General features: G+C 43.4%; 1 protein-coding gene across 1 annotated transcript; it reads right to left on the bottom strand.

Annotated features, from left to right (window-relative positions):
* Positions 1-41,262: 41,262 nt before the first annotated feature.
* Positions 41,263-156,085, bottom strand: LOC126094684 (UDP-glucosyltransferase 2-like). Its single transcript, XM_049909205.1, has 7 exons — positions 156,002-156,085; positions 125,192-125,376; positions 110,203-110,384; positions 104,125-104,584; positions 100,255-100,477; positions 66,778-66,997; positions 41,263-42,500 (listed from the first exon to the last, which is right to left on the bottom strand). The coding sequence occupies exons 2-7, from the start codon at positions 125,372-125,374 to the stop codon at positions 42,221-42,223; spliced, it is 1,548 nt and encodes a 515-aa protein (XP_049765162.1). The 5' UTR covers positions 125,375-125,376; positions 156,002-156,085; the 3' UTR covers positions 41,263-42,220.
* Between the last annotated feature and the right edge of the window lie 127,952 nt (positions 156,086-284,037).

Genomic DNA, 284,037 nt, shown 5'->3' with positions numbered 1-284,037 from the left:
AAGGAAGTTATCCACAACAATTGCTTTCAAATGCGTGTTCCTATATACTCTGTGATCGCTGCCATAGAAGCTGACAGATTGTATTGACTGCAGATTGGCACCCATCCAGTACATGCACTCTTGGCCAGTGTCTATGTTTATTCCATTGGGCCAGTGCACATCAACCACAAAAAGCTGTGGTGAGGATCCATCCATGCCAGCTGTCACAATCTTTGGATTCTTGCCGCAGTCAGACTAGAACACTGACCTGCACAACAGTGACCATTAGCTTACATGTCATGTCAGATTAACAATTTGGAAAATAAAATTGAAAGAAAGGGGCGTGAAATTAGAAAACAGTAAATTAAAAGATTATCTTGTTCTGATACACATGCAATGGTTAACAGCATCAAAGACATAGCAAGCTTCTAACAATCACTTTCTAGTGAAAACTAAGAAACACAGCCCAGTTCAAAATATAAAGAATTATTGTACATGCTACACAATGCCACACACGTCCAATCAATTCAGGATCACTCAGTGAGATTCCTGAGATCAGCTCTCCTAAAAGCAAAAATACCCACAAGACAATTGAACCACAAGCTAAATATTAAAGAGCATTCTGCTGTTGCAGCTACACATAGCTAATTCATCACTATCACAGTGTGTCTCTCCAGACTTAAGTACATTATTGTTGGAACACCTCAAATGTCAGACAGGTAACTGACTCATGAACCAATGCTTTGGGAAAGAAAATTAGATTTATTGAAGAATGAGTAAGCACATCTGCAACCAGATTCAGAGCCAGTCACAGTTTGTACTCCAGAAGGACCTCTCCACTGATAGCATTTTAGACTATGAATTACAGTATTTCATTTATCAGGATTTGTGTAATGTGTCCATGGCATCACAATCTTTTGACGAAGCTTTAAGCATATGGCTTTCAAAATATAGGGAGTAAATGGTTAATATTTGTGAGAGGTTGATTACCGACAAAGACTATGTTAAAGGAACATCACTAACACTCCACTGAGATGAATCATACTCAACATCCAGACGTCAGCCGTTTATTAGGCTCCAGACATTTCAGTCAGTTTCCTGTGATGAGAGGACAAAATACAAAACTTTTCCCCAACTCACTGCAAACTACCTATATAATCAAATCTTTACTGTTGCATAAATCGTACTTTAGAAGAAAATTTGAGCTGTCAAGTTCTTAGCATAAGACTAAATTGTCTTCACAATTCATACACAATGGAAACAAGCACTAAATCAATGTAAAAATCTAAGCAAGGGAACAATCCACTTTCCCCAGATATCCATTATGCTTAATGTATTGTTGATACACGTTAATTTACTTTTCCACTAGTTACAGGTTTAAACATAAGTATAAAGTAAATCAAGTATGTCTGCACAACATTCTTAGCTGTAGGAGTTTTGCATCTGAGTTATAATTAGAACCATTAAAATACAAGAAACAAAATGACAGCAGCATACATAGCACACGCCCGTTGGGCCATAGCCATACATCAACATGATATCAACCTTTTCCGCAATTGGTAAACGGTCCATTGTAACACGGGTAATGTATCACGAACCAAATACCGTCCGCACTGGTGGAACGTTAAGTGATACTGCGTACTTATATGTTTGTGACTATTACAGCGCCATCTATCACAAAGCGAAAAAAGTGGTCCAACTAAAACAATCATATTTCTTTACATACTACATGAATATGTAATAAAAAATGGGGGGTTCCTATTTAAAAAATGCAGTTGATATCTGTTTGACCTATTGCAGTGCCATCTAGCAGGCCAACCATAGTGCCATCTGGTTTTCCCCTTCAAGCTAGACGAGCTTCGTTCTTTGTAGTTTTTTCGTTTGATGTTTATTTTGTGAGATATTTGGCCCTGTCACTATCAGTAGACCACCCTGTATATACTACTTTTAATTTCATATGGCACTGGCCCATACAAGCTGCCCTTTCTCCCCAAAATTTGTCCACAAAAAGTTTCTTATCTTTGTGATCCTGGTATGTTTTTGCACAGCAAACTGGTGTGCATTTCTTAGAAATGGAGAAACAATGCTAACTGTACCCGGAAATTGTACATGATGTAAAGATGGAGTCATCTTTGTCATTTCATTTTGATATTGACTAATGTAATCAGTTATTTCACATGACAGGGTAGGTACAGTTTCTCTGGAACTAGATGGTTAAATTTAGCCTTAACCACTGGGTGTCAAGATCAGAAGAAACACGATGAACCTTTAAAATTAAATTCAGCATAGTTACACACATTTCAAACTTGCACTTATTTTTTACGTGAAGATCGATCTAATACAGAAGTCGACAGTACAGTTTTGACAAATTCAGTGAGTTCAGTGTTGGATATCAGTAAGCTGTAAACAGCTGTTTCATCAGTGAAACCCAACAAAAGGGAGAAAGTTTGGAAAGTTCTTTAACTTCAAGCTATGATCACATTGTTTGCATAAGGTAAGAGACAAGATAATTATTTTTTGACAAACTAATCAAACCTTTGAAATTTTTTGGACATACCACAGACATAATGCCATGGAAGTATTGGTTGGCAGCTTAAGACTTTGCATAACTGGTTACGTAACTCTCAATCTTTGAAGCTGTCTTGAAATTTTAGTACCAGACTGTTCACTTAATCCAAATTAACATGAAGTCACCATACAAACCAGATTGGTGACAACTCAATTTACAGTCTTTTGGGAAATTCTGAGCAATACCACAGCAGACTATACGGGGTCAAGTACCTGATGAACTTGATATAGAAAACCAGTGCCTACTGTGGGGTTAGTTACTGCAGAGGAAGGAAAGCAACCCTTTACATTATAAGGAAGTGAATTACAATTCTCAAAGATAATTTCACTAAGTGATCAGTGACTTAACCAAGCAAAAGACAGGATGACAACATAGTAATGTACTGGCTAGCAACTGTTTGGTACACTGCCCAATAAGAGTGTATTGCCAGGCCAAGTACATATACCTTGACATAAGACTTCAAGCCTGCAGACGTTCGTAGCCATTATAGTGAAGTTAGTTTAACATCTCCAAAATCAATCCAAGTGAAGTATTTAACCTTTCCTGTAGTGAAGGTGTGTTTGAGGGAGAAGAGGAGGGGGGGGGGGGGGGGGTGCGGTAGGCTGATGTGCAGCTGTGGATTTTCCTCCCTGTTAGTATGAGATCAGCTGTTTGCAAACTACCGGTGACAGAGTGTGTCAAAAGTGCTCGTCCGATTGAAGTAAGTTTTAAAATGACAAAACTGAGAAGTAATACCGAATCAAGTTTTGCTAAAAGCCTGGCAACACCCAAGTACGAATGAATCTGGTTTCAATGAAAGTGCCATGAGCAACTCGTGGGTAAAGGTGTGGCACAACAGCCTCAAAGATGGGCAAAGATCACAGGACAGAACAACATTATGGCAGACACACCAATGAAATGAATGGCACTGACAACTGTGAGCTATGGTCATTGAAGTTCATTGTATCATTGTGCAAGATCTTGTAGTCAAGACAGGAGTAAGCATTGGATGTGTACATTCAGTTACCACCAACAGCAAAAACTTGACATCTACATGATAATGTGAGGAAATTATGAAGCTAGATGTTTTCTACAAGTGATCATTTCCCCAAGTTACATAACAGCAAACAATTTTTTGTTTTATACATTCACACTATACTTCTTTCAGATGTGATAGTAATGAATTTGGTATGGCAGGTCAAAGTGGTGGTTGGATGTACTCACTAAAGTTAACGGGTGATTATAATTTAAGTGCAGCAACTCCTGGAGGTCCAGTGGGGGCTGTAATTATCATAAGGCAGTGAAACACGGTAGATATGTTAAAGTGAAACCAATTTTCATTTGACAAATTAATTCCTATTTTGACCACTAGGTCTGGCACTGTATGGCATCTTGACATCTCTGGTGCTCATAGGACAAATTGTGCAAGTGACAATGTTATGCTTTTCTTACTTGTTTGACCTTCTTTGCTTACATTACATTCCTAATCCTAAACATTTCTGTGCATCTTTCTTGGATTCACAGTGCCAGGTTTACATCTGCTGGCCAAAAACTGAACTAATGTTTTTTCAGCATAAATCGGTTCCACATTAACATTAAAACAACTACTAATTTCACTGCCATATGATAACTGCAGCCCACAATCGACCTCTGACTAGCTGCATTTTATAACCATGCAGTAGATTTAATGTCTTTTCTAAAATTTGATCATAAATATTTCAACAACTGCCACTCTATGGCTAAGCTTTGGACCAGACAAATTTGAGACTGAAACCTTTTGTTTCACTAAAAAATTAGTGATCCTAAGGCTGTTATAGTGTCAATGGCTAAAGGTGTTTAAAATGAAGATGTATGAAAATACTTTTGCTTAGCAAGGACTGCAAATTACCACAACAGACATCAAAATTACATTTGTTGACAGAAAGATGTGGAAGTAAAACTTCTAATTATTTTACAATGCACATCATTCAGTTGCTTGCTAAAGGCAGAAGCCTCAAGTTTATGTCTCACTCCAGCACACAGTTAATCTGCTAGGAAGTTTCAGTGCCTTTGTCTGATTAACAGGACATTAGGAACTGGACGATTAACACTAGAAGTGATGGAGATGAGTACAGAGATTTAGCAGTGTTTGCATAATCAATCAAACAGTTTATCATGGAGAGGATTAGAAGAGGAAAACAAGAATATACAGAATGAATTTCGGAGGTAAGAAGTGAAGAAAATCAAACTGGAAGGTTTGAGCAGAGTATCACTGGAAGGTAAGTTCTTTCAACAAGTAATAATCTCAGGGACTTAAGAAGTTACGTTGGGGAAAAAAATCAGCTTTTTATGAGGTCTAAGGTTCACTGACAGTGCGGGGTGCATACAGTTTTCAAATGTGGGTATGAAGATAATGGACTGAAAATGATGAACGAGAAAATACTTTTGGCACCAAGATAAAATTAATAATAATATAAAGAGAGAGGAAAAACTTCAGGTAGGACATGTATTGTCAAGAAATTGCTCACAGTCAAATCTCACTGGAGAAATCAAAATGTGTAGTTTATGGAAGCACTTTTCATTGACAGTGCAAGTGTGTTTATCACTTTGCAAGGTGCAGCCCTGGTCACAGAAACACCTATAGCTACCTCATGTGTTTCTGCCCTTCTGGGAGCACATGTTGAACATCTTGCACTTGTTGAACTCTGAAAAATTTCAGTGACAACACAAACATTTGCATAATTTTTATAACATAAACCAAGAAATATTTTGCAGCCTGTTTTTCCTCTTGGGAGTCTTCACAAAATTTTTGCTACACAATAAAAAATTTTCTGTTACTTCGGCTTCTGAGAATACTAAACTTGTACTGTTAAGCTATGAACTGATCTAGTGAAGAAGCTTCCACGTGATTACACTAGGGATTAAGTCTATTGTAAACCAATTTAAAACCTTAGCAGCATTTTGTCTTCCCAAGCTTTGCACAAGTAATACTTCCACTTTACAGCTGCCACCCATTCCATGTCAAGAAGTCTCTTCCGTACAGCCTAGCCACCCGTGGCCATTGCATCTACAGTGACGAGCAGTTCCTCTCGGAATATACTGTGGGTCTCACTGAAGCCTTATCCTCCCAACAGTCAAAAGCTGTTAGAATTTGCAGAATTAATATGCATAGACACTGTCATGTATTACAACAAATATTTATTATTACATTCCAAAATAACTGAAAAAATACTTATTTTTACTTTCCAAAATACCAGGAACTGAAGTTTATGTAGACCAACACATATCTAGCAACTAATAATGACTCACTTTATCAAGACATGTTGCTTTCCCAAACAGGACATATTCCTGTTGACTGTGTGCGGAACTGAACAAACAGAATGTGTACATGTAACCTCTGTTGTACAAAGCGGCTGCTAGATGCTAAGTAAAATTATGAAACCAATAGCTTGATGAAGTCACTTAATTAACTGCTCAATTGAATCTGGAAGTCTTTCTTAATTATTGGAAACAAAGTGATTCCTATTGTCAGAGGTAGGTGAGAAGAGCAATGAACAGTTCACTATATATAATCCTAACTGAAGTTACTGATATACACCGCAGAACTCTCCTAAAGACGCTTTAATTTCATGGTATTACGTGTTACGTGAGTGGACTCCATTTCCTTGCCACCATAAGAAAAAATATGACTTGTATGCATAAACATATCTCAACATCTTTACAAACAACATGTCATCTGCAGGGTATATCAAGATTCAGTAGTGGTATCTCCGATTCCTATCGATCTTTTTACTGTGCATGTTTATTCACAAACCAATTCCTAGGACCGATAATTAACTCCAGTTTCAACATACAAGCAGTGTCCATTATGCCAAGTGAGGTGTGGCAGGGAAGGAATAGACTAATTCCTATAAACGCAGTTTTCACTGACGAATATAGAAAAGAACTGTGCTGCAGTTTCTAAAACTACTACCCACTCATCCTCATTGTACTGTAGTTCAACTTGTTCGCTTTTTACTTGAACAGTTTCTTCTGTAACGATGTTCTATACCTGTTTCAATGCTCTACGTGATAATTGACTTCCGAGGCTTTTACAGAAGACTAATAACTGGCGTTAATTTTTAAAATTAAAGCTTCAACTTGCCACTTAGAACATATTAGTATTGCAATCCAAAAGACATTTGGAAATTCAAACATCAATCACCTTTCGCCACATTTTTATAAAACAAAAAAAAAAAACAATGGACAACAAGAAAAATGACAAATGTGAACTGCTGTGTGAATAACATTTGGGCTCGTTACCTGCAACTCCGCTGTTTTATGCAGTAGTTTATGAACAGTGGCTACTTCCTTTTTAGTGTTTGTAAAAATTAACCAATTTCTTAAAATAGCTAATCTCTTGCCATCTTTTTATTAAATTAACACTAACTGTAATGCCGTGATGATACCAGCCAGCCAATCACAACATTATTATCTGACTGGGCTTTTAAAGAAATGTAATGCCAACTTAACAAGTTTTATTGCACTCGTACTTTTCACAGCTGCACCACACTAAATTTTAACCTGTTACGTGAGCAGAGCCGCAAAGTTTGTAGAGACGTGTGGATGATAGGCGGTGGGAGCATGGAGTATTTATTTTGATTTTGGAAGACGACAGGCGACTTGTTAGCATTGTTAGTTGCAACAAGCAGAAGAAGTGCTCTGTTAGTGTGTCACATTTTAGCGATTTTGATCGAAATAAAGTCACGCTGCAGTGTTGTTCTTCGGCACGCCAGGATAGAAGTTTGCGCAGAATCACCTACGTGGAAAATCCGTGCAATATGCACGTTTATTTATATATAAAAGCCAACTTCTGATTTTTCGTTTTTGTGAGACCGCATGTACGACTTATAGATGCGCATATTTTACCATATTGTTCGCGTCGCTTCTTCGTAATATTTCATTGATTGTATCGATATCCGTTTGTATTTTGATATACTGTGAAAATTGGAACATTCGCGATTGCCACGATAACCTGTTGTCATCGCCAATTTTAGACAAACTTAATTGCGCTCTTAAAATTTTGGGAACAGTAGACCTATTCTCGTTCAAAACAATCTTTCTTAATTTCATAAACAGGTTATTTTGAAAAGTTTCGGACGCTTACAAAACTGTATTTTCGTAAGTTTCCTGTACGATTGTTTTGGGGACTTTATTACGTAGCAAATCAGCATTGGTGGTTCACAGTTCATCCAAACAATATATATTCCCAGAATTTCATTGTGTATCAACGCAAATGAGAGTTTGATTATTTTGGGAAGCTGCCATTGCCGTTTGCATAATCTATGAGCAAGTTGTAGCAAATCGGTGTTGTGATTTAATTACGATACTGTTGCAGATTTTCTAATGAACATATTGTGTTACCGGTACGTTTAGTTTTCCCTTAAAAAAGGGAAGACCTATATGTTATCTGCATTTATCGTAAGTTTATTCGAAAAGAGTTTGCTAATAACTATAATATCAAAACATTTTAGGAACCCAGTAGTTTTTCCTAAGTGTCTTAATAGAAACCTGGTTTTGTGTATATGCTTCCATTCTTGTAGGGAATTAGCAACGTTTTAGCTCAGCAGATTAAAATATCATCAGCGAGCTTAATTTGATGCTGTTCTCAAACACAGGGCGAGTTGATAGACGTTCGTAAGCAGCTGGCAATCGCCCTGGCAATCTTCGATCGATTGGCAGCTGCTGCGAGTCAGTGTATTGGAAGAACTCCCGAGAGCCGTGTACCTGTGATACTTGTGCCAGAGGTACCTCAACCACTGTCCTTTCCTGTGGATCCTGTCTCCTCTGCAGAAAGCACAGGCTCCGGTCACTACCCATCCACTCGACTGCGAGTGGTGTGTCAATGGTAGATCCAGGTATCCTGTCAGTGTGGACGGGGAAGAGGGAGCGGCTGTTGTCTTGATCCCCCTAACCATCAAGTTTGAGGTGCTGCTTTACACTGAAACAAACTTATCCAGTGGGACTCCATCAGTTTTGAGGAACAGGTCTTGTCTGGTGTCAGAAGGCGACACACGCAAAGGGGTAGGGGCTATGAATCGTCAGTATTCAAACACATGCCAAATGATGGTACCCTTTAGGAAAATGGCAGTAATGGACACGAAAGGACACCAGGTACACTCAACGCATATGCCTGCAAGTCTTGTTGAAGAGGCTATTCCGGCAACCATTCAGGGAACAGGGTGCAATCAACTGCAGATTGTGGCGCACGTTGGAACACATGATGCTTGTCTGGGATCTGACGTAATATCTGGGTCATTCCAACGACTGGCAGAGAAGGTTGAGAAGGTCAACCTTGTGCATGGAGTTTCAATGAAGTTCACAGTTCGTACCTCCGTGTTGAGTGGAAGGACTGGAGCAGATACTTCGAAGGTTTTGTAAGGCGCTAGGTTGTGACTTGCGCCATGGGACTGAGAACTGTAGGGCCCCTGAAATGAGTCAGGTTTGCACTTCACGTCAGAGGCTACTACTCAGGTAACTGACACTGAGATAGAAATTGAAGCTGCATGTGAGATTGTTTGGATGACACTCAGCATCAGGAGTGGGCATAAAATAATTGGATCCTTCTACAGTCCAGAAGACATTTTTCTTGATGTAACCGAAAACTTCAGAGAACTTGTACATAAGTTTCCCAATCATAATTAACTCACTGGTAGAGACTTCAATCGTCCAACAATTAAGTGGGAAAAATTACAGTTTTGTTAGTGATAGGCATACGGCGTGATTTGGAACAGTACTAAATGCCTTCTCTGAAAACTACCTAGAACAGATAGTTAGGAACCCCCACATGATAAGAATATGTTGGATATAATGGCGACAAACAGACCTGACCTATTTGAGGATGCCCATATCAAAACTGTTATGAGTGACCATGGCATACTTGCGGCAACAATTCCCGGGTTCGATTCCCGGCGGGGTCAGGGATTTTCTCTGCCTCGTGATGACTGGGTGTTGTGTGATGTTCTTAGGTTAGTTAGGTTTAAGTACTTCTAAGTTCTAGGGGACTGATGACCATAGTGCTCAGAGCCATTTGAACCATTTTGCGGCAACAATGATTACCAAAGTACAAAGGACAACTAAAACAAGTAAAAAATACACACATGTTCAGTAAACTAGATAAAAAAAATCAATTGTGCCATATCACAATGAGGAACTTTCAGCACACGTCAAGAGCATGTAGAGGAACTCTTGCTCAAGTTGACCAGACACTAGATAGATACATTCCAACCAGAATAATTCATAATGGTAGGGAACCTCCATGGTGGACAGTCAGTGTGAAGAAACTAATGAAAGAAATTGCTGCAGAATCGGTGTAAAATTGTTGGGCTACGGGTAGAGAGATGCTGAATGAAATGTGTTTGGCTGTCAAGAGGGCAATGCGTGATGCCTTCACTGACGACTTTAGCGCAATATTGTCAAGTGATCTTGCACAGAATCTAATGACATTTTGGTCATACGTGAAGACTGTTAGTGGCACCAAAGTTAGTGTCCAGTCCCTAGTGAATGAGACAGGAACTGAAACTGAATGTAGAAAAGTAAAAGCTGAAATGCTCAACACCGTTTTTAAATTTTCCTTCACAAGGGAAAACCCTGTGGAATTGTCCGAATTTAATCCTTGCAGACAATATTAATAATGAAATCAGCCTATTGCAGATGATGCAGGTATCTATAATACCTGAGAGAAGCAGCATAAGTATTCAGTCAGATCTTGTAAGATTTCTAAGTGCTGTAAAAAATTGGCTACTTGCTTTAAATGCTCAGAAATGTTAAATTATGCGCTTCACAAAACGAAAAAAGTATCTTATGACTATAATACCAATGAGTTACTGTTGAAATCGGTCAACTCATACAAATACCTGGAAGTAACACTGTAGGGATATAAAACGGAATGATCACCTAGGTTCAGTCGTGGATAAAGCAGTTGTAGACTTCGGTTTATCGGTGGAACACTGGTGAAGTGCAATCAGTCTACAAAGGAGGTTGCTTATAAATCACTCATGCGACCGATTCTAGAATATCTTTTAAGCAGTGGAAGTTCAAAAACAGAACAAAATAATTTTTTTACATGTGAAATTTCATCATTTTTCACTTACTATTGGCTGCACTTTGTTGCTATAGGTATAATTTTCTTCATAAGTAAGAGAGATTTTTCGATGAATTTTACGTAGCACACAAACCATACTTACGGGTGTATGAAACTCCAGAATTTATTTAATTTATGAAAAAATGAATGAGCTGTTACATTTTAAACTTCATGTTTAAAAAGCACAAATTTTGTAGTTAATTACCTCAATTTTTAGCACAGTTTTTAATAGATTTGGAAAATTCTAGAGCTTCATACACTTTCAAGTATGGGAAATGCTAGTCCTCCAGCACGTGTCATAGGGTTTCTCCAAATCGGAGAACATGGCCACAGTCTGGGATTTCCGCAGAAAACAATTCATCACGTGGGTGGACGAAGTGACGAGATGGTCAACTGCAGAAAGCCGCGCTCAAAAGCCGCACTGTGCAGTGGTTAGTAAATCGCGAGATTCTAGCCATCATAGCAGCCGGGCATAAATCATATGATCCAACACCTTGCAAACACAGCTGGAGAGGGAAATCGGGCGGTAGTTAGAAGGAAGGTGTTTGTCCTTACTGGGTTTAGGGTTTAGGTATGGATATGAGAGTGGCTTTACTCTAGCGTTTGTGAAACGTGCCCTCTGTCCAGGTGTGGTTGTACGTATGAAGCAGAAAGAGACTGCCCACAAGAGAAAGGTATTGCAACATCTGAATCTTAACATCATCTGGTCCCGGGGCGGATAATCAGAATGAAGTGAGAGCATCATCTAGCTTCTTCATAGTAAAGGCGGCCCCTGTAGCATTCACTATTCTGAGAAGAGAAGGATATCACCCCAGCCTCCGCCGCACGTTTCCAGTGGAGGAAGGCAAGGTAATAGTGGGAGGAGCTAGAAATCTTCTCAAAACGGTAGCCCAAAGTATTGGCGATAGCAAGAGGGTCCACAACCACATCGTCTGCTACAGTCAGGCCAGTAATACGGGAATGGATCTCGGTTCCAGAGAGCCGTCGGAGGTTGACCCACACGACGGAAGAGGGAGTGTAACTGTTAAAACAACTAGTGAATGATATCCAGCTAGCTCTTTTTTGCTATCCCGAAGAACGCGACGGCACTGTGCACGCAACTGTTTATAATGAATGCAGTTTGCCGTCGTAGGATGACTGTTGACAATGCAGAGAGCACGTCTCCGTTCGAGAATTGTGTCGCGGCGCGCCTCAGTCCACCAAGGGACCGGGACACAGCGTGGTAAAGAGGAAGTACGAGGAAATGAACGTTCTGTAGCAGTAAGGATAAAATTTGTGAGATATGTCACCTGGTCACTGGCGATATGTTGTTCGTCGAAGGTCGCCAGGGAGGAATTAAGCCCGCAGTCGGAGTTAGAAAGCTGCCGTTTGGGTGTGCACGTAGGTGAAATAGGAGTCAGGAGATGTATAGCACACGGGAAATGGTCGCTCGAGTGTGCGCCAGAGAGAACGGACCACTTGAGACGATCGGCAAGATGGGCAATGCAGAAGAATAGGTCCAAATATGAATAGGTGTGCGTGGAGTCTTAAAGGAACGTGGGTGCTCTAGTGTTAAGGCAGAAGATATTAAGTTAATTAAGAAGGTCAGCCAAGAGGGCACGTCTCTGACAGGTTCTGGGAGAACCCCAAAACGGATGGTGAGCATTAAAGTCACCGAGTAGCAGAAATGGACGAGGTATGTGCCCGATAAGCTGGAGCAAGTCTGCCCTGGTGACATCGAATGTTGGAGGGATGTAAGCGGTACAAAGGGAAAATGTCAAGTGAAGAAGGAAAAGGCAAACTGCAACAGCTTGAAGGCGGGTAGTCAGGGAGATGGGTTGACTATCCTGTATGAGCAGCGTGCTTCCCACATGAGATGGAATGCTGACAGCAGAGGGGCAGGGGGGGGGGGGAGGGGATGGTCAAACCGGACTGGGAAGAAATGCGAGAGCTCGAACCAGTCGTCAGGATGCAGTTTTGTTTCACGAAGGCAGAAAACAAGTGAACAGTGCAATGCTAGGAGCAGCCGTAAACTCTTTTTGTTGGATCAAAGGCCACGAACGTTCCATTGGAAGAGAGTAGACGAGGAAAAAATGAAAGGGTGTCACTTTGGCGGCTGCCGTGTGCCAGCCTATGAAGACTCGCCGCTACAGGGCAGAGGCAGGAGCCTCCTGGTCCACGAGGTCTACAGGACCATCGACATTCTTCTGCTGTCGGCCTGCGGATTCCATTGCAGCAAAACAGTTGGCAGTGCGGACGGGCGACATGGAAGTCGGCTGGGCGAGGGTATCACGTGGCAACGCCGTCAAAGAGTATCTCCGATTTGGAAAAGAAGAAGACTGTTTGCCTTTCCGGTTAGCAGAGGAAGACTCTGGGGGTGGTTGGCAGGAGGGATGTAGAAAGTCTTCACGAGAGTATTCCTTCTGTTCTTTCTGGCCTGCCGGTTGTGTAGCTGGTGACTTTGCCCTGTGAGGCGAGAGTTTGGTGGCATATTGTACAGCTGTAGGAGGAGACAGCGGCGCTACCACGACACTGGGAGATTTCACAACCGTGGTGCTAAATTTGAGGTCGCTTGCCTGCATTGCCATGTCCTTCTTGGAGCAAGAGGTAGGAATAATAGTTCTGTAGGTGATGTATGGTAGAACGTAGGGTCTGCGACTAGCCATTAACTTGCGAGTGATCAGGTAAGGAACTTTCCATTTTACCTGGATCGCCTGGACAGCCAGCTCATTGAGAGATTTGCAGATTGTACCGACGCCTTGACCAACGACGGAAGAAGAAAGCGCGATTGATGTCCTCTCTCGCCTTTCTGTCACGGTGCCGAGATGAAGGTGCTACGCCGAAGTTCTTGAAATGTAAGCGCCTGTTCAGCACCGCCCAAGCACATCGTATCTACGACAGTATGTAACGAGATTTTCTTCGTGAGCAAATTCATACAACACGGAGAGACTTGGCAAGAACGGATCAGGAGCTTTTGGACATTTTCTGTCAACTGAGTAGCAGAATGCATCGAGACGACTGGGACAAGATCGACAGCATCACTCACAGGAGCATGCAGAACGAGCGCTGCACCGAGTGACAGAAGAAAAAGTTTGAAAGACGCCGGAAGCAGGTCGGCAAGGCGATTCCCGACATGTCACACACAGTGGTCAACATCACAGAACGTCAATTGACCGAAGAGGAAGTGTCTGTTCTTTAAAAAGGAGGGAATTTCGCTATCATCCTGAGAACTATACCTACGGAGGACATCATTACCAACACCGAAGCGGCCATTCGGACCCTTCCTTGTGAAAGGGCAGAGGAAACACGCACTGAAACAGCCAGGATACTGCGCCGAGCAAAACCACCAGCTTACAACCTGAAGAAAGAAGAGCTACAAGCCATTAAGAATCTCAACGCCGACAAGAATATATTGGTACTGCCTACCGATAAAGGGAATGCAACCGTCGAAATGAAGACCGAAGATTATGAGCACAAGATCCGAGACCTATTGGATCCGACGACGTACCGAAAACTAAGCGCAGATCCGACGCAGCGTATCACACAGAATACAAATCGATTAATCAAGGCGTCTTCTCTGCCGGCGGACATACAGAGAAATCTACACAACACAGAAGCCCTACCACCTCGGCTGCATGAATTACCCAAGATCGATAAGAACAACGTTCCACTAAGACCGATCGTTAGCGCTCCTGGCTCACCGACGTATAAACTGGCAAAACACTTGGCCTCTCTGTTCCAGCCACACGTGAGGAAGACCCACACGTGCATAAAGGACTCAGGGCATTTCATTGAGAAGCTGAAGAAACTGAAACTTGCACCAAACGACGTCCTGGTCAGCTTTGATATTGTTTCTTTGTTTACGGAAGTGCCACTCAGCGACGCTCTGGAACACATCGGTTCCATTTTCCCGCAAGACATCACAAAGCTCTTCCATGCATGTCTCACCACGAGCTATTTCACGCGGAATGGCAATTTCTACGAGCATCTGGAAGGAAGTCGTTGCCATGGGTAGTCCTCTTAGTCCAGTGGTGGCCAACTTCTTCATGGAACATTTCGAAGCACAGGCACTGGACTCGGCGACGTGTAAACCTAAGGTGTGGTACAGGTACGTCGATAATACTTTCGTTGTGTGGAGCCATGGTGAAGAACAGCTCGGTGGCTTCCTAAGACACTTGAACAGCCTCCACGCCAACATAAAATTTACCATGGAAGTGGAAGAGGACAAAAAACTACCGTTTCTAGACGTGCTGGTCACAAGGGACGGCGAAAACCTGGGACACAGCGTGTACCGAAAACCGACACACACAGACCGATACCTGCACAAACTATCAAACCACCACCCGAGCCAGAAAAGAGGCATGATTCATATGCTCGTAACGCGAGCAGGATGAATATGTGAGCCGCAGCACCTCGAGCGCGAAATGCAACATCTGGAAAGTGTTCTGAGGAGCGATGGGCACTCTACGATTTATATTAGAAGTGTAACAGAGCCAAACACTCGGCGAAGTAAGAAATCAGGAAAAGAAATGTCCGGTACGGCCTTTCTGCCATACATTCCCAGGGTGACGGACAGAATCGGCCGTATATTGCACAAACACGGCGTAAAGACAATTTTCAAACCGACAAGGAAGATCAAAGAATGTCTTAGATCGGCAAAGGATAAAAGGGACGTACTTGCAATGTCGGGAATATAGCGCTTACCATGCACATGCGGAAAAGTTTATATCGGAATGACAGGACGATCAATCAACACCAGGATCAAAGAACTAAGCGTCATTGCAGGTTGGGGTAGGTGGAGAAATCGGCCGTGGCAGAGCACGCGCTGATTGAAACCAACCATGTAATAAAATTCACCGACACGGAAGTTCTGGCTGTAGAGAAGCACTATCCACCCGCTTGTTCAGAGAAGCTGTAGAAATACACAAACACGGGAACAGCTGCAACAAGAAAGAGGAAAGCCTTAAGGTAAACGGATCCTGGCTTTCCGCACTGCAGCGAACGACCGTCGCAGGTAGCAAGAGGAGAGAACCGCACCGGAAATGACCGCGGAGAAGCCCTCGGACCTTGGCGCGCCGGGTACATATAGTCGGCGGCCACGAGCTCGTCTCCAGTTCACCACCGGCAATGGAGGGTGAAGCTTTGACAATGTCAGCCACTCGTGCTGGCGAAACGTCAGTAAAATCATTAGATGAACGTCGGCTGAAGAACCCGATACACAAGCCAATAGGCAGTTTGTTTTCTTTATACTGACCTTTTTGTATTGTCACATTGCAGGTCATTAATTTCTAGTTGTGGTTTGGCAGAATCTCTAAAATTCGCTGAGGAGAACAGATCAAAATGGCTTTCTAATGCCGTCATATCTTGAAAATGTTACTCAAATTCTTCCTTGAGGATACTAAAATATGTGAATAACATTGAAAGGATCAAAAACAGAACCTTGCATGGAAGATAATTTAGGAAAAATCAGCTCTATTTCCTGGGATAACAGGCGAGGAAACATTGCCGGTGTTAAGTAATGCCGACTCGCCACCGCTTCTGTTAGGCGGCACCGCTGTCAAACCTGACGCATATTTCGCATTTGTCGCTGCTATCCGGATGTCGCGACAGCACGATGCACGCGCAGTTCTCTCTCCCCAACACGCCGTAGCTGCTGTACTCGCGATTTATTGCTACCGTTTGACGCATTTCAGACTAACTAGCTGCAGTTACAGGCAGACAGCAAAAGCTGTTACCCTATTTACTAGGGCTGGGCAAACTATACTCGCATTCGAACGGGCTGTATATTTCCCTGTACGCTTCAGCATTCGAGACAATATCGAGCTCGTTCGAAGAATCACTTGACATTTGACTCGCGAGTGCAAGGGATACACAGGAACTACTAACTAGACATAAAAATAAGCTACAGCTTTGCCTAAGATCTAAAAGTTGACAATTTCTAACACACTGGAAGAAATTACATTAATTCCTATCACCGCAAAACCGCTATTGTGTTTCAACAAATTTACAGTAAGACTTATAACACAGTGCTGTTATGTACAGATACGTAGACATTTTCATATCAAGGTAACCAAGACGATAGTATCCTCCAAAAATTATTGCTCGACTGAAACCACTACAATATTATCTTTGCTTATGAGAGAACGTAATGTAGTAGATCGCAGATAAGCAGTTTAGTCCCTGCTCGTGTTGTATTATAATAGGTAAAAACGATACTGTGTTTTAATCAATTTAAAAACAAGACAAAATTCAGATGAACCAACAAAATTTGCCAAGAATCAAATTCCGAACGAGCGAAACATTATTGTAACTGAGATACCAATTTTATCTCGAGAAAGAGTTACGGTGCCAAGACCCGGTATGGAAACAGTACCATCAGACGTCATGAGTCGGAAGTTACTTGAGCACGTTTTACTTTCTTCACAAACTAATTTTACAGTATTATAATCTAATTTTTATGCTAAAATTGTTAGTAGAACAACATTTTTATATTGGCAGTAAGTATTTACTTTATTTTGTACTAAGTCCTAGTACTTTCTTTACAAAAACGTTGAATTACTTTGGAAACAATTATAGCACTTACGTTCTATTTCTCAAGCATTCGGTTAGACTTTTAAACTACAAAGTCTAAGGCGCTACAAATACATGCGCATCGAATAGGAAACTAATGTAAAAATGCTGATTTGCCCCCAAAATTTTACTATAAAACTGAAATACTGCTAATATGGAGACAAACTGCCCTTGCCAACAGAAGTAGTAGCAAAATATTTATTAGTACCGAGATAACGTCAAACTATGGTAACTTCCTAAGAAATTGCCGAGTATTGATCCAGAAACCTAAAGACGTATGTTTTTTTTTTTTTTTTTTTTTTTTTTTTTTTTTTTTTTTTTTTTTTTTAGTTTGACTCATCTGATTCGGAGCTGACGATTTCACCACATGGGTCCTTTTTATTTATTGGCCTTTCCAGTGTGCTTCGAGAATATCAGACAACAGACAAATAATAACTGGTAGGTAGGTAGGTAGGTGGTTAGTGTTTAACGTCCCGTCGACAACGAGGTCATTAGAGACGGAGCGCAAGCTCGGGTTAGGGAAGGATTGGGAAGGAAATCGGCCGTGTCCTTTCAGAGGAACCATCCCGGCATTTGCCTGAAACGATTTAGGGTAATCACGGAAAACCTAAATCAGGATGGTTGGAGTCGGGATTGCACCGTCCTCCAGAATGCGAGTCCAGTGTGAAATAATAACAGGTAATGGTAATAGTATGTGATCACAGTATAAATTTCTAATGCTGCTTGATACCAACTATAGGCGCTTGACTGGTTTTTTCGTAGGGCCTGTTCATTGTTTGACTGAGAGTGACTCTTCTGAATATATTTCTTCATCGGACCTCGTAGGTTGAATAATTCCAAAGCATGGAATCTTTAGCCATGCCAAGACGCTGCTTAATTGGAACAACAGCTTGCAACATAAATGAAACGCAAGATTAAATAATATCACTGTATACACAAAATATTACAATAAATACAATTACATGGACACTTATATTAATTCTGTTGCTGCGTGCAACTATGAGTACACCTAGTGAGATTGCATCTCAATTAAATAATAATAGTAATAATTATCTGTAGCGATGGCAGATATGCGTCCGATCTGGGCCGCTACAAGAACAAAAAATGTGCCGTCTTCTCGGCAGGACAGCTAAACTGCGTAATTATTCTAATGTTTCAGCGGTTGCATGCCGCAATCGATACAACCCGCTTATACTAATCAATATCTTAAGTTGTGGTGTCACCGATAGACACCACACTTGCTAGGTGGTAGCTTTTAAATCGGCCGCGGTCCGCTAGTATACGACGGACCCGCGTGTCGCCACTGTCAGGATTGCAGACCGAGCGCCGCCACATGGCAGGTCTAGAGAGACGTACTAGCACTCGCCCCAGTTGTACAGCCGACTTAGCCAGAGATGGATCACTGACAACTACGCTCTCATTTGCCGAGACGATAGTTAGCATAGCCTTCAGCTACTTCATTTGCTACGACCTAGCAAGGCGCCATAGCATTTGATATTGAGATTATAACATGTACCGTCAAGAGCGATGTACACCAATTGTGGATTAAAGTTAAGTGTTATGTCAACTACGTACTTTATTTGCTACTATTAATTCCCTTAACTGTTCCAGACCTCACGCCAGTCACCGTGTAATTAAACGCGTGCATTTCGGCCTCCTCTAGCAACACAGTGTTGGCTCCTCTGCCAACACTTCATATGGCTACGAGCATAGCCTTCAGCTACGTCATTTGCTACGACCTAGCAAGGCGCCATTTATCCTTTGCTATGTATCTAATGAAGCATGTACAGTAACGAGAGATGTCCAACAATTATGGATTAAAGTTAAGTATTCCAGCAACTACGTTCTTTTCTTACTAGACTCAACTACTTTACTGTTCCAGACCTCACGCCAGTCTGCGTGAGCTTAACGCGTGCTTTTCGGCACCCTCGCATAGTGACTTGGCTGTCTTACCAAGTCACAACATAAGTAATTCTTTGTTTGTATCGTCAAGTCATATCTACAGTTTTGTAATATATCAACGCCCGTCCTCCAAATGTGGCTTTAAATTGCCCCCAGAATTGCGAGGCGAAAGGACACACCTGCAAGAGAGCAATCAACCTACAGCACATTCAGTACAATATTTTCATACATATTCAAATACAATCCATGGTGTACAACATCTGAGTGAGGCACATACGCCCAGAACATTTCAGTGTTGGTATTGCGTCTGCCACGCAAGCGCAGTCGCGGGTGTTTCAGTGTGGCAATAGCCGTTCAGTGTTAGTCGAACTCGCGACCCGGTGATCACACTTTAAATACAGTTAGCATGTGGGTGTGCACAAGACGTCACTGTGACAGGACAGTCCATAAAGCTTTCGTAAGAAATACACTCCTGGAAATTGAAATAAGAACACCGTGAATTCATTGTCCCAGGAAGGGGAAACTTTATTGACACACTCCTGGGGTCAGATACATCACATGATCACACTGACAGAACCACAGGCACATAGACACAGGCAACAGAGCATGCACAATGTCGGCACTAGTACAGTGTATATCCACCTTTCGCAGCAATGCAGGCTGCTATTCTCCCATGGAGACGATCGTAGAGATGCTGGATGTAGTCCTGTGGAACGGCTTGCCATGCCATTTCCACCTGGCGCCTCAGTTGGACCAGCGTTCGTGCTGCATGTGCAGACCGCGTGAGACGACGCTTCATCCAGTCCCAAACGTGCTCAATGGGGGACAGATCCGGAGATCTTGCTGGCCAGGGTAGTTGACTTACACCTTCTAGAGCACGTTGGGTGGCACGGGATACATGCGGACGTGCATTGTCCTGTTGGAACAGCAAGTTCCCTTGCCGGTCTAGGAATGGTAGAACGATGGGTTCGATGACGGTTTGGATGTACCGTGCACTATTCAGTGTCCCCTCGACGATCACCAGTGGTGTACGGCTAGTGTAGGAGATCGCTCCCCACACTATGATGCCGGGTGTTGGCCCTGTGTGCCTCGGTCGTATGCAGTCCTGATTGTGGCGCTCACCTGCACGGCGCCAAACACGCATACGACCATCATTGGCACCAAGGCAGAAGCGACTCTCATCGCTGAAGACGACACGTCTCCATTCGTCCCTCCATTCACGCCTGTCGCGACACCACTGGAGGCTGCACGATGTTGGGGAGTGAGCGGAAGACGGCCTAACGGTGTGCGGGACCGTAGCCCAGCTTCATGGAGACGGTTGCGAATGGTCCTCGCCGATACCCCAGGAGCAACAGTGTCCCTAATTTGCTGGGAAGTGGCGGTGCGGTCCCCTACGGCACTGCGTAGGATCCTACGGTCTTGGCGTGCATCCGTGCGTCGCTGCGGTCCGGTCCCAGGTCGACGGGCACGTGCACCTTCCGCCGACCACTGGCGACAACATCGATGTACTGTGGAGACCTCACGCCCCACGTGTTGAGCAATTCGGCGGTACGTCCACCCGGCCTCCCGCATGCCCACTATACGCCCTCGCTCAAAGTCCGTCAACTGCACATACGGTTCACGTCCACGCTGTCGCGGCATGCTACCAGTGTTAAAGACTGTGATGGAGCTCCGTATGCCACGGCAAACTGGCTGACACTGACGGCGGCGGTGCACAAATGCTGCGCAGCTAGCGCCATTCGACGGCCAACACCGCGGTTCCTGGTGTGTCCGCTGTGCCGTGCGTGTGATCATTGCTTGTACAGCCCTCTCGCAGTGTCCGGAGCAAGTATGGTGGGTCCGACACACCGGTGTCAATGTGTTCTTTTTTCCATTTCCAGGAGTGTATGTACTAACATTTAAAACAGGTACAATAATCTTAAAACTACTACATATGATAAAGCAAAATACATATCATGGACAGTATTGCATTTAAAATTTCTTTCTGTCTCAGATTAGCTGTCTTTGCACGACGTGTCGTCATTTGCAATTCATATTCATAATACATACTCTATGTGATCAGTATCCGGACACCTTTTAACTAACCGGTTACTACGGGTTATTCCTTATTATTGGGAATGTAAATGCTTATTGCTTGTGAAGTTAACTTGAGAAGATTAGGGTCGCCACCGACTCTAACCATGCAACTAATCGAAGGTTTGGTCGAGTCGGAAAATAAATTAATTTGATCACAGACCAAAAACTCACAAAAATGCACACGTGGTGAGGTCGCTCATAGCGGATACGATGTAATTAATAGTATTCCCCGTGCACTGTTCGCGACAATCGAACATTTAAAATAAAATAGCACATGCAAGAACACTGTGCAGGAGATCAGCTCCCAGCAACACACCTGAAAATAAGACTTAATCTAAAGCATTTGTTATAATATACAAGGGGAGACTAATCACTGGACCTGTGCGTAAGGAAACGCATTGGATGTGTTAACGGGAAACCTGATAACACGTGGTTTGTGGAGACACAATTTCTAGGTATAGTGCCAAATTCCAACAATATCACATCACACAATCATGTTAACATTATCTAAAACAAACATGCGATCGGACAGTTAGTGATGCCGGTAGCCCAACAACTATAATGTTCTACCACGTGGTTGGCTCTCCACGGACGAAAGACACATAAAGCACGGAAAATCTACGAGAAGGCAAAGCTCTAAATATTTGGAAAGGTGAAAGCTTATGCAGGCACAGCTGAAGGCAAACAGACATTCATACAGAAGCGAGTGCTCACTTCTTATCGACACCTTTGTGTGGCGTTCTTCCGGCGGATCCAAGTCTGCTACAGAAATTTGCTAAAAGAAAAATCTGCCAAAATTTAGCATTCCTTGCTGCGACAAGGCACCGCAATCTTCCAGATTTGAAAAGCGAGACCAAAAGCTAACAGCTCTCCCCTCGCCAAGTAACAACGCGCCACGCGGTCAGTCTAACTCACCCTTCTTCGACTGGAGCACAGCTGTAGACTCTTCCCGTACCGGCGGCAGACTGCCCCCTTTATCCTCTCCAGCCTCCTCCACGCTCCGCGTGGACCGAAAAGCCCAAAGATGCCATTTTCGCCACCAACCTAACGCATGTGTATTTATCACAAGTAGGGCAAACCTCTTTGCCTACTTGACCACGACGAGAGTTGGCTATTCTGTACCAGGGCTGCTGAATCTGTACGACTATCGCAGACTTTCTGCAGCAGACTACGCCACCGTCTAGCAACGTGACACACAACCACATTCATTCAATCACGCCACTATGAGAGTAAAGAGAAAAGAGAAACGAGGAAAAGAAAGAGAAATACTTGTGAAATTGGGCTACCGGACTAATGAAAGGTGGCTACAGGACCCTTTCAACCTGGCTGAAAATGACGTACAAGTTCATAGCGCCCTCCATCGGTAATGCTGGAATTCAATATGGTGTTGGCCCACCCTTAGCCTAGATGATAGCTTCCACTCTTGCAGGCATACGTTCAATCAGGCGCTGGAAGGTTTCTTGGGGAATGGCAGCCCATTCTTCACGCAGTGCTGCGCTGAGGAGAGGTATCGATATCGGTCGGTGAGGCCTGGCACGAAGTCGGCGTTGCAAAATATCCCACAGGTGTTCTATAGGATTCAGGTCACTACTCTGTGCGGGCCAGTCCATAACAGGGATGTTCTGTCGTGTAACCACTCAGCCACAGGCCGTGCGTTATGAATAGGTGGTCGATCGTGTTGAATAATGCAATCACTATCCCTGAACTCTTCAAAAGTAGGAAGGAAGAAGGTGCTTAAAACATCAGCGTAGGCCTGTGCTGTGATAGTGCCACGCAAAACAAAATGGGATGCAAGACGCCTCTATGAAAAACCACGACCGCACCATAACACCACCACCTCCGAATTTTACTGTTGGCACTACTCACGCTGGCAGATGACGTTAACCGGGCATTCGCCATACCCACATAATGCCATCGGATAGCCACATTGTGTAACGTGATTCGTCAATCCACACAACGTTTTTGCACTGCTCAAGCACTTACACCAAGCGAGGCGTCGTTTGGCATTTACCGGCGTGATGTGTGACTTATGAGCAGCCGCTCGACCATGAACTCCAAGTTTTCCCACTCCCGCCTAACTGTCATAGTACTTGCAGTGAATCCTGATGCAGTTTGGAATTCCTGTGTGATGGTCTGGATAGATACCTGCCTATTACACATTACTACTCTCTTCAACTGTCGGCGGTCTCTGTCAGTCAACAGGCGAGTTCGACCCGTTCACTTGTGTGCTGTATGTGTCCCTTCTCGTTTCCGTTTCACTATCACATGGGAAACAGTGGACCTAGCGATGTTTCGGAGTGTGGAAATCTTGCGTACAGACGTATTGACACAAGTGACAGCCAATCACCTGACCACATTCGAAGTCCATGAGTTGCGCGGAGCGCCCCATTCCGCTCTCTCACGATGTCTAATGACTACTGAGGTCGTCTATATGGAGTACCTGGCAGTAGGTGGCAGAACAATGCACCTAATATGAAAAACGTATGTTTTTGACTCGTCTAAATCAGTCAGGCAGTAGTCATTATTGTCAGGAATACTTTCTTTCTATGTGTTCTCAACCTCCATTCCTGAGTTTTGTCAGGGCTGGCTCACCGAAGGCTATCAGTAGTTCTAATGGAATGTTGTCTACTCCCAGGACCTTGTTTCGACTTAGGTCTTTCAGCGCTCTTTCAAATGCTTCACGCAGTATCATATCTCCCATTTCATCTTCGTCTACGTCCTCTTTCATTCCATAATATTGTCCTCAAGTACATCGTTCTTGTGTAGATCCTCTATATAATCCTTCCACCTTTCTATTTTCCCTTCTTTGCTTAGTACTGGGTTTCCATCTGAGCTCTTGATATTGATACAAGTGGTTCTCTTTTCTCCAAAGGTCTCTTTAATTTTCCTGTAGGCAGTATCTGTCTTACCCCTAGTGATATGTGCCTCTACATCCTTACATTTACTCTCTAACCATCCCTGCTTAGCCATTTAGCATTTCCTGTCGATCTCATTTTTGAGACGTTTGTATCCCTTTCTGCCTGCTTCATTTACTGCATTTTTATATTTTCTCCTTTCATTAATTAAATTCAATATCTCTTATGTTACCCAAGGATTTCTACCAGCCCTCGTCTTTTTATCTACTTGATCCTCTGCTGCCTTCACTATTTTATCTCTCAAAGCTACCCATTCTTCTCCTATTGTATTTCATTCCCCCAGTCTTGTCAAACGTTCCCTAATGCTCTGTCTGAAACTCTCTACAACCTCTGGTTCTGACAGTTTATCCAGGTCCCATCTCCTTAAATTCCCACCTTTTTGCAGTTTAGCCGGCCGCGGTGGTCTAGCGGTTCTGGTGCTGCAGTCCAGAACCGCGGGACTGCTACGGTCACAGGTTCGAATCCTGCCTCGGACATGGGTGTGTGTGATGTCCTTAGGTTAGTTAGGTTTAAGTAGTTCTAAGTTGTAGGGGATTTATGACCTAAGATGTTGAGTCCCATAGTGCTCAGAGCCATTTGAACCATTTTTTTTGCAGTTTCTTCAACTTCTCGGGTGTTTTTTCTCGGCGATGAGCACGTCATCTCGTCCGTCACTCGCGGGGCCGACACGCACACTTGTTGGACACCGTCGTGTAGTTCGGCTGCTGACGGACAAGTCGCTTCGCAGAGCCGCCATTGCGCCCGGACTCCAGGCAGCCTGCGCAGGTGGCATGACGGCATGGCCGACGGTGCGTGCTTCGACACAGAAAGATTTTTAACATCTTAATTACGTGTTATGTCATATGTGTGTTTCATGGTGGTATTCCTTGTGCAACTGGAATAAACAAGCGATCGATCTAATTGTGTTTTCTACGTGTTTTACAAGACCTGCATCTTCCAAAACCGCAAAGAATTATGAGCCAGAGAGATTCAACCCCTACAATCAAAATTTTTTATAAATTAATAATATACCCTTTGCTATGTAATTGAATTTACTGTCGTGAGATCCTTCCACTCCAGTATAGAGCCGCCAATTTCCAGGTAGGGTGTGGGAGATGGAGGGGGAGGTTGGAGGTTTTACCTGAGAGGGAGCGGTTAATTAATTGAACAACTGAAACTGATGGAGTGTGAGGGGCTGTGACTCAGACGTGAAAGTGTACCTGTATCAGCGAGGGGGAGAGGGGAGGGTTCCAGGTTTCCTGAGGGTTGGGAGGAGGAGTTCGAGGGGGAGGGGTTGGGTAACAATAGGATATGGACCTGTCAATCGAAAGGAAGGATTATCCCCAGGGAGTCATAATCGTCTTCTCAGAACAATAGGTTAAGGAGCTGTCAATCAACTTCCCCTGAATCTATACTAGCTCCTGATGTAAGCAACAAGATGCGCTGATGACGCTGTTGCCCTACTACTTACGCAAATCCGGCATCGCACCCGCCCCCTCCGGTAACACTAAACGATACCAGCACTCTCTCTGGTGCTAGCATCAGGGAAACCGACGACAACGTTCAGGGGCAGACTGTCAGTGGAGGTTGCCTTCTCAGGCCTCAGCTCAGCTCTTCAGGAGAGCGGCTGCCGACTTCGTAGTTATTTAGGTGTGTGAGACACGGTGCAGCTAGAGAGGCGGTTTACTAATGAGTCGAGAAAAGAGTTTATTCAGGTATTGGAAATGCTTGTTATGCTTCTCAAAAGATAAGTATATGTGTTTGATTTGTAGCAGGGTCCATTGAAATTCTGTAGTCTGCCTAGCTATCCTCGTCTGTCTCCAGCTTTTCTGATCTACGAATTACTGTTGTGACCACCCGAAATACAAGACTCACTTCTCGCTCCAATAGATCCACAATGAGGAGATCCTCCAGGATGTGTAACATGTCGGATAAGGAAGAGTACTCAATAAATATTTACAACGAAAAGCAAATAAACTAACAAGCGTTTCAAAGATTCCAAATGTAATGGTCCTCAAAGGTATGAAATGAGGAAAATTAATATTAAATATTTTTTTTATTTTAAAGGTAATGAATAAGTTGTGAAAAAAGGACGTGGACGTCACACCACGTTGCCTCGGCTCTATGGACAGAGTTCTCGCACTGGCTGGTCGCGGTTGCGTGGCTGGCTCTCGGAAACCAATGACCGTCCCTGTGTGGCGCGTGCGTTGCTCTTCTGAATATGCCAGTATCAACATTTATACTCTGAAAACCCACTCTGAAGTGCATGGTAGAGTGTTCCTCCCACTGTATCCCCTTATTAGGACCCATTCCCAGTCCATTCGTGTACGGAGAACGGGGAGAATAGCTACTCAATCGCCTCTCTTTTGCCTTCGCGAGGCATACGGGATGTGTAGGAAGTTGCAGCATATTCCTAGAGTATCCTCTCATGGAACTGATTGCACCTGTCTTGCGAGCATCTACAAGTCCAGGTTTCTCAGCACCTCCGTGCTGACCTCCCATGATCTCCTATGACCTCCCAAGCCTGTGACCATTTGTGCTGGTCTTCTCTGTATACGGTCAGTGTCCCCTGTTAGCCCTCTGCTAAGAGTCCCACACACTTGAGTAATATTCAGCATGGGTCACACGAGAGTTCGGTAAGCCATCTCCTTCGTAGACTGACTGTTTTTTTCTAGTATTCTAGTAATGAAATGAAGTTCGCCACCTACTTCACCTACGACTGAGCTTACATGATCGTTCTATGTCATACCCCTGCAGACTGCTACTCCCAAGTATTAGAATGATTTACCTGCTTCCAGTTGAGGCTTATGCATGTTGTAGTCATGCAATACTACGTTTCTTCGTCCTATTAAGTGCGAAATTTTAAATTTATGAACATTTACAAGTTGCCAATTTTGTACTATTCAGAAATCTTATGAATATGTGGCTAAACATTTGTGCAGACTTTTCAGACACAGCCGGCCGTGGTGGCCAAGCAGTTAAAGGCGGTAGCGCCTGGAACCGCGCGACCGCTCCGGTCGCAGGTTCGAATCCTGCCTCGGGCATGGAAGTGTGTGAAGTCCTTAGGTTAGTTAGGTTTAAGTAGTTCTAAGTTCTAGGGGACTGATGACCTCAGCAGTTAAGTCCCATAGTCCTCAGAGCCATTTGAACCATTTTTTTCAGACACTGCTTCGTTATACATAACTGCATCATCTGCAATAAATGCGATGTTACTATTTATATTGTTCGCCAGGTCACTAATATACAACATGAACCAGCAAGGGTTACAACACATGACGATACGTCACGCCTGCAGACGATTCTGCATTCAGGATAACGCGTTGTGTCCTCCCCGCAAGGAAACGTCTCCAACGACGTCGTTGTGGATTGGATGCTAAACCCTAACCTTCCTGCCTTCCTTCCCTGGCAAAAGTACTAAATCCAATCACAAATTTCGCTTCGTATCCCATACGATGTTATTCTCGATTATAAGTGTAGGTGTGCTTTCCGGCGCAGACTCAAATGCGATTACTAAATGACAAACCCGCTACGTAATATTTCCATATCGACAGGATATATGCGGCGTTACCACAAGCTACATTGTTCGGCTGCACTGAAATACCAAGCATGAAGTGCAATTCATGCCAATCTAAAGTTTGTTACTTGCTCCTTTTATTGTGTTTCAATTTTAGATGCCAGTAGTACACAAATACGAAATTTGTATGGCGCACAAGAATTAGCAGAGCTGCTATTAATAAAACAGTAGTCCAATGCCGTAGACTTACCACGACGTGGGGACAGCTGTTCTAAAATATAACGGGTGTTAGGGGGATATAAGTCCAGATGCTTTTGCTGTTGACTGAGGACTGTCCTAAACAACATGGCATCAGTATTTCCTTCATTTGCACTAATAGTTGTAGCTGTTAGGAGTAGTATGTTTTTAGGTTGATCTTCCATAACGCAACTGACATACGGCCGGGAGAGCTGTGTGCTGACCACATGCCCCTCCATATCCGCTCCCACTGACGCCTGTGGCCTGAGGATGACACGGCGCCCGGTCGGTACCTTTGGACCTTCATGGCCTGTTCGGGAGGAGTTAGTTCCGTAACGCGCATTACCAAGAGCGGGGAGGGGAGGGTTAGTTTAAGTTCACCCTTAAAAAATTAAAAACAAACAAAATTCGCTAATTTTTTAAAGAGGTTCTGATGTGTTAGTAGGATCCAGAACACGAAACCGTCTTTTACTACTCTTTTACCAACATCAACGCACGTTGAATAACGTCTATTAGCAAGCGGAGGGGTAACGCACGTCCACCATAAAAAATTAAAAACGCGAATTTCTTCGAGTGCTGTTGATTTTTACTCGCAACATACACTCCCGGAAATTGAAATAAGAACACCGTGAATTCATTGTCCCAGGAAGGGGAAACTTTATTGACACATTCCTGGGGTCAGATACATCACATGATCACACTGACAGAACCACAGGCACATAGACACAGGCAACAGAGCATGCACAATGTCGGCACTAGTACAGTGTATATCCACCTTTCGCAGCAATGCAGGCTGCTATTCTCCCATGGAGACGATCGTAGAGATGCTGGATGTAGTCCTGTGGAACGGCTTGCCATGCCATTTCCACCTGGCGCCTCAGTTGGACCAGCGTTCGTGCTGGACGTGCAGACCGCGTGAGACGACGCTTCATCCAGTCCCAAACATGCTCAATGGGGGACAGATCCGGAGATCTTGCTGGCCAGGGTAGTTGACTTACACCTTCTAGAGCACATTGGGTGGCACGGGATACATGCGGACGTGCATTGCCCTGTTGGAACAGCAAGTTCCCTTGCCGGTCTAGGAATGGTAGAACGATGGGTTCGATGACGGTTTGGAGGTACCGTGCACTATTCAGTGTCCCCTCGACGATCACCAGTGGTGTACGGCCAGTGTAGGAGATCGCTCCCCACACCATGATGCCGGGTGTTGGCCCTGTGTGCCTCGGTCGTATGCAGTCCTGATTGTGGCGCTCACCTGCACGGCGCCAAACACGCATACGACCATCATTGGCACCAAGGCAGAAGCGACTCTCATCGCTGAAGACGACACGTCTCCATTCGTCCCTCCATTCACGCCTGTCGCGACACCACTGGAGGCGGGCTGCACGATGTTGGGGCGTGAGCGGAAGACGGCCTAACGGTGTGCGGGACCGTAGCCCAGCTTCGTGGAGACGGTTGCGAATGGTCCTCGCCGATACCCCAGGAGCAACAGTGTCCGTAATTTGCTGGGAAGTGGCGGTGCGGTCCCCTACGGCACTGCGTAGGATCCTACGGTCTTGGCGTGCATCCGTGCGTCGCTGCGGTCCGGTCCCAGGTCGACGGGCACGTGCACCTTCCGCCGACCACTGGCGACAACATCGATGTACTGTGGAGACCTCACGCCCCACGTGTTGAGCAATTCGGCGGTACGTCCACCCGGCCTCCCGCATGCCCACTATACGCCCTCGCTCAAAGTCCGTCAACTGCACATACGGTTCACGTCCACGCTGTCGCGGCATGCTACCAGTGTTAAAGACTGCGATGGAGCTCCGTATGCCACGGCAAACTGGCTGACACTGACGGCGGCGGTGCCCAAATGCTGCGCAGCTAGCGCCATTCGACGGCCAACACCGCGGTTCCTGGTGTGTCCGGTGTGCCGTGCGTGTGATCATTGCTTGTACAGCCCTCTCGCAGTGTCCGGAGCAAGTATGGTGGGTCTGACACACCGGTGTCAATGTGTTCTTTTTTCCATTTCCAGGAGTGTAGTTGTAGCTGTTAGGAGTAGTATATTTTTAGGTTGATCTTCCATAACGCAACTGACATACGGCCGGGAGAGCGGTGTGCTGACCACATGCCCCTCCATATCCGCACCCACTGACGCCTGTGGCCTGAGGATGACACGGTGGCTGGTCCGTACCTTTGGGCCTTCATGGCCTGTTTGGGAGGAGTTAGTTCCATAACGCGCATCACCAAGAGCGGGGAGGGGAGGGTTAGTTTAAGTTCACCCTTAAAAAATTAAAAACAAACAAAATTCGCTAATTATTGTCGATTTATATGAACAACATGCTTTTTAAAGAGGTTATGATGTGTTAGTAGGATCCAGAACACGAAACCGTCTTTTACTACTCTTTTACCAACATCAACGCACTTTGAATAACGTCTATTAGCAAGCGGAGGGGTAACGTACGTCTACCATAAAAAATTAAAAACGCGAATTTCTTCGAGTGCTGTTGATTTTTACTCGCAACATATTTTAAAAGGGATATTGATGTGTTAAGTAAGGTCTTGGTCTGAAAGTAATGGTGTGGTGTGCGTACTGTAAGACCTTCGGTACACACACCATCAGATTATTTGACTTGTCGCTCTAACGAAGTAGGCGAGTGTCGGCAATATGTCTCGTGGTCTTATCGTGGCGTGTTTATCTTCTGCCGTTAGGTCAGACGATATAAATGCCACTTGCACGCTTAGAGTAGCAGATTGATGGTGACCAACTTTAACCAGAACTTGATTAATTTTCACACACATTTATTAAAATAATAAAAAATTAGACATTACGTAACTTGATTGTGGATGCTGTTTACAACTGACAATCTGAAGTTCCTTTGGTCTTGGTACGTTAATCTTATTCTCACATGTCTCTGATACTTGACAAAGTGTCTATACATTTCTCTTCATGACTATGTACAGGAATATGATAATCTTATTATGCGCAGACTGAAACTTGACTATAAACTGGTACAGACTAATGTAGACTGGTAAAGACAGGTGCAGATAAATGCAGACTAATGCAGACTGATGCAGACTGACTAATCGGAGGTCTGTACACTCATTATAATACCTTGTGCGTCCAGGTATCACTGCGCGAGTGTGATCCCTGAGGAGAAAAGGTTCTACATTAGCAGCAATCTCATTGGCTGCGTTTCATATTAATACGCGGATCGGCGGAAGCAGAATTTGGTCCGTCTCTAAGACAGCGCCATCTCGTAGTGCGGAGACGGACGAGCGCTGCGCCTGCGCTGTTGTGCTTAGCGGGGCGCGCTCTAGTGGGAAAGTTGTGTACGCGCTGACTACGCGGAACTATGTACACAACAATTGGATAAGACATTCATTGGCAAAAGTGACATCACCTACTAGTGCTTAAATTTTTGGTCTAAGTTTAATTGAAAAATATAAATACTTGTGGAATCAGATACAGATATTCATTAAAACAATAAATATCTTTTTCAGAATTTTGAAATATAAAGTAACTGACTACATTACAATATTTTCGCAAAACGGTTAGTCTATAGTGGCAGGCGTAGTCAGTTACAACCGTTCAGAAAATATCATGTAGTATATTATGTGAGTTGTTTGTGGGAAGACTCTTAGATGCTGAGAAAAACAACTGCCACATTGAAGTAGGTAAATATTAAGGTACCAATGATCAAAATATCTTCACTTACTCCCCTAAGACCCTGTATGTCAGTACCTGGGGCTATTAAAAAAGCAGAGCGTCTGTTTACGAATTGGAAATAAAAAAATAACTACTTACGTTTTACGCCGAAGTGAGTAGGAAAGCTGACCGCGCTTATAGGAAGGTCCACACTCGAACTCATCACGAATCAGTCCAAATAATTCAAGGCGATTAGAGCAACGAACGTCTGTAGCGACTTCTGCAGAAGGGCCATTGCCATGCGAGTGTCTATGTGCGTTAGATGCTATTATGGCGGCCTCAGTCTTGCACCTAAGATTATTTGGAGCACTAATTTATTCAATGTGAGGTCTCGAAAACACTACACCTGCGACGTCGTGGAAGCCAAGGTATTGTTCTCCTTCCACATACTACACTGAAGAGCCAAAGAAACTCGTACACCTGCCTAATATCGTGTAGGGTCCCCGCCAGCACGCAAAAGTGCCGCAACACGACGTGGCCTGGACTCTACTAAAGTATGACATTGTGCGGGAGAGAACTGACACCATGAATCCTGCAGGGCTATCCATAAACCCGTAACAGTACGAGGGGGGGGGGGGTGGACATGTCTTCTGAACAGCAAGTTGGAAGGCATCCCCGATTTGCTCAATAATGTTAATGCCTGGCGAGTTTGGTGGCCAGCGGAAGTGTTTAAACTCAGAAGAGTGTTCCTGGAGCCCCTCTGTAGCAATTTTGCGCGGGTGGGATGTCACATTGTCCTGCTGGAATTGCCCAAGTCCGTCGGAAGGTACGATGGACATGAAATGATGCAGGTGATTAGACAGGATGCTTACGTCCGTGTCATTCTGTCAGAGTCGTATCTAGACGTATCAGAGGTCCCGCATCACTCCAACTACACACGCCACACACTATTACAGACCCTCCACCAGCTTGAACAGTCCCCTGCTGACATGCAGGTTCCATGGATTCATTAGGTTGTCTCCATACGCATACACGTCCATCCGCTCGATACAATTAGAAACGTGGCTCGTCGGATCAGGCAACGTGTTTCCAGTCATCAACAGTCTAACGTCGGTTTTTACGGGCACAGGCGAGACATAAAGCTTTGTGTTGTGCAGTCATCAAGGGTACACGAATTGGCCTTCGGCTCCGGAAACCCATATCGATGATGTTTCGTTTGAATGGTTCGAGCCGGCCGCGGTGGCCGTGCGGTTCTGGGCAGTACAGTCCGGAACCGCGGGACTGCTACGGTCGCAGGTTCGAATCCTGCCTCGGGGATGGATGTGTGTGATGTCTTTAGGTTAGTTAGGTTTAAGTAGTTCTAAGTTTTAGGGGACTGATGACCTAAGATGTTAAGTCCCATAGTGCTCAGAGCCATTTGAACCATTTGAATGGTTCGTACGCTGACACTTGTTTATGGTCTAGTATTGAAATCTGCAGCAATTTGTGGAACGGTTGCGTATCTGTCACACTGAACGATTCTCTTTAGTCGTTGTTGGTCCCTTTCTTGCAGGACCTTTTTCCGGCCGCAGCGATGTCGGAGATTTGATGTTTTACCGGATTCTTGATATTCACAGTTACTCGTGAAATGGTGGTACGGGAAAATCCCCACTTCATCGATAACTCGGAGATGCTGTGTCCGATAATTCGTGTTCCGACTATAACAAAGTTCAAACTGACTTAAACCTTGATAACCTGCCGTTGTAGCAGCAAGCAGTAAGCGTTCTAACAACGGCGCCAGACAGTTATTTCATATAAGCGTTGACGATCGCAGTGCCGTCTTCTGCCTGTTTACGTAGCTCTGTATTTGAATACGCATGCCTACACCAGTTTTTTGGGGCTTCAGTGTATATTTCAAAAAGAAAATGACCGGGTACATGTAGAGAGGATATGTAAGCAGTCTCTAAGAACAGTGGTTATCACTGCTTACCTCACCGGCCCTCTCGCCTGTAATTTCGCTCTTCAAACGTGTCTGAGCTACAGTTCGTTAAGGCCCTACAGCGATCATTGTCAGTGTTCTGTGGACTTGTTTACAAACTGCTTGGATGTACGTTTTTGAGAAAAATACCATTAGGGTGTGTTTCACAAAAGGTACTATATTGTGAAATAGAAAGTTGAGAAATGTTTTTCGGTAACACTATGCATGGATACTGAATCGCAACTGTGGACAAGCAATTGTCTCTTCGCTTGAAGGGAGAACGATGAGTAAATCTACACTCCTGGAAATTGAAATAAGAACACCGTGAATTCATTGTCCCAGGAAGGGGAAACTTTATTGACACATTCCTGGAGTCAGATACATCACATGATCACACTGACAGAACCACAGGTACATAGACACAGGCAACAGAGCATGCACAATGTCGGCACTAGTACAGTGTACATCCACCTTTCGCAGCAATGCAGGCTGCTATTCTCCCATGGAGACGATCGTAGAGATGCTGGATGTAGTCCTGTGGAACGGCTTGCCATGCCATTTCCACCTGGCGCCTCAGTTGGACCAGCGTTCGTGCTGGACGTGCAGACCGCGTGAGACGACGCTTCATCCAGTCCCAAACATGCTCAATGGGGGACAGATCCGGAGATCTTGCTGGCCAGGGTAGTTGACTTACACCTTCTAGAGCACGTTGGGTGGCACGGGATACATGCGGACGTGCATTGTCCTGTTGGAACAGCAAGTTCCCTTGCCGGTCTAGGAATGGTAGAACGATGGGTTCGATGACGGTTTGGATGTACCGTGCACTATTCAGTGTCCCCTCGACGATCACCAGTGGTGTACGGCCAGTGTAGGAGATCGCTCCCCACACCATGATGCCGGGTGTTGGTCCTGTGTGCTTCGGTCGTATGCAGTCCTGATTGTGGCGCTCACCTGCACGGCGCCAAACACGCATACGACCATCATTGGCACCAAGGCAGAAGCGACTCTCATCGCTGAAGACGACACGTCTCCATTCGTCCCTCCATTCACGCCTGTCGCGACACCACTGGAGGCGGGCTGCACGATGTTGGGGCGTGAGCGGAAGACGGCCTAACGGTGTGCGGGACCGTAGCCCAGCTTCATGGAGACGGTTGCGAATGGTCCTCGCCGATACCCCAGGAGCAACAGTGTCCGTAATTTGCTGGGAAGTGGCGGTGCGGTCCCCTACGGCACTGCGTAGGATCCTACGGTCTTGGCGTGCATCCGTGCGTCGCTGCGGTCCGGTCCCAGGTCGACGGGCACGTGCACCTTCCGCCGACCACTGGCGACAACATCGATGTACTGTGGAGACCTCACGCCCCACGTGTTGAGCAATTGGGCGGTACGTCCACCTGGCCTCCCGCATGCCCACTATACGCCCTCGCTCAAAGTCCGTCAACTGCACATACGGTTCACGTCCACGCTGTCGCGGCATGCTACCAGTGTTAAAGACCGCGATGGAGCTCCGTATGCCACGGCAAACTGGCTGACACTGACGGCGGCGGTGCACAAATGCTGCGCAGCTAGCGCCATTCGACGGCCAACACCGCGGTTCCTGGTGTGTCCGGTGTGCCGTGCGTGTGATCATTGCTTGTACAGCCCTCTCGCAGTGTCCGGAGCAAGTATGGTGGGTCTGACACACCGGTGTCAATGTGTTCTTTTTTCCATTTCCAGGAGTGTATGATGCTGTTAACAGCGTAGAGTTGACAACTGCTGCATAAAGGTGATAATTTGTAATCATCGTCCGCTTTAATATGCATAAAAAACTATGAACTGAGGTGAATTACATAAATCATGCGTTCCGCGATGAATACAACAGCTTTTTTATTTGGGTGGCCATCGTGTGTAGTAGCCGCTTTGATTTAGTCGTCTTGCACATATTCGAATTTAAGAGTTATACACAATGCGCGTTTACGGAGCATGGTCAGTGGTGATTCTATAAATATAGTGTACATAATATGTTTAACATTTTGCTATTGATGGATTAAAACAGTTTTATTGCGACGTTTTAAATAGAGCACCAATTTCATCATCAGTTTTTGCTGCTGTGAGTGTTCAAACGGGTTTCTTTTAAATTGATGTTTCAGCTGTGACATCATTTTCCAATGAAGACCTGTACAGTTTTTAATTGGTAAAATATTTTCATAAATTTCTTTCGACCTGGCACAGATCTTACCGATTTTGTTACTAGATAACTCTTTTAGGTCTTTTAGCTTTGAAGTCTTGCTACAGGCACGAAAGTCGTGTGGCTTCGCCCTGGACAGTATCGCTCTGGATATTTGTAAGATCCTCGCGCCTTCGATGCATTTACGTAATAATCACCTTTAACAGTCACTTCTCACAAGGAAACCTCCCCATCGCACCCCCCTCAGATTTAGTTATAAGTTGGCACAGTGGATAGCCCTTGAAAAACTGAACACAGATCAATCGAGAAAACAGGAAGAAGTTGTGCGGAGGCCGCAGCTCGTGGTCGTGCGGTAGCGTTCTTGCTTCCCACGCCCGGGTTCCCGGGTTCGATTCCCGGCGGGGTCAGGGATTTTCTCTGCCTCGTGATGCCTGGGTGTTGTGTGATGTCCTTAGGTTAGTTAGGTTTAAGTAGTTCTAAGTTCTAGGGGACTGATGACCATAACTGTTAAGTCCCATAGTGCTCAGAGCCATTTGAACCATTTTGAAGTTGTGCGGAACTAAAAAAAAAAAAATAAATAAGCAAAATATACAAACCGAGTAGTCCATGCGCAAGATAGGCAACATCAAGGAGTGTCTGAGTTGGGGAGCGCCGTGGTCCCGTGGTTAGCGTGAGCAGCCCCCGAGCGAGAGGTCCTTGGTTCAAGTCTTCGCTCGAGTGAAAAGTTTAATTTTTTATTTTCAGACAATTATTATCATTGACCTTGTTATTGAAGTCGCGAGCTATATTTGCTGGATTCATATTGTCCACGGAATACATCTCACGTATTTAATGCACTCTCGTCCAAAGTAGCGAACGGTCAACTGCCAGCCAGGGAGCCTCGTTAGCAGCAATACTCTCTCTTCCGTGCGCTGTGGTCGACTGACGTGTGTTTCGATGTTTGTTTAGGTGTAGCGTCCCCATACTACGGCGCAGTTACCTCGCATCGGACGGACGGACGGACAGATAATAATTGTCTGAAAATAAAAAATTAAACTTTTGACTCGAGGGAACACTTGAACCAAGGACCTCTCGTTCCGGAGCTGCTCACGCTAAACACTTTTTTTTTTCTGTTCGCTGAATCTGATCGGGGCGGACGTCGTAAGACACCCTTTTAAGTTCGTTGTTGATCTATTAACTCAGTTTTTTATTACAGAGGGCAGCTAACCCTCTGACCGAACACGCTGAGCTACCGTGCCGGCCCCCACTGGACCACGGCGCTCCCGATTTCAGGCACTCCTTGATGTTGCCTATCTTGCGTATGGACTACTCAGTTTGTATATTTTGTTTATTTTTTTAATAGTTCCTTACAACTTCTTCCTGTTTTCTCGATTGATCTGTGTTCAGTTTTTCAAGGCCTATCTACTGTACCAAATTATTACTAAATCTGAGGGGGGTGCGATGGGGAGGTTTCCTTGTCAGAGAACTTCAGAATTGTGTTCCATTGTGACATGACCACTTACATTGGGTAATCTATTGCAATCTAATTTCCTTCACTGTAATAACAAACGACTATTGCTGCGGGTTCATTATTTGTGTTACCATATAACGCTGACGTTGTGCTCCATGAAGTGTGTGTTTTTTTTCATTACCTCGATTTTCTTATAATAAATAATAGCGGCCAGAGGCAAATAAACATATTTTCATTGTGGAGATGCAAGGTGATAAATATTTATGGCATTGGTTGTGAAGGAAAATTTATTATAAAGAAGTATTCCTCAGTCGTTCGTAAAACATACAGTAGCAAATCGCACAGTGTTTTGTTGTGCACCACATGTAAAATACTATACGTACATGGTCCACTCCTGAAACGTATACATTTATCAAAATAGTAAGTACGAACATTGAACAAAATTACAGGAAAAGCCCATTATATTTTAAAACAACTTTTTTGAAACGACGGTGTAGTCTACTAAAAACAGCCACTGCGATGTTACTGGTAAGTACCACCACGGTTTCAGAAGACAGCTGCTTATAAACTACAAGACATACAGATAATAGACACACATCGGTGGATGGAACATCACTCCAAAGCTTACAGGGTGTTTCAAAAATGACCGGTATATTTGAAACGGCAATAAAAACTAAACGAGCAGCGATAGAAATACACTGTTTGTTGCAATATGCTTGGGACAACAGTACATTTTCAGGCGGGCAAACTTTCGAAATTACAGTAGTTACAATTTTCAACAACAGATGGCGCTGCAAGTGATGTGAAAGATATAGAAGACAACGCAGTCTGTGGGTGCGCCATTCTGTACGTCGTCTTTCTGCTGTAAGCGTGTGCTGTTCACAACGTGCAAGTGTGCTGTAGACAACATGGTTTATTCCTTAGAACAGAGGATTTTTCTGGTGTTGGAATTCCACCGCCTAGAACACAGTGTTGTTGCAACAAGACGAAGTTTTCAACGGAGGTTTAATGTAACCAAAGGACCGAAAAGCGATACAATAAAGGATCTGTTTGAAAAATTTCAACGGACTGGGAACGTGACGGATGAACGTGCCGGAAAGGTAGGGCGACCGCGTACGGCAACCACAGAGGGCAACGCGCAGCTAGTGCAGCATGTGATCCAACAGCGGCCTCGGGTTTCCGTTCGCCGTGTTGCAGCTGCGGTCCAAATGACGCCAACGTCCACGTATCGTCTCATGCGCCAGAGTTTACACCTCTATCCATACAAAATTCAAACGCGGCAACCCCTCAGCGCCGTTACCATTGCTGCACGAGAGACATTCGCTAACGATATAGTGCACAGGATTGATGACGGCGATATGCATGTGGGCAGCATTTGGTTTACTGACTAAGCTTATTTTTACCTGGACGGCTTCGTCAATAAACAGAACTGGCGCATATGGGGAACCGAAAAGCCCCATGTTGCAGTCCCATCATCCCTGCATCCTCAAAAAGTACTGGTCTGGGCCGCCATTTCTTCCAAAGGAATCATTGGCCCATTTTTCAGATCCGAAACGATTACTGCATCACGCTATCTGGACATTCTTCGTGAATTTGTGGCGGTACAAACTGCCTTAGACGACACTGCGAACACCTCGTGGTTTATGCAAGATGGTGCCCGGCCACATCGCACGGCTGACGTCTTTAATTTCCTGAATGAATATTTCGATGATCATGTGATTGCTTTGGGCTATCCGAAACATACAGGAGGCGGCGTGGATTGGTCTCCCTATTCGCCAGACGTGAACCCCTGTGACTTCTTTCTGTGGGGACACTTGAAAGAGCAGGTGTACCGCCAGAATCCAGAAACAATTGAACAGCTGAAGCAGTACATCTCATCTGCATGTGAAGCCATTCCACCAGACACGTTGTCAAAAGTTTCGGGTAATTTCATTCAGAGACTACGCCATATTATTGCTACGCATGGTGGATATGTGGAAAATATCGTACTATAGAGTTTCCCAGACCGCAGCGCCATCTGTTGTTGAAAATTGTAACTACTGTAATTTGGAAAGTTTGTCTGCCTGAAAATGTACTGTTGTCCCAAGCATATTGCAACAAACGGTGTATTTCTATCGCTGCTCGTTTAGTTTTTATTGCCGTTTCAAATATACCGGTCATTTTTGAAACACCCTGTATCTTCGTAATACACGCCGTGACGTAACTGCAGAGCGCGCCACTAAAGGGCAGCGGAGTCAGAAAATGGTGTATAATGGAGCGATGTGTGCGTTTTGTGTCCTTGAATCGCTAAATGTGAGTCAGTTGTGACGGTTCAACGACGATTTCGTCCCAAATATCAGGTAAAAACTCAGCTGAGAATTCTGGTCGGTTGGTACCGCCAGCAAAGGAGGAGCCAGGAGAACACGACGGCACGTGCTATCAGACAACTGCAGCTACCGCTGTTAGCTGTCGGTCGCGTTTTCCGCAAACGTCTGCGTGTAAAACCGTACAGGTTGCAGTTGACACATGCGGTGAGCACTCGGAACAGTGATCTCCGTTCTGACGCTTACAATGACTAGCAGCAGCTACCGCAGTAATACTTCTCACAAGCCACGTTTCATGTGTGTGGAAAAGTGAATCGTCATAACGTGCGTGTTTTAGGCAAAGAAGGTTCACGCGAGACTGTGGCAGATATTAGCGATTTTCCTAAAGTAGGTGTCTTTTATCCCATGTCTCTTACAAAATTTATGAACTTTCTCTTTTTCGGAGTAATCTGTGACTGGTTTCGTGCTCGTGGTCCTGCTTCAGAAATTGGTTACGCCACAATCAATGCAAGACAGCGCTGACTTTATTTAGCAATGTGATGGTGGTCCAATACACTTTCTTCCCCACATTCGTGATCACCTCGATGCCAAACTGCCTCAGTGTTGGATTGGAGGAGCGACGAATCACGACTCATCTCTTCTTTAGTTGTCCGCTTAGTCACGTGGCTTAACTCGATGTGATTTCTTCTTATGAGTTACGTCAAAGATCACGTGTTGCAGTCTCCACTGCCACTTTGGAACAGTTGTAAGAAAGCGTAATTAATGTGGTTGTTGATACTGACCATGCCATGTTGGGACGCGTGTGGCAGGAATTTGATCTTCGTACTGGCAAGTGTCGCATCACAGATGGTGACAATACCGATCATGTGTAATGTGAGCTACAAACCTGGAGAGAAGTTCCATCCACTGATTATGTGTGGCTGTTTACTATATGTCTTGTGTAAGTAGGATGTTTAGGTTTTCTTATTGGTAACGCCACGTAGCGCTCTGTATGAAAAATCACTGGCTGTGCTGTGTGCAGTCTGTGGCTAGTTTGCATTGTTGTCTGCCATTGTAGTGTTGGGCAGATGGATGTGAACAGCGCGTAGCGTTGAGCAGTTGGAGGTGAGCCGCCAGCAGTGGTGGATGTGGGGAGAGAGATGGTGGAGTTTTGAAATTTGTAAGACTGGATGTCATGAACTGCTGTATATATTATGACTTTTGAACACTATTGAGGTAAATACATTGTTTGTTCTCTATCAAAATCTTTCATTTGCTAACTATGCCTATCAGTAGTTAGTGCCTTCCGTAGTTTGAATCTTTTATTTAGCTGGCAGTAGTGGCGCTCGCTGTATTGCAGTAGCTCGAGTAACGAAGATTTTTGTGAGGTAAGTGATTTGTGAAAAGTATAAGTTATTGTTAGTCAGGGCCATTCTTTTGTAGGGATTACTGAAAGTCGGATTGCGTTGCGCTAAAAAATATTGTGTGTCAGTTTAAGGACGGTCATGTATAATTTTTCTAAGGGATTACGTGCATCGTCTTCTGAAACCCTGTTGGTATTTATGAATAAGAAAATGCTGGATTCGTCAAGATGCAGTTGATGAGAATGAAATACCATGAAAGGTTCAAAGTGCTACTTTAAAAGCGTCAAATTCTGTTCCTGATTATGAAAAGTAAGAAAAGTTAGTGCTTCAAATTGTGAGATACGTAGCCAGAAACTTTTGTTCGAGTTCTAGCAAAGCAGATTTGTGCACGATGCAGCAAGAATGAGTGATTTTTCTTTACCTATATTTACCTATATTTGCCCGTATTTTAGAGTAAAAGCCGGCCGGGGTGGCCGAGCGGTTCTATGCGCTACAGTCTGGAACCGCGCGGCCGCTACGGTCGCGGGTTCAAAACCTGCCTCGGGCATGGATGTGTGTGATGTCCTTAGGTTAGTTGAGTTTAAGTAGTTGTAAGTTCTAGGGGACTGATGACCTCAGAAGTTAAGTCCCATAGTGCTCAGAGCCATTTGAACCACTTTTTTTAGATTGAAAAAATAGACTCTTTTCGTTTGTGCAGTGCGTTTATTTCTTTTATTTTTGTGCAATAACGCATGACTGGAAGTAATACATACACAAATTCGAGACATGTGTTTCTCAAGCACTTCTTTTTGCCTCTTTAGGCTGTATATATTTGTTAGCTGTGTATTTTGACGTCGTTTCTTTTAACAGGTCGTGCCTGTCGCCAATCCTAGGTATATGCTGAGTACATGGTATTCCTACCGATGGAAAGCAATCTACAAGCGATGTTCAATTTGTTCGTTTACACCCACTGGTTTCTTTCAGACTGTCTTCGGCCAAACTATTAAAAGAATAACAACTTTTCAACAGAGTGAGCAAATATTTGTGTGTGTCGACGGGTGTACTTTGCAAAACAAACATAGTTGTTGTTGCGCCCTACTGTTCTCGTCGGAGAGCTGGCAGAACAAAGTGGGGCAGCGATCGCTGACGTGAAATGTAGCCAACGCGTGCGGTACTCGGCAGCCCGAATGTCTCAGATTACAAGTCGGCTCTGTCATCCTGCCCAGGGATACAGGCTGCAGCTGTGTAGGACTGGCTTTGAGACGTGACACACTGATGCAGAATATTCTCTTACGGATTTGAACTACGAATGCAATTTGGGGATTATCATTAGCGAAGTTTTGCATTTAAGTCAGCCACAGACTGCAATGCTCTGGACGAGACTCACGGGACAGCACCTGACTACTGGTAATTTAATTGAACAACGACAATATGTAGTATTTTTTTGGATTGGTGACGGTAAAGCAGTCCCATCGACGTTGAAAAGAATATACGAGGAGGCGTGCGGAGCAGACGCATTATGAGAAAGCTCCTCTGTGACACCACTTTGCTGCTAGTACGGGACAAATGACACAGTTCTGGAGACGCTGGTGTTCAGGCGACTTTGGTTTTGACCCTCCAGGCGCTGAGCCCGCTGAAGAGACGCCTCGCCAGCAGGTAGAGGGCGGCGGCGGTGGCTGCTGCAACCGCCAGCACGAAGGCGACGACGTCGAGCAGCAGCAGCTGCCACCAGTGGAGGTCCAAGGCGGCGCTGCGCAGGTGCGGCGCTCCCTTGTGGCGCAGCACGTACTCGATCCACCAAACGGCGCGCTCCACCGAGTCCGCCTTGTGCTCCCTGAACACCGCTGACAGCCGATTCATGTTCTCCTTGTACCTGCCGCAGAGAGCGACCAGTGTTAAAGGGAACCGCCGACTTTTCGCGGATCTACATGTACAGATTAACAAATCACTAAATTTTCATAAAAATTGGATGAGTTGTCCAAGACAAATATCTTCACAAACAGAGCAAGTCAATAAAGCGTTCATTCACTTCTGGCCTTATGCAAGCAGTTACTCGGCTTGGGGATTGATTGATACGGTTGTTGGATGTTCGCCTCAGGGATATCGTGCTAAATTCTGTCCAGCTGGCGCGTTAGATCATAATGCTCCATAATGCTCCAAACGTTCTGAATCGAGGAGAGATCCGGCGATCTTGCCGGCCAAGGTAGGTTCTGGCAAGCGGGACGACACGCAGTAGAAACTCCCGCCGTCTAAGGGGACCCGGAACGTCCTATACCTCCAATGTTAAATGTAAGGAACATTTTCTTATGAACTATTAACACCAGAATGATGAAACTTTTACTGTTGTGGACTGACAAGACAGCCAGTCCACAGTGACGGGTAACCGAAAGGCACGCGTTTACACACGCCGGCTGGCGTTAGGTCTGAAACAGGATACGTAATGAATGCTATCAGAAAAGTACGTAGCTGCTGGAATACTTAACTTTAATCCATCATTTGTATACAGCATTCTGGATGATACAAGTGAGACTCTCTCTAGATATGGTTAATGGCGCCTTGCTAGGTCGTGGCCATGGACTTAGCTGAAGGCTATTCTAACTATCTCTCGGCTAATGAGAGAAAGGCTTCGTCAGTGTAGTCGCTAGCAAAGTCGTGCGTAAAACTGGGGCGAGTGCTAGTACGTCTCTCTAGACCTGCCGTGTGGCGGCGCTCGGTCTGCAATTACTGACAGTGGCGACACGCGGGTCCGACATGTACTAATGGACCGCGGCCGATTTAAAGCTACCACCTAGCAAGTGTGGTGTCTGGCGGTGACACCACATTTACAGTATAATATTACATATATTTAATACCATATACCATATGGATTTTATTTTATTGGTATTTTTTGGGAAGATATTAATTATTTTGTTACTGAAAATAATTGACACATTTTTTGGCAGAGTATCTTTGAAATAAAATGTGTTATCACAAAAAGGCTATGATACAAGTTTTATATTGGCACTGTTTACATTCCTTGAAAATTTTAAGTCTTTATCTCTAATAGTTTAGCAGAAAATGTTCCTTATATGGCAAAAAAGTGAACTTGTGGAAAACGAGTTTCAAAGTCTCGCTAACATTTTGGTGGAGTCCAGCACCATAAGAGGGGTTTTCACTGTCACTAGACATCTCCCCATCTAGCCTTCTTTTCACACCTTTCATTCTTTCTGGCTTGCCTCTCACACTCTTTTTCTTTCCTTTCAGCATCCCGTTTCCTCTCATTGTCTATCGACATCATTGCACTCAGCATGTACTTTCCGGGCATGACATGCAACTTCTGCAGCACACTGCACTTTATAATGTTACCTTTGTTGTACGTAGCAATGGCGTCATATACTCCAAAATGAAGAGTATGAATTTACACAAACACATTTTTTGGGATTCTGGTCCAAATTACATTATTCACACTCACATTTTGATTTTGCGTACGTCCATGGAGACATTTCTTCAAAAGTTCAATTGCAGAAAGATCTCTGAAAATTGGTTTTATAGCCTTCATGACAGTTTATGGTAGACTGTGATGATGCTTGTATACAAGTTCAGATCCCTGATATTTGTGCCGGCCGCGGTGGTCTAGCGGTTCTAGGCGCTCAGTCCGGAACCGCGCGACCGCCACGGTCGCAGGTTCGAATCCTGCCTCGGGCATGGATGTGTATGATGTCCTTAGGTTAGTTAGGTTTAAGTAGTTCTAAGTTCTAGGGGACTGATGGCCTCTGATGTTAAGTCCCATAGTGCTCAGAGCCATTTGAACCATTTGAACCTGATATTTGTTGTACTTCCACCAGGAATTGGGTCCCTGTGGGCATAGTCCATGTAATGGTTCCTCGTCAGTCGATAAGGGTTGGTAATTAAGTGCCATTACAGCCTTTTCCATTGCATCACACTGTGAGTATTTTGTCTTATTGCCAGTCCATAGTCTCTTTGCAATCTGTTGATTACCTCGTCTGTCAATCTTTTAGCTCCACCCAAAGGTTTTCCATCACTGAGTACTTGGCCTTTCATTGTGGTCTTCAGTCGACGCAGCCTTGTTCCCATACGTTTCTGAACGTGAGCTATGCACTAATGGTAACATCATTTCCATAAGGTTTCAGCTCAGATACAGCAGCAAAAGACTTCGAATCACCATCACCCAGGAACTGTAGGTATCTGACCTTGTACCACAGAAGAGAGCGACTGAAAATGTCTTTCACACCGGAAACTTCCATGGCCCCACTAGACCCACTGTAATTCCTTCGACAGTTTTCTGCATGCTCATCAGTGCTTGGATTTAATTACAACATCCATAACTTTTGTAGTCTCAGCACTTGTGGCCGTTATTATCCCATTATGTGAAGTATGCCCGCGCTTCTGCCACATACCATCTAGTGCGACTGTCAGGTCCCGAGGATTCTGAACATCTGGAATTTCTTCATTCACCGCCACAGCCTCCTCCACTGCTTCTTTCATTGATTCTTGGGCAATATCTTCAACACGGGATCCAACAACCGAGTTATATTTTGAGAATTTCGTTGGTGGTGGTGGTAGATTCATTACACCACAAAACATTTGACCAGCAGAGTATCCCTTACCGATTGACCTTTGAGCATAAACACATCTAATATTTACACCATAGTACTTGCTTTTCTCACTATCACTTTCACCTTGGCCTATTTCGACATATTCTGAGTTCCAAAATGAAGCACTGTAATGACAACTAGTACAATGGAGACAGATTTCTGCTGCAAGTCCTATGTGTCACTTGACATGTACTGACATACTCAATTTGCAACATTCCTTACACAGTACTGAACTCTCAATCACCTTTGAGAGCAATGAAATGTTAGTTATTTCGTTCACATTATCCTCACTACACTTCTCCAATAAACTGCAGTATTTTTCAGTTGATCTATGCAACTTCTTGCTTGTGCTCGAGACAGGAGTAGATTTCACTTAATGAATAACCTCACTATTTTTAGAATCATTTCCCAAGGTCGGAGAAATTGTCACAGTTCCACTAGAGTACCTCGGAGGAGGCTTCTTCCTCTTGTAAACTCTGTTACTACATCGAGACATATTTGATAAGTTCCAGTTACGCAATAGAAATACAACACAAATCTTGCAATAACCACCAAATGCTCAATGTAAACAACAGTATCCAATACGCAGACAAATCGTGTTGCCAACATAATATAAAGTCTTTGGAAAGACCGGAAGTTTTGAAAAACGTTGTTTTCAATGAACATGTATCCATGGAAATTCAATGTCGCGACACACTACAGCACATTATTGAAAATAATATTTTCAATACTTGGAGTTGAGCTACAGGTAAGATTAATATGTCATTTTAAAGAGGAAGATCTGTAGTATTTTATTTCACAATAAAGTGAAAACCCGAAATTTTCATCATTTTTAGGTTCCGGGTTCCCTTAAAGGCGAGCATTTTCCTGCAGAAGTGTGAGTCCACGATGATCTGCCCTGCAGGGCAACAAAATGCGTAGAGTAGGCGCTGTGCTCTGGGATGTCGCGGATGACAACCAAAAGGGTGCTGCTGTGAAAATAAATGTGACGCCAGACCGTCGCTCCTGGCTGTTGGCCAGTATGGCGGCTGACATTCAGGTTGGTTTCCACACTGGTTTCTGGGGAATTCGAAGTGGTATTCATTGCTTCTCCTCCAGTCAATGAGATTCCAGGCGGGAGACGTGCCTTGGAGGTGCCCTAAACAGCGGTGGGATACAAACCTCACAATCGCCTGCCATACAGCTCGACATCCAGGAGTCATGATCTGGGGTGCATATCTTCATTTATTCTAGTGGCAGGATCCCTTTGGTTGTTATCCATGGCACACTTGTAGCACAGGACGATATTCTATACCTCGTTTTGTTTTCCTTCATGGCAAGCCTTCGTGCGCTTACACTGCAGCAAGATAGTGCCCGCCTATGGCGAAAATTTCTACTGCTTGTCCTCGCGCTTGCCAAACCCTACGTTGGCCAGCACGGTCGCCAGAGAGCGTTTGGAGCACTACTGGCAAAGCCCTCCAACCATCTACGGATTGTGACGATCTAACCCGCCAGTAGGGCAGAATGTGACACAATATCCCTCACAGGGACATTGAAGAACTCTGCCAATCATCGCTGAGCCGCATAACTGCTTGCATAAGGGCCTAGAAGGGGGTCAACGCTTTATTGACCTGCTCAATTTGTGAAGCTCCTTCTCTTGAATAATTATGCAATTTTGTGAAATTGTAATCGTTTGTTTATGGGTATCTTAACGTTGCAGCTACCGATTTCCGTCCTATTCGGATAATTCCTTCCTCGTGAGTCGGTCTTTTGTCTTAAAGTGTATAAAAGAGTAGCACTTGACAAAAGCTGCACATATATTCAGTGAAATCTTGATAAGGTTTCTAAGTGGTACAAAGACTGGCACTTGTTATATGTTTACAGAAATGTTATATTGTGCACATCACAAAATCAGAGAAAAGTAGTATCCTGCTGAAACCCCTCCGAAAGATTTCTGGATGACTCGTTTCTTCTAGATTAATTTGTGCCACCTTTTAAGATTATTTCCCCCAGCTCACTGTATCCAAGAGCAAGAATGTATCAGATATAACGGAAATAACTGCGAACTGACAAGTAGCTAGTATCCTTATCCCTTTCCTTTCTGTGTGGTTTTATGCACCTCTTACTATACCGATGTACAAGCAATTTTAATATTATTATAAGAGGTTTCGATTGTCTTCTTGCGACAATATTTCCGCTGGGGACCGCCTAGCCAGCTTCAGCTGAGTGTCCTCCAATGTCTGTGTCAGTGGCGGAGACTCACCTGAAGATAGCTAGACGGATACCAACCGAAATATTGTCTCAAGAAGGCAACATGATCCGGCAGCAATCCAGAAACCTTGTTTTATATTCAGTACGCCGGGAAAACTTCAAGAATCACAAGTTTAATATTAATAATTGACGGCCATGGTGGCCAAGCGGTTAAAGGCCGCTACGGTCGCAGGTTCTAATCCTGCCTCGGGCATGGCTGTGTGTGATGTCCGTAGGTTGGTTAGGTTTAAGTAGTTCTAAGTTCTACGGGACTGATGACCTTAGAAGTTAAGTCCCATAGTGCTCAGAGCCATTTGAACCATTTTATTAGTAATAAATGTCCCGCCATTTAGCATGGATCGGTATTCGTGTTTCATTTGGGTCATACCGTGTTTTCTCTGGTCAGAGTGATTCGCTAGGGCGGCCTCCTCTCACATTCCTATGATGGCGGCATATCGGCGCCTCACTGACAGTTACCAGCTTTTAGGCGCGCTTTTTCTTCCACGGGTGAGCCTGGTCGATTACTTTCTAATGTTTATGGGGACAGGGGTTCGCGACGGTGACCTCCTCTCACGCCACAGGCTGTCAGTAGGTTACAAGCCTCGCCGACCATTGCTGTTGTAGGCGCGCCTTTTTCTTTTGTGGGGGCGTCAGGAGGAGACAGGTGCAAAGTGTTTCGTCAGTATGGACGTTGGTTCGGTAAAGTTTACACGTATCCAGCGTAGTGTGCGCTGTTTTGCTGCGATGGCTTAATTCAACCAATAGCGGCGGTTGCATGCCACTGATTCATTTGGATGATTGCCTAGCACCCCCTCCCCATCCCCCGCCCTCACACCACGGCCAGCTCACTATTTCTATGGCATTTGTGAATGTGGAGTGGAGAGTGATCCATGGAGACAACATTTTCGTTTCTAATAACTTGCGACCCACTCCTGTCTAAAGTATGATCCATATAACTATATAACTTTCCCCTGTATATTTATGTCACTCCAATGTAAATTTTATTTATATGCAGTTTTTAAGTGTGTGTTTATTAGAATAAATAAATAGGGGATTGACTCGACTTTTTCTATTAATCAATACTAGATATGTCTTCCCCATTATTACTCCCTGATTTTGCAAGTACAGCACTAATTACTCATTTACGAGAGTCTTGGGATCGGTCAGTTCACAGAAATACACGGAGAGAGGGAACGGCTATTACATCAGATTAATTGGCACAATTGATGTCTGGAGTGAGCAGACCACGAGACAGCGTCGCGAGGATTAGTCGGTAAACCAGCCATTGGTCTGCTGGAGGCACCGTGGTTATGAGCGTCCAGATAATTTATTAACTGCAATGAGGTGGAAAGGTGCAAAGTTTTCATTAAGCACCGGCATGGCCGGAAATGGCCACAACACGTTTGGCACACAAAACACTGTCTCCCACACACTGCTGGGGAAAGAGAGCGTGGGATCTCAACCCTGCTCTCCAATAGAGCGATACAAGCACGCGGATTCCGTGGAGTTGTCGGAGTTTGAGCGTCCGTCACAGAACTGGACAGGACATTGGTCACATCTTTTAGCTTGTACAAGAGGAGGGAACGTTGACTACGTCCTAAGCTTTCTCTGCTCAGAAGAACCGAACAAGGACGCAGACGTGTGCTTTTAGTCACCTATCAGACTGTATGTGGTCAGTAAAATGTGAGACAGGATTGTTGTAGAAGGTAAGTGCTTGGTAGCGTGCTTTCTGCCACCAGAGAAACAATCATTTGCTTCATTAGTTTAGTTTAAACTAATTAAGATTCGTTTACAATAGAGTGTGTCGTATGCTTGATTGATGTAAGTCGAGTAATTACTCTGCGGAACAGATCCGCAGTAACTACAATTCGTTGGCCGTTTATTTCTTTGATAGGGCCTGGCGCCTCACTGATATATATCCCAGTCGACAAAGGAAAACTAGGGGAAGAAAGATCATGTAGTCGCAAACTTCTGCACAGTGATAGGATAGACCACCATGAACAACACACTACAAAACCCCACCGGAGGAGTGTGAGCATGGGGTGGGGGTGGTGGAGGGGGGCGTTTAAACGTTACTTTTTTACGTTTTCCTTTTAGCGAAAACGTTTCCCGGGACTACATTAAATTACGTACAAAAAAGGTCTGATCACTCTTCGTCCAGGACTAATAGTTTCCGCGTTACACAACGTGAAAAAAAAAGACATATTACTAAATACAGTTTTTTAATATTATAAAATTAATATTTATTGTTATATGAAGTGGGTTAAGAACAAATTTTAAGTATCTATACCACGTCTAAGTTCATTTGAGCCATATTAATGGATTTTTATGTTCTGGGACACAACAGGGTGAAGGAGGCGGACTTGGAGGTTAAAAGCGCGAGAGAAGGTAGGTCGCCGGATCGGTATAACTTCGCGAAACGTCCTTTAGTTCCTTTTCGTGTTGTCGTAGGTGGCTCGCAGACCTTTGAAGAAGGGGATGGCATGACAAAAATCAGGCGACTTACCTTCCCTCGCGCTTCTACTCTCCACCTCCCGTCCCTGGACCCTGTTACATCCCGAGAAAACAATTTATCCCTTACTGCGTGTCTAATGCACTTAGACGTGATACAGATATTTAATATCTGTTCTTGACCCACTTCATTTCGAAATGAACATGAATTTTATACCACTAAAATATTACTTTTAATAGTACGCAATTTTCCCATTCTGTACAATGCTTCTAGACAAAAATGAATTGGAAATTTTTTTAGGAATCTTAATTTAGTACTGGGAAATATTTCATTTAGAAGTCACGGTTTTCGCATTATTCAAGCCTTGAAAAGTCCCACTCCCCTTCTCCACTTTCACCAGTGTTTTCTTCTTCTTCTTCTTCTTTTTTTTTTTTTTAATGGGTTTCATTACACTCCTCCATTGTACAAAAATTTGCAACTTAGGAGTTTTTTCCTCAATTCGATCGTTTTTGATCTTCATTGACAGGGCTAATATTTCAGTATACTGCTTCACAAAAAATGTGAATCGCCCTGAAGCGGAGGAGGAAACGAAATGAAACTGCACGGAATGTTTCAGTGATTACAAAATCGACTCAAATTTACAAAGAACAAAGCTGTATGAGGCCACTTATCAGTATGATGTTGCACCACCTGTGGCCTGGATGCGCCCAGAGATTAGGTTGGGAAGGCGTTGTGTCGTATCCTGAAGCAATAACTCCTGTTTCTGATCCTCGATATTCTCGATACTGTCAGCTGAGAACGTGTTGACGTCCGAGCTTGTCCCACCCATGTTTCGTCGGGGAAAGATTTGGGGATCTTGCTGGCGACGGAAGTTCAAAAATGGTTCAAATGGCTCTGAGCACTATGGGACTTAACATCTGTGGTCATTAGTCCCCTAGAACTTAGAACTACTTAAACCTAACTAACCTAAGGACATCACACACATCCATGCCCGAGACCGGATCCGAACCTGCGACCGGAGCGGTCACGCGATTCCAGACTGAAGCGCCTAGACTGCACGGCCACACCGGCCGGCGCGACGGAAGTACTTCAATATGACGTAGAGTGTTGCTAAGGATGCGTGCCACATGTAGAAGTGCACTGTCCTGCTGAAGAATGGCAACACGATACTGTCGTATGAGAGGTAACACATGAGGACACAGGATGTCCGTGACGTACTGTAGCGCCATCACAGGTTCCCTAATTTCCTGTCATCCGTGACCTAAAGTCATAACCTATAGGTCCCCACGTCATGAGTGACACCGCTGGACCTCTTCAAAACAGTGGAAGAATGTGATATCTCCACAGACCGCCACCGTACTCGCCAACGATGGATATCCGTGGCAGTGCTTTAGCACAATTCGTTGTTGGACATTATGTGACACACTTCAGCAGCAGTCCACGGTTCCCGATCTCGCCATCTGGTGTTAATGGCAACCTACACACATGACGGTAACGGCTCAGTTCAGCTGATGCTGTTTTCCGCACTGTGGTGCAGGATGACAATGAGTCTTGCATTGAGTCTGTGGTGTCACCGCCAGACACTACACTTGCTAGGTGGTAGCCTTTAAATCGGCCGCGGTCCGCTAGTATACGACGGACCCGCGTGTCGCCACTGTCAGTGATGGCAGACCGAGCGCCGCCACACGGCAGGTCTAGAGACACTGACTAGCACTCGCCCCAGTTGTACAGCCGACTTGCTAGCGAAGCTACATTGACAAATACGCTCTCATTTGCCGAGACGATAGTTAGCATAGCCTTCAGCTACGTCATTTGCTACGACCTAGCAAGGCGCCATTACCAGTTTATATTGAGATTATATAATGTATCAACAAGAGCGATGTTCACCAATTGTGGATTAAAGTATTCTAACAGTTACTCTTGTTTTGCTAGTCTTATTTCTCTGACCTGTTCCATACCTCACGCCAGCCTGCGTGAGCTTAATCGCGTGCCTTTCGGCTTCCTCCAAACTCCGTGAATTGACTCCTGCCAATTCACAACAGAGTCAACTACTTGTTCTCGACTGGCAGACACAAATGTAAAGGGGTTTATGAAGATCCTCCCAAACTGTGGCAGATGTGGTCTTCCGGAGCCTTAACGAAGAGTATGCCGGCACTCGCGATCTCAGGCAGTCCCATGTCGAGCCACTGTCACAATCGAATGCCCCACAGATTTGGATATTGCACGATTCGACGAGGAAGCCCAATGGAGACCTACAGTGAGCATCGTTCCAAACTGTCAGGTGCTGACGACGCTCTCTCACACGCCTACGCGGCGTCTTCGAGTCCGTCACGGTGATCACTCAACATCTGACGCTGTTCACGCCGCTTTTGCTCTCTTCCACGCAGCGTGACAACACTAATACCGACTGTGACCGCTCTGTCACAGAGGATAGTAACTCTTAATCATTTACGTACCCGCCGGTGGTCTGTCAGGTAGTGTATTATTTCGACACAGTCTAGTGGTGTTTATTTACAGTAGCCAGAAGGTAATGTGTTTCGTTTCAGGAACTAGCTCCTGGCTCAATACGTTGCGTTTTAGAGGACGAAACGAAGTGACCGGTACATAAGATGGAGCACTAGCAGACACCACCAACAGCACATGTAAAATAGCGTGCACCGGATGTAAATATCCAGGGATATGAAATGAAACCGTCACATAGTGTCAGTCTGAGGCAAATAAGATGTAAGCATTCACGGGTAGCATAGAAAAAGCAATCAGCATACAAAGAGATTGCTCATAAAACACTCGTGGAACCAATCCAAAAATACTGCTCAAGTGTATAGAATCCATACCAAATAGAACTAACGCGAGATACTGAACTATACAAAGAACGGCGGCACAGATAGTTACAAGTTTCTTTGGCCAGTGGGAGACCGTCACGGAGTGCTGGAAAAACTGAAATGGCGGACGCTCGAATATAGATGCAAACTATCCTGTGAGATCTACGAGTACTTACAAAATTTCAAGAATCAGTTTTTAAGTAAGGAATATGGGAATATACTACAACATATTCCTCCAGCAGCTCTGGCGGAAACAAGATTACACTAGTGTTTAAACAATTATCCTTTGCGCACTCCATACGACAATGGAAGGAGAAGAAGCTCTAGTAACGGGTATGTTGGTAAGCAAAGTCACCCAGTCAGTCCACAGTGGATTGCTGAGTACAGATGTAGAACGTAGGTGTGATTGTATAAGTTTGCTGTCAGCAGTACGAAGATACACTCATGTTCAGAAAAAAAACAGTACACCTTGCCCAGATACAGGACACTCATGTCCACACGACACGTACATTAGTATGTTCTGCAGACATTGTTAACATTTGAACCATGTTGGCCGATGGGTCAATGTCGATATCGCAGCGGAACACCACTTACCGGCAAAAGGTGCCTACGGCCCTCGTTGTCGCCATAAATAGAAGGCAATGGAACGGTGTGATTTGAGCAGACGTGCAGGATGCCTCGCAGACGTTTTTGTGAACCGCACCGCCAAGTCAGTGAGTTTGAAAGAGGGTGCATTATTAGCATGAGAGAATGTGATGCATAAATCCTGGAAATTGCTGCTCGTGTGGGACGAAGTGTTTCAGCAGTGCAACGACTGGGTGCAGAATGGTTCACGGAAGGCCGTAGAACCCGACGAGATTCCTCTGGTTGACCACCCAGACCACCCACCGAGAAGACCGATACGTCAACCGAATAGCATTTCACGACAGATCTGCACCCCCCCCCCCCCTACCCCCCCCCCCCACCCGGCTCTGGCGCAACAACGGAATACTGTAACACATTCTACTCTATCAGAGGTGACACTCTGACCAAGTTTATTATGGCATGGGTTACGTGCGCTTCGTCCACTTTGACGAATGTGCAGAATTGGTGTATGGAGCGATGTCACTGGGAACAGGAATGGCATCAGATATTGTTTTCCGACGACTCCAGGTTCTGTTTGTTTGAAAATGATTGCCGCATTTTGATTCGGCGCAGATAGGGAAAGCAGCATCACAGTGACTGCATTCGCACAAGACATATAGCGCCAGCTCAAGGCCTTATGGTGTGGGATGCTATTGGATACAACTACAAATCACAGCTGGTGCGTGTTCAAGTCTCTGTGAACAGTGTGTACTATGTGAATGACATGCTACAACCGGGGGCCATACTCTTTCTGCCCAACACCCCAGACGCCATTTTTCAGCAAGACAATGCACAACCACATGTTGCTGCACGAACGCTTGCCTTCTTGCTGTCACAGGAATTCAGCCTTTTGCCCTGGCCCGCCAGATCAGCAGATTTGTCGCCAATCGAAAATGTGTGGGATGTGGTGAAACGACGGGTGCAACGCTTTGACCCATTGCCAACCACCACATATGAACTTTGGAACGAACAGGTGAATGCATCATGCATGGCTATACTACAGGACGCAATTCGCGCCTTATACGCGTCGATGTCATCGCGCATGGAGCAAGTTACCAGGAACCATGGCGGCCGCTCTGTCCAGTAGGCAACAGGGCACACGCTGAACCGAGGAGACTGAAGCGCTTATCATTTGAGTAGAACACATTAATGTACATGTCCTGTGAATATGAACGTCCTACCTCTAATCGCTCAACGTGTTCTTTTTTTACTGATCATGACTGTATTGGATGTTATGTTCTACGTATGATTTACAAGTAGCTTCTGTATTCGATTATTTTTATGAAAAAAGAAACTGGTCAGGTGCGAGTAGGTCAGGCGCACTGAGGATTTCGTACAGACTTAATAATTTATGCAGATAATTCATGTATTTCGGGAATAGGGGATGTAGACTATTTTGCCAGTTATCGACATTGATAGTGGCAAGATATCTGTTCCAAGGATTCCAAGGCTAATAAAATTTTATCGGGATCCAGCTGCGTCAGATAGTTAAAATCCCACGAGCTATCGACCGAGCTCTGCCCAGTCATTGTCAGGTGGTAAGACTGACTGCTGTGTCGCCGTGGCCGCGTCGTTATATAGCCGCACAGCTGGCTGTGACGTCACTGGTGTTCTCTTCCTCGCCATATGTGGTAATGTTTTCATCCCGCGTCCGTCGCGCCCGTTTTAATCTTGCGATGGCCGGGTCCCAGGCTGTGCTGAGCTGCAAACCGCCGTCCTTGTTGATGGATTTTTCAGACGTTTTTATTTCAATAGCTTCTTTTATGATGCTATCCCAAAAGAAGGCTAGCCTCTTAAGCTCTCTAGCCTTCTTGCTACGCTGTCGAGATGAGAACACGATTCCACGATTTGCCGTGGTGAGCCATCACATCAACACCTCGGCAGCCAGAAGAATCTATCGTCGTGCCAGCTTCGCCCTGTTGCGGGAAAGGTTACACTGCTGGCTGGTTCTAGGCGCTACAGTCTGGAACCGCGCGACCGCTACGGTCGCAGGTTCGAATCCTGCCTCGGGCATGTATGTGTGTGACATCCTTAGGTTAGGTAGTTCTAAGTTTTAGGGGACTGATGACCTCAGATGTTTAGTCCCATAGTGCTCAGAGCCACGTTACCACTGCTGGCTATCCAATTGACAGAGGTACTCTCGCAAGCAGATTGGGAGTTGATCGACGCGGCCATCTCAGCACAACAGGTATCATCGCAAAAGAAGACCACTCAGAAATAGAAAGATAAGTTCACGCGGTAACAACAACACGGTGCAGAACGAAAATCAACAGGACGAACTGTCAACAAGACGCGGGTGCCATTTCGGCGCTTAAGAAAGGTCTTAACTTCGCACTAGCGCCTCGGAGCAACCCTATCTGTGATATTATAAGTGGGGTAGAACAAGCAATCCGCAAGACGCCTTGTGAGAGTGCAGACGAAATTCGCCGAGAAACGTGCCGTATCATTTCAAAATCTAAACCACCGAGGTCTAACTTGACTAGGGATGAACGCAATGGTCTTCACGCACTCCGCAGCGACCGCCTCATCGTGGTTCTGCCAGCTGACAAGGGCAATGCATCAGTCACTCTGAATAAAGCTGACGACGACGCCAAAATTCACTTCATTCTTGAAGAGGACACATACCGGAAACTGCCAAAGGACCCGACGTCAAGAATAATGAGGAAGACATCAGAGCTTCTAAAGCAGTCAACACTGGATGAGAGCGTTATTAAGAATTTCCTCCCTCAGGCACCGAGACCACCTTCGCTTTATGGACCGCCAAAAATCCACAAACCTGAGTCTCCTCTTTGTCCCATTGTGAACACCATTGGGTCACCCACTTACATACTGGCAAAACACCTGGACAGCCTCTTTGCGCCGCATGTGGGTCGTTGTGTGCATCACATCAAGAACACCGACGACTTTATCAACAGAATTAAACAACTGCGTCTTAGTCAAGGAGATGTAATGGTTAGTTTTGATGTGGTCTCCTTGATTACGTGCGTTCCGGTCAAAGACTGTATAGATCTGCTCTCCCAGTTATTTGATAGCACAATTGTGGGACTGTTTAAGCCCACGTTGACATCGTCGTATTTCCTACATGGCGGCCAGTATTTCGACCAGTTGGACGGCGTGGCTATGGGAAGCCCATTAGCTCCATCCTGAGCCAACCTTTTTATGGAAAAATTTGAAAACATCGCCTTCGACACGGCTCCAGCTAAGACAAGTTGCTTTTGTCGTTACGTCGATGACACTTTTATCATCTGGCCCCGTGGTCGTGAAAAACTGGGAGAATTCTTAGAACACCTGAACAGCATTCACGGCCACATCAAGTTTACGCTGGAAGTCGAGACAGATGGTGCATTGCCCTTCCTTGACGTCCTCGTTTGACGGAAAACCAATGGGCACCTCGGCCCCAGTGTCTACAGGAAACCGACACACACACAGATCGGTATCTGCACGCTCTCAGCCACCACCATCCGGCACAAAAACGTGGCTTTCTGAATACCCTCTACCATCGTGCTAAAGTCATCTCAGACGCTGAAAGTCTGCCACTAGAACTGAGCTACCTCCGAAAAGTCTTCCGGGAAAACGGGTACAGCCACGGACAGGTGTCACAGGCTGTATCTGGTGTGGCACGCAAGAAACACGCCAACAGAGAAGAGAAACACCACCGGAGAAGAAAGCAAGAGACTTGTGTTTTTGCCTTTCTGTGGTACAGTGTCAGGAAAGATTAGCCGGCTCCTGAAGAGATATAACATTTCATCGGTGTTCAGGCACCCAGCAAAAATTTGACAGCTCATGAGGCCGGTGAAGGACGAACGCCTGGAGTGTACAAGGTACCTTGTCAGTGTGGCCGTTACTACGTCGGCCAAACAGTACGCACTGTGGAGCAACGCCGGACGGAACACGAGTGGTGCTTACGCCTACGCTATGCAGAAAAATCAGCCGTGGCAGAACACGCCTTAGAAAATGGACACCGAATTCTATTCGACGAAACATCTGTCGTTATGAGGACGAAGGGATTTTGGGATAGCGTCATAAAAGAAGCTATTGAAATAAAAACGTCTGAAAAATCCATCAACAAGGACGGCGGTGTGCAGCTCAGCACAGCCTGGGACCCGGCCATCGCAAGATTAAAACGGGCGCGACGGACGCGGTATGAAAACATTACCACATATGGCGAGGAAGAGAGCGCCAGTGACGTCACAGCCAGTAGTGCGGCTATATAAGGACGCGGCCACGGCGACACAGCAGTCAGTCTTACCACCTGACAATGACTGAGCAGAGCTCGGTCGATAGCTCGTGGGATTTTAACCACCTTATGCGGCTGGAAGCCCGAGAAAATTTTATTAATACATATCGCCGCGAAACCACGCATTCATACACTGTCAAGAGTGTTTTAATTTCAATAATTACCCGGTATTGTCAGAAGGAGAGCAATCTCTATATCAGTGTAAGAAAGCTCCCAAAACTGAAGTTTTATTGCCCACATCGCAGTTTATACATATCCTGATAAATAGTTTCAGCAATGTTATATTGTCACTTTCAGACCATCGGATACATGAATTATAAAGCCACTACATGTGGCACATTGTCATCTGGCCATGGAGGCAAACTGACGGAAAAGACTTTCCCATGCAACGTGAAGAACACGAAAATAAAGGTCATAAGTGTATCGGCACGGCACAGAGGTGTCAAGTACGTCAGATAAAACACATACACCTTGACAGCAGTTTAACTATCTATTTGATGTACTTGACACCTCTATGGTTTTCTGATATGGTTATGGCTTTTATGTTAGTGTACGAGTACTTAAGTGTTGTATGGCAGTTTCTTTTCTGTGGGTTTACCTCCATGTTTTCAATAGCAAGATGACAGTGTACGACATGTAGTGGTCTTATAATTCACGTATCCGATGATCTGGAGATGCCAACGTAACTTCGCTGAAACTAGTAACCCTATACGTATCATGTACATCTACATTATCACTCTGCAATTCAAAATGAAGTGCCTGGCAGAGGGTTCATCGAACCACCTTTAATCTACTATCATTCCATTCTCGCACAGCGTCCGAGGTCTAATTTTTCTTATTTTATTGTGATGATCATTTCTCCCTATGCAGTGCCAACAAAATATTTTCACAGTCTGAGGAGAAAGTTGGTGTCATGACAAGGTCCAGCCGCAGCGAGAAACGCGTTGATTTTAATGACTGCCACCCCAATTCGTCTATTAGCTGTGATCTAGGCAATAATACTTCTATTTTGGAAACTTTTTTACATGTTAATTTTGAGTTTGAAGCTGGATAGCAAATAACAAAATAAATATTCTTTTTGTGTGATGTAATTACAAATTAACAAATTTCTCATTCTTATCCTGTCCTTGTACTGTGAATCCTTTCTTATTGCCAAATCTCATGACTCTGGTCCAACGGGAAGTACCCCGTAGGTTTTGATGAGTGTATTCGCGAGTACGAAAATATGTGACACAAATGGCTGTGTTCAGTTTTACATCGCCATGAACGTAAACCTTAATATGTGACATATATTTCAACTTGTTCGTGAGAAAAAGGGTTTAGAACAGGCAGACAGATGGACAAGAAAGAAGTGATCCTATAACGGTTCCGTTTCTACAGACTGTGTTACGGAAACCTAGGATATATGATCCTATAAGCATCTGAATGTTTTAAAGATAGATACGGAACATAAAAGTAAACTTCGTGGCACATGCTACCTGTCTGCTTACTGATTGCTGCGGCTCTTCTATCTAAAGCATCACTGCACAGCACTGATGGAAGGAGATGTAACCATTCAAAACCACCCTGGTTATTAACATCGACATCAGAACCGTTACAGGAATGAACACGTTGCTCTGCAGCAGAGGGTACGGTGTTTCGAAACTTCCTGGCACATTAAGACTGCGTGCAGGATCGGGACTCGAAACCGTGCTTTTAGCAAAAGATGCTCTTACCAAGTAAGGTACTCAGGCACGACTCAAAAACGACCTCACGGCTTCACTTCCGCCAGTACTTCGTCTCCCTCCCGCTGGTGGGCCACGGTTCAAACGCTGTCGAGATTGAGATTTTCCGTGATTGGCCTTTTCCTTCTTCATCCTTTGCCGAATTCAAACCTGTCCTCCATCTCCAGATACCTCTATGTCGACGAGATATTAAACTCTAATCTTAATTTTTTTGGAGGACGTTGTTCTTCCATCAATGAAAAATCCTGTCGTATGTGGAGACTTTCATGACTAAGAATGAGGCAGGTAAGGTTATACGCGTTATAATGTTGCCCGTGGAAGACATTATCTGAAATACAATGGCTGACGAAAAAGCGAAGCTGCCACAAGGGGAGGAGCAAACGAAGTGAGATGGTATGTGATGTCTTCTCAGTGTTTACAAAATGGAGTCAAAGTTCCAAACAACTTGGCAGTGTGAGCCAACTCATCACTGTCAGCTTACACTCCCTTTGGACTGGATGCATGCAGTGATTCACTTTGGAAGACCGTCGTAAAGTCGTTGCATCCTCTCCTGAGGGAAACTGGCCCACATGTGTTGTAAGTGGTCCTAAATATCCTGGATACTACACTCATCGGAAATGACCTCATAGCTAATTCCTTTAGTCCCATTAATCCCACACATGTTTTCGTTTTCCTTTTCTTTTTTTTAGTCATGAGTCTTCTGAGTGGTTTGATGCGGCCCGCCACGAATTCCTCTCCTGCGGCAGCCTCCTCATCTCAGAGCAGCTCTTGCAACCTACGTCCTCAGTTATTTGCTGGATGTTTTCCAGTCTCTGTCTTCCTCTACAGCTCCCTCTAGTATCATGGAGGTCATTTCCTGATGCCTTGACAGATATCATATCATTCCGCCCTTCTCCTTGTCAGTGTTTTCCTTATATTCTTTTCCTCTCCGATTCTGCGCAGAACCTCCTTACTTCTTATCTCGTTCATTACCTAATTTTGGACGTTCTTCTATAGCACGACATCTCAAATGCTTCGATTCTTTTCCGGTTTTCTCAACTGCCATGTTTCACTACCATTCAACGCTGTGCTCCAAACGCATATTCTCAGAAATTTCTTCCTCAAATTAAGGCCTATTTTTGATACTAGCAGACTTCTCTTGGCCAGGAATGCCGTTTTTGCAAGTACTAGTCTGCTTTCGATGTCCTCCTTGCTCGGTCCGTCGTTGGTTACTTTTGTTGCCTAGGCAGTAGAATTCCTTAATTTCATCTATTTCGTTACCATCAATTCTGATGTTAAGTTTCTCTCTGTCGTCATTACTTTCGTCCTATTTATATTTACTCTCAATTCATATTCTGTACTCATTACACTGCTCATTCAATTCCGCAGATCAGATAATTCTTCTTCACTTTCACTCAGGATAGCAATGTCATCAGCGAATCGTATCATTGATATTCTTTCACCTTGAATTTTAATCCCACTCCTGAACCTTTCTTTCATTTGCCTCAGTGCTTCTTCGATGTACAGATTGAACAGTAGGGGCGAAAGACTACATCCCTGTGTTACACCCTGTTTAATCTTAGCACTTCATTCTTGGTCTACTCTTATGTCTCTATAGGCTCTGAGCACTATGGGACTCAACATCTAAGGTCATAAGTCCCCTAGAACTTAGAACTACTTAAACCTAACTAACCTAAGGACATCACACACACCCATGCCCGAGGCAGGATTCTAACCTGCGACCGTAGCAGTCCCGCGGTTCCGGACTGCAGCGCCAGAACCGCACGGCCACCGCGGCCGGCTTATGTCCCTATAGCTTACCCCTATTCTTCTCAGAGTTGGAATATATTGCACCATTTGACAATGTCGGTCGCTATTTCCCGGTCAACAAATCCTACGAATGTGTCTCGATTTTTCTTTGTCGTGCTTCTATTATCAACCGCAACGTCTGAATTGGCTCTGTGGCTGCTTTACCTTTCCTAAAGCCAAACTATAGTCGCCTAACACATCGTCAATTTTCTTTCTATTAAGAACACATATCGGGATCTTGCTTGCCACTGGAGTACCTCATCATCGCGCTGACAGTCATAGAGACACATATCTGGAAAAGCATTTTTCTGCTGAAAAATGGCACTACGATACTCTCGTATGAAAGGGAACATATGAGGACGCTGGATGTCCGTGACGTGCTGTACTACTGTCAGAGTTCTACACCTGCATCTACATCTACGTACTCCGCATGGGACCGTATGGTGCATCCCTCAGTCACAATCAGCCGTGACCTGAAATCATACCCGATGGCTCCCCTTCCCCCCCCCCCCGCCCTCCCTCCGCCCCGCCCATACACACACTGGCTTGACGGTAGGCAGGGGGTAACACCGCTGTGCCGCTGCCAAGGTTGCCGGCACACTCGCCGGCGGCTGCCGCCCTGGCCAGTGCAGAAGCGCGACTCGTCGGTGAACACAGTGAGGCGCCAGTCACCCCACCCGCAACCCACGGCTCCCGGTCACGGGACAACTCCGAACTCGGTCAACTGAGCTACTGAGATGTTGTATTTTCACACCGCCACATTTCATCACATAAAATACTGATTTGAGTAATAAAAGAAGCCAAGAGCCATTTATTTGCCAATGTATAATATTTAACTATGCAATAATATTATAAACAGCCGACCAGTTGCAATGGATAAAGAAATCTTTACCTATGTTTCAACAAATTTAAATTTGTCTTCTTCAGAAGGTGGCTATTTTACATTAGTATGGACTGATGTATCATCGTCGTTTTTACAAATATCTGCATAGATCCATTTGTCCAAATTAAAATATAGCCCTGAAAATAGGGTTTGTCATGTAAATGTCGCTTGTGAGCTCTGCAACATCCATGTACTAATTTACATTTACATGACAAACCCTATTTTCAGGGCTATATTTTAATTTGGACAAATGGATCTATGCAGATATTTGTAAAAACGACGATGATACATCAGTCCATACTAATGTAAAATTGCCACCTTCTGAAGAAGACAAATTTAAATTTGTTGAAACCTAGGTAAAGATTTCTTTATCCATTGCAACTGGTCGGCTGTTTATAATATTATTACGTGGAACCGTTGCTGTTGTGCAGCTATGTTTAAAATATTTAACTATGCATTGCAATGATGTAGCTTGACGAATTACAAGGAGAAATCAATCCAGCGCTACTGACGTGCCAAAGAAACTATAGGCTAATTCAGCGCGACTGTAGAAACATCGATATTAAAGACAGACTCTTAAGACATTTGAATATTACAAAAAACAAGAGCGCAACCTATCGTCCACTGCCAGACGATATCTCTCTTTTTATCTCCTGTATAATACGGACGCACCTTTACATAGGTGTCATTATAAGATTTGTAATTTGTTTAAATCTACAGAGATATACTATTATTTTGTTGCATGTGAGACTAGTATGTGTAAAAACGCAGAGTGGTTAACGAATGAACATTTCTACATGATTTCTAAACTTTTCAAACCACTCAAGCTCTGTCATTGTTATTGACTTAAGTGTTAACATGTTATATCTGTTTTAAATCCAAGCTCGTAAATATAGTGTCAATTACTCTAAATTTACGTTCGCTTTGGTAGTTGGACAACCTTAATCATTTACTTTCTATGTGCCAAGTTCTTTTCCACAGAGCCAACCGTGTTCGAGGCGTCATTGTGAGGAAAAAAAAAATGGTTCAAATGGCTCTGAGCACTATGGGACTCAACATCTTAGGTCATAAGTCCCCTAGAACTTAGAACCACTTAAACCTAACTAACCTAAGGACATTACACACATCCATGCCCGAGGCAGGATTCGAACCTGAGACCGTAGCGGTCGCGCGGTTCCAGACTGTAGCCCCTAGAACCGCTCGGCCACCTCGGCCGGCGAGGACAAAACAGTCGAAGCCGACGTCAACATACTACTTACATTCTCCCCTTGTAATATTCTTCAAACTCAGCTTTAAACTGGCGCTTAGGTACATTTTCAGTGCGAGTGACGTCCGGGAATTTCTTAGCAAACTTTACTTCTCAAATCGCACATCGCTCGCACAAAGCCTCGCTGTTCCACAATGGTACGCGGAACTTTCTAAACGGTAAAGGGAGCCACGCAAGTATATGTTGCCTCTCCTTCTCAGTGTGATGCTTAGTTGTAATAATAATATTTCCTTACACGAGATTACGCTGTTAACGGCAACGTACGTGTGGGAGGGCAGTTATTTACTCCGATCTCTGTTAGTCTCCGGTCTCCGAGCATTGGTGTGGGGCGATACAGAATGTTGCGTAGGGGAGGCGGGGGGGGGGGGGGGGGCATTACTTGTTCTCAGGCACAGATGTGGAGGGCCTACGTCGTGCTCGGTGAACAGCAGGACGATCCATCCTAGCGGTGATCAGAGGCGGTCAGCGGGAACCTCGGAGACGAGTGTGCCCGCGCCCACGTGTTCCCGTGCAGTGCAGCGTCGGGCCACAGTCACACGCGAGTGCCCAGCAGTTCTGGATCTTGCATAATACCGCAATGGCGCTCCATTCAGACTCTGCCAGGTGCTAGTACTAGTTAAAGTCTGTCTCGCATCTGCGTGTCCTTCACACTCACTGCTCGAGATCTGACGCTGTTCACAAACCGTGTAAACCCTGCCACTCCCGGTAACAACAGCGCGAACAGTACCAACGCACTATGCTCACACAGAGAACAGCAACTCCAACAGTTTACATTCCCGCCGATGGTGTGTATGTGTATGGAATTACAGTGACATCGGACTCTGTCTTCTGAGTGCTACACTATCTTTCCCAGACAGTTTCTGAAAGATAGTGACTCATCTTCTCGCAGTCACTGTTAGTATATTTTTATTAACGTGACAAGTTTAGTGATTTTAAATCTCACAAGTCGGTCTAAAATCTTTCACATGTCATTAGCTTGTATTCCTTAAAGTCAGACATGGAAGTGATACAGAGCGGAATCAGTAAAAGGATGAACGTGCTGTTTCACTGTGGGTTAGGTCCGGTAACCCAACTCTCTTTATTGGGATCTCCATCCTCAGACGAAGTATGCGGGTGACACAACCACACTCTCCAACTGAATAGTTCTTAAATGTAAGTGTGTCTCACCCTTATCGTTCCACTGCGTTTCTGTTTCTTGCAGAGGTTGTAAAGACTTTTCTTTTCTTCAGTAGGCTATATAATATCACTTCCTTCACTAACTGATCTGCGAGGAATTTTTAGAATATTTTATGTTATCTGTAAATGCATGTATATGGATAGCTTTTCCTATGAACGTACGTCTTAAACAATTTGGTTCTGAAATGTACACAGTTGTTCGGAATGAAATGTTCTCGTCTGTTTCCAAACGACGACTACCTTCTTCTATAAGATGTGGAGCTCTCATTAGGTCCAACAAAGATAATATTAGGTGGGCGAGTAAGTTCGTAGCGCCTTTGCTTTGCACTTTGGTGTTCCAGTTGCTATGGGTATCGGCAGTCATTTCCTGTTTGTAGTTCACTGTTGCTCTTTAGGTTTACATACTCTCATTCCGTCATTTGGAGATAGTGGCTGGAGTGGTGGACGCTAGAAAGTGTTGTACACCTACTATGTCGAGAAATCGGATCGTTTCCGACATATTCTCCCCTACTAGTTCGGTACAGGGGTGCCAGCAGAGGAGGCAGCCAGAAACATATGCTACGTGTATGGCGATAATGACACAGGACGGAGCAAGGCAAGAAAATACATAGTTTTGACCTTAATAACTCCACGTTGAGGAAGACCTTCTGGATTTGATGAAGATCGTTTAAACGCAGTAATTCACAATGGTCCCCGTCAGTGTACTCGAGAACTGGGAAGTGTGATCAGCTGTGATCATACCACCATCGTGCGACATTTGCACACAATGGGGAAGGTTCAAAAATCGGGTGTAAATGTACCGCATGCTCTAAACCATAATCACAAAATTCAGCGAGTGGCCATATATGCATCTCTGCTTGCTCGTGATCAACTGCCCAGTGAACAACACCGACCATTCCTATCCTGTATCGTTAATGGTGACGAGAAACGGTGTCTTTATGCTAGCAAAAGGAAAAGAGTGGAATGGTCGAGCCCATACAAAGCAGCAACTCCCCCAACAAAGTCCTGCGCACATCCACGAAAGATAATGTAGTGCATCTGGTGGAACAGCGGTGGTGTGCTGTACTAACAATTAATTCCTCGAGGTGTAACCATCACACCTGACGTCTTGCACATGGAGTCCGTGAGCAACTACCAGAAAGTCTGTGTGAAGTGATGTTACTCCACGATAAAGCCCGGCCGCATTCTGCTAGAGTGACAAAAAAACTCAAGGAGTTTTCGGTGGTCTTGTTACTAGAAGTTACGGAATCCAGTTGCTTATGGTTCAAATGGCTCTGAGCACTATGGGACTTAACATCTATGGTCATCAGTCCCCTAGAACTTAGAACTACTTAAACCTAACTAACCTGAGGACTGCACACAACACCCAGCCATCACGAGGCAGAGAAAATCCGTGACCCCGCCGGGAATCGAACCCGGGAACCCGGGCATGGAAAGCGAGAACGCTACCGCACGAACACCCAGTTGCTTATGGTCCCGCTTCATTCGACTTTGGTGGTTGCACATGCTGGCGTAACATGCTTAATAAATTCTATTGTTTCTATTTCAAGAATCCGTTGTTCTTTGTCGTCTTGGTTCGTACGTTGATGGCAGATTACGGTAGGAGCCTGAAGATGACGCTCTTTAGAGTGGAAACTGCTAACATGTTTTGAGTAAACGACGATGGATTACAATAAAGCTGCTGGTTTCAATTGTCATTATTCAATTGTTAACAGTTATACTAAGGATTCTGAAGAGTTTCGAGCGCACATTATTTGGGAAGCAAGAGAATTGTAGCCTTCTTAAGTTGGGCAACGGCCTTGCCGCAGTGGCTATACCGGTTCCCATGAGATCACCGAAGTTAAGCGCTGTCGGGCGTCGTCGGCACTTGGATGGGTGATCATCCAGGCCTCTACGCGCTGTTGCCATTTTCAGGGGTGCACTCAGCCTCGTGATGCCAATTGAGGAGCTACTCGACCGAATACTAGTGGCTCCGGTCAAAGAAAACCATCATAACGACCGGGAGAGTGGTGTGCTGACCACACGCCCATCCTGTTCGCTTCCTCCGCTGAGGATGACACGGCGGTCGCATGGTCCCCGTAGTCCGCTCGTGGCCTGAAGACGGAGAGCTTTTTAGTGCTTCGTAAGTTGCACATAGATATTACTGTGGAGTGAGGAACGCTATCAGAAACTTCATTTCTTATGAATCGAGTGAGCGTTCGTTAACAATGATTTAGAGAGGCACAACATAAATCAGGCTGGACAGCTGAAGATTCGATCGGACACTGCCGAGTATGAAGAGCATCAGATCTTTCTTTGCCATCCCACAGCGGTTGGAACCGACTCCTGCAGCTGGAGCACGCCCGCCACTTACTTGCTGTCCTGCAGTATAGCCCTGAGGTCGCGCAGCAGAGCGTCCTTGGTGACGTCGGCGTACTCCAGCCAGAGCCCCACCTGGGCCTGCTGCACCTTGGCGGCGTTGTGGGCCTGGTCGGAGAAGAAGGGCACCACCAGCAGCGGCACGGCGTGGTACGCCGCCTCGTTGAGGCTCTGCAGGCCGCCCTGGCTGATGAACACCCGCACCTTAGGGTGGGCTGCGGAAACAACCAGATCACCTCCCAGTCAGCAGTGGGCAGCGGCTGAAGGTATGGCACACTCAGTAAGTAAAACCTAGTCAAGACGTGTTTTGCTTTCGCTAAACACAGGTTACGTAACTCTAAGATTTTGTGTGTATATATAGCTTGTGTCTCTTGTAACTGACAGCTAAGCAGCTTGATAACTCCAAGGCTAAACATACGAGGGTCATTCTATGAGCAAAGAGATAAATTGGTACAGGGAAAAAACTGTTAGTAGGTCAAGTTTCATACTTTTATGGCATTACGTTGGCATCACTGGGATGAGCCCTGATAAGCTGATGTATCAACATTGTTTTGTTCATTACCTCAAAAATACATTTCAAGATGGTGAGTCCGCTTGAAACGTCCACATCAGTTGAACAACGTTCTGTTATTCTTTTTTTTTTTTTTTTTTTTACTTGCCGAAGGCGAGAAACCAGTGTATATATACTGTAGAATGTCTTAAGTTTATGGTGAAGGTTGTACGAATCGTACAAATTTTTACTAGTAGGTAGAGCAATTCAAAAATGGTCGCGGCTCAGTGACTGGCGAACACCGTTCTGGTCGACCAGTTGCAGATTCAACTCCCTCACTTGAAAGTCGAATTGACAGCGTTTTTCGTGCCGACAGCCGTGTGACTGTGGAAATGATAGGTTATAAGGTTCAAGTTAGTACTGGTACAGTTCATAACATTATCTGTAACAAGCTGAAGTACCGCGAAACATGTGCAAGATGGGTCCCAAAGGAGTTGACGCGGCTACACAAGGAAACAAGGTTGAGAGTGTGCACAGAGCTAAAGGTACATTACGAAAGAGAAGGTGAGCACTTCCTCAACAAAATTTTGTGATGAAACTTGGGTTCACTATTATGAGCCAGAATCAAGAAGACAAAGCATGAAGTGGAAGCACACCAACTCACCTATCAAGAAAAAATTCAAAACCGAAGCATCAGCAGGAAAATTCATATTGAGGGTGTTTTGGGATGCTAAAGGTCCAGTTTTTTGTGAATATGTCGAAGAGCAGCGTACAATGAACAGCCGAAACTACTCGGATTCGCTTTTAAACAAGCTGAAGCCAGCCATAAGAGAGAGACGTCGTGGATCTCAGACTAGAGGTGTGATTATCCAGTTATACAACGCACGTCCTCATATTGCCCAACTAATCCGTGAAACCATCGACAAAATGGGCTGGGAAGTACTGCCTTATCTCCCTTACAGTCCTGATTTAGCACCTAGTGGTTTCCATTTGTTTTGTGCACTGAAGGAGGCATTACGTGGGAACAGGATGTGAAAAAGTTTGTGGGACATTGGTTTAAATATCAAGATGAAGAGTTCTTTGTAGCCGGAATAAAAAAAAAAACTTTGTAGCCCGTTGGAACAGGTGCATAAATGTTCAAGGAGATTATGTTGAAAAGTAGGAAAAGTATAGTTTAGTAAAAATAAAAGCTTTTTTCTCCAGACCAACTTGTCTCTTTATTATTGAACGACCGTAGTATGTTATGTTGTAGATTTTCATAATACCAATACTAGGAACAGTGTGGAAGGAGCTATTATCTCCAAGAGATAAAGCTTTAAGTCGTAAGGCTTCTGTTGTAAATCACTCACCTATTCATCCATCTCTTGTCCTAATAACCGTGGATAGTATCACTGTTAGATATAAATTCTGTGATCTATTCAATATGCATCTTGAAGATATGCGTAATGAATGCTAAAGCTCTCTATTTGAATGGCGAACACGAAACGTGAATAAAATCCCATTTGACAATAAAATCCAGGACACTGTTACGACTTCCTTTGCACGCTGTGTGGTTCTTCAGTGGATACAGGAGCGAGGAACAGATGCTGTTCATGAACAGATTATTGAAATATTAATTTGTTCTACATCTAATGTCAAATAGTAAAAATAGTACATAACTTTGTTGCTGTTGCCGCAGCGTCAGTTGCTAATGGTAGCTTTGAATGTTCAAACGTATACGGACACAAGAGATTTACAAATCCGTCAGTCTTCAGAACACTATCTATTCAGAAGACGTCGAGCGCTGGCCGCAATGGAAGTCTGTGGCAGCGGCGTAGTCGTTCGCGACAACGCCGTCGTGCAGCGGTGGCGGTTGTGGCTGCTGTACGAAATGCGGCGGTGGCGCAGTTATTTGAAAGTGCGGCCGACCGGATAGCGGCCGATACCGCAGATCGCAAACCGTACGAAAGCCGGGCACCAAGAACTACTTGTTCCCTCTGTGCTGTTGCACATACTGATTGGTTAGGGTTGTCAGTTAAAAATACATCGAGTAACTACCAGCGGTTTCTGGATTGTTCGCATTGTTCTAGAATATTCTGCCTGTGCAATATTAACAAGCGTAATCAACAATCAAATAAAAGAAATAAAAACAAAAATAAATAAATGCTATCGTGAACATGGGGTATCACACGCTACCGTCTGACACACCATGCCACAAACATGGACCGATACCAAACAGAAAAAGAAAAGGTTACTCTCCTAGAAAAGTTCAGCAAGTTGTAGTATCTCCTGAGAGCTTCAGACGATTTGTCTGGGTTACTTATAAGTCTAGGACACAGCGACTGTATGGTGCGAAAGAATAGACATTTTACTAACCTCAGTCACCAGACTGCCACCACCTCCTAAGGATTCGTGGGAAAAGAACTTGGACATAAGACTTTATTTAAACAATTCCATGCACCACAAGGTCAGGACTCCAACTGACTTAGTACACATCGCCACCACCAGAGGGCGCTCTCATCTGTGACGTAATCCAAGATGGCGACTCCCACTGTATTCACCACGAGGTCTGGACTCCAACCGACTTATTACATATCGTAGCCACCAGAGAGCGCCACTGTGACGTCATCCAACATGGCGACCCCACCACGTGGTGTAAGATTGTACACCCCACCCCTAAGAAAAATGACAGGAAGTTCAAAACCAGCACAATAATGGGGGAAAACCGGACTTGTCTTTATTATTATTTAAACAATATCATGCAAGTGTGTACACCATGAGATCCGAAGTCCAACTGGCTTACTACACATAGCCACCAGCAGAGGACGTCATTCAAGATGTCGGGTTTTCTCGCAAAGTTTGAATTCTGGCGGGAAGATAGGCCAATTGGGCTATGTCCTTTAACCTAACCCTCCATAAAAAAATTGGCCACAAGTTCGAATTCCAAGACGATAATCGCTCACACCTACGAAAAAGTAATCTGAAATAGGCCAGTTGGGTCACATCCACTAACCTAAGTCCACTTCATCCTACGAATTCTTGCCAAGTTTGAATTCTGGCGGTCAGTTATGTTTTCGCTGCTAAGCTATGAAAATCGTGTCAAATAAAGTATACTTGTACTAACCCTGGTCACCTCCTGTCTTATTTCAAGCAGTACGGTCATCACTTATGCTCCAACAGACTTGGTACACATCTTCGAGATGGCAACACCCAGTGCGCTCACCACTAGGTCCAGACTCCAACTGACTTAGTTCACATCGTCGCCAGCAGAGAAGGCTACCCTTGGCGCCACCGGTCAGTGGTAACCCGCATGCGTGCACTGGTCCAGAGACGGCTCATGTCACAGCCCTTGGTCGGATGACGGCAAAGTTGTTTTGCTGGACAGTGGAATCTGCCCTGACGTCACACAACCGCCGGTCCACCACGTCGCTTGCTCGACAAAGAACGGTCTCGCTAAGTTAACTGACCACGCAAGTCTCATTATTCAACCCACATGGCCGACAATCCAAGATTGTCGCGAAAACACACGCGCGTATTTGTGAGCCACCGCTCGCGCCAAGCTACCTACCTCTGCAAGTCAATCTAACACAAAGTTCCCAACTCAAATCCCTATCTAGAAAAGAAAAGTAACAACTCATATAGGTAAGAAAACGTGTTCACTATACTTCCAACTATCTAGTTTCAAGTACTTGTCAATGTCCAGACCGTCACCTCTCCCCAGGAACTGGTGCTAAGTCTGAATTCTGGCAGTAAAGAAAGGTTACTTGCGCTTCCGCCACCAACCTAAGAAAATTGTTGCAAACGAAGCTCACCATCACTAACCTAAGCCTCCAGGACGCAACCTCTTCCTAGGGGTTTCTGTTAAAAGGACTCTGCCTGCACTAGGCCCATGGATGGAGAAACAAATGTACTTTATTTAGGGATGGAGTATATGTATCACAGAACACACGCACGACATGTCCCACAGCATACAGACCTGCAAACCACCCCTACACAACTCATTTATAATGCTGTACACACACGCTTGCTAATTGTAAACCATCAAAAATAACACATTGCACAACCTACAGACATGCGAACCGCTCGTAAATAATGCTAAACATTTACATCCAAATAGCCAAACAACTCCTAATTTCCGGAAATAATTTCAGTGCAGACCTGCAAACTGCTCCTAAATAATACAGCACAATGATGTGTAGACACCCTAAGTACTCGTAACCTGTTCAAACAGCGCATATTAAGGCCTACAGACCTGCTTCCGAAATAATGCAGTCAAAGTGCGCAAGCACAGTCCACAGGCCCCCTGTCCATTGAGTACACAGGAAGTAGCGATAAGTGACATATACCTCAGATGTCAAAACGCGCACAGCCCCTGCTCAGCTTCCGCAAGCATGAGGTGACGGCACCTTCCTTTCATACGTAACACCTGAGTTGTGTTATGCACTTTTGTCGACGTCGAACTGTCCATCCCCACCCTGAGCTCTATCTTCAGGATGCCATGCTCAGGGTTGTTGATACTTACCGTTTTCTGGGATTCCTGTTCGATGCCCGGCTTACTTGGCTTCCACATATTCGTCAACTCAAGCGTCAGTGCTGGCAGCATCTGAATGCCGCTCGCTGCCTCAGCAACACAACTTGGGGTGCAGATCGTAATACGCAGCTGCAGCTCTACAAAGCCCTTGTGCTGTCCCGGCTTGATTATGGGAGTGTGGCGTATGGCTCAGCGTCGCCCTCGGCGTTGCAACTGCTGGACCCCGTTCACCACTGTGGGGTTCGACAGGCGACAGGAGCAATCCGCACCAGCCCTGTTAATAGCCTCCTTGCTGAGGCCGGAGTTCCTCCGCTTCGTATTCGGCGTCAACAATTGTTAGCCAACTATGCTGCCCACATCCGTTGTTCTCCCCGTCACCCTAACTACCGTCTCCTTTTCGCTAATGCGGCAGTCCATACCCAACACCGACGGCCTCGATCAGGCCATACCATTGGGATCCGTGTTCGGTCACTCCTTAGTGACCTCGAGTCTTTGCCTCTTCCATCTGCTTTTCAGGTCCACCCACATACATCACCTTGGTGTATTCGTCGGCCGCAGCTTCGGCTGGACCTCTCACAATGGCAAAAGGATTCAGTTCCTCCTGCAGTCTTGCGCCGCCAATTTCTTGCTCTCCTCGATGCATCCCGCGGCTCGGAGGTTATCTGTACAGATGGCTCGATGGTTGATGGCCGTGTGGGGTACGCTTACGCTCATGCGGACTATGTAGACCTGCGCTCCTTGCCGGACGGCTGCAGTGTTTACACCGCAGAGCTAACAGCCATTTTTCGTGCCCTTGAGCGTATTCGTACCAGCACTGGAAAGTCTTTTGTCATTTGCAGTGACTCTCTCAGTAGTCTACAGGCTCTTGACCAGTGCTACCCACGCCATCCCATTGTTGTTGCCATCCAGGAGTCCGTTCATGCTCTTGCACAGCGTGGACGTTCAGTGGTGTTCATATGGACACCGGGACACGTTAGGATAGCGGGAAACGAACACGCCGACAAGCTAAAGAAGCTAAAGAAGCCACCCGCAAACTGCCGTTGGAGATCGGCCTCCCGGCAACTGATCTCCGATCGGTGTTACGCCGTCGGGTCTTTGGGACGTGGGCAGACGAATGGCGCACTCTGTCTGTACCCAACAAGCTGCGGCGTGTAAAGGAGACCACGACCGTGTGGGTTTCCTCCATGCGGGCCTCTCGCAGGGATTCTGTTATTCTCTGTAGGCTCCGCATTGGTCACTCTTGGCTGACGCATGGTCATCTGCTGCGTCGAGAGGACCCCCCTCATTGTCGCTGTGGTGCAACCATGACGGTGGCCCATTTGTTGTTGGAATGTCCTCTTTTAACCGCTCTCAGGCGTGCATTTAATCTCCAGGGTGATTTATCGTCTCTTTTAGGTGACAATGTCTCTCTGGCAGATCGGGTTTTAAGTTTTATTCGCGCAAGCGGCTTTTATAGGTCCATTTAATTTTATTACATCACCCTCTTTTGTGCTGTATCTTTTACTTTGTTTTGTGTTGTAATTCGACTCCACCCTAATCTTTTAGGCTGGAGGTTTTAACGTGTTGCAGAGTGGCTGGCTCATCCTATTATTTTCGTGATCAGCCAGCCACAGTCCTCTGCTGTGCAGTTTTAATTCCTTCTGCCTTTGTTCTCTATGTAGTTTTTGTTGCTGTGCTCCGTTTTCCGTGTTGTCTTACCATTGACCATGGGGCTTTTCTTCCCCCGGAATTTTTATTTTAGTGCATCGCCTGACTGATGGATGGTTTCACTGTGCTGTGTGTTTTTATGAAGCAAGGGACCGAAGACGTTTGCAGTTTGGTCCCTTTAATCTTTAAACCAACCAACCAACCAACCAAATTCCTATCCAAATACGTGTTCACCTACACACGAGTGCTGATGTGATCGGGTGGGAGTGAAACCGCAAGCTGCAGCCGAATGCAGGCCAAAGTTGTATGTAGGCGCTGTTAATGACCAGGCTTTTATTTACACAGCGTTCACTCCAAGCAGAGCTGCGAGCATTCGGCGTTCCTCACTCTAACTGCGGTCCGGCAAAGACGCAGAAGAATTCCGTTCCACAATAGCAGAACCTGCTTTCTCCTTAGCGATTCTAATGGACCCTACATCACGTTTGACTCATGTTTCACCGCGCTTAGCTACATACTACCGTGAAGTGAGGCAGCCGCATCTCGGCTCCCATCGAAAACCGATGAAAGTTGCATTCCAAGCATCGCTCACGCCAGTCTCGTATGCCAGGCATCTTCAGGTGCCACTTGTCTTTACCATTGAAGGTAGGGTGTGTTGACACACAAACACGTTTAACCATACTTAACTATCCAGCACGGCTCTCGCCTCGCCGCGAAATGTCTGCGTGACGACTCGCCATCTAAAACATTCTCAACATTATTCTTACCTCACATCGCTCATTAAAAAAATAACACCAAGGTCAACCTCTCGGAGATGGTATAATGTCCCATAAATAGTTAATGCTCGATTTCTAGATGTCTCAGGTCGTGTGCAAGGAAATTCTTCCAATAACAGAACCTGTTTACCAAAATATCGCCTAATCCAGTCTTCCTCCCGGACATAACATTAGCCTTCCTGATCGCTACATACGCAAATGATCTCATCACTCCTATATCCCACCACAATCAATCGAGCATTCTCAGTAGCTCTTATCGAATTTACCAGTCGAATCACTAACGCCATCACTATCGAAGCACCGTCCACCTTTTCTTTCTTGGGCTCTCTCTCGTTATTTTGCGAAGACTGCTAAATTTCTTGGACAGTTCCCTCAATCTATACACCGCCGAACTGTTCTTTCTTTCTACAGACGCTACACTCAATGGTAATAAACTATTTTACACTGGTCACCATTTTTCACAGACAATTAAACATCGCAAAGTTGTTTACAGGTCATCAAATACAAACGATACTCGCAAGAATATTGGACCGTCAAACCGATCTCCAACCAGGGAATATATCACCGAGTACCGTCAATTTTTGCTGTACTTCTCGATATCAAGAACACCGCACCAGCCTCCCAATCGCTGACGCAACATAATGCACAACATATACACTGTAAATTATTTCTCCACAAACACCAAACTTTAGCGATGTGGAGCGTGCTGTAAGCCATTGACTAACTAGAAACAAGTAGAGTAAACTGATATTCGCACTCTCGAATACCAAAGTTGGTTGTTTAACAGATTCGAGATGATCAATATTTTCTACAAACCAACTAAGGTCTTTCTCAACTAAATAAAGACACCAAATGTCCAGAAGCGGTCGACTGAAAAATTTACATGGGGGGGGGGGGGGGGGAAATAATGCTCCACTGCAAACGCACCATCTTCTCAAAGTTACACTTGATCACGAAGGCCGCCCAGCACATATGAAGTATTAGTTCGCTATTCATTCGTGTAGAAGATGGTAAAATTAACTCTAATACATTCCTACACTCCAACAGGCCTCTGCATTCGGTAGACTGCTACCATTAACAGGGGAACCCGACTCAATACCACCACAGACTTTGCATACACGGACACATTTCACAAAACCCCTCAGACATATCTTCTATCATTATACTTACAGATAAATCTTATGATCGCTGTCTCAACTGAAGTGTATTCAGCAATGACCGAAGTATTGGAAATACGCCCTGCTGTCGGCATTGGCTCTGGAAATAGAAATATCACTACCATACTTATGACTTGACATACTCTTCTCTTCACTATCACAGTACCCCAAGTCAAATCCATACCCTCCGTACAACAGCACACAGACATTTCCTTTACACAAACAGATATACTTTATAAACCTGATGCTCAAATGCAAACATATCACACACCTGGAACTAATACTAAATATAATGTTACATCCTCAATAACTGGATGCATACGACACCAAATAATACTGACCGAAAATCAATGATGGATGTGCATGTCTCTTACGTTCGTCCTGCGAGTCATACCACCGTGTCATAGACGTAATCGAGCACATGTTAAACAAAAAATATCGATCCCAACAACTACTGCATGGTACTCTCACAAGCGCTCCTCGCTCTACAGATGTGCACTAGTATCCATGTTAAAAGTTATATACTTGCTTTATAAATCTAGGTACGACATTACCTCTGAATGAGGTCTTTTTTGTCCAGACAAATAGTGAGCCAGTAATCGTAGGAATGTTTATTATCATAGCAACACCTAGACCACTATGCAACCTCGTGATAAAATCAGTGAATTTTTGAAAGTCATTCGGCTAAGGAACGCGGTATGTGACCGGTATTTGCAACTCCCTCACGCCGCTAGATATTTATCCAGTATGTGTAATGTATTCTGTCTTGATACCATGTCAGAGGTTCTGTTATATATCCACTGAGTTAATGGCGATAACTTATTGAGAAGGATCACAAAGACAAGTGAATCATATCTTGATGTGAGTCAACTTTCTGGAACCTATTTCCTACAGTAAAAATCCAACATAGTCTTAGTTAGTCCCTACACATCTTGCAACTGCTTCCATTTCTACAGCTTTGCGCATGTGATCATTTCATTTTAAGTCGGAACTGAGCAGCAGTCGGACAAAGCCATATCCACTACCTTCTGCAACCCGTCTAGAAACAGAGCGAACTGAGTTACTGCGACAGGACCGTGTATTGACCATTCGGTGGAAATGCGCGCATTGTGATGCGTTCCCAAACTACATACAAGTAATACAGATCCACATGCATTGAAATCTATAAGCCCAACATGCTCTCGTCCTTATTCTCTACCCCCCAGTAGACAAAAGTTAACAACTGTAGAAGCTCAAATAACTTCATCCAATATAGAACTCACACAGACGCCATTACTCGCGCGATGGTGCAAAGCTGCGTTGGGGGTCCAGCGCGGAGAGAGAGACAGAGACCGAGAGAGAGAGAGAGAGAGAGAGAGAGAGAGAGAGAGAGAGAGAGATTTCGCAATGCTTCCCAGAATAGCACAGCCTGCAGCCCTCCAGGGATTCCTAACGGCATACTTCGCCCCTCACTGAATTTACCTCTCAAACTGCTGCTGCTACTGCTCCCTGTGTCGAACAAACGTATTAAATACACACTAATTGATACACTACAGGGCGTAGTTTAAAGTTTCATCACTCTACTCTAGGAGAATGATCGTAACCCACGTTCTATATGGTAATTCGCATGAAACGCCCACTGTGGCCCTGTTTAGTTGTTTGAAGCACTGTTTTCTAACGCACTTTCTACACTGACAAACATTTCTTTTTCTACCACGACTTCTACCTCTATGCCAGATTCTAAACTGGCATTAAGACGCTCTGATCCACGACCTCTCACAGAAAACTAGACATCACACTGTGTAAATCATATTCTTACCACGGATAGCATAACACTGAATTATTTTTAAATAAAACACACAAGGAAACTAGAAGAGTTTGGCAGCATTGTGGAGAGTTTCCAAACTACTGTGCGAAAGTCTTTCATGACCTCTACATCTAAGTTCATATGTCGCCGTGATGGAACAGATGATTGGACTTGCCGCCATTTTCTAGGGGGTTTTTGGGGTTAGGTTAGTGGACATAGCCAATTGGTCTATTTTTCCGCCATTTTCATGGTGTGATGCACTATCCTGCTGGAATTTGAGTTTCCCTCCAATTTTTTTCTGGAGGGTTAGGTTAGTGGAGGTAGCCCAATTGACCAAATCTCCCCACCAAAATTCAAACTTCCTGCCAAAATCTGCCATCTTGGATGACGTCATGTGCTGCTGCCAAGTCTACACGCCGCCAACTTGGATGACGTCATCGCCGCCATCTTGGATGCATTAGGCAACAACAGAATGTGGGGCGACACCCCCTTGTCCTACTACTTATGATATCTTTCAAGGGCTAATAATGTGCTGTGGTGATCTGAGCACCCTTTAGATTGATGATAACTCTACCTTTCCTGTACTACACGTTGTTATTGTGTAGGAGAAAGAGACCATGATGACTTCATCCACATGCTACATCTCAGCTAGGAAACTGAATGGCTTATCTATGCACACACTAACTTATGGAACTAGATGAAATACATTTGATGCACTTCTCCCACTTCTAGAGCATACACTTCAGTATGTTGTTAGTCACTCAGAAAGTCCTGCTGGGCAGCCACTTTCTGACCACATAAGTAGTGGGGTAATGTTGGTATGAACAGATTTCGTTTGTGTAAGTTGCATACATTAAGCGGCAAGCATACATTAAGAGGCAAACTTGATTGATTTATGATCTTAAGCTATGATAATTGATTTATGACCCCTGGGAGTTGATTTATTATCCCTTGGGATAATCCTTCTTCTTAGAAACTCCTCACCCCTTCTCTCCTCCTCCACCTCCCCCAGCGTCCTGGGAAATTTCCAACCCATCCTCCTTGCCCTCGCCAATAGAAGCACACTTGTGATATGAAATTAATTGAGTACTTAAATTGATCACTCAATTTACCTCCTACTCTGGAAATCCCCACTCCTGCCTCTCTCCCTTCCTCCCCGCTGATATGACTGCACTTTTTTAATTTCAAGCGTTTTTGAATAAGGTTTCTGCTACATTTTCTTTGTCACGCTCCACTCTGGAATAAGTGTATATCCTAAAAAAATATTATTTTTATCACCGTTTTTTGAATGTGTGTGTTTTTATTATTAAAAATTAATATGTGATTTTAGGTGATAGCAGTGAGATGTATAGATGGCTCTTCCCCGTTTCATGTGAGGACGAAATGCCACAGTGGGTGGAGGAGCCAATATACGAGGGTTGGAACTTTAATAGTGGCAACTATTTATTTACAGCTCGTACAAAATAGATACGTGTTTCAAGGTTTTACTGGCCTTCAAAGTAGTCACCAGCATTATGTATAACTCGTTGCCAGCGATGCCGAAGTCGTAGGATACTCTTAGCAGTGAGAGTTGTGTTGACAGTTAGAGCAGCACAGTCATTGCCAAATGAATTTGTAGCAGTTCTTAAATAAATGCTGTGAAGTGTTTCCTTCAGTTCAGAAATCGAGTTGAACTTATGAGGGCTTAGGAGAGTGTAGTAGGTGGTAGAGCACTTAGCAGCACCATCAGTCAAACAAATCAGTAACAGCTTGCACTGTATGTGCTTGAGCATTGTCCTGTAAAATGATGGTCAGGTCCTGCAGAAAGTGTTATCACTTCTGTCTCTATGCTGTTCATATTGAGTGCTGCTCGAACTGCCAACACAACTGGCACTGCTAAGAGTATCCTACGACTTCCACATCGCTGGCAACATGTTATACACTATGCTGGTGATTACTCTGAAGGTCAGTAAAACTTTGAAACACCTGTCTATTTTGTATGAGCTGTAAATAAATAGTTGCCACTATTGAAGTTCCAACCCTTGTATATTGGCTCGGTTTTCTGATATGGAAGTTTGTGGGTCAGCTAAAGCACTCAGCCGAATGCTACACCTGGTCATACATATGTATGCCTATGATCTGGAAAATGGGGGTCAATCTATACAGACCTATCTAAAGATATAGTCGCCAACACGCATGCATTAATGTTAAAAATAAAACCGACCAGGCTTGTTTTGGATGGTCAATTTTAGCTTGTGAGAGAAATTAGGAGGAAAACTTGCATCTCGATAAGGTAGGTACTATGACATTCATAATGTTGTAACTTTCACAGTGTCTAGTTCCCTGTTAAACCCCCGGATATACTTAAATTTGAGGCTCAGAATACCAGAACATCGGTTCATGTCTATGGCCTGGAGAAACGCAAGTCATATGAGCAGAACGAGCATACAGTTGTCAGCCCACCTTCATTTCTCAAAATCTGCCGGAGAGCGTAAGATGCATATCCGTTTTCTTCTATAATTTAAGTGGGTGTAACGCTCACTTTCGTCTTGAGCACTTGGCTGATTTCAGCATGAAGAATGATCAGGTTAGTGTCCTACCTGAGAGTGTTGAGAAATACATTTCATTCTCCAAACGAATGATGCCAGGAATTACGCCCTGCTTCCTTAACTCGCTATGCTTTATGCAGGCACCACTCCAGAAACTCGCTGAAACTCTACCTAGCGGGGATATGCATATCATTCGAGCTGCATTTCCCGACGAGAAAAAGTTTCAACTTGTGACTAGGAAGCGGGTTTTCCCACATGAGTACCTGGATAGTATGCAAAACTTAACGAAACAAGACTACCTGAGATAACTGCATTCTCCAGCAACCTTAGAGGGGATGCCATAACGAATGCAGAATATGAGCAGGCCATGAATGTGGCAATTTAACATCTTCACTTTAGGATTGTACACCCAGCTTTACATGGACACAGACATGCACTTACTTGCGGGCGTTTTCGAGAAATTCCAGTGTCCATGCTCGACCACATATTCTCTGGATCTCATCTTTTGTTACACAGCAGATGGGTTGTCCTGGGACGCGATGCTCAAGAAAACGAAGCGCAGCATCGAATTATTGACCGATGCTGACATGCTTGGGGGACTTTGTCAATGTGTCCATAAAGACGCGCAGGAAAATAACTAAGGTATAGCTGACAGGTTCAACACATTATGTACTTGGATGTCAATAACATACGGGCACACTATGCAACAATCACTACCGATTGGGGAGTTTCGATTGGTGCCCGAAGATGAATGCAAGGGGTTAGGTGGGAAAATCGTTATGGTAATGGCAGCTGATTCTGATGAGCGGTATGTGGTGGAGACAGGACTCACATACCCTATTAGTTTGCAAGATGCGCACGCTCATCTGCTGCTGAGTCTGGAGCAAATAGCTCAGCGAGGGGGCTCCATACCAAAACTGATGACAACGCTGGGGGATAAGCGGAGATACATTCTTCACTGTCGATTTCTCCAGCGTGTCCCAGTCTGAGGATGGAGTGGTTAGAATCACCAGAACTATCTCCGTCAAGCAAGCCCATAGTTGAAGGAGTATACTGATCTGAATATGGCACTGACGACTTTCGTGATGTATGACTTTGAGACAGATTTTTTTTTGAGTTAATGAATCATTCAATTTTTGGTAAAACAATGGAGAATTCGAGGGAACATCCTGACATTTTGATTAGAACCTAATGGGATGGGCGTTGGGTCATAAGAATATGCATCGCCGGACGAAATTTTAAACAGGGTACAATGTTCAATGCGTACTTTGTTGCTGTGGAGATGCCGAAAGTTGCCGTAGAGTTTACAAAACATGTTAATGTGGGAATGTATATACTAGATTGATCGAAACTGAACATGAACCGCTTTCGTTATGAGTTCACAAAACTTCTTTACTGATCATAAATTACTTTATACTAATACAGAAAGCTTCATCAATTGGCTAAAGAACTGCATTCGTCATTTCCTCACACACGGCTGATAATCCTTACGGTACTGTTCCACAGAACAAGAAGGTTATCGGCCTTATGAAAGGCGAGACGAATGGATTTCCGATTGTGGAGTTTGTAGATCTGCGAGCAAAAATGTATGCGTATCGCACACTGCAAGGTGCCACTCAGAGGCGGGCTAAGGGTGTGCACCATGTGGCATCGAGAGCCCTCTCTAGCGAAGACTGTTTGCCAAGTGTTCTTGGTCCTCCAACGAAGCTGCACCACATGATATGGCAAACTAGTATTCAATCGAGAGGACACGAAGTGTACACTGTGCTGCAGTCTAAAGTTGGCCTGTCGCCCCATGACGATAAAAGGATCGTTTATGGTGATGGGATTGAAACTCGTGCATCCTCACACTATTCACTTCTTGTGAGAGAAGTGGTTGGGGACTCTGATTGAATGAAAGTGAGAGAATGAGACTGCGTGTAAATGCTGCAGAATAGTATGACTTTTATCACAGTGTGAGTAACCGAGTGTGTGTGTGTGTGTGTGTGTGTGTGTGTGTATGTGTGTGTGTGTGTGTGTGTGTGTGACGTGAATATTTTTTATTTATGCGCACTATGTGTGTCTGCGTACACCAATTTAAATACATTTGCGTACTGTGTATGCTAACTAAAAGACTATGCAAGTATGGATGCACACAACGTATTTGCTGATCAACAATAAAACTGTATACAATTGTAAAACAAATATATTTTCGAGGAACAACAAATGTAAATCTTGTATCTTGCAGATCATGTGTGTGTGTGTGTGTGTGTGTGTGTGTGTGTGTGTGTGCACCATGTACATTTGTAAATAGATTACTTCTTAACTTTCACCTGCCACTAGCCATGTAACTGCTACTACTGAGACTGTTGTAGTGTAAGAATAAGAGTACCTTCACATTAATTTTAGCTTAGATTTATATATATCTGAATATCATAAATATTTAAGGGGCTCCGGAAAGGCTCAAAATCATGAAAAGTTCAATTTTTACTTTTTTGCGTTTTCTGAATCTGCAGACCTTTTAATAGATATATAATGTATTCAATTCCGAAGACTACAACTATTTTTAAATTTTTTTTGAAATGTGTTCTACATGGGCGTGACCCACTGTGGCGCTGTTACACTGCTGTCAAATGGTGTTATTATTAACGTCCGTGTTCATCAGTTACATTTTAGTGATGTGAGATAAAGTATGTGTTGTGGCTAACCTGTGACGGTTCAATATATATCGCTGGTGTGATTGTCGATTGTTTCATGTTTATTTACTCTGTCGTTATCTCGAAAATATTCGTAATTAATTCTGTTTCTTCAGTCTCTGTTTTGTTGAAGTATAATAATGAGTAAAAGTAAAGTTATTAGAAATCCTCTGAAGGCTTTTAAGAAAAGGAGAAATGTTGGAAAGCCAAAGGTATGTGTTATTACTGTAAATAATAACATTCTAACGTGGTACGAGCGATGCTTGCTTTAGACAAGGAACGCCTTCGGGCTGCAGACAGGGCTGTAAAGAGTCTAGAAATACAAGCAAGAGTAAACAGGAGGAGGAACAAGAGGAAGGTGGAGGAGTTGTTTGCAGAGGATGAAGATAATCCATCCTATGGACCTGGAATGCACTAAAAAGTTAATCCAATCTTTGTCGCTCGATTCCCAAAACTTTTATTTTCTCATACTAATTACATGTTTTCTAAGGATCTTCCAAACATATTTGTTTCAAACTTTCAGTAAATGTTACACAGTACCTTCTGCATAATTTAAAACAGCCTTTTTCCAAAAAACTGTATATTTTTGAATATATAAATAAAAAATTGCAAAAAATGTGAATTTTCATTACAATTGAAAAAAAATCATCTTTAATAACTGAACTAAAATTTTGTAAAATCCCCGTGTTAAGTTGTAGCCCATATTCCAATAAATAATCTGTAAAAAGTTCATCTTCCTACCTCAAATACTTTGTGCGGAAAGATGTAATTTATAAGCGTTATTTTAACATTGCAAGTATAGGGCGTTCCGGAGCCCCTTAAGCCAGTGAACTTTTTTTTATTGTTAAAAAAGTATTATGTGGAAAATATTCAAATTATAATCTCAAGAACTGAATTGTAATCTCAAGAATTGAACTATATCTGTGAGAATTGAACAAATGAAAAACTTCGTTGCTATAAGTCTTTGCTGTTGTTATTTACAAAAAACCTATTCCAGTTTTATATATAAACGATGTGCAGGACGCAAATGACATCAGTTTTGAACTTGAAGGTGGAGTTTAACGTGGAGGGTAAAAAAAATGTATAGAATTGTTGCATAGGAGCATGCCTATCCCGCAGCACGAATTGGCTTATGGGAGCAGGAGGCATGTGACTGTGTCCGCTTCCAAAGACATATAGCACAAGTACTTTAGGAATCCATCGACATAGTATTTGCGTAAAACTGCGCAGTATCAGAGTGGGAACAGGATGAAGAGAAATCATACACAGGTTGTGAGGTAAAAAAAAACATTTGTTCTCAATCAACTTAAAATTATACGTAATTTTACATTTTCATAAGCAGATACAGCAACACCATTTTCACACATCTTCCCGAGTCGATTGAGATCAGGGCACCCGCAGAATTCCTGGTCTTGAACAGAAGCAAACTTGAAGATTCGATGCATCCATGTGATGTTCTCCTCGCCTCTGATGTAGATGATGATATCTGTGTGGTCGAATAACAAAGCGACTTCACCGTGCCCTTATAGGGTATAACAGAATAATGACAGTGAAATCCATGGTGGAAGTATCTTAACCACGTCGCAATCCTCCGTGTTCTTGCACACTTCACATTCTTGAAAGACGTCAGGTGTTTACTGAGAATGCCTCTGTTACTCCGGCATCTTCTGTGTGTGCTATGAATACAACATCTTTAAATATGAACTGTCTATGCTCATCATCATAGAGACCACGATCATCTGCAATCATGTTCACACCTTCAGATACCATGGTGGAATGCTCTGGGTTTGGCCGCATCCCTTGTTAACTTATACAGCTCATTGCACAAACCGATGAGCGCGCAGTAGTTAATCAAAAATGGTTCAAATGGCTCTGACCACTATGGAACTTAACTTCTGAGGTCATCAGTCCCCTAGAACGTAGAACTACTTAAACCTAACTAACCTAAGGACATCACACACATCCATGCCCGAGGCAGGTTTCGAACCTGCGACCGTAGCGGTCGCGCGGTTCCAGACTGTAGCACCTAGAACCGATCGGCCACCCCGGCCGGCAGTAGTTAATCACACAGTCACGTAGAACTAGAGCAGTGAGATCTGGGAAATCTGCCGGAGATTCAAATTCAATTAGTGCATCTATAGGCCAAGATTTAATCATCTCGTCCTGTTTAGAGCACTCTATTACGATGATTGGCGCCAGCTCCTTGAATTTCCGTGGACTGAGTACACTCCCTCCTCCTCGTAGTACGATGATGATGATGATGATGTTTGGTTTGTGGGGCGCTCAACTGCGTGGTTACCAGCGCCCGTACAATTACCCAATCTTTGCTCAGTCCAATTGCGCCACTTTCCTGGATGATGATGAAATGATGAGGACAACACAAACACCCAGTCATCTCGAGGCAGGTGAAAATCCCTGACCCCGCCGGGAATCGATCCCGGGACCCCGTGCTCAGGAAGCGAGAACGCTACCGCGAGACCACGAGCGGCGGACACGTAGTACGAAGCATGAAACTGTGCACACATGTATATGACAGACTGAACACATTTTCATCCCACTGCAGGTGTAAATTATCATACGGGTATAATTCGGAGTTCAGGTACTCTCTGGCATTAGTTAACCTGCAACTATCAAATTCGCTCTATTAATGTGCTACATTCCTTCTTCACACCGTGTTACTAGAGGAGGCCGAAAGGCACGTGTTTTAGCTCACGCAGGCTGGCGTGAGGTCTGGGACAAGGAAATTAGAATTTAGAAAAACGGACGTAGCTGGTGGAATACTTAACTTTAATCCGTTAATGAAGAACGTCGGTCTTGACGGTACAGGAATCAATATCAATAGTAACTGATAATGGCGCCTTGCTAGGTCGCAGCAAATGACACAGCTGAAGGCCATGCTAAACTATCGTCTCGGCAAATGAGAGCGTATTTTGTCAGTGAACCATCGCTAGCAAAGTCGGTTGTACAACTGGGGCGACTGCTAGGAAGTCTCTCTAGACCTGCCGTGTGGCGGCGCTCGGTCTGCAATCACTGATAATGGCGACACGCGGGTCCGACGTATACTAACGGACCGCGGCCGATTTAAAGGCTACCACCTAGCAAGTGTGGTGTCTGGCGGTGACACCACACTTCAAACCCTCCTCATCCTATACAGTAATGTATGGCATTTTCATATTATCTTGTTGATGGTGATATCTTTCTCCCCTTGAGTTGCTTGAATGTATGGGTTGGTATCTATCGCACTCTGTACGAGAATAAGTTTCTGTTTAGCAGTCAGAACAGTTCGCTGTCAAAGTATCCCATAACCAATTTTAAAGGTATACACGCACTAAATCACTTGTACTCTTCCACTGTTCTATCCACTGCCTCGTCTACGAACCATCCAACATTTTCTGAATCGTTCAGATACGAGGGAGAAGCAGAGACATATGTTGTAAGAGTTGATGTTATGCCTGCGTTATATGCACGATCAGTCTCGACTCCGCTAAGTTCATTTTGTACATCATGAAACAGGAATGCTAAAGCATACATGTAAGGTTCGATGCCACTGTAGCAGTACCATCCCTCTTCGTAAATGATCCATCAAGGTACAGGTATGTGAAACTCTTGCACGTGACGGTTAAACTGTCTTCATGCTGGGTGACAATCCTAATTTGGTCGTTCCTGCTAATAGTGATTGATGCATAAGATTTATGCGACAAGTATTCCTGCCTTATAGTACACTCGTCATATTCCACTGGGCTAGTTATACCGAAAGACGTCATTGCGTGGCTTCAGACCCACTGATTTAAGAAACTCGTAGTTCGCACGTGTTATCATCTTGGTGTTCTGTTGTGGAGTGCTTTACTTGCGTTGTGTGCGTCGTGTGTTTAGCCTTACATCCGTCCTCTCTTCGTTAACAATATGGGGACGCCACGATTCCTGACTGGTTGAAGGAAGCTCGCCGACGACGCTTCTGCCTACAGCAGGTACCGGCTGCTTGAAGGCCACCACCGCTTCTGCCTCCGTGCACTTTCAAGGTCACTGCTGGTTCCGCTTTAGATGTAGCAGTGCAATGATTTCCTCTCCACAAAAAGTTCATTATCCTGTTCCACAATGTGCAGCTCTAAATACTCAAATACCTGAAATGATGCTGGGAGGTAAATTGCGTTGTTATGTGTGCCAACGATCTCATAATCGGTTCCCACCAATTGGAAGAATCCGTAAATTGTGTAACTCAATCTTTTACTGAGATAAGAATTTGTTGCAACGTTACACTTGTCACAGATTATACTGACAGGAAGTATATTCCCCTGACTGATCGGATCTGTAGAATTTAGTATGATCCCTCTTCAAAACCTGTCCTTTTGTGAAACCCAGTAGCTGCCATATTGAACCTTTCTGGTTAAAGTCAGTCTTTGGACTTGTTGTCTTTATTTGAGATTTAAGTGTACTGGTGTTTGCACGTTCCCCTTTTCCAGACCGCTCTTCGGTCAATCGTTTAAATCGTCAATATCGTATTCACTAGGTTCTATGTCCACACTTTCTTTTCCACCTTTAATTTCGAGATGAGGTTTATTGTTAGCCTCTGTGATATTCGGAATATTGTTGTAAGTCTCCAGTACAGTCAGCGCATGCTCCACTCCCCAGTGCTTAAGCCAGTCGGTGGGAAGGAATTCGCGCGTAATAGTGACAATCGTCATTTTAAAGTCAGAATATATGACACTGCACCTCGACTGATGGGTGGATGCTTAATGCTTCTTCGTAAACTTTAGGAAGAATGTGCTGCGCAGTGCCTGCATAAATAGGTATTTAAGTCTTGGTAGCTGTGAAAATTGTAGAACACTTGTCTTCTGTCGGTGAAATATGATTGAAACAGCTCTGGAGGCTTCAAATCTCCAAATGAGCCGATATAGTAGACGTTTCCAGAATGAGATTTTCACTCTGCAGTGGAGTGTGCGCTGATATGAAACTTCCTGGCAGATTAAAACTGTGTGCCCGACCGAGACTCGAACTCGGGACCTATGCAAAGGTCCCGAGTTCGAGTCTCGGTCGGGCACACAGTTTTAATCTGCCAGGAAGTTTCATAGTAGACGTTATTTGTACTTTTCTTAACATGCGTCACCCAGTGGTTTGCTGGTCCTCCAGCAACATCTCAATTCATAACTGCACATTCTCCAGATTTCCACGTAGTCTTCGGTAATGAATCTCCAATAAAATCACTAAGGAATCTTGGAATGCTGAATTTTTTCCTGACAAACTTGAGGAGATCTTTATTTGTAAGAGATCCATCCAGTAGGATAGCTACAAAGTTTTTTTTTTAATTTATGAGTAGACCTAGTCGTTTCTTGTATGGTTTCCGGCATAGTCCTTTTCCGATGGCTGCTGCTTCCATCATATAGTTACGTCTTCTTGCTTTGTCCTGCTGCTCCGGGGTGTTCTGTGCGTCCTTGACTGTTCTGGTAACAGTCGGAGCACCGCCAGCCAGTGAGCCCGTCGCTGTGAGACTTGCTGGGGCTGGAATGAGGAAAGGGATAATCCCACTTGATGTCTTGTGTATCGGTAGAATCCTGGGTGCTTTAACGGGTCCTTTATGCTTCAGGGCACTCTTAGCTGCATAAATCGCTGTCAGGATACAGTTGTTTAAACATCCCCGCCCTGGCTTCTTCTTCTCGTTCTTCAGTGCAAGACGTCCAACGTTCATAAGTCGCTTGAAATTCATCGTCGTGTAAGTCCAGCTTAATTTTACCACAAATGGTTTTATCAACTACAAATGCTGCAGTGCGCTGTCCTATACAGATATACTTCCTCTCACGCACTGCCTTGGATTTATCAGCTAAAATTCGCTCTGCAGCATGACGTCTTGTGCGATCTTTATGTTCTGCGTACGGAAAGTCGTGTTCTAAACACGCCTCGTCAAGCAGGTTAAGCCTCCTATCACCACAAACACTTTTCAAGTTTTGTACCACGTCTGCAGTAATTATACCCTGGAATGCGCAGTTCGACGGAAAGTTTGTCGATAATGCCGCCATCTCCTATAAGCATCCTTTCACGCATGTTATGCTACTTTGCTGATTGTGCTGTATGCACCCCATTACCTAGCAAATTGTCAGTGTCAATCCACGTGTTTTATGTAGCAGGAAAACCAAGCCATTTAACTAGTGCTCTATTCCCTCGACGTCTTATGACACACTCTATGAGAAACACGAGTGGTTCTGAGGTCTTCTGCATTTTATCGGCGTACAACCATCCTGAAATTTCAGTGCCACTCCTATCCTTTAAGATACGAGCTCTGGGATTTGTTCTCTGCACTTTTGAGTCTGTTGATATCTTCCTGGACTACTTTGGGAGGTATGAATTCTCAAATGCTGTCTTGTATTTTGAGATATGTACCAAATCACCTACATTAAACTTCTGTTTACGTGGATCCAGCACTTTAATATGATAGTACACTATATCGATGAATCCGTTATCGCGAATATTGATAGCTCTCATTTTTATTGCCCTATGTTTGGTTCGATTATATTATGGAGCTATTTCTGGGAGGATGTCTGTCCATTTGTATGAAGCACAGAGATTAAAACGCATCCACATTCGACCTTTTATTGTTCTGCTCAGATGTTCCACGATACTCGCTTTCAGGTGTTGGATGTTGAGTAGTGATATATTCGATACCGCCGTGTCACGATCCTCACATACTTATCGTAAAACTCTCCACCATGGTCGGTTTGGAGATTATCAGGGCATCGATTCATCCCTTTCTGTAACAAATGCTCGAACACATACGCAACGTTTCTCACAATTTTTGTTTTAACATGTACTGCCCTGGTAAATTTGGAGTATCTATCAATAACCATTAAAATATATTCGAATTCATTGCTCTCATGTGGATATTACCTCATATCTACAAGATCAGCCTACCACAAATCATCCAAACCTTTGATCATAACATGCCTACAAGGGTATGTTTTGCATGCTGGTTTGTGAAGTTCTCCAAATACTGTCATCAGGCTTATTCGATTACCTCTCACTATCAATTATTGAGACAACCTCATCTGAATGAGTGGTATTGCTTGCAGCAGCTAATGCCATGAGCAGTCGTAGATGATCTATTAGCTCATAGGGGTCGTTCAAATGTTCAAATGTGTATGAATTTCTAAGGCACCAAACTGCTGAGGTCATCGGTCCCTAGACTTACACACTACTTAAACTACCTTATGCTAAGAACAAAACACACACTCAAGCCCGTGGGGGGGATTCGAACCTCCGACGGGAGGGGCCGCGCAGTCAGTCACATAGCGCCTCTCCGAGCGGCCATAGGGGTAGTCGTAATGTATATATTGAAGGGGCTGATTGCTGATTCTTTTATGCTGTATGTCATTACCATCATCATTGCCATACCGACCCTATAATAGTAATGGTTTCATAATGTATCTGTATTTCGCACTGCATTGGTTTCCTTCCTTCCTGTGTACATTGGTCAGTTGTATTATTTCACCATACATCTCCAGACCTTTCAGTAAAATTTTACTGTTTTTGAGTGTTTTGGGAAAATGAAGTTCAGTGGACCTGGTGGTCTCTGAAATTCCCTATCGCCTATCTGTATTGGTTTTTCATTTAAAGCTGGCAGCATGCCCAGCATGTATGGTTTTTCACCACTGACACTGCATATTTTGTCTATCCTAGCATCGCTGTGACAGTTAATCACACTACCAACGGCGTCATCATCGTCGTTGTGTAATTTCATTGAGAGTCCATCGTGAGATTCAGAAACAGGTTTAAAGGTTTCTCTCATTGTCTGCTCTCGTTCCAAATGCCCTAACCTTGGTAGTCGTAACTTCTCTCGAACAACCTTCCATGGTGCTATGACATTATGCTTAGTCGACACCTTGTTATGCAATATTAAGCGTGCTGCTTCACAGGCTGCACCTTATATACATTTCGCTCAACTTTCTACATCTACATGGATACTCTGCAAATCACATTTAAGTGCCTGTTAGAAGGTTCATCGAACCACCTTCACAATTTTCTATTATTCCAATCTCGTATAACGCGTGGAAAGAACGAACACCTATATCTTTCCGTACAAGCTCCGATTTCCCTTATTTTATAGTGGTGATCGTTTCTCCCTATGTAGGTCGGTGTCAACAAAATATTTTCGCATTCGGAGCAGAAAGTTGGTGATTGGATTTCATTAGAAGATTCCGTCGCAACGGAAAACGCCTTTCTTTTAGTGATGTCCAGCCCAATTCCTGTATCATTTCAGTGTCACTCTCTCCTATATTTCGCGATAGTACAAAACGTGCTGTCCCTCTTTGACCTTTTTCGATGTACTTCGTCAGCCCTATCTGGTAACGATCCCAATCTGCGCAGCAGTATTCTAAAAGAGGACGGACAAGCGTAGTGTCTCTTTATTAGGTCTGCCAATAAAACGCAGTCTTTGGTTAGCCTTCCCCACAATATTTTCTGTGTGTTGCTTCCAATTTACGTTGTTTGTAATTGTAATTCCTAGGTATTTAGTTGAATTTACAGCTTGACTGATTTATCATGTAACCGAAGTTTAACGAATTCCTTTTAGCACTCATGTGGATGACGTCATTCTTTTCGTTATTTAGAGTCATCTACCAATTTACGCACCATACACATATCTCTTCTAAATCGTTTTGCAATTTGTTTTGATCTTGTGGTAACTTTATTAGTGGATAAACGACAGTGTCATCTGCAAACAACCTAAGACGGCTGGTTAGATTGCCTTCCAAATCGTTTATATAGATGAGGTACAGTAATGGACCTATAACACTACCTTGGGGAACGCCAGAAACCATTTCTGTTTTACTCGACGACACTTCGTCAATTACAACGAACTGAGACCTCTCTGAGATGAAATCACAAATCCAGTCGCATAACTGAGACGATATTCCATAAGCAAGCAATTTCACTACAAGCCGCTTGTGTGGTACAGTGTCAAAAGCCTTCCAGAAACCAAGAAATAAGGAATAGATTTGAAATCCCTTGTCAATAGCACTCAACACTTCATGTGAATAAAGAGCTAGTTGTGTTTCACAAGAACGATGTTTTCTAAACTAATGTTGACTGCGTGTCAATAGACCGGTTTCTTCGGTGCAATTCATTATGTTCGAACACAACACAGCGTGTTACAAAAAGGTACGGCCAAACTTTCAGGAAACATTCCTCACACACAAAGAAAAAAAATATGTTATGCGAACATGTGTCCGGAAACGCTTACTTTCCAAGTTAGAGCTCATTTTATTACTTCTCTTCAAATCACATTAATCATGGAATGGAAACACACAGCAACAGAACGTACCAGCGTGACTTCAAACACTTTGTTACTGGAAATGTTCAAAATGTCCTCCTTTAGCGAGGATACATGCATCCATCCTCCGTCGCATGGAATCCCTGATGCAGCCCTGGAGAATGGCGTATTGTATCACAGCCTTCCACAATACGAGCACGGAGAGTCCCTACATTTGGTACCGGGATTGCGTAGACAAGAGCTTTCTAATGCCCCCATAAATGAAAGTCAAGAGGGTTGAGGTCAGGAGAGCGTGTAGGCCATGGAATTGGTCCGCCTCTACCAATCCATCGGTCACCGACTCTGTTGTTGAGAAGCGTACGAACACTTCGACTGAAATGTGCAGGAGCTCCATCGTGCATGAAGCACATGTTGTGTCGTACTGGTAAAGGCACATGTTCTAGCAGCGCAGGTAGGGTATCCCGTATGAAATCATGATAACGTGCTCCATTGAGCGTAGGTGAAAGAACACGGGGCCCAATCAAGACATCACCAACAATGCCTGCCCAAACGTTCACAGAAAATCTGTGTTGATGACGTGATTGCACTATTGCGTGCGGATTCTCGTCAGCCCACACATGTTGATTGTGAAAATTTTCAATTTGATCACGTTGGAATGAAGCCTCATCCGTAAAGAGAACATTTGCACTGAAATGAGGATTGACACATTGTTGGATGAACCATTCGCAGAAGTGTACCCGTGGAGGCCAATCAGCTGCTGATAGTGCCTGCACACGCTGTACATGGTACGGAAACAACTGGTTCTCCCGTAGCACTCTCCATACAGTGACGTTGTCAACGTTACCTTGTACAGCAGCAACTTCTCTGATGCTGACATTAGGGTTATCGTCAACTGTACGAAGAATTGCCTCGTCCATTGCAGGTGTCCTCGTCGTTCTAGGTCTTCCCCAGTCGCGAGTCATAGGCTGGAATGTTCCGTGCTCCCTAAGACGCCGATCAATTGTTTCGAACGTCTTCCTGTCGGGATACCATCGTTCTGGAAATCTGTCTCGATACAAACGTACCGCGCCACCGCGCCACGGCTATTGCCCCGTGCTAATCCATACATCAAATGGGCATCTGCCAACTCCGCATTTGTAAACATTGCACTGACTGCAAAACCACGTTCGTGATGAACACTAACCCGTTGATGCTACGTACTGATGTGCTTGATGCTAGTACTGTAGAGCAATGAGTCGCTTGTCAACACAAGCACCGAAGTCAACATTACCTTCCTTCAATTGGGCCAACTGGCGGTGAATCGAGGAAGTACAGTACATACTGACGAAACTAAAATGAGCTCTAACATGGAAATTAAGCGTTTCCGGACACATGTCCACATAAAATCTTTTCTTTATTTGTGTGTGAGGAATGTTTCCTGAAAGTTTGGCCGTACCTTTGTGTAACACCCTGTATATGTTTCAAAATCCTGCTGCATACCGACATTAATGATATGGGCCTGTAATTAAGTGGATTGCTCCTACAACCTTTCTTGAATATTGGTGAGACCTGTACAACTTTGCAGTCTTTGGGTACGGATTTTTCGTCCAGCAAACGGTTGTATATGATTGTTAAGTATGGAGCTAATGCATCAGCATACTCTGAAAGGAACCTAATTGATATACAGTCTGGACTTGAAGACTTGCTTTTATTAAGTGATTTAGGTTGCTTCACTACTCCGAGGATATTTACTCCTATGTTACTCATGTTGGCAGCTGTCCTTGATTCGAATTCTGGAATATTTACTACGTTTTCTTTTGTGAAGGCATTTCGGAAGGCTGTGTTTAGTAACTCTGCTTTGGCAGCACTGTCTTCGACAGTATCACCGTTGCTATCGCGCAGAGAAGGCATTGATTGTTTCTTGCCGCTAAAATACTCCACATACGACCAGAATCTCTTTGGATTTTCTGCCAGATTTCGAGAGAGTTTCGTTGTGGAAACTGTTATAAGCATCTCGCATTGACGTCAGCGCTAAATTTCGAGCTTCTGTAAGAGGTCGCCTATCTTTGGGATTTTGCGTGTGTTTAAATTTGGCGTGTTTGTTTCGTTGTTTCTGCAACAGTGTTCTGACCCGTTTTGTGTACCAAGGAGAATCAGCTCCGTCGTTTGTTAATTTATTTGGTATAAATCTCTCAATTGCTGCCGATACTATTTCTTTGAATTAAAGACACGTCTGGTCTGCACTTTTATTATTAATTTGGAAGGAGTGGATATTGTCTCCCAAGAAGGAGTCAACTGAATTTTTATCTGCTTTTTTGAATAAGTGTATTTTCGTTTATTTTTGGAGAATTTGTGGATTACAATATCCATTCTCGCTACGACAACCCAGTGTTCACTAGTCCCTGTATCCGTTTTGATGCTCGTTATTAACTCAGGATTATTTGTTGCAGAGAGGTCAAGTGTGTTTTCACAACCGTTTACTATTCTCGTGGGCTCTTGAACTAACTATTCGAGATAATTTTCAGACAATGCGTTTAACACAATTTCGGATGATGTTTTATGCGTCTCTCCGGCATTAAACAAGTATTTTCGCCAAAATATCGAGGGTAAATTAAAATAGCCACCACCTATAATCGTATGAGTCGGGTACGTGTTTTAAATCAAACTCAAGTTTTCTTTGAACCGTTCAGCAATTGTATCATCTGAATTGGAAGGTCCGTAAAAGGATACAATTATTTTATTGCGGTTGCCAACAGTGACATCTGCCCATACTAACTCACAGGAACTATCTACTTCAATTTCGCGACAAGTTAGACTACTTCTAACAGCAGCGAACATGCCGGCGCCAATCGTTTTTAGCGTATCCTTCCGGAACACCGTTAGATTCTTCGCAAAAATTTCGGCTGAGCTTATATGCTGCTTTAGCCATCTTTCAGTGCCTATAACGATTTGAGTATCAGTGCCTTCTGTTAGTTCTTGGAGCTCTGGTACTTTCCCAACACAGCTACGACAATTTACAACTGTTTCACCGATGATTCCTGTATCTATGTTCTTCCTGTGCTCGGCCTGCACCCTTTGTGACTGAAGCCCTTCTTGTGTTTTCCCGAGACCCTCTAACCTAAAGAACCGCCCAGTCGACGCCACACAGCCCCTGCTACCCGTGTGGCCGTCTCCTGCATATAGTGGACACCTGACCTATTCAGCGGAACCAGAAACGCAGCCACCCTTTGGCCCAAGTTGAGGAATCTGCAGCCTGCACTGTCGCAGAACCGTCTGAGCCTCTGATTCAGACCCTCAACTTGGGTCTGTACCAGAGGTCCGCAATCGGTCCCGTCGACTATATTGCAAATGGGCAACTCTGCTTTCATCTTGCAAGCAAGTCTGTCGGCCTTCACAGTTAAGTTATGTACTTTCTTTTCAGTTAAATCAAACTTTTAGAGCTAAGTCGTTTACTTTCTTTCTCAGAATGATGCAAGTGTAGTCTAGTTCCTTAACCCTAGCATCTATTTCGTTGATCAGCCTGAGAGGGGTCTGGGCAGACATCTTTAGCTCCTTAAATTCACGCCCAAGAGACTGAAATTTTCCCTCTATGTACAGACGCACTCTCTGTCTATGTACACCTATCCCCTCGGGCTGAGTGGCTGACATATGTGCGAACTTGCCCATGATGCAGCATATACCAACCCATCATCACTTTTGTCATAGCTACATATATATAAAAACTTCTGGAAGTTCCATCTATACCTAGCATCATTCAGTTTTCTTGACTTATCAGTAACTCGAAACCAGCTGTGTGTGATTCCAGCAATCTGTGTATATCTTTACAAAATCATTCACTCACATGTCGGTACCTACATGCGCCTGGTAAATGTGTTTTAAATTCAAAGTGGCTCGTTTAAAAGCTATAGTGAAATTTGCATTATCCCTCACCAAGTGTTGTGGGATTCTGGAATATGTCTGACTCAAATAAATATGTCAACACACATATGATGACCAAACCAGAAAGACCGTAGAATTTGATCCTGGTTTTCCACTGCAACATCGTCAAATACGAACACTGTGTTTCGCTTTACCATTTTGGGGGGGGGGGGGGGAAGTGGAGGGGGAGAGAGGAGATTTGTCTGCTTTGACTGAATGTCGTGTATTTTTCACCATCCACATCATGCAATATCTTTTGCAATGGCTGGTACTTGTGTTGAAACAGCGTTTTTGAAAATACACATACATTCTCAAAGGATCCTATGACATGAGAACATTTGTCCTGCTGCCGTTGGATGGACCTACAATCATCGCTCGTATATTATTTGGTAGGCATATCCCATTCTTCTTCTTATTCTGGTCTTCTTCCGCACCACCACAGGACCATTCGCTTACAACAAAGTCCTGATTCTTCATCCACCTTCTCAGGATCCATGATACTGACAAAATCAGATTTTGGTGTGCAGTGGGCTTTTATAAAAAATGAACACTTGTGATAACAATATGTGTAGCCACTATAGCGCAATCATCTTACCAACTGATCTATCGTGACTACATTGTAACGAGAGGATTCTGAATTAAGAAATAATGCACATGATTTGCGTTAATATGTATGTATAGAGGGTGTTTCAGAAGTGATGGTCAATAATTCACACACATCGAAAGTACAGATCAAAAGTAGCTCAGAAGCTACAGTAAACAAGGATCAGCAAATCAACGGTTGCCAAAGTATAACATTAATTCGCGTTGGGAACCAACTGCAAATGCGCTTGGATACTGCAGTATTTACTTTGGTATCTCAAGGTTTGGATTGACTATCTGATTGTTGCATGCACAGCTACTTCCCTTTCCCCTCATGCACTGTGCCATACTGGCCTCACAGTCAGTTACGAAGGTGACGGGACCATGGACAGAAGTTACACCAAGGAAGAGTATGCAGATGTGCACTTCATCTATGGCAGAGCGAATGGCAGTGCCCTTGAGGCTGCATGATTATGTGAAAAAGCTTTTTCTCTTCACAGGTAGCCTAACAGGTGTACATTTAGCTGGCTACATCAGCGTCTTAAAGAAACTTCGAGTTTTTCACACCATATATGAACACATGATGTTGACGAAAAGTTTATACGCTTTGTACACGAACGTCCGAGTGCATCAACAAGGAGGATTGCTACCCAAGAGCGTGTCCCGAGTCATAGCAGTGTGTGGCGGATTTTTACATTGGCAAGTACTCTGTCCATATTATCTCCAGCGAGTGCATGCCCTCCCTCCTAGAGAGAAATTCTGCCATTGGCTGCAACAGCAGTGAACCCTAAATCTCCTGTTTGTAAGCAGTATTCTATTAACAAATGAGGCTAGATTTAACCGTGACAGTATTTTTAACTACCATTACTGTTAGATTTGGGCCAATGTCAATTCTACTGCAACAGATGCATCACGTCATCAGCAGCATTATTCGCTGAACGTCTGAGCAGGACTGCTCGGAGACCACTTAATTGAACCATGCCTCAAACCACTCAGACTAACCAGACAGCAACACATGCGGTTCCTGCAGACTGTACTTCCAGACGTATATGAATACGTCCGACTGAATCACTTGAGTATGTGGTCCATGCATGATGGAGCTTCAAAACATTTTCATTTACAACTGTGCCGGCTTCTAACTCGGACGTATGGTTGTGCTGGTGTAAGCTGTCGCCAGCACACCGTCAGCAAAGATGGCATGCGAAGATCGATAGTAGGCACTGAATCAAGCGCGCCTACCACAAGAGAGGACAGAGACACACCGACAAGCAAAGCGCCACCAACGCTATCTCGGCCGCATGTATTTAGGCCGCTGCTACTGACCAGAGGATCTTACTGACTCAATCACGCAGTTGGCGTCTGTCAGTTATCTCACAGAGTGGATATAGTTCATCACAGGTTAAGACAGTACATAGAGACCAGATTAGTGACTGTAGCAGGACTTCTGCTTACTAGCAGTGAGACTCAAGTTTGTAATAGCAAGATTACCGACATTGTCTGCAAGGGGACTATTACTGAAGAGCTTGTACCACAACACATGGACGCTATTCAAGTTTCCAGTTCATGTAAATAAAGACTTGTAGTAATCCACGTGTGCATTTGTGTTGTAGAAAGAGGATACCGGCCATTCATAACAACATGCTCTCACATGCTTCCTTGCACTACAAGACTTTACAATAGTCAACATCGGATAGGTAGAGGAGGGCCTCTGCTATGGTCTCCAAGGTCTCTGGTCTGAAATTCCATGGATTTATGTGTGTGGGGCCATATCAAAAACCTGGTCTATGCTACCGAGGTAAACTCTCTTGAGGAATTATGCTTGTGAATTGAAGCAACCTTAGAGCATATACAGAATTCCCCAGCACTGCGTGAGAGGTTTCGTAACTTATTTCAGAGACGTGTTCAATGTTGCATTCAGATGCACAGACAACATTTCATACATCTACTTTAACGCTTAGGGATCCCATGTGTTCCCAGACACTGATGAATGGCAACAGAAAATGTGTTGTATCTCGACAACACTTGATTTGTGTAGCCATGTTTATTTGAGATTTTTAGCCGCTTTTGGCCTGTACTTTCCATGTGTGAAATATTGACCATGGCTTCTGAATATATAATTTACATTTCAGCATTGATACATAGGATGCATTACATCAACAACAAAAACCACTAATTCATTTTTTACAGTATTTCCGGTATGCACTAAGTACCTTGTGTATTTCTTTCAAACTGATGGGTGTTCCTTTAGCTTCTTCTTTCGACACCGTATTTATACACAGTTCTAAATTGTCTGAATGCACACTGTATGTGCGGAGATAGTTCATGATGTCTTTACACACAGTTTGAACATACAGCAGCCCACAGTTCAGTCTTTCCAGCACAAGGGATAGCACCATCTGTAGGCTGGACAGGTTTGTAATGGTGGAGTGTTGCAGATAAATGGATCAACGTACAGGTTTCTCCATGAGTGTCACGCCACCGTACAATGATGTTATAGATAGGGTCAGGCCACCAAAGTAAATGTTCAGAGATGGAGAACACTCGGAAGTCATCTGTTGCTCGATGCAGTGTTGTGCACGACACAGTTCATCCCATTCCAACTCTGTAAACTAGACTCTGACACTTCTCGATTCATTTTCAGTCTCTAACACAACACTCCAGTCACTGCTTACTGATGCTTCTATGTGAATATCTAAGCGCTTCGAACTGTTAGCTGTTAAAAAAGTTGAAGTGAAAAGCAGTAGGGCAGTGGGGGGATTGGCAGCTTCTCATCCACCACACAACACTCTGTCCTTGCAGTAACACTGGAATGTTCTGGGATGATGCGTGTCTTGGAGTCCAGTACAGTCCTCCAGAGGCCACATTTATTGGTTCCAACACGCTGACAAGTTCTGCTAGAGGATCCCACAACACTGCAGGTCCCGGCGAGCTGGATGTCGTCTCAGCTGAAGCTGAAGTCGAAAAGATGAAGAACCATTATATCCAATAATAGCACCTACAGACAGAGAGACCAAGATGTATTATTTAGTAAGGAGTACTTACTTCTCTGCTTCATCCTATTTTGCTAGGGGCAGCTGCACGATCTCCGCTGTTCACACTTCATGGTTCTTCTTCTTCCAGAGACTGACTATGACTGAGACCAGGGAGCTACCTTGTTCACCTTATATCCCCTACATCACGATCAAATGCTTGGAAATTAATTAGTCAACCTATTTATTGACTTTGGCAACGATTCCTAGTCAGTCATTTGTCTTTGAAGAAGTTCTCGCCTGCGCCAGTACCCAACAAGGGAAGGCTTGGGTGTTTCCCACGTGAACGCTATTTTTTTCATGGTGTGGTCTGGTCATGACTGGCGGCACATGCGCACCCAGCAGTGGTACGTGACGGGAAGTAACCACTTGAAGCACGCTAATATCACGATACATCGGCGGTCCTTCACAGGGTGGTGCGGGATCTGACAGCTGTGCGTGGTGCAGCCCAGCGATCGCCAGATATATTTAGCATGATCTGTGACTGTGTAATTACATGTGGTGAGTGTTTCACAACGGTACTCCTTATGATATCAGAATAAAAAATGTCGCAATTGTTTAAATATTCCACACACTGTATCACATAAAATGTTTAAGTAAACAATATTCCACACACTGCAATCGATTTCCCACCAATCAATCAATATTTTCAGAAGAGGGCAGTATCCACCAAGGAAAACTGTTCCACACAAAAGGATATTGACTTAATTAATTAGTCAATCAATTTGAGTGGTGGGAAGGGGGCTACTCGAATAGCTCAAGCCTCACCTGAAGCAGCTCATGTTCAGTAACAGAATATTGGAAGTGGCACAATAGGTCAAGGATTATTCCTACAATTTTTTTCTATAAACACAATTAATTCATCGATTAATTTGATATCAAAAGTGTGCTCTTATCGGTGAGGGGGAGGGGTTGTACATATCCCAGATGGGTGGGGAAGATGGAAGAGTAGGGATGGGGCTTGCTCTGAAGGACAGATTATCCCTAGGGGGTCATCGGTCAATTAGCATAACAATAGGTTAAGGCTTTAAATCAATCAAGTTTCCTCTGAATATATGCTTGGCCCTCCTTGGAAATCCGAACAAACAAAGTGCGTCGCTCTCTCACTTCCAGAGCACACAGTGTAGTGTTCGGGTACTCACCCAGAACGTCCTGCTGGGGCAGCCACTTGCTGACCATGAGGTTGGCTGGCTGGTCGGGCAGGGTGTCACTCTCCCACTTCCAGAGCACACGCTGCGGCAGCTCGCGGAATGCCTCCACAAATGCCTGTCGCTTCCAATCTGGCAGCGAGTTGCTGCGCACATTAGAGCCCAGACTGAAGTAGATCACTCCATGCTCTGCTTCGTCCAGGAATTTCTTCACGTCCTGTGGGTACAAATATGTCTCCTTTAATCACACTGTCTATACATATACGTTGGGCTGACGTGAACATGACTTGGAGTGTTGTGCGGATGGAGTTGTGTGCTCCTCTGCAGAGGAACAAATCCAGATTACTGTGCAAAGAGAATTAGGTAAAATGTCTTAAAGATGCAGGAAACTCAGTCCATCTTGCTCAAATTGAGGTGGCATAAAATCTAGATGTACTAAAATATGCAAGCTGCATCGTGCTTGCTGAGTGCGTCTGATGCATTTACTAGAAAAACAGAAATCAATGTTAAAAAAAAAGCGATAAAAGGCTGTAGCATTCCAATAAAATAACACATTAATATATTAGTACCAAAGAATTAGATATGGTATACTACTTCACTGACAAAATACATACGGGAATGTTACAAAATGGTATTACATCATTAAACAATGGTTTTTTATAGTCACTTGGTCGTATTATCGTTATGATTTCTTTGTTGCGTAGAAATAAGATTTAAAGTATATATATATGTATATATATCCAACGAGACCTGATTGCCACGAACAACAGTCGTTACCTGGTACCTGATATCACTGAACGTGTACATCTGAGAAAGGAACGTGTTATTAACAAGCAACCAAACTCATCAAGAAACTCATCAAGAACAAAAGCCATCTCCATACCTGACATGCATTTGCCCTTCTTGTATTGCGTTTGTCATGTGTAATATTAGGTTTAGATCTAATCTCAAACTGTTGTACGTGCTCTACAAAACTTGGAGCTCTAGGCATTGGTTTCTGAGATTTTTCCTGTCTCTGTAACCTCATTTATTGCGACTTCGCGAAAATTGACAAATTTTATCTTTACACCCTAGTTTTTAATGTAGCCATGTGACATCTTGAACAAGATAATCAAATAAAATTCTCTTCAAGAGAATCCTTAGTTGTCTTTTATGAGATAAATAATCTGTAATATATCATCTTTTTTTAAAAAAATGTCGAATCCATATACTCGAAAACTGATGTGTCAGTTTCCGCGAACCTGACCGACGACAAAATTTGGCGGAGTTTACCCATTTTTATCCCTATTCTAGAAGTGTGGAATTGTTTCAACTGAAATTGGAGAGAAATTGGCTCCGCCTTTTTGAATCAATGTTAAAGACTTTTTCACCAGGAGCAAGAAAACACTCCAGAGACATGAATAACTCTGAAGATGGAGCATTGTGAATTACTCATTGAAGGTTAATTAAAAACAGAGCACCAGTCTTGACTAAGACACTTTATTTAGCATCCCAATATAAATGCTGTACAAAAATAATGTAAATTGAGTCACTGAAGTAGATAGCTTCAATTAATTAAAGTCCAAAGGTGGCAAAAATAGCAAGATACATCCATTATTCACATTTTACTTCAAGTAAGAACAGAGTTAGTCTCTGTGAAGGAGTGAAACGTGATGTGTCAACATAACGATGAACTTGTATTTCCTGTAATTACTGTAGCGCCAATAAACGCGAAAGGACACCATGCATCTTAAATAGAAGGGTGAGTGACCTCTTTGAACCATTCACTATCTCATGCACTTTATTATCTAAATTTCAGTGGAAACCAAGCTTAGTAAAGGATCAGGAACGGGGAACAAAATACACTACATGACCAAAAGTATCCGGGTACCCCAAAAAACATATGTTTTTTGTATTAGATGTTTTGTGCTACCACCTACTGCCAGGTATCCATATCAGCGACCTCAGTAGTCATTAGACATCGTGAGAGAGCAGAATGGGGCGCTCCGCGGAACTCGCGGACGTTGGAAGTGGTCAGGTGATTGAGTGTCACTTGTGCCATACGTCTGTACGTGAGATTTCAACACTCCTAAACATCCCTAGGCCCACTGTTGCCGATGTGATAGTGAAGTAGAAACGTGAAGGGACACGTCCAGCACAAAAGCGTATAGGTCGACCTCGACTGTTGCCTGACAGTGACCGCCGACAGTTGAAGAGGGTCATAATGTGTAATTGGCAGACATCTATCCATATCATCACACAGGAATTGCAAACTGCATCAGGATCCACCAAGTACAGTGACAGTTAGGTGAGAGGTGAGAAAACTTTGATTTCATGGTCGAGCGGCTGTTCATAAGCCACATATCACGCCGATAAATGCCAAACGACGCCTCGTTTGGTGTAAGGAGTGTAATCATTGAACGATTGGAAAAACGTTGTGTGGAGTGACGAATCACGGTTCACAACCTGGCGATCCGATGGCAGGGCGTGGGTATGGCGAATGTCCGGTGAACGTCATCTGCCAAGGTGTGTAGTGCGAACAGTAAAATTCGGAGGCGGTGGTGTTATGGTGTGGTCGTGTTTTCCATGGAGGGGGCTTGCACCCCTTGTTGTTTTGCGTGGCGCTCTCACAGCACAGGCCTACATTGATATTTTAAGAACTTTCTTGCTTCCCAGTGTTAAAGAGCAATTACGGGATGGTGATTGGATCTTTCAACACGTTTGAGCACCTGTTCATATGCACGACCTGTTGCGGAGTGGTTACACGACAATAACATCCCTGTAATGGACTGGCCGGCACAGAGTCGTGACCTGTATCCTATGGAATACCTTTTGGATGTTTTGCAACGCCGATTTGGTGCCAGGTGTGGTGTCACCGCCAGACACCACACTTGCTAGGTGGTAGCTTTTAAATCGGCCGCGGTCAGCTAGTATACGACGGACCCGCGTGTCGCCACTGTCAGTGATGGCAGACCGAGCGCCGCCACACGGCAGGTCTAGTGAGACGTACTAGCACTCGCCCCAGTTGTACAGCCGACGTTGATAGCCATGGTTCACTGAGAATTACGCTCTCATTTGCCGAGACGATAGTTAGATAACCTTCAGCTACGTCAATTGCTACGACCTAGCAAGGCGCCATTTATCCTCTGCTGGTTATCTTATATAGCCTGTACCGTCAGACCTATGTTCTCCAATTATGGAATAAAGTTAAGTATTCTACCAGTTACTTCCTGCTTGCTAGTCTTATTTCTCTGACCTGTTCCAGACCTCACGACAGCTTGCGTGAGCTTTCACAGCGTGCATTTCGGCCTCCTCAAGAAACGGTGTTGGCACTTATGTCAACACTTCACCAGGCCTCACCGACCGACATCGATACCTCTCCTCAGGCCAGCCGGAGTGGCCGAGCGGTTCTAGGCGCTACAGTCTGGAAACGCGCGATCGCTGCGGTCGCAGGTTCGAATCCTGCCTCGGCATGGATGTGTGTGATGTCCTTAGGTTAGTTAGGTTTAAGTAGTTCTAAGTTCTAGGGGACTGATGACCTCAGCAGTTAAGTCCCATAGTGCTCAGAGCCTCTCCTCAGTGCAGCACTCCGTGAAGAATGGGCTGCCATTTCCCAAGAAACTTTCCGGCACCTGATCGAATGTATACCTGCGAGAGTGGAAGCTGTCATCAAGGCTACGGGTGGGCCGGCACCATATATTACCGCTGAAGGACGCTACGAACTTGTTAAGTCATTTCCAGCCAGATGTCTGTGTACTTTTGATAACATAACGTAACTACTGTGCAATACGTACTCGTACTGTGTGGTACTTCAACGGCTGTAATTTAGACACTCCTACTCCATAACGTTACGCAAAAATCGTAGAGAAGTATCGAGAGCCTTACCTTCGGCAGTGGCTTCTGCTCAGTCGCGACGTGTATGCCGGTCAGCTCGATGATATTTGGAAGATGTGGCCGGGGATACTCCATGCAGAAGTGGTTGTTAATGATTAAGAGGCTGAAGTTCCTTTCCATCTCGTAGATAGGTGGAAGATCGGACCCAAAGTACTTGTGCATCAGCTGCTCTTGAGCGGGCATCAGGTCGTAGAACCACATGTACATGAGCCTCAGGTAGAAGTAGGTGTTGTAGAGGCGCTGCCAGAAGTCCATGTGGTCCGAGTAGCCGAGCCACATGTCGGGCATATAGGCGGGGTTCATCGGGTTCCCGAAGCCGTGGTAGATGGACGACGGCGGCGACAGCGTGATGAAGGCCACCGCGGGCGGCGCGCCCACCCTCTGGATCAGGCCGTAGTACGCCAGGTAGCCGAGGCGCTCGAAAATCACCAGGTCGAACTTCTCACCGGAACTACGAAAACAAAACGAACTGTTAGCTTTTCCAATAAAAAAGTTGTGAGGGACGGTTTTTTTAAAGCTTGCACCACTGCGTGATTGATGAGATGCGTATGTTCCACTAAAACATCTCGCAGCCCGTTCTTGTAATTTTTCCGTTTGTTTTAATCGTCCTTTTTTTTTCTTTATTGTGATTTCATTCCCCTGCCCCATATGGGCAAGGGAGGGCTGTCAGCGGCACAATCTGCCGCTCTTCAGCCAAGTGAAGCGACAACTAAAACAAGAGTAAAATGATACATACATAAGGAGATAAAAAAGGGGAACATAAAACAGAGTAAGGGGAGAAAATGGAGGTAAAAATACACTGACATGGAGACATTCATGGGGGACAGTTAAAAAAGTCACCAGAAAGTTGAAAAACACAGTTGGCGATTCTTAAAAAACAGAGAAGACACGGAATGCGCTTGCACAGGTTAAAGGTCGGCCACAGTATTAAAAACACTCCGGAACAACACACTTAAAACCCACTTGGAGCACACACGACGAAGAATAAAACTGCCAGGTGGGACCTGCCGATGGAAAGGTCAGAGAGGATGCAAAAGGAGGGGAGAGCATGGGGCAGCTGGGGAAGCGGCGAGATGAAGAGAGGAGGGGCATCAGTGGGTTCACGAAGAGGAAGGAGACACGTGGGGCGGGAGAGAAAGAGGGAAACAGGGCAGGAGGGAGCGCAGAGACACTGTTTAATCGTCTTCCATTCCATCCCGAAATAAAGAGAGAGGGACTTGTAGAACTTGGTTCTTTCGAGATCAGTCTAGCTAGAACATTTGGCCAGAGGGATTCAAATTCGGTATAGCACGATATTTTTGAAGTTGTGGCCCTTACGCAGTCGTAGTATAGGGGGCTGCGACCCACTGAAGTGGCAAGTCTGTATATCCCGACACTAAAGTAATACACAGTTTTGACTTCTGAGCGTTGGGCTGTATGTGCCCCAAAAATGTCTGGTGCTGCCATCTAGCGTGAAGCTTTCCGAACTTGGTAAAAAAAATACTGAAATCTCCGGTTAGGCTTTATTCCGTGCTTGTGCAACAGTGCTTAACCGGCTGTTAGTCGTAGTTTGTACAACCGGCCAAAGTGCGTGCCTATATACAAGGCTGTGAGCGATCGAGTGGCGGAATGTGTGTTGTAGATGAGGTGGAGTGTCTGCTTTACGAAGATCAGATCAAATCATATCACCGTCTTCTTCATTCCAAGAATGTCCGTAATTGTGTTTCCTTACACATTATAAACAGCGTTTTGAAAGATTGCTACACTCCTCAGAAAATCTGCTGGTGTGTACATAATTGATAATGGACTGCATATGTCGCAACAGACTTGGTATAATGTAAACAAAATTAGTGTTATATCTCAAAATCATCTTCAAATTTTGTGATGATAATTTGGTTCAAATGGCTCTGAGCACTATGGGACTTAGAACTACGTAAACCTAACTAACCTAAGGACATCACACACATCCATGCCCGAGGCAGGATTCGAACCTGCGACCGTAGCGGTCGCGCGGTTCCAGACTGTAGCGCCTAGAACCGCTCGGCCACCACAGCCGGCTGATAATTTGCTTGCTATATTTTAAGTTTTTAATTCGCATGAGAATAAGCCTATTCTGGTACTGAAACATACGTTTTCCATATTTAACATTCTGCTAAGTCTCTCTACAAACAACAATTTTACTTTAAAATCCCAGACCTTAGTGAGGACACGTACCTAGTTAGGTTCATGGCACATATGTGACACACCATATTGATTTTCAAACTCGAGCAATACAACATGTGTTTCATTGGTACTAAAAGAGTGGGTTTGTTTATGAATGACGTAGGTTTTCTACCATTTACTTTTTGAAATATTTCAATGATTTTACAATGAGGAGGAAAAAAACCGTAAGTTACGCTTAATCAGAAGGTACGACAGTGCAGCAGATACGTATAACGCTTTTGTCTCGGAACATGGGGTCACAGATAAGCAGGTTAAATTTAAGCGGAAATCACTCTACCTCTACGTCTTTACTACGGAAGTCACCGTACGTTTGTGTCGGAGGACGCATACGATTCCCCCCCCCCCCCCCTCTCTCCCCGCCACCCGGCTCTCATCCAAGTTCTCTATAGTATTTGCGGCTGGTGCTGGGAGGAAAGAAAGACTGTAGGTACTTCTATTTACTCGTACGTTCGTACTGAGTTTGATACAGGCTGAAGGAAATTTTTTGATTCGCATTAAAACGTGAGTTTTTTGAATGTTTAGAGTTCATCTCTTCGCAACGCACAGCGTCCTTCTGGTACGCACCATCTCGCCCTGGACTTTGTTGCGTTTCTTGCTCTCACACCGGTTCAGAAAACGCGTAGCAAAACTTGTACTTTACCTTTGAATTTTGTCTCTTTGATTAATCCAGATTAGTACAGGTCTCAATTAGAAATATCTTAAAATTGTTTGGAGTGAGTGTTTTTAAGAGATGCAGTTACGCTCGTACAGTTACTGAGTAGAAGATTTTTAAAGCAATGAATTTTCGTTACAGGACACATGAACATGAATACGCTTGTGATTTGATGAGTTACTGTAATCCTGGTGAGATACCGATAACGGTCAAAAATACTGGATCTGCTTATCAGATGTCCACAATTAAATGAGACTGACCCAAGGGAATACTCCTCGCGTTAATTCTATTGCAGATGTGTCCAACCGCTATGAGGTTTGTTGAAGTCAGGTTTCAGGTAAACACTCTGCGTCTATTGTGAGTTCATCGACTCAGTATGGCCGGCCGCTGTGGCCGAGCGGTTCTAGGCGCTTCAGTCCGGAACCGAGCTGCTGCTATGGTCGTAGGTTCGAATCCTGCCTCGGGAATGGGTGTGTGTGATGTCCTTAGGTTAATTAGGTTAAAGTAGTTATAAATATAGGGGACTGATGACCTCAGATGTTAAGTCCCATAGTGCTTAGAGCCATTTGAACCATTTTTCATTCAATATGATACAGCTCAGGAAAAATGGGGAGGTCCGATGTAGCATAGAGCCCATGCTTCCTAGCGAGGCAGTCGATACGTTGCTACCCACCGTATCCCAGTGTTCGATTGTGGCTCTCCTGAAGTCACTCAGTCCGTGAGAAGGTTACCGCGTCGCAGTTCAACTGGTGCCAAGCAGGCTCAGTCGGATTCATACCAGGCTGCTCTATTTATTTGATTCCTGACTCATGTGGGAAGGTGTTACCAAGGTGGGCGCAGTCAGCACGTGCGTTGTCCTAAGACGAACTTTAGCTGAAGTGTTGAACGCAGGTTTGTGTTTTTTTTAGGATCCTGTTCCAATGCTGTAGAGCTTCAAATTACCCTAGATACCAATGAGAGACGATTGAAATCCATGCATGATTCCGAAACAAAGCTTGCATGACCCACCATCCTGGTGAACAAGTGGTAGTGCATATGTCGGATGGGCAATGGCAGCTAGCTGGATGCACACTCTTCTTCGAAAATCATCAGGAGTACGGAAAGTTCTGCACTCGTCGGTTTCCATTTTAGTTCTCACACCCACCTTCTCCGCACAAAACTGTCGTGGGCTTTGTATCTGTGTTCGTCATGGCCACCAAGAACCCACACTGATCGTGTGGAGACCAACCAATACGTATAATCCCGTCCTCTCAGTAGCCTCCAAAAATGAACCTCGCAGTGGCCTTGCCTCCTCTCCGTATCGATCAACTTATTTTTTGGTTTTCTGTCAACAGCTGGTGATGCTAACCGCGGGTCATCACTACGACATACACTCCTGGAAACTGAAATAAGAACACCGTGAATTCATTGTCCCAGGAAGGGGAAACTTTATTGACACATTCCTGGGGTCAGATACATCACATGATCACACTGACAGAACCACAGGCACATAGACACAGGCAACAGAGCATGCACAATGTCGGCACTAGTACAGTGTATATCCACCTTTCGCAGCAATGCAGGCTGCTATTCTCCCACGGAGACGATCATAGAGATGCTGGATGTAGTCCTGTGGAACGGCTTGCCATGCCATTTCCACCTGGCGCCTCAGTTGGACCAGCGTTCGTGCTGGACGTGCAGACCGCGTGAGACGACGCTTCATCCAGTCCCAAACATGCTCAATGGGGGACAGATCCGGAGATCTAGCTGGCCAGGGTAGTTGACTTACACCATCTAGAGCACGTTGGGTGGCACGGGATACATGCGGACGTGCATTGTCCTGTTGGAACAGCAAGTTCCCTTGCCGGTCTAGGAATGGTAGAACGATGGGTTCGATGACGGTTTGGATGTACCGTGCACTATTCAGTGTCCCCTCGACGATCACCAGTGGTGTACGGCCAGTGTAGAAGATCGCTCCCCACACCATGATGCCGGGTGTTGGCCCTGTGTGCCTCGGTCGTATGCAGTCCTGATTGTGGCGCTCACCTGCACGGCGCCAAACACGCATACGACCATCATTGGCACCAAGGCAGAAGCGACTCTCATCGCTGAAGACGACACGTCTCCATTCGTCCCTCCATTCACGCCTGTCGCGACACCACTGGAGGCGGGCTGCACGAGGTTGGGGCGTGAGCGGAAGACGGCCTAACGGTGTGCGGGACCGTAGCCCAGCTTCACGGAGACGGTTGCGAATGGTCCTCGCCGATACCCCAGGAGCAGCAGTGTCCCTAATTTGCTGGGAAGTGGCGGTGCGGTCCCCTACGGCACTGCGTAGGATCCTACGGTCTTGGCGTGCATCCGTGCGTCGCTGCGGTCCGGTCCCAGGTCGACGGGCACGTGCACCTTCCGCCGGCCACTGGCGACAACATCGATGTACTGTGGAGACCTCACGCCCCACGTGTTGAGCAATTCGGCGGTACGTCCACCCGGCCTCCCGCATGCCCACTATACGCCCTCGCTCAAAGTCCGTCAACTGCACATACGGTTCACGTCCACGCTGTCGCGGCATGCTACCAGTGTTAAAGACTGCGATGGAGCTCCGTATGCCACGGCAAACTGGCTGACACTGACGGCGGCGGTGCACAAATGCTGCGCAGCTAGCGCCATTCGACGGCCAACACCGCGGTTCCTGGTGTGTCCGCTGTACTGTGCGTGTGATCATTGCTTGTACAGCCCTCTCGCAGTGTCCGGAGCAAGTATGGTGGGTCTGACACACCGGTGTCAATGTGTTCTTTTTTCCATTTCCAGGAGTGTAGATATTCAGTGTTTAGTGTCTCACGGTTACAACTGGAATCGAGCGAGTAGTTGTGACACTAAAATCGTTTTCCGAAGGAGAAGAGCTATTCGGAGTTAGTTTCTTGTATTGAGTCACTACCAGAATCAATACATCCCCGTAAAATCCCAGCTTATGCTCTATCTCTAAGAATTTCGTTGTCCGTGCGATGTTAAACTCACAATCCTCGTTCCTCGTGGGTGTTTAACTTATTCTGGAGGAGAATACTGGTAGCTCTTTCTTATAGTCAGTTCCCATAACATGTAAGCAACTGGAGACGTGTCAAGCGGCTTTATCTGATAATTTTAATATGCTATTTGTCAATTCATTATTCTAGTGCATTGTATTTTATACTGAATGTCACATGTAAATATCTTATGGCTGTTCACTGAAGAGTACTCACCTTACGAATTTTTGAACTTGTGGATCACTCATCTGCAGTTCTATTGAAGCTCTCGGAAAGTCACGCAACATTTTGACCGTCTCCGTTGGTGGTTCTTGGGACATCTTCACAAAATCGTAGTCACCGCGCATATGCTTGTAAGAGATTGAAAGGTCCACTTCTGTGTAGTTTTCATGATTTATCTGCAAAGAAATAAATTTATTCTGCAGAGTCTGTACAGCTGTATTCACCTTAGAAAGAGCAGGATAGGATCTATGGAAAGAGTGACGATTCTTCTGAGTTATAAACACGTCAGACAAATATACGTCGTACGATGTTCAAAGAATGTGATAGTACCTTTTATTTCTGAATAGAGTCTATTTTACTTAGGCATTTATAACGTAGCACCAGGCATGACACATATAAAATACAATGAGGTGAAAGAGCCATGGGATAGCGATTTGAAAATATACAGATCCCGTACACAAGGTATAAAAGGGCAGCGCATTGGTGAATCTGTTCTTTGTACTCAGGTGTTCCATGTTAAAAGATTTACGACCTGATTACGACTGCACGGCGGGAACTGACAGACGTTAAACACGGAATGGTAGTTGGAACCAGACGCATGGGACATTCCATTTCTGAAATCGTTACGGAACTCAATATTCCGAGATACAGTGTCAAGAGTACGCTGAGAATACCAAATTTCACGCATTACGTGTCACCACGGACAACGCAATGGCCGACGTCCTTCATTTAACGAATGAGAGCAGCGGTGTTTGCGTAGAGTTGTCAATGCTCACAGACAAGCGACACTGCGTGAAATAACCACAGAAATCAATGTAGGACGCACGACGAACGTATCCGTTAGGACAGAGTGGCAAAATCTGGCGTTAATGGCCTATGGCAACAGACAACCAATTAGTGATGGGGAGCTCGTGAATGAGTCGTTTAAATGAACGCTTCACTCCAGTGAAGTGTGAACTAACCACTCAATTTCAATGAACTGGTACTTCAAACTCTTCACAGGTAACACACTCCACACTTTTTTCTAGTTCACTCACTCTCTTCCCCTCTCCCTCATCCAATTACATCGGCGCTACGTCACTTATTCTCCCTTCACTTCAGTCCCCCCTCTACTGCCTGTCGACGAATCGCGCGGCGTTTGTGGGAAACGATAGGTTTGCGTGGGGTTTTGGTGGTGAGGGGCGAGGGGAAGGCAGCGTCAGCTGCTTCTTGCAGTGCTGACATCATTACCCGTGACTGTTTGTGTAGTTCAGTTATACTTCGCGTCTACCGGTAGCCTACCGTTGGCAGCGCTTGCGGACCAATGAATATTACAGATACAAACGATGAGGCTGGCTGTGTGAGCACGCACAGCCAACATGTTAATAACACTGAAATCGTACCAATGACTGCAGGTGACAGTTTACGTTTTGAATTTGGAGGGTTATTATTCTCAACAAAAATAAATCTACAGGAAAACTTCTGAATTATTACTTAAAGTAGATATATAGACTTTGTGACAGTGGTAAACATACACATTCTATTTTGGATTAAATTTTAAAAGGAACATAAAATTGGACGAAAACCGTGGCCTCGTCCCAAGCTGTAAAGAGCTGATAGTAGGGTCCGAGTGTGGCGCAGACACCACGAACTCATGGACCCAAGTTGTCAAGAAGGCACTGTGTAATGGTGTAGGCTGAGTTTACACGGAATAGACTGAGTCCTCTGATCCAACTGAACTCATCATTGACTGGCAATGGTGATGTTCGTCTACTTGAAGACCATCTGCACTCATTCATGGACTTCGTGTTCCCAGACAACGATGGAATCTTTATGGATGACAGTGCGCTATGTAACCAGGCCACAATTGTTCGTGATTGGTTAGAAGAACATTCTGGCCCATTCTAGCGAATGATTTGACCGCCCATATTGCCTGACTTGAATCCCGTCGAACCTTTATTTGACGTGATCAGTAGGTCGGTTCGTGCATAACATCCCGCAGCGGCAACACTTTGGAAATTGTTGACAGCTACAGAGGCAGCATGGCTCAAGATTTCTGCCGGGGGCTTCCAGCGACTTGTTGAGTCCATGCCAGGTCGGGTTGCCGCAATACGCCGGGCGAAAGGAGATCCGACACGATCTTAGGGCGTATCCCACAACAGAAGTTAGGCTCGTACAGCTGGTGGGTGAGGGTCCGCCGTGACAGAGGTTCTCTAGTGTCGCAGGGCTAGCAGCTGGCAGTTCACGGCGTCTGCCCAGATGTACAGGAGACAAACTATTATGCCTGATATTGTAAAATTGAAAGCTACGTTAGCATATAACAAACGAAGTGAAACATTACACCATGTATTCGTATTTCAATAGCTACCAGTAGTGTAAATTTCAGTAACATATTTGCTGCACTTTCAGAGATATGATAAAACGGCTGAAAACGTAGAATGTAAAGCTTATATGAATTACTAACTTCTTGTCAGGACCATGCATGTTAGCTAACAAATAATTTTGATTTTACGTAAGAATGCTTATTTGTAGTCTTACTAACCAGGATGTGCCGGTACGTGTTTTGCGAATATTTGTAAGTGTCCGTAACCGACTGCTTGATGTGGACTGTGGGACTGCGTATCTGGTCTGAGTGAGTGACCCATATGAGGAGAGAAATCTGTGATCTGTAATACGCCAGTTTATGATACTGGGGAAGCAAAAATTTACTCCAGTGGTTCAGATATGTAAAGCAGGGAGTAATTTGTTATTTTTGGGTTTTCAGAAACTAATTATCTAGTAAACAAATTTTAAGATATCTGATTACGTGATCAGTGAAAGGGTGAAGATGGAGTCACTGAGAATCACAGTAATTTCAGTATCATTTGCTATGACGGTTCCTAGCCAATCATAAGAGGTTAACTACACGCCCGTTTTGTACGGCGAGGCGACTGCATTGTTGAGGCATGCCGTTGTGGCCGAGCGGCTCTAGGCACTTCAGTCTGGAACCGCGCTGCTGCTACGGTCGCAGGTTCGAATCCTGCCTCGGGCATGGATGTGTGTGATGTCCTTAGGTTAGTTAGGTTTAAGTAGTTCTAAGTTCTGGGGGACTGATGAGCTCAGATGTTAAGTCCCATAGTGCTCAGAGCCATTTGAACCATTTGTGAGTCTAAAGAAATTCGGGATTGGCCATTATTATGGTCGGACGTGTTACTACTCAGCCCTGAAAATATGTTATAATTTTGAGCGTTCAGGGCATTACAAAGACCGTGGAATGTCGGAAAATATTAATGGACGAACTGTAAAGACGTATGTGAAGATTTCAGATTTTTTTTGTACGATCTGTGACCTTAATGAGTAACTTAGATCCGTGTGGCGTATTGTACATGTTGTAACCTAAAACTAGTACTTCAAAGAGATCATGTTTACGCCAGTGACTGCTAAACTATTTATTTCCACTCTTGCAATTTCGGCCTTAGGCCATTATCAGGTTCAGATGTTTTGGCTTTAAGCCATGTCAACTTTACACACGCTGAACATTTATAAGTTGTTGTCATTTGCTGTTATATACATTCGTATCACTGCTAAGTAGTGTCAGCGTGTATAAAGCTGACATGGCTTAAAGCCAAAACATCTGCAGGCCGAAATTGCAATAGTGGAAATAAAAAGTCTAACAGTCACTCGCGTAAACATGACGTCTTTCAAAAAATTTTACATGACCGTGAATCCCAGATATTGTTGTTGTTGTGGTCTTCAGTCCTGAGACTGGTTTGATGCAGCTCTCCATGCTACTCTATCCTGTGCAAGCTTCTTCATCTCCCAGTACCTACTACAACCTACATCCTTCTGAATCTGCTGAGTGTATTCATCTATTGGTCTCCCCTTACGATTTTTACCCTCCATGCCGCCCTCTAATACTACATTGGTGATCCCTCGATGCCTCAGAACATGTCCTACCAACCGATCCCTTCTTCTGGTCAAGTTGTGCCACAAACGTCTCTTCTCTCCAATCCTATTCAATACTTCCTCATTAGTTACGTGATCTATCCATCTAATCTTCAGCATTCTTCTGTAGCACCACATTTCAAAAGCACCTATTCTCATCTTGTTTAAGCTATTTATCGTCCATGTTTCACTTCCATACATGGCTACACTCCATACAAATACTTTCAGAAACGACTTCCTGACACCTAAATCTATATTCGATGTTAACAAATTTCTCTTCTTGAGAAACGCTTTCCTTGCCATTGCCAGTCTACATTTTATATCCTCTCTACTTCGACCATCATCAGTTATTTTGCTCCCCAAATAGCAAAACTCCTTTACTACTTTAAGTGTCTCATTTCCTAATCTAATACCCTCAACATCACCCGAATTAATTCGACTACATTCCATTATCCTCGTTTTGCTGTTGTTGATGTTCATCTTATACCTCCCTTCAAGACACCATCCATTCCGTTCAACTGCTCTTCCAAGTCCTTTGCTGGCTCTGACAGAATTACAATGTCATCGGCGAACCTCAAAGTTTTTATTTCTTCTCCATGGATTTTATACCTACTCCGAATTTTTCTTTTGTTTCCTTTACTGCTTGCTCAATATACAGATTGAATAACATCGGGGAGAGGCTACAACCCTGTCTTACTCCCTTCCCAACCACTGCTTCCCTTTCATGCCCCTCGACTCTTATAACTGCCATCTGGTTTCTGTACAAATTGTAAATAGCCTTTCGCTCCCTGTATTTTACCCCTGCCACCTTTAGAATTTGAAAGAGAGTATTCTAGTCAACATTGTCAAAAGCTTTCTCTAAGTCTAGAAATGCTAGAAACGTAGGTTTGCCTTTCCTTAATCTTTCTTCTAAGATAAGTCGTAAGGTCAGTATTGCCTCACGTGTTCCAGTATTTCTACGGAATCCAAACTGATCTTCCCCGAGATCGGCTTCTACTAGTTTTTCAATTCGTCTGTAAAGAATTCGTGTTAGTATTTTGCAGCTGTGGCTTATTAAACTGATTGTTCGGTAATTTTTACATCTGTCAACACCTGATTTCTTTGGGAATGAAATTATTATATTCTTCTTGAAGTCTGAGGGTATTTCGCCTGTTTCATACATCTTGCTCACCAGATGGTAGAGTTTTGTCAGGACTGGCTCTCCCAGGGCCTTCAGTATTTCCAATGGAATGTTATCTACTCCAGGGGCCTTGTTTCGACTCAGGTCTTTCAGTGCTCTGTCAAACTCTTCACGCAGTATCGTATCTCCCATTTCATCTTCATCTACATCCTCTTCCATTTCCATAATATTGTCCTCAAGTGCATCGCCCTAGTATAGACTCTCTATATACTCCTTCCACCTTTCTGCTTTCCCTTCTTTGCTTAGAACTGGGTTTCCATCTGAGCTCTTGATGTTCATACAAGTGGTTCTCTTATCTCCAAAGGTCTCTTTAATTTTCCTGTAGGCAGTATCTATCTTACCCCTAGTGAGATAAGCCTCTACTTCCTTATATTTGTCCTCTAGCCATCCCTGCTTCGCCATTTTGCACTTCCTGTCGATCTCATTTTTGAGACGTTTGTATTCCTTTTTGCCTGCTTCATTTACTGCATTTTTATATTTTCTCCTTTCATCAATTAAATTCAATATTTCTTCTGTTACCCAAGGATTTCTACTAGCCCTCGTCTTTTTACCTCCTTGATCCTCTGCTGCCTTCACTACTTCATCCTTCAAAGCCAGCCATTCTTCTTCTACTGTATTTGCTTCCCCCATTCCTGTCAATTGTTCCCTTATGCTTTCCCTGAAACCCTGTACAACCTCTGGTTCTTTCAGTTTATCCAGGTCCCATCTCCTTAAATTCCCACCTTTTTGCAGTTTCTTCAGTTTTAATCTACAGGTCTTAACCAATAGATTGTGGTCAGAGTCCACATCTGCCCCTGGAAATGTCTTACAATTTAAAACCTGGTTCCTAAATCTCTGTCTTACCATTATATAATCTATCTGATACCTTTTAGTATCTCCAGAGGTCTTCCATGTATACAGCCTTCTATCATGATTCTTAAACCAAGTGTTAGCTATGGTTAAGTTGTGCTCTGTGCAAAATTCTACCAGGCGGCTTCCTCTTTCATTTCTTAGCCCCAATCCATATTCACCTACTACGTTTCCTTCTCTCCCTTTTCCTACACCCAGAATTTCAGTCACCCATGACTATTAAATTTTTGTCTCCCTTCACAATCTGAATAATTTCTTTTATTTCATCATACATTTCTTCAACTTCTTCGTCAACTGCAGAGCTAGTTGGCATATAAACTTGTACTACTGTAGTAGGTGTGGGCTTCGTATCTATCTTGGCCACAATAATGCGTTCACTATGCTGTTTGTAGTAGCTTACCCGCATTCCTATTTTCCTATTCATTATTAAACCTACTCCTGCATTACCCCTATTTGACTTTGTGTTTATAACCCTGTAGTCACCTGACCAGAAGTCTTGTTCCTCCTGCCACCGAACTTCACTAATTCCCACTATATCTAACTTTAACCTATCCATTTCCCTTTTTAAATTTTCTAACCTACCTGCCCGGTTAAGGGATATGACATTCCACGCTCCGATCCGTAGAACGCCAGTTTTCTTTCTCCTGATAACGACATCCTCTTGAGGATTCCCCGCCCGGAGATCCGAATGGGGGACTATTTTACCTCCGGAATATTTTACCCAAGAGGACGCCATCATCATTTAATCATACAGTAAAGCTGCATGCCCTCGGAAAAAATTACGGCCGTAGTTTCCCCTTGCTTTCAGCCGTTCGCAGTACCAGCACAGCAAGGCCGTTTTGGTTATTGTTACAAGGCCAGATCAGTCAATCATCCAGACTGTTGCCCTTGCAACTACTGAAAAGGCTGCTGCCCCTCTTCAGGAACCACACGTTTGTCTGGCCTCTCAACAGATACCCTTCCGTTGTGGTTGTACCTACGGTACGGCTATCTGTATCGCTGAGGCAAGCAAGCCTCCCCACCAACGGCAAGGTCCATGGTTCATGGGGGGGATCCCAGATATGAAAAGTTAATTTAGTACTTCAAAGTTAGCAGTCTGTAGAGTACAGAGCGAGCAATCAATCCACAGCCAACCTGTGTCTATATTTCCGAGAGCATGTTACGGTGTATACCGTAAGATGACTGGTGCGAGTGATTGTGCTTACATGTTTTTAACGTTCTGCTCAAAAGTACAAACTAATGTGGACTTGGTAGCTGAATGTGTATTCAATGAATGACGATCGATAATCGGAATTTTCATTCAAAACCTTTACCTCATTTAGTAGCTTAGAAATTATATTGTGCACCCTGCAGATCCGTTCAGTACAACTAGCTTTTTGGTACAAATTCACTAGTCGATACACCCTACTCGCTGCTTCACGAAAGGCATGTTCAGCAGGGGAAGAACCCAACGAAAGGAGGGTGACTTTCTGTATGCAGCGACAATCCAAACAGTGCCTCGGCACAGAAGGAGAAGGAAGAAACGACATAAATGGGCAAAAAGTGTTTCAGATATCTCCGAATTGCTGGCTGCAAGAGAAGGTACTGGTATAGATTTTTAACAGAATCACAGACTACGGTTGGAATCCCACTCGGATTTTGTGCAGATTACATCTTCTTATTTACTCCATTATGAGCCATTTTCTTCCAAATACTATCCTTTTTCAAATCGCGAACAGTCTTCTTCTACGCATGTAAAGCTCATATCACGTCTCTCATTTCTTTACCAGTGCTTCAAGGATTTAAAAACGATGAGATTTGTTCAGTATTTGAAATTACAAATAGTGACAGTGACTAGCACTCGCTTAAAGGTATCATCTTCATCTGCATTGATGCCGCTGTGGCCGAGCGGTTCTAGTTGCTTCAGTCCGGAACCGCGCTGCTGCTACGGTCGCACGTTCGAATCCTGTCTCGGGCATGGATGAGTGCGATGTCCTTAGGTTAGTTTAGGTTGAAGTAGTTCTAGGTCTAGGGGATTGATGACCTCAGATGTTAAGTCCCATAGTGCTCAGAGTCATTTGAACCATACACCGAAGGGGAAAAAAATCGTAACACCAAGAAGAAGTTGTGCGACATCTGAAACGCGATATTTATTCAGATTTCGCGCCAGTCGCATGAGAGCGGACCTAGTAGCGCCACTATGAGTATGCAAATCAGATTTACTTTAAATACGCGCAGTAACGGTCGTGAGCGTTAGTTACCACTGAGACTGGACGTGGTGAGTTGACGTTAGTCAAGAATGCTCTTAAGGCGACAACCCCCCATTATCAACACCTCACGGTGTTGGTCGAGGTCGTGTAGCAGGGCTACTAGAAGTTGGATTTTCCTTCAGCGTTGTCGCCGAAAGACTTGGCAGGAATGTACATGACTGCTGGCAGCGATGATCACCAGAACGTACAGTCGCAAGGAGACCGTGCTCCGGACGGCCACGTGGCCCTACCGGTGTGTGACTCTGGCGCATCGTACTGCTTCTGCATCAGCAATCTGAGCACCAGTTGGCACCTCAGTGACACAACGAACTGCTACAGATCTGCCACTTCAAGGACAGCTTCGAACAGACGCCGTGAACCGAGCATTCCACTGACCCCATTTGCGACTTCAGTGATGTCGAGCGAGAGCTCACTGGAGGGCAGAAGAGAGGTCTGTTGTGTCTTCTGATGAAAGCTGGTTCTGCCTCGGTGCCAGTGATGGCCGCGTCTCGGTTAGGAGGAGGCCAGCTGACGGGCTGCAACCAACCTGTCTGCGTGCCAGACACACTGTGCCTAAACCTAGAGTTATGGTCTGCTACACGATTTTGTGTGATCACGGGAGCGCTCTCCTCGTCATCACACGCACCCTGACTGCAAATTTGTACATCAGTAGGGTTATCTGACTTGTTGTGCAGCCATTCATGAACAGCAGTGTAAAGGGAGGGGGGGGAGGGTGTTTTCCAACAGGATAACGCTCGCCCGCCTACCACTGTTGTAATCGAATATGCTCTACAGTGTCGACATGTTGTCTTGGCCTGCCCGATCGCCAGATCTGTCCCCAGTCGAGCACATTTGGGACATCGTCGGACAACTCCAGCGTCATCCACAAACAGCGTTAACCGCCCGTGTTTTGACCGGCCAACCAAGTGCAACAGGCATGGATTCCTATCCCACAAACTGACATACAGCATCTGTACAACACGATGCACGCACGTTTACATGCTTGCATTCAACGTTCTTGCGTTTACACCGATTATTAATGTACCAACACGTCACATTTGGAATGGCTTATCTCGCGTTTACACTAACCTGTGATGTTGCAATGTTAATCACTTAAATATGTTACCTAGACAAACGTTTCCCCGAAATTTCGTTGCTCTACATTAATCAGTTTTTGGTGCTGTCATTTTTTTCTGCCAGTGTATTATATAGTTTATGTTATTACTGGACTACAGTGTCACATTAAAAAACGTTTTTCATTTGGTAAAAGTTCACATGAATTTTTTTAATTTTACGTCTTGTAACGTTCTTTTATAAAAAAATAACTTTAAACTTTACGATTACCTTCAGTGAATGTCTGATTTGTGGAATGGGTACTGAACTCGAATTATCGTGTAGCGTGTTGCAGCTGCAAGTGCTGTGCTTACTCTGTGTTGTTGTTAGCAAAACTTTTACACCAATTGATTGGCCAATGCAACTCCCAGTACCAATAAAATAGTACAATTACTGCAAAATACATTCAGCCCCTTATGCACTGATCATTTAGACCTGTTCAGAATTGATAACTTTCGGCCCTGTCCACATAACACATAAATTAAATTGTTTTACCTCTAAAGCAGTATCGCGATATATTCTGGTCTCTCGTGAAAAATATAAATATGCTAGCTAAACGCTCAGCAGTGTGCAATGCTGGCCATAATACTTAGAAATGCACATGAAATTGTTGTGGCTGATAAATGAAAACATTAATGAGTTTCTTTTTCAGCAAAATTATATTTCAAGTTAAGTTTGTCTTTTCAAAACGTTCCGACAATTGAAGTCCATTACTCGCAAATAATTCACAAAAAATTAGATTTAAACAGCAATTATTAGCTAACCTCACTAATTCAACATAAATGCAAATCATCAAATTCCTTATAGCTCCGTTAACAAATCTTAGAAACATTACAAGTGAAATATCTAACTAGCCTTTTTATCAAATACACTTCTGGAAATTGAAATAAGAACACCGTGAATTCATTGTCCCAGGAAGGGGAAACTTTATTGACACATTCCTGGGGTCAGATACATCACATGATCACACTGACAGAACCACAGGCACATAGACACAGGCAACAGAGCATGCACAATGTCAGCACTAGTACAGTGTATATCCACCTTTCGCAGCAATGCAGGCTGCTATTCTCCCATGGAGACGATCGTAGAGATGCTGGATGTAGTCCTGTGGAACGGCTTGCCATGCCATTTCCACCTGGCGCCTCAGCTGGACCAGCGTTCGTGCTGGACGTGCAGACCGCGTGAGACGACGCTTCATCCAGTCCCAAACATGCTCAATGGGGGACAGATCCGGAGATCTTGCTGGCCAGGGTAGTTGACTTACACCTTCTAGAGCACGTTGGGTGGCACGGGATACATGCGGACGTGCATTGTCCTGTTGGAACAGCAAGTTCCCTTGCCGGTCTAGGAATGGTAGAACGATGGGTTCGATGACGGTTTGGATGTACCGTGCACTATTCAGTGTCCCCTCGACGATCACCAGTGGTGTACGGCCAGTGTAGGAGATCGCTCCCCACACCATGATGCCGTGTGTTGGCCCTGTGTGCCTCGGTCGTATGCAGTCCTGATTGTGGCGCTCACCTGCACGGCGCCAAACACGCGTACGACCATCATTGGCACCAAGGCAGAAGCGACTCTCATCGCTGAAGACGACACGTCTCCATTCGTCCCTCCATTCACGCCTGTCGCGACACCACTGGAGGCGGGCTGCACGATGTTGGGGCGTGAGCGGAAGACGGCCTAACGGTGTGCGGGACCGTAGCCCAGCTTCATGGAGACGGTTGCGAATGGTCCTCGCCGATACCGCAGGAGCAACAGTGTCCCTAATTTGCTGGGAAGTGGCGGTGCGGTCCCCTACGGCACTGCGTAGGATCCTACGGTCTTGGCGTGCATCCGTGCGTCGCTGCGGTCCGGTCCCAGGTCGACGGGCACGTGCACACTCCGCCGACCACTGGCGACAACATCGATGTACTGTGGAGACCTCACGCCCCACGTGTTGAGCAATTCGGCGGTACGTCCACCCGGCCTCCCGCATGCCCACTATACGTCCTGGCTCAAAGTCCGTCAACTGCACATACGGTTCACGTCCACGCTGTCGCGGCATGCTACCAGTGTTAAAGACTGCGATGGAGCTCCGTATGCCACGGCAAACTGGCTGACACTGACGGCGGCGGTGCACAAATGCTGCGCAGCTAGCGCCATTCGACGGCCAACACCGCGGTTCCTGGTGTGTCCGCTGTGCCGTGCGTGTGATCATTGCTTGTACAGCCCTCTCGCAGTGTCCGGAGCAAGTATGGTGGGTCTGACACACCGGTGTCAATGTGTTCTTTTTTCCATTTCCAGGAGTGTAGTTTATGTACATTCTGGGGTTACTCAACAATTAAAAATTATCAGCCAATGCGTCTATACTAACGCCGCGCTGGCAAAAACAGTAATCATAATTATTTAACATCTTCACCTTGCTTGCATGAAGACTTGTGCTTCCATGTTCAACAACATTGACATACCTTCATTAATCTACCACTTGGTGGCTTCGCACAACACACCAAAAAAACTGCCTACTCCATCATATTTCCATCACAGACAGCTACTTCGAGCGAGGTGGCGCATTGGTTAGCACTTTGGACTCGCATTCGGGAGGACGGCAGTTCACTCCCGCGTCCGGCCAAGCTGATTTAGGTTTTTCGTTATTTCAGCCAAATGCCGGGATGGTTCCTTTGACAGGGCAGGCCCGACTTCCTTCCCCAACCTTCCCAAATCCGATGAGACCTAAGACCTCACTGTTTGGTCTCTTCCCCGGACCGGAAATCAACCCCTCACCCCCTCCCCCACCCAACTGTGCGTCAAGCGCTGTCTTACTTCAACACTGTAATAATCTCAGATCAGAAGCAGTAACTCAGGGTCTGCGGTCTTACAGTCAGCGATATAAAGCCTATGAAAGACATACATCGTTTATAAAATCATATTCGGGTGCCACATATAAATGTGTCCCAGTAGACTCCTTTCAACCTGCTGAAGGATTTTCGTTGGTGTTGAAGAATTTAGGTTGCGAGAGCGTCCACAGCCACAACAGATTACCAGAATGATGACATTTTACCAGGTAAAGTGTAATCATTCAGGTAATAATGTCGATAGTTCCTAACACATTCAAGTGTGGAAATCATCGATGACGTATTAGGCCTTAGTGGTCGTTGCAGTAATTGTAACTTACACATATGAAAGATACCTTGAATCTTTTTTTTCTCTACATTACTACTGATTGTCTTTTGCTGAGTTGTTTCCTCTACAATCAGTGCGTCGTATGATATTTCGAAACGCTTTCTCAAGTTATTTCTTCCAAACATTTTGTGCAAGGAAACCTCAGAGTTACACGCGTGCGAGGTGCAAAGACACTACGAAACCTTCATTTTGGACAAGCCATCAGTTATAGAAATACTCTTTCATTAGTACGGTGCTCAACAGTTTTGAAGGCTAAACAGTCAGTACTGGTTTTTATGTCTGCTGCAGGACTGCCGTTATAAAGAAAGAACAGAAACTTGTCTCTGGATCTTTGGTCGTTGGTTTTAAACAGCCTGATATTTGATAGTCGTATTGCTACTGGTAGCATTTCCCATTCACTTCTTTTGCGATTCGAGCACCAGTCTTCTCATCAAACGCCTTGTGGAAAGAGAGGAAAAAATGGAGATCAGAATCTACGTCACGTGAACGACGAAATAATTGCAGACGAAGCATCTTCTCGGATTGGAGAAGAAAATCGGCAGTGTCCTCTTTGAAGGCACCGCTCCAGCACTGGCCAATAAACACCCAAATCTTGATTGGTGGACAGCATTTTGAACCGTTGTCCTCCCGAATGCAAGTCCAGTGTGTTAATAAGTTTGCCTTCTCTAGAGATTGGTAGGAAATAAAGATGGGGCAATTTTCTATTGGACAGATCCAAATTTGGAATATCGCAGCAATAAAAACTAGAATTTTTCGCTTGTTACGACTTTATTCTTACAATGAAATTCACCTCTTACATTTTCGAGCGTTTCTTGCAACACGATATGCGCCCTTGTATTCGGACCACTGTTTGAGTGAAGGATACTTACAGAGGCGAAGCTTTTTCACTTCAACACAGGTGCGCAGAATAATATGAATTAGTGGTGGGACAGACTGCTCAGTCATTTCTTTGTCCAGTTTTATTACACAGATTTGTCTTCTCCTTTTACGGTGTGTACTGCAACTGCGACCGATGAAGGTAGCCGATAAACGAGCTTAGCATCATCGACTTGAAAGTCACCTCTGTTAAACTCTATGAAGTATCTAAGGACTGTAAATCTATGTTTTAGTAACAGTGGGAGCCGTGCATAGAAGCACTGACGAAGCACTTAGGTGTCAAAAGTCTAGTGATGAGAATACAGGATGTTGTCAGTTCTCTCAGCTTTACTTTTCGCTAGAGTCACGTAATCTCTCAGGGCATAGCATTATTTAATTTCTTTGCAACTTATATATTTAGAGTGTATCATATACAGTCAATTCCACAAGAAAGTGTAGTCCGTTATCCATATGTGATAAAAGACACTATTATAAATATATGTTTACACGAAAACACGTGTTATTACTAGTCGTACAATTACCTAATAATTCAGTCTCCACCATTATCGATTATAGCTTGGCACCTCTTTGGCGAGCTTTCACGAGTTTTTCTGCATATTCTCTCGGTGTCAGCCTGATTTTAATTGAGACAGCTGCTTCGAAGTACATATTGGCTTTCCTTTAAGCTCAGTCTTAATATACGACCAAACATTTCGATCGGATTTGCATTGCAGGTCAGTCCATCGTGGACACCCCATTGCCTTGTTTCCACGCTGTACAGAGACACCTGCGACGTTTCGGATCGCGTCGCATCGTATCCGCCGTTGTTTTATTTGCGCCTGACTCAAAGTATGAACTGGTTTCTGTTTCAAAAGACGCATGCTCTCATTGTCCTGAGGTTTTGTTGTCGCTGACGTTAGCCCTGTCTCCGGTAAATCTTCCACGTTTACAACCTGTAAATATCGTTAGACCCACTTCGCAACGAACGTCTTTGACTTTCTAAGAATTTTAGCAGCTACTCCATATGAAAACTTTGGCCCCTCTGGGTGATTTACAAGTAACACTGCCTTGTGAGGCTTCAGATATTTTGCACTCATTTTAAACTGCAACCGACAAAACAAAACATTCAACTCTCGCACTGTTTATCTAAACTCTGTGAAAAGGCACATTGATTACAGATCCGGCGCCACTTCCAGAGATGTCGTTTCGGACGTTATATTTGAAATTACGGCGTACACTTTCTTGTGGAACTGACTACTTACAAAATTAGCATGTCTTAGTGCACCACAAAAGGTCGTCTACTTTATTTTTATGAAGCAATGAGCCACATACTGCTCAAGAGCCGTATCATTTAGACCAAACAGTATGTATTTTGGGTCGAGGAAGTGAAGTCTAATCCGTTAAGAAGTTACCTGACTATGAGGAACACTAGTGAAATTGCAGAAGAACAGTGTGAAACAATTTAAACTCAGTTCAATACGTGGCTCTCACTGTAGAGACTGACAAAATAGGTCCGCTGTATTTTTAGAATCCACTCCGTGGGATGTAAGCGTATTAACTGCCTCTAGTATTAGCTGAACCTACCATTACTCGCAGTAACTTCTTCTGCACATAATAAGCAGATTTTACACTGCAATACAGCCATTGTGAAGAACGTAGACTATATGCCCACCGGTCTCATTTTTTCCCTTACCTTTGGAGAGTCTGTTGTCATCAAAGTGACGCGGTGTCCTCTTTCGAGGAGTGCTTTGGTCACGATGTGAAACGGCAACTGGTGGCTGAACGAAGCGGTCGGCGAAATAACCAAAATCTTCGCGGCAGACGAACCACCAGCGAATGCCAGGATTGCGAGAAGGACAGCTCCGAACGTTGCCATTGCTGAAACAATTATTTATGGCTGTAGAAGGAATATCAATGTAAAAAGAACGGAATTTAACAATACCGGTAAGTATAACCAAGATATTCTGTAAACAATAGTCTCTTTGTCCAGCTTGCAGCGATAACTACAGTTGACTGTGATCTTGTTGGACGGAAATCCTTAACGAGTGATTATACACTAAAGTGCGATAGAAATTGGTACACTTGCTAATATCGTGTAGTGCCCTCACGGGGATGCATAAATGCCGCAACATGACGTGGCATGGACTCGACTAAAGTCTGAAATAGTGCTGGAGGGAATTGACACCAGGAATCCCGCAGGGCTGTCCATAAATCCATAAGATGACGAGGGGCAAGGCACCCCAGATATTGTAAGTAATGTTCATGTCTGGGGAGTTTGGTAGCCAACGGAAGGGTTTAAACTCAGAAGGGTGTTCCTGGAATCATTCTCTAGCAATTTCGGACGTGTGGGAGTGTCGCATTGTCCTGCTGGAATTTACCATGTCCGTCGCAATGCAGAATGGACCTGAATGGATGCAGGTAATCAGACAGGATGCTTACATACGTTTCACCTGTCAGAGTCGTAACTAGACGTAGCAGGAGTCCCATATCGCTCCTACTGCACACGACCCACATCATTACAGAGCTTCCACCAGCTTGAACAGTCCCTTGCTGACATGCAGGGTCCGCGGATTCATGAGGTTGTCTCCGCAGCCGTACACGTCCATCCGCTCGGTACAATTTGAAACGAGGCTCGTCTGACCAGGCAACATTTTTCCAGTTATCAATAGTCCAACGTCGGTGTTGACAGCCCCAGGCGAGGCATAAAGTTTTGTGTCGTGCAGTCATCAAGGGTACACGAGTGGGCCTTTGGCTCTGAAAGGCCATATCGATGATGTTTCGTTGAATGGTTCACACGCTGACACTTGTTGATGGCCCAGCGCTGAAATCTGCAGCAATTTGCGGAAGGGTTGCAATTCTGTCACCTTGAATGATTCTCTTCAATCGTCGGTGGTCCTATTCTTAACTTTTTCCGGTCGCAGCGATGTCGGAGGTTTGATGATTTACCGGATTTCTGACATTCACTGTACACTCGTGTATTGGTCGTACGGAAAAATCACCACTTCATCGCTACCTCGGTGTGCTGTGTCCTATCTCTCGTGCGCCAACTGTAACACCACGTTCAAACTCTTTATAACCTGCCATTGTAGCAGCAGTAGCCGACCTAACAACTGCCCCATACACTTGGCTTATACAGGGTGATTCACGAAGATATGGAAATATTTTAAAGCTAAAGAAAAGAGTTCATAAAAACATAGGTCCGCAAATGTTTAATTACGGTGTTACGAATAAAAAAAGAATTTTGCCTGAAATTTAGCAACTTCGCTAATATGAAGCCATTGCAAAACTGTACGAGGTCAAATAAAGCACCATTTCCTTTTATTTTGTTGTATAGTTCTGGTGAATCTAATAAAACATGTCCCAGACTTGTATCTGCAGTAGTTTTCCAGAACACCCAGAGAAGCAACGAAGTAACTTCGTAAATGTTTTAATTTATTAACTACTGGGCCCAATTTGTTTTTTAAATTCCATAAAGTTGCGCAAAGTTTTCAACAGAAGATGTAGAAAATTTGATTTTGGAAAAGTGATGGTAATAATGTTAACTGAAACTGTATGAATGTGTCAGATAATCTGCTTTTATTAATACCATAGCACACGTGAATTCATGTTAAACCGGTAAAAACAAAGGTTAGTGTTAAGGAAGTTGTCCAGTGTACACACAATTTCACAACACATTCGCAATACATGTTCGAAAACGTCTCCACCGAGTTCAACGCATTTAGCTGCACGTGTATGAACAGATTTTGTTGCTAGTTTCGTTTATTGCATTCATAATGTGAGTTAAAAATGCCTCACGTGTATTGATTTTCTCCTCAAAATTATGTCTTTGAATCATCCCCACACACAAAAATCCATTGGTGTTAAATCGGGCGATCTGGGTGGTCACAACCGTGTAGTACCACGACCAATCCATTTCTGGGGAAAACAATGTTCATTTAAATGTGTAGTAATGGTGTTGGTGAAATACGGAGGAGCGCCGTCATGTTGAAAATACATTTGCAATCGCGTAGCAAGTGGAACATCTCGAGCAAGCGGGACTTTTGTTCTTAAAGGAATTGTAAGTACGTCTCGCCCGTTAGACGTCTTGGGAAAATGAGAAATGGAAAAAAGAACACATTGACACCGGTGTGTCAGACCCACCATACTTGCTCCGGACACTGCGAGAGGGCTGTACAAGCAATGATCACACGCACGGCACAGCGGACACACCAGGAACCGCGGTGTTGGCCGTCGAATGGCGCTAGCTGCGCAGCATTTGTGCACCGCCGCCGTCAGTGTCAGCCAGTTTGCCGTGGCATACGGAGCTCCATCGCAGTCTTTAACACTGGTAGCATGCCGCGACAGCGTGGACGTGAACCGTATGTGCAGTTGACGGACTTTGAGCGAGGGCGTATAGTGGGCATGCGGGAGGCCGGGTGGACGTACCGCCGAATTGCTCAACACGTGGGGCGTGAGGTCTCCACAGTACATCGATGTTGTCGCCAGTGGTCGGCGGAAGGTGCACGTGCCCGTCGACCTGGGACCGGACCGCAGCGACGCACGGATGCACGCCAAGACCGTAGGATCCTACGCAGTGCCGTAGGGGACCGCACCGCCACTTCCCAGCAAATTAGGGACACTGTTGCTCCTGGGGTATCGGCGAGGACCATTCGCAACCGTCTCCATGAAGCTGGGCTACGGTCCCGCACACCGTTAGGCCGTCTTCCGCTCACGCCCCAACATCGTGCAGCCCGCCTCCAGTGGTGTCGCGACAGGCGTGAATGGAGGGACGAATGGAGACGTGTCGTCTTCAGCGATGAGAGTCGCTTCTGCCTTGGTGCCAATGATGGTCGTATGCGTGTTTGGCGCCGTGCAGGTGAGCGCCACAATCAGGACTGCATACGACCGAGGCACACAGGGCCAACACCCGGCATCATGGTGTGGGGAGCGATCTCCTACACTGGCCGTACACCACTGGTGATCGTCGAGGGGACACTGAATAGTGCACGGTACATCCAAACCGTCATCGAACCCATCGTTCTACCATTCCTAGACCGGCAAGGGAACTTGCTGTTCCAACAGGACAATGCACGTCCGCATGTATCCCGTGCCACCCAACGTGCTCTAGGAGGTGTAAGTCAACTACCCTGGCCAGCAAGATCTCCGGATCTGTCCCCCATTGAGCATGTTTGGGACTGGATGAAGCGTCGTCTCACGCGGTCTGCACGTCCAGCACGAACGCTGGTCCAACTGAGGCGCCAGGTGGAAATGGCATGGCAAGCCGTTCCACAGGACTACATCCAGCATCTCTACGATCGTCTCCATGGGAGAATAGCAGCCTGCATTGCTGCGAAAGGTGGATATACACTGTACTAGTGCCGACATTGTGCATGCTCTGTTGCCTGTGTCTATGTGCCTGTGGTTCTGTCAGTGTGATCATGTGATGTATCTGACCCCAGGAATGTGTCAATAAAGTTTCCCCTTCCTGGGACAATGAATTCACGGTGTTCTTATTTCAATTTCCAGGAGTGTATATTGAAACATCCGCCTCAGTTGCGAAAATTTTCTGGTCTTAAATGGTCTTAAATGAATGGTCCAATGAAGTGTGTGTTGATTGTACCACACGACACAACACGTTTATGATAAATCGCTGTAGGAAATAGCGTTGCATGTGTGCATCTTGGTTTGCTTCATAGCATACACGCTCGTTATGTAAATTGTTTATACCAACTTCAGAAAAAAAAGACCGAGTCTTATTTCCGTCGACGTTTTTGATCTCTTCATTCAGTTTTTTTTTATTTAATTAAAGAGACCAGCCAGCTCTCTGACCGAACACGCTTGAGCTACTGTGCTGGCACCCAATCAGCTAAGCAGGCGGATTCCATCTCGAGTAAACTGTACCTCACCAGTAAATAACATGTATTTGTGTAACTGCCGATTAGTAGAAAACAAGGGGAAACTACAGCCGTAATTTTTCCCGAGGGAATGCTGCTTTACTGTATGGTTAAATGATGATGGCGTCCTCTTGGGTAAAATATTCCGGAGGTAAAATAATCCGCCATTCGGATCTCCAGGCGGGGACTACTCAAGAGGACATCGTTACCAGGAGAAAGAAAACTGGCGTTCTACGGATCGGAGCGTGGAATGTCAGATCCCTTAATCGGGCAGGTAGGTTAGAAAATTTAAAAAGGGAAATGGATAGGTTAAAGTTAGATATAGTGTGAATTAGCGACGTTCGGCGGCAGGAGGATCAAGACTTTTTGACAGATGAGTACAGGGTTATAAATACAAAATAAAATAAAAGTAAAGCAGGAGTAGTTTTAATAACGAATAAAAAAAACTGGAGCACGGATAAGCTACTACTAACAACATAGTGAGCGCATTATTGTAGCCAAGATAGACACGAAGCCCACGCCTGCCACAGTAGTACAAGTGTATATGCCAACTAGCTCCGCAGATGATGAAGAGATCGAAGAAGCATATGATGTCGATAAAAGAAATTATTCAGATAGTTAAGGGAGATGAAAATTTAATAGACATGAGAGACTGGAATTCGATAGTAGGGGAAGAAACAGAAGGGTAAGTAGTAGGTGAATATGGACTAAGGGTAAGGAATAAAAAGGAAGCCGCCTGGTAGAATTTTGCGCAGAGCATAACTTGCAATACTTGGTATAAGACTCTTGTTAAGAAGGTTGTATACGTGGAAGAGGCCTGGAAACACTGGAAGATTTCAGATAGATTATATAATGGTAAGACAGAGGTTTAGGAACTAGTTTTTAAATTCTAAGACATTTCCAAAGGCAGAAGTGGACTCTGACCACAATTTATTGGTTATAAACTCTAGATTAAAACTGAAGAAACTGCAAAAAGGTACGAATTTAGAGAGATGGGACCTGGATGAACCGAAAGAACCAGAGGTTGTACACAGTTTCAGAGAGAGCATTAAGCAACGATTGACAAATATAGGGGAAAGAAATACAGTAGAAGAAGAATGGGTAGCTTTGAGAGGTGAAATAGTGAAGGCTGCGGACGATAAAGTAGGTAAAAAGACGAGGGCTAGTAGAAATCCTTGGGTAACAAAAGAAATACTGAATTTAATAGATTAAAGGAGAAAATATAAAAATGCAGTAAATGAAGCAGGCGAAAAGGAATACAAATGTCTTAAAAATAAAATCGACAGGAAGTACAGAATGGCTAAGCAAGGACGGCTAGAGGACAAATGTAAGGATGTAGAGGCATATATCACTACGGGTAAGGTAGATACTGCCTTTGGAGAAAAGAGAACCACTTGCATGAATTAGCTCAGATGGCAACCCAGTTCTAAGCAAAGAAGGGAAAACAGAAAGGTGGAAAGAGTATATAGAGGGTTTATACAAGGGCGATGCACTTGAGGACAATATTATGGAAATGGAAGAGGACTTAGATGAGAATGACACAGGAGATACGATACTGCGCAAAGAATTTGACAGAGCACTGAAAGACCTAAGTCGAAAAAAGGCCCCGGGAGTAGACAGCATTCCATTAGAGCTACTGATAGCCTTGAGAGAGCCAGCCATGACAAAACTCTACCATCTGGTGAGAAAGATGTATGAGACAGGCGAAATACCCTCAGACTTCAAGAAGGATATAATAAATCCAATCCCAAAGAAAGCAGCTGTCGACAGGTGTGAAAATTACCGAACTATCAGTTTAATAAGTCATGGCTGCAAAATACTAACACGAATTCTTTACAGACGAATGGAAAAACTGGTAGAAACCGAATTCGGGGAAGATCAGTTTGGATTCCGTAGAAATGTAGGAACGCGGGAGGCAATACTGACCTTACGACTTATCTTAGAAGAAAGATTAAGGAAAGGCAAACCTACGTTTCTAGCATTTGTACACTTAGAGAAAGCTTTCGACAATGTTGACTGGAATAATCTCTTTCAAATTCTTAAGGTGGCAGGGGTAAAATACAGAGAGCGGAAGGCTATTTACAATTTGTACAGAAACCAGATGGCAGTTATAAGAGTCGAGGGACATGAAAGGGAAGCAGTGGTTGGGAAGGAAGTGAGACAGGGTTGTAGCTTATCCCCGATGTTATTCAATCTGTATAGTGAGCAAGCAGTAAAGGAAACAAAAGAAAAATTTGGAGCAGGAATTAAAATCCATGGAGAAGAAATAAAAAACTTTGAGGTTTGCCGATGTCATTGTAATTCTGTCAGAGACAGCAAAGGAACTGGAAGAGCAGTTGAACGGAGCGGACAGTGTCTTGAAAGGAGGATATAAGATGATCATTAACAAAAGCAAAAGGAGGATAATTGAATGTAGTCGAATGAAGTCGGGTGATACTGAGGGTATTAGATTAGGAAATGAGAGTAAACGAGTTTTGCTATTTGGAGAGCAAAATAACTGATGATGGTGGAAGTAGAGAGGATGATGTAGACTGGCTACGCCAAGGCAAGCATTTCTGAAGAAGAGAAATTTGTTAACATCGAGTATGGATTTAAGTGTCAGGAAGTCTTTTCTGAAAGTATTTCTATGGAGTGTAACCATGTGTGGAAGTGAAACATGGACGACAAATAGCTTAAACAAGATCAGAATAGGTGCTTTTGAAATGTGGTGCCACAGTAGAATGCTGAAGATTAGATGGGTAGATCACGCAAGTAATAAGGAGGTACTGAATAGAATTAGAGAGAAGAGGAAATTGTGGCACAACCTAACTAAAAGAAGAGACCGGTTAGTAGGCCACGTTCTGAGGCATCAAGGAATCACCAATTTAGGATTGGAGGGTATAGTGGAGGGTAAAAATAGTAGAGGTAGACCAAGAGATGAATACCCTAAGCAGATTCAGAAGGTTGTAGGTTGCAGGAGGTACTGGGAGATGAAGAAGCTTGCACAGGATAGAGTAGCACGGAGAGCTGCATCAAACCAGTCTCTGGACTGAAGACCACAACAACAAGGATACAGATTAGTGTACTCCAGTGTACGCCATATGTTAGATTGTGAAATGCATTATCATTGAGAGGTACGTCGTGTACTGGTACCCGGGCTACGTTGAACACCATCCATAATATCCTTATCATAGTCTTCACTTATCCAGCGCTTGTACTTATTATGAACGCTAGGTAGAGAACCTGTCTCCCGTAACATTCGAAATACTCCACTAATGGTTCGTGCACTCGGAATCCTCCGAGTTGGATAACGTGCGTGATATTCGTTAACTGCAGACGTAGCAATACCATCACATTTGCCATAAATAAACACCATATCGGCGTATTCCTCTGCCGCAAATTTGAAAGGCATACCTATTTCATAAATAATCTACAAACTACCACAGTACTATGTGGTTTCACTTAAATACACTGTTGTTATTGTGTTCTTTCACTCAACAATACAGAAAACTAACTCGTTTCAAGGTTAGGAAACGACTGAAACTATTCACTAACGGTTGACAACAATAACATAAACGTTTCTAAATTCCTAATCGAAAGTAAACAAATTCAGTTGTATAATAATCTTTGCTTCTATGGACGTTCTGGAAAACTACTGCAGATACACGTCTGGGTCACGTTTTATTAGATCCAGCAGACCGATAACAACAAAATAAGTGGAAATCGTGATTTACTTTGACCTCGTACAGTTTTGCAATGGCTTCACTTTAGCGAAGTTACTAAATTTCAGGCAAAATCTTTTATTAGTCGTAACTCCGTAACTAAACCTATCTTTGTATGAGATTTTTTCTTTTGTTTTACTCGTAGAATAACATATTAAAATATTTGCATATCTTCCTGAATCACACTGTGTAGGCGTTGCCTACCGCAGCGTCGTTTTTTGCTAGTTTACATATCTCTGTATTTGAATGCGCATACCTATACCAGTTTCTTTGGCGCTTCAGTGTACTCCTGCTTTTACACCTGAACTCCGGCAGCCACCTTACGGCGTGTGCCGAAGAGCCCTCTGTGCACACACCAGTGTCACCCTCTGCTGCTGTCTCCGTTCATTATAAGAATAAAAACTTGATGTAAACGAACGCAAACACGATGACTGCTCAGAAGCCGTAGCGCACGCACACCAGTGTTGTTACGCTCTTGGAAGTAGGTCCTACTTATGTATTAGATAGATTACGTTAAATTAAACTTTAAGATATTCTAATGTATTAACAGCCATCAACGTTATTCTTAATCACGCTTTAGCTATGTAGTTTTTATTTCATAAATCGTGTACAGTTACAGTACAGTACAGTACTCCGATTGTCGCACTGTTAATACGCAGGTTCAAAATGACGGACTACTTCTTCTTCCATAGTGAAACATGGGTGTGGAACACTGCTCAAAAAGTGCCGAGAAATAGGTTGTTCTTAATATTTTTCATAAGTCTACAGAAAAAAATCAGCTTTGAAGTTTTCCGATAGAATGTATTCGATACAGTTGAGTAGAAACATGCACTCGATGTATAGCGGAATTGGTAGAGTAGTAACTGTTAAACTGTGTGCAGTTCATGGATCTCTGGTTCAGGTCTCGCCTTAGTCATTTTGTTCGTTCAATTTGAAATATCTACATCTCGTAATTGTAAAATTCTTTGTCATTTTATATGACTAACGCACGTCTTCTTGTTTCTAATTGCATATTTCACGCGAAACTCCTCCTTCCATTTAAATATAAAGCATTAATTACCCATAGTTAATGAAAGACTGTTAAAAAATATTGCCTGAATTAAGAAAGCTTAACAATGTAATTTTAGGGCAATAATGAAAAATCAAATACGCTTTACTTAGGACTATGTCCATTCGTTTATACCACAGATGTCTCACACGAACCAGAGTGAAAAGTGCCGTAGAAACATGAAGAACAACATCGAAAACACCGTACAAATGTTGTATTTTTACCCAACACTGTCATCATTACAATATGAACCCAACAGAACTGATGAGGAGCCAAGTTAAGGGATCTGGCCCGAGAAATAACATGACCGTTAAGCTGACAGGCGTAGTGGAACTAACGTACGGTGATTTTTCACGTCACTACCGAACGCCGGCGGGATATAAAACGGCACCGCCATAAAAGGAGAAAATGCGGTGCCTGGTTGGTTTAGTGGATTCTCTTGTTGATCGACTCGTTATCAATGTATCAGATGACAGTTCCAGAACTGTCGGCCACAGTGGTCAAGCGGTTCTAGGCGCTTCAGTCTGGATCCGCGCAACCGCTACGGTCGTGGGTTCGAATCCTGTCTCGGGCATGGATGTGTGTGATGTCCTTAGGTTAGTTAGGTTTAAGTAGTTCTAAGTTGTAGGGGACTGATGACCTCAGATGTTAAGTCCCATAGTGCTCAGAGCCATTTGAACTTCCAGAACTGAAACGTGTTTTTCGAATTTGGATAAGGAAAGAGCCAAGAGATTACCAGACGACTGACTGTCATTAATACCTTCAGTGGCTCAGTATTCAACAGTTCAGTGAAACCCCTGAGGATGCTTTTGCATCAGACATAGCTAGCTCAGAAAAATTACCCTGTATGTAAGTTAGGAATTTTCATCTCTCTTGTTTGTAAATATAATACTGTGTTAGGTGACAACATTTTATGCTTTCCATCTGGTCACCTAAGAAGCGTGCGGTAGTGCTGGAGTTCTGCCGAACATTATTTCATCCTGTTAAAAAATTAAATGACATTCCAAGCTATATTGTTTCTTCGCTCGTCTCTTTTTACGTCTGAACTGCAACTGCTCACGTCGTTGCAGGTTAGCTGAACCAGCTGGCTGGCCACTGCTGCCGAAGTTTAATGCGCTGGTAAAGCTGTTGTCCTGCATTATTGTTCAGCCTATAAGCGTGTAAAACAGCATAAAACGTGTCCTTATGATCGTACTTGACTGTACTGGATACAGCTTGGCTTCCGCTCCACTTGAAACGAAATCCAATGTGATTTAACCAAACGCGGAAGAATACATGGCGTAATTTCACAAGCTGCGACATCGTCGCGAAAAAAAACACAGTGACCCTTACATGTAATAAGTTTCCTTTAATTTACGTCTATGGTTACAATATTTTTTGTTTAACAGGTTATCGGTTTCTGTCTTTAATGACCATCATCAGATCTGTTTCATAAAAACAAAGTCCTTATATGGCAGCATTATATTAGGACTTTGTTTTTATGAAACAGATCTGATGATGGTCATTAAAGACCGGAACCGGTAATCTGTTAAAAAAAAAAAAAAAAAGATTGTGACCATAGACATACATTATAGGAAACGTATTACACGGCGTAATGTTTACATCAGATTTATCGTTATGATGTACACAGTATAGCGGTTGTAGGTAAACCTCTATGTACGCTCCAATCTCTCTAATTTTACCACCGCGGTCTCTCTGCGAGATATACGTAGGAGGAGAAAGCAATGTAATGATTGACTCTCCTAGGATCGTACATTACCTGAATTTTAACAGGTAACCACACCGTGGTGTGGTGGCACCCTTCTAGCAGCTGCCATTGGAGTTGGATGAGGTTTAGCGCTTACTAAACGAGCTGTGACGAAACGCGCTGCTCTTATTTGAATCTTGGTGTTTCCTCTATCAATGCAGTCGCTCGCGAAAACTAGATTGATAAGCAGTATTCAAGTATTGGTCGAACGAAGGTCTTGCAAGTTACCTCCTTCGTGGGTGGTCTGCGCGGGATTAGCTGAGCGGTCTTAGGCGCTGCAGTCATGGACTGTGCGGCTGGTCCCGGAGGAGGTTCGAGTCCTCGCTTCGCCACGAGTGTGTGTGTCTGTCCTTAGGAAATTTAGGTTAAGTAGTGTGTAAGCTTAGGGACTGATGACGTTTGCAGTTAAGTCCCATAAGATTTCACACACATTTGAACACATCGTGGGTGGTCTACACTTCCTGAGAATTCTTCCAGTGAACCTCAGTCTGGCGTTGACAGATTTGCGATTAGTTTTTTACGGTCTTCCCACTTTAAGTCGCTCTGTACTCTCAGGTATGTAGTGAACGTGGCTACTTCCAATGATTGTTCTAGAATTGTGTAATCATGCAGTAAAGCGTCTTTCCGCCTATTCATGCGCAATACAAGGCATTCGTTGATACTAACGTTGCAGCAAGCACTGACATTCTGCAAGTATTATGGCATCTCATTACAGTTTCCTAGCGCTTTGACTTCTCCTTGTATAACAGCATCATCCGCGACAAGCCTCATGCAACCTCCGATGTTGTGCAGAAGATCACTTGCATATATTGTGAAAATATATGGTGCTATATTTCTCCGCTGAGGTACGTCAGAAGTTACTTTTACCTCTGAAAATATTTTTCAATTAGAATCGATTTCTGTGTTCTATTTGCTCGTAACTGTTCAGTGAAATCAGAAAGTGGAGCTGATACGCCGTACGCTTGTGTTTTGTTCATAAGGCGACAGAGCGCAACTACATCGGACGCCTTCGGCAAGTCAGGGAACACGGCCTCAGTGTGGGGAGCGGCATCAGATTCCCGGCACTCGTGGACCAACAGAGCGAGCCGAGCTTCGCACGGTCATTGTTTGTGGCGTCCGCCTTGCTTCCTGTAGGCGGGAATTTCGTTCTGCACATACGTCGCAATACGCGAGAGTAAAGCACGATCCAAAATTCCGCAACATATTGACGTCAGTGATATGGGTCTGTAACGCCGGAAATGCATATCCTCCTATTTCCATCTATTGTACTAAAATTTGTTTTCCTTATTTTTGTTACCTGAATATACACTCCTGGAAATTGAAATAAGAACACCGTGAATTCATTGTCCCAGAAATGGGAAACTTTATTGACACATTCCTGGGGTCAGATACATCACATGATCACACTGACAGAACCACAGGCACATAGACACAGGCAACAGAGCATGCACAATGTCGGCACCAGTATAGTGTATATCCACCTTTCGCAGCAATGCAGGCTGCTATTCTCCCATGGAGACGATCGTAGAGATGCTGGATGTAGCCCTGTGGAACGGCTTGCCATGCTATTTCCACCTGGCGCCTCAGTTGGGCCAGCGTTCGTGCTGGACGTGCAGACCGCGTGAGACGACGCTTCATCCAGTCCCAAACATGCTCAATGGGGGACAGATCCGGAGATCTTGCTGTCCAGGGTAGTTGACTTACACCTCCTAGAGCACGTTGGGTGGCACGGCATACATGCGGACGTGCATTGTCCTGTTGGAACAGCAAGTTCCCTTGCCGGTCTAGGAATGGTAGAACGATGGGTTCGATGACGGTTTGGATGTACCGTGCACTATTCAGTGTCCCCTCGACGATCACCAGTGGTGTACGGCCAGTGTAGGAGATCGCTCCCCACACCATGATGCCGGGTGTTGGCCCTGTGTGCCTCGGTCGTATGCAGTCCTGATTGTGGCGCTCACCTGCACGGCGCCAAACACGCATACGACTATCATTGGCACCAAGGCAGAAGCGACTCTCATCGCTGAAGACGACACGTCTCCATTCGTCCCTCCATTCACGCCTGTCGCGACACCACTGGAGGCGGGCTGCACGATGTTGGGGCGTGAGTGGAAGATGGCCTAACGGTGTGCGGGACCGTAGCCCAGCTTCATGGAGACGGTTGCGAATGGTCCTCGCCGATACCCCAGGAGCAACAGTGTCCCTAATTTGCTGGGAAGTGGCGGTGCGGTCCCCTACGGCACTGCGTAGGATCCTAGGGTCTTGGTGTGCATCCGTGCGTCGCTGCGGTCCGGTCCCAGGTCGACGGGCACGTGCACCTTCCGCCGACCACTGGCGACAACATCGATGTACTGTGGAGACCTCACGCCCCACGTGTTGAGCAATTCGGCGGTACGTCCACCCGGCCTCCCGCATGCCCACTATGCGCCCTCGCTCAAAGTCCGTCAACTGCACATACGGTTCACGTCCACGCTGTCGCGGCATGCTACCAGTGTTAAAGACTGCGATGGAGCTCCGTATGCCACGGCAAACTGGCTGACACTGACGGCGGCGGTGCACAAATGCTGCGCAGCTAGCGCCATTCGACGGCCAACACCGCGGTTCCTGGTGTGTCCGCTGTGCCGTGCGTGTGATCATTGCTTGTACAGCCCTCTCGCAGTGTCCGGAGCAAGTATGGTGGGTCTGACACACCGGTGTCAGTGTGTTATTTTTTCCATTTCCAGGAGTGTATGACATTTCTGTGTCTTTACATATTGTAATTGTTTTACTATTTGTATATATATATATATATATATATATATATATATATATATATATATATATATATATATATATATATGCTTTTATGTCGATGTATAATTGGTTTGTTTCGTAAATATTATTTGTATTTTTACGCTGGGTCTTGCCTAGGGAAAACTGCTATCGAACGATTACATCGATAGGTCGTGTGAAGAATAAAAGTGTGTAGGATCTTTGGTAGGGTTAACTCTGTCGCGTGGAGCGCGGGCAGAGAGAGAGAGTCTGGCTGGAGTAACGAGTGGAGGAGTTGCTCCCGCGAGTTGCCGCGCTTTCGGGGTTTGGCAGCATGTAATTGCGCTCGACTTGCGATGATAGTTTCTGACATGGTGTCGCGGACGGGAAGCATTGGCTGGCGCACATCAAGAGCCCGTTTCGTCTCGTGACCGTGTCGAGAAGAAGGCGCGCCAACATCCAGCTTCTGCAACAGCGACGGCCGACAATGAGTGACTGTCGCCACCTCCTCGATCGACGGCTTCAAACCTTCAATCAACCAACAAGGAAGACTGGAAGCACGTAAAGTCTTAGAACTGTATGGCAGACCTCAGCTTTTCAAACTTTTAAAATTGTTGCATCAAAATTACAGCAACTTAGCATGAACCTTTGTTGCTCGTTGTCCGAATTGCATTACCAAGCAGGATCCCTTCCTTTTCCTGAACGAACCCGAGTGTCGTTGAAACTCAAATGTCAGCATTAAAGCAACATTATTCTATTTCACTGCTTTAATTTCAAAGTTCAGTTAAAGTATTCATAACTGGCTACAATATTCAGATTACACAAGCACAAATTAAGAGTGTGAGTTTTGTTACCGTATTTTAGCTTACCTGTGACTGCAGCTCAGCTTGGTACGTACTAAATTTTACTATTGTTAATTGTTCAGAACCATTTAATTCAAGTTCAAAGTTAAATCTCTTATTTCTAAATTGCGTAGATTCAAGTAGCTTTTGAAATGATTGTTGAGGTAGTCCAAGACTAACCGTATTTTACTGAATTTCGATGAGCTTCAGAAAGAAAGCTCACTATTAACTTCAGTCACTAAATTAACTTTCGATTTTCCTGTTTTATTAATTCTTTTGCTAAATTAAGTCAGAGTGTAGCGAAATTTATTACTTCTGACAAACTTTCAGTTTTCACACTACACGTGTCAACCTTCAGTTGCCACGCTTCTAGTGCTAATTATATGTGTAATAACCTTTCTTTTTCAGTTACAATAGTAATTGTGCTTAGGACTGGCGACCGTAATTTCCCCCAAACCTCAAATATCTAATTACCACTAGTTAACTGTTAACGTAACGGCCGCACATTTACTTTCTCTATTAACTTTACCCCTTTTTCAAAATTAATTTCCACCAGTTTCATTAGAAATTTTCCTTTCATTTAGATGTAACCCTTTCCTTCCTCTTTACCGACAAATTAACCTCGGTGACGATTGCTTTTCCCAAATTTCCATTAGGTACACGCGGTTTAATTTTTCACTGTCATTAAGGTCGTTAAGTGAGGGGGAGGTTACAGGTCAAAAGTGTTGTGTGCCTGGTCGTGGACGCATTTGGAGAGCGGTTCAAACGGTTCAAAAGGCTCTGAGCACTATGGGACTCAACTGCTGTGGTCATAAGTCCCCTAGAACTTAGAACTACTTAAACCTAACTAACCTAAAGACACCACACACATCCATGCCCGAGGCAGGATTCGAACCTGCGACCGTAGCGGTCGCGCGGTTCCAGACTGGAGCGCCCAGAACCGCTCGGCCACTTCGGCCGGCTTGGAGAGCGGTGAGTGAGTAGCGGCTGCAGTTGGCAGCACAGTGGCAGCGGAACGCCGTGCATGTGATCAACCAGACGCGGTGGTCGGCTGCAGGTAGTTGGAGACAGTCGTTAAATATCCACAACTTTCGGTACTACAGGGCTATTACAAATGATTGAAGCGATTTCATAAATTCCCTGTAGCTCCATTCATTGACATATGGTCACGACACGCTACAGATACGTAGAAATACAAAGTTTTGTTCGGCTGAAGCCGCACTTCAGGTTTCTGCCGCCAGAGCGTTCGAGAGCGCAGTGAGACAAAATGGTGACAGGAGCCGAGAAAGCGTATGTCGTGCTTGAAATGCACTCACATCAGTCAGTCATAACAGAGCAACGACACTTCAGGACGAAGTTCAACAAAGATCCACCAACTGCTAACTCCATTCGGCGATGGTATGCGCAGTTTAAAGCTTCTCGATGCCTCTGTAAGGGGACATCAACGGGTCGGCCTGCAGTGAGCGAAGAAACGGTTGAACGCGTGCGGGCAAGTTTCACGCGTAGCCCGCGGAAGTCGACGAATAAAGCAAGCAGGGAGCTAAACGTACCTCAGCCGACGGTTTGGAAAATCTTACGGAAAAGGCCTTACCGTTTACAATTGCTACAAACCGATGGACCGGTCGTGGTGGAGATCATGATCAGCAATTCATGTCATGGCCTCCACGCTCTCCCGACTTAACCCCATGAGATTTCTTTCTGTGGGGTTATGTGAAAGATTCAGTGTTTAAACCTCCTCTACCAAGAAACGTGCCAGAACTGCGAGCTCGCATCAACGATGCTTTCGAACTCATTGATGGGGTCATGCTGCGTCGAGTGTGGGAGGAACTTGATTATCGGCTTGATGTCCGCCGAATCAGTAAAGGGGCACATATCGAACATTTGTGAATGCCTAAAAAAACTTTTTGAGTTTTTGTATGTGTGTGCAAAGCATTGTGAAAATATCTCAAATAATAAAGTTATTGTAGAGCTGTGAAATCGCTACAATCATTTGTAATAACCCTGTATTTTAAGAGATCCAATTTCAGATAAAACTATAACATATATGTACAAATTTTATGTGTATATTCAGTTGATATTTACATAAAATACATTCGAATGGACCAAATTAATCACATAAAACTAGGGACCCGGTGTTCCCGCCTTAGAGTCCGAGAGCCACTCCATCTCTTTCTGCTTTTACTCAGTTTGTGCGCTCTTTTGTGAGATCAGCTGAACTGCTGCCTGGATAAAAAAAAAACACCGACTCGCGAAGTAACAACGTAGTGACGAATTTGTCTTCTCGTTGTCGAGTTTAACGTTCAACGATTTTTATAGAACTACAAGTAAATTTCTTTTTTTGTCTTCATCAGTCTTCTGACGGGTTTGATGTGGCCCACCACGAATTCATCTCCTGTGGTTCAAAATGTTTGAAATGGCTCTGAGTACTATGGGACTTAACATCTGAAGTCATCAGTCCCCTAGACTTAGAACTACTGAAACCTAAGTATCCTATGGACATCACACACATCCATGCCCGAGGCAGGATTCGAACCTGCGACCGTAGCAACAGCGCGGTTCCGGACTGAAGCGAACCGCTCGGCCGCAACGGCCGGCTCATTTCCTGTGTCAACCTCTTCATCTCAGAGGAGCACTTGCAACCTACGTCCTCAATTACTTGGTGTATATATTCCAATTTCTGTCTTCTACAGTTTTTACCCTCTGCAGTTGCCTCTAGTACCATGGAGATAATTCCCTGACGTCTTAACAGATGTCCTACCATATGTCCCTTCGTCTTGTAGATATTTTCCAAATATTCCATTCCCCTCCGATTCTGAGCAGAACCTCCGCATTCCTTATCTTATCAGTCCACCTAATTTTCAACATTCGTCTGTAGTATCGAATCTCAAATGCTTGGATTTTGTTCTGTTCGGGTTTGCCCACAGTCCATGTTTCACTACCATACAATGCTGTTTGCTCCAGATGTACATTCTCACGATTTTCTTCGTCAAATTAAGGCCTATGTTTACTAGTCTGTTCCTTGCTCCGTCTCTCATTGTTTATTTTGCTGCCTAGCGAGTAGAATTCTGTAACTTCATATACATCGTGACTATCAGTCCTGATATTAAGTTTCTCGCTTGTCTCATTTTTCTTCTTCTCATTGCTTTCGTCTTTCTTCGATTTACTCTCAATCCGTGTTCTGTACTCATTAGACTGTACATTCCATTCAGCAGATCATGTAATTCTTCATCACTTTCGTTGAGGATAGCAATGTCATCAGTCAATCGTATCACTGATATCCTCCCACCATGAATTTTAATTTCACTCCTGAACCTTTCTCTTAACTCCATCATTGCTTCTTCGATCTTGCACCGTTTGACGTTAACGAACGCTTTTTATAGGTCGACAAATCCTATGAACGTGTCTTGATGTTTATTTAGTCTTACTTCCATTGTCAACCGTGACGTCAGAACTGACATTCTGGTGCAGATTATCAGGCATAATGGTTATAGTACTTTGATGAAATGAAGCCAACTCACTGTCAACATGCAGATAATTTGACCAAAATGCCGTGTGTCAAAAAGGCACTCCGCAGAAATGGAAAAAGGCAAAGAATACATTAGTGTTTCACTTCTGAAATTTTCTTGCCATTGTAAAATCAGCTACTGTGTTTAATGGTGATTATGCTAAAGAACTTGCCCCCTTTCTATCAGCAATTTATCGTAGATCGCTGGAAGAACATAAAGTACCTAGCGACTGGAAGAAAGCGCAGGTCGTTCCCATTTTCAAGAAGGGTCATAAATCAGATGCGAATAATTATAGGCCTATTTCGCTTACGTCAATCTGTTGTAGAATAATGGAACATGTTTTGTGTTCTCGTATTATGACGTTCTTAGATAATACAAATCTCCTTCATCATAACCAACATGGATTCCGCAAACAGAGATCATGTGAAACTCAGCTCGCCCTATTTGCCCAAGAAATTCACAGTGCCGTAGACACTGGCGAGCAGATTGATGCCGTATTCCTGGACTTCAGGAAGGCATTTGATACGGTTCTGCACTTACGTTTAGTGAAAAAAATACGAGCTTACGGAATATCGGACCAGGTTTGTGATTGGATTCAGGATTTCCTAGAAGAAAGAACACAACATGTCATTCTTAACGGTTCAAAATCTGCAGATGTAGAGGTAATTTCGGGAGTACCGCAAGGAAGCGTGATAGGACCTTTATTGTTTACAATATACATAAATGACTTAGTTGACAACATCGGTAGCTCCGTGAGGCTATTTGCAGATGACACGGTTGTCTACAAGAAAGTAGCAACATCAGAAGACTCGTACGTACTCCAGGAAGACCTGCAGAGGATTAATGCATGGTGCGACAGCTGGCAGCTTTCCCTAAACGTAGATAAATGTAATATAATGCGCATACATAGGGGCAGAAATCCATTCCAGTACGATTATGCCATAGGTGGTAAATCATTGGAAGCGGTAACGACCGTAAAATACTAAGGAGTTACTATCCGGAGCGATCTGAAGTGGAATGATCACATAAAACAAATAGTGGGAAAAGCAGGCGCCAGGTTGAGATTCATAGGAAGAATTCTAAGAAAATGTGACTCATCGACGAAAGAAGTAGCTTACAAAACGCTTGTTCGTCCGATTCTTGAGTATTGCTCATCAGTATGGGACCCTTACCAGGTTGGATTAATAGAAGAGATAGACATGATCCAGCGAAAAGCAGCGCGATTCGTCATGGGGACATTTAGTCAGCGCGAGAGCGTTACGGAGATGCTGAACAAGCTCCAGTGGCGGACACTTCAAGAAAGGCGTTACGCAATACGGAGAGGTTTATTATCGAAATTACGAGAGAGACATTCCGGGAAGAGATGGGCAACATATTACTACCGCCCACATATATCTCGCGTAATGATCACAACGAAAAGATCCGAGAAATTAGAGCAAATACGGAGACTTACAAGCAGTCGTTCTTCCCACGCACAATTCGTGAATGGAACAGGGAAGGGGGGATCAGATAGTGGTACAATAAGTACCCTCCGCCACACACCGTAAGGTGGCTCGCGGAGTATAGATGTAGATGTAGATGTAGATGGTGCTGTTTAAGGAAATGAAGCTTGAATGCAGTAGGTGACTGATCTCAGTCATAGAAGTGGCGTTGGATCAGAGATTTAACATTAGAAAGAAATGAAATCTAGATATCTAATAAGAATCGTCAACACCATGAAAGTTAATGTTTGTTTCTAAGGTAACTGTACTTTTATCGCAAACATTTTCTACTCCTGTAGAGGCTATTATACAGTCTAGTAAGATGAGAGATTGAACGTAAATGTGACTGAAAAGAAATTGAAGCAAACAGAATAAAGAGAAGTGAAGCGAAACACGTTTGACCAGGGTGTGCTATATGTTTTGGGAACATTGCTGGGGAACCCTCCTGGTGTGTACGCCGTAGGTTGGGCTATAGAGCGCACGTGTTGACACCAGACGGGGCCCGAATATCGTATGAAGATTATAATGGGCAGCTGATTGCAGCTGGACATTTTTACGAGACCTCTACGGTGGAACTATTGACACGACGTAGATACGTTCTGATCAACATAAGTAACATATGTTTAAGAACTCTCGCGATGACGGTTCTCAGTCGATAATTTTACGTTCTCTAAGAATCCTATATGCTTCTCGTTACAGGCCTGAGAGGTAACGGGCTGAACTTTGCATCGGATGGTATACATTATGTGAACAAAAGTATTCGGACAGCCCCCCCCCCCAAAAAAAAACATACGTTTTTCATATTATATGCATTGTGCTGCCACCAACTGCCAGGTACTCCATATCAGCGACCTCAGTAGTCATTAGACATCGTGAGAGAGCAGAATGGGCTTTAAAGGTGGTCAGGTGATTGGGTGCCACTTGTGTCATACGTCTGTATGCGAGATTTCCACATTCCTAAACATCCTGTGGTCCACTGTTTATGATGTGATAGTGAAGTGGAAACGTGAAGGGACACGTACAGGACCAAAGTGTACATGCCAGCCTCGTCTGTTGACTAACACAGACCGCCGACATCAGGCATCTATCCAGACCCTCACACAGGAATTTCAAACGGCATCAGGATCCACTGGAAGTACTATGACAGTTAGGCGGGAGGTGAGAAAACTTGGATTTCATGGTCGAGTGGCTGTTCATAAGCCACACATCACGCCGGTAAATGCCAAACGACGCATCGCTTGGTGTAAGGAGCGTAAACATTGGACGATTGAACAGTGGAAAAACGTTATGTGGAGTGATGAATCACGGTACACAATGTGGCGATCCGATGGCATTATGTGGGTATGGAGAATGCCCAGTGAACGTCATCTGTCATGAAGTGTAGTGCCAACAGTAAAATTCGGAGGCGTTGGTGTTATGGTATGGTCGTGTTTTTTATGGAGGGGACTTGCACCCCTTGTTGTTTTGTGTGGCAGTATCACAGCACAGGCCTATATTGATGTTTTAAGCACCCTTTTGCTTCCCACTGTTGAAGAGCAATTCGGGGATGGCGATTGCATCTTGCAACACGATCGAACTCCTGATCATAATGCACGGCGTCTGGCGGAGTGGTTACACAACATTAACATGCCTGTAACGGACTGGCCTGCATAGGGTTGAGACCTGAATCCTATAGAACAACTTTGGGATTTTTCGAACGCCGTGACAGGCCTCACCGTCAGATATCGGTACCTCTCCTCAGTGCAACACTTCGTGAAGAATAGGCTGCCATTCCCCAAGAAACTTTCCAGCACCTGATTGAACGTATGCCTGCGAGAGCGGAGGCTGTCATCAAGGCTAAGGTTGGGCCAACACCATATTGAATTCCAGCGTCACCGATGGAAGGCGCCACGAAATTAGAAGTCATTTTCAGCCAGGTGTCCGGATACTTTTGATCACACAGTGTACAATGGAAGGACTATGCTGTGACCTTCTCCACCAGACATGACGGCGCCTAGAGTATCAGCAACCAACCTGACAGCCTGCAGCCGCGGGTTGCCCGCGTCGCGGACACACCGAAGCACTACACAACCGACAGGCAATATTGATGAACGGCCACAGCAACAACCACAACAACAACACCACAGCAAAGACACCAGCGGCAATCAGGGGCCACTACCGGCCCACATAAACGTAAGGAAGGGGTCGGTGCAGATCCCGGAACTATTTTCACACGTCAAACCACGTGATGGGAAATAGTTCCGAGGTACTCATCTGCCGAAGCGCTATAAAGGCCGGCGATCGGCCGCACATCCCCTCCATCTCTACACCCTCCATCTCCTTTCCCAAGGTGGCTTCCGTCAACTCCCCCTCCCGGACGATGCCCTCTCTCCCTCCATTTATCCTTCCTATCAACTCTGATCCTCACTCCCCCTCCTTTGTCCTTTCCCTGGGCTCCCTCTTCCCCCCCCCCCTTCCGTCCTGTTTTCTCCCCACTAAACCTCTCCCTACCTCCCTTCTCCCCCCCAGTCCTTTTGTATTCCCCTCCTCTGCCTACCCCACTCCCTGTCGCGTCTGCCCCTCACCCCTCTTATGGGTCCTCATTCTCCATCAGCTCCTTTCCCGGTTCCCCCCTTCGCTTTTACTCTCCTTTCTCCCCTTTTTTGATTCCCATCTTCTGTCCAGCTTCCCCCCACCTGCTCTCGACTGTGGTATGTCACATTTGCCAACTTTTTAGTGCAGTGTTCCAGTGACTATTCAGTGTTGTTTGTCTTTCTCGTGTTGCGAACAGAAACCATGCTGTCGCTAGGTGTGAATTTTATGTCTTTTGCGAACAGAATCCAGACTGTCGCCGTGTTTTTTAATTGTCTGTCTATTGTTTTCCCTGTCTGTTTCGTATGTATTTTTATTAGCATCATCATCCCTCTGTTGTTTGTTTTAAGTTCCACGATTTCATTTTCGCCATGTTACTCTTTAAGTCTCCGATTTTATCGCCTGTTTTTTATTATTTGTTCTCTTGATCTTTGTCACAAAATCTGTAGGCTGAAGAGCGGCATACTAAGCTGCTGCCAGCCCGCCCCCTTCGGGGGGGAATTGAAATTCAATAAAGAAAGGAAAAAAAAAGCCGCACATCGGCAGTTCATCGACCGCCAGCAGACGTGGATAGCTGCCGCCCCGGCAGCCCGGCTTGGACCTTCTCGCTGATCTCTGGATTAGGCTGGGTATATCGGAGAAGTCTCTGGCGGAGACTAGTAGGAAATTATTTCTGTTGTTTTCTATATTATTCTTGTATGTAGCTGTGATTCGAAGACGGATCACTGTTATTGTGTTGGTTTTATACCTGGAGAATTTGTTTTGGTTAATTGAACAGTCCAATAAATAGTTTTCGGACTTTGATCGTTAGTTTCTTCTGCTTACGCAGACATATCAGACTAAAATACGGAAACACCACAAACACAACCACGCCTAGTAGGTTGTAGGAACAGCGTTGGCATTCAAAACATCTTCCACACGTATCGGTTGACGACAAAGGCTCCAGAGTTGAGATCTGGTGACTGTGATGGCCAGAGGACATGCGACAATTCATCCTCGGGCTGAAGAAACCATTTCTAGACGATGCGAGCTGAGATAACAGGCACTCTGGCATCTCGGAACACAGAATCACCACTCGGGTACAAATATTGTACCACAGATTGGATCTGATGAGCGGAATTAAAATAATGCGATCGTGTAGAATAGCTATGGGGACAGTGGAACACCACAGTATGGATGTCCAAATCATTACCGAACCCCCTCCATGTTTTACTCTCGGGACGTAAACTCGACCAGAAATTGGATATAGTGTACAACAAGACTCATGCGATAAAGTGACTGTTGCGCTGCTCCACAGTCCTATTTTTATGGTTTCGGCACTGCGTTCTCGTGTTACGAGCATTTGCATCGCTGATGAGTGGTTTCGGAATGACAAATCGCTCTGCAGTTTCCTGCTTACGGAGCTCCCTTCGTGCTGACAGGGTTCGCGAGTGCGACATTAAGTACTGCAGTGAGTTTTGCAGCTGTTGCCATCTTACTTTTAGCCACAATACTCTTCAGTGAAAGTCCGTCACGATCTCACAGCACACACTTTCCAGTGCGCTGGGACTTGGCGGAAGATGTTTTTGCACTTTCCCCCGTATGCGGTATCAGCTGCGGTGCTTCTTGAAAGGGTAAAAACTTCAGTTGCCTTACGGTAACACCCACCACACGAGCATCAACAATTTGCCAACGTTCGAGTTCACTTAGTCAGTCACTACGACGGTTGACTGAAAAGTAATGCCTCCACTTTCGTAACTCTTCAACAGTTGGCAGCATTGATATGCGGCAGGTACTGCTTGTTCCGTAGCCTCTTCTCTACAGTTCCAGTTGGCGGGAAGCCTTAGCATTGAACGGTTGTGTTATGGAACTCTGCGCAGACGGTTGAGCAATGCGATTTAAGCAGTGTGCTCTCATTGAATTCCTTACAGCAGAAGAAGATTCATCAGAGAATGAAAACAGTTTATGGTGATTCTTTTGATGTGAGTACTGTGCGTCGTTGGGTGAGTAGGTTTAAAGGTGTTGAGTCGGGAATATCTAATCGGCGTGACAAACAAAGAGTTGGACGTCCTGTGACAGCAATCACTGAGTTTCACAAGCAAAATGTTGACAGATTCATCGTCATATCACTCAGAGAGAAACTGCAAGCACATTCCGCATTTCACAATAACGTGTGGGTCCATTATTGCTTTTCTTGGCTGTCGGAAGATCTGTGCACGTTGGGTACCCCTGATGCTGACTCCTGAAATGAAGGTGCACAGACCTGAAATTTTCCAGGAACTCCTCTCACGTTACGAGAATGAAGGTGGCGTCTTTCTCCATTCATTTGTGACAGGAGACGAAACGTGGGTAAACCACTGCGACCCGAAGACGAAACTTCCGTCTATGGAAAATCGAAACAAAGACTGGTCCCAGAAAAAGAAATTCAAGACGCAGCCCTCAGCTGGAAAAATCATGGCCACAGTGTTCTGGAACGCAGGTGGTATTATCCATGTTAATTTCCTTGATCGTGGAACAACAATAAATTCAGAGCATTACATCACAACGCTGCGAACTCTGAAACGACGGCTAACAAGGGTCCGAAAGGAAAAGGGAAATGTTTTCCTGGAGCATGACAATGCCAAACCACACACTATACGTGCCACCACAGCAGAACTTCAGAGACTGAATCTCACCACCGTACGGCATCCTCCATACAGTCCAGATTTTCCTCCATACAGTCCATATTTAGCACCGTCTGACTTCCAGCTGTTCCCGATAATGAAAGACGATCTGCAGGGACATCATTATGCTTCTGATGAAGACATTGAGAGAACTGTCAGACTGTGGTTGCGGAAACAGACTGTCGACTTCTTCCGTGACGGCTTCAGAAAACTTGTTCATCGTTGACAGAAATGTATTCAATTAGCTGATGATTATGTGGAAAAGTTAACATTGGTAATTAAAGATCACATTCTATGGATTATTTCTGCTTTTTATTTATAAAAATATTCCCATCCAAACCCAATTAACGAAGGTGGAGGCATTACTTTTCATTCAACCTTCGTAGCAACGTGCCTCTGAATTTCTTCAATGTCTTCCTTCAATACGACCTAATACGGATCCCAAATACTCGAGCAGTAGTCAAGAATAGGTCGCACCGTTCTCCTTTACATCTGAACCACTCTTTCCTAAAACACTTCCAATAAACTGAAGTCGACCTTGCGCCTTTCCCGCCACAGTTCTCACATGCTCATTCCACCTCATACCACTTTTCAACGTTACGCCCAGATATTTAAACGACTTGACTGTATCAAGCAGGGCACTAGTAATATTGGAACCGAACGTTACGAGTTCGTTCTTCCTACTCATCCGCAGTAACTTACATTTTTCCATATTTATAACTAGCACCCAATCATCACACCTACTAGAAACTTTGTCTGTATCGTCTTGTATCTAACTACTGTCACTCAACTTGGACACCTTACCGTTTACCTCAGCATAATCAGCAAACCAGCAAACAGCTGCAGGTTGCTGCCCACCCTGGCCAGCAAATCATATATATGAAGAACAACAGCGCCCCAATCACACTTCTGTGGGACACTCCTGCCTATACCCTTGTTTCTGATGAACACTCGCCTCGAGCAAAACATACTGGGTTATATTACTTAAGAAGTCTTCGAACCATTCTCATATCCGTGAACTTATTCATATGATCGTACTTCGTTAACAGCCCTCAGTGGAGCACCGTGTCAAACGCCTTCCGGAAATATAGAAAGATGGCATCTGCCTATTGCCGTTCATCCATAGGTCGCAGTATATCTTGTGACGAAAGGACAAGCTGAGTTTCGCACGAGCGATGCTCTCTAAAACCATGCTGATTCGTGGACAAAAACGTCTCAGTCCCAAGAAAGCTTATTATATTTGAACTGAGTATATGTTCAAGGACTCTGCAGCCAGCCGAAGTCAGGGATATTGGTCTGTAATTCTGCGGGTAAGCTCTCTAGCCCTTCATATACATTGGAGTCACTTGCGCTTTTTTTCCAGTCCCTTGAGACTTCGTACTGGGCCAGAGATTCACGATATGCAATGGGCCAATGCCGAAGAGTTCTCTTTGTAAGACCTATTTGGGATTCCATCCGGACAGGGTGATTTATTTGCTTTAAAATCTTTCAGTTGTTTCTCTACGCCAGGTATGCTTATTACTGTGTCGTCCACACGAGTCTGACCGGTGGTCAAATGACGGTACGTTTGTACGATTCTAACTTTGGTTTTCGTTTTGTTACCTTCAATTGCCAGACCAGACCGGTCAACAAGAGACTGAAAGGAAGCCTTAGACCCACTTACCGATCTTAACACAGGACTAGAATTTTGTCGGGTTCTCTGCCACATCTTTTGCTAAAGTGTGACGGTGGCAATTGCTGTATGCTTCGCGCATAGGTCTTTTCACAGACGCACGAATCGCTGTTAACCTTTGCTTTTCGTCATTTGTGGGTTCTCTTTTGAAACCATGGTGGGTCCTTTATATTATTTATCTACTTACTAGGCACATAACTCTCCAGGTCACGATATACAGGGTCTTACAAAAAGGTACGGCCCAACTTTCAGGAAACATTCCTCACACACAAATAAAGAAAAGATGTTATGTGGACATGTGTCCGGAAACGCTTAATTTCCATGTTAGAGCTCATTTTAGTTTCGTCAGTGTGTACTGTACTTCCTCGATTCACCGCCGGTTGGCCCAATTGAAGGTGCTTGTGTACACATGCGACTCATTGCTCTACAGTACTAGCATCAAGCACATCAGTACGTAGCATCAACAGGTTAGTGCTCATCACGAACGTGGTTTTGCAATGTTTACAAATGCAGAGTTGGCAGATGCCCATTTGATGTATGGATTAGCACGGGGCAATAGCCATGGCGCGGTACGTTTGTATCGAGACAGATTTCCAGAACGAAGGTGTCCCAACAGGAAGACGTCTGAAGCAATTGATCGGCGTCTTAGGGAGCACGGAACATTCCAGCCTATGACTCGCGACTGGGGAAGACCTAGAACGACGAGGACACCTGCAATGGACGAGGCAATTCTTCGTGCAGTTGATGATAACCCTAATGTCAGCGTCAGAGAAGTTGCTGCTGTACAAGTTAACGTTGACCACGTCACTGTATGGAGAGTGCTACGGGAGAACCAGTTGTTTCCGTACCATGTACAGCGTGTGCAGGCACTATCAGCAGCTGATTGGCCTCCACGGGTACACTTCTGCGAATGGTTCATCCAACAATGTGTCAATCCTCATTTCAGTGAAAATGTTCTCTTTACGGATGGGGCTTCATTCCAACGTGATCAAATTGTAAATTCTCACAATCAACATGTGTGGGCTGACGAGAATCCGCACGCAGTTGTGCAGTCACGTCATCAACACAGATTTTCTGTGAACGTTTGGGCAGGCATTGTTGGTGATGTCTTGATTGGGCCCCATGTTCTTGCACGTACGCTCAATGGAGCACGTTATCAGGATTTCATACGGTATAATCTACCCGTGCTGCTAGAACATGTGCCTTTACAAGTGCGACACAACATGTGGTTCATGCACGATGGAGCTCCTGCACATTTCAGTCGAAGTGTTCGTACGCTTCTCAACAACAGATTCGGTGACCGATGGATTGGTAGAGGCGGACCAATTCCATGGCCTCCACGCTCTCCTGACAAACATCTTGACTTTCATTTATGGAGGCATTTGAAAGCTCTTGTCTACGCAACCCCGGTACCAAATGTAGAGACTCTCCGTGCTCGTATTGTGGACGGCTGTGATACAATACGCCATTCTCCAGGGCTAACGGAGGACATATTGAACATTTCCTGTAACAAAGTGTTTGAAGTCACGCTGGTACGTTCTGTTGCTGTGTGTTTCCATTCCATGATTAATGTGATTTGAAGATAAGTAATAAAATGAGCTCTAACATGGAAAGTAAGCGTTTCCAGACACATGTCCACATAACATATTTTCTTTCTTTGTGTGTGAGGAATGTTTCCTGAAAGTTTTGCCGTACCTTTTTGTAACAGCCTGTATAATCTGCTTAATCTTGCCCTCATTCCTCTATATCCATCTTACTGGAATTAGATGATGTCAATTTACTGTCTAAGTGAGATGCTAACAGCCGGCCATGGTGGCCGAGCGCTTCCAGGCGCTTCAGTCCGTAATCGCGCGACTGCTACGGTCGCAGGTTCGAATCCTGCCTTGGACTTGGATGTGTGTGATGTTCTTAGGTTAGTTAGGTTTAAGTAGGTCTAATTTCTAGGGGACTGATGACCTCAGATGTTAAGTGCCATAGTGCTCAGAGCCATTTGCACCATTTTTTGAGATGCTAACAACTGCTTATCTGGTCTGCCTAACAGAAATTCTCCTAGCCTTCTTGACTGATTTATTAACTTTCCAGGCCATAGCTGCTATACTGACATCATAATCGCTAATCCCTGTTTCTTTACTGACATTGTAGATTAGGTCCCCTCTATTTGTAGCTACAAGGTCCGAGATATTTCCATTGCGTTTGGGTTGCCGAGCTAGCTGCTCAAGACAGTTTTCAGAAAACGTGTTCTAAAGCATTTCGCATGACTGTCTTTCTGTACCATAGACATCCCAATCTAAACACGGCAGATTAATATCGCAGCCAACTAGTATTGCATTATCTGGGTATTTACGCGCTACTGACCGTAGGTGTTCTTTGAATGACTAGAACTGCCACAACGGAATCGGGTGGCCGGTAAAAACATCCAACAATACTTGGCTTCTCTTACATCTGTTATTCGCGACCACACAACTTCACTGCCACACTTAACTTCGACCTCAATAGAAACAATATTTTTGTCAGCTGCAACAAACACTCACCCTCCTGCGATCTCTAATCTGTCTGTGGGATACACTTTCCACGTCTCGCAAAATGTCTCAGAGCTTTCCACTGCGGGTTTCATCCAGCTCTCGGTTCCAAGAATAATTTGAGTACGAGAACATTCCTGGAGGGCGGTAAATGCGAGGACCTTATTACGAATACTTCGACATTTTACTGATAAAATTTTAACAGCCGGACTGTCTTTACTCGGAACGCCGTCTGACTTCCCTTGCAGCATATCGATTGGCCAATGCTTATCAGAGGACGCCAAACTACCGTCAAGCCTGAATAAAAATCCTCATGTGTACTCGACGAATACTCTGCAACCCGAGTAGCTGCTGCGTTTGTGTAGTGCACACCTGACCTATCAAACGGAGTCCTACAATTCCCACCGATAACACAGATCTAGAAATCTGCGGCCAAGATCATCACGAAGCCTTTGGTTGAGACCCTTGGTGCACACGCTAGTAATTTTCTACAAACTTTCATTTGTCTTCATCGTGACAGTTTCCGTCTCACATGAAAAACCGTAAAAACAGATGCTCGACTTTAATCGTGGTCATCACCATCAATGTGCTCTGAGGAACTATTAACAGTGTATTGTTTATTGTCGGATAAACGACACGGAGAACTTGACAGGATGAATATTTCTGCGCGTCGGAAGCTCCCTAGAGTCACGCGACTTTAAGAGGGTGCAAATGAATATGCCACGATAACTGGTGCGTTTAGGTAACCCAGATATGTTGGGGCCTGCCTCTTTGGTTGAGGATGATGTGGCACGCTTGTGCATTGGTGCCTGAAGCCGAGGTATCCGAACACTATTCTGGTGGCGATAAATTTAGATTACGGCTGTCGACATGGCAATGTGAGAGAAGGTTGTTGCATTTAGCCCCCGACCAACAAACTTTGCCTCAGTGTTAGATGTTAAAAGACATGATTCTCCTCACTGTCTCACAGAGTGAGAGTAAGGGGAAGTAGCGTCCATGAAGCTTGGCGCAGTCCTTGGTGGCAGCTGAATGAAAGCAAAGGCTGCCGTCTTCATTTCTTTTTCACCATCATCTTGCAGCATACAAATACAGCACTCCATTACACAAACACTCACCACGAACACCCACAAAAATCTAACACACGTGTGACACATTTCAGCGACGTAAGAGAGGCAGTATACCACTGTAATTCAGTCCCCCCTTCCAACAACCTTTAAATAGATCACAACGTCCAGACTTTAACTAATGTTGTGTGTTAGCTGCAAGAAAATTATTTATCCAAAAAATCTAATGAAAGGTACTTCGGCAGATGAAAAGTCATACCACCAGAAGACGTGACAAAGTTCATCATCATCTATGTCATTTATGACAGGACACAGACAGTGATATTAATAAGCTACAACAACAGCTGTCTTGATACAGATTTATTATGTCACGGCTGGTTCCGTTAGCAAGTACATCAAGTTACACTGCCAAGAGTCCTCGTAAGAAACCCCCACACGCACCAGTGTAATGACCTTAGAAATCTTGTTATCTTATGTGGGGTTAAAGGCAAATTCTGCAATCCGACGATGACGATCGTGTTATAAACATTCCGTCGACCACCTGGGAGAGACATAACGAGCAACTTGGCATGCAGTCTACACTACTAGATTAGAGTCTAGTGTAAACTACTAGACTGGAGGCTAGTGTTCACTACTAGATTAGAGTCTAGCAGACAGAAGCACGCCAACTTGCCTGCACTCACTGCTCGCCATGATTCAGTGTGTTTATAATAATTATGATCATCATGTTGTACGATTTGCTTTTAACCTTACGTAAGATAACTAGAGTTCTTAGGTCAATAGACACAACCTAGTGGGGATTTCTGAGAAGAACTCTTGGTAGTGTAGCCTGATGATGTTCTTACTAACGAAATTGATAGTTAGATAATAAATGTGTACCACTACATCTGTAGTGGTTTCTTATTAACATTAATATGAATCAGCTGTCGAGACCAAGGCGATCAATACTACACAGACATGTTTGAACTAACTAGTCAATTAAATACCACAGAAATATTGTCAGATAATGTGGCACAAAGAAACCTCAGATTGGTTCCTTCGTGTGCGAACTTGCCGTCAGTTGTCAACAAAGAATAGTACTCCTACAAGAAACACAGCAAAGATACGTGTCCCTCACTTTGCGCTCTGTGATGACGTCTGTGGAACAGCAGAAGTGACGACTTTCTCCGTACCCCTCACGGTCGCAGTGACTGCTGCGTGAAGCAACGACGCAGCTTAATATATGACGCAACGGTCGCGCCGACCTCGAATCGCGAGGCAGTCACTGATAAGGCGTGACTCGGCAGCTGGCTGCCACTTAACGTTACGCAATATGGCGTCACAACGGACGCGTGAACTCTGTGTCTCCTGCAGCACCCAGCTATTCGACCGTTTGAGTGGTAATACTACTAATCTTCCAGTATACTTGCTATTGCGATCACGGAGGAACACAAAACTGACAACTCGTAATATTTTGTTCGGGACGGCGAACTGGTCATGTTCGGAATGCACAATTTCGGCGTTGTGGAGCTTAGTTCGAGAATTATGGACTGTGTTTAGTACGCCAGTTAGTTATGCAAACCATTCACTATCATTGCAAAATAGCAGTAGGGCCTTACGTCTTCGAAGCGCTTAGACTGTTGAGCAGTAAGGTGAACTGATCATTTTCCAAGAAATAAACCATGTCTGGAAATACACTCCTGGAAATGGAAAAAAGAACACATTGACACCGGTGTGTCAGACCTACCATACTTGCTCCGGACACTGCGAGAGGGCTGTACAAGCAATGATCACACGCACGGCACAGAGGACACACCAGGAACCGCGGTGTTGGCCGTCGAATGGCGCTAGCTGCGCAGCATTTGTGCACCGCCGCCGTCAGTGTCAGCCAGTTTGCCGTGGCATACGGAGCTCCATCGCAGTCTTTAACACTGGTAGCATGCCGCGACAGCGTGGACGTGAACCGTATGTGCAGTTGACGGACTTTGAGCGAGGGCGTATAGTGGGCATGCGGGAGGCCGGGTGGACGTACCGCCGAATTGCTCAACACGTGGGGCGTCAGGTCTCCACAGTACATCGATGTTGTCGCCAGTGGTCGGCGGAAGGTGCACGTGCCCGTCGACCTGGGACCGGACCGCAGCGACGCACGGATGCACGCCAAGACCGTAGGATCCTACGCAGTGCCGTAGGGAAGCGCACCGCCACTTCCCAGCAAATTAGGGACACTGTTGCTCCTGGGGTATCGGCGAGGACCATTCGCAACCGTCTCCATGAAGCTGGGCTACGGTCCCGCACACCGTTAGGCCGTCTTCCGCTCACGCCCCAACATCGTGCAGCCCGCCTCCAGTGGTGTCGCGACAGGCGTGAATGGAGGAACGAATGGAGACGTGTCGTCTTCAGCGATGAGAGTCGCTTCTGCCTTGGTGCCAATGATGGTCGTATGCGTGTTTGGCGCCGTGCAGGTGAGCGCCACAATCAGGACTGCATACGACCGAGGCACACAGGGCCAACACCCGGCATCATGGTGTGGGGAGCGATCTCCTACACTGGCCGTACACCACTGGTGATCGTCGAGGGGGCACTGAATAGTGCACGGTACATCCAAACCGTCATCAGACCCATCGTTCTACCATTCCTAGACCGGCAAGGGAACTTGCTGTTCCAACAGGACAATGCACGTCCGCATGTATCCCGTGCCACCCAACGTGCTCTAGAAGGTGTAAGTCAACTACCCTGGCCAGCAAGATCTCCGGATCTGTCCCCCATTGAGCATGTTTGGGACTGGATGAAGCGTCGTCTCACGCGGTCTGCACGTCCAGCACGAACGCTGGTCCAACTGAGGCGCCAGGTGGAAATGGCATGGCAAGCCGTTCCACAGGACTACATCCAGCATCTCTACGATCGTCTCCATGGGAGAATAGCAGCCTGCATTGCTGCGAAAGGTGGATATACACTGTACTAGTGCCGACATTGTGCATGCTCTGTTGCCTGTGTCTATGTGCCTGTGGTTCTGTCAGTGTGATCATGTGATATATCTGACCCCAGGAATGTGTCAATAAAGTTTCTCCTTCCTGGGACAATGAATTCACGGTGTTCTTATTTCAATTTCCGGGAGTGTATACAGCAGTGTTTTTACCTGCCGCAGTTAGCCCGTCCTCTTTAAGTTTGTGTATGTTGCATAAGTCTCCTCATTCCTGTAAAACAGCTGCAAACTCCTTTACGTCCATTTGAAGTTGTTTGCTGCGTTCTAAGCCTGGTCTTTGTCTATAATTATTATTCCCCCCACCCACACACTCCTCCCTCCTTTACCAAACTGACTATTCCCTGATGTCTCTCCGACTTACTCCTTCTCTTAGCCAAGGTTTTCCACAGAGATCTCTTCTCTCCCTGATTTGATTTACAATCGCTTCACTGATTCCTGATCTATCCAACACAAGTGACAGATTAAATCCCTTGGACAGTCTACTTAGAACGAAATGTATTTGTAATGTACATTTTCTAAAAATTGAGTAATATAGATGTAATTGCTGACAAAAAATCAAGCATTTATAATGCATGTACCCTCTACTATAAAATGATTGTGATTCACGACTTGAAGATATAAATAAAACTCAGAAAACGAACAAACATTTATCACAGTAACCATCAGGTAAGTACAAAAAAATATTAAAGAACGGAATAAGGAAATTAACATTTCATTTTATACGTCAGGAAACAAAGCTTCTACAATTATAATATCAGGTAGTTGCGTAACCTTTGTAGGAGATAGTAGTTATTATTGCTATTATTATAGTACATGTTTTCGTGTCTTTATTTTACTGAAGATGTTGTATATATCCGAAACTCCTCTTTCAGTTGAAATGCACCGACTGGCTAGTCGGTCGTGATTCATCATAGGGCGAAGATAATCTCTTATTAGTTTCTGTTGAGAGAAATTTCTCTCGCGTGGTGTGACTGAAACAAAAATGGTCTACAAGTATTGGATTATAAATGACGTACAGTGTAATCAATTACTTAAGTCATATGCAATTATAAACAGAAGGATTTTTTGAGCTGTCCATTTAGCAGCAACGTCCACAGTCGTATCGGTTGCACACATACCGCTACGATATCTTCTTATTTATTGCAGCGCCTGCTCCTTACCGAACTCATCAAAATTTCTACTAGAGTCTCTAGAGCTACGGCCAGAGCGTCATTAGAAGCTTCAAGCATAAATTTTGTTTCAACAATTTGGAAAATTTTAGTCTTTTTCTTCAGGGATGTGTATTGTTGTGACAATTCTTCCATACATCGTTCTGTGCATTCAAACATTGACCGTGAAGCTTCTTCTCGATCCAGCGTCATGAAGTAGTTCCCAGCATTGTCGTATTCCTTCCTCGTCAGTCAGTGTTATTGACCATATATTGCTTTTATTATTGCCAGAAGGAACACTATTGTCAATAACTGTAGTTCGTTGCGTTACTAAAACTTCATTCAGTCTTTTTTTTTTTTTTAATTTGGCGAGACCTTCATCGAAAGTCATTTTTGGAGACAGCAAATATCAAGGTTTCCGTTGGATTGGTCTTGCATATCTTCCAAAGTGCTCACAATTGTTTCCAAGTATTCTCTCATAGTCACTGAATTGTAATCACCACTCCCGCGAATGTCAGACAACCGTTTCAAGCTTTTTCCTGTGTCTTCTGCATCTATACGTAGAAGACGAGATGAACGTATATAACTTCTCTGCAGTTCCAAAACAGGTGACGCTAGAGGTAACACTCGAGAATGCATGAGCTCCACAAAGATTTAAGGAATCATCAGCATTGGACTGAAGAGAGCCTTTGGACTGGCTTCTCCAGTTCTTCATCGTACTCGTCCACGTGCGCCAGACACTGACATCGCGTTGTCGTAACCTTGAGCCTTGGACAACGCAATGTGCCCGATCTTCTTCCAGTTGCTGTTGAATGCTTTTTGACGTATACTCTAGTCATCTAGTTGGATTTTTATATCCGAAAAACAAACTACATAATTATTACATGTAACCTTTGAAAAATTAATTTTTAGAATGTAATACTTCGGTTAAGAAATTAATACATCGCCTGTAAGCTCTTCACTGTCTTTACGCGACTACTTTGAACTGTACTTACAGCGCCTCCACTCAGTCAATGCAAGAGATTGTTAAAGATCCATTAGGTTCTTCAGAGAAGGATTCGTACTGCGGGTATATTGGCATTGAGGATAAAATGGACAATACAGTTTTGGAAAGAAGGGAAGATATGGAAAATCTGGTGGGAATTTTTGAGGAGCTTTTAAATGCTGAAGTACAGAAATGGAGGCTCAGCATGTATATCAGAACGTAGAGCCCTTAGCTGCACCGCGTATATTGAAAGTGACAGTAGGCGGGATCAGAATATTAGAAAACAACAAAGCTCTGGGGACAGATTGAATAACAGCTGAACTACTACGGGAGGAGATTCAGTTGCGAAAAAGTACATAAACTCGTGACCAATTTTTGTAATTAAGAAATAATGCCATCTGAGTGGAAAGAAGTGGTCATAGTACCAATGCATAGAAATGGACATAAACAAGAATGCAGAAATTAGAAGCATCTCATTAATGTGTCCTCAGAGGTCCTCCTGAAAAGATTGAAACCATATTTAAGAGTGCATATATAAGAAGCAAGCGGGGTTTATGAAGAATAGATCTACCACTCATCAAATATTTGTACTGAAAGCCACAGGAGGCTATTGCAAATAAAACTGAATGGATATATTTCTTAAAAAGTCTACGATAGTATAAAAAGAGAAAAGCTTTGAGAGGAAATGCAGAAGTTTGGAACATCAAAGAAGATTACAAATCTTGCAAAAGTAACACTGAGAGGCTCAAAAGGGATAGAGAAAATGGATGAAGAATATTGCATGTTAATGACATAAAACAGGAATCACACAAGCACATGGAATCTCACTATCCTTGTTCAGTGTAATAATACAGGATGCGCTGGACGTAACAAGTGAGTCACACAAGTGAATTACTATAAGAATAGAAATGAATGTACTGGCCTTTGTGTCTGATGGAGTATTAGTCGCAGAAAATCTAGATCGTCTGAAAAAACAGGTAAGAAAGCTATTTCAAAAAGCAAAGAATGTTGGGCTAGAGATAAATGACGAGAAAATAAAATTCATGAGGCTAGAAGAAAATTAAAAGTAAAAAACGCGGGAAGCTTTACTGATTGTTGACCACTTGTTTGAGGAAGCAAAAGAGTTTAAATATCTGGGGGTTGCAATAAATGACAGAAAAGATGAGAAACACGAAACAGAAACGACGATAAAAGCGGCATCCAGAGCATCAGAATTACTCAACAAACTGTCATCCAAAATTTTGTCAAGAGGCACCAAAATAATGATATATTAACTATAGTCAGACCAGTACTGCTACATGGGGCACACATATGGGTAATACGCTGAAGAGCCAAAGAAACTGGTACACTGACTAATATCGTGCAGGGCCCTCGCGACCCCGCAGAAGTGCCACCACACGACTTGGAATGCTGCTGGAGGGAATGGACACCATGAATCCTGCAGGGCTGCCCATAAATCCGTAAGAGTGCGGTAGGGTGGAGATCTCTTCTCAACAGCATGTTGCAAGGCATCCCAGATGTACTCAATGATGTTCGTGTCTGGAGAGTTTGGAGGCAGGAAAAGTATTTACACTCAGAAGTGTTCCTGGAACCACTCTGCAGCAATTCTGGTGTCGCACTGTCCTGCTGAAATTTCCCAAGTCCGTCGGAATGCACAATGACCATGAATGGATGCAGATGATCAGACAGGATGCTTACGTACGTGTCACCTGTCAGAGTCGAATCTAAACGTATCAGAGGTCCCCTAACACTCCAACTGCACACACCTCATACCATTACAGAACCTGCACCGTCTTGAACTGTCCCTTGCTGACATACATGGTCCATGTCTTCTATACCCGTGCACGTACATTCCCTCGATCCAATCTGAAACGAGACTCGTCCGACCAGGCAACAAGTTTCCAGTCACCGATAGTCTAATGTCAGTGTTGTCGGGCCCAGGTGAGGCATAAGGCTTTGTGTTGCGCAGTCGTCAAGGGTACATGAGCGAGTTTTCAGCTCCGAAAGCCTATATCGACGATGTTTCGTTGAATGGCACGCACATTGACACTTTTTGATGGCCCAGCATTGAAATCTGCAGCAACTTGCGGAGGGGTTCCACTTGTCACGTTGAACGATTCTCTTGAGTCGCCGTTGGTCCCGTTCTTGCAGGATCTTTTTCCGGCCGCAGCGATATCGGAGATTTGATGTTCTACCGGATTCCTGATATTCACAGTACACTCGTGAAATGGTCGTACGGGAATATCTCACTTCATCGCTGTCTAGATGCTGTGCCCCCTTGCTCGTGCACCGACTATAACACCACGTTCAAACTCACTTAAATCGTGATAATCTGCCATTGTAGCTCGAGTTACCGATCTAACAACGGTGCCTGACGCTAGTTGTCTTATATAGGCTTTGCCGACCACTGCGCCGTATTCTGCCTCTTTACATATCTCTGTACTTGAATACGCATGCCTATAGCAGTTTCTTCAGTGTAGATTAGCATTGAGGAAGGAAAATAAAACACACTTGGACCAATTTGTTTGGGAGAAGAATGGCGAACCAGAAAAAAAACCGGGAACTCGTTGAGGTATTACAGGTACTAAACCACATATTGTTGCGGAAGCCCGAGATGTGCCGGACACGTTCCTGGAAGAGTGAAGAGACCAAGATAGAAAATAAGATGGGGGGGGGGGGGGGGAGGCTGTGGCCAAGGATCTCCAGATACTTGGAGCTAGGGTAGAAGATGCCGAGGACAGAACGCTATGGAGGAGGCTACCTGACGGGGCCAAAAGCTGGTTGCGGTTTGTGGCGCCAGGAGAGTAAGTAAGTAAGAGTGCTGGAACTACACCTGTGGACGTGGTACAGGTGTCAAAAAACATTTGATGTACAGTAATTGCTTCTAGCAGACGACTGATTACTTTTCTATAGTTTTTAGGTTTCAAGCAATGTTTTGCAGTACTCATAATAATTCTGGCCGTGCGGTCCTAGGCGCTACAGTCTGGAGCCGAGCGACCGCTACGGTCGCAGTTTCGAATCCTGCCCCAGGCATGGATGTGTGTGATGTCCTTAGGTTAGTTAAGTTTAAGTAGTTCTAAGTTCTAGGTGACTGATGACCTCAGAAGTTAAGTCACATAGTGCTCAGAGCCATTTGAACCATTTGAGCCATAAGAATTCTGAACACACGTACTGACAGGTGCCATGGCCTGATAATGGGTAAGTGCTTACTTATGTTTATATTTTGCGTACATATGGGGCCTAGAACTCCATCTGCCTCTTATTTAGTGAACATATTTTGGTCCTGTTCGGAATTTCATTAAAAATGGTCTGGTGCTGGGAGGGGGGGGGGGGGGCGTGTCTCATAGTCTCGAGGCCTTCGACATCTGGAGGGCCGCCCTCTCCGCCCCCCTCTTACTCCGCCACTGCTCACCATATCTTTAGTTTTCCTCTGTAACGGTGCATATCAGAACCTCATACTGTCTTCTTGTCTGGACTGTGTATCGCCGACGTTTCAGTTCCATCCACAGCTGCACCTCAAACGAATAGCTTCAAAAAAAGGTTTTCTTGCTATTACCGTGCTGCGTTACATACTGTCGTTGGTTTTACCATTGTCAGTTATTTTGTTGGCCAGACAGCAAAACTCATCCAGTCATACATTCCCTAATGTAATTTCCTCAGCATCTGCTGACACTCTTCCAATGTATTCCGCTACCTTTCATTAATTTTGTTAATGTTCAACTTGTAACTAGTTTTTAAGACACTGTCCATTCCATTCAACTGATCCTGCAAGTGCTTTGCGCCTCTGATAGTTACCACGTCATCAGCAAAGCTTAAAGTTTTTATTTCTTCTCCTTGAATTTCGGTTTCTTCTCCAAGTTTCTCCTTAGTTTCCTTCACAGTTTGTTGTCTGTGCAGATAGAATCACATTGGTGCTAGGCTACAAGGCTGTTGATACCTTTCTCAAGCACTGCCTCCATTTTACTATGTGATATTGGTTTTCAATAGATGTTGGTGACTTAAGATTAATATGCATAAATCACACCCCTCGCGTGATTTTCATTCCTCCTTACGATTGAACTTGCCGTGAGTGATCCGGTGCTGTGTAGTGGAGTTTCCGCGTGTTCTTACCAGAAATTTTGCAAAATTCTTCATCAAACTGACAGTATTTTCTTAATGAAAACCCAATTATGATCTAATTAAATTTTCCTTACATTGGCATATTCTGCACAATGACGATAGCCAAGTGTCAGCCTGATACGCTGAACGACTTCCTTTTTCAGGCAGCTTTTTCCTGTTGCACATGTTTCATTCAAATGGCATATTAATATTCTTTCTTTTATAAGGGTGATCGCCAACGGACGTTCATCCACAGTTGGTGAAGACTGATAAGTAGTCTGCTCTTTCATTAAAAAGGGTTGAGGAAAGGTATCTGAAACCAAACTTCTCTGGATATGTGAGAAAAACGTCCCATAACTGCAAACACAAATGAAATATCGATGAAGTGCAATATGTGGCAATGAGTTTTGTCCGATCAAAGGTGTATAAATTGGCTCACTTTGTGACCATATTAGAAGAAACAGAACAGTAAACTGTACATTTAAGAATTAATTATGAGAACGTTTGAGTTCAGTAGTTGCCTTATTTGTAGAACTCACAGCAAAAGGAAGAGCAAATACGATTTTCTCAGAAGTGCTTCGACTATTAAAGAGTTAACCAGTTTTGAACGCCGATTCGTTACAATGGATGAACGTGAGTATACTACGTCACGATAGAAACAAAAAGCAAAAAACTAGTGCATCCAAATCGCTGGCCTTGAGGAAAGAAGAAGTCGAGTTCATTCGCTGAAGCGTCTGATCCTGGCGGAGGTTCGAGTCCTCCCTCGGGCATGGGTGTGTGTATTTGTCCTTAGGATAATTTAGGGTAACTAGTGTGTAAGCTTAAGGACTGATGACTTCAGGAGTTAAGTCCCATAAGATTTCACACAAATCATCATCATCATTCGCTGAAAATTTTGTGGGTAACGTCTTCTTCAATGCAAAATAGTTTCTTATTATTGATTACCTTTAAGAGTGTCCATCAACAACAGGCGAGTACAGTGCATGTGTTATGGACCAAACCGACAGTTAAAAAATGTGAGAAGACTCCAGGACAGCAAACGGAGAAAGACAGAAATTCTGGACGTTGCTTTACCAATAAAAATGTTACGGCAGTGGGAAAGCTGAAGGAATTGACGCACGTTGTTCATGAGACCCGCTGTTCATCATATTCGCTAGTTTCGGCGCCCTAATGTCCATCTATAAACACATGTAAAGAAATGTGAGATTCGGAAACATTTTGAGTCCTACGGTAGTTACGAAGGCCATCATGGATATTCATCATTCTTTGGTTGCCACAGTGAGAAACTGTTACTCAACCATATATTTCTGAGTTTTTGAATGTGTAAACATATTTCAGTGCATTTAGTTCATAATCACCGGCTGCATTTTAGTTACTGATCCGAAATTTTAATCAAGAATGGAGTGAAAATAATTAAAATATATATTATAGCTGAATATAATATTTTCCAAATATACACCTCTGATTGATACAAAGTTTTCAGAGCTATGTGCAGTGGCTACAACCTGGTATTACAGTTTTACGTAATGTTGGCTGCAGACACTGTTGTTGTTGTGGTCTTCAGTCCAGAGACTGGTTTGATGCAGCTCTCCATGCTACTCTATCTTGTGCAAGCTTCTTCAAATCCCAGTACCTACTGCAACCTACATCCTTCTGAATGTGCTTACTGTATTCATCGCTTGGTCTCCCTCTGCGATTTTTACCCTTCACGCTGCCCTCCCATACTAAATTGGTGATCCCTTGATGCCTCAGGACATGTCGTACCAACCGATCCCTTCTTCTAGTCAAGTTGTGCCACAAATTTCTCTTCTCCCCAATTCTATGCAATACCTCCTCATTAGTTATGTGATCTACCCATCTAATCTTCAGTATTCTTTTGTAGCACCACATTTCAAAAGCTTCTATTCTCTTCTTGTCTAAACTATTTATCGTCCACGTCTCACTTCCATACATGGCTACACTCCATACAAATACAAAATGTTAACAAATTTCTCTTCTTCAGAAGCGCTTTTCTTGCCATTGCCAGTCACCATTTTATATCCTCTCTACTTCGACCATCATCAGTTATTTTGCTCCCCAAATAGCAAAACTCCTTTACTAATTTAAGTGTCTCATTTCCTAATCCAATTCCCTCAGCATCACCCCACTTAATTCGACTACATTCCATTATCCTCGTTTTGCTTTTGTTGACGTTCATCTTATATTCTCCTTTCAAGACCCTGTCCATTCCGTTCAGCTGCTCTTCCAGGTCCTTTGCTGTCTCTGACAGAATTGCAATGTCATCGGCGAACCTCAAAGTTTTTACTTCTTCTCCATGGATCTTCATTCCTACTCCGAATTTTTCTTTTGTTTCCTTTACTGCTTGCTCAATATACAGATTCTCTGACTTAAACATTACAATTCATATGAATATTCTTATCAGTGCAATACTGTTACCTAGGCCGCTACAACGCAAGTGTGAAAGAGATTCGTTACTACCGTCGAACAATCTGATGCTGAGGTTAGTAGTCATGAGTTGGAAACGTCTTTTGACCATCGTGATTTCCCCTTAATTCTCGATAGGCACGGGGTGGTGATTTACAAAACAAAGCCCGAACCGATCTCCTTCCCTCTGATTATGATCTCCGTCTCGAAGCACCCCGGTGTCGTCGAAACTTGGACTGGAAACTCCTGTCTTCTTAATTTCCGCTACATCTTCTGCGTCACGTGAAGACCGCATTTAGGGGCGTGGTTTATTATTTAGTGTTGCCCTGTCATTCACTCTGAAAGCGAAACTAACTTCGTGATGCAGTTGTGCTACAGAGCGCCATCCCGTCGACCTTTCTCTGCTACGTCTTCTGCCGACCGTCAGTGGACAGCAGTAGTGGGCGGGCTGATAGCTTAACTCTCGCTCTGCCATACGTAGGTGTTGGCTTAAGCAGGTACTAGAAGACGATCCACCGCGAACGATACTGGTCTAGCGCGACAGCCATCTAACTGTAGAAAGGGTGAAACTACGAAAATTAGCAGGCATTATCCATGCGCCAGAATAGAGCATTTCTAAACTGCTGTCAGTCCGCGCATGCGCACTGGGTAGCCATAACTCGCACATGGGGAAGAGGCTACCGCAGTGCTTTCTGCTAGTTATTTCTGATTGTTAGGTGGCTAGTGGCTGATTTAGGATTTTCGTGTTAGGGTGTTTTTCAACATTTTTTTCCAGTAAGTAGGTTTCATAAATGCAGAATTTTATTATTATTTTTTTTAACCCGTAAACTCTTTTATACTAGCTGTTTGGTAAACCCTGAGTTCTAAAAGGAATGCGTTAAATTTCACTTACACGATAAGTCACGCAAATCTGGAGTCTGGGAATTCAGTTACATGCTGTGGGATTACAATTACGAAAAATTTAAATTGGAATGAGCACCTAGGGAAAGGTAACCAAAGAGTGCAATTTATTGGCAGAACATTTGCACTTAGCAGAGTTACTAAAGAGACTGCTTTCATTGCACTAATCCGTTCACTCGTGGAGTATTGCTGCTCAGTGTGTGGAATGCACATCAGATAGGACTGGCGGTGGACAACGAAACAGTTGGAAGATGGCCAGTTCGTTTCCTATTGCAGCGAAATAGTGGAAAAAGTGTTAGGAATACGATACGTGATTTGCAGTGGCAACCATTAAAACAAAGGTGGTTTTCATTGCTGCGGAAACTTTTCACGAGATTACAATCAACAACTTTCTCCAACGAATCTGAGAATATTTTGTTGTCGCCCAGCAACATACGGAGAAGTGATCATTATAATAAAATAAGAGACATGACGCAGAAAGATTTGAGTGTTCGTTTTTCTCGCGCGCTCTTCGAGACCTGAGGGGTAGAGAAACAGGTTGAAGGTTGTTCGATGAATCCTCTGTCAGACTCTTAATTGTGAACTGCAGAGTAGTCACGTAGACGTAGATGTACAAATGAATCTGTATTAAGTTTCCTTTAATTTACGTCTATGGTCACAATCTTTTTGTTAACAGATTACCGGTTTCTGTCTTTAATGACCATCATCAGATCTGCAGCAAATAGGAAAAACATAAATACACTCGCAAACTGTATGCAGCTTAAGAACAATACATAGGCCGTAATAAAAAGTAGTACTGACAAAATTTGCATTTGTGCGCTTTAAATATGAAGAGAAATACGTTTCATAAAAACTAATGTACTGCAGCCATAATGGCATCGTCAAGTGTTAAATGCGGAATCAGCACCAGCATCGTCAAATTCATATAGATAGCATCACATGCACGAGTTATGTTGTCAGTAGTACTACTGTTTAAAACAAGCTGCCATACAGTAGCCACAAGATGTTTGTGTTGTAAGTTCAGCAGATGTCGCTAATGTCGGCATGCACTAGTTTTTAATAATTAATTGAAACAGCGAAAATAAAGGGGGATACAATAGTTGAAGTCTATAATAAGCTTATAACGTACAAAAGGCATTACAGTAATAAAAAGCAATAAAAAGAACAACACGACGAAAGTAATATTGTTAAAAAGAGCAAGAGTTAGAAAACAGTGGTTGACATGTGCTCTAGTGCCAATATTTTAAATAATGACATAAATACTAAACACCGTTGATAGTTTATCGGGGAATATTAAACAACCATAAAACAAATCGCTGAAGGAACCACAAATGAAAGAAAACACAGTGCTGCACATAATCACTGGAATAATGCCTTTCAATGATGAAACATTTAGTGACGCAGATTTTTTGTGTTCATGTGTGACAGACCGACCTCTTGAGCCAACTGAGAATGAAGTTGTTTCAGAAAGTAGTGTTCCTAATACAGTTCCAGGTTCAGTTCCTCCACCTCCTCCTTCATCTGCTTCTCATCCAGTTCCTTCAACTTCTGCTGATAATCTCATTCCTCATTGTCCTCATTAACAAGAATTCAAAGCAGTTTGTGGCTCCAGAAGCCTTGCTTCCATTTCCAAAGAGTGGTCCGCGAAAAAGAGATAATCGTGGCCGAAAGAAAGGAGAATCCCTTATTCTTACAAGTTCACCAGTGAAGGCTCGCCTGGAAGGAGAAGCCTCTGCCAGAGATGAAAAGAAGAATAAAAAGAATAAAAAGAAGAAACCTACTCCAAAAGAACCAGATTCATCATCAGAAGACAGCACTCTCTCGGTTTTAGAAGAATCCGATTGTTCAAGGGATGAAGACATTGAAGCAGATGAGGATATTTTAGAAATTAAAGCTGGTGACTTCTTAATTGTTAAAGTCCATGGAATTAAAAAAGACTCAGGTAGCAATTACGTAGCTATTGTGAAAAAATCTCTTAGTTCTGGCGCTGAAGTGATTTTCTGTAAGCGGCACAAACCGTCTAACAGATTTTTCATAACAGATGAAAATGCATTTGTTACCACTGCAGACATTATTATGAAACTACCCCAGCCTCTTAAAGACTTCCGTTAAAGATTTGAAGACATGATTTATTTCAATGTCGATTTATATGAATACAGCCTTCGCTAAGACTGCTTTTATTTAAAATTTCAATCAGTACATTTGACAAGTAATGTAATAAAAACTAAATGTTGGTGAAAATACTTTAAAACATTGTAAAACTGAAAATTAAATTTATTTACTGTATTTCTATTGATTTTACTACCTGGACCAGTTAACCATACCACCTCGGACCAGTTAACATTACCGGTTAGGTTAAGTGGTCATTTTGCAGAGAAGTTTATTACCTCAGATTTCACACAAACTGGAAGTAATACAGTGTCCTTGAACACTAAATTGCAAAGAAAACATGTATCCTAGGCTTCCTGTAAAATTAAACACTGATAAGTTGTACAGAAAATGATTCAGACCAATTTTAAGGGGCTCCGGAACGCCCTATACTTGCAATGTTAAAATAACGCTTATAAATTACATCTTTCCTCACAAAGTATTTGAGGTAGGAAGTTGAACTTTTTACAGATTATTTATTGGAATATGGGCTACAACTTAACACAGGGATTTTACAAAATTTTAGTTCAGTTATTAAAGATGATTTTTTTCAATTGTAATGAAAATTCACAACATTTTTTTGCAATTTTTTATTTATATATTAAAAAATATACGTTTTTTTGGAAAAAGGCTGTGTTAAATTACGCGGAAGGTACTGTGTAACATTTACTGAAAGTTTGAAACAAATATGTTTGGAAGATCCTTAGAAAACATGTAATAAGTAAGAGAAAATAAAAGTTTTGGGAATCGAGCGACAAAGATTGGATTAACTTTTTAGTGCATTCCCGGTCCATAGGATGGATTATCTTCATCCTCTCCAAACACCTCCTCCAGCTTCCTCTTGTTCCTCCTCCTGTTTACTCTTGCTTGTCTTTCTAGACTCTTTACAGCCCTGTCTGCAGCCCGAAGGCGTTCCTTGTCTAAAGCAAGCATCGCTCGTACCATGTTAGAATGTTATTATTTACAGTAATAACACATACCTTTGGCTTTCCAACATTTCTCCTTTTCTTAAAAGCCTTCAGAGGATTTCTAATAACTTTACTTTTACTCATTATTATACTTCAACAAAACAGAGACTCAAGAAACAGAATTAATTACGAATATTTTCGAGATAACGACAGAGTAAATAAACATGAAACAATCGAAAATCACACCAGCGATATATATTGAACCATCACAGGTTAGCCACAACACATACTTTATCTCACATCACTAAAATGTACCTGATGAACACGGACATTAATAATAACACCATTTTACAGCAGTTTAACAGCGCCACAGTGGGTCACGCCCATGTAGAACACATCTCAAAAAAAATTTAAAAATAGTTGTAGTCTTCGGAATTGAATAAATTATATATCTATTAAAAGGTAATAGTCTGCAGATTCAGAAAACGCAAAAAAGTAAAAATTGAACTTTTCATGATTTTGAGCCTTTCCGGAGCCCCTTAAAAAATGTGGCCCAGTTAACCTAACACTCCCCTATTACATATGCGCTACAGTGGGCAGCAAATTAGAGCACTTTTGCAAATTCTGTCTGATACAACAGTTTTTACGCGGTGAATGCTTTTCCGTGTGAGCAGATGACAGGTGTTTCTAGGAGTGCCACGATTCTGCAGCGTCCTCGTTGTACTCTCCGGGGCTCTGCTCACGCCACGTGACGGTCCTGTCCTCTCCACGAGGCGGCCGGGACGCTGCTGCCCAGGGCCGCCCACGCTCGGCCAGCGCCTCTCCAGACGTCCTGCGACCGCTCCCCCGGGTCCGCCTCGGCAACAGAGGCAGACTGTTCAGCTCGGCTGGTTCCTGGTTGCTGTCCAAAGATGTTGTCGAGGTTGGCTCGGCGTGCTCGTGCGTTGTAGTCTCGAGAGGTGAACCCACCGCCGAAGTGTTGACCGTCGGGCTGGACAGTAGGTTAAAAGCCTTGCCCCGACACGGCACGGGCTCGTAATTGCCCTCGTTAGTGCTGACGTCCGCTCGTGATAACGACATTGCCTTCCTGCCCAGTCCGCGGCACTGCACGCCTAACATCTGACCAGGTTCACCGTCGTCGATAGTTCAAATGGCTCTTAGCACTGTGGGACTTAACATCTGAGGTCATCAGTCCCCTAGACTTAGAACTACTTGAACCTAACTAACCTAAGGATACCACACACATCCATGCCCGTGACAGGATTCGAACCTGCGACCGATGCAGCAGCGCGGTTCCGGACTGAAGCTCCTAGAACGGTTCGGCCACAGCGGCTGGCTCAACGCGGTGGGCGGAAAACGGACGTTTCCGTGGTGGGCAGTTTCCAGCGTCGGCAGCGCTCCACATCGCCGCCGGCACCCACCACTCGTAGCCCGCAAGTTTAGTTGCAATGGATAACTGGATCGTGGAGCGTCCTGTGTTTGACCTGGAGGAATTTTGTCGAAATGGCGAGTCTATCTCAGTGATTCGGTGTGCATTCCGCCGGAGTGGCCGAGCGGTTCTAGGCGCTACAGTCTGGAACCGCGCGACCTCTACGGTCGCAGGTTCGAATCCTGCCTCGGGCATGGATGTGTGTAGTGTCCTTAGGTTAGTTAGGTTCAAGTAGTTCTAAGTCTAGGCGACTGATGACCTGAGATGTTAAGTCCCGTAGTGCTCAGAGCCATTTGAATTTTTTTTTTTTTTTATCTTATGTCTCGTAGCGGAGTTTTCACCTGTGTGAACGAGTTTCGCACTTACTTAAGGTAATATGAAAAAAAAAAGATAAAGAAACTGACCCTCGTCGAACAGTAGTCGTATCAGAAAATTTTGTTATTCGAAGTCCCACGCTAGTCAACCAGGCTCCTCTCTCTCACATCCGAAATTTCTCGTCCAAGTCCAGTCACAGTCTTGAAGGAACATCTGAATTTTCACCCTCACACAATGATGTTCAGTTACTTCCGACTGACTACCGTGAATGCGAACAGTTCAGTGGGAGCATGTTGGAACTTTTATAGGATGGACAGCAGTGGTAATACCGGGTGATCAAAAAGTCAGTATAAATTTGAAAACTGAATAAATCACGGAATAATGTAGATAGAGAGGTACAAATTGACACACATGCTTGCAGTGACATAGTTTTTTATTACAACAACAACAAAAAATTACAGAAGTTCAAAAAATGTCCGACAGATGGCGCTTCAATAATTAGGATAACAAAGTAAGACAAAGCAAAGTTGATGTTCTTTACAGGAAATGCTCAAGATGTCCACCATCATTCCTCAACAATAGCTGTAGTCGAGGAATAATGTTATGAACAGAACTGTAAAGCATGTCAGGAGTTATGGTGAGGCATTGGCGTCGGATGTTGTCTTTCAGCATCTCTAGAGATGTCGGTCGATCACGATACACTTGCGACTTCAGGTAACCCCAAAGGCAATAATCGGACGGACTGAGGTCTGGGGACCTGGGAGACCAAGAATGACGAAAGTGGCGGCTGAGCACACGATCATCACCAAACAACGCGCGCAAGAGATCTTTCACGCGTCTAGGAATATGGGGTGGAGCGCCATCCTGTATGAATGTCGTACGTTCCAGCAGGTGTTTATCAGCCAGGCTGGGGATGATGCGATTCTGTAACATATCGTATTACCTCTCACCCGTCACGGTAGCAATTTTGCTGTCCAGCGCCATCTGTCAGACATTTTGTAAACTTCGTTTTTTTTGGTTCCAATAAAACACCATGTCATTCCAAGCATGTGTGTCAATTTTTACCTCTCTATCTACATTATTCCGTGGTTTATTAAGTTTTCAAATTTATACTGACTTTTTGATCACCCCGTATTTAACGATGAGCGTCACTTCCCATTTGACGACTACGGCACCAAATAATTGTCCGTAATTGTGCGCATAGGAACCAGCGAGAATTACACCGGCGTCCTCTACATATGAACAATATTATGGAAATGGAAGAGGATGTAGATGAAGATGAAATGGGATATATGATACTGCGTGAAGAGTTTGACAAAGCACTGAAAGACAAGGCCCCGGGAGTAGATAACATTCCATTAGAACTACTGACAGCCTTGGGGGAGCCAGTCCTGACAAAACTCTACCATCTGGTGAGCAAGAAGAATATAATAATGCCCATCCCAAAGAAAGCAGGTGTTGACAGATGTGAAAATTACCGAACTATCAGTTTAATAACTCACGGTTGCAAAATACTAAAGCGAATTCTTTACAGACGAATGCAAAAACTAGTAGAAGCCGACCTCGAGTATAGATTTGAGTGTCAGGAAGTTATTTCTGAATGTATTTGTATGGAGTGTAGCCATGTATGGAAGTGAAACATGGACGATAAATAGTTTGGAGAAGAATAGAATAGAAGCTTTCGAAATGTGGTGCTACAGAAGAATGCTGAAGATTAGATGGGTAGATCACATAACTAATGAGCAGGTATTGAATAGAACTGGGGAGAAGAGGAGCTTGTGGCACAACTTGACTAGAAGAAGGGATCGATTGGTAGGACATGTTCTGAGGCATCAAGGGATCACCAATTTAGCATTGGAGAGCAGCGTGGGGGGTAAAAATCGTAGAGGGAGACCAAGAGATGAATACACCAAGCAGATGCAGAAGGTTGTAGGGTGCAGTAGGTACTGGGAGATGAAGAAGCTTGCACAGGATAGAGAAGCATGGAGAGCTGCACAAACAACAACAACCTCTACACAGTGGAAAGGTGACGGTGGAGCGTTGAATCTCCAGAATCGGAGTAACTAGCCGATATTTCTTTTTATGACGAAGGAAACGTGGCAGTGATGGTGAATTCCAAGCACTATCTCGCTATGCTTCAAGAGTTTTGTATCTGCCTTGTGTAGACTCAAATTGACACTGAGAATATCTGATGCCACTGGTCAAGGATTACACTGGACTCGGTGCGATGGAGTTTCCCCGGACGTGTGAGTTGTCGGCAGTGTGACGTCGGCCTCAAAAATGGTTCAAATGGCTCTGAGCACTATGCGACTTAACTTCTGAGGTCATCAGTCGCCTAGAACTTAGAACTAATTAAACCTAACTAACCTAAGGACATCACACACATCCATGCCCGAAGCAGGATTCGAACCTGCGACCGTAGCGGTCGCTCGGCTCCAGACTGTAGTGCCTAGAACCGCACAGCCACTCCGGCCGGCGACGTCAGCCTTCACGCTCCTCATATATCACCTCTGGCAACTTTTTCCTTCAGGCTATTTCAAGTGTATGTCGATAAACCACGAAACCTCGCAGATCTGAAGAATGGCGTCAGAAATGAAATTGCGACACCACCAGGCGATACGGTGTGGTACGGTGTACGCCGAGAGGCGAAACCGATCTTGTGAAGACGACTGCACACTGCCTGGGGCCGGCACAGCCCGCCCAGTTGCCTCGAAGCACGCAGTTCACTGTTGTGTTCTCCTCGCTATACGGTCGAAACCGTAGTTTCTAGCAACGCTCACCAGATGGTGTCGACAATTGTGGCTGACAACGGGGAGACACGACTGTACTGAGAAGGCAGCTCTCTGCTTTTAACTCCACCTCTCTGTCTGCTGACTGTATTTGCCACTTTCCTGTTGTCAGCGGAGTATTTAAAAAAAAAAAAAACTACAACAAAAAATCAAAGCCACGAGGGACGAGTAGGCTAAAACATTTTTGAGCACTTTACTGCATTGTAAAGGATAGTGTGTGTTGTGTTGGCAGAAGAGCCAACACCGTGTCACGAGAGGAGGCCGAAATGCACGCGTTTTAGCTCACGCAGGCTGGCGTGAGGAGGGAAGAACTATACTGACGTGAGGTCTGGAACATGACAAGGAATTAGAATTCAGAAAGCGGACGTAATTACTTTGATACTTAAGTTTAATCCATTAATGATGAACGTCGCTTTTGACGGTACATGATTCACAATATTATCTGTTCAGAATACATTAATAGTAACTGAATATGGTGCCTTGCTAGGTCGTAGCAAATGACGTAGCTGAAGGCTATGCTAAACTGTCGTCTCTGCAAATGAGAGCGTGTGTAGTCAGTGAACCATCGCTAGCAAAGTCGGCTGTACAACTGGGTCGAGTGCTAGGGAGTCTCTCTAGGCCTGCCGTGTGGCGGCGCTCGTTCTGCAATCACTGATAGTGGCGACACGCGGGTCCGACGTATACTAACGGACCGCGGCCGATTTAAAGGCTACCACCTACCAAGTGTGGTGTCTGGCGGTGACACCACAGTTTCTACTACTTACAGTACGGTGCTGGTGGGCGTCAGTGAACTGTGATTTATCTTCAAGGAATATTCTTAAAAATTTATTTTACTTACTAGCGATTCATCAAGAACATTAACACCTTTAATCACACTATGTGAGCGTGGAAGTAGTTGCCAGGGAGTAACTGATGAAATCATAATCAAATTGCTTTTAACAATTGGGAATTTTATTCCTAAAATCGTTTTTTTTTAAAGAAAAAGAAACATATTTAAAATTATAATCAGACAGCACCCCGTAAATATCAAGTTACAATTTATTCAGAGGCAGAAAGAACAAATTTTTGACTGTATGAGCTTTCGGGCTGAGAACCCTGCCGCTCACTTTTGACACGGCCGTAGTCACGACCGCTCACAACAGCCTCTGAAAGACTACACTGGTGAAAACCTGCAACACACCAGATTACTTTAAACTAAAAGTTTTAACAATTCACACAAGCACATAAACTATGCACCCCGTAGGAGGGATGGAAATGGTGCAAAACTCTAAAATTAAAATATTAACTTGCCACCGAAGGTGCAACTTGATTTTAACTTTTCTTAGAAGTCTTACAGTGGAAGTGTGGCAACTTTATATACTAAAATGACAATTTAAATAAACTCCCATGAAATGCAATCTTATATAAAATTATACAAGGTTGGCCAAACGAGTTATCATGTCCTACAGTACACATATACCGCCTCTCAAGATGATGGGCAAGATCAAAATATATTTCAGGAATTAGGCCGTTACACTCCAAGCAATAAACTCGTTAACACACCGAATCCGACAAACCTGACAGAGGCAGCTACTAACGTACGGCAGATTGATAGGGAGATTACCGAACAACCCGAACCGCATGTTGATCTAACCCGCCCCTACTCCAGAAGGGAAAAAATGTGCACCCAATTCATAAATAAACACCTTCCCGCGGTTGGGCAAACGGAGAAAAATGGTGGGACGACCCAAAAACAGAGCGGTTGGTGACCTCACCAAGAAAAGAAGTAGAATGTAACAAGTAAATGAAACAACATATCACCAATCACTTAACTTATGATAAACTGCGATTTCTGGAGAAGACCTGGCGCAGCACCCCCAAATCGCTCTCTCAAACCGTCCGCTGCCAGCCGCTTCAACGGTCGCAGGAAGGCGCGCCGATCTCCCGTCTCACGGCGTCGCAGCTCCCACCGGCCAGACCGGTGTCGTGGGTTGACCCCTGTTGCTCTCGTGTCGACCGCGAAGCCACTACCCCTCGCTATACGGCGCGGCCCACTGGACTCACGTGGGGACCTCACATGCGCCGACGCTCAAGGCGGACAAGTCATCTTGTGTCTCAGTGCGCGACCGACCAACCGATCGATCCAACCGGCAGTGAACATTGCCTGAGCAAACTCGAGCACACTGGCGGCCTAACGCGCAGACTCAGATGCAGGAACTAAGTCCCGACCGAGCGACCACTCGCTGAGTTCTCTTACTGGCGGAGTGGAAAGACTCTCAATTTGCCGGCTTTAAAGGTTGATCCGAACGACAGACATACTAGCACTCCTGACGACAGAAGGACACTAACTGCCTCACAAATGCGGTCGAGAGACAGATTAGCGAACTGGGGGCGAGAGACTGACCCAGATGCCAGAACTGAGCCCCGACCGGGCGACCACTCGCTGAGTTCTCTTACTGGCGGAGTGGAAAGACTCTCAATTTGCCGGCTTTAAAGGTTGATCCGAACGAAAGACATACCAGCACTCCGGACGACAGACGGACACTAAGTGCCTCACAAATTCGGACGAGAGACAGATTAGCGAGCTGGGGGCGAGAGACTGACCCAGACTGACTCACTGGCGAGCTCACAGCTCCCTTTAAATGCACGTGAGCAGGCTACCTTGACCCTTTCGCACCAGAGGGAGACACCAAAGCTGCGACTGCCACAGCGGCGTCACCGCCAGAAACGGAGGGCGACTGCTTTACACTACGCGCTGCGGCGCATTCTTCAAAACAGCAATTTTTACCATGGCTCAGTCAGTATAGTGTTAAACCTTTTCAAAGATTGTTATCTTGACATTACGTCTTCATTACGCTCAAGAATCCTTCAAGGCGTCGGGATCAATAACAATAGACTTCAGCCGCCTGAAAAATTGCAGATGATGTGAAATAGCAGCAGCTGAAACTGGAAATTTGTGGTAAGGACTATGGGACCAAACTACTGAGGTCATCGGACCTTAGGCTTATGCAGTACTTAATCTTACTTAAAGTGGCTTACGCTAAGGACAACACACATATCGTTGCCCGAGGGAGGACTCGAACCTCCGAGGGGGGCAGCCGCAAGAACCGTGACAAGACGCCTCTGACCGCACAGCTACTCCGCGCGGCTCAGCAGCTGAACATCGCATAAATCGCGTGTTGTATATACAGGTCTAGAAAAAAAAATTATAAAACAAAACCACAATATTCAGCAGCTGAACACGTGCATGTGTTCACGTGTGTGATGGCTCGCGAACAACGTTGACAATTCCTCTCCATGTATATCGTTGCTTGCAAAGATTAGTGTCTTGCTTCTTGCTGTTAACATAAAGAAAGAGAAGAATAGCCGAGTTCTAACGGGAAACCAACACCAAATACACTGGTTTCCGTTCCTCAGCGGAAATGTGTTCAGCGTCTGATGGCTTAAACACAACAACATCACATACTAAGGTCGTTGCACACAGTTGCGTCACAGAGGCACGTGGAAGCCCTCGCAGTCCGCTAATCCGTTGTGCGCTGAGTTGCGTCAGCCATATCGGGGATCGCAGTGACTTAGATTTTCTGAGTGTCACTCCTGATAACAAAGTGTTGTTACTTGTTTCTTTCAAATATGGCGTTGCAGAATGTACAGGGTTATTACAAATGATTGAAGCGATTTCACAGCTCTACAATAACTTTATTATTTGAGATATTTTCAAAATGCTTTGCACACACATACAAAAACTCAAAAAGTATTTTTAGGCATTCACAAATGTTCGATATGTGCCCCTTTAGTGATTCGGCAGACATCAAGCCGATAATCAAGTTCCTCCCACACTCGGCGCAGCATGTCCCCATCAATGAGTTCGAAAGCATCGTTGATGCGAGCTCGCAGTTCTGGTACGTTTCTTGGTAGAGGAGGTTTAAACACTGAATCTTTCACATAACCCCACAGAAAGAAATCGCATGGGGTTAAGTCGGGAGGGCGTGGAGGCCATGACACGAATTGCTGATCATGATCTCCACCACGACCGATCCATCGGTTTTCCAATCTCCTGTTTAAGAAATGCCGAACATCATGATGGAAGTGCGGTGGAGCACCATCCTGTTGAAAGATGAAGTCGGGGCTGTCGGTCTCCAGTTGTGGCATGAGCCAATTTTCCGCGGGCTACGCGTGAAACTTGCCCGCACGCGTTCAACCGTTTCTTCGCTCACTGCAGGCCGACCCGTTGATTTCCCCTTACAGAGGCATCCAGAAGCTTTAAACTGCGCATACCATCGCCGAATGGAGTTAGCAGTTGGTGGATCTTTGTTGAACTTCGTCCTGAAGTGTCGTTGCACTGTTACGACTGACTGATGTGAGTGCATTTCAAGCACGACATACGCTTTCTCGGCTCCTGTCGCCATTTTGTCTCACTGCGCTCTCGAGTGCTCTGACGGCAGAAACCTGAAGTGCGGCTTCAGCCGATCAAAACTTTGAGTTTTTCTACGTATCTGTAGTGTATCGTGACCATATGTCAATGAATGGAGCTACAGTGAATTTATGAAATCGCTTCAATCATTTGTAATAGCTCTGTACTTCTACTTAAGTAATTGATCTGTAGAAGACGTCATCCATCGCCCACTTTCATTACACAGTATTCAGGAAGGATGTGAGGTCAAAAATAAAGCAGCTATGCTGGGCTTTCCGTTGTTCAGCCTGTAAAATCACTTCTCCATCAAAGTATGTATCCAAAATTCAGTAATATTAGAAATAATTCATTCCGTAAGGTGAGTTTTGGCTCACAAATGTTACACTATATACCAACCAACCAACAGAGGTACGAATCTTACAGCTAAAACAGAAACAGTTAAGCAGTAAGATGTGATGGTCCAAGGTGTAAGTACAAAAATGTAATAAGACACCTTTTCATGCAACTTATTCTTTAACACACAAAATGAAAAAAGCAGTCTGCATCAACACAGTTTAAAGACACAATAGGCTGCCCAGCATCTGCCGCGCTCATATTTATAAAAATTAGAATTGGCATTACATTATATGTTGTTGGATAATTCGTGTACAATTAACTAATTAAATAAAAATAATTTTGCACACTTTTTAAATGTTATGTATTGCTTAATTTCGTGGCGTTTCTTTGACAAAGTCATATTTTACGTTATGTTACAAAACTGCAAAAATATTGCTTGACATTCATATTTGATAAATTGGTTTTGAGTTTCTGGAATCTTATTCGTTATTTCATTAATATCAGGCTTCAACACTCGCAATACAATGATGTAAATCATGCTGCATTCTAAATCAGTTTTAGGTTCTACCCAAAAAACAATTTACGAGTAATTTTAGAATTAGCGTTTTGTAAACAATGACATTACGCATTTCGGCTATTTTTAGCAGAGATTATTAACACAAAATTGTTCAGGCTTTCGTGGCCAGCTGTTGACAAACTGCCTATTGGCTTCTGTATCGGGTTCTTCGGCCGACGTTCACCTAAAGATTTTACTGACGTTTCGCCAGCACGAGTGACTGGCATTGTCAAAGCTTCACCCTCCATTGTCGGTGGTGAACTGGAGCCGAGCTCGCGGCCGTAGACTATACGTACCTGGCACGCTAACGTCCGAGGGCTTCCCCGTGGTCATTTCCGATGCGGTTCTCCTCTTGCTACATGCGACGGTCGTTCGCTGCAGTACGGGAAGCCAGGATCCGTTTACCTTAAGGCTTTCCTCTCTCTTGTTGAGGCTGTTCGCGTGTTTTTGTATTTCTACAGCTTCTCTAAACAAGGGGGTTCAAATGGCTCTGAGCACTATGGGACTTGACTTCTGAGGTCATCAGTCCCCTAGAACTTAGACCTACTTAAAGCTAACTAACCTAAGCACATCACACACATCCATGCCCGAGGCAGGATTCGAACCTGTGACCGTAACGGTCGCGCGGTTCCAGACTGTAGCGCCTAGGACCGCTCGGCCACATCGGCCGGCTAAACAAGCGGTTGTGATAGTGCTTCTCTACAGCCAGAACTTCCGTGTCAATGAATTTTATTACATGGTCGTCTCACTGAGCGCGTGCTCTGCCACAGCCGATTTCTCCACCTGCCCCAACCTGCAATGTCGCTTATGTTCTTTGATCCTGGTGTTGATTGATCGTCCTGTCATTCCGATATAAACTTTTCCGCATGTGCATGGTAAGCGGTACATTCCCGACATTGCAAGTGGGTCCCTTTTGTCCTTTGCCGACCTAAGACATTCTTTGATCTTCCTTGTCGGTTTGAAAATTGTCTTTACGCCGTGTTTGTGCAATATACGGCCGATTCTTTCCGTCACTATGAGAATGTATGGCAGAAAGGCCATACCCGTCATTTCTTTTCCTGATTTCTTACTTCGCTGAGTGTTTGGCTCTGTTACACTTCTAATATAATTCGTGGAGTACCCATTGCTCCTCAGAACACTTTTCAGATGTTGCATTTCGCGTTCGAGGTGCTGCGGCTCACATATTCATCCTGCTCGCGTTACGAGCATATGAATCATGCCTCTTTTCTGGCTCAGGTGGTGGTTTGATAGTTCGTGCAGGTATCGGTCCGTCTGTGTCGGTTTTCGGTACACGCTATGTCCCAGTATTTCGCCGTCCCTTGTGACCAGCACGTCTAGATATGGTAGTTTTTTGTCCTTTTCCACTTCCATGGTAAATTTTAAGTCGGTGTAGAGGCTGTTTAAGTGTCTTAGGAAGTCACCGAGCTGTTCTTCACCATGGCTCCACACATCGCCGACTACGAAATCCAGTTACAAACAGGAAGCAGTTGTTAATTATTTACTCAGTAACAAATGACAATACCAAAAACCCCTAACATATAGCTTAAGTTCGAGGAATACACACGTATTGGATAGTTCATTGAATCTATGAACAACATTATCACATGTGTGGGATCGTTATGTTTCAATACGACGTTCTCCCTTTCCCAGAATTTAATGCGGAAGATTATGCATGAGGCTGAGCCAGCATTGAGGTGTAGTGGTGAATGTCTGATAGAAAATGCAGTTATGGTCAAGTGTGACAATTCGTTGAGACATTGCCCGAACAAGATCCACATGGGTCTTCATCTGTTACCGACGCCCCGGCAGAGTGTTTCCGTCTGTGTTGTTACTCAAAAGATATAAATTATTTCAAAACATAAAATATAGGTAATACGAATGTATGAATTCAAGGTGATACGTACTTTGCACCACACAAAACTACCGATGGCACCATAAAGCTCAGGATGGAGATAAAGGCAGAGGGCATCTCGCCGTTTCTTGATGTCCTTGTTCGCCGTAAAGCAAAACGTGTGTCCCAATCACACTCTTTACCGGAAATTCACCCGCACGGAAAGATACGTGTTCGCTAAGAGCTATCGCCATCCGTCAACAGTATCAATGAGGACATACAGTTGACGATGGGGGTAAAGACAGATGGTGCCTTGCCTTTCCTGGACGTCCTTATCCATCGTAAAGCAAAACGAGTGTCTCAGACACACAGTTTACTAGAACTCACCAGCATACAGTGATATTGTATGCTAAGAGCTATCGCCGTTCTTCAACAATATCCATGACAAAGTAAAGTTGACGTTGGAGGTAAAGACACATGGTGCGTTGCAGTTCCTTGACGTCCTTTTCGCCGTAAAGCAAATGGGTATCTCAGACACAGAGTTTGGAGGAAAGTCACCCACACAGGCCAGTAATTGTACGTTAACAGCTGTCGCCATCTGTCGCAGAAACGTTCTATTCCGAGGACATTGATGCATCGCGCAGAACCCATTTCAGACGCTGAGAACGTGCCGAAGGAACTTAGCCGCTCACGGAAAGTATTCCAGAAAAGTGGCTACAACAGCGGCCAGATTTAGCCAACCATCTTCACAAAAAAAAAAGAATAGTCAGGAGGACCCCGAGAAGGACTTGAAGAAGCCTTTGTTTTTGTTGTTCTGTGGCTCAGTAACAGGAAAGATTAGCCGTCTCCTAAAGAGGCATAACATCGATTCGGTCTTCATGGCTCGCAAAATGCGACATCTCTTAAAGCCCATGAAGGAAGATGCAGGCTTCAGAACGCCAGAAGTATATAAAATACCTTGTGGGTGTGGATAGTTTTATGTCGGATAGACTACGCGTACAACTGAGCAGCGCTGTCTTGGACACAAGAGGTGCTGTCTCGTTCGGTACCCTGAGAAATCAGCTGTACCAGAGCATTCTCCAGAAAAAAAAAAGACATCACCTCGCATTCGACGAGAAATTTGTTACTACGTGGACTAATAGTTTCTGATATAGCATAATAAAAGAAGCGACCAGGAAAAAAAATTGTGGTAATACCCTCAAAAAAGACGGCAGCCCGCATCTAAGCACGGCTTGGGTCCCGGTCATCGGAAGGTTGGAACCTGCGCGGCGGTCGCGCAACGAAAACGTTACCTTTTATGGTGGTGGCGCGAGCACCAATGACGTCACAGAAGGCAACGCGGCTACATAAGGACGGCAGCAGAAACCAAAAGACAGTCACCACTTAATAATGACGCAGGCATACTCGGCCGAAAGCTCGTGGATTATAAACCACTTGACGCTGCTGGAAATGCAAGAGAATGTTGTCATTCTATAGGTTACACAGTTATCTGCCATATCTCAGTTCATCCTTCATTCTTCTTGTTTCTTGGTTCTTGATGTCTTTCTCCCTCAGTTAGTACTTACTTAAAAACCGTTACAAGTGTGGCATTAGTATCAACTCTGGGTTTCCTAACACTTATGTCAGTATATATAAATTCTAAAACAATTTATATTAGTATGAATGAATCGTGAAACATAATCACATAAACTGTGAAAGTGCAACGTTAAAAAAATTCAAACAAATACTACTAACGTGTTACAAAACTTATTACTCTTTTGTAAAAGTGAGGGGATGTGTGACATTTAGAATTAGGGTGACATTAGTTTCCAGTTGCAAATAACATTTAAAATAAACAGAGCAAGTACATTATTTACAACTTTTTACTGCTATAAAATTACCATACATGAACGATTTTCTTACTTTATGGCTAACTAGTCGTACCCGGCCATCTACATCTACATCTACATTTATACTCCGCAAGCCACCCAACGGTGTGTGGCGGAGGGCACTTTACGTGCCACTGTCATTATCTCCCTTTCCTGTTCCAGTCGCGTATGGTTCGCGGGAAGAACGACTGTCTGAAAGCCTCTGTGCGCGCTCTAATCTCTCTAATTTTACATTCGTGATCTCCTCGGGAGGTATAAGTAGGGGGAAGCAATATATTCGATACCTCATCCAGAAACGCACCCTCTCGAAACCTGGCGAGCAAGCTACACCGCAATGCAGAGCGCCTCTCTTGCAGAGTCTGCCACTTGAGTTTGTTAAACATCTCCGTAACGCTATCACGGTTACCAAATAACCCTGTGACGAAACGCGCCGCTCTTCTTTGGATCTTCTCTATCTCCTCCGTCAACCCGATCTGGTACGGATCCCACACTGATGAGCAATACTCAAGTATAGGTCGAACGAGTGTTTTGTAAGCCACCTCCTTTGTTGATGGACTACATTTTCTAAGGACTCTCCCAATGAATCTCAACCTGGTACCCGCCTTACCAACAATTAATTTTATATGATCATTCCACTTCAGATCGTTCCGCACGCATACTCCCAGATATTTTACAGAAGTAACTGCTACCAGTGTTTGTTCCGCTATCATATAATCATACAATAAAGGATCCTTCTTTCTATGTATTCGCAATACATTACATTTGTCTATGTTAAGGGTCAGTTGCCACTCCCTGCACCAAGTGCCTATCCGCTGCAGATCTTCCTGCATTTCGCTACAATTTTCTAATGCTGCAACTTCTCTGTATACTACAGCATCATCCGCGAAAAGCCGCATGGAACTTCCGACACTATCTACTAGGTCATTTATATATATTGTGAAAAGCAATGGTCCCATAACACTCCCCTGTGGCACGCCAGAGGTTACTTTAACGTCTGTAGATGTCTCTCCATTGAGAACAACATGCTGTGTTCTGTTTGCTAAAAACTCTTCAATCCAGCCACACAGCTGGTCTGATATTCCGTAGGCTCTTACTTTGTTTATCAGACGACAGTGCGGAACTGTATCGAACGCCTTCCGGAAGTCAAGGAAAATGGCATCTACCTGGGAGCCTGAATCTAATATTTTCTGGGTTTCATGAACAAATAATGCGAGTTGGGTTTCACACGATCGCTGTTTCCGGAATCCATGTTGATTCCTACATAGTAGATTCTGAGTTTCCAAAAACGACATGATACTCGAGCAAAAGACATGTTCCAAAATTCTACAACAGATCGACGTCAGAGAGATAGGTCTATAGTTTTGCGCATCTGCTCGACGACCCTTCTTGAAGACTGGGACTACCTGTGCTCTTTTCCAATCATTTGGAACCTTCTGTTCCTCTAGAGACTTGCGGTACACGGCTGTTAGAAGGGGGGCAAGTTCTTTCGCGTACTCTGTGTAGAATCGAATTGGTATCCCGTCAGGTCCAGTGGACTTTCCTCTGTTGAGTGATTCCAGTTGCTTTTCTATTCCTTGGACACTTATTTCAATGTCAGCCATTTTTTCGTTGGTGCGAGGATTTAGAGAAGGAACTGCAGTGCGGTCTTCCTCTGTGAAACAGCTTTGGAAAAAGGTGTTTAGTATTTCAGCTTTACGCTTGTCATCCTCTGTTTCAATGCCATCATCATCCCAGAGTGTCTGGACATGATGTTTCGAGCCACTTACTGATTTAACGTAAGACCAGAACTTCCTAGGATTTTCTGTCAAGTCGGTACCTAGTATTTTACTTTCGAATTCACTGAACGCTTCACGCATAGCCCTCCTTACGCTAACTTTGACATCGTTTAGCTTCTGTTTGTCTGAGAGGTTTTGGCTGCGTTTAAACTTGGAGTGAAGCTCTCTTTGCTTTCGCAGTAGTTTCCTAACTTTGTTGTTGTACCACGGTGGGTTTTCCCCGTCCCTCACAGTTTTGCTCGGCACATACCTGTCTAAAACGCATTTAACGGTTGCCTTGAACTTTTTCCATAAACACTCAACATTGTCAGTGTCGGAACAGAAATTTTCGTTTTGATCTGTTAGGTAGTCTGAAATCTGCCTTCTATTACTCTTGCTAAACAGATAAACCTTCCTCCCTTTTTTTATATTCCTATTAACTTCCATATTCAGGGATGCTGCAACGGCCTTATGATCACTGATTCCCTGTTCTGCACTTACAGAGTCGAAAAGTTCGGGTCTGTTTGTTATCAGTAGGTCCAAGATGTTATCTCCACGAGTCGGTTCTCTGTTTAATTGCTCGAGGTAATTTTCGGATAGTGCACTCAGTATAATGTCACTCGATGCTCTGTCCCTACCACCCGTCCTAAACATCTGAGTGTCCCAGTCTATATCTGGTAAATTGAAATCTCCACCTAAGACCATAACATGCTGAGAAAATTTATGTGAAATGTATTCCAAATTTTCTCTCAGTTGTTCTGCCACTAATGCTGCTGAGTCGGGGGGTCGGTAAAAGGAGCCAATTATTAACCTTGCTCGGTTGTTGAGTGTAACCTCCACCCATAATAATTCACAGGAACTATCCACTTCTACTTCACTACAGGATAAACTACTACTAACAGCGACGAACACTCCGCCACCGGTTGCATGCAATCTATCCTTTCTAAACACCGTCTGTGCCTTTGTAAAAATTTCGGCAGAATTTATCTCTGGCTTCAGCCAGCTTTCTGTACCTATAACGATTTTAGCTTCGGTGCTTTCTATCAGCGCTTGAAGTTCCGGTACTTTACCAACGCAGCTTCGACAGTTTACAATTACAATACCGATTGCTGCTTGGTCCCCGCATGTCCTGACTTTGCCCCGCACCCGTTGAGGCTGTTGCCCTTTCTGCACTTGCCCGAGGCCATCTAACCTAAAAAACCGCCCAGCCCACGCCACACAACCCCTGCTACCCGTGTAGCCGCTTGTTGCGTGTAGTGGACTCCTGACCTATCCAGCGGAACCCGAAACCCCACCACCCTATGGCGCAAGTCGAGGAATCTGCAGCCCACATGGTCGCAGAACCGTCTCAACCTCTGATTCAGACCCTCCACTCGGCTCTGTACCAAAGGTCCGCAGTCAGTCCTGTCGACGATGCTGCAGATGGTGAGCTCTGCTTTCATCCCGCTAGCGAGACTGGCAGTCTTCACCAAATCAGATAGCCGCCGGAAGCCAGACAGGATTTCCTCCGATCCATAGCGACACACATCATTGGTGCCGACATGAGCGACCACCTGCAGATGGGTGCACCCTGTACCCTTCATGGCATCCGGAAGGACCCTTTCCACATCTGGAATGACTCCCCCCGGTATGCACACGGAGTGCACTTTGGTTTTCTTCCCCTCCCTTGCTGCCATATCCCTAAGGGGCCCCATTACGCGCCTGACGTTGGAGCTCCCAACTACCAGTAAGCCCACCCTCTGCGACTGCCCGGATCTTGCAGACTGAGGGGCAACCTCTGGAACAGGACAAGCAGTCATGTCAGGCTGAAGATCAGTATCAGCCTGAGACAGAGCCTGAAACCGGTTCGTCAGACAAACTGGAGAGGCCTTCCGTTCAGCCCTCCGGAATGTCTTTCGCCCCCTGCCACACCTGGAGACGACCTCCCACTCTACCACAGGTGAGGGATCAGCCTCAATGCGGGCAGTATCCCGGGCAACCACAGTCGTAGTCCGATCGGGGGATGCGTGGGACGAGCTGGCCGTCCCCGACAAACCCCCATCCGGACCCCCACAGTGATGCCCATTGGCAACAGCCTCAAGCTGTGTGACCGAAGCCAACACTGCCTGAAGCTGGGAGCGAAGGGATGCCAACTCAGCCTGCATCCGAACACAGCAGTTGCAGTCCATATCCATGCTAAAAACTGTGCAAAGAACGTCTGAACTAATCTACAGAGAGCGCAAACAAAACGACACAAAATTGAAGCGGTTATTAAAATACAAGATTGCCTAGTAAATGCAGTAATGCTGCCACTTGTGCACTGCTGACACACTGCTCGGCGGCGGAAGGAGACTACGCGATTTAACACTATTCGAGTACTAAAACGTGATGCTACAACTCTCAAATACTATAATACGCCCGAAATTTATGAATTAAACAATGCAAGTACCAAAAACACGCAAAGAAATTAAGAATTAAACTATGTAACAAATGAGTGAGCTAGGAGTATACGACTTGCTGCTGCAGCTGCTTATCCAACGGCGGCAGGGAGCACACTGACTGTGACCAACCGACACTGGCCGTTCAAAACAAAAACAGTTGACAGACGACTACGCGAATTTACACTATTCAGGTACTAAAACGCGATGCTACAACTCTCAAATACTATAATACGCCCGAAATTTATGAATTAAACAATGCAAGTACCAAAAACACGCAAAGAAATTAAGAATTAAACTATGTAACAAATGAGTGAGCTAGGAGTATACGACTTGCTGCTGCAGCTGCTTATCCAACGGCGGCAGGGAGGATTGCTACCGGCCGGAGTGGCCGAGCGGTTAAAGGCGCTACAGTCTGGAACCGCACGACCGCTACGGTCGCAGGTTCGAATCCTGCCTCGGGCATGGACGTGTGTGATGTCCTTAGGTTAGTTAGGTTTAAGTAGTTCTAAGTTCTAGGGGACTTATGACCACAGCAGTTGAGTCCCGTAGTGCTCAGAGCCATTTGAACCATTTGAACCATGGATTGCTGTGGCTAAGTCTGGTTAAACAGAAAAGAAACAAAAGAGAAATAACACGTTTCTAAGATATGTGGGTATTGGATATACGTATGTCCGTCTTAACTTTCTTCCCCTCCCCCCCCTCCCTCCTCCAGTCTAGTTAACCCATTCTCTTCCCTCCTCTCTCTCTTTCCATTACCTCCACCTCCCATCCGCCTCTCCCCTGTCCATCTCCTCTCCACGTCTCCCCCTTCTCCGACCTTGAGCCTTCTTTATTGTTATTGCAAATTCACATTCTGTAGTAATATCCTAATCATTAGATGACAAGCCAGAAATACAATTTTTCTTTTTTGTCTGAAATCCGTCTGTGTGGATGTAAACAAAACAGCATAATATTGTATACACAATTTATGTTTAAAAATATATACAATGAGAAACAGTATATATGAGAGAAACAATTTTCCTATTGTTTTAAGTGCACCGTTACTGTCAAAGACGTTTCTCTTTCATGTGTTAAATGTGGATTTATATGTATTAAAATATATAGTCTATGTCTGTTCAAATGTTATTTAAAGAATTGTGTGAAAAATAAGACTTAAATCAGTGAAGAACTGTCGACACCATGCCGACTTCTGTACAGGGAGGGGGGGGGGGGGGAACGCTTCAAACGGTCTGTGATTGGAAACTATTTCTCCGAGTCCAGCAGTAGCTTCTGATGCAAAACTGCAAGCTTTACTGTAACACTTGGACCTGCACATTGGCGATGAATCACAGAAATTGAATCGGATTGAATACAACAGGCACCATGCCGACTTCTGTCCATGCGAGTAACGCATCAAACGGTCTGTGCTTCGAACTTTTCCTGGGACTCCAGTAGTAGTTTCCGATGAACCACTTCAGATTTACTGTAAACCTTGGACTTTCACATTGACGATGAAACACAGAACTTGCTTCGGATTTAATACAACATGCACCAAGCCGACATCCGTCCAGGCGAATAACGCTTCAATCGGTCTGTGAATGGAACCTGACCTGGGAGTCCAGTAGCAGTTTCCGATTAACCACTGCACGTTTACTGTAAATCTCCGACCATCACATTGACCATGAAACACAGAAATGGCATCGGTTTGAATACAACAGTTGCCATGCAGACTTCTGTCCAGGGGAGTATCGCTTCAGACGGTCTGTGCTTGGAACATTTCCTAGGGGTCCAGTAGTAGTTTCCGATACACCACTCCAGTTTTACTTTAACCCTTCTACCTTCACACTGACGATGAAACACAGAACTTGCTTCGGGTTGAATTCAACATGCACCATGCAGACTTCTGTCCAGGGGAGTAAAGCTTCAAGCGGTCTGTCCTTGGAACCTTTCCTGGGAGACCAGTACTAGCTTCCGATGCACCACTGCAGGTTTACTGTAACCCTTAGAACTTCACAATGGATCTGAAACACAGAAATTTTATTGGGATTGAATACAACACGCGCCATGGAGACTTCTGTCTAGGCGAGTAACGCTTCAAACGGTCTGTGATTGGAACAATTTTTCCCGTTTATATATTACGTATTTGTTTATTTATGACATGTAACGAAAAATAGCAATATAAGAACACACTTGTATTCGCAGTCAAGGTTATGACAAAATTTCAAGTCCGCTGATTTGACTACTTTTCGAGTTTTCCTAGCGCAAACATATGCAGGATGAATTTTTATACTCAGAGCGCTTCACCTAAAACTTGTACCAAAAATATTGCGGAAATAGGAAGTGCTCTTGATGTGTGGGCCGGACAGAGTGGCCGAGCGGTTCTAGGCGCTACAGTCTGGAACCGTGCGACCGCTACGGTCGCAGGTTCGAATCCTGCCTCGGGCATGGATCTGTGTGATGTCCTTATGTTACTTAGGTTTAAGTAGTTCTAAGTTAAAGGGGACTGATGACCTCAGCATCTTAAGTCCCATGGTGCTAAGAACCATTTGAACCATTTTGAACACAAGCAATGATAGTTGTCTCATTACTGGTCAGAAAACACGTAACTAGCGTATGCAGTTGTGTTTTTCTTTAGTGCGTGCTATGCAGGTATTGTACAAGTGTCGGTGTCGTAACTTTTAAAAATACGGTATCTCATAAATGACTCGTACTAGAATACTGCAACAAACACCATTGACATTCTAATTTACACTACTTTTAATCTGTTAATGTCAATAGACGTTGTTCCATTTAGAAAGCCCTTTATTGGCTAACAATCTCCGAAGCATTATACACGGTTATTACAAATGATTGAAGCGATTTCAAAGCTCTACAATAACTTTATTATTTGAGATAATTTCACAATGCTTTGCACACACATACAAAAACTCAAAAAGTTTTTTTAGGCATTCACGAATGTTCGATATGTGCCCCTTTAGTGATTCGGCAGACATCAAGCCAATAATCAAGTTCCTCCCACACTCGGCGCAGCATGTCCCCATCAATGAGTTCGAAAGCATTGTTGATGCGAGCTCGCAGTTCTGGCACGTTTCTTGGTAGAGGAGTTTTAAACACTGAATCTTTCACATAACCCCACAGAAAGAAATCGCATGGGGTTAAATCGGGAGAGCGTGGAGGCCATGACATGAATTGCTGATCATGATCTCCACCACGACCGATCCATCGGTTTTCCAATATCCTGTTTAAGAAATGCCGAACATCATGATTGAAGTGCGGTGGAGCACCATCCTGTTGAAAGATGAAGTCGGCGCTGTCGGTCTCCAGTTGTGGCATGAGCCAATTTTCCAGCATGTCCAGATACACGCGTGAAACTTGCCCGCACGCGTTCAACCGTTTCCTCGCTCACTGCAGGCCGACCCGTTGATTTCCCCTTACAGAGGCATCCAGAAGCTTTAAACTGCGCATACCATCGCCGATGGAGTTAGCAGTTGGTGGATCTTTGTTGAACTTCGTTCTGAAGTGTCGTTGCTCTGTTATGACTGACTGATGTGAGTGCATTTCAAGCACGACATACGCTTTCTCGGCTCCTGTCACCATTTTGTCTCACTGCGCTCTCGAGTGCTCTGGCGGCAGAAACCTGATGTGCGGCTTAGCCAAACAAAACTTTATGAGTTTTTCTACGTATCTGTAGTGTATCGTGACCATATGTCAATGAATGGAGCTACAGTGAATTTATGAAATCGCTTCAATCATTTGTAATAGCCCTGTATTTGAACCGTAAAATTACTACTGGTTCACCAAAAGTTATTAATCACAATCAATACACAAAATCTAAAGTGGAAGTAGGTACCAAGGAATAACTGGTGAAATTACACACAATTTTCAGTAACAGACTTTATTCAATTTTGGTACAAGACTTTACGATATTTCTAAGAAAACCAACAATCATTTAACGAATAAGTCACAATTTACGATAGGAAAGGACTTTTAAATTATTAAATTATTATAAAAAATTTCACGCCAGTAAAAGGCAAGTACGGGTAAGCAATTTAACGTATACAACGCGATGCTGTATAATATTTCAACCTCAGCTACATTACAGGTGAATTTCACTCCATTAATAAATGAATACAATTTGAATGTATGACTTCACTTTTGGGCAGACAGATCTCCCATTTGGTTACAACAGCCGTATCTACGGCCGCCCACAACAGCCTCACTCAGGCTCATTAAATGGCGCAGAATCTAACTTGTCTGCAACATATGAAGACAATCCTGTTTACAAAAGTTCTCAAAATAGAAAAACCAAAACGGATGCGTCATGCACACGGGAGGGGGAGAGGGACACTCACAGTTAATAACATTAACATTTCCAAAATAAGTAAAAAAGAAAACAAATTGTACAAATTTCTGCCAGTTAACTTACGACAAACACACACACTCGCAAGGTAGGACTTGCGAACTTTTCTAACATTCTCCTTTCAAGGCAACGATTTCTACCCGTAATGAAATGGCAAACTTTTGTATGGCAAGAAAACACACTAATAACCAACTACCTGTATAAAACACTTCAGCACGTTGAGTAAAAGCCTTAAAAGGCATTGAATTGGAAAAAACACACAACAGTTTTTGCTGACTAGGAACAATATAAAAAAAATCGACTACGGCGTACATTAACGATCTTGCTTACCTATAGCCAAATATACAGGGTGTTTCAAAAATGACCGGTATATTTGAAACGGCAATACAAACAAAACGAGCAGCGATAGAAATAGACCGTTTGTTGCAATATGCTTGGGACAACAGTACATTGCCAGGCAGACAAACTTTCGAAATTACAGTAGTTACAATTGTCAACAACAGATGGCGCTGCGGTCTGGGAAACTCTATAGTACGATATTTTCCACATATCCACCATGCGTAGCAATAATATGGCGTAGTCTCTGAATGAAATTACCCGAAACCTTTGACAACGTGTCTGGCGGAATGGCTTCACATGCAGATGAGATGTACTGCTTCAGCTGTTCAATTGTTTCTGGATTCTGGCGGTACACCTGGTCTTTCACGTGTCCCCACAGAAAGAAGTCACAGGGGTTCATGTCTGGCGAATAGGGAGGCCAATCCACGCCGCCTCCTGTATGTTTCGGATAGCCCAAAGCAATCACACGATCATCGAAATATTCGTTCAGGAAATTAAAGACGTCGGCCGTGCGTTGTGGCCGGGCACCATCTTGCATAAACCACGAGGTGTTCGCAGTGTCGTCTAAGGCAGTTTGTACCGCCACAAATTCACGAAGAATGTCCAGACAGCGAGATGCAGTAATCGTTTCGGATCTGAAAAATGGGCCAATGATTCCTTTGGAAGAAATGGCGGCCCAGACCAGTACTTTTTGAGGATGCAGGGACGATGGGACTGCAACATGGGGCTTTTCGGTTCCCCATATGCGCCAGTTCTGTTTATTGACGAAGCCGTCCAGGTAAAAATAAGCTTCGTCAGTAAACCAAATGCTGCCCACATGCATATCGCCGTCATCAATCCTGTGCACTATATCGTTAGCGAATGTCTCTCGTGCAGCAATGGTAGCGGCGCTGAGGGGTTGCCGCGTTTGAATTTTATATGGATAGAGGTGTAAACTCTGGCGCATGAGACGATACATGGACGTTGGCGTGATTTGGACCGCAGCTGCAACACGGCGAACGGAAACCCGAGGCTGCTGTCGGATCACCTGCTGCACTAGCTGCGCGTTGCCTCTGCGGTTGCCGTACGCGGTCGCCCTACCTTTCCAGCACGTTCATCCGTCACGTTCCCAGTCCGTTGAAATTTTTCAAACAGATCCTTTATTGTATCGCTTTTCGGTCCTTTGGTTACATTAAACCTCCGTTGAAAACTTCGTCTTGTTGCAACAACACTGTGTTCTAGGCGGTGGAATTCCAACACCAGAAAAATCCTCTGTTCTAAGGAATAAACCACGTTGTCACAGCACACTTGCACGTTGTGAACAGCACACGCTTACGGCAGAAAGACGACGTACAGAATGGCGCACCCACAGACTGCGTTGTCTTCTATATCTTTCACATCACTTGCAGCGCCATCTGTTGTTGAAAATTGTAACTACTGTAATTTCGAAAGTTTGTCCGCCTGAAAATGTACTGTTGTCCCAAGCATATTGCAACAAACGGTGTATTTCTATCGCTGCTCGTTTAGTTTTTATTGCCGTTTCAAATATACTGGTCATTTTTGAAACACCCTGTACATAAACACAAATTTACGCAAATTACAGCTTCCACATGAGCAGGAATTGGTTATGCAATTGACTAGTTCTTACCACGAGGCAAAAAGGAGTTTTTCTTTCTTAGAGTACCTATTACACTTGAGTCTAGTAATACTAGTTATGGCAGGCGAGAGAATGGATCAGGTCTTAGTGCCTTGCATTTTAAACAGTATAGCCATTGGTGCCTTAGGCTTTCACAGACACAGCAGAGCCTAACAGTCGAATAACCCGTAGGTAAGCTGGGAGGGGAAAGAAGCAATCCGAACCATAGATTTACTCTGACTCCCACCCCTTTCGTCCTCAAAAGCGGACAAACGGACCACCTTTTCTAATATTACCACTTTCCCGCTGGTGGGCAGACGAGAATGAATGGCGGGAAACCCCAAAAATATACGGCTGGTATAATTAACAAGAATAAGCAAATTGAATTCAATTAAACATCACAAAATCTGTTAACAATCAATACTCAACTACTGGTGCGTTGCGACTCCCAGGACTGAACCAACGCAGCACCTCCAAATGCTTAGCCGAGCCGCCCACTGCCAGCCGATTCAACGGACGCAGGAAGGCGCGCCGATTTTCAGAACCTCCTCGCCGGTCGACAGCATACGGCCGAGCTGCAGAGTATTCCCCTCGCGGACCCACACTCAGGAAGACTCCTTTCGCGACGAGCAGCTAACGCCCCATACCACGGAGCCGCTGCTCGCGTCGCTTACGCTGATGCCGCGGTCTGCGTGCTGTCCCTCTAGCACCGGCAGAGAAGTCGCTTCTTGGTGCCCCCAACTGCCAACTCTCCCCGAGAGTCAATGTTAAAAAATATATCGGCTCAACCACTTGTTTATAGTGTAAAACACTAAGATTGACGCGTTTCGGAAGTCAAGCTTCCATCATCAGAATAATAAAAAGTAAAAGAACCTGTTAAAACTCGCTAAAATGGAACATGCACTAGGCACAATAAAATTGATAATAAAATTAAAACATCGTGGCCACTTCCCTTGTTGCAGCCGTGTCTTCCAAGGTGCAACAAGGGAAGTAGTGTACTGCGTCGCGTTAGTAATAATAAAACTTCATCAAGATCAGATATTGAACACAGTTTGCGAGAAACCATCTTCGGTAGCGGGCACGTCTTAAGTTACAAATGCCAGTTCATTTATTAAAATTTTAAGGTACGCCGGCAATCTGTTACGATTTGAGAGTGTAACTGTTCAGACGAGCCACGAAACATCGACAGCCTGCCGTGATAGTACACTAATGGGCCAAACAGAATAACACAAGCACACTCGTAACAAAATTTTTCGAACGTGAAGAAGAACAAAGACTGGTAATCCACCCCCGAAAATCATAGGCGTTAGCTCTCTTTTGCATGGGCAGGGAAGTGCAGACTATAAACACGTATCGTCTTTTGCAGGTAGATAAAAAGAACTGCCGGAGCAGGTATACGTGGAATAACTGTATAATGTTAAGCTACATGCTGTGACAGGCAACTAATTAAACTTGTGGTACTAGATATTTGGTCAATATGTATTTTTAATTTTCCTTCCTTCGTAAATCTTGCGTCCTCTTAGTTTGCAAATGCCTCAAACCACATTTAATTACAAACTACTTGTAACGCAGCAACTTATTACGAGATAAAATTCGTTGCAATAAGTTTTTTTCTCGCTCTGCTCATAGCGCAGCTGACTGCCTGCCTTGAGAACTGCGTAGCGTAACATTCAGTCGATACGAAGATTCATACCCTCTACGAATCTAAATAATCCATATTAGTTATTATCCGATTTTGTTCAAATTTGATACGCAGCCTTTTGTTATTAACGGAATGATGCTGTCAAAATTTCAGATTTTAATTTATTGTAGTTCCGGAGATAAGGAGAATTACCTAAAAGTCCTAAAACCTACATTTGTTTTTTTTTTAAAAACCAAGTTAGGAACAATAACTGAATTACTTTCATTAAAAACCATTAAAAAGTTGTCAGTGCACAAAAATCAATTAATTAGAATTTTTTTAAAACTTTACTCACTTTCCATTACGTAATACAAAAATCGGTCAAAATTAATTTTTGGTTATATTTTGTTGTGTGAGTGCGTGAGAATGATTGAGAGAGTGTATGTGGGACATACGTTGAAATTTAATATTTCATTTTACTTAAAACCTTGTTCAAACGAACCGTTGGAAAGTTATGTTGCAACCACGATTCAGGTGACGTATGTCTGCGTGAGCGTGTTTTTGTATAAAAGCAGCCAGAACGGAAGTTAGAGACGGAATAAATTTATTTACCAATTTGAAGAACATTCCGCACTTTCTTTTGATTAAACATAATACAAGAAATTGAAGTTTTGCTGACATTAATTACTATCAAATTAATGATTGGATAATGCAAGATTTGCCGCGAGAATGATCAGGAAGGAACGTTCTGACTGGTCGTTAAGATCAACAGCCAAACAGAATTAAGCTGTTTCTGCACGGATAGAGGAGTGGGCAGAGAGGAGAGTATCTGGAGAGGGAGTCGCTTGCTAGCCGGTCTACGGATAACACGATGTCAGATCGCCCCTTAAAAATACTCTGTAAGATGAGGAAATAGTGAGCTCATTACGGTTCGAACATAACGTGACTGAAGCGACTGTAGTTACGAACATTTTAATGAAAGTTTGGTGTTTCGAAGTTAAATATTTTGATGATATGAGCGTGTGAAGTTTCTGGTGGTAGTAACAACTCCGTGTGGCGTGTTTAGGGCTCTGAACAGAAAATTTTAGCGAGCACTTCTGACGGAGAAGACCACTGAATCGACCGAATGTTTAGCTCGCGAGTAGTTGTGGATCTGTGACTGGTTGTTGTTGTTATGGTCTTCAGTCCTGAGACTGGTTTGATGTAGCTCTCCATGCTACTCTATCCTGAGCAAGCTTCTTCATCTCCCAGTACCTACTGCAACCTACATCCTTCTGAATCTGCTTAGTGTATTCATCTCTTGGTCTCCCCCTACGATTTTTACCCTCCACGCTGCCCTCCAATACTAAACTGGTGATTCCTTGATGTCTCAGAACATGTCCTATCAACCGATCCCTTCTTCTGGTCAAGTTGTGCCACAAACTTCTCTTCTCCCCAATCCTATTCAGTACTTCCTCATTAGTTATGTGATCTACCCATCTAATCTTCAGCATTCTTCTGTAGCACCACAATTCGAAAGCTTCTATTCTCTTCTTGTCCAAACTATTTACCGTCCAGGTTTCACTTCCATACATGGCTACACTCCAAACAAATACTTTCAGTAATGACTTCCTGACACTTAAATCTATACTCGATGTTAACAAATTTCTCTTCTTCAGAAACGCTTTCCTTGCCATTGCCAGTCTACGTTTTATATCCTCTCTACTTCGACCATCATCAGTTATTTTGCTCCCCAAATAGCAAAACTCCTTTACTACTTTAAGTGTCTCATTTCCTAATCTAATACCCTCAACATCACCCGACTTAATTCGACTACATTCCATTATCCTCGTTTTGCTTTTGTTGATGTTCATCTTATATCCTCCCTTCAAGACACCATCCATTCCGTTCAACTGCTCTTCCAAGTCCTTTGCTGTCTCTGACAGAATTACAATGTCATCGGCGAACCTCAAAGTTTTTATTTCTTTTCCATGGATTTTAATACCTACTCCGAATTTTTCTTTTGTTTCCTTTACTGTTTGCTCAATATACAGATTGAATAACATCGGGGAGAGGCTACAGCCCTGTCTTACTCTCTTCCCAACCACTGCTTCCTTTTCATGTCCCTCGACTCTTATAACTGCCATCTGGTTTCTGTACAAATTATAAATAGCCTTTTGCTCCCTGTATTTTACCCCTGCCAGCTTTAGAATTTGAAAGAGAGTATTCCAGTCAACACTGTCAAAAGCTTTCTCTACGTCTACAAATGCTAGAAACGTAGGTTTGCCTTTCCTTAATATTTCTTCTAAGATAAGTCGTAAGGTCAGTATTGCCTCACGTGTTCCAGTATTTCTACGGAATCCAAACTGATCTTCCCCGAGGTTGGCTTCTACTAGTTTTTCCATTCGTCTGCAAAGAATTCGTGTTATTATTTTGCAGCTGTGGCTTATTAAACTGATTGTTCGGTAATTTTCACATCTGTCAACACCTGCTTTCTTTGGGATTCGAATTATTATATTCTTCTTGAAGTCTGAGGGTATTTCGCCTGTTTCATACCTCTTGCTCACCAGATGGTAGAGTTTTGTCAGGACTGGCTCTCCCAAGGCCGTTAGTAGTTCCAATGGAATACTCCGGGGGCCTTGTTTCGACTCAGGTCTTTCAGTGCTCTGTCAAACTCTTCACGCAGTATCTTATCTCCCATTTCATCTTCATCTACATCCTCTTCCATTTCCATAATATTGTCCTCAAGTACATCGCCCTTGTATACTCTATATACTCCTTCCACCTTTCTGATTTCCCTTCTTTGCTTAAAACTGGGTTTCCACCTGAGCTCTTGATGTTCATACAAGTGGTTCTCTTATCTCCAAAGGTCTCTTTAATTTTCCTTTAGGCAGTATCTATCTTACCCCTAGTGAGATAAGCCTCTACATCCTTACATTTGTCCTCTAGCCATCCCTGCTTAGCCATTTTGCACTTCCTGTCTATCTCATTTTTGAGACGTTTGTATTCCTTTTTGCCTGCTTCATTTATTGTATTTTTATATTTTCTCCTTTCATCAATTAAATGATTTCTTCTGTTACCCTCGTCTTTTTACCTACTTGATCCTCTGCTGCCTTCACTACTTCATCCCTCAGAGCTACCCATTCTTCTTCTACTGTATTTCTTTCCCCCATTCCTGTGACTGGTAGAACGTGAAAATTAGTCGGGTCGGACTTGCTAAAATTCTGGCTGTTTTTCGAGTCAATAGTTGTTATATAGACAGTGAATTTTCAATGGTAACGTTTCACCATGTTAAATACAGACTTTATAGCCATTTTTATGTGATTCAGTATAAATAAAAAACAGAATTAATCTAATTTTAAATGTTTTTCTGCAAGTAGACTGAATGTCCCGAACTCCCTATTTTTTAATCACTTGTTAAAAAAACTTACGTTTTACTTAATGTGGTATTCGTTCATATTGGACTATATTCCACCGAAAGCTGCTCTGTGAGAGAGTGAGAGCCAAACATAATTTGAAGCAATGTCACGAGGGTGGAGAAGTGGAGCGTGTGCGTTCACGCCGCCAGCCACCCTTCCCCGTCTCTTCCCCCATTTAATCCCACCTAATAATAATTTAAAGTGGGCGTATAAATTCGCGTCCCGTATTCCCGCGATATAATCTCGTTGTCCTTCCGTAAATGGCGCTGGCTGCAGCCGTCCTGCTCCCAGATATACTGCAATACTTGCCTCCGACCAAGTCGGGATTAGCCCTCCGTAGAAATCCACAGATATTACAGCAACGGGAAGCTGAAACAGAATGCATCTCGTGCCACGGACTTCGTTCTGAATTCCTAAGACGAAATCACCGGAGCTCTTTTTTAACATTTTACCTCTATTAAAAATAAGCTTTTGCGGTAATTAAAGTGTTAGCGGCTGGTTTAAATATATTTATTCGATTTTTTTGAGCACCGTACTTTCACTATGTTACGGACTAACGAACACAACCTGCATTTTCCATTATTCGAACAGTGAATAGATACACCGTCATAAGCAATTTTGTTACTTGGACAAGGTGAAAGATTTTTCGGTTGGTACTGACTTGGCATTGATACCAATGTCTTCTGTATTACAATGATCTTCATCCAGACTTGACCTGCAGCTGCGATGCATTGTTTAAACGATTTAGTGTCACCTGCAGTTGTCACTTCTCTTTATTGGTTGTGCAGTTGTACAACTTCGGTCGTAGACCATCATCAACTACCTATAAAAAGGACGCACCATGCGCTGAATATATCATCAGCGTCACTTAAAAATGAAATATAAAAACTGGTCAGATCTTAGGAAACCCTAGAAAAAATATGACTTACTTTTTTTAAAAAAATTCATTGATGGCACACGATGCCATATAGGACTCTGTGCTTCTGTGTGTATTTAAATAGCGTCCACCGTCATTGTGCCAGTGAGTGTGGGTGTCGTAATTGTCATAAAATGCGTTAAAACTGGAGCACGTCACAGTCTTTGAAACTACGTGCATTTCACGTTCCATCGCACTCAGCACATGCGTTATGACTGGACAATGGTTAATATGGGTATGCGACTACTAAACGGGTACTGAGTGTACACAGATCGCAGATGGTACACACTGATGTTATTCCTTCATGCGGACATATAGGTGGTAAGTCAGATTAAATTAAAATCAAAGCCAAGTTGAGTATCTAAAACGCTAAAAATCGTGCTATTAGAGGCATTAAAACAAAAATGAAAGTATAAAATTAGAATAAAACTACCACGACTTGTTACCATGTGGCTGTATTGTCCTCACTCATTGTGATCGCAAATGCCCATCACTATATCAACGATTGCGAGTCATGTGACAATGCAACTCTTCGTTGTAAAACGGGTGCAAAACCGTCTAGAAATGTCACATTTCACGGGTCTTTTTGTTCATTCAAAACTCTAGCTTGTTGGTCCCTCAGACGGGTATAAATCTCTAGCCCCTCCATCACCTCCGTGACTATACCTTTCTGTACCTTATGCAAGACCAGTAGTGATTCACTAGTGCTAGATACATCGTGGCTGATGTCTTTGTAGTGTGTAGAACTTATCGATGTGTGCTCTTTAAACCGGGCGCTAAACTTTTTTCCCGTTTGTGCATATATAAAACTTAGAGCTATCGTCACAGTTAACTTAACGTATTTCTGAATGTTAAAAAGGATCCGACATAGGAAGTATACGTCTCGATAACCGTTGTAAACTATTATTGATCGTGTGGCTTGGTTTCCTTCTTAAATAATGTACCCACGAAATCCTTAAATATACACACCTGTATGTCATAATGTACAACCGATGTGCGCCCTCAAACACTAATAATCATCATGTACAACCGATCAATTTTTTGTAAAGTAAGTTGTATGTTTCCTAGCATTTCCTGAGATACGACGGATTTCATTCTTAAATGATTGCTAAAACAATGAACGCACGATGCTTCCCTTTCATAGATACTTGATAATGGTCTAACACCGAAAATGTACAATCGTACAACAAATAATGGAAAAATGACAGCTACGTGAGACACGCAATTTTGTGTTACGTCGATGTATGCTGTGAAAAGAAAAAGTTACTCAGTCAAGTTCCAGCCTAACTTGCGGACTACATTTGTTTAACGGATGCTTAAATTGCTCGTGAGCCGACCGAAGTGGCCGGGCGGTTCTAGGCGCTTCAGTCTGGAACCGCGAAACCGCTACGGTCGCAGGTTCGAATCCTGCCTCGGGCATGGATGTGTGTGATGTCCTTAGGTTAGTTAGGTTTGATTAGTTCTAAGTTCTAGGCGACTGATGACCTCAGAAGTTAAGTCGCATAGTGCTCAGAGGCGTTTGAACCAAATTGGTCGTGCTGTGTGCGATTCTGCAGAAACCAATAAATAGGAATGACAGCAGATGTAATTTTTAGTTCTAAGTTCTAGGCGACTGATGACCTCAGAAGTTAAGTCGCATAGTGCTCAGAGCCGTTTGAACCAAACTGGTCGTGCTGTGTGCGATTCTGCAGAAACCAATAAATAGGAATGACAGCAGATGTAATTTTTCTTCTGCTATTTTACGGTTAGTCGCCATCAGCAGTTCATGAAAAGGTTCTGAACATTTACAAGAAGTTTGCTTCCACATTTTCAACATTTTAGCTCTGGGCGGTTGAATATGGAAGTGGCCATAGTCGTGTTGAAGACGAACCTCGTGAAACATATGTCAGGAGCGTAACCATAGCTGAAATTGCCATCGAGAAAGTATTCTACTGGATGACCAGCAACTGGTGTATGAAACAACCGATTCTAGAGCCACATCAAATGTGCACAGTGAGAATTCCACTTGGAGAATTATTTATGAAAGAGTTTCGAACTATGTGAATGCCACATTTATTAACTACTGTAATTGTAGGACGCGTTTTTCTGCAGTGAACAGACTTTTTAAAACCAGTCATTTTAACAGTTTAGGCAGGTTTATTACCGTGAATAATGGACGAACCTTCCAGTACAAACCAGAAACTAAACAATATGTTAGTGGCCCTTAAACATGGAAGACAAACTTGATTTCACGTCGCTGAAGGACAATGTCGAGGATCTTTTGGGCTGTGAAACGGATTTCTCTTACTACATTACTCATAAGTGGCAAAGAAATGACTACCGAATGCTATAAACGTCATCTGGAGCAACCAGATGACAAAGAGAAGAACAGGGATACCGCACACGCACAGACTAGGAACGTCTTTCCTTATCACCAGAAATGGTACTAACTTACCTCTTTTTTGTAGGGAGCACATTGTGCTCTTGTGGTAGCGATCTAGATGCTTATAAAACAATAAACTGTGTGTCCGAAGATCCGATGATGGCGGCTTCAGTTTCCCCGAAACCGGTAATCATGGAATAAAAAGAATTCCTGTGATCTTGGCTACCAGTTTATTGCTTTACTATCTTATCTCTGTCTGATGTATCTGACGAGTGTGGATAGAAAACTTGTTAAGACCCACTTATCACGTTACGTCTGCACGTGTATGTATGTCCTAGAATTCCACTTCAGGAACGCGTATGTCCACTGCAAAAATAGACAAAATACACTGAAGAGCCAAGAAACTGGTACACCTACCTAATATCGTGAAGGGTCTCCTCGAGGGTGCAGAAGTACCGCAACACGACGTGGCATGGACTCGACTAATGTCTGAAGTAGTGCCGGAGGAAACTGAAACCATGAATCCCACAGGGTTGTCCATAAATCAGTAATAATACGAGGGGGTGGAGATATCTTCTAAACAGCACGTTGCAAGGCATCCGAGAGAACCTCAACAATGTTCATGTGTAGGGAGTTTGGTGGCCAGCGAAAGTGTTTAAACTCAGAAGAGTGTTTCTGGAGCCACTCTGTAACAGTTCTGGACATGTGAGGTGTTGCATTGTCCTGCTGGAATTGCCCAAGTCCGTCGAACATGAATGGATGCAGATGATCAGACAGGTTGCTTACTGACGTGTTCCCTCTCAGAGTCTTATCTAGACGTATCAGGGGTCCCATATCACTCCATCTGCACACGCCTTACACCATTACAGAACCTCCACCAGCTTGAACAGTTCCTTGCTGACATGTAGGGTCCACGGATTCATACCCGTACTCGCCCATCCGCTCGATACAATCTTCCATTCATCTACAGTGCAGTGTCGGGGTTGATGGGCCCAGGCGACGCTTATGGCTTTGTATCGTGGAGTCATCAATGGTACACAAGTGGGCCTTCGAAGACGTTTCGTTGAATGGTTCGCACGCTGACATTTGTTGATGGCCCAGCATTGAAATCTGCAGCAATCTGCGGAAGGGTTGCACTCATGTGACGCTGAACAATTCTCTTGGGTCATTGTTGGTCCTCTTCTTGCAGGACCTTTTACCGGACGCAGCGATGTCGGAGATTTAATGTTTTACCAGATTCCTGATATTCAAGGTACAGTCGTGAAATGGTCGTACCCGAAAATCGCCACTTCATCGATACCTCGGCAGTGCTGTGTCCGATCGTTCGTACGCCGACTATAACACCACGTTCAAACTCACTTAAATCTCGATAACCTGCCATTATAGCAGCAGTGACCGATGGAACAACTGCGCCAGACACTTGTTGTCTTATATAGGTGTTCCGACCTCAGGGCCGTATTCTGCCTCTTTACATATCTCTGTATTTGAATACGCATGCCTTTAGCAGTTTCTTTAGCGCTTCAGTGCACATTCACCCAAGGGGAGTCTACAGCGAAAAATGAAGGTTTGCCCAAAAAAATTGATATGTTAATGAAAAGTAGATCGCGTTTACTTGATATTGTATAGCCATCGAGTAGTACTGATGCTGGCAAATGGACTGCAGAAAAGGACTGATTCTGCTGTTTGAGGTATGACTACGTAGTTGTGACAGACAACTGCTATATGCATGCACAGTATCACACCACGATGCTGTGAATAATTGTTGCCCTTTGTCATGAGACATAAAACTGTTTACTCTTGCTCGTCACAGACGTCTATTTACACGGAGTCAAAGTGGACCCTGTCTCAGAGAGGGAAATTCCTGTCCTTATTTATTTAAACTATGCTCGGCAAGAACTCTAAATAGGACCTGTACTTCGTAATGTTTCACAATAATGCCCGTGGACACAAGTCCAGCAACGTATCCGTAAAGGAGATGACATAGTAGTAAAAGTAGGAGGTTGCAGCAGCCAATTCATGTTGAAACGTCCCCTTAGAACAATTTTACAATATGAAACGTCCCCTTAGAACAATTTATACAAGACTGTGCTTAACCTGGCACACAATAATTTTAGCGCAACGCAATCTGACTATCAAAAATCCCTGCAAAACAATGGCCCTGACTAACTTTAAACTATACCTTTCAGAAATCACTTACCTCACAAAAATCTTCGTTGCTCAAACTACTGCAATACAGCGAGCGCCACTACTGCCAGCTAAATAAAAGATTCAAACTACTGAAGGCACTAACTACTGATAGGGATGGTTAGCAAATGAAAGATATTAATAGAGAACAAACAATGTATTTACCTTAATATTCATAATTGACATCCAGTATTACAAATTATCAAAACTCCGCCATCTCTCTGCCCACATCCACCACTGCTGGCGGCTCACCTCCAACTGCCCAACGCTACGCGCTGTTCACATCCAGCTGTAGCAGTTCATGACAACAATGGCAGACAACAATGCAAACTAGCCACATACTGCACACAGCACAGCCAGTGATTTTCATATAGAGCGCTACGTGGCATTACCCATATAAAAATCTAAACAGCCTACTTACATAGCCCCCATGCTCCCCACAAAAAATTTTACAAAATATTTTTGGGCAGTGGCCAATAAAGATTTGATAAAATTTTTCATAATTACAATAACAAAGATATCAAATGCACACACTTATTGATACAATGTTGGTCAACAGCTAAATTTTTTTTCACAGTCAATAAAGACAGTCCTGATCATTCATCATAACAGTAAACCTGCAGTTTGTTTGCTCAAAGTCTGAGCAGTAAAATACAATGCACATGGAAGTAGTGGATTTCCATGCAGTCTTGAAGAAGTAGTATTGTCCTTCCAACGGTAAGACAGTGCTGACTCTTGACATGCTGACAGGTAATGGGCCACAACAGAGCAAACCCACAGCAGAGTCAGTCGACGTTTCGAAGAATATTGGTAGGTAGGTCATCACAGAGTAGACCCACTGTAGTCCTGGTAGAGATTGTGGTATTGGTGGGCCACCAGAGGTGCAGACCCACTGTAGTCCTTGTAGAGATGGCCAGCAGCCATCTGTTGCGACTGTGCAGGTGCGCAATCACCATTGAAGAGTCTTGCGGATAATAGAGCAAGTCCATAACCACCACTTGTGCACTCACAAAGTTTTTGGAATTGTCCTTAGAACCAGCAATGCTGTTATCCAGTCCCTTGCTGAATTAGTAACACACGTGCAAACACTAACAGTCCCAACTTCTCACATAGTGTCCATATAGTATGACCAACAGAAAAGTGTGCAGTGAAATGAATGCTTACAAGTTAATAATATGATGAACTGGTGTCAATTACAATTTTATGACGTAAGAATACAATTACAAAGGTACAAAATACATCATTAAAAACATAACAATACAGATAACATTTTTAGTAATAGGGGCTTTACAAAAGAATAGAAATAAACATATACATCAGTGTTACAGGAATGATGACATGAGTACAAAAATAAAAGATCAGAATCACTTTCGAAACATCAATTTCACACATGAGCATTAAAACAAAACAGAATAAATAATGTCTAAGCATCAATACAAAGAAAATAACAGAGTATTAGAAAAATTCTACAACATAGCTCTCATCAGCTAAACACATAAAGACAGGAAAAACACAAATACACAAGGGTACACAAACATATAGCGGAATAATAGAAGGAAAGGACAGGGTTTGTTTTACTGCAGTATTTTCAAAACTTTCTTTACTTTTCGGAGATCTCCCTTCATTCATCATTATTCCCAAAAAGTCCTATCTATACCTCCTTCCTGTATTCTATTCATATTATTTCTGATTGTACAATACTCATTTGGGCCCAATCTTTTTCATATCACTTCGCATTGCATTCTTTACCTATTCTCCATAGTCAGTTTCTTATATAGTCTACCCCCTCTTAAGCTAACTTAAATCTACTGAGCTCAGATATATATACCAAGGGACGAGGCAATGCAGCATCACATAACACAGTTAATATAAACAGCAATGAAAAAAAAACGCAGATTTGCGAAGCAAGCAGCATTAAGAAATTAGCAAAAGTCAAATTCAATAACACTATGCCTGGCAAACAGTAGCAACTTATACCTAGACATGACATAGCTCAAGCAGAATAAATATTACAGTAAAAACAACAGTGCAGACAAGGGAAATGTCTATTCACATCTTAATGTCTATGTAATTAAAGTGGTGCACCATAACAACTTATTGTAAAAAAAAATATTACCATGTACTTGAAAAGAAAATTATGTGTTACTGTTACTAGTTCCTTCTTATTGTTCTTCCCTTTCCAAGTGCTCCTTTTTTAAAGAATGTGGATCATAAAATAATTATTTAATAGATCTGTTGACAGAAAGAGTTCACATTAGCAAATGCATCTCAGTTTATTTTATAAAACTAATGCTGCAACACAGCTGGAAACCAGATATTAAATGAAATAAGCAACTATGAAAAGCAAAGCATAAAAATATCATTCAATAGTCATGTGGCATTTCGTAAGTCAGTAGCACTCAACTCTCGGAGAAAGACACTTGTCATAATCAGGTGTGCAGATGTACGAATATTTCCCATCAATTCATAAGCATTTCAATAATTAGCACAAAGTGCGAGTAATCATATGTTTTTAAGTAACGAGGGTGTCGCATTAGCGATGAAAGGCACACCCTAATGGCTTGTTCTCCAGGTGTTTGACGCAGCTGTGTGCCGACGACGCACGTGCAGGTGGTCACTTTCTTACGGAAATATTTACGACAGCAGTTTCCGCTGCAGTGACAGTCTCATTCACGCATTTACACACACATTTCATAACTCTTAAAGTACGATTCTTGGTTTCCAACAACCTTTTTCACAAGTCAAGAGTCCCTAACCACTATTCATTACTCCTTACCTTATTCGTCGACACTTTTTCCATATTTCATCATAACAGATACATAGCATAATCAAATAACTCATATAGCATCAGCTTATGGATCATAAACTTACCGCAACAGCATAATACACATCGTCGTCGTAAAAATAACATCATAAAACCTCAGTCAAATCTCAAAATCGTCGTATCTTCCTCCAATAATTTCAAAACCTAACAAAATTCTCTGCTCATATCAAAGGTGTCATCTGCCTCAAACGTACTTTAAAATCATTCTCCCTTACCAAATACATCATTCAAAGTTCTCATAGTATCACAATGGTTCCAAAAAAATATGAACAGTGCAAAAGGTACAGACAAAGTACAATTTCTTAAGTGTGAAGTAATCCAACTCTGTAATTGCGTAAACATGTGTCACTGACGTAGTAAAAGGATGTTTGTTTCTCTGTTAAATGATCAGATAGCTGTGTAATTTATGTGTTAGAGAAATATGGTACCGATGTGTAAAGTTGTATAAGCAAATACCATATTAGGTAGGGCTCCTTGTGCTCGCCAAACACATGGTACACAAAGTAGGCGTGTACCCCCCTGAGGTTTATTGTAATTACACCCTCAGGTGTTACAGATTACAGCTATGGAATGAAATGTATCACGAAAAACCTTCTTTGTAATTCAAAAATCTTTAAAAATAAATGTTTTAAGTGCAGAATTAATCACTCAAATATGTGTCCTGTAGCGCTAAATATGCGTCTTGCTGTAAGATAATCTCTGGGAAGTGTCGTAGTTATTGTCCTCCGAAAGCTAAGTTCTGCAGAAGTCAATGTACTTACCTCATGATACACAAAAGTGAAATGCTTTGCGTATAGATAACTTAGTTATTACGCTTATTGCCGTGATGAAGAAAGTACTGTGCTGTAACGTATTGTTGTGCTACAGAAAAGGTTGTCTCCTTGTAGCAATAGCACAAAAGTCACCACTAAAACATGTCCTACTTTATAGAAGAATTCAGAAAAAACTGTGCAGATATAAAACAGATACACCGCAAAAGCAACATTGTAAATTGTCACTCATTAGTAACATCGTGATATAATCGTGTAGCTGTCAAAGAAACCAAATACTAAGTCATCTTGAATCTCACAGAAAGTACTTCAAATCCTGAATCCACTCTCAAGCAAACCAAAATGTTGCATGAAAATTTCATTAGCAGTGCTGGGATATGTTCTAAGTGCAACTAACAAGCAAGAATGTACACACACAATTACACTGTGTCGTCTGTTCGCAATAACAATGCATTCGTAATTTCTGTTTAAATAATTTCTCTTGGTTCTTGACTGGATGGTTAGTTAGCTTTAAAACATAGTTGCATGTTAACAGTTTCTCAGTGTGACAAATTGTACAAGTAGCGTGAAGTGAAAATTGCAAAGACTAAGTTAAAAAGCAGATTATCTGTCAATAAATGGTTTTACATGAGAAATGTGGTGTAAACCTTTACTCTTCCTAGTACGCAGAGTTTCAACTTCAACGCAATTATCATGTGGTATACGTCGGATTCTGTAAGGTCCATTGTAAACTAGAAAGAATTTGTGACTCAAGTGTTTCTTCTTATGTGACAATGAATGAGCTTTAATGAGAACTTTCTGACCAATATATAATTTCTTTGCATTTGCTTTACCGTGTAGTTTTCTCCTTTTGTCTGCTGCAGATTTTATATTTTTTAGAGCCAAATCAATTATGTCTTTGTGTCGAAGTTTACGTGTATTCGGGAAAGGTACAAGCTCTCTGATTCTGTTCGGAGGTTCTACATTCTTCAGTACAAGAGTAGGTGGTAAAGCAGTGGAATCATGAGGCATTTCATTCAGCACATTTTGAAATAAGTGTAAATATCTGTCCCAATGCTGGTGCTTTCTGTGACAATAAAGTCTGCAAAGCTTATTGATTTCTTTCATAATCCGTTCAGACGGGTTACAGTGTGAATTCTTAAATGTTTTGAATTTACGTGTAGTAATGAACAGCTTATAATCAAAATCATCGTGTCGGCGAGTAGCATATCGGTCATTGTTACGTCGTGTCGGCGATTCCATCTCAAAATTCGGTGTACCTTGCCAATTTCTTTCATAATTACCGAAAAGCCCTGTGTTATTATTTTGTGGCTTCTCCGTATTTCTATGTCCCTCTTCCCTTATTGGGGCGCGAGTGTCCTCTGAAATACGTAATTCTTGTATTACCTGTGTCAGCTGATCTTGTACTTCCCGCATTTCTCTTTTGTATTGCGTATTAATTTGATTCTGATTTTGTTTGAATTTTCTTATTTGTTCATACTCTTCTGTGTCAGTGAAGGCTACGGGTCTTGTGTCATTCAGATCATCATCTACCTTTGTAGATAAGTTAGTGACCTGATCCGAAAGTTCAGCTACTTTCTCCGATAGTGAACACATTTCCTCAGTGTGTTTTTCTGAACCAAGTTTCAGAGTGTCCAATTGTGTTGAAATCGAATCTACTGTGTTCTTTAAGTTTTCCTGAGTTTTTGCCAGTTGCGTAACCGAATCGGTAGATGCAACTGAGTCAATTTTAGCCCACAAGGTCTCATGATTTTCATGAACAATGGTTTGCAGCGCTTTTATGGCTGCTTCGTGATTCTGTAATGCATTTTCATGCCGCGAAAAAATAGGTTGGAAATGCTCACAAATTTGTGTTTTTACGTCATTACAGACTTTTTGACATTTCGATTCGATGTTATGTAACTCAGTAGTTAAATCTTCACGTGTTTGTTCAAGTGTGGTGTCTAACTTCCGAAGATTTTGTTCCATTGTGTCTAACTTTTGCTGTGTTTGTCTCTGGTGTTGTTCCACTGTGTCTAACTTTTGAAGCTTTTGCTGTGTTTGTCTCTGATTTTGTTGCATTTGTTGCATTAGTTGTAATAACAATGCATTAGTGTCTGGAATCTGTTCCTCTACTCTTTTCGGCAGTGCATTTGCACCGGCAACATTCACATTTTGACAAGCTGAAAATGTGTCTTGACTTATTTGAGAAAACGGTGAGGACGCAAAACCTGAATCTACAGTATTTGCAAAATTGTGTCCTATCATTTCGGATTCCTGAGGCGAGCTGTTGCCGACCGATCGATCGACAATGCTTCCCTGTTCACTACCTGTTTCACTGCCTACGCCATTGTCTGACGCCCGCTCCATTTCCCTATGCACAGTTACCAAATTACTACTTTGAATATTAGTTAACTCATTACATGGTGGGGCCAACACACTGCTTTCGTCTTCACTGTCATTTCTTAGTTTACTTTGGAGCCGAGTGTTACGTTTTTCACACGCCATTATTGTCACAATATTTCACGATGACACAGAAAAGCACAATTTGAATAGCAAAAATAAGAGAACACATTAACATAGCACTGAAAATAATATCTAGTTAATTGCAGCAGCGAAATACTTGGCGCAAAGCTACATGCATGCCACAACTGTTTTACTGTACAACAATGAAAGACTGCAACTACCAAGGAGATTCTCTCTACAATTACGCGCTAAAGCTACACTAAATACACAAACTACAAGAAAAAATCAGAAGATTCCAGTGAGGTATCCTAGGCTAAGGGTCGACATATGAAACGTCCCCTTTGAACAATTTTACAATATGAAACGTCCCCTTAGAACAATTTATACAAGACTGTGCTTAACCTGGCACACAATAATTTTAGCGCAACGCAATCTGACTATCAAAAATCCCTGCAAAACAATGGCCCTGACTAACTTTAAACTATACCTTTCAGAAATCACTTACCTCACAAAAATCTTCGTTGCTCGAACTACTGCAATACAGCGAGCGCCACTACTGCCAGCTAAATAAAAGATTCAAACTACTGAAGGCACTAACTACTGATAGGGATGGTTAGCAAATGAAAGATATTAATAGAGAACAAACAATGTATTTACCTTAATATTCATAATTGACATCCAGTATTACAAATTATCAAAACTCCGCCATCTCTCTGCCCACATCCACCACTGCTGGCGGCTCACCTCCAACTGCCCAACGCTACGCGCTGTTCACATCCAGCTGTAGCAGTTCATGACAACAATGGCAGACAACAATGCAAACTAGCCACATACTGCACACAGCACAGCCAGTGATTTTCATATAGAGCGCTACGTGGCATTACCCATATAAAAATCTAAACAGCCTACTTACAATGTTTTGCTCGTCTCACAAAGTTGAGACTGCTTTTCAGTTTAACAATAAAGTTGTATGTGTATTTAACTGGAGCTCATAACAAAACGTCTAAATTTACAATTTTGTGTATCTTTAATACTATGTAGTAGGGGGTGCTGAAAAGCAATGTCTCCGAACTTTTATGTGAAAACTTTTAAAGCTTTTTAAATAAAACAAATTCTATTAACATTCAACATTCTAATTCTTCATATCTACATACAGTGGTTGAGCCTTGCTCACTCCCAACTATGTGTTTTCGTGAGCTTGGCTGTCTATCTGTGTTTGGTTTCCCGCCCTTGTTGTGGTTATGCCATGGTTCTTCCTTCTACGTGTGGCAGCAGTGATGTGTATCGCTATTTGCACCGTGTACCATCTTTGGTTTTGTGCATATAGTTTCCGGCTATGGGGTCTGTGGACAGTCTGTCGGTTGTTGCGGACCAGGGAAGCTATCTTCACGCAGTGCAGTCTGGGAGCGTGTGTGGAGCTGTCCGATCGCTGCCTGCTTCGTTGTTCACCGACCCAGGACGTCAAAGTTGAGTGGTGTCTTAAGTACCCAACCCACGTCCATGCATGTTGTGTGGTTCGTTTCGGTGGTTCGCTGTTGGGGAGGTTTTCCTGTGAGCAACACCGAGTGTTTGGATTGCTGAAATTTAGCAGCCATGCGGTGGAATTAACTATATTGGTTGACTACAATTCAAGGGCACCAGCGGAATGTTCTGCATTGTGGCCGTTAGTGTTTTGGTTACCTGCCCTGGCCACTAATGTAATGTTGTCGCTGTTCAACACGGAGTGTAGTTTTGACAGCTTAATACATATACATATTCGATTGTGGATAATCACGCCCATAACATTTTCTATTTGAATTCTCGTGTACTGACTGGTGGCAAGCAAGTTGTTGTGTCGGTCGGTCCGTGGCGGTCCCTTGGTTGGGTTCCGACCGATCAAATGTAGTTGGGCTCACCACTTGTCTCACCGAAGTGAACGAGGGCAGACCGACCCCCTGGAGGCTTCTGAGTGCTGTTGTCTTTACTGTCTTTCTCACCCGTGTTTGATTCTCTGTGCATAATCTGTCATAGCCAATGATAAAAAAATATTCTTGGTTTTACTGTATTTTATGTAAGTAAGTTTGAATTCGGACAAGTGGATATTTGCAGAAATGTTATTGCCGTTGTGTTGTGTTTTCTTTTAGTACAGTTTCAGCTACTTAAAACTTAAGCCTTATGGTTATATTTCTTTAAAATTTTGGAAAATTAATTGTGGGCCTTAAGCCTTTGGACCTTATTTTTGAAATTACCTTTAAAGCTTAAACATTGCGGCTTAGAATCTTATTCTTAAAATTATCTTTCAATCTTAAACATTGTGGCGTCCTGCCTTTGAAAGGTTATGGTAATTTATTTTAAAAACTTGAAAATTTTACTGTGGGCCTTCAGCCGTTTGTATTGCATCTTGTTTATGTTTGTCTGTCCACCCTTGCCTTGAGGCTTTCACTGTAGCTGTGATTTATATATATTTTAATTATTTTATTTGCAATTTTAACTGCATTTCTATCTTGTTTACTTTTAAGATTTCTTTTTTGGAGGCCTTAGCCGTGGAAGAATTACATTTTGAAACTTGAAGTTGTAACGGTTCGGCTGTGTGCCGCTTTGGTTGTAAATGTGTTGTTAAATTACAATAAATTACAATCTTAAGGTGAAACTGACCCCAACCTTATTTGGCCCTTTGCACAGTCCTAATCACCTGTTCTGCCCAGCGGGTTTAGCGGGCGTGTCGGTGGTCACCCTGGCGACGATACCACATTCTTGCAACTGGAGACCATTTTTTGATACCGTCACTGCAGAGTGTTTGGCTCTGCTAACGGAGCTTCACCTCTGCTTGCATCGATTCATCACTATCAGACTGAAGTCCTCGAATGTATTCTTTAAGTTTTGGAAACGGAAGAAAATCAAATGAGGCCAAGTCGGGACTGTGTGGAGGATGGTGGATGACAGTGAATCCGAGGCGAAGGAGTGTTGCAGGCGTCGCAGCGGCCGTGTTTGATCTGATGTTGCCATGCTGGAGGAGAGGGTGTTCCACGTGTGGACGAACTGTTCGAATTTGCGCTTAGAGTTTTCTGAGAGTCTCGCAGTACCTTGCAGATTTTATGGTGATACCTTTAGTCATGAATTCCAACTGCACCACATCTTGAATGTCCCAGAATACTGTGAGCCTGACTTCACTTGCTGAAGTTATGGTCTCGAACTTTTTTTGGGGTCGGTGGTACTTTATGGCGGAACTCCATTGATGCTCTGTTTTCGGGGTCAAAATGGTGAATCCGGGTTTCATCAACTGTCACAGAGTTATTAAGGAACCCATAACCCTTACGCTCAAAACGTAAAAGAAATTGTTGAGAGTGAGCTCTCGAGCCACCCACCGTGCACACAGTTTTCTGTACTTGAGTTCTTCAGTGACGGCCTGTGCACGCTCTCCTGATATGCCACACTTACGCTGGAGACGTGCCTATGATATCCGATGGTTTGCTCTCACCCTCAGCCCATGAACCCAATTCCGACGGGTCTCTTCAGTTGTCGTACACTTCCGCGTGCTTCGAGCTCGGTCACTCATGTTAAGGTTAGTACCACCGTTTCCTTCATTACTGTTGTGTTGGCAGAAGAGCCACCACCGTGTTACGAATGGAGGCCGAAATGCAAGCGTTTTAGCTCACGCAGGCTGGCGTGAGGAGGGAAGAACTATACTGACGTGAAGTCTGGAACATCACAAGGAATGAGAATTCAGAAAGCGGACATAGTTAGTTTGATACTTAACTTTAATCCATTATGATGAACGTCGCTCTTGACGGTACATGATTCACAGTTTTATCTGTTCAGAATACATTAATAGTAACTGAATATGGCGCCTTGCTAGGTCGTAGCAAATACGTAGCTGAAGGCTATGCTAAACTGTCGTCTCTGCAAATGAGAGCGTATGTAGACAGAGAACCATCGCTAGCAAAGTCGGCTGTACAACTGGGGCGAGTGCTAGGGAGTCTCTCTAGACTAGGCCTGCCGTGTGGCGGCGCTCGGTCTGCAATCACTGACAGTGGCGACACGCGGGTCCGACGTATACTAACGGACCGCGGCCGATTTAAAGGCTACCACCTAGCAAGTGTGGTATCTGGCAAGCCCGAACGATCCAACGTCGCACATTACTGATGTTAATACAGTCGTTACCGTCACAACTTTAATTATTCTATGGATTTCAATTGAATGCACGTTATTCTGCTATTAGAAACTCGATGACAGCACGCCGTTTCTCACACACCGTCCTGGTTACATCACACACCGCCATGTTACACGCTACAATTCAGAGCCCTCTAGCGGCAGAGGGTTGCAACTCGCGTCAGCGAAACAGAAATGCATGACGTGTAATACCTCAACCGATTTTGAGAACAGAATACAAAATTCGGAGGCACTGCTTTTCAGCGCGTCTTCGTACAGTCTAATTACATCGGAAGATACACATATTTGCGGTGACTAATTTCAGACTTCGCAGAAAATTGCAAGATGGATAGCTCGCCAACAATTAATAAAATTTATGTAGCAAGATTACACAATGTTACTAAACCACTAACAGTGGCTAAAATTTATTATTAACACACTAAGCATCGCCTCAGTCTTTAAGGGAAATAATCGCTCCTTTCTCCTGAGGCAATTAGTTTGACCATAACTTGAATACAATTTAAATTACTGGCAATTTTAATTACTAAAACAATGATTACTTCAAAGTAAATAAATTAATCTTGTAAAACATGTTATGATAGCGTAATGAGTGTATGAAGATTACCTAGCATACATTGTATTGCTACTGCATGTAGCTATCTTTTTTCGTTAACTGACCGCGCTTTTGACTAGATTTCTGTATGACTGAGTTTTACCGGCGGAATGTGATGCTGCTGACTGTATATGAAATGATGTCGAACTGTTCAGTATGACTTCTTAATCGTTACAGTATCAGATTGGATTAAGTATTTATTTCTTTTACACTATTTGTCCATTATCTTTTCTTGGCCTTAATGAATATGAATTACTATATTTACTTTTGACATGAACGAGATCTCAAACTGCTTAGCTCATCGAGTTGGCCTGTATCTCTTACAGCTGCTACGGTGTGTCCTCAGAGGCGCACCTGTAGCCACCCCAGCATGCACCACGCGCTTGCCGTGTCACACCGTCTCCAGCGTTGATCAAGGCCGCAGCTGGGGTAGTGCGAAAGTCCACAGGTTTGTTCAGGAGTGCCGTGCCCATCTGAAGCCAGTCACAGATGGTTACACATTGCAGAGCTGCCAGATTTGGGTGATACTGACTGTATTGTTTCAACAAGCGTTACAGACAGTCCCAGATATTTTCTATGAGATGAAGGTGTTATGAACTAGCAGGCCGGATGAAACGCGACTGGTGCCCGAGCGACCGCCAAATAAGCCACGCCAACACCGCGCGGCTGTCTGCCTCTCAGCGCCCGTCCACAATGTGCTCGTCGTGATGATGCAGAAACCAGGTCAGCACTCGCTCACCGAGTGCAGGGTGGTTCAAAAAGAAAGAACAGGTTTCAGTTGTTTGTCACGCACGCACAAACTATGAAAGACACAAACACATCGAGCGCGTATCTGTATACAGGAAGTTCACACAGACGCTATACTACACACTCGACATGCGCACTTCGCGATGCTCGAAAACATCGAAACGGTAGTCCATTTCATTCCACACACGAATCCACAGGTCCATCGATAGCTTCTAAGCCGGCCGGTGTGGCCGAGCGGTTCTAGGCGCTTCAGTCTGGAACCACGCGGCCGCTAAGATCGCAGGTTCGAATCTGCCTCGGGCATGGATGTGTGTGATGTCCTTAGGTTAGTAAGGTTTAATAGTTCAAGTTCTAGGGGACTGATGACCCCAGATATTAAGTCCCATAGTGCTCAGAGCCATTTGAACCATTTTTTTATAGCTTCTACAATTCGATTTCTCAGATCTTGAAGAGTAGCTGCCATAGGTGGGTGTGGTGTCCCCAGATAAAAAAATTGCTATGTGTGTTGCCTGGTGACCTAGGAGGCACAAAACAATAAACGAGATTTTGTTGTCCACCTCTTCCAATCCAACGTTTCGGAATGGTGTCGTTAAGATAACGCCACACCTCAAAGTGAAAATGAGGCAGGGCCCCGTCAGGCACGAAAATGAAATCATTGGAAACTTTCTGGAGTTGAGGAAACAACCAGTTTTGCAGCACGTCCAAGTATGAAATACCCGTCACAGTCTCCTCCACAAAAAAGATATGTCAGTAAACTCTGTCAACAGAAATGGTACAAAACACATTTCCGTGAGTCTCTTTCATGTTCAACGAAGGTCCCAGGATTTCGTGACCCCCAAATTTTTACATTATGGCTGTTTACCTTACCTGATAGATGAAGCATCGATTCGTCAGAAAAGATGAGTCATTTGCAAAAAGTGTCCTCTGCCTTATCCTGGAGAACTGAAATGCAAAGTTCGTGCCTTCTGTTACGGTCGCCGGGACGCAGTTGCTGCAGTAACTGCAACTTCTCAGGCTTTATATGCATGCGTCGTTTCTGAACGCGCCACACCGTTGTTTGAGGAGGTTCAAGTTCCTGGCCTGCAAGGGCTCCGTGCGACCGCATCTCAGATACACTCGACATTTTCATCAGATGTCCACGGGCGACAAATGCTCTTGCCTTTGTATATGCCACTATCTTTCAAGAATTTTGTATACCAGTCATAATTCTGCTTGTGCAGATGCTGCTTCGTTTGACTTCGCGCAAATTCCAACACACAAAATGATTTATCTTCTGGCAAACTTTGAAGCTGCGTCCATGCAGTGGCACGCACAATGTATTTATATTTTTATAGCTTGTTTGTAATAAATCACTGGAATCTGTTCTTTCTTTTTGAATCGCCCGGTATGTCGAAATAAACATCTTGCTTAACAGAATGAGATTTTCACTCTGCAGCGGAGTGTGCGCTGATATGAAACTTCCTGGCAGATTAAAACTGTGTGCCCGACCGAGACTCGAACTCGGGACCTTTGCCTTTCGCTGGCAAGTGCTCTACCATCTGGGCTACCGAAGCACACTCACACCCGGTCCTCACAGTTTTAATCTGCCAGGAAGTTTCATATCAGCGCACACTCCGCTGCAGAGTGAAAATCTCATTCTGGAAACATCCACCAGGCTGTGGCTAAGCCATGTCTCCGCATGCCCTTTCTTTCAGGAGTGCTAGTTCTGCAAGGTTCGCAGGAGAGCTTCTGTAAAGTTTGGAAGGTAGGAGACGAGATACTGGCAGAAGTAAAGCTGTGAGACCGGGCGTGAGTCGTGCTTCGGTAGCTCAGTTGGTAGAGCACTTGCCCGCGAAAGGCAAAGTTCCCGAGTTCGAGTCTCGGTCGGGCACACAGTTTTAATCTGCCAGGAAGTTTCATCTTGCTTAACGTTCACTGTATTCACTGTAACCTGAAGAGTGGAGGGCCCCAGTCACAGTTACGAAAACCACCCCCTAAGCGTCACAGTCAGCTCCAGACAGAACCAGACGCACCACACATGGCAAACGCCTGACTGAGCCGTGGGGTACTCGGCGGCTTGCATCGTTAGACAAAATCGTGATGTCGGATCACAATACGTGCTTCCAGTCACTTGATGCGCAGTTTCTTTGTTTTTAGGACAACTGAAGAGCTGCACCATTGTGTGCCACTGTGAGCAATATTCTAACCCGATTCCAAATGCCCATGGCAAATCCTTCATGTCGTTCGCTCAGAAATTTGTTGAGAGGAACTTACATTCACCGACAGAAGCAATTAGTGGGATAATGAAATGGATTGTCAGTGATAACGCGTGGCACTTTCAGTGGCAATACTATCGATAGTGCTATGTGTAGTCAGTCATATGCTTAACGCATTACTGGATCTCCGGAACACTCGCCTTCTCTGGCGGAGACGGCAGTCTCGCTATTTCGCTCAGCAATGCCCCCAAGCTAGAGTTCCATGCCTTTGTGTGACACGTGGGCCGTCTTTGTTCGGGTATCGAATCGCAAGCCATCGAGTCGCACCAAAAACTATGCACAATTTGCACATGTTGATGAAATATGAGTCTCGAAGTTTTCCGACGGTTGGTAGGGCCACAGTGAGTGACTGATCGATCTATACGCGCAGGGTGCGGGTAATTACACACAATTCTCTTTTGTAAGGAACGTTTCTACTTAAATTGAAAAATTTGTGACTTTAATATGTATACACAAAGAGCTGTTCTATTTTAGGCAACACAGTGAGATTTTGCACGAAGTTTCTTCTCTCCGTAAAAAATTATAATCAGAAAGCACCCTCCAAATATCAAGTTACAATTTATTCAGAGGCAGAATGAACAAATTTTTTTTTTGACAGTATGAGCTTTCGAGCTGAGAACCTTGCCGCTCCCTTTTCACACGGCCGTAGTCACGACCGCTCACAACAACCTCTGGAAGACTACACTGGTGCAAATCTGCAACACACCAGTTTACTTTAAACCAAAAATTTTTAACAACTCACACAAGCACATAAACTATGCACTTCGTACGAGGGATGGAAGTGGTACAAAACACTAACATTAAAAGATTAACATGCCACCAAAGGTGCAACTTGATTTTTTAAAAAAAGAAACTCTTACGGTGGAAGGATGGCAACTTTATATACTAAAATAACTATTTAAATAAAAACCTATGAAATGCAGTCTTACATAAAATATACAAGGTTAACCAAACATGCTCTACATTACACATATTCCGCCTCTCAAGATGACAGGCAAGATAAAAACATACTTCAGGAATTCGGCCGTTACACTTTAAGCAATAACTTCGTTAACACCGAATCAGACAAACATGACAGAAGGAGCTATTAACGTACGGCGGACCGGCAGACAGACACTAATTGCCTAACAAATGCGGACGGGAGACAGACGAGCAAGCTGGGGACGGTAGACTGACCAAGAAAAGAAGTAGAATTTAACAAGTAAATGAAACAACATATCACGAATCACTTAACTTCTAATAAACTGCGATGTCTGGCGAAGACCTGGCGCAGCACCTCCAAAACGCTCTCCCGAACCGTCCGCTGCCAGCCGCTTCAACGGACGCAGGATGGCGCGCCGATCTCCCGTCTCACGGCGTCTCAGCTCGCGCCGGCCAGACCGATGTCGTGGGTTGACTCCTGTTGCTCTGGTGTCGACCGCAAAGTCACTACCTCCCGCTATACTGCGCGGCCCACTGACCTGACGTGGTGACCTCACATGCGTAGACGCTCAAGACGGACAAGTCATCTTGTGTCCCAGTGCGCAACCGACCAACCGATCGATCCAACCGCCAATGACCATTGCCTGAACAACTCGAGCAGACTGGCGGCCTAACAGATATAGTACTCCGGACGACAGACAGACTCTAACTGCCCCACACTGACCCGGCTGACCAAAATGGCTCTGAGCGCTATGGGACTTCACATCTATGGTCATCAGTCTCCTAGAACTTGGAACTACTTAAACCTAACTAACCTAAGGACAGCACACAACACTCAGCCATCACGAGGCAGAGAAAATCTCTGACCCCGCCGGGAATCGAACCCGGGAACCCGGGCGTGGGAAGCGAGAACGCTACCGCACGACCACGAGATGCGAGCCGGCTGACCAACTCACCCGACTCGTCGTCTAGCGAGCTCATCGCGCCTCTTAAATGCACGTGAACAGGCAACCTTTCCCCTTTCACACCGGAGGGAGACACCAAAGCTGCGATTGCCACAGCGGCGCCACCGCCAGAAACGGAGGGCGACTGCTTCACACTACGCGCTGCAGCGCGCTCTTCAAAACAGCAATTTTTACCACGGCTCAAACAGCACTCGTGTGCATTCACTGTCGGTTAGGGTTTCTTTACGACCACTCTTCTTACTCCGTGATACATGTCTTCGAAGGGTGGACCATTGCTCGTAGAACGATGGATAGTCCTCGTTGATAGACCAACAAATAGAGCAACTTCACATAAGCACTATGACCATGGGCACCTACAAACACGACAGGTTCTCCACGTCGAGCCATTTTCATATGTCGATTTCGTATATGTAATTGACGCATGCACACGACTTCATTACCACAGTTCGCGGCATCCTCGGGGGACTATATGATCGCTGGCACCAGATGTACTCTCCAAAGCGTCCAGTGTGCTCTTCCAAGAGGAAAGGGAATATTTCGACCGGTCGTCCTGCTGACTTAACAACGTACTGGCGGTCACCTGCCGTGGGTGTCGGTCAGCTACAGTTCCGCGCGCACTGACCGTTGTTTCGGTGAAGGCAGACTACGCAGTGAGTGGAGCACGTGAGGCGGCATCGCTCGACTCCGTGGCCACTCCTGCTGTTCACCACGCAGGATCGCATTGCGATACGCAGCGTCACGTCCTCCTCTGGCACGTCCATTCCGCGTGTTCCATCACACTACAATAATTTTCTCAGTTTCTTATCATTCTGATGTTACGTCGTGTTCGATGTCACCTGCATTGCTCGTGACTCTGTTTCAGAGACGGTGTTTGCAAAGAAGGACTTGAATGAAGTGGTACTCGTGTCTTGCATCTTGAAGACCTCACTGAATGAAACACTGATGAACAGTAGACAACAAGTGATTATCGTGTAGCTGGTCCGATGTGAGCAACGCTGAGAGCTGCAGGCAATCGGAAGACGCTTTGCACAGATTACAAGTATTCCGTATTTTTTTAACATTGCACTGGAAGTAGAATAAAGCTATAAGAGCAAGGGTGAGTTATTTGCGTAGAAGGGACAGTGAAATGAAAACAAGACCGATGCAAAATAGTAAGTAAATCGCACATTACTTCAAAAGTAATTGCCGTAGCTGTTGACACATTTATCCCACTGTCAGACAAGACGATCAATGTCTTTCTTCAGGGCTCCAAAAATACGGATATCGTGGGGGGGGGGGGGGGTAGGGACTGTATAGAGGATGTGTAAGGGCTTCCGAGCGAAACTTGAGCAGCGTAGTCGAAATAACAGGTGTGGCTGCTCCGGGAAAGCCACGACGAACTCTTTCTTTCACGGCGAGTGCCCGCTACGCTGCCCTTGACTTCCTGAAACACCGCGCCACACTGGACACTTTATAAGTACGCTGTTTAGGCTTTCATGTTGGTAACACCACGTAACGCTCTGTATGAAACTCACTGACTGTGCTGTGTGCAGTCTGAGGCTGGTCGGCATTGTTGCAATATTTGCTATTGTAGTGTTCGGCTGTTGGATGTGAACAGGGCGTAGCGTTGCGCAGTTGGAGGTGAGCCGCTAGCAGTGGTGGATGTGGGGAGAGAAATGGCAGAATTTTGAGAGCGGACGATCTGGACGTGTGTCTATTAGAAAGAGTAAATTTGTAAGAGTGGATGTCATGAACTGATATATATCATCATCATCATCATCATCATCATCATTTAACACTGATTATATCTTTCAACGTTCAGTCTGGAGCAGTCCCCCTTATAAAGTTCCTCCATGATCCCCTATTCAGTGCTAACATTGGTGCCTCTTCTGATGTTAAGCCTATTACTTCAAAATCATTCTTAACCGAATCCAGGTACCTTCTCCTTGGTCTACCCCCGACTCCTCTTACCCTCTACTGCTGAACCCATGAGTCTCTTCGGTAACCTTGCTTCTCCCATGCTTGTAATATGACCCCACCATCTAAGCCTGTTCGCCCTGACTGCTACATCTATAGAGTTCATTCCTAGTTTTTCTTTGATTTCCTCATTGTGCACACCCTCCTGCCATTGTTCCCATCTACTAGTACCTGCAATCATCCTAGCTACTTTCATATCCGTAACGTCAACCTTATTGATAAGGTAACCTGAATCCACCCAGCTTTCGCTCCCATACAACAAAGTTGGTCGAAAGATTGAACGGTGCACAAATAACTTAGTCTTGGTACTGACTTCCTTCTTGCAGAAGAGAGTAGATCGTAGCTGAGCGCTCACTGCATTAGCTTCGCTACACCTCGCTTCCAGTTCTTTCACTATGTTGCCATCCTGTGAGAATATGCATCCTAAGTACTTGAAACCGTCCACCTGTTCTAACTTTGTTCCTCCTATTTGGCACTCAATCCGTTTATATCTCTTTCCCACTGACATTACTTCTGTTTTGGAGATGCTATTCTTCATACCATAGTCCTTACATTTCTGATCTAGCTCAATATATGATGACTTTGGAACATTATTAAGGTGAATACATTGTTTGTTCTCTATCAAAATCTTTCATTTGCTAACTATGCCCATCAGTAGTTAGTGCCTTCAGTAGTTAGAATCTTTTATTTAGCTGGCAGTAGTGGCGCTCGCTGTATTGCAGTAGCTCGAGTAACGAAGATTTTTGTGAGGTAAGTGATTCGTGTAAGGTATAGGTTAATGTTAAACAGGGCCATTCTTTTGTAGGGATTACTGAAAGTCAGATTGCGTTGCGCTAAAAAATATTGTGTGTCAGTTTAGAGAATGTCTGAGTACGTTCAGTTTTGCTCAGCTGTTTGAAAATCAAATAACGTAGAGGTTTATCAGTACAGTAATTCATTAATTTTTCTAAGGGGAAGTTTCAACTTTGCAAATACTGGACCGCTCCATGAAGTCCAAACACCCGGCAAAGTCTGTTCCATCATAATGCCGACCCACATGTTGCCAAGGCTGTTTCCACTATGCCCGAGACGATTAGCTGGGAAGCGATCTCTCACCAGACAATTTTCACGCTTATGGCGCCCTGAAGAAAGACACCCGCAGCCGTCGACTTGCTTTGGGCGAAGTGGTGCAAGCCTGTTGGCTGGCAACCACTAACAGTTCCACGTGAAAGCGTTGGCAGGCTGTCGGTATTAACACCCAAGGTAATTACCACTGAAAAAGATAAAGAGATTACTTACATTTTTCCATCTGTCTAGTTTTCATCTGGCTGCCCCTTATAGTTACGTTTATGGATCGGTCGTGGCGCTCACCGAGAGTAGGGATAGCGGTTATTACTGAAACAAACTGTTTTCGCTTATATCGGTTTTCTTTTCCACGTCAGTTTAAGCTGAATGTTGTAGCCGCTCAAAATAACCCGTTTCTGAAATAGACGATTTCCGGTTTTTCATTCCTATTATTTACTGTACTAAACGTAGGAATCTAAAACAAATTGAAAATTTTTTCATTACTGGCTTTTGAGGTACAAGAGTCAAAATATTAAATTAAATAGGCAAATAAAATAAACCTTAGCCTCTCCACTTTTTGCTGCTTTTCTCGGACAGTGATAACTGGTTGAATACGGCAAAAAAATCATCAGTATTCTCCTGCTGATTCTAATTTTTGAATCTCCGCTCAAAAATTATTCTGTACCACTATTTCGGCATTGCGAATAGTGAGTAGTAAAGGGTGAAAACTTAGATTGAACCACTCTGTTTTTGTGTTAATTTGTCCGTTTTGGAGGGCTACAAGCAGATAAAGGCACATTATTTGGACACAGACAGCAGAACAGCTACTTTCTATTTTTATACAATGAATGAATTGTTGTTAAGATTTTAATTTATTATTGTTGCCGTAATTTCCTTCCACTTCGTTTGTTTCATAGAAATGGCAGACAGATCAATATTGTAAAGCAAACGAAACATTATTCTTCGTACGTACGTCACGTCCTGAAACCAATACCAGTCTATGGTTGCTGCCATTCTGCAGTACAACGGATGTCTCGGCGACGACAGCGAGAAACTTCCATGTAGACCAGGTGTGGCCAAGTCCCGCACACTGCTGTAACATTCTTACGCCAGGTGTTTGTTGCTCGTTTGTTCCGGCATTCTTATCAAAATAGCACTGTAACTTCTATTACAGCGGAATATTTCAAGGCAATGTTAATTTTTTAGATAGAAATTACTCGGTTTATAAAAACAATTTATTTAAAAAGCAAAAGTTTTAGCATTATGGCTAACCGGTGTTTCAGTTTTGTATCTGGTAAGTATCAAAAAAGAAAAAAATCCTGTTATAACCGAAACTAAACAAATACCGAAAAATACCGGTTATTCAGAACGGCAATACCAGTATCGGTTTTAACCGGACTGTTTTTCCTACCGATAGTCTTGATTGATATACAGAAATCTCGAAGGAACTGCATGAGGCGCATCACAGAAGGATATGAACAAACTGCAACACTGGTCTAAGAGAATGGATACGTTGTTATTCTGCTGGTAACAGGTTAATTTTATACAGAGTCCGAGGACTTCACATGTGTCATTAACTGCTTACAAATGGTGAGAAGGTATCGTTGGTTAAATGTGGTTGACCTGGTGCAATCAGACTACTCGCACTGTTACATTCTTGAACAAAATGCTATACAGAAGACTAGAATAGAAGAAAATACTTCGGACTCGTTGGTTGCCTATCAAACGTGCTTCCAAAAACGTACAGAAGCCTATGAAGAAACTCTGACCTGAATGCTAGTATTGAAATGCAGAGTTAAGAACACGAGACGCGTTCTGTACAGATTCACTGTCATATATATAAAGAAACTAAAACTCCACCCGAACAGGCCTTGAAGGCATAACGGTACCGACCGGCCGCCGTGTAATCCTCAGCCTACAGGCGTCGCTGGATGCGGATGTGGAGGTCCATGTGGTCAGCACACCGCTCTCTCGGCCGTATGTCAGTATACGAGACCGGAGCCGCTACTTCTCAATTGAGTAGCTCCTCAGTTTCCCTCACAAGGGCTCTTGCCAACAGCGCTCGGCAGACCGGCTGGTAACCCATCCAACTGGTAGCGCTTAATCTCGGTGATCTGACGGGAACAACTGCGGCAGGACCATTGGCTCACCGTCATGTAGTAAGCTCAGAACCATCTCCACTTCATTAAAACGTTCTACATTTTGATGAGAGCTGTGATTTTTTTATGTATAGACTTAGACGAGTTATATACAAATTCTCGAAGTATACTAGTGAAGTCACAATTAAAAACGTGTTAAAATATATTATGGCAAAGGTACAGTACATAAAAGTACTGTTTTTTCATTATTTTGAAACTATTTACTTCGGGACCGTACCACGTACATACAGAAGACATGTGGCGTTAGAGAGTCGTCTTTGAGTCAATTGTGACGCCACTATTTCTTTTTTAATGACTTTCAACTGGTTTCAGTCGTTAGAAATACTAAGTCCTTACAGAACTGTGCTTTAGGAATGTGTAAATAGATATACTGCCTAAGATGACATTGCATATGTCACTGAGAATAATGAAAATTAATTCCAATATTACACAGCAAAAAATATACAACAGTCCTGTCATTCGACGATGACAGCTTTCTTGTAATCGGAGTTCATTTCGTAATAGCTGTAAGTAGGCTGTTTATATTTTCTTATTGGCAACGTTACGTAGCGCTCTGTATGAAAATCACTGGCTGTGCTGTGTGCAGCCGGTGGCTAGTTTGCATTGTTGTCTGCCATTGTATTGTTGGGCAGCTGGATGTTAACAGCGCATAGCGTTGGGCAGTTAGAGGTGAGCCGCCAGCAGTGGTGGATGTGTGGAAGGAAATGGCGGAGTTTTGAAATTACATATACCCTCCTGGAAATTGAAATAAGAACACCGTGAATTCATTGTCCCAGGAAGGGGAAACTTTATTGACACATTCCTGGGGTCAGATACATCACATGATCACACTGACAGAACCACAGGCACATAGACACAGGCAACAGAGCATGCACAATGTCGGCACTAGTACAGTGTATATCCACCTTTCGCAGCAATGCAGGCTGCTATTCTCCCATGGAGACGATCGTAGAGATGCTGGATGTAGTCCTGTGGAACGGCTTGCCATGCCATTTCCACCTGGCGCCTCAGTTGGACCAGCGTTCGTGCTGGACGTGCAGACCGCGTGAGACGACGCTTCATCCAGTCACAAACATGCTCAATGGGGGACAGATCCGGAGATCTTGCTGGCCAGGGCAGTTGACTTACACCTTCTAGAGCACGTTGGGTGGCACGGGATACATGCGGACGTGCATTGTCCTGTTGGAACAGCAAGTTCCCTTGCCGGTCTAGGAATGGTAGAACGATGGGTTCGATGACGGTTTGGATGTACCGTGCACTATTCAGTGTCCCCTCGACGATCACCAGTGGTGTACGGCCAGTGTAGGAGATCGCTCCCCACACCATGATGCCGGGTGTTGGCCCTGTGTGCCTCGGTCGTATGCAGTCCTGATTGTGGCGCTCACCTGCACGGCGCCAAACACGCATACGACCATCATTGGCACCAAGGCAGAAGAGACTCTCATCGCTGAAGACGACACGTCTCCATTCGTTCCTCCATTCACGCCTGTCGCGACACCACTGGAGGCGGGCTGCACGATGTTGGGGCGTGAGCGGAAGACGGCGTAACGGTGTGCGGGACCGTAGCCCAGCTTCATGGAGACGGTTGCGAATGGTCCTCGCCGATACCCCAGGAGCAACAGTGTCCCTAATTTGCTGGGAAGTGGCGGTGCGGTCCCCTACGGCACTGCGTAGGATCCTACGGTCTTGGCGTGCATCCGTGCGTCGCTGCGGTCCGGTCCCAGGTCGACGGGCACGTGCACCTTCCGCCGACCACTGGCGACAACATCGATGTACTGTGGAGACCTCACGCTTCACGTGTTGAGCAATTCGGCGGTACGTCCACCCAGCCTCCCGCATGCCCACTATACGCCCTCGCTCAAAGTCCGTCAACTGCACATACGGTTCACGTCCACGCTGTCGCGGCATGCTACCAGTGTTAAAGACTGCGATGGAGCTCCGTATGCCACGGCAAACGCTGACACTGACGGCGGCGGTGCACAAATGCTGCGCAGCTAGCGCCATTCGACGGCCAACACCGCGGTTCCTGGTGTGTCCGCTGTGCCGAGCGTGTGATCATTGCTTGTACAGCCCTCTCGCAGTGTCCGGAGCAAGTATGGTGGGTCTGACACACCGGTGTCAATGTGTTCTTTTTTCCATTTCCAGGAGTGTATTATGACTTTTGATGATATTAAGATAAATACATTGTTTGTTCCCTATTAATATCTTTCATTTGCTAACTATCTCTATCAGTAGTTAGTGCCTTCCGTAGTTTGAATCTTTTATTTAGCTGGCAGTAGTGGCGCTCGCTGTATTGCAGTAGTTCGAGTAACGAAGATTTTTGTGAGGTAAGTGATTTCTGAAAGGTATAGTTTAATGTTAATCAGGGCCATTCTTTTGTAGGAATTTTTGAAAGTCAGAGTGCGTTGCGCTAAAAATATTGTGTCAGTTTACGCACAGTCGTGTATAAATTTGTTCTAAGGGGAAGTTTCATATGTCGACCCTTAGCCGAGGATACCTCACTGGAATCTTCTGATTTTTTCTTGTAGTTTGTGTATTTAGTGTAGCTTTTGTTTACTGCTAGCGCGTAATTATAGAGAGAATTTCCTTGGTAGTTGTGGTTTTTCATTGTTGCACAGTAAAACAGTTGTGGCATGCATGTAGATTTGCACCAAGTATTTCGCAGCTGCAATTAACTAGATATTATTTTCAGTGCTATGTTAATGTGTTCTCTTATTTTTGCTCTTCAAATTGTGTTTTTCTGTGTTATCGTGTGAAATATTGTCACAATAATGGCGTGTGAAAAACGTAACACTAGGCTCCAAAGTAAACTGAGAAATAATAGTGACGACGAGCGTAGCTTATCAGCACCACTGTGTAGTGAATTAACAGACGTTCCAAGTAGTAATTTGGTAATTGTGCATAGGGAAATGGAGCGGGCGGCAAATAATGGTGTAGACAGTGAAACAGGTTGTGAACAGGGAAGCATTATCGATCAATCGGTCGGCAACAGCTCGCCTCAGGAATTAGGAATGACAGAACACAATATTACAAATACTGTAGATTCAGGTTTTGCGTCCTCACCGTTTTCTCAAATAAGTCAAGACACATTTTCAGCTTGTCAAAATGTGAATGTTGCCGGGCAAATGCACTGCCGAAAAGCGTAGAGGAACAGATTCCAGACACTAATGCATTGTTATTACAACTAATGCAACAAATGGAACAAAATCAGAGACAAACACAGCAACAGTTAGACACAATGGGACAAAATCTTCAAAAGTTAGACACAATGGAACAAAATCAGAGACAAACACAGCAACAGCTTCAAAAGTTAGACTCATTGGAACAAACTCTCGAACAAACACGTGAAGATCTACTTCTGCTTGCATTGCTGTTTGTGTTAATTTGTTATGTGCTGCTGCATTGCCTCGTCCCTTAGTTTAGCATCTGAGCTCAGTAGATTTAAGTTAGCTTAAGAGGGGGTAGACTTTATAAGAAACTGACTATGGAGAATAGGTAAAGAATGCATTGCGAAGTTATATGAAAAAGATTTGGGCCGACATGAGTATTGTACAATCAGAAATAATTATTTTGAAAGAAATAAGAATAGAATACAGGAAGGAAGTATAGATAGGACTTCTTGGGAATAATGATGAATGAAGGGAGATCTCCAAGAAGCAAAGAAAGTTTTGTTTGCAAAACACTGAAAACGAACCCTGTCCTTTCCTTTTGTGTTATCCCACTATGTGTTTGTGTACCCTTGTGTATTTGTTTTCTTCCTGTCTCTGTGTAGTTTCATAGAATTTTTTCTTCTTTTAATATTAGGCTGCATTCACTATGATGAGGAATACTGTTATCCTCAAATATAATTGGCATTAATAATATGTTATTTGCCTTATAAATATGCTTGGACATTATTTATTCTGTTTTGTTTTAATGCTCATGTGTAAAGTTGATGTTTCACAAGTTATTCTGATCTTTTATGTATTTACTCATGTAATAATTCCTGTAACACTGATGTATATGTTATTTCGATTCTTTTGTATAGCCTGTCCTACAAATGTGATCTGAATTCTTATGTTCTTTAATGATGTATTTTGTACCTTTGTAATTGTATTCTCATGTTATAATATTGTAATTGACATCAGTTCATCAAATTAAGTAACTTGTAAGTTACGTTTCACTGGACACGTTTCTGTTGGTCATAGTATATGGACAATATGTGAGAAGTAGGGACTGTTAGTGTTTGCACGTGTGTTAATAATTCAGCAAGGGACTGGATAACAGCATTGCTGGTTCTAAGGACAATTCCAAAAACTTTTTGAGTGCACAGGTGGTGGTTATGGACTTGCAAAATTCTCCGCAAGACTCTTCGATGGTGAATGTGCACCTGCACAATCGCAACAGATGGCTGCTGGCCGTCTCTACAAGGACTACAGTGGGCCTGTCCACAATTTCTACAAGGACTACAGTGGGTCTGCATCTCTGGTGGCCCACCAATACCGTAGTCTCTACCAGGACTACAGTGGGTCTGCTCTGTGATGACCTACCTACTAATATTCATCAAAAGTTCGAATGACTCTGCTGTGGGTTTGCTCTGTTGTGGCCCATTACCTGTCAGCATGTCAAGGGTCAGCACTGTCTTTCCGTTGGAAGGACACCACTACTTCTTCAAGACTGCATGGAAATCCACTACTTCTGTGTACAATTTTTTTTACTAATGAGACTTTGTGAAAAAAAACTGTAATTACTATTATGATGAATGATCAGGACTGTCTTTATGGACTGTGAGAAAATTTTAGCTTTTGACCAACATTATATCAATAAGTGTGTGCATTGGATATCTTTGTTAGTGTAATTATGAAAAATTTTCTCAAATCATTATTGGCCACTGCCCAAAAACATTTTGTAAAATTTTTTGTGGGGAGCATGGGGGCTATGTAAGTAGGCTGTTTATATTTTCTTATTGGCAACGTTATGTAGCGCTCTGTATGAAATCACTGGCTGTGCTGTGTGCAGCCTGTGGCTAGTTTGCATTGTTGTCTGCCATTGTATTGTTGGGCAGCTGGATGTTAACAGCGCATAGCGTTGGGCAGTTAGAGGTGAGCCGCCAGCAGTGGTGGATGTGTGGAAGGAAATGGCGGAGTTTTGAAATTACACATATTATGACTTTTGATGATATTAAGGTAAATACATTGTTTGTTATCTACTAATATCTTTCATTTGCTAACTATCTCTATCAGTAGTTAGTGCCTTCCGTAGTTTGAATCTTTTATTTAGCTGGCAGTAGTGGCGCTCGCTGTATTGCAGTAGTTCGAGTAACGAAGATTTTTGTGAGGTAAGTGATTTCTGAAAGGTATAGTTTAATGTTAGTCAGGGCCATTCTTTTGTAGGAATTTTTGAAAGTCAGATTGCGTTGCGCTAAAAATATTGTGTCAGTTTAAGCACAGTCGTGTATAAATTTGTTCTAAGGGGACGTTTCATATAGCTAACCGGTTATTTCCAGCAGAAACAATTACTGCATTCGGTGGAAGACTTATGAGATAAATGTTCGGACCAGATTTTCAATGAAAGGAGCGATAAGTGGTTATCGAACTTCCTTTCTGTAAACAGTGCCGTGGATTTTTATCTGACGCTTGCGCCGCGCTGTTTCACGCCAGTTGTCTGAGACTGGTGGAACACTAGTGCGTTCTAGTGTTATGGAATGGTCGAAACATGCAGACTTTCACGATTGCCAAATATAATGTCACCCGCGCGGCTACGTCGCATGTTTTGAAGCTGTCTTGTGTTCTAGCGTTTCATTCATACAGGAAGCTAGTACTGGATAAAACTGCGAAGCGCGTAAGTTAGTGTTTGTGTGTAGTTATATGATATGCGGCTAGTCGTGCACTTCTCGATCTCACCTCCTCCTTTCGGTCAAACAGCTATCAGCACTGAGTTACACAGTGATAGATAAGACCCTTTTGGCGGAAATTGCCCTACGTCATGTGCAGGTTCACATCTACATTCCATGGGGGATTAATTAAATTTTGATTATGCAAATAATTTCGCAGTCTGTCCGGTTACGCAGTCTCGTAACCGGTTGGCCCTGACCAGTATTTGTATGCAATCTGACTGCATAGAATAACAACAAAGAATGAAAGAAAACTTCCGTTAACACAATTAATTAATTAAGTCGCAGCAACTATAAAAGCTACGAAACAACAAAACACAAGTGTAGCTGTTCTGTGTGTGGAAGTGTGATTCAACGTACACATCTGGCACGGTTCTTCCTCAATAAGACCAGATATTTTAAACACCATTTATACTGAAGTAATTAAAAAAAACCAGAAATACTATAATTGCACATAGAAACCACAAATACAGTCTAATACAAGAAGACGAGCCAAATGCTTTGTTGACCGAACCTGTGACCAAGAGGCATTATTGTTTAAGACATTGAAATAAATAAAAAAAGGAATTTTTTTTACCTTCGTATATATTGACGAAAGGTACACTCTGATCATTACAACATCTCTATTCGAACAACATCTGCTGTCTAGCCCATCAAAACAATATGACAACATCTGAATAAGCCCTCTCCATGGGAACTTCTCAACAACGACACGGTACTGCAACATCTCCACAAGCACTCTCTACCACCGCTTCTCGACAAGAACTTCCGACGATTTCTCGACAAGAACTGCCTATGGAGGCGGCTGAATAATACTCTTTGGCGCAATCTCTGGCGCTGTGACTCAGTATTGCCACCTTTCATATGCCCCTCCTCCATGGGCTAGAATTATTTTTGCCAGCATTTGTGGTGGAAATACCACCAAATTCGTCCAAAAAATACAGATAAAAATTAAAAAGTAATATTAATAAGTAAATATCAGATAACTAAATAAATTTTGGCGTTGTACTGACCCTTCAATAACCTAATACATAAAATACAGCAAGGAATACAAATGCTTGCATACATGTTATTTTACATAATAGTTTACATAAGTATTATTCAATCAATGGCACCAGAAATGACGAACAGGTGCAGGTAAGAATCTCATAACATTTCATAAACAGTAAACACACAAAAAAAATCAGTTCGTACAAATATTCACATAAAATCCTTTCAATAGTTCAATAAACAAGTAGGACTCCTCAAGGTAGTTGACAGTTCCAACAGTAGCACCCAGCAATGATCAACAGGTGCAAATAGCAGACTCATAACATTTCATCAACAGTATTTAAACAGCTTCAACAGTGGCACCCAGGAATGTTGAACAGATGCAGACACCAACAAGTGACATCATTTCAGCAGAAGCAGTCCATCAGTGGCACCCAGTAATGTTGAACAGGTGCAGACACCAACAAGTGACATCATTTCAGTAGAAGCAGTTCCATCAGTGGCACCCAGTAATGTTGAGTAGGTGCAGACAACAAGTAACATCATTTCAGTAGAAGCAGTGCATCAGTGGCACCCAGTAATGTTGAGTAGGTGCAGACAGCAACAAGTAACATTATTTCAGTAGAAGCAGTTCCACCAGTGGCACCCAGTAATGTTGAACAGGTGCAGACACCAACAAGTGACATTATCTCAGTAGAAGCAGTCCATCAGTGGCACCCAGTAATGTTGAGCAGGTGCAGACACCAACAAGTGACATTTCAGTAGAAGCAGTTCCATCAGCGGCACCCAGCAATGTTGAGCAGGTGCAGACAGCAATAAGTGACATTATTTCAGTAGAAGCAGTCCATCATTGGCTCCCAGTAATGTTGAACAGGTGTAGACACCAACAAGTGACATCATTTCAGTAGAAGCAGTTCATCAGTGGTTCCCAGTAATGTTGAGCAGGTGCAGACACCAACAAGTGACATCATTTCAGTAGAAGCAGTCCATCAGTGGCACCCAGTAATGTTGAGTAGGTGCAGACACCAACAAGTAACATCATTTCAGTAGAAGCAGTCCATCAGTGGCACCCAGTAATGTTGAGCAGGTGCAAGTAACAGTCCATAATATTCACTATCACTAATTAAATAGTTCATTTGATAAACTAGCTCATCAGCAGAAATTAAACATTTCCAAGTGGCACCGAGTAATGTTGAATAGGTGCAAGCACGAACAACAGTTTGAAGGCACACACAATTGCTTTTACAAAATTATTATCAATGCTCTTACACTAAACATATAAATTATAACAAACACACAAATGATATCAGATAATTGTCATATTAAATATTACAAATACCCAAATATCAGTAAACCTATAATATTTATGGGTGTCAGTGCAAGCCACAACAAACAAGTAAAATAATATTTAGGAGATAGGTCGGTACCAATTATGTGGGATTAGGAAAGGAAAACACACAAAACACTCTCGCTCATCTTTCATCCACATTAAGTACTACTATGTACTTGAATAATGTTAACTGTGTAAATGCAATTCTGTCCATAATTTTATGTTCAACTTGTGTATCAAATAGTAGTGGCAGCAATGTATAACAGTCAATAATAGTTAGTCAACGTCGTAGTCATCATGTCAAGACCAATGTTTGCCAAACCAGATCAAAATGTACGGTTGCTGAACAACTGTCAGTGTGCCAAGATATGCAATTACTTCCTCTCTCCAAAAAAAAATACTGCTTATTGATTTAACAAAATGTGTGTGTAGACAAGCTTCCTTCCACTTGAGTGTTCTAGTCTGCTATCTTCATCCTCCTCGTTACATATAGACCAACAAACAAAAAAAATGCTCCTCACTTTCTTCACCTCTTATCCACCAAAACTCTAATAATCATCATCATCACATAATCTTAATACTTCAATAATACCTCTTACGTCGATACATATAAACCTTATCATCATCATTTACGTTACCTCTAGTCCACCAAAACTCCAATAATCATCAACTTCACACAATCTCAATACCTCAATAATACCTCGTCAATACGTCGATACATATAAACCTTATCACCAATATCATTTCACTTCCATAACAACTCTTTCCTCTAGTCAGTCTCCTCGAACAAGTACAGATAAAATCCTAATGCAAAGTTCAATTCATCATCCCATATAATCCGAAGACACAATGTCCACACACTACCTCTGTGTAGTCCACATGAGCCAAATCTTCTACTCATTATGAATTATAAAATACATTTTGGTTACTTTGCCCATCATTAAATAAAAGAAATGCATACATGACCTCTAACAGCCTTTAGTTTGAATAACTTTCAGTAAGTAATTACGAGCACGGATTGTGAATGATCGTAATATTCCACAGTGTGTACACCACTTCAAGAATCATGGCAAAACAGAAGCAAAAATGTGGAGTATTTCTTGTGTCAAGTGTCACTTACTATTTCAATTGCTCACGAAGAATGCAGTGTAATAACTGTCAATGGTCTAAACCTAGTGTTGGTATGTCATGTCGTTAGTTTACTTCATTTTCTTATCTTAAAAATATAAGGCACTGAGCGTAAGCAAAACACGCAATAGCGAGTAAATATACCAGTGGAGAACAGAATGTCAACAAGTGGATGCAGCACAATTCCTACAACGAGGCTCTGCCAAGCGAACAATCTATAATTAATAGCATACTGTGACCTAAACTCCATGTTCGTACACTGTATATCAGAATTTCTATATACCAAATTAAAGAGTAGTTATGACAACAAAACAGAAATGTATAAATGTGCAATCCATACGCAAAGCAGCAAATATATATCTTACATAATAAACAGGTCATTAGCATCATATCAGCATAAGCAAATAAATGTTCATATGTAATCTTAATAAGTAAACATGAAGGCGCAAGCAGATAAATCACAAAGTATAACTTACATACATAACCATATCAGCACAACTAATCAGGTGACAATTATTATTTGAATAAATAAGCACAGCAGACACATAATAAAAAAAATGTGACATCAGTGAAAAAACAGTGCAGCCAAGCTATGCATAATATACATAATTAACAACCCTGTTCATTAATCAATCATTGTCAAAATCAGTTAACACAAAGTATAAATCACGTAATCGCGAGCAGCAAATTACGTCTAAAGTACGTACCTAAGGGGAAATATGTTACCTGAAAAATAAACTCAATTAATAGTTACCATTTTAGTTTATTACTTTCTTCTTCGAAATGACATTCTTCCTGAAAATTTCTCAAAAGCAAGTCCTCTTAACGTCGGACACACACAGAATTTACCTGAAGTTCTTAAATATTTTATAGAACCGTATCCTGAAAAATACTGAACGTTAATAACATAATTTATCAAGTCACTATAGCTTTATACTGAATTTATTCGGAGAAATTACGCTGTGTATTTGTTTACGGCTGTCAGTGCATTCGAACTGAGCGCTCGATCAGCTGTAGGTACGCGTGACGTAGGAAGTGATTGTTTGCAGTCAACGACTGCCTTGTGCGGCGCGCAGACTTGACTGTTGCTTTGAGTATGTGCCGCCCCAAAACACAGCGCGGTATCCTTGTACTCTCCGTGTGTTTACGTATAACTGGTAGTTTCTCTAAAGTATGTCATTCCACAAAAATTTTAACGTTCGATATATGATGTAATCCCTTAGAGCGCCGAGATTTAAGAGTTTCTACTTCGACAGTGTTATCATGAATAATTTTGCGAATCCTATATGGACCGTTATAAAGCAGAAAAAAATTGCGACACAAGTCTTTTCCTTTGTGAGACAAACGATGAGACTTAATTAACACCTTTTGACCAACTGACAAGGTTTTTAAACGACCAGGACGTTTAGCTGATTTCTCTCTTCTAGCAGCCGCAGATGCAATATTTTTTAGAGCCAGGTTGACAACTTCAGAATGCCGAAGTTTCCGTGTAGGCGGAAAAGGAACGATTTCAGAAATGTGATTTGTCGGTGCTTAATTTTTGAATATCAATATAGGTGGTAAAGAAGTTGACTCATTAGGGAGTTCATTCAGAATGTTTTGAAAAATATGAAGATACTGATCCCACGTTCTGTGATTCTGATGACAATAAAGTCGACACAGTTTATTGATTTCTTTCATCCATCTCTCTGAAGCGTTAGATTGAGGGTGAAAAAGTGAAATGAAAATTGGTTTAATCTTATGACGCCTTAGAGTACGAAGCCAAATTTTAGAGCGAAACTGTGATCCATTATCTGATATAACTTTATCAACATGACCCACTTCTTTAAGAAAATGTTTGATGAAAGCATTAGATCCTGAACGAGCTGTTGCTTTGCGTAAAGGTGTAAAACACACATATTTTGATGTCAATTCCACTGCTACCAAAATGTACGCAAAACCATTAGTAGAACGAACCACTGGACCGAACAAATCGACTGCAGCCATGTCCTTCAATTTCGCTGGAATGATAGGAAACAACGTTGCTCTGTGAGAAATAGTTGGCGGCGTAGCCTTTTGACATAATTTGCATTTGGCAAGAACAGATCGAATACGTTTTTTCCGTATTACTGAAGTAGGAATTTTCTCGTAATTTATGAAAGCATTTTCTGGGACCAAAGTCTGCATAACTGAAATGTGTGTACCAAATCAATTTATTAACCCACTCATCAGGAATACAAACTAACCAAACAGAGTTGTCGACCGATTTTCGTTTAAAAAGAATATCATTGCGAACTAAATAATACTGTCCAATCGCTACGCTTTCCTTTCTCCTCCACTTCTCCTTAATGTCCTTCCAGATTGGATCTTTGTTTTGCTCCTTAGCGATGTCCTGGAGCGAAGACGAAATAAAATTCTCAAACGCAACACCTTGAATATACATCAAACAAAAATTGTTTCCTTTGCAGTCCTCCTCAGCACTTTGTTTCAAACCCATAGGTGCACGTGATAAAGCATCAGCAATAATATTTGAAGAACCCTGTATGTAAACAATACTAAAATCAAATTCCTGTAGGTACAGCGCCCATCGTGACAATCTTCCATGAGTTAATTTTGTTGACATAAGAAACTCCAGAGCTCGATGATCGGTGTAAACCTTAGTATGTCTGCCATACAAAAATATGCGAAATTTTGTGAAAGCCCATACAACAGCCAAGGCTTCAAGTTCCGTAATCGAATAATTCTTTTCTGATTTAGAGAGAACACGACTTCCAAATGCAATAGTTTTCTGTACTACAACGCCGTTTTCTTCTATCTCTTGAAATAAATGAGCACCTAGGTCTTTGTATGATGAGTCCGTCGCCAAACAAAAATCTTTAGATAAATCCGGATGTGAAAGAAGTGGAGCTGCAACTAAAGCATCACGAAGTTGTTCAAATTCTGATTGAGCTTCCTCATCCCAACACCAATTAGAATTCTTTCCAGATAGTTCACATAAGCGAGGTGTGGCCAAATCGTCCAATCTAACAAAGCGTCTAAGAAAATTACAGACACCAAGGAAACTACGAACATCACGTTTTGTAATAGGAACAGCATAATTACAAATAGCATCTAGTTTCTCTGGATCAGGAAGAATACCTTCTGTAGAAATAATATGACCAAGAAATTTCACCTGAGAACGACCAAATTCAGATTTTTTCAAGTTCACTGTAATGCCAACTTTTGCAAAAATGCGTAATAATGAATCCAAAATTTTGTTACGCTCACTCCAAGAACGTTTAGCAATAAGAATATCGTCAACATATGAAGTAATATTGTCACGAAGATAAACAGGTAAAATTTCGTTTAAACTACGAATGAATGCTACAGAAAATATAGTAAGTCCAAACGATAATTTCCGAAATCATTTTTGGGTAAAATAGTCATATCCGGCTATTTTTTACACGCTCTCTAGATAGATTGATAGTTGAAGAGTTATTTTGATAGATGCAAAGAATAGTGAAAGAGTAGGCAGCGGTGCAGAAAACTAAAAGGGAAAAAGCACTACTACAGCTCGGGGCCCTGTGCACGCTACGGCACATATTCACTTAACGTAGTGAATCCCCTGAGGACTTTAATAGCCGCACATAAATTCCAGTTTGTGACTTAGTGGCCAATTTGGTGGAAGTGCGTACATAAATTGATCTAACCATGAACATGAATGTATGTCGTTCTTAGAATTGCGAAAGATCTTAAATTTCCGAACAGTTAAGAAGTGTTTATAGTCAAAGTTTTCTCCTCGTGGTGACAAAGACCTACCGCGTCTGTCCCAGTCCGAATGTCGATTATTGTCAAGTTCTCGCGCCTGGCGCTCTCTTGTTGCTTCTCGTAAATGAAACAAATTATTTTCTTCAAACCCCTCTTCTATCTGTGATTCTAAATTTCTTCTGCTGTCTTTTCTTACGATTTCGCCTTCAATTTGTTTGACTTGCTTTCGTAATGCCTCGAATTCCCTTTTGACGCGTTCATCAAATTTTCCCTGATTTTCAACATGCTTATTTATGTTCTGGTACTCTTCGGTTTCTGCAAATGGTGATGGAGCTGTACCATCCAAATCTCTGTCCACATTTAAACCAAGACTTGTCAGTTTATCTGAAATCTCCTCAACTCTTTCCGATAAATCACCTATTTGTTCTTTCTGTTTATTTACGTCTTCCGTAAGTGTCGCGACTCGGGTTGCAGTATTGACACATTTAGTAGTTAACTGTTCATATTGTTGTGTTAGGTTATTTATTCTGTCATTTGGTACGGATTCCTCGATTCTCTCAAATATTTCTTCCTTATCGTGTGCACGTTGTAAATTTAACTCTGAAAATTTTTGTACTATCACGCGATCCTTTTCTTCCTGTTCTCTGTCCTGTTCCTCTTGTCTAATTTCTATTGAAATTAAACTATTACTGTGGGCATTCAAAACCGGTTGTACTTCTTCTCTAATTTCTTTCTTTGATTCATCTTTCATGTTTTTGAAACATGTCCCTGTCTGTGAGCCTAACTGTGTTTTCATTGTTCCCATATCAGTTACTAATTCAGATCGTAACTGTGATCCCACTGTTTTTAATTCAGATCTTAACTGTGTTTCCATTGCTTTCATCTCGGTTTTAATTGTTCCTATTTGTGATCCCAAATTTAATATTGCACTCACCAACTGCTCCATCTCTTCTGTCGTTAATCTCGTATTCTGAAAATTTTTCGATTGTGAAAAATTTTGAATTGGTTCCGGAATATTTTCCCGAGTTATTAAATTGTTTTCCACTTCATTATTCATCATCCTGTTCTGCTGTGTTGGCGAGTTCGCCATGTTAACAATTTCGTCATTCTCACTATTCATAATTTTCGCCTTTTTCATCGATCGCGTAATCATTTACAAAACATACAAAACTCGTCACTATACGAAAATTACACACAATGAGACTTTATCTCCAACAATACCACTTACGCGAAATGCTTCCCGAAAAACACGCCTAACGAACAATTAATCTTCACAATTGCACAAAATTGTCAAACCCGAATACAAGACACCAAAAATTAAATTCTGCAAAAATACCGTCAGAAGAATGACAAGGCAGCTACAGATGTTCATTACCAAATCTGCACATACAATATAGGCTACAATTACTAAACTACAAATTACTTCAACAATACTACTGTCTGCTATTTTTACTATCAGAAGAATTCCAAGGGACGATCCGAAGCAGCAGTCGCCACGTGCATGGGGGCTTAATTATTTAGAGTGCAAATAATTTAATTTTATAGCTGTCTGTCCGGTTACGCAGTCTCGTAACCGGTTGGCCCTGACCAGTATTTGTACGCAATCTGACTGCATAGAATAACAACAAAGAATGAAAGAAAACTTCCGTTAACACAATTAATTAATTAAGTCCCCAGCAACTATAAAACCTACGAAACAACAAAACACAAGTGTAGCTGTTCTGTGTGTGGAAGTGTGATTCAACGTACACATCTGGCACGGTTCTTCCTCAATAAGACCAGATATTTTAAACACCATTTATACTGAAGTAATTAAAAAAAACCAGAAATACTATAATTGCACATAGAAACCACAAATACAGTCTAATACAAGAAGACGAGCCAGATGATTTGTTGACTGAACCTGTGACCAAGAGGCATTATTGTTTAAGACATTGAAATAAATAAAAAAAGGAATTTTTTTTACCTTCATATATACTGACAAAAGGTACACTCTGATCATTACAATATCTCTATTCGAACAACATCTGCTGTCTAGCCCATCAAAACAATATGACAACATCTGAATAAGCACTCTCCACGGGAACTTCTCAACAACGACACGCTACTGCAACATCTCCACAAGCACTCTCTACCACCGCTTCTCGACAAGAACTGCCGACGACTTCTCGACAAGAACTGACTATGGAGGCGGCTGAATAATACTCTTTGGCGCAATCTCTGGCGCTGTGACTCAGTGTAGCCACCTTTCAACATCATCATACTCCGTAAGCCACCTAATGGTGTGTGGCGGAGGGTACTTTCGGTACGATTATCTGATTCCTCCAACCTTGTTTCACTCACGAACAGTGCGTGGGAAGAATGATTGTCGTTAAGCCTCTGTATTTGCTCTTATTTCTCGAATTTTCTCCTCGTGGTCAACACGTGAGATGTATGTGGAGGGAAGTATTATGTTGTCCGACTCCTCCTGAAAAGTTTCTAATTTCAATAGTAAGTCTCCCCGAAGATGAACAACACCTCTTGTAACGTCTGCCAATGGAGTTTGTTTAGCACCTCTGAAACGCTCTCTCGCCAGGTAAACCGTCCTGTGAGGATCTCCTCTATCTCCTCTCAGTCCTACCCGATAGGGAACCCAGACAGAAGAATAAAACTCTGTTTTATATGGTCATACCACTTAAGGTCACGCTGGATAGATACGCCTAGATATTTTACGGCAGATGCTGTCTCCAGCTGTTTGTCATCAGTAGTGTAGTTGTACAGTAGTGGATTTCTTTTCCTACGTATGCGCAGTATGTGACATTTATTTGCGTTCAGGGTCATATGCCAGAGTCTGCACCATTGATCGATTCTCTGCAGGTCGTTCTGCAAATTCTTCTGGCGTTGGTATTTTGGTACAGACAACTGCATCATCTGCGAATAACCTTAAAGAGTATCCGACGCTTTCTACTAGATCATTTATATAAATTACAAACAGCAACGGTCCTATCACACTTCCCTGTGGAACTTCGGATATTATCTTTACATCTTTCGATTTAGTTCCGTTAGGAGCGACGTGCTGAGTTCTGTCTGTAAGAAAGTATGGAATCCAATAGCAGGTCTGCTCCGATACTCCGTAAGCGCGTATTTATTTTTTCATTAAACGGCAATGCGGGACGGTGTCAAATGCCTTACTGTTGTGTACATATTTCCGCTTAGTCAGCGCGTACACAACTTTCCCACTAGAGCGCGCCCCGCTAAGCGCAACAGCGCAGGCGCAGCGCTCGGCCGTCTTCGCACTACGAGATGGCGCTGCCATAAAGACGGACCAAATTCTGCTTCCGCCGATCTGCGTATTAATATGTAACGCAGCCAATGAGATTGCTACTAACGTAGAACCTTTTCTCCTCGCGGATCACACTCGCGGAGTGATACCTGAACGCGCGAGGTATTATAACGAGTGTACAGACCTCCGATTAGTCAGTCTGCATTAGTCTGCATTAGTCTGTACCAGTCGATAGCCAAATTTCAGTCTGCGCCTAATACGATTATCATATTCCTGTACATAGCCATGAAGATAAATGTATAGACACTTTGTCAAGTATCAGAGATATGTGAGAATAAGATTAAAGTACCCAAGACCAAAGGAACTTCATATTGTCAATTGTAAATAGCATCCAGAATCAAGCTAAGTAAGGTTTATGATTATTATTATTTCAATAAATGTGTGTGAAAATTAATCAAGTTCTGTTTAAAGTTGGTCACCGTCAACCTGCTACTCTAAGCGTGCAAGTGGCATTTCTATCGTCTGACCTAACGGCAGAAGATAAACACGCCACAATAAGACCACGAGACATATTGCTGACATTCGCCTACTTCGCTAGAGCGACAAGTCAGATAATCTGATGGTGTGTGTACCGAAGGTCTTACAGTACGCACACCACACTTACTGAAACCAAGGAACACGGCATCAACCTGAGCGCCTGATATTGACTTTGTAGCTGATAGTGACAGTTTTGGCTGATAGTGACTTTGTAGCTTTGTGACAAATGTAAACGACGTGCCAGTATCTTGTTGGACATTTAAAAATTTGCGCCCTCATCCATAAGAATTAAAATACTAATTCAGTTATATACATGTCCAGTACTACACACTGGTGCGCAAATCTCAAGGATGAAGGTAGCTCTCGTATGGTGCGTCACTTTCAAGTAACATACCTTGGTGCAACTTGTATTATACGTAGAAAGAAGTGCTACAGTATAATACACAAGGTAACTCAAAGAAATAATCAAAAAAATGGTTCAAATGGATCTGAGCACTATGAGACTCAACATCTTAGGTCATAAGTCCCCTAGAACTTAGAACTACTTAAACCTAAATAACCTAAGGACATCACACACACCAATGCCCGAGGCAGGATTCGAACCTGCGACCGTAGCAGTCCCGCGGTTCCGGACTGCAGCGCCAGAACCGCACGGCTACCGCGGCCGGCAAAGAAATAATCACTGAGACGAATAGAAGTAGCATTCATCAGGTTACCCTCCATTCAGAGGCTGTTGCATGGGCGACTGATATTGACTTGTACATAATAGATTTCAGCTATCAGTCGTCCTTTTAAAATTTTATTGGCAGATCTAGGTTTCAGCTAGAAACTAGCTGAAACCTAGATCTGCCAATAAAATTTCAAAAGGCGACTGATAGCTGAAATCTACGAGGGTCACTCCAAAAGAAATGCACACTATTTTTTGTAAAAATACAGTTTTCTTTCTGCATGTGTGAAAGTTTTACAGTGTGTAGATACATCCTTCCCGCTTGTTTTCAAACTTAGTTCAACCTGTTCCCGTCAGTGGCGCCGTCACAGCATGTCTTCAAGATGGCTACTACACTTGACGTTCGTCAGAAGCAACGTGCTGTCATAGAATTCCTGTGCTGTGAAAACGAGACAGTGAGAAACATCCACAAGAGGTTGAAAAAGGTGCACGGAGATGCTGCTGTCGATCGCAGTATAGTTAGTCAGTGGGCAAGCAGGTTACGTGATGAAAGCGGGCACAGCAATATTGAGGATTCTCCTCGCAGTGGCAGGCCTCGCACTGCACACACTCCAGACAATGTGCAGAGAGTTAACGAATTGATGACTGCTGACAGACGCATCACAGTGAAGTGTTAGCAGAATACTGAAAGTGTTGGCGTTAAAAAAAAGTTTGTGCCAGGTGTGTTCCCAGGATGTTGACAGTGGCTCACAAAGAAACAAGAAAAATGGTATGCAGCCAACTCTGGGAACGGTACGAAAATGGAGGAGATGAATTTCTTGGAAGAATTGTGACAGATGATGAAACATGGCTCCACCATTTTTCACCAGAGACGAAGAGGCAATAAATGGAGTGGCGTCATGCAAATTCACCCAAGAAAAAAAAATTCAAAACCACACCTTCTGCTGGAAAAGATACGGCTACAGTGTTTTTCCATTCCGAAGGACTCCTGCTTGTGGAACCACCATAAATTCTGATGCATATGTGACGCCACTGAAGAAACTTCAAGCTCGACTGAGTCGTTGGTTGGTTGGTTTGGGGAAGGAGACCAGACAGCGTGGTCATCGGTCTCATCGGATTAGGGAAGGATGGGGAAGGAAGTCGGCCATGCCCTTTCATAGGAACCATTCCGGCATTTGCCTGGAGTGATTTAGGGAAATCATGGAAAACCTAAATCAGGATGGCCGGACGCGGGATTGAACCGTCGTCCTTCCAAATGCGAGCGACTGAGTCGTGTTCAACCACATGGGCAAAAGCACGATGTTTTGGTATTGCACGACAATGCACGGCCACATGTCAGTCAAAAAACCATGTATGCGATGACAGAACTCGGGTGGACAACACTGAAACACCCACCTAACAGTACTGACCTGGCTCCATGTGACTATCGTCTCTTTGAGAAACTGAAAGACTCTTCGTGGAACAAGGTTTGAAGATGATGACTCCTTTGTGCACGCTGCCAAACAGTGGCTCCAACAGGTTGGTCCAGAATTTTACCGTGCAGGTATACAGGCGCTGGTTCCAAGATGGCGTAAGACAGTTGAGCGGTGTTGTGGATTGGCAAGACAGCCAATCCACTATGACAGGAAGCCGAAAGGCACGCGTTTAAGCTCACGCAGGCTGGCGTGAGGTCTGGAACATGACAAGGAATTGAGACTAGCAAAAATAGTACGTAGCTGCTGGAATACTTAACTTTAATCCATAATTGGTGAACATCACTCTTGACGGTACACGTTTTACAGCATCAATAGTAACTGGTAATGGAGGTCGTAGCAAATAACGTAGCTGAAGGCTATGCTAACTATCGTCTCGGCAAATGAGAGCGTAATTTGTCAGTGAACCATCGCTAGCAACGTCGGCTGTACAACTGGGGCGAGTGCTAGGAAGTCTCTCTAGACCTGCCGTGTGGTGGCGCTCGGTTTGCAATCACTGACAGTGGCGACACGCGGGTCCGACGTATACTAACGGACCGTGGCCGATTTAAAGGCTACCACCTAGCAAGTGTCGTGTCTCGCGGTGACACCACAAGCGGTATGGAAATTATGTGGAGAAATGAAAATATTGTTCGTAAAGGATGTACACTCCTGGAAATGGAAAAAAGAACACATTGACACCGGTGTGTCAGACCCACCATACTTGCTCCAGACACTGCGAGAGGGCTGTACAAGCAATGATCGCACACACGGCACAACGGACACAGCAGGAACCGCGGTGTTGGCCGTCGAATGGCGCTAGCTGCGCAGCATTTGTGCACCGCCGCCGTCAGTGTCAGCCAGTTTGCCGTGGCATACGGAGCTCCATCGCAGTCTTTAACACTGGTAGCATGCCGCGACAGCGTGGACGTGAACCGTATGTGCAGTTGACGGACTTTGAGCGAGGGCGTATAGTGGGCATGCGGGAGGCCGGGTGGACGTACCGCCGAATTGCTCAACACGTGGGGCGTGAGGTCTCCACAGTACATCGATGTTGTCGCCAGTGGTCAGCGGAAGGTGCACGTGCCCGTCGACCTGGGACCGGACCGCAGCGACGCACGGATGCACGCCAAGACCGTAGGATCCTACGCAGTGCCGTAGGGGACCGCACCGCCACTTCCCAGCAAATTAGGGACACTGTTGCTCCTGGGGTATCGGCGAGGACCATTCGCAACCGTCTCCATGAAGCTGGGCTACGGTCCCGCACACCGTTACGCCGTCTTCCGCTCACGCCCCAACATCGTGCAGCCCGCCTCCAGTGGTGTCGCGACAGGCGTGAATGGAGGGACGAATGGAGACGTGTCGTCTTCAGCGATGAGAGTCGCTTCTGCCTTGGTGCCAATGATGGTCGTATGCGTGTTTGGCGCCGTGCAGGTGAGCGCCACAATCAGGACTGCATACGACCGAGGCACACAGGGCCAACACCCGGCATCATGGTGTGGGGAGCGATCTCCTACACTGGCCGTACACCACTGGTGATCGTCGAGGGGACACTGAATAGTGCACGGTACATCCAAACCGTCATCGAACCCATCGTTCTACCATTCCTAGACCGGCAAGGGAACTTGCTGTTCCAACAGGACAATGCACGTCCGCATGTATCCCGTGCCACCCAACGTGCTCTAGAAGGTGTAAGTCAAATACCCTGGCCAGCAAGATCTCCGGATCTGTCCCCCATTGAGCATGTTTGGGACTGGATGAAGCGTCGTCTCACGCGGTCTGCACGTCCAGCACGAACGCTGGTCCAACTGAGGCGCCAGGTGGAAATGGCATGGCAAGCCGTTCCACAGGACTACATCCAGCATCTCTACGATCGTCTCCATGGGAGAATAGCAGCCTGCATTGCTGCGAAAGGTGGATATACACTGTACTAGTGCCGACATTGTGCATGCTCTGTGGCCTGTGTCTATGTGCCTGTGGTTTTGTCAGTGTGATCATGTGATGTATCTGACCCCAGGAATGTGTCAATAAAGTTTCCCCTTCCTGGGACGATGAATTCACGGTGTTCTTATTTCAATTTCCAGGAGTGTATCTACACACTGTAAAACTTTCAAACATGTAGAATAAAAGTTGGATTAAAAAAAATGGTGTGCATTTTTTTGGAGTGACCCTTGTATTATTTACAAGAAGTAGCACTTCCATTCAAAGACAATAATTGCACTGAGGTGACCGCGTTTTATGGTGGCCCCTCGGGCATTACAAAAGGCGGGACACGCCGCTCAATAATGTGTGTGATCACCACGGGCCCCGACGCATGCTCTGCAACGCGTTCCCCTGCTGACCAGAAAGTTGGTTACGAGTTCTTTTGGTGGAGCGTTCCATTCCTGCACCAGTGCGGTTACCAGCTGCTGGGTGGTTTTTGGTGCACGTGGCCGTGCTGCAATACGCCTCCCCAATGTATTCTACACGTGCTCGGTGGGACTTACATCTTGAGAATGGGCAGGCCAGTCCATTCGCCGAATGTCCTCTCGCTCCGAGAGTTCCTCCACATACGCTGTTCGATGTGGTCACGCATTATCATCCATAAGAATTAGGTCAAGGCCGAATGCACTACTGAAAAGATGCACATACGAAAGGAGTGTGGGCCCACAATGACGTTGACCGGCGACCGTCCCGCGTTCAGAGACTTGGGGCTCAGTATGCACATGAAAATTTATGCTTTTTCGTACAATAAACTTGGACCGTTTAAACGATTATGTTCGAAAATGTTCCTGGGTGCATTAGGTGTTCCCATCTCTCGCTATGTGAGGGTCCATCCAGCATTTCCGAACCCGATAGTTTTGGTGGTCCAGGTTTCATGGTGTGGGGAAGCAAATGACAACCAAATTTTCGAACTCGCTACAGTCGCCGCTCACTAATAATGTGACACTTTACTCCTTCTCCACGTGCATCTTTTCAGGAGTGCATTCGACCATGGTTTCATTTTTATGGATCTGGTATAACAGATTCGTAATGAATAAGAAGTTACGTCAGAGACTGTGTAACTGAACTATTCAGTAACAGGACTATTCTCATCAGAATCGACAGCAAATGAACGTCAACAACAATAATCCAGATATACATCTAATGGGAGAGATGAAATGTAACAACAATGGGTGATTGGAACACTCTGATCTACATCTACATCCATACTCCGCAAGCTACTTGACGGTGTGTGGTGGAGGGTACTTTGAGTACCTCTATCGGTTCTCCCTTCTATTCCAGTCTCGTATGGTTCGTGGAAAGAATGATTGTCGGTATGCCTCTGTATCGGCTCTAATCTCTCTGATTTTATCCTCATGGTGTCTTCGCGAGATATATGTATGAGGGAGCAATATACTGCTTGACTCCTCGGTGAAGATATGTTCTCTAAACTTCAACAAAAGTCCGTACCGAGCTGATAGGGCACTGAATTCAAAACAGGGGTGATGCAGAGTACGGACTTGGGATTAAGAGACGACACAGTCTCCTTGAGGCCAGATATAATTTTCAGCCAATAATAGGGAATCCATTGTTCAAGACTCTCAAGAGAAGGAGATGTTCTTGAGAAAGATCTGCAGACACGCAATGATATCGAATCGAATTCTGTACCAGATACTGGATTGTAAGGCGTAGCCACGAGCGGATACAAACTCAAATCACAGTTTCTCTTTGATGAAGAGTAGGTTAAAGTTTAAGAGAATCTATAGGAGAATGACTTTCGAAAGAAGTGGGACACTGAATTACCACGGAATGATGATGTGCATTTGAAATTTTCCGTGGCTGTAGATATTAGGATAGTGAATAACACAGTAGTCAATTTAGTTGAAGAGAGATGGACATCTCTAAAGAGAGCTATCATAGAAGATGGATCGACAAATATGGAGAGAAAAAAGATAAATCGACGAAAGAAGGAAATAAAAACATTTCAGGATAATTCATGTGTACTGCATAGAGATGGGCAAAACTGTTCTTTTCAGAGATTGGATCAGAACTGTTCACTCCCTGAAATGAATTAGCTCTTTTTCATGACTCACCACTCATTTACAATATAAAATAAATGGAAGGCACATTGCCCTTTAAACTTGGTTTATTCCAGTACTATACCTGTATTTTGATCTTATTTGATCCTATTTTGAAGTAACACAGATAATGAGTAAGAATTTTGTATTGTTTATTGAAATTTCCACGATATGACAAAGTTTTTGATTATTGATTTATTTTGCACTATCGTGGTTTTTTGGGTGATCGGAAAATGTTGTAACTTGAGATTTACATTAACAATATATTTGGCTATAACGTATTAAAATTTCATTAACCTCATACAAATACATCGCAAGCCATATATTTTTAAAGTGAACGTTTCCTTTCGAAGACGCCTAAAATCGCAAAATCCGTACCAGAATAAGAAAAAAAAATATAAATTTGACTGTAAAACGAAAGTGCTGCATATAGCCTTACGCAGAATAAAACAAGGAAAATATTGGTGTATCACATTTTGCGATACGTTTATCGGTTCGCTCGTAATTAAAGCGTAAATTCGAGTGTCTATAATAAAAATCCTATAGTAAGAGGAGTCATCAGGAACCTAATCTAATCAGTTTAAACAAATAAAAATAAAATAAAAACAATTGATGTATACATAACATAATAATGTAATATACATAGCGGCATTACTACGAAGAACAATATCCAGTGGGGACGAACTCCGATGCAGAGGCGCTGAGTCGAGCAGGTCGAGCCGCGAGCTGTATTACTGCGTGAGCTGAGACCGGAGAGACCACAGTGACACCTGAGTCGCTTTGCTCGACGCTCTGGCTAGAGTCGAGACGGTGGGGCGAGCGTTGAGCGGGCGAGTTCCGAGGGAGGGGGTAGCGGTGAACTCACCCGCTCCGAGACAAATAGTTCGTTCCCTTGCGAGCGGGTTTTTGCAAGTAGTTCCTATGTTATCCGCTAGGTGGCTCTCTGTCCTGTTGCTCGCATCAACTGCCCAGAGGGCAGGACGTGCGACTGAAACGATCGCCGACAGAGTGCGATGCGAAGTTACGCTGTGCTAGACACTGCGCGGCAGACGACGCACATGTGAAACACAAAATCCAATGGGGCACTGCACAATGCAGGCAGCCAAGGTAGAAGCAGAGCAGAGGCCGGCGCTGGCTGTGTTGTGTGGCGAGCACTGTGCTGTGACCAGCAGAGGCACTGCTGATATGCTCCGTCTCTCTCTCTCTCTCTCTCTCTCTCTCTCTCTCTCTCTCTCTGCCGTGGGAAACGTTTGGAGCTACCGTTCTGTTTTTCTGAATCACTGATTGTTCACTCCTTTGAAAGATTGAACTCTATGAATTAGTTCAAGAGCGGATCCCCCATCTCTAGTACTGCAGTCACTCGATGCACGCTGTGCAGTCTTCTCTTACGTATTTCTTTCAACGGATGAAATACAGAACTAACTGACCAGTCGCTACAAACTGCAAGACACTGGCGTGAAAGGAATGGGAAGGAAATTGGGTGAGAAATAGATAGGAAGGAAATACTGACTTCCAACCTGACGGGGCACTGCGGCTATGCAACGGCGGGAGTTGAAAATTCGTACCGGACAGCGACTCGACGCCGGACGCCCTGTTTCTCTGAAGCAGTTGCCCCAACCGCCTCGGCTATCCGGACACGCATTCCGTCACATCCAAATTTCTAGCTTCCTAGCTTCTAGCTGCGCAACAACCCCTGCCCATTAAACCCGTACTCGCAGATTTATAATTTCCGTACGAGTTCTGACGTTAGATCTGCATGCGCAATGAAACATTTTCATAAAACAACTGCCGGGCCCATAAACGTTGGACACAAGTGAGGTCTGTTTTGTTCGACGGATCAGACACCAGTCATATAAAAACTTCCAAGAGTTTCGTGAATGCTTGGATATTTCTGCGTTCATACGGTTACGTTATTTCACTCGACTGAGGAATATTCGCTACAAATTTCTTGCACAATGCTGCACAACAGCTATACGTATACTGAAGCGCCAGAGAAACTAGTATACGCATGCGTATTCAAATCCAGAGATATGTAAACAGGCAGAATATGGCGCTCCGCTCGGCAACGCCTATATAAGAGAAAAATTGTCTGGCACAATTGTTAGATCGGTTACTTCTGCTACAATGGCAGATTATCAAGATTTAAGTGAGTCTGAATGTGATGTTATAGTAGGCGCAAGAGCGATGGGACACACCATTCCGAGGTAGTGATGAAGTGGGGATTTTCTCATATGACCATTTCAAGAGTGTACCATGATTATCAGGAATCCGGTAAAACATCAAATCTCCAACATCGCTGAGGCCAGAAAAAGATCCTGCAAGAACGGAACCAACGACGACTCAAGAGAATCGTTCCACGGGACAGAAGTGCAACAATTCCGCAAATTGCTGCAGATTTCAATGCTGGGCCATCGACAGGTGTTAACGTGCAAACAATTCAACGAAACATTATCGATATGGGCTTCCGGAGCCGAAGGTCCACTTGTGACCCATGATGACTGCACGACACGGAGCTTTACACGTCGCCTGGGCTCGTCAACATCGACATCAGACTGTTGATGACTGGAAACATGTTGCCTGGTGTGACACGTCTCATTTCTGATTGTATCGAGCGGATGGACGTGTACAGGTAGGGAAACAACCTCACGAATCCATGGAACTTGCATGTCAGCAGGGGACTGTTCAAGCTGCAGGAGGCTGTGTAATGATGTAGGACATGTGGAGTTGGAGTGATATGGGACCCCTGATACGTCTAGATACGACTCTGATAGGAGAAACGTACGTAAGCATCCTGTCAGCTCAGCTGCATCTATTCATGTCCATTGTGCATTCCGACGGACTTGGGCAATTCCGACAGGACAATGCGACACCCCACTCGTCCAGGATTGCTACAGAGTGGCTCCAGGAACATTCTTCTGAGTTTAAACACTTCCGCTGGCCCTCAAACTCCCCAGACGTGACCATTATTGAGCATATCTGGGATACCTTGCGACGTGATGTTCAGAAGAGATCTCCACACCCTCGTACTCTTACCGATTTATGGACAGCCCCGTGGGATTCATGGTTTCAGTTTCCTCCAGCATTACTTCAGACATTTGTCGTGTCCATGCCACGTCCTGTTGTGGAACTTCTGCATGCTCGCGGGGGCTCTACACGATAGTAAGCAGGAGTACCAGTTTCTTTGGCTATTCACTGTACGTCTTGAGATCATCGATACGTTTCATTAATCACGAGTTTTATTCGTCATTTTGCAGCTGGCACGACTGTTAAGCGAGTTATTGCCCCAGGGAAGACTAGTTTAGCGCCCGTTGCTTAGCTCGTGTAGGCTGCACGATCTGAACAGGTTTGTTTGGTTTTTCTTTAATCTAATTTTCACGTTGTTTATCGACTGCAACACCTTCTAAATTTTTCACACTAATTATGGCCGCTGAAACACGGTCTTTTCCGAATGTAGTCTTGAGAAAAAAGCGATTCTAGTAGCTAGAGTCATAAGTTTTATTTAATCATGTATTTTGTGTCCTTCTGGTGATATTTGCATGGGAAATTTCATCCCCGAACACATATTTCTTTATGTCTAACCGAAAAGTGAAATACCACTTCTCATTGTCTCCCCCTCTCCCCCCGCCCAGCAACTGAATTTACAGAAACATTTAAATACGTTTTTCTTTATTTGCAACCGAGAAGTCAAATACCAACTTTCATAAATGTGTTTTTGTTGTTGTTGTCTTCAGTCCTGAGACTGGTTTGATGCAGCTCTCCATGCTACTCTATCCTGTGCAAGCTTCTTCATCTCCCAGTACCTACTGCAACCTGCATCCTTCTGAATCTGCTTAGTGTATTCATCTCTTGGTCTCCCCCTACGATTTTTACCCTCCACGCTGCCTTCCAATACTAAATTGGTGATCCCTTGATGCCTCAGAACATGTCCTACCAACCGATCTCTTCTTCTGGTCAAGTTGTGCCACAAACTTCTCTTCTCCCCAATCCTATTCAATACTTCCTCATTAGTTATGTGATCTCCCCATCTAATCTTCAGCATTCTTCTGTAGCACCACATTTCGAAAGCTTCTACTCTCTTCTTGACCAAACTAGTTATCGTCCATGTTTCACTTTCAGAAATGACTTCCTGACACTTAAATCTATACTCGATGTTAACAAATTTCTCTTCTTCAGAAACGCTTTCCTTGCCATTGCCAGTCTACATTTTATATCCTCTCTACTTCGACCATCATCAGTTATTTTGCTCCCCAAATAGCAAAACTCCTTTACTACTTTAAGTGTCTCATTTCCTAATCTAATACCCTCAGCATCACCCGACTTAATTCGACTACATTCCATTATCCTCGTTTTGCTTTTGTTGATATTCATCTTATATCCTCCCTTCAAGACACCATCCATTCCGTTGAACTGCTCTTCCAAGTCCTTTGCTGTCTCTGACAGAATTACAATGTCATCGGCGAACCTCAAAGTGTTTATTTCTTCTCCATGGACTTTAATACCTACTCCAAATTTTTCTTTTGTTTCCTTTACTGCTTGCTCAATATACAGATTGAATAACATTGGGGAGAGGCTACAACCCTGTCTCACTCCCTTCCCAACCGCTGCTTCCCTCTCATGCCCCTCGACTCTTATAACTGCCATCTGGTTTCTGTACAAATTGTAAATAGCCTTTCGCTCCCTGTATTTTACCCCTGCCACCTTCAGTATTTGAAATAGAGTATTCCAGTCAACATTGTCAAAAGCTTTCTCTAAGTCTACAAATGCTAGAAACGTAGGTTTGCCTTTCCTTAATCTTTCTTCTAAGATAAGTCGTAAGGTCAGTATTGCCTCACGTGTTCCAGTATTTCTACGGAATCCAAACTGATCTTCCCCGAGGTCGGCTTCTCCTAGTTTTTCCATTCGTCTGTAAAGAATTCGTGTTATTATTTTGCAGCTGTGGCTTATTAAACTGATTGTTCGGTAATTTTCACATCTGTCAACACCTGCTTTCTTAGGGATTGGAATGATTATATTCTTCTTGAAGTCTGAGGGTATTTCGCCTGTTTCATACATGTTGCTCACCAGATGGTAGAGTTTTGTCAGGACTGGCTCTCCCAAGGCCGTCAGTAGTTCTACTGGAATGTTGTCTACTCTAGTACTGTAGCTTTCAAAATATTTCAGTAGCTCTTTAATGATGATTTATTTTGTTTTTAAATATTCACCTACTATTTAACCACCATAGGGATAAAATTTCCAAAAGTCCTGAAACACGTATTTCTTAAGTTCTGACCGATAAACCAAATATAAATTTTCGTAGGTCCAACTTCCAAATTGCCTTAACTGTGATACATTTTCAAAAATATCTTCTCATACCCTATTTCACTCCTTTAGGGGTTTAACATCAATAGCCTCCCCAAATTTCAAGTTTCTGTCCTGAGCGGTATGGGCTGGCCAAAGATGAGTCGGGCAAGCAGGAAATCGCCTCTTAGGGGTAGATGACAACAATTCTGTTAGAAAACACCAGAATATTCGATTCTTTACAATCATCGGACTTTAATATACAAAATCCACTCAAACGTCTGATTACTTTACAAATGAGTTTGTGTATTAAATGTACTTCGATATGGATGTAAAACCTTTAAGGGCGAAGACGCAAATCCCAATCTGTGTTGGTTTTATTAGTTTTGGATATCAACTGGATGAGTATGGGTAATGTGTGCTCTATTTTAAGAAAAGCTGTTTTTTTTTTAGGCATATCAATGTTTATGATGAATATCCCGATCTGTGTGTCATACAGTATTAAAATTTTTCACGTACATTCAGTGGTACATGTGGATAGTGTCTGCAACATGTGTTTGGATTAGAGTTGGTAGGAAAGGTGTAATAAATTAAAACGTGATGCTGAAGTTTTAATAAATGATCTGCGAAGTAATGGGGTAGGGGTGGTGTAGGTGGTGACATTGAGGAAAAGTTTTGAAATTATTTGAAATCATATGTAAAGTTCTCTCACGGTCAAATACTGGTTTGGATAACATGTGGACGGTCAGTTGAGTTGTCTCAAGACATATTGTAACCTTCCCACAAAAAATAAAATAAAATAAATAATATGGATAATGATTCTATTTTTTGTGTAACCACAGAACAAAATTGCTTCCCATTTATAACCTCCCTACAGAAATTCATTCACATTTAACCTCCACACAAAATTTGTTTCCCATTTAATGTACCCACAAAATTCTTTTCTCATTTAATGTAAGCTCGAAAAAGAAAAATTCCTAAACCTCGTAATAAAAAATAAATTCAGTAAGGTGGTAGAATTTGGACGACAGCAGCGCTGCGTCATGGCCCTGTAAGATCATTCTGAATAAAAAGGAAAAAATTCTTACGTCAATAAAATTGTCGAATATATCTGCTCTTACAATAAATTTTTCCAGCACAGCTCTGTGCAATGCTGGCCGATAGATTGGTCATTTATGAAAGGAAGCAACTGATTTTTCTTTTGCAACAATCGGAATGATCATGGATTGGAGAAATTAGTAAATTCTTTAAGTTGAAATGAACACTTGTTAAAAAAAGATTTATTTTATGTGACAAAGATTATTATTAGGACATTTTTTAAAACATTTGCATGGTAGTTCAGATAACATTACTAGATATGCGCGAGGCTACTTTTTACCTTATACAATAATACTCAGGCTCCGGCATCGCTGCACCGCGACCGACCAGTCAACTCGATACACCATACCAGACCAGAGCAGACTCCAGACTAGCGCAGACTAGCAACAACTTACTGCTACAGCTACACAGTTCCCACTGCAGTCAACACTGCTCTCTGGTCAGTGATTCTCTTATACCTTACATATCGCAGGCAGCACATGAGCAATACATCGAAATTACATCTGATTGGACCTCTTGCATAACCCTCCACTGGGGCGGCAAAAATTCGGCAGCGATGGTGAGTCAATTGGACTTGCCATGAGCAACAAATTTTTCTAAAATCTACTTAATTAACTAAGTTGACAGTCACATAGTATATACATATATATAAGTGCAGAACATGAAATGAAATAGAGTGCACATGCACTGAGTACGGGACATATCAAGAAATCACAAAATGTATACGCAATGAGTACAAAACATATTAACAAATGACATAAAGTGCACACGCACTGTATATATTTTTACCACTTTATAAGAACTAGGATACGCAATGAGTACAAAACATATTAACAAATGACATAAAGTGCACAGGCACTGTATATATTTTTACCATTTTACAAGAATTAGGATAGGAAAGGGAATGATTGCATCATGGTTGTAGCACAGTAGATTGCACGTAGCTGGACTGAAAGTCCATATCTTTCTACAGAAGCACAACATCAAGTGAGACAATCTGAAGTTCTCTTCCCTGAAGTATTAATCAGTGTAGCCAAGACACTGAAATGTCGTATTAATATTCAATGTTATCATGTTGGTAGTACATTAGGTACACCAAACAGTGGGACCATAATAACATCTCCATCGTTCAAGGTGGTGGACAGCATGATGTGTCAACACCACACTCTTGTAACGTACACCAACGAAGAATTAGTGCAAAAACCAAATATAGTGCTCCATGATCATGAGGATGGACAGGAGAAACGGATATTGCAGTAATTTCTGGTAATTAGGTCAGAAGGTGAAGGACATTAAGTCTTATGCTAGTCATAATTGAGAATTACACTAGTCTATCAACCGATATGAGTAATTTGTGGCACTCATTGCCTAGTTACTAAACATTTCTGAACTATGTATGAAGTATTACAGAATATTATTCATAAGTCATCTGATTACAGTGAACATTGGCACTCATTGTTCAGTTACAAACCATTTTTGTGCATTATTCAAAAGTGATCATTCAAAGCTAGAGTTAATTAATGGCATACCATTTACATAATTCATCTAGTTATAGTAATCATTGGCATTCATTGGCCAGTTACTAAACATGTAGCAAGTATTGAACATTACAAAACACTATTCATAACTCATCTGATTGTGGTAATTATTGGCACTCATTGGCCAGTTATAAACCATTTCTTATGCATTATTCAGAAGTCATCATTCAAAACAGGAGCTAATGAGTGTAGCATCAAGCTACTGGTATTCATATATGATATCATGTAAGTGACATAAGACAAATTTAAAATACAAGAAACAGTGGCATTCGTTGGGCAGTTACTAAACATGTAGCAAGTATTGAATATTACAAAACGCTATTCATAACACATCTGATTGCGGTAATTATTGGCACTCATTGGCCAGTTACAAAGTATTCATATAGTTTTATAAAACATTATTCAGTATTATTCAGAAGTCATCATTCAAAACAAGAGTTAATTATTGGCATAGTATTTATAGAGTATAACAAAAATATTATTTACAGAAATTATTGGCATAGTATTTGTGCATTATTACAAAACATCATTCAGTATTACTCAGAACTCATCATTCAAGTGACATAGGACATATTTAAAATGTAACACACTGTAACTATTACTCAAGGTCTGTGGTTAGAAAACATCATTCAGTATTACTCAGAAATCTCTTAAACTGATAGGATTATTTGGGACTGGTAATACATTTTTTTGTGCTAGTAATGCATTGCGCTGGGATCGATAATTAATTGCTGGGACATGAAAATATTTGCTTTTGATTTATTGCTGCAAATAAGGATTAGTAACGTTATTCGTCATGAGTCAGCTGTAGCAAGGTTAAGAAACAAGTAGAGTATATGTGATCACATTCATGAATGACACACAGAAATGGGTAAAAAAAATGCAAGTACTAGAACAGGTTTAATGACTAACTGCTTATAGCACATTAATCTCATGAATAGCTTCTCCTAGAAAAAATACAAAATGGATTATTGAGCTCAAAGAAGAAACGCATATTATGCTGAAAAGTAGTGAACTTCGAATTAACGGGTAATGAAACGTGTACTCAATATGTATGTACTCTAGCTGTCCTTTCCAAAACATTCAGTCATTATACCATGCTATATAAGACATACTGTCAAAACGAACTGCAACAAATACTTAAATAACTACATAGCATTTCTTAACTAACAGTAAATATAAAAACTTCATCATTATTCTCATCTGCAAAGAAAAACTTAAAAGTGGTGCGTTAAGTGGCCATATAAAATTAATCGCTATCATCACCTGCAAAGAGAAACTTCATTATTCATATTACCATATTCTTCATATAACTATTCATCATCATTTATTATCATCTGCAAAAAATAGACACTTCATTATTCATATTACCATTTACTTCACACAACTATTCATAGTATAGAGTTTCTTATTTCTAGCATATTTCATCACTAAAACTAAGATGTGTAGTTCTGTCTGACAGCCTGCAACAATCGCCTCGTATTCTGAAAGAAAAATAATTAGTTAAGAATGCTATCATACGATGTGTATAGTATATTCTTGTTAATGTTTGTTAATTCTGATCCATTTACTCTTCATGACGAGGTATTGCATCTTCTTTCGTTCATTCCGAAGGTGAAATTCCCATTTCATAGTAATCCACTGTGGTTTGTTTAATTTATTTCTTTTACACGTTATTGCTATCTGAAAATGATGAATAAGGATTAATATCTTGCATTTAAATCATATACCCATTAAATAAAAACTGCTTTCTAGTGATATAATTAAGCATACAGCATAGCATGACAGAAAACGTATTATGTCAAAAACATAGACGGTGTTCAGGCGCAAAAATGTACACAGAGTATCATAATGTAGTAGCAAAAAAAATGTAAAATAGTCACGATGTTGAGATATCATAAGGCAAAATGTCAAAGTCAACTGGTGTTTGTTATATCTTAAAGATTTCGTAGTGCATACAAACAAAACAGGAAAACAATCATACATACACGAAAAATGGAAAATGTGCACGGTCTGATATATAACGACAAGAAATTACATTCTTTGTGTTCAGCTTGTATGTTGTGTAGTTGATAGAGGCGAGAGTTGAAGACTTTAATGGAGAAAGAATTTGATAAAATTAATATGTCACTAGATAGAATTGCATAATTGGTCATAAAATATGTAAGTTTATCCAAAAAAATGTGCACGGTCTGATGTGTAACGACAAGAAAAGCGACCTACTAACCTTATCTTGCCGCGCACTTGCCAAGAAAAAAATATGATAATCATCAGTAAGTAGTCACATAAATATAATTGCATCATTGGTCATATAAAAATCAGAAAATGGCATTACAGTGTGATAAATCATAAAGTATGTTCATTCAATAAAGGGTTCAATATTGGAGACATGGTGATTGCCTTTACTTTTTCTGGTTCTCAGAGTTTCGACGTGTACTACATTGGGGTGAGGAATGCTGCGAATTCGATGTGGACCTGCGTATAGAAGCTCAAATTTACTGCATCTATTCTTTCCTCTGTTGGATAAATAGTGTGTACGTACTAATATCTTCTGTCCAATGTGAAAGTCACGGCGTGTACAAACCTGTTTTTGCTGTCTTCTCCGGCGCTCTGCGGCACGTTTGATGTTGTTCAGCGCAATGTTAGTTATTTCATGGTGTCGTAGTCGACGAGATGTAGGAAAGGATACTAATTCTTTAATTTTGTTAGGTGGTTCAAAATTTTTATGGCAGTATATTCTACATAGTTTACCAATTTCTTTCACTAGTCGTTCACAAGGGTTCGAAGAAGCGTGGTACCTGGATATATAGATCGGAGAAATGTTTCTAGCTCGTAACATACGTGTCCCTATAGCAGATCGAAACTGTGATCCATTGTCGGAAATTACTTTCAATACATGCCCTACATGGAATAAAAAATGTTTTACAAATGGATTCGAAACAGATTTAGCACTAGCTTTGCGTAACGGAGTGAAGGTAACAAATTTTGAAGTGAGTTCAACAGCGACAAAGATGTAGCAATAACCTCTATTAGTTCTGGGAATCGGACCAAAAATGTCTACAGCGGCCATGTATCTCAATGTAACAGGTACAATGGGATGTAATGGAGGAATATGTGAAGTCGTATCTGACTTAGATTTCTGGCGGATTTTACATGAGGCTAAAACTCGTCGAATACGTTTCTCCATATTGGCAAAATAACAGTTCTGTCTCAGTATAAGAAAACATTTTCTGGCTCCGTAATGTGCGTAATTTAAATGAGTATACCAAATTAATTTGTTAACAAGCTCGTCAGGAATACATAGTAACCAATTGTTGCTGTCAGGGTGAGAGCGGCGAAACAGAATATTATTGCGTACAGTGTAATGGTTTCTAATGGTAACATTATTCCTATCTTGCCAAAGGCGTTTAATTTCTTTCCATACGTTGTCTTTACTCTGCTCTTGTGCTACCTCTCGTAATGACGACGAAATGAAATTTTCAAATGCAACTTGATGAATATACATGACGCTGAAATTTGCTTTTCAGAAGTTGGTTGCGATGTCTTGCTGATTGTTGCTGAGAGAACGGGATAGTGCGTCTGCTACAATATTTTGTGTATCTGGAATGTGAACAATTGTAAAATTAAATTCCTGTAAATAAAGTTTCCATCTACTGAATCTGTCGTGTGTAAATTTTGCTGAAAGTAAAAACTGTATAGCTCTATGATCTGTGTAAACGTTAGTGTGTCTTCCATAAAGAAAATGCCTAAATCTCGTAAATGCTCATACAACACAAGTTCTGTAACAGAATAATTGCGTTCAGCAGGTGACAGAATGCGACTCGCAAAGGCGATGTTTTTAATTACTGTAGAACCATCTTCTTCAATTTCCTGAAAAATGTGTACGCCTAAAGCGGTGTTAGAACTGTCGGTGGCAATGGAAAAATTACTAGTAAGATCTGGATGTGATAAAAGTGGTGCATTCAACAAAGCTTGTTTCAGATTGACAAATTCAGAATGTGCTTGGCTATCCCAGGACCAAATAGTGTTTTTACCTGTCAATTGACATAATCTAGGGGTGTCTAAAGCAGAGTAATGAATAAATTTACGAAAAAAGTTAATTAAACCCAAAAAGCTGCGTAGTTGTTTCTACGTCGTAGGAACAGTAATGTCACGTAAAGCTTGAAGTTTTTCCGGGTCAGGCGCAATGCCTTCTGCTGAAATTACATGTCCAAGAAATTTTATAGAAGTTTTGCCAAAGTGCGATTTACTGAGATTAACTATGAGTCATTGTGCACGAAAAGTTCGTAACAGTTGTTCAAGAATCAGATTGTGTTCAGACCAGTTAGCTTCTGCAATAAGAATGTCGTCTACATACGTTGTGATTCTGTCTTTTAATTCTGTCGGAAGTATAGTATTTAAACCGCGAATAAATGCTGCTGAAGAAACAGTTAAACCGAACGGTAATTTACAAAATTGATAACAGTCAGCAAAACAGAGAAAAGCCGTGTACTTTCTGCAGTTCCGATGGAGCTGAATTTGCCAAAATCCCGATTTCAAATCTAATGTGGAATAAATAGCAGTACCACGAAATTTCTGTAGAAGCTCTTCTAGTGTTTGAGGGCGATCTGTTTCATTAATAATAATGTCATTGATGTGGCGCGAATCAAGTTCAAGGCGAAGTGAACCATCCTTTTTCTTAACAATATGGAGTGGGTTTATGTACGGACTAACTGCCGGTTCAATAATTCCTTGGTCAAGCATAGCTTGCAATTCTTTCTTAACTTGTTCTCTGTGAATACACGGAATGGGATAATGTTTGGCTTTAAATGTGTCGTGCTGTTTAACTTGAAATTCATACATAAAACCGGACATAGTACCAGGGACGTTGTCAAAAACTGGAGCTTGCTGTAAAAGAATTTTGCGTAGTTGCGTGCGTTCGTCGTCTGTATTTGCACTGCTCTGTTTAACTTTATCAGAAATCATCTGTATAACGTCACAGTCGGCTTCGTCTGGAGTATTATAGTTGTGTACGTACGTATCTTTGAACAATGTGGAATGACAGTCTGTGTTACGTGATGCGGAAATGACCTCTGTACGATTAATTGTTTGTTCTTCTGCAGATAAAGAGTGTTCAAATTCTAATGCCAGTTGCACATTTTCATCCTTTAACATTAAATAGGAATTTTGAAAGTCAATAATTGCGTCGTATTGTACCAGAAAATTCGTACCTAAAATAACGTCTGTTGTCAATAAGGGAACAATCCAAAAATTTGAGTGAAATGTATGGTCTGCAATACAAAATGATAAGTGTGTCTGTAATTTTACATCTACTCCTTTACCAGATACTGCTCCTTTTACTTTAGTTTTGCCTAATGGTAACGTAGGATAGGTATTCTCTTTGTTACATTCGTTGAAAGTTTCCTCATTTATAACTGACATAGGTGATCCAGAATCGATTACTGCTGAAAATTTGGATGATCCAATCTTTACTTCAATGACAGGGTGTGAAATGGGTTTTTGAATAACTGGTCTTTCCTGCAAAAGAGTGTCTCGGATGTCGTCAAAAGTAATAACATTTTCGTGAACAAGATTCTGCGTGTCAAAAGTATTGCTTGCTTTGCTGGAAGATGCAACCTGTACTGTATCTAGTCAAATTCTATCTGACGTGCTATTATTTCCGGGAGGATGCTGTGGCATTTCGACTATTTGTACTGTTCTGTTATTTAGTTCTGACGTATTACGTTCGGGATGATATCTATTGTCTGGTTCATTCATGATAATTTGTTGTTGCGGATGGTTCTGCTGCTGGTAAGACCGACTGTTATTAAACGAACGCTGAAAATTGTGCTCATTACTTTTACGTCTGTCGTAATAATCATTGCTATACGGCGCGTTGCGATACGAGTTGAAATGACGTGTTTTCTGTACGTACTGATTTCCTTGTAGCTGTGCCTTACTATTTGTCGCACCCGACGCTATACGTGTAGGCGGCGAAACATTAAAGCATGGTTGACCTTGTACATTACATTGTTGGTTAGGTATGCTAACCGGCTGGCTTTGATGCTGTTGCGGGGAAAAGCGTCTATTGTTACCAAAATGTGGTTCCTGTTGCTGATGATTTTGACGATACTGATAATTAAAATTTTGTCTGTTATTAAAGTTCTGGTGGTTGTCGTTCCTGAAGCGTCTATTACCTTTGCTATTGAAATAGCGTGGCTGATCGTAATTGCTGTATGCTTGTTGACCTTGGTTATTATATGAAAAATTTTTGTTTATGAAGGAATAATCTGATTGCTGAACTTCCAAAAGCTGTAACAGATCTCTGAATGCCGAAATATTTTCTTTCTGCTGACCTATTAAAAGTGATACTCTTAATGATCGTTGTAATTTAGAAATACATAATTGGATAAGTGCAGTTTCACTGTATGGCTCACTTAAGTACTGGTTTTGTTGGACCATGTGTTCAAAAAATTGCGTGACAGTGGAAAAATTTGAGTTCTCATAATTCGGTAAACTAATTAATTGATCCTTGATTCCGCGCTGAGCCGTCTTCGACCAATACGCTGACAGAAAAACATTGTGAAATTCTTCTACCGAATAGCATTGTCTCGCGATCGGTCTCATACTAGTTGCCGGTTCGCCTCCCAAAAAACTGCAAATAAATTCAAGTTTGTGTGTTTACGGGCCAAGTCGGTGGAAAAGCAAAGCTAAATTGTTGTATCCAATCCAAGGGGTGGATCTGTGTTCTGTCATTTTTAAATACTTTAAATTTTCTCACGGATAGAAAGTGCTTGTAATCAAAATTATCGTCTCTGTATGTCTGAACAGGTTCAGGATTGTATGAGAATCTATTTGTCTGTGACTGTTCGGAATCTAACTCACGTATTCTCTGTAAATTACCTAAATTATACTGGCTGTGTTAGTGTGGCTTATGCTGTGATGTATTAAAGGCTGAAACATTTTTCGTCTCTGTCACTTCCTGCTGTAAAGTTACAATTTTCTACGTAATGTATTATTGGACGAACCTATCTCATTGATTGTCTGCTGTAAATTTTGGAATTCAGGTGTTTGATTAAACGAAACTGGTGACGTATCGTCTGATTTGGTGTCATTATTACTTTCGATAACATCAATACGACTGGCCAATTCATCATATTTTTCAATCAGTACTTTTACCTGATCATCGTTTTTAGTATCGCAAGCATTAATTTGTTCTTGTATTTTACGTGTGGTTTTGTTTAATTTCTCTGCTTTGATGGCATCGTGATCCTGTATTAGTTCTAATTGTTCAAGTCTGTCCGTCACTGTCTAAAAGTCTACTGTGTGTGTGTCTGTTTCTGTTTTAAGATCAGAGATTTCATCATGTAATTCGGTGTTCAACTGTTTGATAGTATTAATTTCGTCTCATACTGTAGCAATATTGTTGTCTACGTATGTTTTTGCTTTCTTAAACAATTTACGCTTATCTTCCTGTCTCTGTGCAGTAATTGTTTCCATGACTTGTTGCTTTACTTTATTCTGTTCCTGTATAAATTTACGGTAACGCGTTTCATTGTTTTGTAGGTGGTGATTAAAACGTTCGTCAATTTGGCTGTTCTGTTGGTCAAATTTCATGTCTACGTTCGCATCCAGTGTGCGTGAAAGTTCTGCTGACATTAATTTTAACTCGTCGCGTAACTGTGTTGCGTTTTCAGAACATTGTTTAGCGACTGCGCTAATTTTATCTCTAAGTAATTTCGTTGTAGCTGCTTGCGTATTCCTTAATTCCTGAGCCACAGATCTAATTTCTTCACTACTGCTCCTAGCACAAGCCTTAATTTCCTCACGTAATTGTTCTTTAGTATCATGACATTGCACGGCAACGGCTGTAATCTGTTCACTAAGTTGTTTGTTCTGTTCATTTAGGTTGTCCTGTTTTTCATTCAACTGTTTGAAATTTTCATTAAGTTGTTGTTTGAAATTTTCATTAATTTTTTTATAATTGTTGTCTTGTTTTTCATTGAATTGTAGCAATAATGCTACAACTTGATCCAAGTCAAAATTACCGACTCTGTTCTCTGTACTGTATAATGGTGTATCTGTATTTGTCACGTTTTGTGAAACTATTTGGTCATTGTCTGACTCGCGAAAACGTTTGCTAATTGGATGTGCACTGTTAGTCACTACACCGGAATCAAATAAATCTGACATATTTTGAGTACACTGTTCACCTTCATCAGAAACAATTATCTGTTCGTTACATAAATTTTGCAAATCGGGTGTGTCAAGCTGGGCGGCGTTCATTGTAACGGAACGTGCCACGTCATCAATTGTTACATTTACTCTGGACATAATTGCATTTGTTTGCCCATCATTAGGATTTAACTCAATACTAGTGATCGGCAGGCACTGATTATCTGTAATTAGGGGATCATCATTATTACACTGAGTGTCGCAAGTATTATCGGTCAAATTATTCGAGTCGACTATTTCACTCATTGTACATCGCGATGTACTGTTAACAGTTTTTCGCGGCATTTTTCACAAATCAAAATTAACCACAAAATGAAACAAAGACAAAGCGAAATGGAACAAACAATTACGACAAAGAGCAATAAATTGCCGATGATCTGTGAAAGAAAAAGTGACAAATTAGCAAATGCGTTGCGCCAGATGCAAACTACATTTAAGTAAATAAGAGCAGAGATCTTCTCACAGATTCACAAAGAAATACGATCCTGGCCGGTTGTCGCCAAGTGTAACCTCCCCATAAAAAATAAAATAAAATAAATAATATGGATAATGATTCTATTTTTTGTGTAACCTCAGAACAAAATTGCTTCCCATTTATAACCTCCCTACAGAAATTCATTCACATTTAACCTCCACACAAAATTTGTTTCCCATTTAATGTACCCACAAAATTCTTTTCTCATTTAATGTAAGCTCGAAACAGAAAAATTCCTAAACCTCGTAATAAAAAATAAATTCAGTAACCTGGTAAATTTTGGACGACAGCAGTGCTGCGTCATGGCCCTGTAAGATCGTTCTGAATAAAAAAGGAAAAAATTCTTACCTCAATAAAATTGTCGAATATATCTGCTCTTACAATAAATTTTTCCGGCACAGCTCTGTGCAATGCTGGCCTATAGATTGGTCATTTATGAAAGGAAGCAACTGATTTTTCTTTTGCAACAATCGGAATGATCATGGATTGGAGAAATTAGTAAATTCTTTAAGTTGAAATGAACACTTGTTAAAAAAAGATTTATTTTATGTGACAAAGATTATTATTAGGACATTTTTTAAAACATTTGCATGGTAGTTCAGATAACATTACTAGATAAGCGCGAGGCTGCTTTTTACCTTATACAATAATACTCAGGCTCCGGCATCGCTGCACCGCGACCGACCAGTCAACACGATACACCATACCAGACCAGAGCAGACTCCAGACTAGCGCAGACTAGCAACAACTTAGTGCTACAGCTACACAGTTCCAACTGCAGTCAACACTGCTCTCTGGTCAGCGATTCTCTTATACCTTGCATATCGCAGGCAGCGCATGAGCAATACATCGAAATTACATCTGCTCGGACCTCTTACAATATACACGATTTCTAAGTTTAATACTGGTTTATTGTGTTAAAACTGTAACACAAGATGATATATTTAAATCAGTAGGGTATGGTAGCATTTTCAGATTTTAAATTAAATCAATAACCTAAATACAAAATACTGATACTCAAATATTTGTGGACCCTGGCAGCCATTACAAGGGCAACCTGCATAAAGGACTGGGTGATCGTTTTAGCTGATTAGTAATATCGACAAGTGACATTTTGTAACCAGAGAACTAGTGCCAACATTTCAGTCCCCTATCAGTTATCTGACATCCTGTTTGAATATCTGGAGCAGTTTTCTGTTTCCGTAACATTAGTCCAGTGGTCTCTGAGGAGTAAAATCAAAACGGATTCCGTTATGGCTTAGTCACGATTCTAAAATATTTGATTTTTTAAAAAATTATCTGCAAGTAGCATGAACAAAGAAAAGCATATTGAAATTCACAAAAAAAGGCCCACGACGTGCTGCATAAGAGCGTACAGATTCTGGAAAGCCATATGCATACATTTATCTGAAGAAAACTACTAGCTTTTTAAGCCATAACCATATATTTATCGCCGGCCGAGGTGGCCGAGCGGTTCTAGGCGCCCCAGTCTGGAACCGCGCGACCGCTACGGTCGCAGTTTCGAATCCTGCCTCGGGCATGGGTGTGTGTGATGTCCTTAGTTTAGTTAGGTTTAAGTAGTTCTAAGTTCTAGGGGACTGATGACCTCAGAAGTTAAGTCCCATAGCGCTCAGAGCCATTTGAGCCATACATTTATCTGAAGAGAACAGAGAGTTTTTCGAGTAAAAACATAAAAGTTATGCATTCAGTGCAATCCGGTACCGATGAACATGAAAATATCAGCTGTGTAGAAGGAACAAAAGATTCTCACGAAAAGTTTGGTAATTTCAGTAGTTACGAGTAACAAATCTGTAAACAGTCATCCATCAGAAACCATATCACACAGGCAATTCTTGCTAGAGGACGAAGTTTAATCTCTACTCTCTGGAAAAGTGCAATGCATCCACACGAACGCCTGAGGTTTCCTGGTCCTCCTGCAGCGCCGGCGCGGAGACCCGTCTCTGAACTTACAGAGCGCGCCACTGATTCTGGCTGAGAGACGGCTCCTGGCTCTATGACGGGTGAAGACCCGCTGAGGCAGGCGATGAGCCGTACGTAGGCGAGGGTGTGAATGCTTTACCAAGCAGGCGCTCCTCCACTGATGGAACAGTTTCTGTCATCTTGCAAGATACCTCCAATCAATTTGGTGCTGGAAAACATTTGAAACCCTTCAAATATGTTATGGGCTCATGTTCGAAACCATATTTGAGAACATTTCTAATACTTTTTCGTTACTTTTTGTAAAACAAAATGTTAACATCATTTTAAGAAGTAGTTTTTGCGCTAGACTGAAGCAAGATAGTGACTGAATTCTATATATTTTAAGAAAATTGTGTTGGCATTATTTAGAACAGGCACTGTTCGCCAACAATACCAGCTGTGTTAAATTTGGTTTACGTTTTGAAATAGGAATACCACAGCGTATGCGCACTTGTTCAAAAAACGACTAAAAGTGGGTTAAGGAAATATATAGCGGTGAAAAATGTTTTGTGGTCGACATCAGCAATTATTTGATTTCATAAAGTCTTTTAATGCAGGTGGAGAATGATTTACTAACAGATACAGCGGACGAGATTGATGCTATAAGACAGAAGTTAATCCTGTTGAAAAATCAGATTCAAGTTGATGACATGGAACAACTCTCGTATCTCAAGACAGTCACTTCTTGACCAGATATGGCTATCTTCGTTTCAGTAATTGAAAAATTTCGTTGTGATTTCTCAAAGAGATATCAAGACTTTGAAGACTGATTTCGATCTACTTGTCAGCCGCTCTCGCCTGTAGCTGCTGATGTACCTCCTCATTACCTCCGACTTGAGCTGATAAACGTATAGCGTAGCACTCGCCTCAATGACTTGTTAGTCCAATTCAGGACTTCACGTGAATCTTATCAAGTGATAACCCAAGAGCCACATCATCGACTACACGGGCAAGTCGGTAAGCTAGTCAGTTCAGTGTTTGGTTCAACGTATGTGTGCAAATGCTGTTTTCTGTGTTATGAAACTGAGAAAGTCCCTCCAGCGTTCGAGTTTAACAGATTTTAATGTGCGTAACACTATGTGTTTGCTTCACCAACCATAGTTCCAGATATATTAGGTACTAGCGTAGTGACCGCTGCTTCGCTAGCGTATGGTCTGCACAGACTTTTATGTTTTTCACAAACTTAAACACTTTTTAAATTTTTCACGTTAATTAAGGCCACAGGAGCATGGTGTTTTCAGAATGTACTTCTGACCAAACACCGATTCTGGTAGCTGCAGTCCAAGGTTTTTTGTAAATCATGCGTTTTGCGTTCTTGTGGTGATATTTCCATAGGAACTTTCATCCCCTAGTACGAGTTTCTTTATACCTAGCCGAGAAGTGAAATACGAGTTTTTGTAGATTCAAATTTTAAATTTTTTTAATATAACAAAATATTTTCTTAATAATGTTCGCCCCTATTTCACCTCGTAAGGGGTTGAATGTCCAAAAACAGAGAAACACGCATTTTTCAATTTCTAACAGAGAAGCCAAATACAGATTTTCATATATTTAGCTTAGAAAACGTTTCCATAATAAAATAATTTCATAAAACCTTTCATCCCCTGTTTCATTCCCTTAGGCGGCTGAATTAATTTTATTTTTAACCAGGAAGTCAAATACCGATTTTCATAGATGTAACTTCAAAAACACGTTAGTAGTTCCTTAATAATGACTTATTCTCAAAAACACTTTCACCCACTATTTCACCCTCATTGAGGTTAAATTTCCAAAAATGCTGAAATGCTGATTTCTTTATTTTTTGACTGACAAATCAAATACCAATTTTCGTAGGTCTGGCTTCAAAGTTATCTAATAGCGACATATTTTCAAAAAGCTTTCATCCCATATTACATCCACTTTAGGAGTGGAATTACGAACAATCCCTTCTTAAACGACGCCTACAGCATAAGACCAACATCCTCTCCAAACATCAACTTTCTGTCCTTAGCGGTTTTGGCTGGCCGATGATGAGTTTGTGAGTCAGACGGAACATTGATTTTATATAGAAAGATTAGTGATTGATTGCTGACACCGAACTGGGCTTATCAGAAAATGGTGTAAGTACAAGCGTGTCACAGAGCGAGTATCGTTGTTTACGACCAATATAAATGAGTAATTCAACGTGAAAGACGTTTTCACTACATCTGGTAACAAAGCGGTTTTCTCTTCAAACGCATGACGTCTGTTGTCAGGTCTAGAAATTTATGACATTATGTAACAAGTGTTATAATATGACGTTGGTGTGAAGGAACTGAGTGAATTTGCATGAGCTATTCAGCTATAAGGAGGTGGAAATTAGAACAAATAAAAACCCCGAACGAAAACGGTTGCACTGATTAGCTTCAGCCTAATACACCATATGATTCTGTGGTGTAGTGGGCGTGTAAGAATAGTTAAATTTATTGCAGATGGATAGGGAACTACTCATTGTTGAACACACAACGATGATAGACATTATATTGTGAACCAAATTCATTTCTCTACAATCGTCCACTGACATTCGTTTAGAGTCAAGATGGGCGACCAGGCAGACCGGCACGTTCCCCAGTCCACGCTGAAATAGTGTTTACGGTGTGCATTTGGGTACTGTATAGCCAGTAGACCGCTTGTTCGCGAGGCAACATACTATCTTGATACAGAATGTGTTATTCAGCACACATTGGTAAGTACAGATTAGTGCAAAGTAAACATGTATGAAAGGCAGTCCGTGTATGAAAGGCAGTCCATGATTTTACGCCGAGAAGGGCAAACAGAATAGCCAGTGGATCAGGATAGGAGACATAAAACACGAAAGATGCTCAAGGAAATTAGCTGCGAGCTATTTTGCTAGGCAAAATAAAATCCAGCTGCACGATGGACAGAAGATTATGGTTGAGGCCCTGTCGACGACGAAGTCGTTAGAGACGGAGCACCAACTCCGTTGGCGGAGGGAAACTAACTGGTAATTTGCGGGAAACGAGTGTCTGTTATTCTTGTCCACGTGGTGAACCAGAATTTGACCGACAAACGTTCAGTACAAAAGGGTATAGGGGCCAACGGTCTTCGTTGGCTCGTTACAGAGTGGAAATGTAATGATGAGTTTATTCGGTTTATTACAGCAATCACCTTTTTTCTGTGAACATACTTTCACAGGAGTGAACGAGGTTGCAATATGCAATTAGCAAAACGTACAGCACACAATTAATATTTTTACTATACGTAATAATATTATCCTAGTTTAATGTTTCTTTATTTCGTCGTCCGAGCGCAACACTATTCAGATACTGTCTTACTCGTAGCGCTATTTCATTTGACTGCCGCCAGGCGGAAGCACCTGTGCTTTTGTCTGCGCAACTATCCAACAGATAGCATGAGCGTTCACTTATTCAACTGCTGCACCTTGGCTATGCTTCGTTGTGGCATTACACCTCTGTTTGTTCCGCTTCATCACTGAAAGTAAAGTCATCACAGGTGTTATTTTAAGTTTTCGGAATACATGACAATCAAGTGGGGCCACGAAGGGACTGTTTGGAGAATGATCGATGACAGTGAACCCAAGACATTATTGCAGGTTTCGCAGCGCTCATGTGTGGTCTGGTACTGTCATGGCGAAGAAGAGAATGCCCCATGTGTGGCTGAACTCTTCTAATTCGAAACCGTAGAATGTTAATAACGTTTATTTCATTTAAAAAGAATTGAGAGTTTGCACATAAAGAATTTGGAGACATTACTTTTCAGCACGCCCTTCTATCTGAGGATATCGGCATAAAGATTACTTTGTTGTTAAAAGTTCAAAATGGTTCAAATGGCTCTGAGCACTATGGGACTTAATATCTGAGGTCATCAGTCCCCTAGAACTTAGAACTACTTAAACCTAACCAATCAAAAGACATGACACAAATCCACGCCCAAGGCAGGATTCGAACCTGCGACCGTAGCAGTCGCATGATTCCAGACTGAAGTGCCTAGAACTGCTCAGCCACTTTGGCCGGCTGTTAAAAGTTGAAAGACACTGTCATTATTACGATTACCGCCTTCTTCTATTAAAAGCAATCGTTAATAATGATTGTTATTGTTTAAGTCTTTATTATTATATACGAGGTGCATTCAAGTTCTAAGGCCTCCGATTTTTTTTCTCCAGACTGGAAAGAGATAGAAACATGCGCATTATTTTAAAATGAGGCCGTGTTCATTGTCAATATGTCCCAGAGATGGCGGCACTGTACGGCAGATGGAATTTTACCGCCAGCGGCGAGAATGAGAACTGTTTTAAATACTTAAAATGGCGACGTTTTCCTTACTTGAACAGTGTGCATTCATTCGTTTCTGAATTTGCGTGGTGTGAAACCAATTGAAATTCATCGACAGTTGAAGGAGACATGTGGTGATGGAGTTATGGATGTGTCGAAAGTGCGTTGGTTGGTGCGACAGTTTAATGAAGGCAGAACATCGTGTGACAACAAACCAAAACAACCTCGGGCTTGCACAAGCTGGTCTAACGACATGATCGAGAAAGTGGACAGAATTGTTTTGGGGGATCACCGAATGACTGTTGAACAGATCGCCTCCAGAGTTGGCATTTCTGTGGGTTCTGTGCACACAGTCCTGCATGACGACCCGAAAATGCGAAAAATGTCATCCAGGTGGGTGCCATGAATGCTGACGGACGACCACACGGCTGCCCGTGTGGCATGTTGCCAAGCAATGTTGACGCGCAACGACAGCATGAATGGGACTTTCTTTTCGTCGGTTGTGACAATGGATGAGATGTGGATGCTATTTTTCAATCCAGAAACAAAGCGCCAGTCAGCTCAATGGAAGCACACAAATTCACCGCCACCAAAAAAATATCGGGTAACCGCCAGTGCTGAAAAAATGATGGTGTCCATGTTCTGGGACAGCGAAGGCGTAATCCTTACCCATTGCGTTCCAAAGGGCACTACGGTAACAGGTGCATCCTACTAAAATGTTTTGAAGAACAAATTCCTTCCTGCACCGCAACAAAAACGTCCAGGAAGGGCTGCGCGTGTGCTGTTTCACCAAGACAAAGCACTCGCACATCAAGCTAACGTTACGCAACAGTTTCTTCGTGATAACAACTTCGAAGTGAGTCCTCATGCTCCCTACTCACCTGACCTGGCTCCTAGTGACTTTTGGCTTTTTTCAACAATGAAAGACACTCTCCGTGGCCGCACATTCACCAGCCGTGCTGCTATTGCCTCAGCGATTTTCCAGTGGTCAAAACAGACTCCTAAAGAAGCCTTCGCCGCTGCCATGGAATCATGGCGTCAGCGTTGTGAAAAATGTGTATGTCTGCAGGGCGATTACGTCGAGAAGTAACGCCAGTTTCATCGATTTCGGGTGAGTAGTTAATTAGAAAAAAAATCGGAGAACTTAGAACTTGGATGCACCTCGTATTTGGGATGTACTGGCGCTGTAATTGTTTGAATCCGTAGTATCCGAGAGAATGTAGATGCGTTGTCGACATCTGCACGTGCAAAAGATGGCGATACGGCAATCTTCACTTTCTGTACAATCACACACACACACACACACACACATCCTGCCACATTTGTACCAACAGCTGTCTTTCATCTGCATCATTCCTGTTCCATTTACATTAACAAAGATAATTTTTGTAACTACCGTAAGTTGCCACAAAGTGACACTTAGATTGTTGCAGGACACAACACGCATTGGATTTTTCACTTCAAGGTCTAATCCTTTTTTTTACCACATACGACATAAATAACTGTCGATATTAAATCAGTGACGTTATCAACCTTTCTCTTATAAAGACTATCAACAACCCAGCATTCTACCATTGAGAACTGTAGTACGTTAACATAATTGAATATTATCGCGACTTAACCTTCATTTGATGAACGAAATATATGGCTAAGTGGCTTTAATCAAACCGACTGCTCCTTAACCCAAAGAAAACTGTTGATCAAACCTTTCATACTGCTTAAAAACAAATTCACTTGTCACCACTGCATCACTGAATGATAACCACTTCCTGGCAGATTAAAACTGTATGCCGGACCGAGACTCGAACTCAGGACCTTTACTTTTCGCTGGCAAGTGCTCTACCACCTGGGCTACCCAAGCACAACTGACGACCCCTCCGACAGTAAGGTAGGAGATGAGGTACTGTCGGAATTGAAGCTGTGAGGACGGGTCGTGAGTCGTGCTTGGGTAGCTCAGAGCACTTGCCCGCGAAAGACAAAGGTCCTGAGTTCGAGTCTCGGTCCGGCACACAGTTTTAATCTGCCAGGAAGTTTCATATGAGCGCACATTCTGCTGCAGAGTGAAAATTTCATTCTGAGTAAATCATGTTTTGCGATAACATCAGTAACAAATGTAGCAAAGATCAGCGTCCTTACATCTATCATTCGATACTCAGTTGGGGAGTTATTTTTTGAAGTCAAAGTGTACAATAAGCGAAGTTATTCGAAGTCCAAAAGAAAGCAGTCAGAACAGAACGATCCAAAAAGCAACATGTTAATCATTGTTAATGAGACTGAGCGTATTATTCTTCTTACGCCAATACATGCTTATTACCCCTCCTATGCCAATACATACAGCTACTGCGTTTTACAAAGAAAAGCGTCAATAAAGTGGGCGGGAACTCAAATTGGCACCATCATGACACAAGATCAAAAATCTCCCTGAAGTTGGTTCCCCAGACACCAAAACTGCACAGGAAAGGTGTTAAACATATGGGAATGAAACTGTACAGTCGTCTTCCAACATTAATACAGAACGTCGCAGTGTACAGTGGAATTCGTGGAAACTCAGAAGCCGGCCTGCGTGGCCGAGAGGTTCTAGGCGCTTCAATCTGGAGCCGAGCGACCGCTACGGTCGCAGGTTCGAATCCTGCCTCGGGCAGGGATGTGTGTGATGTCCTTAGGTTAGTTAGGTTTAAGGGGCTCCGGAACGCCCTATACTTGCAATGTTAAAATAACGCTTATAAATTACATCATTCCTCACAAGGTATTTGAGGTAGGAAGTTGAACTTTTTACAGATTATTTATTGGAATATGGGCTACAACTTAACACAGGGATTTTACAAAATTTTAGTTCAGTTATTAAAGATGATTTTTTTTCAATTGTAATGAAAATTCACAACATTTTTTTGCAATTTTTTATTTATATATTCAAAAATATACAGTTTATTGGAAAAAGGCTGTGTTAAATTATGCAGAAGGTGCTGTGTAACATTTACTGAAAGTTTGAAACAAATATGTTTGGAAGATCCTTAGAAAACATGTAATTAGTATGAGAAAATAAAAGTTTTGGAAATCGAGCGACAAAGATTGGATTAACTTTTTAGTGCATTCCAGGTCCATAGGATCGATTATCTTCATCCCCTGCAAACTCCTCCTCCAGCTTCCTCTTGTTCCTCCTCCTGTTTACTCTTGCTTGTATTTCTAGACTCTTTACAGCCCTGTCTGCAGCCCGAAGGCGTTCCTTGTCTAAAGCAAGTATCGCTCGTACCATGTTAGAACCTATCTTCATTCCCATATTTCTAAATACCTTGCACCTTACAATGTTGCCATCATTGAAAGTCGCAACAGCATCATACGCACCAAAGTGAAGTGTTTCTATTCCAACAAATACAGTCTTGGGGATTCTCGACCATATAACACTATTTACACTTTCATTGGGGTTTTGAGTTTTTCCGTGAATACACTTTTTCAACAGTTCAGGTGCTGCTAAGTCTCTGAAAATAGGTTTAGCCACAACACATACTTTATCTCACATCACTACAATGTACCTGATGAACACGGACGTTAATAATAACACCATTTGACAGCAGTTTAACAGCGCCACAGTGGGTCACGCCCATGTAGAACACATTTCAAAAAAAAATTAAAAATAGTTATAGTCTTCGGAATTGAACAAATTAGATATCTATTAAAAGGTAATAGTCTGCAGATTCAGAAAACTCAAAAAAGTAAAAATTGAACTTTTCATGATTTTGAGCCTTTCCGGAGCCCCTTAAGTAGGTATAAGTTCTAGGGGACTGATGACCTCAGATGTTTAGTCCTTTAGTGCTCCGAGCCATTTTTTTAGAGACTCAGCTGGTACAATAAGGAGCCGCATATCTGAACGACATGGGACATACGTCTAAGTCAATTAATCCACTTATGTTATATATCTGCGTGCATGTAAATTGAAAAATGAGTACCAGCTTTATGTTTGTAAATCTTAGAGTCCATAACTTACCTGAGTGACACTGTCTGCACAGTTAACCTTTTCCTTAGCTATTTCTGTGTGTGGATGTTCATTTTTAAGTAGCTATTACTTACTTCCCGTATTCTTTAGTATGAATTCCCCCTCAGATTAATGCCAATTAAGTGTTGCAATGTGCAGCACCCCTCAAGGTAACCACGACAGCACTCTCCAGCATTTACCATAGAATCACCCACTCTGGCTTGTCAGATATCGTGACGAGTATTGGCAACTGTCGTATCTTCCAGAGATCGCGGTACCACACCAAAGACGGCAACGTGTAACGATACGACAGACTTTAGCGAGGTGCCTCTGCAATCTACACGGACGTAAGGGAGGCGCCCCTGAAGACCATGTCTCCCCTCTCAGTACGGCCCCCTCGAAACGGAGATCAGCATAGAGCTGAGCATGAAAGCGCTCTACCTCAGTTCGAGACCTCAGATACAGCAGTCAACATCAAAGTGTAGAAGAGTGGCCGATAAAGTTTCTGATGAAATATGCTTTCGTGTTTTGTACTGCAAGAGAACAGCTTGTTAATCTGTGCAACGAGTGATGCTTTCATAGTCGATGACAGTTGTAAATTATCCAACAGTGTGTGGCAAAGAAGTGTGTTAGAGTAAGTCAGTCTTTTATTCATTTATGTGATAAAATGAACTACTATTTCATGTGTTGTAGTTTGATGAGCTTTGTCTCAGAGCAATCAAAAAACCTACAGGTATGGCCAGACGAAAGTAGTTTCGTCTAGTCACAACAGGAGCTTTGTTTCTGGTGATACAGCGTGGAGGATGTAGAACAGTTCATCCATACTGGCTAGAGATAAGATATCACATTGCTTGGCAAACACAGTTTCGAGGGCGGCAATGGTCCACGGTTGCAGTCAGCGTTGTTCAAAAAAATGGTTCAAATGATCTGAGCACTATGGGACTTAACGTCTGAGGTCATCAGTCCCCTAGAAGTTAGAACTACTTAAACCTAACTAACCTAAGGACATCACACACATCCATGCCCTTAGGCAGGATTCGAACCTGCGACCGTAGCGGTCGCGCGGTTCCATACTGTAGCGACTAGAACCACTCGGCCACAGCGGCCGGCGCAGTCAGAGTTGTAATCTGTGGGAGAGTCTCATAAAAATTCTGCAATTTTTAAGTGCGATTGAAGGGCTTGTCACTGTTGATGGATAATCTCTTCAACTAGTAGGTAATCGAACACCAAGACCTGTGCAGTCAGACACAATCAAGTGTAACCGTGTAGATGTACAACGAAAGAAACGCTCGCGCTTAGCTGTTGCCCTATAGACTGCAACAAGTCTAACTGTTCAGACTCTTACCTGCAGTGTCGAGAAAATTAGCGGCCCCTCATAGGTCCCTTTCCACAATACTGGGAGAGATGTATCGGGTTTCAAGGGCACCGGGAAACAGACGTGAGAATTACTCTTCAGTCTAAAACACGATTCATCCCTGAAATAGGTACCAACCCAGTGTTTCGCAGTCCAGTCGCTATCAACAGCTCGTTACATTTGCAGAGCCTCATGGAACGCCTCTCTGACGGTATTGTGTATTCAGAGCCGCGGAGGAAAAGGGTAACCTATTGAGGTCAGCAATACACGGTTTGACGAAAGAGTCGGGAGACGTGTGACCCAGCGCTTCCGTGAACCACCGCAGTGTAACGAGTCTGACAATGGGCCAAAGTACGTGATTCAAGTTGCGCGCACGGCCGTGGTTGAGCGGCGCAAACAACCAGGGCTACTTTTGCTGTTATCTTACTTACTAGCTGTGGAAACGCATACATTGAAAAATTCAACGTAATTTTGTATAATTCTGTTCACTAACGCTGTGTAAGATGGTGTTTTAGGAAACTCTTCACATACACGAGTATCATTTTGTACAAGAAAGAACAGGTATGAGTGACATTTGGCACATACATCTTCTATACTAGTATGCAAGTAACTGGAAGTATAACCATAGCCTCAGTCAGAGCATATTTCTTCTTTCTTAAAATAACATGTAAGCAACTCATCCGAGTTTGAGAACTGTAGTAATATTCACAAATATCTAAATAATTTAGCTTCAACTTGTAAGTAGGCTGTTTATGTTTTCTTATCGGCAACGTTACGTAGCCGCTCGGTATGAAAATCACTGGCTGTGCTGTGTGCAGTCTGTAGCTAGTTTGCATTGTTGTCTGCCATTGTAGTGTTTGGCAGCGGCAGCTGGATGTGAACAGCGCGTAGCGTTGCGCAGTAGGAGGTGAGCCGCCAGCAGTGGTGGATGTGGGGAGAGAGATGGCGGAGTTTTGAAATTTGTTAGACTGGATGTCATGAACTGATATATATATTATGACTATTAAGGTAAATACATTATTTGTTCTCTATTAAAATCTTTCATTTGCTAACTTTCCCTATCAGTAGTTAGTGGCTTCCGTAGTTTAAATCTTTTATTTAGCTGGCAGTAGTGGCGCTCGCTGTATTGCAGTAGTTCGAGTAACGAAGATTTTTGTGAGGTAAGTGATTTGTGAAAGGTATAGGTTAATGTTAGTCAGGGCCATTGTTTTGTAGGGATTATTGCAAGTCAGATTGCGTTGCGCTAAAAAATATTGTGCGTCAGTTTAAGCACAGTCTTGTAAAATTGTTCTAACGTTTCAAATTCAATTCAAAAGAGGCAAATATGAAAAAGCGGAGGTAGCGGGCCTGTAACCAACGCGCCTTTTAACCCCGGGAACGAACCTCAGCACTCATTCTGTAACAGGCTGAATGGGACTGAGGCAGACGTGGAGGGAGAGGAACGAATGGTACCCGCCCCTCCGGGCATCGAAGCCAGCTCGTTCAGGCCCGCAGTCCAGTGCTCTGCCAGCTAGACTCCCACGTCAGGGTATACACCGTACCTATGTAAGCAGTACGTCTGCGATCAGCTGTAATCAGCTGAATAAAAAATTAAATTTGTGTCATCCTGATAATTTATTGCACAATATATCTCTCGAATAAGAATAAGTAAATTGCGTGCTCTTACATGGCCAACAGACTGTGTGTGTGTGTGTGTGTGTGTGTGTGTGTGTGTGTGTGTGTCTGTGTGTGTCTAGTGAGTGTTTTGTACGAGTGACAAGTCACATTCCACAGTGTTTATAGTCAATATGGTTTGGAACGTGTACCTAAATATATTCTTTGTTCAGTGTTATTTTATGTAAATGGCAGTCCATCAGTATGACAAAATTTTACGAAAACTTTAGTAGACACACCGTTCATTGTGCCTGACGGAAGAGGGAAAGACCTGCCAGAGTAGTAATACCATTTTGCGAACCTAACCATACTAAATTTACGAGTATTGTGCTACTAATCGAGGCAGATATTAATTCATCTAGGGATGACTCAGATTTTAGTTTACTTATCGCCTTTTAAAACTATTTACAGGTATTCGATAAGGCCCTTCAGATTTTATATCACTCTGTTAAACGCCAGTACTTACTCAGACTCACATAATAATAGCTGATTGTTCTTTTAACTCAGGATTATGCGTGATTACGGTGCTAGTCATCCTACAAATTATAAGACAACCATTCGTGCCTCTTCAATCCCGCGTCCGGCCATCCTGATTTAGGTTTTCCGTGATTTCCCTAAATCGCTCCAAGCAAATGCTGGGATGGTTCCTTTCAAAGGGCACGGCCGACTTCCTTCCCCATCCTTCCCTAATCCGATGAGACCGATGACCTCGCTGTTTGGTCTCTTCCCCCAAAACAACCAACCATTCGTGCCTCCATAACTGCGGTTTATTTCCATCCATGCAAGAGTTACGTGATCTGGATCAGTTTGCTAAAGCAGCTTAGTATTATTTTTGAACTTTCACAGTTGCAGCTTGACGAGGCCGGCAGTGAAAATAACAAAATTCACTCTTGCGAATGCTGCACAATGTTATGTGTAACACAAGCGTGCTGAATGGTTATTTTACGACCGCCCGCTTAAATCACACATAGTGGTTCCCCTCGCTGGTTGTCCTCTTGCTGTTTTCACTGCCAGCTTAAGTTGAAATCCTGTAATTTTAATTAGATGATACCAGATTGGGGAAAACTCACACAATGATAGTAACGAGCAATTGGTAGATAATGTAGCATATCCTACCCGTAAATTCTGTTAATTGGGCTGCACTGTTCACAACAGGTTTTATTACATGATTTGCTTAATCATTAGCTGGCACTTCAGCCACGTAATCAGTTTGGAATATTTTGAAGGCTAAAGTCAAAATGTTAATAACTCAGTTCGATTTCAGTGGAACTACCGCGTAAGAGTTACTCTTCGACTAGGCTGTTATAAGTTTTGACCGGTGGCTCAGTTCTCATATAGTAACATTAATCCGTGTTAGAGGTGTTAACAGTAATTTTCAGCTGTGTGCACGTGACGGTTCGAGGCTAATGGACGAATTCGCGGCACGATATACGAACAAAAAGTTTCTCTGCCAGTGAAATTTAGTCTCACAGATTATATATCCCTCTTTCACGTAGAATACTGTCTCAGATTGTATCAAGCTCATGCGGTTGCTGTCTCTCAACACGACACACGAGTACGGAATCTTACTTCGCAAATAACTCGGTGATAACTAGCTGCCGATACTAGTATAAAATACACTCCTGGAAATTGAAATAAGAACACCGTGAATTCATTGTCCCAGGAAGGGGAAACTTTATTGACACATTCCTGGGGTCAGATACATCACACGATCACACTGACAGAACCACAGGCACATAGACACAGGCAACAGAGCATGCACAATGTCGGCACTAGTACAGTGTATATCCACCTTTCGCAGAAATGCAGGCTGCTATTCTCCCATGGAGACGATCGTAGAGATGCTGGATGTAGTCCTGTGGAACGGCTTGCCATGCCATTTCCACCTGGCGCCTCAGTTGGACCAGCGTTCGTGCTGGACGTGCAGACCGCGTGAGACGACGCTACATCCAGTCCCAAACATCCTCAATGGGGGACAGATCCGGAGATCTTGCTGGCCAGGGTAGTTGACTTACACCTTCTAGAGCACGTTGGGTGGCACGGTATACATGCGGACGCGCATTGTCCTGTTGGAACAGCAAGTTCCCTTGCCGGTCTAGGAATGGTAGAACGATGGGTTCGATGACGGTTTGGATGTACCGTGCACTATTCAGTGTCCCCTCGACGATCACCAGTGTAGGAGATCGCTCCCCACACCATGATGCCGGGTGTTGGCCCTGTGTGCCTCGGTCGTATGCAGTCCTGATTGTGGCGCTCACCTGCACGGCGCCAAACACGCATACGACCATCATTGGCACCAAGGCAGAAGCGACTCTCATCGCTGAAGACGACACGTCTCCATTCGTCCCTCCATTCACGCCTGTCGCGATACCACTGGAGGCGGGCTGCACGATATTGGGGCGTGAGCGGAAGACGGCCTAACGGTGTGCGGGACCGTAGCCCAGCTTCATGGAGACGGTTGCGAATGGTCCTCGCCGATACCCCAGGAGCAACAGTGTCCCTAATTTGCTGGGAAGTGGCGGTGCGGTCCCCTACGGCACTGCGTAGGATCCTACGGTCTTGGCGTGCATCCGTGCGTCGCTGCGGTCCGGTCCCAGGTCGACGGGCACGTGCACCTTCCGCCGACCACTGGCGACAACATCGATGTACTGTGGAGACCTCACGCCCCACGTGTTGAGCAATTCGGCGGTACGTCCACCCGGCCTCCCGCATGCCCACTATACGCCCTCGCTCAAAGTCCGTCAACTGCACATACGGTTCACGTCAACGCTGTCGCGGCATGCTACCAGTGTTAAAGACTGCGATGGAGCTCCGTATGCCACGGCAAACTGACGGCGGCGGTGCACAAATGCTGCACAGCTAGCGCCATTCGACGGCCAACACCGCGGTTCCTGGTGTGTCCGCTGTGCCGTGCGTGTGATCATTGCTTGTACAGCCCTCTCGCAGTGTCCGGAGCAAGTATGGTGTGTCTGACACACCGGTGTCAATGTGTTCTTTTTTCCATTTCCAGGAGTGTACGTAACTTACGTGTAATCTTATAACGGAATTGTACATATTATGCAAAACTTCAGAATTCATGTTCAAATGTGTGTGAATTCATAAGGGTCCAAACTGCTGAAGTAATCGGTCTGTAGAGTTACACATTGCTTAAACTAACTTAAACTAAATTATGCCAAGAACAACACACTCACCCATGCCCGAGGGATGACTCGAACCTCCGGCGAGAGGGGCTGCTCAGTCCGTGACATGGCACCTTTAACCGCGCGGTCACTCAGCGCGACAGCATTCGTGTCAGTTAAGAACAATATGAGGCAAAGTAAACGCCTAATACTGACGTTCACTCATCATCACGCTCATAAGATTAATTTTAATTTTAATAACCAACAGCCTATAATTTACCTAGGTTTCAGTCGGGATGACGAAACCTTCTTCAGAATAAAGTAACTACCGTTTATCCGTAGTGGACATCGTCAAGCTAAAACTACAAATCCATAAATTATCGTCAGACTTTAAAAACGTATCTGAAACTGCCTCGGCCGCAGCCTGGGGACCGATTACCTCAGCAGTTTTGACCCATAGGAACTCAGCACAAACCACAAAATACAAAACGCGTGTTTACTCATCTGATTGCTGTTTGTACGATATTGTGCAATGCGTTTATTTATGTGAGCAGTAAAGTCCGCGCTTCTTTATTCTCGATTTGTCTCCGCCATGCTGCAGCAAGGCCGGCTGATAAGTAAACGTTTGTCATTACAGAGATACTCCTTGTAGACAGGTAGGGCTTATGAGAAGCTGCTGTCTGTAAGAAAAGGACCAGTCATTCCTAGCGGCTAATATCTTTAGCTTATCTTCTAATAACAGCATACTCACTTGTAAGCATAACGCTATCCAAAATGATGTAGAGAAGATTATAATTATACAGGATGTCCCACCTAACTCCGCCACCTCATATGTTTCCAAACTGAAACAAAATTAGAAAAATGCAATTTTCCAGGGATGCACCTATGTCAGGGGCTCACACACTGGGCAGGAATGCAAAATCCATAAAAGCAAACAAACATCACTTTCAACACAAATTTAATTTTTTTTAAATGGCAGATGTACCTTTTCTCCACAGAAGTGAAAACTAGATGAGCCATGTATCGACTCGTGCGACAGCGTGTGTTTAGATTGCATTCGTTTTCCTTTTCTTCCCCTGACATGTTTGTTTGATATGTTGTCTGTCATTCAATGGCTGCTTGGTTGTCTTTTCCCTCTGCTATCGATATCTACGTTTTTCCTGCGGGAAACTGCTATGGAGGAAGTGAGATCTTTGACCGGTTGTAACCTCGTGTAGTGGCGCGGAAGTAGGGGGTTGCGCGCAGAGAGTGTGATGGACACAGGAGGGCAGTGTGGCTCTCCAACGCGAAGGAGGCGTGGTCGGTTGTACCGAGTCGCCATGTGATGTATGTCGGTTGTGTGTAACGAGCGGGTCGAGTTGACGGAAGAGTTCCCCGCGTGTTGGTTGTATACAGAATCGCCCGACGAATAGTTGCTGTTCATTTCGCCTTGGTGAGGCGTTAACAAGCTTCAATAAGTCCTCCGTTTCAACACTGGAGTTTAAAAGGAGACACCTAACATGAAGGAGCGGTCACTACCCGTCAACGTTGCAGGGAAGACGTAAACTCCGGTGACAGAGCGTGTTGTCGCGTGACCGTGGCGTGTTGGGTATGCTGGTGACGCGTGCGCGGTCGGATGTGTGGATCCTTGCCATCGGAGGTAGTGTACTGCCTTTTCGAGCATAAGTGCAAGTTAAGTTCGTGGAGGATTTAATCATTAAGAAATAATTTTGTGTAACCAACGTCTCTTGTGCCTTTTGGCCTCCGGCGACCGGGTTTCCTGTCCCTGGCACCGGTGGAATTGAAGACAGTGATCTTTCCTCCACCTCTCGTTACTGTCCGATTGGAGGTGTAGTTTTGGCAGTTTAATTGTTTCGCTGTTCTGTCGTGGGTTATGAGTAAGTGCATGCTTCTTGTTGGTTGATCATGTGGTCGCTTATTCAGGACTGTGTGGTGTAATGTTTCCTTGCACTAGGTTAGTTCTAATTCTGTCAGCAAGTTAGGCCATCTCATAACAAGTTTTGGCTAGCTAAAAGTCGTTGCAGTGACCAGCCTGAGAGTGGCAATTGTGTTTACGGGCGTATTTAAATTGGTCAGTATTCTGTCTAGCCTAAGCATCCCTGAGTGGGTGATTTGTGGCAGCCTTACACTGGTCCGTCGTATCTGCTATGTTGTAATGATATTCCAGGATACTTTTGTTTAAATTTTTTTTTAATTTCTCCAAGTTTGTAAATTCCTTTTATTGCCATTAATCGTGTGTTTGCTGAGACCTGTTTAATTTTTTTTAATGGCGGTGTTGGTAGCTTCACTACCTCACCGTACTTTATTA

Source organism: Schistocerca cancellata, chromosome 8 (genome assembly GCF_023864275.1).
Source record: "Schistocerca cancellata isolate TAMUIC-IGC-003103 chromosome 8, iqSchCanc2.1, whole genome shotgun sequence".
Lineage (NCBI taxonomy): Eukaryota > Metazoa > Arthropoda > Insecta > Orthoptera > Acrididae > Schistocerca > Schistocerca cancellata.
The sequence above is the reverse complement of the archived record's forward strand: the minus strand, read 5'-3'. Positions and strand labels throughout refer to the sequence as shown.

What these genes read in the sequence shown, in the direction of transcription:
- LOC126094684 (XM_049909205.1), bottom strand. Translation starts at nt 125,374, where the DNA reads ATGGCAACGTTCGGAGCTGTCCTTCTCGCAATCCTGGCATTCGCTGGT. An exon ending in TGACAACAGACTCTCCAAAG is followed by an intron (nt 110,385 to 125,191) that starts GTAAGGGAAAAA and finishes ATTTCTTTGCAG; the next exon opens with ATAAATCATGAAAACTACAC. An exon ending in GCTATACTGCAGGACAGCAA is followed by an intron (nt 42,501 to 66,777) that starts GTAAGTGGCGGG and finishes TCTCTGCGGCAG; the next exon opens with GTACAAGGAGAACATGAATC.